Here is a 258,502-nt window from a genome sequence, read left to right as displayed (position 1 = left end):
GTCGATCTATCGGAGCCTGGGGGGGGGGGGGGGGGGATGTGTGTCCATACATAGCATCACTTGCGCTAGCATGAAAACAAAACAGAAACTTAACATGCTTTCAACGTCCGATTCCCGACTTCTATGCCTCTCTTATACAGTGGATCTTACATAAAATTTTCACAACTTCTAGCCTGTATCCACTGGACCCCCTCCTCTGCTCTATTGACCCCCACAAATGCTGGGCCCCGTGAATTTGTCATGTTTACCCCCCGCCATCGGTGCCCTAGCATACAATAAAATAACAGTTATATTGTTATAAACTGACAAAAATCACTCATATTCACTATTGACAGCTTCAGAATGTCTATAAAATCTCTCTGAATGACTGTATAATGTTATAAAAACCAACATGGCTCTGGACCTCACGGAGGCACGGGATTGGCCCCATGTTTAATGTCTGAAGAAATGACCAAAAATAGTCACTTGCCTGATAAAGGGTTAATAAAAAGTTGGGCCTCAATGTTTCACCACAAAAAACTTCTACTACAAGTCTGTGAACTCTACTTTTTAAAGATAGTTCCTCATGTGATGCTTTGGTGATGGAGGTATCCTACACTGGAAAAAATGCCCCTCTAAAAACGAAGTAAAAAAAAATTAATTCAAGATATTTTTGCTTGAATTAAGCAAAAAAAAAAATCTGCCAATGGAACAAGTGAAAATTGTCTTGGTAAGATTTCTTAAAAATAAGATTTTCAAGATCTATTGTCCAAAAATTAGTTCTTATATCTCACTGTAAAGTTACTCTTTAGGTGATTATGTCTTATTGTAAGTGTGATGAGATATTTTGACTAGAAATGAGAAAAATACACTTAGTAAGATTTAGATTTTTTGCAATGTAGCTAAAACGTCAGTCTAAATTATCCAGTAGGTGTTCAATACGGCTGAAATCTGGCGACTGTGAAGGTCGTAGTATATGATTCACATCCTTTTCAAGCACGTCAGCCACTCAGCGACCCTTTTTTCCGATACGGAGGAGGGGCATTGTCCCCATTCCTATCAACTTTTTCCTTTCATTTTTCACCCATCTTTTCTTGAACTATGCCTCATATAATATAGTGATAAACTCTGGTATTACCCTGGCCTATACATTTTATAGAGCGTGATATAAGTTCACATCAAGCATGTTCTTGCAGAAATATGAACAGTTAAGATCATCACTATCAGATGTCCATCTGTGAAAGAGGAAAGGACTACATATCCCTGGAGAAATGCATTTGAAATCCACACTTATAGCTCATGAAAATACATAATTATAAATTTTATAGTGACATTAAAATGAAAGGAATGAGGAAAAGCTGTACATAGATACTATATGAAAATAATCAGCAATATTTTGACATTCACTCTCATTGCCGTGACAGTTTAAGATATGGATAAAAACTATTTAAAGATATACAGAACTAGTAACTTTTATCAAGTGTCAGTTGTTCTAATCAGGATAAATGTAGAACCTTCTGTGATAAATAAATGATAGCAAAAAGGGGACATATGATAGATTTTTTGTCCATGTTCTCATCTTTTAGGTGACCACCAGGCTAATTTATCAAAAAACACACTTTGCTCCCTCAAGGAATGGAGAAAGAGGAAATGGGAAAAATTGTACAGTCTGAGAAAAAAAACCTAGAGGGAAGAAGAGATTACAAGACAATTTTAGGGAAAGAAAAGGCAAAAAAAAAAAGTACTTGAAGATTTGAGGACTTCAGGGAAGGAGGAGAGAAAGTAGCAAAAGAGGGATGTGTGAAGAACGAGGCTGTGGGGGCGTTGTGATTGATTTTGGAAATAAGTTTTGGGAATGATGAGAAAAACACCAAATGAGAGATGGATGCAGAGGGAGACGGACAAAAGAATGATGGAAAGAGGGTGTGACGAGGTTACGATTGGTGAAGAAGAGAGAAAAGCGGAGGAGAGTAATGGGATGTTTAGGGAAAAATGGTGCGCTGGAAAGAAAAGTGAGAGGTGAGAGAAGCTTGGAGAATGAGAGATGGAGGAATGAGAGAGAGGCTGGAGGTTTACCGAGGGAGTGAGGGGAAAGATGGAAGAAGAGCAGAGTGAAAGAAAGAAAGAAAGAATGAGAGAGTATTGGGAGATTTAGGGTATATGTGGAAGAGAGAGCGCCAAAGAAGAGCATATTGTCCTTATCGGCCTGCTCCAGAAAGCCTGCTCCCTAATGGGGCCGGTGTGAAGGGGAAATGAGGACTAGGCCTGATGCTACCTGATTAGCCATCGACTCAAACACACATCAAAGCTGGGGAGGAGGGGAAGAAGGAGAGTGGAAGGTGTGGATGTGTATGTGTGTGGCTGTGGGCTGAAGGTGAGTCACCATCGCCTCCTTCACCGGGACAACGAATGAAAATCACACTCGCTGTCCCCCCCACACACACACACATATACACAGACATATGGCCATTTTCTTCAACCTTGAAAGGGAAAGCTGCTCTGAATAAGGAGATCCTCTGAATGGGGGAACGGAGGAGGAGGAGGAGGAGGAGGGGTGTAGGGAGGAAGGAGGGGGAAATAGACAAAAAGGCGGCGGGAGGCGTGGATACAGTGGAAAAGGGAGGGAGCAGGGAGTAAGAAAAAAAAAGAAGGGAGGGAGACATCAAAAAGAGTCATCATGCTCCATATTAGAGAAATAATGAAATTTGCCTTTTAGCTAATGACATCTTGGGACAGCTCTGTTAGTTTTCACATAAATTACAGCAGGCCAGACCGCGTCTTTCACTCGCTAACTCGGCACAAAGCCATCAGTGCAGGCGCGTGCACACACCTACGCCAAAGAAAAACACACGCACATCCAGAGCGATCAGTGGTGCAGCAGAGACCGGTCGGTGTCCCTGTTTGAAATTCAACACTCTCTGAGACCTATATCCCTTTTCTATCCCTCACCCTGAATTCATTACCGTCAAACACACTCACACACCTATAATCATATTCATCATACTCGCCGGTGCCTCCCCTAAATTTCTATCCAAGGGAGCCCCAATATGGCTGCTGATGACCTTCATTAGTCTCTTCCTTTCTTTCTCTTCCACGGCCTACCTACTGTATTCATTTTTTTTTCATCTCTCTCACGCTGTTTATGTTCACAGACATGCTTTCTTTTAGTTTTTTGTCCCTTTATCTCCACTCTCTTTTCTACCATGTCGCACACATTCAAGCACTTCCTTTCATGCCCCGCTCTTTCAAATACTTTTTTCCGCACTTTTCCTCCTGTTTTTCGTCTTTTTCTTCTTCATCTGTCACTTTTCTCCCTCGTTCCTCATCTCCTTGTTTCATTAGCATACAGAGTAAGAAGATGGCGCTGGGGGTAATCTGCGCGAGTCGCCGGTGACAAAATGGAGGGCGTCATCAGAGGTCGCGGCGCTGTCATCAGCCACCAACCTCCGCTGATGCCTGCCTGTCACGCAGACACGCACACTCACGCATACATCACACATATTTGCTGCGCATGGGGGAGAAAGAAGAAAACGTGTATCCATAATCAGGTGTGACACATCACAGCGTAAATGCTCCAATCACACCTGACAGCCACGTACACATGCAATGTTTGCGTTGCAGACCACCACGACAGAAACAGACACTGACAGGTATCTGAATATATTGTGAGTCGAACATAACAGTAGCTTTAATGAATACAGCTGGTTTGCTCTGTTTTGTTTAGTTTTTTTTTCTTCCAGTGGCTGAATTTATCATGGTTTTAAAGGATGATCTGTGCAAAGAGGGAGACTGTGATTTCTTTTAAGCCTGTCAGAAAGTCTTCTTTACAGTGGCCGACAGGTGCAAACGTGCGTCATATACAGAAACGACTTGGATATTAAAAGAGCGCGATGCATACATATAGGAAAACAAATGCTAGAGGAAAACGCTGCAAAAACAGAAAGCGCTGCAAATATGGAAGTGCGCTGCAAAAATGGAAGCACGCTGCAAAAACAGAAGGCGCTGCAAATACAGAAATGCACAGCAAAAACCAAAAGTGCTGCAAATATAGAAATGTGCTACAAAAACATAAAATTGCTGCAAATATGGAAACACTCTGCAAAAACAGAACAGTGCTGCAAATACAGAAACACGTTGCAAAAACAGAAAAGGGCTGCAAAAACAGAAAAGCACTGCAAATATGGAAATGTGTAACAAAAGCAGAAAAGCGCTGTGAATACGGAAATGCGCTGCAAAAACTGAAAAATGCTGCCAAAACAGAAAAGCGCTGCAAATACAGAAACACACTGCAAAAACAGAAAAGCGCTGCAAATACGGAAACGTACTGTAAGTAAAGAGTGCTGCAGACACTAAAAGAAATGCAAGAAGAAAACGCGGCATATCCACTCACACAACGGAAATGCTCCAGGCCTCCAGGGGCAGCGCTAAGTTTTCACCTGAGAAACAGACAACGGTGAGAAGAACAGTTTATGGTGGAAGGACCGAAGTGATGTTTTACGTGAGAGAGCACACAGAGACGTAAAACTACGTATTCTTTTTTTTTTTTTTTTTTTTTTTTAACATTTGACCTTAATCTTTTAAAATATAATGAAGACCTTCCACCATGAACTGTTCTTCTCGTTGTTGTCTGTTTTCCGGGTGAAAACTCATTTTCATCTTGCATTTGTTTTAGTTTCTGCGGCGCTCTTTACTTACAGCACGTTTCCGTATTTGCAGCACTTTTCTGTTTTTTCAGCACGTCTCTGTATTTGTAGCGTTTTCCTCTAGCATTAGTACGGTGTCCGACAAGGGCCAACACATTGCAACGGCCCAATGCATCTCAGTTAGAGAAAACAGCTGCAAGTACAGAAACAATGCAAATTCACAAACTCAAACACAAGTCTAAACGAGGTACAAAAGGAGGAACGTGGTGCAAATGAAAAAAATGCGCCACAAGACACAAAAACACATGCATAATCATCAAATGCTCTGCAAATAGAGAAATGGTGCAAAGCACAAAATGACTCAAACCAAGAAAACATCTGCAAACGAAAAACACTGCATAACCAGTCACTACAACGGAAGTGCTCCAAACCTGTAGGGGGCGCTGTCAGCAGAACAGCTAAATACAGAGCCACACAGGATGGAGAGAGAGACAGAGAACAGCTGACTGACAGTGTTTCTAACTACAGTGGGAACAAATCGAAGTTACGGCATAGCGCAGTAATGTGACTTTTATTTGATTCTATTTGACACTAGTCTGTTGTCTAAAAACGCTGCCCCCTGGAGGTTTGGAGCACTTCCATTGTAGTGACTGGTTATGCAGTGTTGTTTGTTTGCAGATGTTTTCTTGGTTTGCATTGTTTCTTTATTTGCAGAGCATTTGATGATTATCCATGTGTTTTTGTGTCTTGTGGCACATTTTTTCATTTCCACCACGTTCCTCTTTTTATACCTTGTTTAGACTGTGTTTGAGTTTGTGAATTTGCATCGTTTCTGTACCTGTTTTCTCTTAACTGAGATGCATTGGGTTGTTGCAATGTGTTTGGCCCTTGTCAGCCACCGTACATTTGTTTTCTTAATACGTATGCACTTCCGTTGTGTGAGTGGATATGCAGCGTTTTTTTCTTGCATTTGTTTTAGCTTCTGCAGCACTCTTTTCTTACAGCACATTACTGTATTTGCAGCACTTTTCTGTTTTTGTCACGTTTATGCATTTGCAGTGTTTTCCTCTAGCATATGTTTTCTTACATGCAGTTCATTCTTTTAATATGCAGGGCGTTTCTGTATTTAAAGCATGTTTGCACCTGTCGGCCACCGTACTTCTTCCACATTTATGCGTCACTGAGGAAACAGCTTGATAGACTGCTGATCAAAAACTCCAACGCACACAACATTAGTTTTGTAGAGCTCCTCTTTCCATCTACAGCTAATACCATGTCAGTGCTGCAAGATATTTTTAAATAATCCCTCATTAACAGTCCAGAGAAAGTGTAAAAAGGACCTCTATGACGGTTGCATCTGTACTTGATTAGTGTTTGAATTTCAGCACAGCGGTGGTTACACAAGGCATTTACTCCACATTGCACCTCATTTAGTTTGAACAGCTATGTCCAGCATGCGATTAAAAAGTAGTTTTCCAGTTTTACCATACCTTACAAGGCTGTCTTTGCATGCTGTACTTTTAATCACATCAAAAGCTTAATAGTGAGCTAAGTTCACCTTCTGACCCTGACTTTCATTTACAAGCTCTGTCATATTTTCTATCTTTTCTTTCTCACCAAAGGAAAAACTGAAATGTACCATGACAGTGTAGCCAAACTAAAATCATGGGGGGGTTGAGGGTGTTTATCAGTTGATGGCCTCATATTCTGTCCTTGATTAGAAATTATACACTTATTAATATCTGTGCTTGCTTGACAAGCCAACTGTGTCTGAACAAAGTAAATCGTATTGGAGTTAGAGAGGAAGCATTAGTGTATGAAAAGGATGGAGGAAAACATTGATGTGAGAAAAGTAAGACAGGAGGATAGGGAGATTTTAGATGAAAAATTATGAAGAGTGGTAGCCAGGGAAAGAGCAGGAGACAGGGGAAATAAGAAGGGGAGAGTGAGGGAAAGGACAAACAGAGAATGAAGGATGAATTCCCAGGAGGCAGTGTTAAGTTGTATTGGTGTGTGAGCTTGTCACTAATAGTGTCCCTGCCATGGTTATGAGAGCTGGAAATACTTTGGTGCTAATAGACAGATTATGGAAAGAAACGAAGCATGTCCTGAAATCCTCTTAGCAAGACTTCAGCTTTTTATTTATTTATTTCCTGCCATATTCCTTTCTTTCTTTCTCTCTTCCCCTCTCTACCTCGGTGGCCTTGGCATTGTCTCGTTGAGCGTGTTTCATGTTTTGTCTGACACTTGGTAATGTTCTCTCTCTCTCCCTCCTTCTTTCTCACTCTCTCTCTCTCACTCACTCTCTATCTTTTTCTGTCTCACACGTTTTCAAAAGGCACTTTATTTATTGTCCCGGGGGAGCTCTACATTATGCATTAACCTGTTCAATTATGCATTCATTTATGCAGCCGTTGCCTTATGTAAATGCACTTTATGATTAAACAAATTGTTTCGCTGTTTGGCCGTGTGTTCCCCACATTGAGTGTTTGCCAGTGACATCATGCAGCAGTAGCAAGAGACTCCATGCCTGTAGTTTGTATATGTGTGTGTTTGTGTGTGTGTCTGTGTGTGTGTGTGTGTGAGGCCTATTTGTGCTGTATTTAACTGGTGAAAGGGCCTTGGAGATTGCAAGAACACTCTGTGGACTTCGCAAAGTGATACTAAACAAGCAAAAGCAAAGGTTTCTTCAGCCGCTATCTATGGTGGCCTCTAATCCAAAAGGCCACTGATGAAATAAAGCATTTTCTGTGGGGCCTTTTGGAGGCACTCTAGTCCTGTAGGTATTTTTATTTTTTTGCGTCTTTTTTCCCACTTTATATTAAAACCAAAGTGTTGATGCACATGGAGAGGTCATTCACATTGTTGCATGTAAAAAAATAATATTTCACCCTTCGAAATATTGTTTCCAAAATTTCAATAATAACTCTCACTGCAATGCAACAACAAGAAAAAAAGACTTAAAACCGTGTTTGAGTTTCACACCAGTACTTTGCATACTGTAAGTGTCAGAAGTTTTACTTGGCTTTTTACTCTTTTGGCTTCAGTTTTGTTACGAGGCACACCAGAAAAATCTCTGTGGGTGCATTCAGGCAGCCAATATTTTTTACATGAGATCAACTGTGCCAAATTATAAAAAATGTTCTACCGCTGAGACATCACCCGGTCAAAAACATGCATTCTTATAAGAGTACAGAGGCCTGGAACAGCAGCTAATTTAAAAGAAATAGCCTTAATAAGCAGTGTTACAATATCAGCACAGGCATTAGAAGTCTACTGTTGACTAAAGAGAGTTGCTCCAGACATCTTAATCACAGCTATATATAGCCTTTCCCCTATCTGACAAGAGAAATGAGCAGCCATTTAAGACAGATGAACTGTGTCTAGATGGCGCGTAGACTTATAAACCACAGCCACACCTTTGATCTACTCCAGAATCTTCCATTGGTTTCCATCTGATACAGGCTATCTGATTTACCCACACCACTGAGGAATGAGAAATTTTAGAGGAGAAAAGATGAATGGAATATGCATTAAGACACCTTGAGTACATAGTCACTCTATTTTTCCGCCTTGCTTTCTCCTTTTTCTCCTCATATGCCACCATTCCTCAATCATGCGGTTATTACAGTGTGACTGTAACCCCCTCTCCCTCTCTCTCTCTCTCTCTCTCTCTCTCTCTCCCTCTCTCTCTCTGTCTCCCTCTCTCTCACTCTCTCTCTACTTTCTCTCTCTTCTTCACCTCTGTTTCCCTCTTTCTTTGCCTCTTCCCTCAGCGCGCCTCGCTCCCGCTCCATCTCTCCGTCTCTGCCGGGGTGTGAGTGAGTGATGGAGTTTTAGTGGACCCTGTGAGCGGTCCTGTGGTTTTTCAGTGCCACACATCAGAGGCAGAGCATTAGCCCACTGCATGCTTCAGGAGTTTGGCTTGGCAGAGCACCAGGCCCTAACTACCTCCTCTCCAGCACTCACTGCTGCCAGCAGAGGCCAGACAAACTACCTGGGCCTGATTTGCAATATACATGAAATTATGCTCATGTCCTACTGTTTATATTTATATTCATTAACCTTTATAAGGACTTATGTGTGTTTTTATTACATTAATTTTGTGAGTGTATCCTGACACAGAATGAGTTAAAGCAAGTTTATATTGGCTGTTTTGAGGGAAAGTGGGTCCCTATCTGCATAATATACAGTAAATCTTCATTATCCAAACCTCAGAAAGACTGTACAGACTGAATGGTTGAGGGAACAAGCTTAATGAAAAGAATATGCACAGCAATGCAAAGTTATAGTCTGGTAATTTTGTACATTAATAACAAAGCTACCTGGGACTTGCATCTCAGTGCTGTAAAATGATGTGAGTTCTATAAGAGTCATGGTCCCGTTGGAGATTCTAGATTGAAGGAAGAAGTAGAAGAAGTCATGAGTCATGTAATTTTAAATGCGCATATGCTGCGTATGTGTGCATGAGAAAACGGGCTTCAGATGTCCGCAATGCTGCCCCTTGTGCAGCTCTTGCAGTTTCAAGGAAATGTAATTTAAGACAGATGAGCATTAGTAGTCTGTTTTTAACTGCAAGGCCATGATAGTATAAACATTCATTTATTATTTACTACATATTAATGGAGATCTTATATGTGGTCAAAAGTGCAGCTTTGAAACTTCAGACATTATTTCTGAATATAGATATAGCTCTAGTCGCTGTTGGTATTTTAATTGTAATGTGCTGGGGTTTATGTTAAGTTTTTGACCATGGACAATTGGATTTTTATTCTCACCTTTTGACCTCGGGTCATTAAAACAAACGTGAAACCTTCTCTACATGAAATGAGTTCCTGACACTTTTTGTCCCAAGACATATTTTCAAAAACAGCTTTATTGTGACTGACGGTCTGACAGAAGTAGGAGGGCGTCAAGAGTCACCATGGTAGACAGATAGCCTCGGGCTGTGCCACACACTGCCTGTACTGCCTCTATGTGTGTGTGTGTGTGTGTGTGTGCAATACTGTGATTCTGCAGTTGTACAGCATATACAAAATACATCTTTAAAACCTGAATTTTAATTATGCTGCTTTATTAAATAGTAATCATTGAGAGGCTGCATTGGCATAATTTATTACATTTCTAATGAAGAACGGGAAAATATGCACACTCCACACATCACGTTCTGGCTAATTCCTGGACATCACATTTGGCTAATACACTTTTGAAACAGCTCTCTGGTGGTGTTGCAACAGAATAATTTATCAAAACAAATGCTCTATTTTATACTGCCCCTCAATTGAATGTGACCAGCATTAAAAGATGCAATACTTAAGCATGCAAAATGCATGAAATTATGCTAATGGACAACACTACATATAGGCAGATATATGTGTGCAATTTTGTTATTTAAGTCTGCTAAGTAAGACTGACATTGAATGATTCGCAATGTACAGATAAAGATAAAAGCAATTCAGCGCCCACCTTCTTCTGATTATACTTAATTTGCAAGACTGAAATGTATTAAAAAGGCACACTAGTATAAAAATAACACATACTGTAGAACTTTATCAATGCAATCTTAGTGTTCTGTGTTATAAGTGGGAATAATTATCGTGAGATTCACAGAGCTCTATAACCCTCCTAACTTCAAAACAAACTTAATACTCAGGTTTGGAATAATACTGCATTATTCCTGTGTAGTTTGTATCAGTCATCACAGTTTTAGAGTACTGAATATTCTATGTTCTCAGTGCATATGAGCAAGGTTTTTTAGCGGTGAACCATAAGTAATAAATATCCATACTGGGAAATTTCAGTTAATTGTTTAAAACCAACGCATCACGCCTGTTTTATAATAACAGAAATCTATTTCTATAATGTAGTCTTGTCCATTTGCCACAGGAAAGTATGAAATCCCGTTTATCAATATTAAGTCAAAAGCTTTAGCTATATGCCATTAAATGCTGCTTAAGTGAAGGTTTAATGTTGCACACACACACACACACATACACATGAATATATTACAAACATTCAGTATGCTAGTGACACCTCAGTAGTCACATGCTTGGCTATATATCTATGATAATGGTTACTATGCTGATGATCAGAGCTATTTACTTTAAATGGATCATTATCAGTGGAAGACTCTACCTTGTGATGATGATGAGGGCTTTGACAGATATATTGCCAAGTGGGAATAGGTAGTGATGATGAGCTACAGAAGTGTGCTACTATTCTGTGCTTTCATTCTCTCCTTGTGTCTCTCCACCTCATCGTCGCTTCACCTCTTTGTCCTTTGGTTCAATTTTCGAATCACAAGTCAGGAGCAGTCAAGTGCTGCCATTCCAGCGCACAACAGCGTGTCTCCGAATACTAAGAGAAGACAGTGAAAATGTATTGGTTACACAAAGTCTACTCTGTGTTTTTATTGAATTATGAAGAATTTATTATAGCAATTTGATCTGGTGTATCACTTTCAGCTAGGCTCTTGTTCTGCATGTTTAAGATATAGTGCAGTACTTGAGTATCTGTCTCTTTGGGGAGTTGACGGGGAGCAAAGCAAGCTGTGATGCTCCTCTCACCCAAATTGCAGCTTTGAGTCTTCAAATAAAATATGATGACTCGAATTAATATTTGACACGGTAATAATAAAACTACTTAAAACTATAAAGTCTCTCCCAATTCCCACATTTTCCTAAGCCCATGTTTATCTCCCCCATTTTAATTAGTAAGTGGCATTAATTTCTGCTTTTGCTTTTATCACCAATCATTTACAAGCACAAGGATGATCATGTTAATATTACTGAAATTATGGAATACATTCCCTGGGTTAATTAGGTTGTTCTTTTTAATTAGAATGTAATTGTGTGAATTGGTGTCTTTCAAGGGGAATTGCAGGGTATCAGACTGTACAGGCTGTTTGGAGATTTAATGTGGATGAGACTGTAGGCAACAGTGCCCTCTTGATGTTAAATAGGGAACAACGATATTTTTTCTGGGGGCTTGAAATGGCCTTTCTCAGTTCAGTGTTTGCAGAATAGTTCACTTGTGTTTAAAAAAAAATGGTTTAGACATGTTGATGAGTGACTAGTTACATGTAATGACAATATGTACTGCAATTACATTCTAAAATAACTAGAGTTAGAATGTATTACAGGTAATGAGAGGAAATAAATACATTATAGTTACTAATCAATATGTCATGTCTGCTAATAATCTTTTTGATAAAATGCAGATGACCATATCTAGTCAAATCAGTTTTATTTATATAGCTCATATATCCCATATTTGCGTGTGTTCAAGGTGGAACCCCCCAAAACACTCCTAAAAACTTTAACACAAACAAAATAGAAGAGCTACAGATGAGCGACCCCTCTTTCAGAATGGACAGACAATGAACTAGGTCTTGTGTGTGTAGAAATTTACTTGTACATTCTTTTGAGACCCAGTAAGTAAAAGTTTTGGCTTTTTTACATTCAATAATGACCTTGGTTGGAAAGAGCATGATACAACCCTTTTTTTTTTTTTTTAATGGAATGTCTGTTGCAGTGGGGGCAGAATTTTTTTCCTTTTTTTTTCGTATTAAATAAAGCTGTGAAACTTCAACAGAGGACAAACATTCATTGCTGGGTCTCCGGAGGATATAATGCACAAAAATGGCCTAAAGTCATCAGGACTGGGCTAGAAATGACTCATTTTCCTTCTGAAATCATGTAAAATTTGTATTTTTTACCATCTGTGATAGTACATTGTCATTTTATGCAACCTTAAATTTTTATTTTATTTTTTATTTTTTTACTTCTCTCTCTTTCCTTCTTTCTTTTTCTCTGTTAAAAGCCTGACCAGAGACTAGAGATGGAAACTAGCAATAGCAAAAATCTCCTTATGTGAATCATCAGTTACTACAGCTTGTTTGTAATAGGTAGAAGTTTTACTATGTAATTTGCATTGTCCCTATCAAATAAACTTAATTAAAAAAATGCCTAATATAATTAAGATACAATACTATGATAAAGGAATTAAAACAGTAACATAACTTATATCTTTACTGCAGTGAGTGAGGTGACAAAAGTAACCTTCTCAACACTCTTGATAAATCTGATTTTCGCAGTGAATGGGGTCAAATAAAGGGCCTCTCAGCTTAAGGCTCATGGATGGCTTTGGCTGTCTGTCTGTCTGTTTGTCCGTCTGTCTGTACACTTGTGTGTGCAGCTCCAGCGTACACACATCAGACAGTGACTTAATCATTCAGTGCAGTCCTTCTCCCTCCATCACACCCACAAACAGCAAACATAGCAGGCCACAGGTAAACACCACTATCTCTAGGCCAATCCTTCACATGGGGTAAGGCAATTACAAACTCTGCATGTCACCACACCATGCCACCTACATTACACACACATATCTATGCACACACTCGGAGACACACCCCTCAGTCTCGAACCAACCTGCACACTATTTCATCTCTCTCTCATTCCCTCTCCCTCCCTCTCTGCATGTCATTCTCTGTCACTCGCCTCGTGCAAAATTGCGCTGAGGCGAGCTGCCACAGTATTGAGGAATAGTGTCATATACTGGCAATTTCCTCCCTAGGTGTCAGGCATACTTTACCTTAATATGTCTGCAGCGACTCTTAATAAAACAGTCTTGTCTATATACATATCTCTACCGCAGCCTGGCCTGTGCCACACTGCACACGGCACTCAATAGCATGCTGTTAAATATTTACCTCCGCTGAATGTCAATGGAGGAGGAGTAGGTGGAGAGAAGGAGAGGAGACAGAGGAGAGAAATGGAAAAATGTGTCCCCGGTTGGTGTTTTAGCTGTCTGGATCTGTTGCAAGGCAGTCTGGGAGAAATTCCATATCAGCCAGCGGAATGTTCTAGGATATCGTGACGACATATCAATGTAGTCTGCTTGCTTGAGTGGAAAAAAAAAAAGAAAAAAATGGCGAGAATTGGAAATTGAAAAATAGTTGGGTATTTGTGACTCAAATAGGAAAGAGGAAATATTTGGATGCACAGAATTTTACTGTGCCTGTCTGCCTTGTGTTCACCATCTTCAAGCATTGTGTCAGACCTCAACGTACTGACAAGCCTTTGACTCCAAAATGAACAGTAGGTCCCCTGCGGAGAGTCTGGGCAAAACTTAGCAACAGTAACGAAGCAAGACTATTGTGGGTTGGATCAAGCCAGGAACTGCATGCATGATTTTACTGCTAACCATGCTTCTTCTTGCAGATTCCTGTTTGTTATTTTTACATCCAACATTTGCAGAGCGGGTGCTTGAATCCGCAGCTGCTGAGGATAGTTTTGAAACCAAAATACCATTTTAGTTCTGCCAAGATGAGATTTAGAAATACAATAGAAGTTTGACCCTTATCATGGCTGGCATGTCAGATGTCAATGATCTTTGATTTATCTGGCTTGTTATCTGGCTTGTTTTAACATGACTCTGTCTTTCTTCAATGCTGTCACATGAGAACTGATAAAAATGCAATGTACAGCATGTCTTATACTGAGTGAGATAACACAAGGAGTGGTGGGTGTGTGTCTTAGCTTTCAGAGCCACAGTAAGCTGAAATAATCCTGCTGTACATACCATAGTTCCCCTGGATAATCGCTAATACTGTGAATTATCAATCCTTTCTGGGTATTTACCCTGATTAGCTACCGTTCCTGAAGATCAGCCACATGAAAATTAACAATCTACGGTCAGTCCCTACGAACTCTGTCACTTAGCAGCAGTACTCATTTGTGAGAAAGTTCGAAAAGTATCTACTGGATGTTAACTATGTGGCAGGAGATCCTGATAATAATCATGAGCTTGAAGGAAGGAAAGCTAACATCTCCTTTAAGTGCAGATTCTCCATCTCAGACTTAGAGGCAGAAATATTCTCAGTGAGGGGAAACAGAAAAAAAGGAAGAAAAACGGCAGCTGGGTTTTTAATGACTTTCTGCACATTAGAATAATCTGTCATTTCAATTAGCGGGATTGTCATCTATGAGATGTCTCCTGCCGCAACCGCACATAGACACAACTACGCCTGCGCACATATACACACACGAACCACACATACCTATACCTTGAGGTTGTCATCTGTACCCCTCATGGGAGAGAAGCAGGGGTGTCAAAGCATCCCCCCTCCCCCGCGCATCACCCACTACACATGAACACACACCACCAACACCACACACACCATCCCTAAAAAACAAAGCGAGGTTTCAAGGGAAATTGCTTGACAGCAGCTTAAAAGCCAGTCAGGAATAACTTATCAGGCGAGGGCTGCCATCGTGCCTCGCGGGGTCATTTCATTACGATTACCTTACCCTCCTTAACTCAAAGAGAGAAGAGAGTGAAGAGAGAGAATGAGTAAGAGAGAGTGGTGGTGGTGGGGGTGCAGGTGGTAGTGGTGGCGGTGATGGCAGGGAGGGGGTAAACTCTTCAAGAAAGATAGATAGAAAGAAAGCCGAAGTTTCAGGAAGTGCTTAACTTTTACTTTTCTTCTTCCTCACTCTCTGGTTTTTAAACTTGTCTCAGTAATGAGCTTACATCTTTTTTTTCTGCTCCCCACCATATACAGTACAGTATGTCATCTGCTGTTTCCTCTCTCCTGCAGGTATTATGGGATGTTTCAGAAACCCAAGCTGTAGAAAGTTAAAAAAAAAAGGTGAACAGTTTATTTGTTTCCCCATATTGTCTCTTGTTTTTAAGGTCAACATTTATATACAGTGGAACATATTTGACCCAGGCCCTTATTTCCCTGAGGGGCTTTTTCTGCCTTCAGTACAGTATGTGAAACAATAGCGATTTCAAGCTGAGAAAAGAACTGCCCTCATGTCCACTACAGTAACTTCATTAAACTTTTTGTTTATTTGGGATTACTTGACCCACTTTTAACTGTTATTACTTCCATCTAATTATGTTTTCTAGGCTAAGGAAGCATGCATTTCTTTTTTTTTTCTCCTTTGTACCTCAAGGCAATTAAGTGGCTTCCAGAAAATAAGGGAGTATGGCATGTAGGGATGATGTTATGATTGCTAATTATGCTCTGATGCGGCCCTGAGAAATGCTGTGCGCTCTGGCTTTTGTCCGGCTGGCTTTGCCAGGCCCAGATAATATTTATGAAATGTAGACATTCTTGGGGCTAAGGCAGAGTCTTTATAATGGGAGACAGATGGGGTCTGCTTCGGATTAAGAACATCGACTCCACTATCTGTGGGAACACCTTCTCTCCCCGTGTGTGTGCACTTAAATGTGCACGCATGTTTGCCTGAACGCGTTTGTGTCCGTGCGCTTTAGTGCTCGCTCATGTGTGAATGTGTCCGTGAGTCTAAATGCAATTGTCTTTGACAGCCACAGTGTAGTTATTTTTTAATGCATTTCTGAGTTATGATAACTATCGCACAGTCTGCCCCATCCAATGGCTTATATATTTGACAGTGGAAATGGGAATAATTGTACAAAAACGCTTCTCAATAACAACAAAAAATCCCTTACAATTACATAGCTGGAGTTCATTTGGTCCAGAACTTTGTTATTGCCAACAACCAAAGCTATGTTTCCGAGGAAGTGTTTTTCCAGTCCTGATTCATCAGAACCAATGAACCTACAGTACCTTGTTGAGATGTAGAGATAATGCAATTCAAAAGCAAATTGCAGATAATATTCCCCTGACAAACAACACTATACTATAGTGGATTGTTTACACTGGTAACATGCCATTCTAATGACATCAAACTAACACAGTAATGATAGTAAGATAATTCCAAAAGCACAAATGATCTTTAGACTGGTTCAGCAAGCAAAATGTTGTTGTATCTGTCTGTCATTTAAGATTTAATTATGATGATGTCATTTCCAGAAAGGGTGAGAGCAAGTAAAGGCACCATATTATGTTTGGTGCCAAGATAGAAGTGTATTATGTTCATTAGATCCCAGAGTAAACATAAAATCAGATCCATAAACGTGGTTTCTGCGAGCACTTGATAATGACACCCGTATATAAGCTACATGTCTGCCTTTTGCTCGTTCTCCGTCTTTATCTCATTGCTCTCTCTTTCTCTTTTTTCATGTGCTGCATATGCAATATACGCCTTCATCTCTCTTATCTCTCACTCTTTTCTACCTCTTTGCTTCAGTTTCTACTTCTTTTTCTCTCTTTCTCGCTCTCCTGTGTAGCTTTGTCCTTTTCAAACACCTCCCCTCCCTCTGGAGCAGGGGTTGACAGGATAAGAAACATGTTTCAATAAGACAGACCAGAGAAGGAAGGATTGATAGTGAGACAGAGGAAAGCTTTACTGCAGTATATTATCTATATATATGAATGCACATGTGTATTTGTGTGTGCGTGAGTATTCTTACATCTGTGCACTCCTGTCTAAGCTGTACACTTAGGTCTTTCAGCTAGAACAGACAGAAAATGGAGTAAAACTTGGATGATTGTATTACCATTGAACAAGGCTCAAATTCAACCAGCAAAACACTGCTTCCATGAAATACGTTGGCTGAAATTCATAAAGACACTAACACTCCAGACATGAACAAAGGAAATCAATATTTTTGAAAATATTTTCCCTTGTTTGAGCTACTTTAAGAGTCTTGGACTTTACCTTTCTTACACTCCAGTACTCCGACGTCTAAAAAGCTTCTCAGTAGTTTTAAGCAAGGCACAACATTTATGCTGATTAGTATTTTAAGATGCCTCCTTGAAAGTATGTGCTGTAATATCCACATAAATCTTCAGCTGACAGTTTCAAAGACAAGAGAAACAAGGTTGAATCCACTCTGTTTTAGCCCATATTAATACTCATTCTCTGCCAAATTGAGCAGATGGAAATTAAGTGAATCTATTGAGGCCATATTAGTCCCATTTGGGTAAGTGTCATTGAAAAGATAGTGAACGGAGCTAAGTCGAATGACACTTTCAGCTCAATGAATTAGGCACAGTTGAGGATTAGCCCACAATGGAGGTCAATTGATTAACAGTGTTAAATACAGTGTTAAATGTTGAAGTTTGAATAAAGGGGACAAAAAGAGACACAGAAGAGGGGGGGCGGTCTGAAACTTGGGAAGCATCCTGCTTTGTTTTTGCTTTTCCATCTGTCACAGGTCAGGCTTGCATAATCTTATTTTACCGAGGAATATGTTTTTCCTGTTGAGGCTCTGTTTGAGGAATATCAAAGACTTGGATCTTCCCACTTTCATCCTTACTTCCTTGCCTCCCTCTTTCTATCCTTTTATTTTTCTCCCCATCCGCCATATCTTTCCTGTCATATCCCATCTTTTGTCGTTTGCCTGGTTTCATCCCCCAACAATGGGGGTGAAAATTACATTTTAGCTGGAACGTTTCATGTTGCAAAGCACCAGCCGGTGTAATCTTTTTTGCAGAGGTGAAAACATCAGGCTGCATTTGCTGCACTTCATGTATGTAAATCAGAACAGTGATGCACACCTTCTGAGGCCGGCTAGACGTTGTGTTTAGACTGCTTAGAGAGACTGATACAATGTAAGCTCTCACTGTGTGTGTGTGTGTGTGTGTGTGCGGGTGTGTAGTTTTGCCTGTGCATGAGTATGTGTGTGTTTTTGTGTGTGTAGGCCTATGTTTATACCCTTTAGTGACAGCCTCAACATAATCTGGGCTTGCTCTACAGGCATGGTGGGATGATACTTCAAAGTAAGCACCTGCTAACAGACATTAGTCCATGTAAACAGGGCATACTCTACCTAAGCTGGGTGTGTAGAACTGTGCGTGGGTGAATATATGTTTGTTTTTTTCTTATTGCATGAGCTAGGGTGTGTTAATGTTGTTATACACTGTTGTTTGGTGTAGGTTTACATCCATGTGCAGCTGTAATATCATATTATATCATATCATGCTGTTCTGGACAGGTCAGAATGCATGAAAAAGTGTGGTTTTGTACTGGTGTGTGTGCGTCTGTTTGCATGTCATTTTCCCCATGCAGTGGCAGGTGAGGGAGTCAAAAGTAATGAGGTTGTCTCTCTTATGGTTTAAACATGAGTAGGGGAAGATGGAGACAGAGAGAGAATCAGTTTAGGTTTTTGTTTTGTTTTTTTTTAGGCACTGAAATACAGAGGAGGACTGAGCCTTCAGCTGTTTGCCTCATTTTACTGCTTGGAAAACCTTGTGGTGAAAGCATGCATTTTTTACATCTTTGCATGGAGTCATTTCACAGGCTTTATATAAACAGTGTTAGTGCATAAAAATAGCATGAAACAACTCAAACTGTAAATTGCAATGATGCTGTTGGGGTTTTATCAAGTCCCGCCTTAGGCCATAAGAGCAGTAAATAACTTTAATGACCACCCAACATGTCACATATGTCAGTGCATGCTGCATTCCAAATACAGTAGCTGTCTGGATTATGTTCACTGACAGTGGTTCTTCCGATCCAGGTATTTTGACATTCCTAAATTGCACAAATCAAACTGTGAATTGATAGATTTAACACTTCCACAGCTTTCTCTGTCAGAAATTTCCAAGCCTGTCTTACCTAATGCTATTGATTTGTATTTTTTGGTGAGATCTTTCAATCACTGCAGCGAGATGTGAACACAGCCAAGATTTTTAGTTGTCTTTACTACAAATTATTTTAGGAAATCGTTTATATATCAGCTTAAATTGCAAGAGACAGTGTTCTTATCTGTAACTGTTTTTGTATTTTATTTATTTTTTTATATGATATAGTAGTCATTCCTTGTTAAAGTTCCACTTTTTTTGGAGAATATTTATGATCTTGACAAACTAGAAATGTGATCCCAAAGCTAAAAAACTAAGCAAGTGGAACTAGATCACAAACATATCAAATTATCTCACCCGTCTGTCATTTATTTTCACCTTTTGTGGGAGAAAATTTGATTTTATGGCTCAGTATGATTTATTGACATAGATTATCTGTTAAGACAGGTAACAAATCCAAATCCAACACCTTTACCCTACTTCCCAACGCTCATGACAGCATATATATCAAGTGCACATATCAAACACCATTATCACACCTTTGGATGCATTGATGGTCACCCGGCCTGTCCAAACCCACCAGTTCATCCCTCATCATGGCTCCACTGCAGATCTCTTCTCTCTTTCTTCTGATGCTGATGAAAGGGTAGAAGGGAAGAAGGTGTAAAAAAAACACCACTGTACAGACATCATCCCACACTTTTTTTTTTATGACTTGCCTTTGTGTGTGACTTCCATCCAACATACTTTTGCACTTTTTCTTTTGAATCCCCCTCTGTTTTTTTCCCTTTCTTTTTCTTCCTGTCACTTCTTGCTTCCCTAGATGTCCCAACTCGCCCTTTATCACTACATGTTCAACACAGACTGAGGGACTTCTCTGAATTCCTCTGTCCTCCTTCCCTCCTTTCCCTCTTCTTTCCAGCCAAGACAATAGAAATAGGCGGTCAGGATAACCCTTTACTCTAGAATTAATTATCTGCCCCTTTAATTCTGGGCCTTGCTGATTAGCTCTGTATGTAAAACGGAGTCCATATTAACATAATATTTGGCTATCTCCTCTCTAAGCTGAGGTCCCTTGACCTTTTCAGCCTCCTAAGTCTCTCTCTCGTTCTCTCTCTCCCCCTCTCTCCCTCTCTCTGTCATCTTTTACTCTCTGGAGGTACCTGACAGTCCCAGCCTATGAATGTGATTTGAAGGGGTAAATTAGATTTTGCTTCTCTCTCTTTTTCTTTCACGTTTCCCATCCCTCCCTCTTCTGTATGTGTATGAAACTAACGACAGTTCATTTCGAGGCCCGGCTATAATTATGTGTGCTTTCTTCCTCTATCATTGACTGCTCTGATGGCAACGCTGATATGCAGTGTTAATATAAACGTTTAGCTGGGTTATTATGAGCCCTGAGAGTCGTAAAGGACAGCCAACCTGCGCGCCGGTTGTCTCCCATACAAGACGTCCACATTCACTGTCTGCTGCTATTCTTCCCTTTATCGCTGTCCCGCGTCTCTCTGTTCTTCTATTTATCGCTATCTTGTGTCTTTTTCTACCGTTGTCTTTTCCAATGTAATGTCTTTCTGGCAGAATTAAAAAGAGACAGGAGAGTGCTTTCAAGTCAACTTTCTTGACAAATGGTTGGCAAACTTAAATGCCTCCTAGAGAAACCCAGCTTCAGACACTCTTTGCCTATTGAATATTAATTGTCTAATATTCAGAAGGTTCATTAAATAATCTGGTCTGTGCTTTTTTTTGTATTAATCTGGACATTTCCTGCTCTCTTAAGTGAAAAAGAAATTGATTGATGAATGATTAAGTCTTGAAAATAAAAGAAATAGGCAAAGATAATGCTCATATACTGGATGTTTTTTCTGATGCAGTATAAAATACAAGCATATAATCATATAACTTGATTTTTTTTTTTTTTTTTAATTTAACCTTAATTTAACTTTACATTCTTAGGCTCTTGAAGGGGAGAGGATGGCAGGGGTCACAGAACATATAGCCATAACAACATAAAAAGACAAATGACATGACAAAAAATAGAAGGTGATTAAAAAGACACTTAAAAAAAGAAACATCAGAAACAAATATCAGTTGTTCACACTATGTATATGTTTACTAATGGTAATGTAAATTACCCATTGATTTTTTTCTGCGCTGTTGTCGCTTTTTCTGTATTTACATTCCTCGCTGCAACTGATGATTCTATCAAAATTTGATCAATATTTATAAGCTGTTAATACATTCTAAACAATAGGCACATACCCATGGAAAATTGATATCTGTATTTTTTTTCTTTTTATACAATTTCATCCTCTTTGACATTTAAGCATTGGTATAAAACTGTTGAGTCCAGAAAGACTGTGTAATTGACATTTATTGTTTTGCTGTGATGCATTATTCTGTGGCGTGAAGCAACCTCTTCCGGTGCTTGACAGTCATCGGAGAATCTGCTTATTAATGGAGGAGCTCACTAATTTCACAATATTGTTTTTCATGTCTGTCTGTGTTTTGTGCTGTTTATTTTCTTGGTTTGATTTTCTGTCAGTAGCTTGTGAATGTAATGATTTTTGGGCAGTTGGCAGTTTCTGTAGTCTGAGCATCTCCATCTCACTAGTGCTTAAACACATCGCACTTTGCACAATGACAAACGCAGGCTTGTCCAACAGATATAGATCTGAAACAGAGCAAGGCATACAAGCAATTTATCAATTCATACAGAGAATCCTTAGTCATTTTAAAGATTCAGAATGTAAGCTTTGTGCATGCTTGTGCACCCACAGTAAGTTTGTGTTGGAGTCTATTATGGGCTGGGACCAAGTTGTTTGATGGTTTGATAGTTTTAGTCAGATCAGTGTTAAAATAGAAGAGGTGTGTTTCCATGAAGTATATAGTGTGCATTCTGAAATTTCACAACAGAAACAGTAAAACATGAAAAAGTAAATAAATCATAAGATAATTTCACTCACTTGAGGTGGTTTTTCTACATGTACAGGGAATGGAAACACCGTTTTAGATAAATTCTGATATATCACTCATATGACTGTAAAATGCAAAAATATGTAGTCGCGAAAAAAATTATTAGACCACCCTTGTTTTCTTCAATTTCTTGATCATTTTAATACCTGGTACAACTAAAGGTACATTTGTTTGGACAAATATAATTTAAGAGCTGATTTTTAGCCGTTTTCCATGGTTTTCTTGATACAAACCAAAATCACTTCAGTTCTTACATCAATAGCTATGGCATTGTACTGCCAAAAACAGTGCTTTTAGGCATTTCATGTTTTCTTTTCTGTCTGTGTTAGTCACATGGTACACACAGGAGTTAGTACTTGATTGCATAACCATTGTTTTTGATTACTTTTGATGGTCTAATAATTTTTTCCGCGACTGTATGGTACAACAGGCAGTCAAAAACAGAAAAAGACATCAAAGCCATTCTAGATAGAAAATAATAAAATGCTCTGCTCCCTCTACTCTTTTTGTTAGAAACATATGTATTGTAGCCTACAACGCTGACCCTCACAAGTTTATGGAAACCAAGGGGCAAGGACCTCAGTTCCAAAAGGAACTAAATGTGGAAATATCTTAAAGACACTGTATAATAACACTTGGAATGGCTCCAAAAGCCTTTCAAAGACTTTGAAGCCCCCATAAACTTACACTGGACTTCTCTCTCAATATTAAGTCAATTACTTTTAGGACTTATTCTGGTCTCAGACATTTTATTTGCACCCTGTAATAAGTAGTCTGGTTCATCTTTAAAGTTTTCCTCCATTAATGAGATCTCAGGTCAAAAAGAAGACTTTGATTTCTGTCATGTCAGGATCTCATTGATGGATATGTATGATAGCAGACTTTCAGAAATTTTGTTTATTTACCCCGTAAATGTCTTTACTGACAGACAGCTCAACTGTAATTATGGTTTAATAAGAGCCACATAAAAAGAGTATAAAATTACTGAAGTTATTAAAACTACTGTTTCTTAGTGCTTGATGGAGTTTATCATTTTACCAGGTCAGTAAGCTAGTGATTGGCTTTAGCTCAGCTCATGCCCTGACCCTGCAGCTCCGCCCCATTTGTCCAAATATGGTCACTTCTGGCTCCAAAAAAGCCAACATGGTCATGGCAAACTACAACCTTCAAAACAGAAGTTCAGAATCCAATGGAGGACATCACAGTTCCACTTTCCATTAATTATACACAAAATGGAATCGCATATACTGAGCATTTTCATTTTTCCTACATTTTATGGAAAGATCACTAAGTTGACCATAATAGTACCCTACGTACCGGTTTCTAAGAGGAAAAGATATTGTTTTTTTCTGTAATCATTGTTATATTTGTTCTGGAGTTTGTCAGTACTAGTCTTTCCCTCTGGAGATGGTCGAGTGAATCCCTACTCGGATTTTTTACTTGAATCCCTAAATTGACTCATGACTCCTACCACATTTAAATATCAAATGGCATCCTCTGCAAACCTCTTGCAACTTTTACAACCTAATAAAAACACATACTCCTATAGAGGCTGCCAAGGCTAACATAAACTACAGTAAGGAGTTGATTTGTAGGGAGGAATGGGACTAATTGAGCCAAATCTGTCTGTGAGCCCAACGGTTTGAACTGGAGAGACACGGTCGAGTCGATCCCTACTCAGATCTCTTACCCAAACTTCACTCACAGTGAGAGGAACCACCCACACACAGAGATTCAGTGACTTATGTGATTCAAGTGACACGTACAACCCAGTTCCTACCAGTGAGTGATTCAGAATGAGCTGGATCCTTAAAATGACCCGAGTTTACCAACAAAATTCTGCTCCTCTACAGTGGCAACAGTATGCACTATACTGGTCTTCGCTTCTTGTGTTAATCAGAACTTTTCCTGCTCTCTTAAAGGGGTCATATTTTGCTAAACCCACTTTTATTAGTCTTTGGTACATTTACTTGTGTATTTGGGGACCCTAATAGTTCATAAAGTTTGAATTTGAACCCTCCAGGTGCTGCAAAGCTATCTTTATATTCATTTTGGCAAAAAATCGAGTGGATTTCTACAACCTGTTTTAATTCCTGCTTAATTTGTTCCGTCTATAACTAGTTACGTCACGACATTTGCACATATAAGGTCAAGACTTCACATTCTCAGAGTACGCCATAATTGTTTTTCAGCAGCATCGGTTGTAGTCCATACTGAAAATATGTCCAAACTTTGAGCTGATTACCTACAATGTTCAGTTGTTGGTTGAACGGGACAGAACAGCACAGCACAGCCAACAACCTGGAGGGGGTGGGGCATGAAGAGGCTCATGTGCATTTACAGGGCCAGCGCTCAAAATGACGTGTCCGGTGTCATTACTCAGAAATAGGGTTGAAGATGGACCTGTGGAGTTGAATTAATGAAGAATTTAGACCCAAGTATAGCATTTACAGTTTATGTAGACCACAGGGAAATGTTTTAAAATGCATAATTCCATCTAAAAAAAGCTAAATATCACTCCTTTATGTGGAAAAAAAAGGATTAATAATTATGTTTTGAATGTGACAAAATAGGCAAAAACAGTGTCCATATACTGTAATCATTTTTTTTTTGTTTTTTTTTTCTGAAGCAGTACAAAACACAAGTAGGCTTTATAATCATGGAACAAAGAAGCACTAGATTTTCACATTATGTATATGTTCATTAATAATAATAAATTATCTATTGATTTTTTTTCCCACACTGTTGTCACTTTTTTCTATATTTGCATTCCATCCTTCAACTGATGTTTCTATCAGAATTTGATTATTATTTATAAGATGTTAATGCATTCTAAACAATAGGCACACAGCCATGGGAAATTGGTATCTGTACTTTTTTTCTTTTTGACAATTTTATCCTCTTTGACATTTAAACACTGGCAACAGTATGCAGCACTAGTGTACTGCTTATTTATTTATAAAAATGTATACGTTTTACCTGCAGTTCTCTTAAGAATGTTATTAAAATATGCACCAGGAGCACTCAGTTTTGTAGTTTGCTACCGGACCCTGTAGCCAGAATGAACACCTTGGCTCAGGATTGACCAGTCGTTGAACTTTCTGGTGCATGTCATGCTTTCCTCCCTTCTTTTGTCTCACGCTCACATAATATTAGCAAGATATTACAACATTCTCGATATCAGCTGAGGAAAAGGCCTTTAATTGCCAGTAGTGTGTGTGAGTTTGTTAATGTGTGTGTGGCTGCTCCTCTTCCTCCTCGGGCCATTCGATATGGTGTGAGTTGTTTCAGCTCTGGGCAGGTAAACAGTCAGAAGAACATTAGCTTCCAATCAGCCTCTGCTCCAGCACCTAGAAGATTAATTAATTTCAATCCATAGGGCATGCAGTATATGGAAAACCTGCATTTAAATGTATGTCTATGAATGTGTGTGTTTGTGTTTCCATTTAAACTCCCTTATAACCCTTTCATGGTCAGGGTATCTAAAACTGCTGGAAAGGTCAGCACATAATCACTCTCTTTAGCCTGTCTCACATTTTAATTGACTCCCACGTGCTCTCCCCATACACACACATAAACACACACATGTACAGTACGTACACACACACTCTCCCCCATCATTACAGCGGGTATGGATCCTAGTATGAATTGATGATCTCCTATCTAAAGCCTAATCACTCTGCAGGACCTTAGGGAGGCTCAGTGATCCGTTTCCCTCTACTACGCCACGGGAAACTCACACTCACACGCTGAGCCTGTTGATGAGTAGAAAATGAGCATTCTACCTGCTTTAATATTGTAGTTCATCACAAAGTCCTGTGAAAAATTGAAACAGACATAAAATGGCACAGGGAGACAGCCATCAAGATTGGAAAGATTGGTAGAAGTGAAGGATTAATCGCAGCGTGCAGAGGCAAATTTAGATCAAAAATTCCAAGATGATTTGCCTTTTATTTGCGAGCAATCATATGTAATAACAGCATAAAGATATAAGATAGATGAAGTAACGTGATAGAATGGAAGACTGACATTAAGATATGTAGATCACTTGGCTTTGCTCACTGGCATGTTCAAAAGCAAGTGATTTGTTACGCCAACAAAGGATAGATTTATCAAAAAAAAAAAAAAAAGATTTATGAAATACATTATAAATATTGTGTGTGAATATTCATCTTGTTCTTTTTCCTCACAGGTTACAGCTGCTGTTATAGTGACACCTGGCAGTTGCAATGTAAAATGATGCAAATATAGTCATGTAATACTAATATAAATAAATATCCTTAAGTGGATAGGAGTCAGTAAGGTTAAAAACAACGTTAGATCGTTCTGTTAGTAAGGACCGCAAATTGTTAAAGTTCGTATTTGTTAAGATGGAGGCAGAGACAGACAGGCAGACAGAATTATGGAGACCTAGATATACAGACAGACCCTGGGTGGCAGCTATTCAAACATCTACATAATGCCCATTGACGTACTATTTCATGAAGGAGCAAGACAGGACCTCTACATACACTCGCAAACAAAATGGCAATAACACAGGCTTGCTTTTGTCTCAGCCTTTTGGAAGTGGAGAAAAGGGGAGTGTGAAAATGAGCGAGCAAGAGAAAAGAAGCTCAGGATGAGGTGTGTTATTCAGCTTCACCACAGGGGGTTAGGACAACTAGGAGACCAGGAGAGTCTGCCTATTGTCCACACATGCCTGACGCAAACACACATACACACGCCGGACAGAAAGCAGACTCTGCCACGACAAACCCAATATGTTGCAACATTTGCCAAAGAAAAGTGAAAATGAGTGTAAATTGAGGTTATTTTCTCCACCTCTCCCTCACTACCTCACACTTGTTATCCAGTCACCCTCAGCTGTGATGAGGGTTTATTCTTTACCCCTTTCTGTGTCTGAGGTTCTGCACAGCTGCCACATGCAGGTGCCACTAGAAATGTAAGTAAGGAACACTGAGATGGAATTACTTTGTGCAGAACTTTCTGACACAGATTTCCCATACAAAGCGAAAGAATAATAGTTTTGATGATCATTTGATGGTAAATGTGTCGAGACTTTGTGTTGTCTCCCATCACCGTGCTGCACTCCTGCTTCTAGAAGTACACAATACCATGGATCAATGAGCATCGATCGTTGACCGCGATGTTAAACTGTGTAATAACAACGACAACAGCACTTAAGTGTGAACTCTTAATCATACATCACATATAAGTTATATATTTGGCACACATTACTAAAACCATTGTGTCATCATGTAAATTTAATGATAATCTTAATTTATCTTAACGCTGCAAGTGTAATAACTTTTTCCTCCACTTTTGCAGGAGAAAATGTCAAGTTTTGCTTGGTGAATTTCACTGTTCACACAGTTATATAAAAGCGTTAACTAATGATGCAAGACCAGTTAGCAGCTTACTGCACCGATTGGGATTTTAAATTTCTTTTTTCTTTTTTTTTAACGTTTTCCCAGTTCTCCTCTTTTTAAAGGTAATTGTAACAGTCTTACATGCCTCAAGCAAGACATTTCTGCCAATGAGAGTTCCTAAAATGATGAAAGATGAAACGAAAAAGCTGGTATTATTCTATATTTCTTTCTCATACTCAGCAAAACTGATGGAATGACTAAAATTTGATGATTGGTCAATTATTAGTCTATCTGCCTAGATTGTTATCTACCCCACGCTTCCCTGTGACACAAATTCTTTTTTACTACAGCTATATTCACTCGACCTTTGCCTTTAGTTGCCACATATGATTTAAGCATAAATGTTAAACACAGGAAACAAACATTCTTGACAAAACATTCTGATTAAAACAATAAAGTGCTTGCATCCAACTGCAGACACATTATCACAGTAGAACAGTTTTTTCTCTCACATATCTCACCCGCTCCCCTTAGGAACCAAACATTACAGCCAAAATATTGCTCCTGTTATGGGAACAAACACTACTGCCACATGACTCAATACAACATTGATTAGTCCTCATAGCTTTGGTTTATACATGAGGCCTCTCTTTCTTTTACACATTTTATTCTGTGGTAGCACCACAATAAATAAGCAACGATTCTGACTGAGGCACGTGAGCTGTGTTTGGATGATGAGGATGAGACCAGAGAACCAGAAGCCATAATAGAAATGAAGGTCTGCAGAAATTGTAGATAATAATGAATATGAGCTGGTAAAGATGCATCTATCAAGTACACTCGGAAACATTTAACTTTGCCCTGAAATTTAAGTTAACTTTATATTACCTTAATGTTTGGTTGAAGTGTGGTAAATATATTGGTAAATTATGGAGATTATCAATCATTTTATACTGTTGAATGCATTTTCTTAAAAACCCACAGAGCTCTGAGTGAAAAAAGGCAAGAAAAGACAACATAACTGTGTGAAAAGCAAAACTGTTATGTGCTGTTGCAAGACTAATATTATTCAATATATTCAAGTTAATACAAAAAATGATGCACTGACCATTTATCTCTGGAGTGTTCTAACTTTATCAGCAAAAATACAATAATTTTGTGCTCCATTACTGCTCTAAACCCTCCAAACAACATTTTTTTTTTTTTTTTACACATTTTGTCCTCATATATGCATGTGTAGAGGTCAAAAAGAATCCCATAGTAGATGATGCAGATACGATATCACATACAGTACATCTAGGCCTGGGTATTTTTAATAATGTATTAGCCGTACTGATTTTTTGTTTCATTGATAGTCAACTTTCAAGATACTCTTTAAAACATGTTTTTTTGCTGTGTCCTGTCAAATACAGTCGAAACCGAGTGTGCAAAATATTGGGAATGTGTGCTTTTTCCCAGAGACAGACTGATCAAGGGATTCCACATGAAAGCTTCGATCCTATATTGATTTCACCTTTTTAAACTGCTTCTCTCCTGAGGGTGAGATTTAGATGGAGAGGCACAGGTCAAAAAAAGAATTTGCAAATTGACACATGGATTGTGCAAAACCGGATGGAGCTCATTATTAAAATGCCAGTCTTAATATTTTGTACACTCAGTGTTTATTAGTGAAGCTAATTTTAACTGTCTTCATGAGTACATCATATTAAAAGACACCTGCTCTCTTTTCCTTTTGGTGTAAGATACCGGTACAAAGTGGGGACATGTAACACATCTGGTTGCTTTGAAAAAAAAGTTGATAAGGGTTGATAATGATATAGAGAACTACAGTGGGAACTGTCATCATTTGTTCTTTGTGTAGCACCTTCCAGTCTCACAAATCAAAACTCCAAACCAGAGGCTCTCGATTTGTCTCCAAGCATTTTGATCATTTTGCTTTATCAGTTTCAAAGACAATATTGCAAAAACGTGTCAGAGGAGCTAGGCAATTGTGACACTTGGGAGAGAAAACATGGAGCTTCGATGAAGGTGTTCATTGTTGTTCATTGTTGTAAGCACCAGACGTGTCTGTTTGTGTTCTCATTCTGTGCTTTGCCGTTGGTTTATTCCAGCTGGTCCACTGCTTTATGTAGGTGAATGCAATTTGTAAATGTTGACTTCTGTCAGGTAACTTATTGTGTGCTTTTCTTAACCACTAAACATGTGAAGCGTAAAAATATGTATGTGTGAGATCCAGGAGTTCCAATGTAAAGAACCATAAATTAACAATCTAATCTAATTTAGTTATTCTTTTCATTCAACCACATTTTCCATTTCACATATAATACCACATATTTCTGAGAATGGACAAAAAATGGCTGACCACTACAGCCCATCCTCATAATTTTATTATGACTGTCACTTATGCACAGCCATTTGCTGGGCAAATGTTCTATAATGCACTTAACCGTAATGTGTTCATTACAGGTTGATGTGTGAGTGAAGGAAATGGGGAGAGGAAATCTTGTTCAGATATAGAAGAGATACTCAGATGGAGATTCAAAAGGTGATTTCAGTCTTTTCTTTAATTGTCAGGAATCAAAACGAGTGTGCGTCCATCCTCCCACAGCCCCATACACCACCACATTGTATGTTTATGAGCACACTATAATGATAGATTCACAAGCTGCTCCCCTTGTACCACAGTGCCTCTGACCTTTGACCTTGAAATCTCCAGTCAGGTTTAATGATCCAATCCTCTCACACCCAGGAATATGTTACCGTGGAAACATAGCCTCTTCCCCCACTCATAATGCAGGAGAGTTCTCCATCCGTGTCTAATTCAGTCTCAAGCCAAGTCGGTGACCTCTGTGGAGATGTTTGCAGTCTGATCAGTGTATCCACAGACATACTATTTGTCTCCCTGAAGCTGATGGTAAGATTTCTCCAGGTTAAATACTACAGTTGACATAATTGCCTGTGACCTGTGCAAAAATGTAAAATGTTATTTTCCACAAGCTTGAGGGTGAACATTTGTGTACAACTAACAATGAAATTACTTTGAATGAAATTAAAATAAATGTACAGATTAAAGTACTAACTTAAGTCTGTTACAGGTGGATAATAACTGTATATGTATTTGACAAACAACTCCTGTATCTACTGTGTATTGAAAACTATATTAGCATTTATCAGTCTTCGCTAAAAAACTTTTACTGTAGGTCCCATATATTGTCTATGAATGTGTTTTGTCATTTGGGATACATAGTTGTTCATAGGTTTGATTCATGTGTTTGAGATAATAACCAGTTTCATCTTAACTATCAATGCTAATGTCCTCCTTCACATGGCTGCGTGGCTTTACATCTGCATATTACAGATTCTTATTACGTTCTTCATTAAAATATAAGCAATAAAAGTCATGGCAAACTAAATGTTAGCCAGATAAAGTTAACAGTGTATGGATTCTCCGTGTCCAGCTATTGGGAAGGAGGGAGAAATGGTCCCTTTTAATCAATGTGAGTAATATTTGTGTCTGTGAGCTGGGGACCAGCCACATTATCATGTCAAGTTACAAATTAAAATGCCTGGCCGCTAACAGACTGGGGATATAAATGGGCCATCATGGCCATCTAAGTGTTCTAATGACATTTTTCGCCTGCCAGACAATTAATTCTATCAATCTGCATAACCTTTCCCAAAGCTCAGAAAACAATGGCATTTTTATGGCTTAAAATGAATGGAGTCCAACTGAAAAGTATGCTCAGGCAATCATTACATTATTTAACAAATGTATTTAATTGGATTTTGATGCCTGGGTGTCTGTTTCTGGAGCACCGGGGCCAGAACGCCGACTCCAGCTCCGGCTAATTCAATAGGCTAAATGGAATCACTGGAAATACTCTGCAATCATCACTGCATTAGGACGCTCATTCCCATCATGTAAACATTGCTTTGAGCGCCTGCCATTTATCTTCTGGTCTCTCTGTCTCTGTTTCCCCTTTATTTCCACCACTTCTGAAGACATTCTTTCATCCTTCATTTAATGAAAGTTGAGGATGAGTTCCGTTTTGGACTCAAGTGAATTCACAAAAAGCAATTTACCAAAAAGCTAGCACTTCTAGACGCATGAACTGCTTAGCTCCTCACTTTTCATAAATTAGGGGTGGAAGGCTTCCATCAGACAGGGCCTCAAAGGAATTGCGAAGGTGCTAAGCATGTCTGCCTTTAACGGAGGTGAAAAACAGACTAATTCATTAAGCATTGATCACCCCAAATGACAGCAAAGTGCTTCGACATTTAGCGGGCAAATAACTGACAAATTGGCACACAATTTTTGTACATTTCCAACTCTTTAATGGGTAAAGTATAGAGCAAAAAGGCAATAAAAATGTTAGCAGACAACCCGATGAACCCACACCCAGCCCATTATGCTCACCACTCCTTATCGTTAAATGCCCTTAATGTCTTAAACTGTGGGCAAGGGCTGCCCTAATGATGCATTTTGGTGAGTGTTTCTTACTTTTTGATAAAAATTACATGTTTTATTTGATTCTTTTAAATGCAGTTTGTAATAGGAGCCCCATTATGCAGTGGGAGAATGGACCCATTATGAAGGGTTAGGCTTAAAGTACCTGAGTATGTATTTGAGTAAAAGTGCTTAATCTTGGATGGTCTAATATCATTTCTATCAACACTTCACCCTGTTCCGGCCTGTGAGATGAATACTGATATGACCTCATTATTGTATTATCATTGGTTGGGAAGCATGGCTACCAGACACACACATGCGTGCTTTTGGCTGTGGGCTTGCACAGTCAAATACACCATGCAAGGATATAAAAGCGATGAAATTTATGCAGCTCCCCGGCAATACAAAACAACATATTCACACATATAAATGTTCACAGGCATGTAACCACTGATTCTGTATATATTTTATAATAGATTCCTTTGGTTCAGCTTTTGCTCAAGGACAATTAAAAGAGGTGAGGCCATGTCAGGCAGTACAGGAATGTTGTCTGACGGCACAGAAAGTGTGTGTTTTTGAGTGTGTGAGAGCCAGATGAGCACAGTGCTGACCTGATGCCTAGCCAGACTTTATTAATCAACACAGGAAATGTGCGCAACCTCTCAAGCCTAGCCTAAAGACTGTGCTTGCTGTCTTCCTGTGATGTCTGCTTCTCTGTCTTGATGCTCACTCCCTGTTTGTTTCCCTTTTTTTTTTTTTTTTTTCTCTCCCTGTGCTGGTAGAGCATACCATACCAACCTGTCTCTGTCTTTCTCACATGCTCTGCTGATAAATTTTGCCTCTGAGAAGATCAGATAGCAGCTCAGGGATTTCAAAACAATACCTCTTCAAGCAGGGACTCTGAAAGGTGGTAATGATTTACGGCATTATACCTGTGGAGACTCAAGAACTCCTGTGTCTCCATGATTCATCTGTTTCATCTTCTCATTACATGGCCACAGATGGTTTGATGCCTGGTACCACTTCCTTTAAAAACGAATTTTTTGTCGTTTGTGGTATTTTGAGCTCGGTTGTGCTCATTTGCAGTATTTTGTGGTTGTTTGTGATGAAGTGTTTGTGGCTACCTGTGGCTATTTAACTGTGTTGTGCTTACTAGGCTTTCCTTGTGGTATTTTATAATCTATTGTGGTTGTTTGTGTAATGCTGGCTGTATGTGGTAAAGCCCGTGTTTATCATAAACCTTTGTTTCCTGTAACAATGAACTTTAACAGCTCCTTACCCCTACTATTCCTTTGTGTGGAATTTATTTACTCCATAAGTACACAAGTTTTCCCAGTGGATTTTCACTTGTGGCACAAAATTCAGACAGGAGTTCTCAGCAGACTGAAATTCTTCCAAACAGAAATCCCACAGAAATGACTTAGAATTAATGTGCATTATCATTTATTAATGCTGATTCTCACAAATAATTCTTTTGGCCTTGTCACTTATTGCTACAGTCTGGCCTCACCTTTTCTGATCACCTTATATTTGCAGAGTAAAAGCCACTGTAAGCCTTTGTAAAGTTGATGGGACAAGGGGAAAATTGTGTCAAAAAGTTACATTGGATGTAAATGTAATAGCAGTTATCAGTGACTATTACTGTTTCTGAATATTGCTGACATGATTTGAAGAGCATGCTGTCGAAAGAGCATGTAGAATCAGATGTAGCTATGAAGTACATGTCACTTGGGGTTCTCAACATTCTTTACCAAATGATGCAAATAAAGCAGGGAGGAATGATTAATGTGATTGCATGAGTGATTGCAGGATTGATTGATGGTTGGCCTCCTTTAATAAAAAGTTTGTGACAAATAATGTATTTTTTTGTCACAAGAAAAAGAGCAGAAGTACAGCAGAGTTGGGAGGAAAGTACCCAGACAAGTTGGTGCAATATTGACTGTGCCATCTGTGATGTGTGTGACTTCAAAGCTACAATTACTTTGAGCGGTTTTAAGACTGATACCTGCTCATGTAAAGAGGCAGCCTCTCACCTCCGGAGAGCTGCCTGCTAGACGAGAAATAATTCATTTTTAAGAAACTGAGGCAAGGGCAAATTCTGCCGAGCAGTTCTCTTCACATCCATCTTCAAAGAGAACCAAGTTCCTATATGAAACAATGGAATATTTGACTTCTTATTCATGTCATGGGGCTTTATGCCAGTGCAGGTCCTTTAATTCCTCTATTGTTACTGACGGGCCCTATTGGGAAAGGCCTAAGAGGCTTTTTGGACCCCACTGGACACTCTTAAATACAGACCAATCAGAATGCACAATAACAAGTTGCACATTCATTCCAGAACTGCAGGGATTTTGGTATCGGGATGATCTCCGTCTTTAGAGAGACAATAAAAAGTCCGAAAGACATCCTGGGTGTTTTCACGAGAGGCCATTTTGTTCGCTGCAGCTGTTTCCTAGTGTCTCTTAAATGACAGCTTTGCTGCAGCCATTAACATGCATGCCACTGAAACAAGTATTATAGTTTAATTCCTACCATGAAAAGCTTCCAGAGGCATAAAAACGGAGCCACGATATGGTGGGGGGTGTACAGACAGACAAGCTCCAGAGGCCTCATTGCTTGTGTGTTGCGTTGACTTAATGGCAAATGGATGTCATTGGAATTTCGAGCGAGGCAGCAAGATCTTATCGCACAGATAAATGAATTAATATTTTACACTTCAGCTACATTTTTTCTGCTACTAGAAGGCTAGAGTTGAGGGGGGAGTCAAGTAAATTAAGAAAAAAGAAAAGGGAATGAGAAAGAATAGGAGAGAAATAAGAGCTTGGGATGTGAACTCTCCTAATGTTATTCAGAGGCAGTGAGTCATGTAAAAGAAAAGCATCTTTTCTTGTACCAGTCAAGGACATTATCTTCTCCTGCTAGCAGTTATTAGCATTAGCATTTATATATTCAATGCAATTTTGAGGTCTGGTGATACTCTGAGGGGTCAGGAGAGAAAAACGAAATGAGGGAGGAAGGATAAAAAAGGTCTTTTCTCTGTGTGCAATTGGCGCTAACCAGGACAGAATAACCAATGAGGTAAGACACAAGGACATTTTCTGCTGGAATTCAATCTCTGATCAGAGCTCCAATTTTCTCCATCAACAGGAGGAGGCCACATCTTAGAAGAAAGCAGAATTAATATAAAACATTTCCACATCATCAAAAAAGCACTGGTTTGATCACTAAAAATTTTAAACTAGTGCTTGCATCACGTGCATTTGTTAAAAAAAAAAAAGTTATTCATTTATTTAATGCATTTCATCAATAGTATATTGTACATGAAGCAAGTTTAATCCATCCAAGATACATACTCATAACATTTGTGGGTCAGATTGCACTGAAGCAAATGGTTTGAATAATTGAAGATTGGGTGTTAAATTGTATTTTCAGAGAGCAAGGTGGGGGAGGTGTTCCACTTAATACACACACACATACAAAACACACCAAATGGCTGGACATAGTCAGCTAATGGGATAGCCCCCCAGCACTGGAAGGTCAAAGATCATGGGCTCAAGCACTCAGACGCTTTAAGGCAGTTAAATGCATCATCTGTTCCATTTCAAAACAATAAAATGTGGTTCATATCGTGATCCTAATTGGGAAATCTGGCCCGTAATGACACTGATTATTATAAGATGCTTCTTTCAGTAGATGCCATCTTTGTTTAAATGCTTCACTGCGTGTTATAAATCCATAAAGCTTGTTTAGAGGTCTTCTACAATACTATTCTCATGTGGTCGCTTTGCAAAAAATGCTTAACTTGTCACTGAGAGCTGCATAAACCTTAAAAGCCACTTCCCACTCACCTGATAAATTGTTATTATCCCCTTGGAAGCAACATGATTTAGATATATTACTGCATATACATGCTAGACTAAAGTTTTGTATTAATGCGCATATTGTGCATATACACCTGCATTTCTTGGCCTGGCATAATTCCTATTTAATTGACAGGGAGAGAATGTTCCTTTGCGGTTGAACATGCCATTTCTAACCGTCATTGTGTCGTGTAGTTTGTCTGACTTGAAAGACAATAGATACTTTCATTTCTCTAATAGCTCTGCATTTCATACACCTACATTATTTTGAAGGCAGATGGGATGTAATGCCCATCATTTTCACTGGCATTGTGCATTAAAGAAGAGAGAAATACAACCTGTGAAAACAATATGGGCTTCTTCTGTAGACAAAAGAACTAAAAAAAAAAAAAAAAGACGGAAAAATCTTTGTGACCAGAACAGGTGCAGTTCTTCATTTTGCTATCGAGCATACTGAGATCGAAAGAGAATATGAAGCTGCAATCCATGAATCTTTTATCTACATTCATATTTTAATATAGCATTATACACTACCTATTTGAAATATCATCTTTACATAAATTCATCCCTTAGTATGTCCACAAAAGTCATCTAATCTTAGATATAATGAGCCTCTTTATTCTCATCATCTTTGTGTTTGTTCCTTGAGTAATTTGGGGCCCTAAGTGTCACAATAGCCCCCCTCCTCACACACACACACCCACAGCCCACCTTGTCCTAGACAGTCATTGTGCAGTTGTATTAAGTGGTAGGGGGCAGAAGAGGAGGGGATGGGGCACAGTAAGGGGGGCACATTCTCTTCTAAGGCTGACTTTGAGATTGTTATTATCATTTTCAAAGCATCAAAGCTTTCTCTCTCGCTTTCTCTCACTCTCTCTCCATCCAAGCTTAAAGAGATGAAAGTTTGCCTTTGTTCCATCCCCTGCTACATTACCTCTATGCATTAGGCCTCCTCTTTATCCGTGAAATTACCTTTTAGCTTTCTCATTCAGCGCAGGCAGTCTGCATGCGACGAGATGGCTCGCACTTTTTCACCACATCATATCCCCCCTGCACACCTCTCTCTCTACTAAAAAGATTGTTGCATTTGCAGTTTGATTTTGTCTACACCTCTTTCTCCCCATTTCACTGTACTTCTCCCTCTCTGGCTGTCTCTCTCTCTTTCTCTCTCTCTCCACTTCATATAAGGTCCATCTGTCCCTTCATTATATGGTTAGTGTTGTTCTTTGATCGTTGTATCTCCAAAGCAAACACAGGGGTCTGTGTTGTTCCCCCCATCACGCAGATGGCTCAGAGATGATGGCTGAGATGCTTCTGTTCTCGCTGCTGTTCAGAGAGCCACTTTCCCGGCCTCTTAAAGCACTCTTTGAAGCTGACAGGAAGCACTCTAAGAGAGAAAAGTTGCCTTATCGTCATGCAAAAACACCCCCCCCCCCCATTTGGTTATGAATGTTTTTTTCCCCTCTTTGATTGAGCTGACGTATCTATCTATCTATCTATCTATCTATCTATCTATCTATCTATCTATCTATCTATCTATCTATCTATCTATCTATCTATCTATCTATCTATCTATCTATCCCTCTCAGAAAAGGGTCAGTTGGAGCTTATACACTGACAATATTTTATAAACCACAGTAAAATTGTCTTAAACTCCTAACTAACAGCATTACAAGCAATGAATAGGTTGTAGTGTAAGGATCAAAGCTTTTGCAACCACTGCCAAGTCAATAGATTTAATAAATGTTCTCCTGTCCATAAAATGCTCATATAGCACTGCCTGGTGCGTTTGCCTTGCAAAGCAATACATGTGAATAAAACTCCTTTCCACACTCATAAACTCATCTCCAGAGACGCATTTACTGGACATAGTTTGGCTGCAAGACAGAATTAATATACAAATGAGCAAAAGTGTATATTTGTAAGAATGAGAGATACACACAGACATAGATATACACACATATTCTACACAGCTGGAAAGCCTCTTCGGAGACTAATGTAATTAATAGCTTTTTATCCATGTAGAATTTGAAATGAAGATGTAAATTGTTCGTTTAACATAGCCATAGGACATGGAGGCTTCTGCTGTCAAAGTCAATTACAGACTCAGCATAGTCCCAGACTTTATGAAAACCTAATCAAGATGTGGTCTGTGTGTGTGAGTGTGTGTGGACACAGGATGAGACACGGGAAGCGTGCATTTGTCTTTGTGTGTGTGTCGATTCTCTTAAAGTCGTATAAGCAGATGCTGGGCAGTTAGGCTGATATAAAAATATCTACAAACCAAATCTTATCAACAGAGATAAAAGCTGGACTAGTTCTGTTTTAGCTACTGTGGCACTGAGGGTTATAATCTCTCAAAATGTTTTGACTTTTGAGGCAATTGAAGTTGTTCACCAGTCAAGCTGCTGTAGTCTGCACAATATTTAACTACGGCAAATTCAGTGCTTGCATTGCAGTGTTAAGACCTGCTGGGAAAATGCAGCAACATAGGCAGACAGTGATAAAAAATTACATTTACCGCCAATTCTATTGATTAATTATGAATAAATGTACTAAAACATGTATGTCTATCCATTTGTGCACTTTTTATGGCACTTTTGGTGAGTTGTCTTCCACACACCAGGGTTTCTTTTTACGATTCTATGCTAAAAACAAGTACTCATCTGAATAAAGCTGTAATGATGTGAATTTATTTGAAAAATATTTTGACCTTTTTCAGTTTTTCACCTGCTGATCATCAAGTGGAACTCATTTGTTTCACCCTCCTCTCTAATTACAAACACAACACTGTGTATCACTCAGAAAGTCGAAAACAGTATTGAAAAATCTTGTCAAACTTTCTAATGCGACTTGTCGTGCCAGTGGACAACTGACACAAATTCTGTTGACAGAACTCAAATACCCAAATGAGCTCAGTGGAGTAAACCATGCAGGCAGAGGTTTGCTTGTGTGGAAAGTCATTTATAAACGCCAAGGGTAGCCATTCATGCTCAATGATTTAGGACTTTCAAAACACATTTCTAGCTCATTTGAATAATAATGGTCATAAAAAACATTGCCTGAGGCGCAGCAAGCATACATCAAGCAACAACAAATGCCTTCTGAAGTTGTCGAAAGGCCCACAAACACGAAAACAATTAGGACACACAACTTAATTTGCGAAGGGTATGTTTCTTTGTTACGCTGTGCTCATTTTAATAAGTTTGAAGGTAGAAGTGTCCTGTAGTTTGTGCTGCTGACTGATTGACTGTTAGAACCATACAGCACAGGCTCAGACAGACCGCTATTAAACATTAGCATGTATATGAAGGTGAACTCACAAAAACACAATGTGCTTTCCCTGATTCCTTATACCTGACTTAACTGCACCAGGTAACTGATGATAAGACATTCACACACCCACACACAGAGATGTACACAAAGACAGATCAAACAAACCTATCCACTTCAAACAGATGACTTCATGATTGCCTTACATCAAAACTAGCATGCAATTAAGGCTGAGTAGTGTTCATCAGCCTAGCCTCTCTTTGTCCAGAGGCTTTTCATTGTCCAGCACACTTGGCAGCAAACATCAGTGTAGACAATCAGAAGATAAGAGCAATTATGTGTTACCAGTGTCAGGTGACTGACAGACAGACTGACGGACAGAAAGCAAGCAAGAAAGAAAGAAAGCAAGGAAGAAAGAAAGAAATTCCCCCAGGCTTCTGTAGAATGAATAGGTGATACAACCACAATGATGGACCTGGACCTGTTGACCTCTGCTCTCAAGTGTCTTAAAGTTGTAATATCACTAATGGCCACTGGGTTGGCTTCCATAGACTCCCACTGACTCTAAAAAGCAGACATGGCGACCACCAAATCAAAAAGTACTGACTTCAAAAGACAATATGTGGTATCATGGTTCCTCCATCTGTTAAACACGTACAATTTATGAGGACAATGTGTGGAGCAGCATCAACAAAGTAGACTATCAGGAAAGAGAGGAGTTAATGCAATGTGAACCTCATATGGATCAAATAATGTTTGCGTCTTATGTATCTTTCCATACTAATCTTTTGTGCTTTTTATGTGTCTTCTGTGGTGTTAAGGCTTATGGGTGCTTACAGAACTGTTTATGCCTTGATCAACTGTCTGTTGATTTTGATATCTGCCTTAACAGATAACTAAGTTTCTAATGATCTCAAGTGTTTACATGCATGATAACAGTCTATACAGTTATTTCAATGAAGGGTCAGTTTACACAAAAAGTCCTAAACACACCTATGTTCTTCTGTGACTTTCACTTGCTCCTCCAAAGTGTCCTACTGTAGCTATTGTTAGCTCACAAATAAAGTTTGCAAATGACAGTAAACAGTCAGCTTCCAGCATAACACAGACTCCGACACAAACTTCACACAAGCACACAATCAAAATCTCAGTTATTGAAACTGAACATATGATAATAAAACTGTGTTCCTCTTGTAATTGAATTTGACAGTGGGACATTTGCACTCAGTGAGAGTGTAATGAAATTAGATAGGCTGCATTATTTTATAATTACACATAATGTAGTTTATTTGAATCATTGTTACTGACTGTCACTCATACTGTTAACTCATCACACAATATGATGAAATGCTAATGTTCAGTATGACATCAAAACCTGCAATCACACTGACGCCTGACCAAGATTCAGAACTTTCAGAAATGAATCCCTTCTGAGCCCAGACTGAGGATTTAGACAGTTTTATGCTCCATTCCTTTGTGATTGGTCTTGAAAAATATCAATGTCACAACTAACAAGAGAGCGATTTCTAAAGTCAAGTTGTGGTAACATAACTGCAAAAATATTTTTATTTAAATGATTAAATAATTATCACTTGATGACAACCAATCAGCCAGTGGAGCATGTTGAACAGGAAGCTCTAAATTAATTTTTGCAACATGTCAAGTAGGAACATTTTCATTTGTATAGTGTAGCACTTCAAGAAATGTAAAATAATGAGAAAGGATTTCATTCCCATAATTATCACAATGATTTTTTATCACACAAGAATGTGGTAGACTGTTTGCCAGGTGAATGTTGCACACTTTTATAAGGTTTGAGCTACAGTCACATAGTGAATTCTTTTCATGTTCCATAGCTTGTTGTACACAGTGGCCTCACTGATTGCCTTTTATTGTCTGTGTAAAAATGAGAATTCACACAATGTCTGTCTCCACTGGAGACCATGTACACACATCCAGACAGTACATGTATACACACATGAAACAACATGCAGTGACACACATACACGTACCACGCGCTGAGGACAATACCCACCGCAGCCTAGGTGGAACTGACACAAACAAACATGCACAGCTCACTGACGAAAAAAGCTCCCAGCAAACAATGCAAAGTGAAAAGATATTAATATTTAAATAGATTATTTGCAAGATTGGTATAATTAGCAGCTCATATTCATGTATTCACTTCAGGGATATCACATTGAGACATGTCTACTTATTCAAATAAGATGCAACATGTCACAGGGTGCATATATGCAAATGCACATATGCCGCTAATTACACATTGCCTGTCACTAAGAGAGAGAGGCTTTCAGCGAAAATGTTCAAAGTTTTCTATGAACTGTTCAACCAGGCTGCTCAGGCTGCTCAGGTCTAATTAAAACATGCATGTCCCCAAGGCCTTATCAAAGCAGTGTAGAAATATGTACATCTCAAATAGCGGAGAATTAGCTAAATAAAGGACCTCCCTCGTGCTTTTGTCCTGCTCAGATTCAAGGCTGTGCGCTAACAAACTTTATTCCTGATTGAAACTGATCCACCGCAGGGGTTTGAGAATATTTTGACCTGAGGCGGGGGACTTTTATTTTGACATCTTCTCCCCTGGCACGATCCTAGATTTGCTACTCTACCTGACACCAGCTGTATTGAAGGCTGTTATGATGGATATTGTTATTTTAATGAGGTGGAAATGAAAGGTAAACCTTCTAATTAACCAAATGATTTTTACAAGGGTGGCTGCTGACAAATTATACAACATGTACGACACAGGATTGATTACAGTATTTTTTACAGGATCAAAAGATATCAAAACTTATTGTGCTCCTTACAAGTACAGCTAAAACTTTTGACTGACTCTTAATGAGAATATCATTCCAGAGATGCCTACTGTGATGCAGAAACAATAGGGATTCAAATATGAATTAATTTATTTTAAATAATTACATTTGCATTAATATATTCCCAGCTTTACCTAGCCTGGAAGTGTAAACAGCCATTTATTGTTTTATGCTATATGTGAGGAGATTAAATGTTGTTGTTTCAATGGTGGAACAACAGTTGCTATTCATTCTCTTTGTCAAGCACATCAATATGCTGCATATTTTATATGTTGTGCAAGGCCAGACTTGCAGATAATGTATATTTTCAGAATATTCTTCATGTCCAAACATGAAGGCTTCCAGGAAAAGATAAAAAAAAAGAATAATTTGAAACACTGCCACCTCAGTCAAAAATGATTGCCAAAAAGGACATCTGTAACTCACTCTCTTGTTTTCAGGAAATGTATACCTGCATATGTGATTGCATGCATTTGCATTTGCACGTACAAAGGCCAGGGCATCCATTCTGTAGTGCTCATAGTGCAGAGCTGTCCAGAAGCCTGTCTGTGTGAGGAAAATGTATGCAGCTCAAATCAAAGTGATGTTGCACACAGTAATCTTTCTCTATTAAGGATGTCACTTTTTGCAATCTTTTTGCAATTGCGGCCTAATATCCTCTACCACTCCACTGCTGGGTTGGCGAGCTTCTGTGAGCACATATACACACATAACGCTGGCTGTCTCATAACACACATCCACGCTGTGTAGGTATCCAGCTGAAGGAGGCAACCATGTGTGTCGTTCAGATAGGAGCTGAGAAAGCCCTTGATTAGGACAGGAAGTCATGTGTGTAAAATTCACACTTTTTACCACTACTGTTTCTCTATACATGGTATAGTGTGTCTTTGAGTGTGGGTGTGTCTGCGTGTAGCGCGCACATCTATAGCGATCATAATTAACTGACGTAAAGGTAAATAGTAATATAAAATTAATTACACGCTTACAGTGAATTCCTTTGTACCTTTTAAAGTGAGCTCCGTTCTAATTTCGAGGTAAAATAATTAGATCCGGAGCTGTTTTGGAAATGAAACGCTTCGCCTCTGCTATGAAAGGCAAATTATTTACACTTGGTTTGTTTCTGATGATAAAATTCAAAATGGAGACCCTACAGTCTTGTGAACTGGAGATAAAAGTGGCTATTGTCTAATTCTACTGATCTTCCTCAGGTGTGTTTGGATCTTTCTTTCCATTTCATGATTAAACTTCATTCTGTCAGCTATGCCCTGTTGCACAGATCTTGATTTGTGGCAATTAGCACAGAAATTCCACCGTGAGATAACTTTATTTACATGTTTATATTTGCTGCAGTTCAGAAGTTTTGTCTGTGGCTTTTGTTCTATGATCTACCTGTTTTTTTTTTTTCTTCCCTTTTCCTGCATGTCTAATTCTCTTGACAGCTTCCGTTACTCTAAAATGCCCTTTGTAGCCCCAAAGGCCATGCCGTGTCCAGCTGTTGTAGTTTATGTGTGAGTGGAATGAGCAATGAAAATGGAAAAGAGTGAAGGAACATGCTTTTCCAGATGAAATGTGGGGGTCACCAATTACTCAAGACAGAACATGTCTTGTTGACTGCATTATCACATTATGGACTATTGATGTGTCTGTCACAGGAGAAATTGCCATCTTTGTCTGTTCTGTGATAGATTCCTCCCTGATTAAAAGCATGAAAATACTCCATACAGAAAGTAGCTTTTCCTCCTTAATTCTGAGGGGCTAATATTTGTAGATGATGTTTTAGATCAAAAATAAAAGATTTTTCCTGTACTAAAAGCATATTTATTCTGTTGCACCTGTTGGATAATTCAGGGATTGAGTTTTTAAGTCCTAAATACTACAATTATGTCTGTCAAAATAACAGTAAGAGTAATATGATTATTTTCTGTTATAGCAAATATTTTTAAGGCCTTTAAAAGAAAATTATCTGACTTAACTGAAAAATAAAAGACATTTAACAGGGAAAAAGCAAACGCAAGAGGCTAAATCCGTGGATTGTTTAGTTGGAATAAATGCCAACACACTTTTTGGTCTGCATATGACGTGGCTAAAAAGCAACTGAGGTGAAGACATTTTCAGAGGGACGTATCCCTCCATTCTTATCCTTGATTCCATGCTGCTTAGTGTATAAGTAAAGGCAGCGCTCATGCACCTTTATTACTGTTTGATATCACCTCTTATGGTGCAAAACATAGCCCTCCTACACACTACAATTTGGAATACATTTAGTGTTATTGACCAAGGTCTATAGGGGCCCTATAATTTAAGATACCAAGTACAGATTTTACTGCGCTTCACTACAGGGTTCCTAATATTCTTTGGATTGAAGGTGCTTTAGTTTATGCTACAAACCCATGAAAACATTAGAGGGGTAAAAAGGTAAGCAATATCTCAATGCAGATGGAGTTATCTGAAATCATGGCTCTAGTGTTTAGTCACCCCCCCCCCCCACCTCCCGCTTTCTCCTCTCTTCTCCCTTCTCCCCTCATCTCCTCTTTCGCCCCTTCTTTCTCAATTGTGTCCCTCGCCTCTGGCAAATGGGAGTCATTTGTTTGTGTGAACTTCCCATAACCCTCAGCGCGTGAGACACTTATCATTCAGAGTGGGTCTGCCTCGTCCTGAGTTGTAATACCTCTTCTCTTCTCTTCTCTTCTCTTCTCTTCTCTTCTCTTCTCTTCTCTTCTCTTCTCTTCTCTTCTCTTCTCTTCTCTTCTCTTCTCTTCTCTTCTCTTCTCTTCTCTTCTCTTCTCTTCTCTTCTCTTTCTCCTTCTCCTTCTCCTTCTTCATGTCTGTTCCTGGTGACTCCCACCATGGTTCATCATGGCCAAGTCTCTGTCTTTCTCCACTCTTTCCCTTTCCTTCACTCTCATTCCTTTCTCCCCCATTTCATCCCTTCCAGACTATGCCCCTTTCAGATTCTCTCTCTTTCTCCAATCTCATTCCCTGTGTAATCTCAGGGTACACGAGGCCATTTTCATTACTGCACTACTCATCTTATCATCCACCCTGTCATCTTCTCTGTCTCCTGTCTTTTTTATATTCCTTTATTCTAACAAGTCTGCATCTCAGAAGCCATCACTGGTCCACCCCTTTTCATTTCCCTAATGTACCCCACCAAATACGCACACACTCACACACATACACCCTTGACTGAGCCCTAACCCCTAATTTCATTGCCCTAACCTGGTCCCCGTCATCATGATGTAGAGCACACCCCAGCTCCCCGTTAGTGTGTGAATGTGTGTGTGTCTGTGTACAGCCTATGCGTTTTATGTCTTTTTTTATTTTCTATCTGTGTGTTTATTATCTCTGCAAGCAAAATGAACTGTACCAACAAGCAACATACAACCTAAAATGGGAAAACACAAAAAGAGTGGTTTTTAAAAAGTGAGACAAAAAGATGGCGACAGAAAGTGGAGTGAGACAGAGACAGACAGACAGAGAGAGGAAGAGAGTGATTTTAAGGAGGGAAAGCTGTCATTGAAGGCCGAGGTGAGCCTTAACCCTCTTGCTTGCTTTAATCCCTCATTTATGTGAACTCAGCTTTGGAAATGAAGCTGTCACTGTATTTTCCTTCCCTTCATCCATGCTGTGGTATAATCAGAAACCACACATGCATTCAAACACACACACACATACACACACACACATATAGTCACAGGACGGAGACACAGAAAATCACTCAGGAGAGGTTTTAAATTCATTCCAGAGTTACAGGCAGAGATTCATACAGCCTCACCTTGTCTGCTGGAGGAGGAATCATCGGATATGTTGGAGACAGAGGGGAATTATGGGTAAATGCACTGGTGAGGAATGATAGTTGGCAATCTCCGGCTCTAATCTGGGATCGCTGACACATGCCATTCATTTCAGACTATACCAATATTCCCCTGCATGGTGTTGAGCATGGGAGTGTGACTTTGCAATCTTTACAGCCTATTTTTAACAAAATCCATTCAGTCAAACAGTGTATTCTGATCAATTAAAATGACACTATGCAGCAGAGTCAAAAATGACTTAAACAACGCCTTTTTAGGTGCATTTTTATTAGGATAAAAATCAGTCAAAACACAAAACGCTGATACAAAGGATAACCTGAAAATGCCAAAAAAAAAAAAAAAAGGAAGCATGTTCTAAATATCAGTGACATGATAGAAATAGCTTTATATTCAATGTTTTCCCGCTTTTGCTTGAAAAATAAAAATTACAACTTTTCCATGTAATTGTAAATTCTTCAAGTGAAGAAACAGGTGATATATATGGTATGAAATTATTCTTAAATATGTTTGGTTACATTCTGCTTTTACTTTCCGTTTGTTAATTTATTTATTCAGATTTCACATAAAATGACAGAGGAAGGGCAAACTACACTGATACAGCCATTAAATGGTAATTTCTCTGGTGTGAAGCCACAGACATGTACTGCCATCTAGTGGCTATGATCTGAGGGAAGGCAGATGGATGAATGGATGGACAGATCCAGGTCCACAATCCTGATCATCAAAAGATTCTGCAGTGATTGAATAAATTAAGCAAAACAAAAATTTTGGATTAACTGTGAGAGGTTGATTAACTTGTAAATGTGCAATTTCATTAAGTCAGTGAGTTAAAATTAATTATTATGTGAACATAGCTCATAACAAATTAGGCCTCTTAACATTTAAGCATTAAAACACCTAAACAGCTGCCAGTGACCAAAAGCTTCTACTGATCTAAAATGTTTAATAACTACTGAACCAGTAATCCTATTGATGCATGTAAATAATTCAGGTAAAATGCAGTTTCTCAGCTTTTCATCATCATCAGATATGACCCCTTTGGATGTTCAGAGCCTCCGCAGCGAACATGGAAACACAGTCATTTTCTGCAAAATTCATTCACCAATAAAACTCATGTAGTTTGACAAATGACAGTGGTTACAGACACTCATTTTCTGTTCAGTTAATGATGTATTTTAGTGATAAAGTCACTTTTTTCTATATGTTCAGTAAATACAATGTAGGAAAACACCTGATTTTTACTGAAAAAAAAAAAAAATAAGCAGAGGATGATATCATAAATAACAATGAGTCACAGAGGAAAGGTTAAATGTAGAGGAAAAATCAAACAGTTCTGTGTCTTAAAGGGTTAACAAATGTGTTATTTTATGACTTTAAACTCCTACACAACAACCTTAATCATCTGGAAAACAGGAATCTTTCAAGAATTACCGGTTTAATGAGCAAGCCAAAGTAAAGCGTGACTAAAACACAAAAGACAAAAAAATAATTCCCTCTCTTCCTTTGCTATATATCTTGAACCCACTATTTCTCCCTCTCACCACTCTCCTCAGGTGGAGCGAGCGTCATACTGGTGTGTAATACTGTGCTGTCAGTGTGGGCCGCGGCGAGGTGTGGGGAGGAGAGCGGTGCGTCTCAGATGAGATATGTGACTGGCATGCTAACACACAGTTTTATCTGAGGAAAAAAAGAGAGACAGGGGCCCCCACATCTCCCCACTATAGACCTTTGATTAAAGCGCCCTGGGTACACATACACACAAACTTCTCAAAACACACATATGGGAGTGTACACACATGGACCCGCACAGATTATAAATAAATTGCAGGTAGGAGAGCGTAGAAACACACATACAGAATATACACATACACACATCCTCTCATTGTGGGTGTTGTTGTTTTGACCTAAGCCAGGTAGCTTGTCCATTATGGAGTTGATAGGAGGATTTGGCCATGTTGATTCTAGACAACATCATCTCCTCTCCCATAAATAACCTGCAGTGTTTTCTCTGAGTCACACAACAATATACAGAGAATAAGAGCTATCAGTTTTATCCCCTGGTCTCGTCCACAGTACACAAACACTCCACACACACATAAGCCCCAAGTATATGATTGAGTGTAGATAGACATAAACAAAATCACAAATTTAAAAGTACAGTTGGCCTCAATACGGCTCACTTTCAGGCTAAAATTCCAGTTTTAAATTCTTGTTTGGCCTCGAAGGTTGTCTCAAAGTGTGTTGTCTCAGATGAATAGTTGGGGAAACTAGTTTGATTTTAGATGAGCAGCATTATCCAGCAGTGTGGTTTCAATAGCCTGCCAATAAAGCTTTGGATACAAACTGTATATCCCTGACCAGTGGAACTGTGGGGGAGCATGATGACTTCCATAAAGCGAGTAATAGACAAACCACACTCAGTATTATTGCATGTGCAGAAACCATATTGAAATACATGCCTGTCAATTTATCATTATGTCTGTCTATTTTGGTTTTTTTATCTTTCAGAACTGAATATACAAAATGTCAATATCATTTTTTTGCAATATCATTTGAAATGATTTGTTGTGCCAGTGGCAACAATTGGAAAGGTTTTTGTCTTTTTCCATTTCACAATTTACTAAGTTTTTTATTTTGCAAAAACACAAGAATGAATGAATACTTATTTCACAGCGGGCACTCATGCATTCAATACATACAGCACAAAAGACATTAAAGTCCTCGGTCCCCTCTTGTATTTTCCCTTTTGACAGCAAGAGGGTGGTACTGGGCCACAATCATACCATGAGTTGTAAAGGTTTCCTTCTCTTTGATATGAAAATAACCATCATAAACTGATTCGCTTATAAATAAATGTGCAGAAGTTCTTCAACATTGTGTTTTAATCAACATTTCAATTAAGAAGTTACATATTATCAAGACACCAAAATATACACGCACAGCTGATTCAACAAATTAAATAAAGACAGTTAAAATAATCATATAAAAAAATCCAATCCCATAAATTTATCATTAAAATATATACACTGAATTTTATATTCTTACAAGTTATCAACATTACTTGCTTTCAACACAATGTTATGTTTAAATCATATCATATGATATAATGGTCATTTTAATAAATAATTTGAGTACTTGTTTGAAACTGCTGATTGTATAAGTGTGTGTGTGTGTGTGTGTGGTGTGTGTGTGTGTGTGTGTGTGTGTGTGTGTGTGTGGTGTGTGTTGGCGTGTGTGTGTGTACCCTTTATGTATGTATATGTGGCTCAGTTAAAAATATATATTTACTAAAACACATTCAGTAATCTCGGACTATGTATATGTGCTGTATTTATTGTATACTCCTGATAATGTACAGCCTATATGTTAAATTAAAAATGTGGATGTAGTGTTTTTATTTATTGTTTATTGTTTTATTTTTATCATTGCTATACCGTTTGTTTTACAAAATATGTTTTGTGACGTTGCATACTATGCAAATTTACATATTATCAGACCCATTTAACATACAAAAACTAACAAAATACTACAAGAAGTGCATGCATTGCCCAGTTAATCAAAAAACAAAAAAGAACAATGTATTGAAATTGAAGTTACAACTGATAAAATGCAGAGGTTTGACATTTTGTTTTAAATTTTCCACCGTGTTTGCTTGTGTGTTGTGAAAGTGTTTTTATGTAAACTGAGGGTAAGTAGAATCTGTACAGTGAAAACCAATATAGTAGTTTAATGAGACCACAAAAATGTACACCATGTTATGCTTAACCCTAGTGTGGTGTTGCATTAGTCCACCTAATTTAAAAGTGACATGTTGAAGTCTGAAATTGCTAGACATAGTGGCTTTAATTATGTTTTACTTAATGTTGCAACCCCAACAAGAGTCACAGTGGCATGAAGCAGAGGAAAACCCGGGCCCTGACCACAGACTCCAAACAGGCATTACTTTCATAATTTAAAACCATGACTGGGATGATAAATGGAGGACAAAGACGCTGAAGCCATGTCAGCTTCTTGGCAGAGTGCAGGGTGAAGTCAGGGTTCTGTTTGTGTGGAAGGAGAGGGGCTGGCGGGAGGACAAAGGGGCTGGGGAAAGTGTTTGTACATCTCTGAAGTGGGACCCTGAGGAGGCGATGGAATGGGAGTGTCTGGAGAGGCTGTATGGACACAGACAAGGAAAGATTTGATCTTATTTTTAGAAAATGAAAATATAACCAACAGTGCTGTCATTTGTCTGTGAAGTACAGTCGTGGAAAAAATTCTTAGACCACCCTTGTTTTCTTCAATTTCTTGTTCATTTTAATGCCTGGTACAAATAAAGGCACATTTGTTTGGACAAATATAATGATAACAACAAAAAATAGCTGATAAGACTTTAATTTAAGAGCTGATATCTAGCCAAACTGCTTTTAGGCATTTTGTGTTTTCTTTTCTGTCTGTTTTAGTCACATGATACACACAGGAGTTAGTACTTGATTGCATAACCATTGTTTTTGATGACTTTTGATTGTCTAATAATTTTTTCCACAACTGTATATCCAGAACAAGCATCAAGGACTGTTATACCAATGGTTTCAAACATTTCTTTCAGATTCTGGAGAAACTTGTTTTAAATTTATAGAGATGTGACATTTGTATTTGTGCAAATAGTGTGTTTGTTGACCAAATTTTCAAGGCCATTATGATAGTTTAATTCAGTAAAAACAAAAAATAAAAGAAAAGACTTTTGGAAATCTCCAGTAACATGTTTGAGGGTTAGGGGTTAGTATTAGGAAATAAAGGTTTAAACATAATGCACTGGTACGATTCACTTATACACCTTTATTTGGTGCATCTTTTCAACTGTACATTAACACAAATGTCTAAGAGCTCAGTCACATGGCAGTAACTCCATGTACTCAGGCAAGTAGACATGGTCAGTATGGTCTGATGAAAGTCAATCTGAGCATTAGAATGAGAAAAAAAAGATGGTTTGAGTGACTGTGAATATGGTAGAGTTATTGGTGCCAGATTAGAGGTCTGAGGATTTCAGGATTTACTAATCTACTGGGATTTTTATTCTCAACCATCTCATTCTCTTGGGTTTACAGAGAAAATAGAATTTGAACAGCAGTTCTGTGGGCAAAAAGGCATTGTTGACAAATGAGGTCAGAGGAGAATGGATAGATTAACTCAAGGTGATACAAAGACGACAGTAACTCAAATAACCTCTGGTTACATCTGAGGTATGCAAAAGAACATTTCTGAACACAAAACACATTGATCCTTGAAGCAGATGGAGATATAGTACAATGGCCACTTTATTAGGTACACATGACACTGGCAAGATACACCCAACAAGGTAGCAAATGTGTGCATGTTTTCATGATGTCAGAGACTTTAGGTTTTGGATTTTACCCCCAGTATTATAATCAATATCACTGCACATGAGTAGAACATTTTAGGATTGAATTTATTTTATATGAAATACTACAAAATAGATAAACATCAGGAGGTGTGAGGGATGTGGTTTCTTTGCAGAAATGGTTCATATAACCACAGAAACTGGACTATTTTCCCTTTCGAATTAAGGCTAATACATGCATTGTGGTCATTCAGTTCTTTCCAAATCTAACCTACCCAAAGTTCAGTGAGAACGTTAGATGTTAAAGGCTAAATGAATAAATACATCTGGATCACTGGGCGTTAAATTCAAACAATTCTCTTCATAAATCTGAAACTGAACATCAAACAGTTTTTGTGAGCAATCATTTTCTCTCCAAGTCAATTCCAGTTGAGAACCCGGATATTAACCAATGCCCACTAATAGAGCCAATTTCTGCCAATATCAATACTTTGTAAAATGCCACTGTATTTAATATAGTTTATATGAGACTACAATAAAATACACTGTGTTGTGTTTAACCCAAAGTAGGTGTTCCATTAGTCCACCTAGTTTAAAGTGGCATCAGCCAAACCAATAATTATTCTATCTCTAGTTTTGTGTGTGCAAGTGTGTGTGTGTGTGTGTGTGTAATAGTTTTGGCTTGCCTGTAGTAGTCTGCAGGGTTGTATTCATGTCTGTGCGCATGTGTGCGAATCATTAAATAAGTAAACGTAGCTCTTACCTAACTGTGGAGTGTGTGTGATAGGCATAGTGCTGATGACCAGTGTGTGTCCAGTCACAGGGTCCTGGGCCAGCTGGGTGTGTCCTGGGTGGTGCAGGTGTGTCGGTTCTGATGTAAGACCTGAACACAAATACTGGCTCTCATTACTCAAACTTCAACACAAAGGCATATAAGAGCAAATTGGTACAAGACACTTAGACACACTTCTGAATTTCATCTTTTTTTATCACATGACACAATCAACGAGGCTCCAACAGATGAAAATATTTCGGCTAACAAGCATTTATCAAATCAAAAGTGAACCATGCATGCATATTTTTCAGTAGTGCCAGAAAAAAAACAACTATATTTTGAGGCATTTAATTAATTGTGTGACTCTAGTTCTACAAATGTATGCTGATTTTATTTTATTCAGTACCTTCAGAGCAGTATTTGTATGGGTGTATTTCATTGTGTTAGGTCTTGACTTCATTTTTAATATATGACAGATTTAAAGGAGTGTCTTTTGTATGAGTTTTGACATTTCATTACTACTATTTCATAATGTCGAAGAGTGAAATAAAGAAAAGAAAGGTGCACATTCATGCTGAAAAATAAAACAAACACTTTCTTTATATACTTGCAACTATGGGGTTTATTATGGTCTGAAACCCTTGTTATTTATACAAATTTAGATACGTTTGCAGATGTTTTCTTGCAGTACCGCATGTGTCGAGAGCTTTGGCCTTCATTAATTTACATGCCGATCGTGTCACCAGGTTATTCCATCTTTGTGAAATATTTATTTAACTGTTTTCTGCACTGTTCGTTCTACTTTACAATTCCACACATTCATCTCTAAGGTGTGTTGCTGAAGGTCACTCTATGTTTCTTCAGGTTACCACGGCTACATGGGCCCAGCCTCACCTCCCAGCAGCATCTCTTGCAGCAGGTTGTCTATCTTGGCCAGACCGCAGAGCTTAATGAACTGGAGCTGTTCGATCATCTGCCAGGTGATGCTCTGCAAGGTGGGCAGCAGGAGTAACAGCTCTCCGAAACGACCCCTGGAGTCGTACTGGCGGTCATTAATGTAGTCCTCCAGACTCATCTGGACCTACAGCCACAAACAAGGTAAGGGATCCATCAGTATGAGAAAACTGCACATTGAAAGTTATCTAATTTAAAAGGATAATTTACATTATTTAACAAAAAAAAAAAAAAAAAAAACAGCTCGGTTGGAGTGTTGCATCTACCTGTAGTCTCATGGCCTTGATCTTCGATGGGTCCCTCAAAGACTTTGCATCTGCAGATTAGGAAGAATAGGCTGAAAATGAGCAATATATTAAAGGACCAAGCAACAGATTGAAGGACGATGTAGAAAAAAAACAGATAAATCATGGATGGAACTAAGGATATGACTGAAACTGATGGAATGATTATGGTCAAACTGGGGAATGAAGGCAAGATGAGGGGATTTAGTGGCAGGTAGAGAAAAGGGGAGCGAATAACATGAAATGATGGTCACACTGGGCCAAGGAGGGAATGGAGGGATTGGGATCTAACTTTAAAGTGAAATGTAACCAGAAGGATGCAGCAGGTCTGGAAAAGGGGATCTGTGCAGAAATGGGGGCATCAGATATCATTTAAAGAAGCATTTATTTTTTGCTTCTTTAAATCTTTACAACTGATTGCTTAAAAGGTTTTTCCCATTGTTCTGTTACCAATATAATGGTCTGGATTTTCAGACAGAATTAGATCAGGAAACATGCATCCTATTATTTAAGTAGCATATTAAGTTTTTAGCATTATTTACAATACATCATAAGATTGTCAGATGCAGATTTCTGTAGTAAAATCATAAATAAGATAAGTAAGGTATGTTGATTTTTTTTTCCTGTTCATGTTCAATATTTTGTTTGTGTTCAAATCGTAATGACACAGTTGTACATAAGTGCATGTTTGGTACGAAAATTAAAGCAACATGAAGCAAACCTAAAAGGAAGTCATGAAAAAATATTCATACCTCCATAGTGGAAAAACTAACATTATCTTTGTTTTGTTTGATAGAAGCTTTCAAATAGTATTAGTAATGCTGGTTCATACACTCATCACAGCTTTTCTGTGTATCTGTAGGATGATTGTCTCTAAATAAAGGGGGGAAATGTTGTTTTTTATTGTTGATGCTTTGTTGAGTAAACTATCTCCTTGCATCCCCAGTGTCATATCCTATCATTCTAATCACTACAGAACTGGATCAACCGCTCAAATTCTTTTGAATGATGCCAGGATGAATGTAAAACTGCTTTCCCTATTTCTGCACCTTGGGCATGGAATGAATTGCAAAACATCATTTCACACGTAATGAGCACTGCCTTTTTTAAATACCTGTAAAGAATTTTAACATTTATGAAAGAAATATGTTGCTGTTTTCCATTACCTCTGTAGGGGTGTGTGAGTGTGGTCTGTTGGTCTCTGTCTTAAAGGAGTGATATTTTGCTTTTTTTAAATGGAATTATGCATTTTAAATCATTTCCCTGTGGTCTACATAAACTGTAAATGCTCTGCTTGGGTCTGAATTCTTCATTAATTTAACTACACAAGTCCATCTTCAACCCTTTTTCTAAGTAATGACACCAGAAAGGTCATTTTGAGCGCTGGCCCTTTAAATGCACATGAGCCACTCCATGCCCCGCCCCCTCCAGGTTGTTGGCTGTGCTGCTCTGTCCCGGTCAACCAACAACTGAACATTTTAGGTAATCGGCTCGAAGTTTGGACATATTTTCAGTATGGACTACAACCACTGCTGCTGACAAACAATTATGGCGTACTCGGAGAAATGCTTGTTGGAAGTCTTGACCTTATATGTGCAAATGTCATTTTAGGGTCCCCAAACACACAAATAAATGTACCAAAGACTAATAAAAGTGGGTTTAGCAAAATATGACCCATTTAACCCATAAAGACCTAAACATCCACTGGCAATCAAAACTTTCTAGTCATGTAAAATGTTTAATACCTGTTGATCTATTAATTCTATCAATACATGTCACTAATTGGTGTAAAATACAGTTTGTCATCTTTTCATGGTTATCAGATATGATGGTCAGAGGCTCCGTAGTGAGTGTGGAAACACTGTCATCTTCTACAACATTGATTCACCAGTAAAACCCATGGAGTTTGATCAGTGACAGTGGATGGACACACTGGGTTTATGTTCAGTTAATGACAGATCTGACTGAAAAACTCACTTTTTCTTCCGTTTTTTTCTGTTTCTGATATAATAACCCTTCCCTTTAATCTGAGCTTTTATGAACATCTACTGTCGCGGAAAAAATTATTAGACCACCACTTATTTTCTTCAATTTCTTGTTAATTTTAATGCCTGGTACAATTAAAGGTACATTTGTTTGGACAAATATAATTATAACAACAAAAATAGCTCATAAGATTTTAATTTCAGAGCTGATATCTAGCCATTTTCCATGGTTTTCTTGACAATAACCAAAATCACTTCAGTTCTTACATCAATAGCTATGGCATTGTACTGCCAAAAACAGTGCTTGTAGGCATTCCATGTTTTCTTTTCTGTCTTTTCTGTCTGTTTTAGTCACATGATACACACAGGAGTTAGTACTTGATTGCATAACCATTGTTTTTGATCACTTTCGATGGTCTAATAATTTTTGCCACGACTGTACATGATCAGGGGATTAAATATAGGAAAAAACATGATTTACACTGAAAAAAAACACAAAAGAAGAAGGATAATATTACAATCAATAATGATAAATCAGGTTAAATATAGAGAAAAATTCGTTTAGGTACTGCCACAAAAGTACCACTGGGTCTTTATGAGTTAATTTTTTATTCTACTTTTGACCACATTTTTATGTTGTTTTTATGTAATTGTTTTTGATGTGAAAGTATTTGCTGCTGCCATTTTGACTAGGACTCCTTAGAATTCAGCTCAATTCAGCTTTATTTATAGAGCACATTTAATGCACTAGGCAGACTCAGTGTGCTTCACAACAGGTGTATAACATAAAAAAAATGCTTAGAAAAAAACACAGGGCTTTACAGAATTAGTGGGATATGAAAACAAACAACAGTCAAATAAATGAGATGGGAATATACTGAATAAGTAAAGGCTATGTAAAATTATTGTTTTTAATGGAAATGAAGCTTGAATGAAGGGACTTGCTGAATCTGAATCTAGATCTCCACTTTGTCCTGTGGATGATTATGGAAAGCATTATTGGATTCATTTTGGAGTTTGACAGTTTACAATTAGTATCTACAAAACTACGCATAACTAATATCAAATCAAAGACATATCCCAGCCTTGATAAAGTAATTTTGTTTTTAGTGGGTTGTGTTTTCTGCTTGTTTTTTTTTTTACCTGGGTCAAAGAAGACGATGGCTTTGAGTGCTGCATACTCGTTTTCGTCTATTTGGATATCTTGGAAGGGTTGGACCAGCTCATCCAGCACTCGATTGGCAACTCGACAGATTTCTGGTTCGGGGCTGTTCCTGTGGATCACACAGCCGTTACCTGTAGAAACACAAAGTACCGGTCAGAGGCTGAGGTGAAGTGGGTTTATAGTGAAGGAAATGGAAAGGAGAGAGAGGCGTGTACTTGTATGGACGGGTGAACACAACCCTGTTTATGTTGGCTATTGTACTTATAGCCTTGAGAGGTTGAGTTGAATCTTTGAATTTTGTTTGGACTGTTGAAGGATGTCAGTCAGGATTATAATAAAGGGTGTTGGCAAGGCCCTTTAAAGTAATGAAAAATCTGTGTGTGTTTGCAGCTGTCAGATCTGTATGATGTTGGAACATGTCTGAGTAATGAGTAATACCTTTTACAAGAGAAACTTTTGAAGTCACAGAGAAACAGAAACCTTTAGTTAATCATTCCCAGCTAGCACAACATTGGATCAGTCTTCACCCTTCAGTGCTGAACCATCTGATTGCACCACATATAAATAAGATGCCGTTGAAATCCCCATGTTCATACCTAAAAGCAGGAAGTCCTTGAATGGCATCGACCTTTTGGCAACCCCAAGCAAAAGGTGTTCACCTGCATGAGCCCTGAGCAAACTGACCTGGACACAAATACACACAATTTAATACAAAAAAACCACACACAATAAAATCATTGTAACAGTGACGCATACAAGGAGAGGAAGATTCAGAGAAAAAACATCTAAATACCATTGTCATACCTTTGTGGTGACTTCCAAATGATTTTCCACTACATTTACTCTTTTATCACCGTGTATTATATTATGACCCTCTGCATGTTGCATTTTTCTGTCAAAATCAGGTATTTTCCTGTATTTAATTTGCTTATCATGTACATGTTCATAAAACATTACAGTTAGGTCAAGGGTTATCACAGCAAAACAGAGAAAACTGAATGATATATCATCAGTTGGACGTAAAATCAAGAATAATGATGTTATCTCCATGTTCACTACCGACCGTCTGACCTGATCTGATGTATTATTACAATATTTCAATGTATTGATTGGATTTGTGTCTAAAAGTTGTTAAGTATTTTAGATCAGTGGATGCTTTTGGTTGCTAATAGCTGTTTAGTTCTTTGAAGGATAGTTCTAGAAGTATTCAGATCCTTCATCAGGTATATATATCACTGTAAAATTCATCATTGAAATTAAATGTTCTGTGTGAAAATATTAGTATTTGCAGAAAAATATAAAGTAATGAAGTTGAAGTAAGTACAAAGAAAGAAGGTCATAGGTTTGATTCCAACCAGGGACCGCTCTGTGTGGAGTTTGAATGTTCTCCCCATGTTTACGTAGGTTCTCTCCGGGTACCCCAGCCTCCTCCCACCATCCAAAGACATGCACTGATAGGTTAATTGGTCAACCTAAAAAATTCCCCATCGGTGTGAATGTGAGAGTGATTGGTTGTTTGTCTCTATATGTCGGCCCTGCAATAAACTGGCAACTCATCCAGGGTGTACCCCGCTTTCTCCCATCTGTCACTTCCTGTAAATGGTTTTTATGGAATTATAAGGTTTTTTTAAGGCAAGTAAGCACATTATAACAGGGTGGAAAATTACTGCTGGGACATGTACAACATGAAGAAAATAGTAAATAAGAAATACAGTTTCACCAGATTCAATTACCTAATAAAATGAAGTGTAGTCTAGTCTATCAAATTATTAAAGAAAAAAAAAAGTTTTATAATTTTATGACTTATACTTCTGGAGGAAGTTGGTTACATGGTACTGTGGGACACAAGGAAATTGAGCGTGTGTGCCACCAAAAAGGTATGTAAAATACAAAGTAATATTTGAAATGCGTTTCATTTATGTTTCAGTGATGCAAACACTTAAACACATAATTAGATTACTTTGTTGTAAATATTCAGCACTTTTTAGAAAAAATCAGGGTAAAAGAAACATGTGGACTTGAAATGTTGCCGCAAAAGAAAATCTCCCATAGGTAGGTGGGATAGTCTTCAGCACCCCCCTGCAACCCTTCAGAAGACGAATGAATGAATGAAGTTGAAGTACTGGCTTGGTGCCTTTAAATGTTGCATATGACATGATTAAATAATAGTGGGGCAATATACTGCTGTCGGTGCTGGAGGAGGAACCAGTCTGAACCACTTCATATCTAGTTTAATAAACAGGGACAGCAGATAAGTCTGAGGACTCATTACATAGATTCATAGTAGAAGAAAGAAGAAATATTACAGTTCTGATATACTAATGTGCTTTGAATTGTTTAGGTTTTTGTTTAATCTTTCACTTTTGATGAGATATTTGATGATTAGAACATTTATTAGTATGTAATTGTGAGAATTTTTGTAAGATTTTTGGGAGATCTGAAATGTAACCATGACTACGCACTATTTTTGGTCAGATCTTAGAGGCCATAAAGGTTGGAAACCATTGGTTATACTTTAACTGTCTGTTGTAACTTAAAACTCGAAATTTGCAGTGAAATAGTTGTTAAATCTGTCCTTATTAATCTTGAATTTTCTTTTTTTGGTATATACCTAGATAATGCATTTATTTATTTGTATTCTATGGAAATGCTTTGTTATGTCTTGATTTGTTGTAATTAGTTTTATGGTGCTGTCACATTTCGAAAAGTTTAATCTCACTGAGGATTTCACCTGGTTAAATAGTGTAAGCTTTTATTTGTAAAAGCTGTATATTATCTGATGCATAAAATCAGGAATCTATCTCAAATTTCTGCCTACAGCAACTAAGTAAAGTATGCAGTCATTTTCTGCTGCTTTAAATACTCTATCACCTCTGACTGTGTTATAGATTAAATACTTTGACAGAACAGGCCCTGGAGCAGCAGATACACTCACCCACACAAGCTAAACATTACCAATATAGAAAAAAGAAAACTTTAGAAGTGTACGCCAAAGCATATACATTTGAGAGGTATTAGCAGAACTTGGTTTGAAACAAATCTGAAAGTCAACATATGGAAATATAACACCCTGTTACCTGGTCATCCAGTGGCAGCTCTCCAAAAGCAGGAATATATTTGGCCCATTCCACCAACACCAGTAACTGTTGCCTCATAGAGTCACATACATCCCCTACAGTTGCTGATTTCTGCTCTGAGATGTCTGTTATTCCTACTGGAGCAGTGATCTGAAAGGGAAAAAACATAGTCAGCTGGGATATAGTTTGTCCTTGTGTGTCTGCAGTTTTAATGATGAAAATAATGTATTGCCTGATTAATGTAATATTTGCTCACATACTGTACTGTGAAAGTCTTAGGCCACCTTTAGCTTGGTTGTTTTTGCAGAGTTGAAATGAGCATACATATTTATTTCTCAATCTCTCTTCTTCAGATACAACAAGAAAATATGAGAAACGTGTGCACAGCCTTAACCCATAAATACCCAAACATCCATCGTTGACCAAAAGCATCTACTGATCTAAACTGTTGATCCATTAATTTTATCAATACATGTAAATAATTGGTATAAAATGCAGTTTGCCATCTTCTCATGGTCATCAGATATGACCAACACCATCATCTTCTACAACATTGATTCACCAGTAAAACCCTTGGTGTTTGATCACTGACAGTGGATGGAGACACTTGGTTTATGTCCAGTTAATGCTATGTTTTACTGAAAAATTCACCTTTTCCTCAGTTTTTTTCTGTTTTGGTACAATAACCTTTGAGTTTTTTCTGAGCTTTTATGAACATCGTCATGATCAGTCAATTAAATATAAGAAATAGATGATTTTCACTGGAAAAATGCTAAATTCAGAGGATAATATTATAATAAATGGTGACAAATCACTTAGGAAAGGTTAAATAAAGAGAAAAATTCATTTGGGAACTGCCACAGAAGTTACACTGGGTCCTTATGGGTTAAAAGAGACACAAAATTGAACTAAATGGGTTCTATACGTTGAAGTTGCTATTTAGTGTCACCCCTGACCCCATGACAAGAAGCAGCACAAACAGTTCCAAACATCTGACGTGTTGAATGAAACCTGGTATAAAACATCAGAAAACTAATGCCATACATCTCATACAGTCTGAACTTAAACGGTTAAAGACATGCTAAGTACAAAGAGAGGATTTTTTCCTGAAACTTTTGTTTTTACTGCTGTATATGCTTCCCATATATCCCGATTGTGGTTATTAGACCTTTACTAAACCAACAAACCTCATGCTGGCCTAGGACTTTTGCACAATAGAATATATATGGGTGCTTCAATGAAACTGCGTTCGTTTTGGTACCAGCTTTACCTAATGATGACCTCAGATACAGGCAGAAAAAATTATACTTTTGCTCTGAGCAATCTCAAAATTAATGAATTTTTAATAAAATATTGGGGTCAAAATAGGACCCAAATTGGGACAGGAAAAGCTACCTAGGTGTCAGTGCATTTGATCTGGAAAACATGGATTGAAATGGTCTTATATAGTGCTATGAATAAAGACACTGTGTTAAATTTGATGGTCCTAGTGTTTTTTTCTAATCCAGACATGCAGGTTTTTCATGAATCTAAGTCTCATTCCAGGTTTCGCGTGTAACCCATCGTGTTCATTTGCGTTACATGTGGACCGTGTTACACGTGGATTTCTGTATAAAAAAAAATAGCAAAATGTGTTTTATCTGAAAGATAGTTTCTCTTTTATCTCAGTAAATATTTATTTTAAAACAGACCCAAAGTGCTTCCAAACCTGCTTCATAACATTAGCCTACATCTGGTTTTAATTTTTAGCCCCGATGTCCTGTTTTTACGGACCAGTTTCATAGAAGCACCCATATATAAACACATGAATAGTAGAATTGGTCTATCATTGCAGACCTGTTGGGACAATGATTCCGCTTGGGCCAAAATAGTGATGGGTGGCAGGTCTTGGGAGTCCTGGATAGTTCTTCGGGAGCTGATCCGATCTCTTTCGTTCTGTACAGCTAAAACATAACAAGAAACAGAAACACCTCACAAGAAACTCTGTTGATAATATTCCAGTGTTACCCATAGTTTGTAAGTATGTGATATGCTGAGGGAAGGCTGGGAAAACTACTAAACATAAATGATGCCAATAGACACCAGGGCAGTTAATATGTAGGAAAATAGTCATACAGCCTGGCATCAGCAAGATGAGTCAAACGTTAACTAGTTGCAATCCAGAACAACACGTTTGAATAACACATGATTAGGTGTCGTAAAACTGTGTACCAAGGTTATACCCCTCATAAATACAAACTCACACACACACACTCACTAAGTAATCATCTATTTTATGGCTGCCATTTTCAACCATCTCGAGGCAGCTTACAGACTCTCTGACAACACCCTTTCCGCAAAGGCCTCTACGAAGACATGTCTTTGGAAATGTAAAATATAAAAACAGGATGATACATCGAATCTGCAAATGTAACAGGCTTTGGTCACATGTAATGGCCCGCTAAGAGAATAACTGTACCATTACCATTGTATCTGCATAGAATGTGTTTCAGTTTCACTTTAAACTACTGTATTGTATGGGAAAAAAAGTTTCTCTACCTTCTTTTTTCATGCCAGCCCTGAAGCATTTGTTGAGTCTGCAGAAACGACACTGGTTCCTCTTATCTTTATCCACAATGCACTGCCTGTTGAACCTGCATGTGAACATACAGTGGCACTATATAACTTTTACATGATGACACATAGTACATAATGTAACACAACATAATGGTTGGACTGTTAGGTAGTTGTTGCATGTACTGATAAAATGCAGTGTACATTTAACATTTAGGCATTCTTTTATATATACTGTACAGTATGAATACACTATATAAATATACAGTAGGTGTGATGTGTGCTTTGGTGTGTTTTTATGTATGTATGTATACCTGCACGTGTAGATGTGGCTCTTGCGTATGGAGCGTCTAAAAAACCCTTTACAACCGTCGCAGCTGGAAGCTCCGTAGTGTTTCCCTGTGGCTTTGTCTCCACAGATGGCACAGTTACTACTGAGTCCATCTGGGCCACGAAGGCCTGGCTCTGTTGGCATGCTGTCTGAAATACACAGAAACATGTATATCCAATAAATCCGAATGCGAAATTAGCAGTAGTTATTGGGTGCTATGGTCAATTTTGCTAAAATACATAAAACATACAGTGATAAATGGACCACCATTACTGCATGAAGAGTGTAGTCTAAAGCACTAGCACAGTTTATTACATATAATCTGAAGAGTAACTTGACTTTTAATATTTTTTTTTAGCTCTTAAGTAAAATCCTGAAATATCTGGCCTTCTACCAGTCAAATAGAATCAGCTTTAGATAGATTAGTACATTATTTACATCTGTACACAGGTGTGGTAGTTCTGTCATCAGATACATTTAGCATTAATGGAAGCATCTGTTTCCTCTGGCACATCCTTATTGTCACCAGCAGAAAGAAGATCACGATAATGTTCGCCATCATTATCCTCAGTAACAGCAGTGTTGCCACCCCAATAATAAGGACCACAGTCATTATTTCTGCCTGTGTAATTCTCATTTTGAACACACAATGAACAACTTGGTGACAGAGAACTAAGCTAAAGATGCTTTGACAGATACAGATACATTGACATCTTTCTCTTTCTTTGTGTGTGTGTGTGCATGTGTGTGTGTGTGCGTGTGTGTGTGTGTGTGTGTGTGTGTCTTAGTTCCACAGCAAGAAAACATGAGTCGCTGTTGAACCTTTCTGTACACTTGCTGAGTTAACATGTGTCCTTAAGATGCATGCTTCCTCTTTAATAAAATTTCTTTATGATACATACTTGCAAATTCCTCTAAACACTTGAACATTTCAATTTTGAGATTTTACAACCTCAACAGGTAATATGTGAGCAGAATTTCCCACAGTCACAACTATTGGCCAACAAGTGTAGTTCCTCACTCAGCTTGATTTACTCATATTAGAAGGCATGTTACCTATGAACTAAACTCTTTTCTTTTCTTGAAAACACAAATTATCACCTTTAGCTGGTTTCATCTCATCAAAAAAATGTGTGTTCTGATTGCGCATACTAATCTATCTCTTCTCAGTGTTAGGCATGTTATCACAATAAACAAGAGACAGATGTATTAGTACAGAACGCTGCTTTTGTCTGTTTAAGTATTTTTCTTGTGCCTTTCTCAGGAAAAAACATCTCAATTAGGGCATGACAAATCTCCTATAAAGGCTCTTGCCATTGCTTGGCACTGCACTAATTTAATATTCTGTAGAGACAACGTTGAAGGAAACTATGAAAAATTCAATATTTTGGTTTAAGTAAGGTCAAGAGACTAACCTCCTTAACTATGTCTCTAGGTGTGTCCTCAATACATACTCCATGAACATGACTATATGCACTTACCTCCTCCTCCATAGAGCACTTCTGCGTTCTCAAAGCCCAGTGTGCTGTATGAGGGATCCAGGCCTTCACAATAGTTTGCTACTTCCATATCTAACAGAGATTTACTCTGAGAAACGGGAGGATACTTCATTCCTGTTTCCCACTGGCCTCCCTCACTTTTTTGTCCTGTTTTCTTCTGTTGTTCTTCTTTGTATTTGTATTTCCTTTATATTGTCTCTCCCTCTCCTTCTCTGTTTCTCTGTCACTGTTAGTGTCTGCTTAATCTAATTCTTACAGACATACAAAAGGAGATCCCTGGTATAAAATATCTATAATCCCATCTGATTGGGCCAAGAGCAAGAAGAGGGGAGGAGCTGTTGCAAACACTTCTCACCTTATTGCACATCACTTATCTGTCCTTCTCCCTCACACTTATCACTAGGATGGTTGATAGGGGTGAAGGAGATCTTTACCTCTACTTCTGGTCTCTCTTTCCCTGTGTGTTTAGTTCACATTTTATTGGATTTTGGATTACAGCTTGCACTTTCTGTGTTAACAGACATTCCATGTGCATTTACGATTCACAGTTTATCCCTAAATGCATGCAGAAAGTCAAAGAGTGTGATCATGTGAACGTGTGCATGTCCTTCCCAGGCTTCCTAATCTAATCAATAAAGGAGTAATAGCACCACTGCCTCAGCAGATATAATCTATAAAGATGCAAAGCCAAGTGGAAAACACTGATAACTTCCCTTAACTCTTCCACAAACACACTCTTCAGAATTACATCCAACCTTTTCTATTCATAAAGCTTTATTCTATTTCTACATTAACTGTCTGCGCTTGAAGATGTCTAATGTCAGTGTTTTTAGTTGTTGAATTTATTAAACCATCACACAATTTGTAACACAAAACCTGGATTTTTTGAATTTATTTAATAATCAAAGTTAGTTTATTCAAGTCAATATTTAACTAAAAGATTGGCTTGCTCAACCTATTGCCTACATTTATATAGTCACATATTTTTCCATTAAGATAAGTAATATACTTTCTGTGTGAATATACTACAAATAAAACACTGTATTTCACATTTTACAAAACTTCTTTAGTAAAATGTTTAAAACAAAAAAAAAAAAAAGTTAATTGAAGTGTGTGTAGACATGACCAAAAGTCTAAAATAGAAGAATCAAGAATGGAAACATTGTCAGTGATTTCCTTCTTTTTTATGACAGGAGTGCTGTAAACACCCCTAATTTACAACAAGAAACCAGTTAAAATGTCCCAGCTAGCAATGGTGTCATTGCACTAAATCTTATTGTGTAGCTTAAAGGTAATCAATTTGGCCCATTGTGTTGGAGAAGGCTGTAAATGATAAGAGGCAGTATCACAGGAGGTTTGATGCCCTGTATCAGTAATGCCAGGGCCAGTCAGAGAAGCACCTGCATTATGAGCAGACAAGTAGGGCAATATACTGTAACTGAAGGTACATTGCATCAGAATGTATATTAACTCTGATTACCATGCCTGACATAAACTGAAAATGCTATCAGTGATCTGGTCACAGTAATGACAGATGTATGTTTTAATGTGTGATTGAAGAGAAAAAAGTGGTTAAGAGACAGATGGGAGGAGGAGGGGGAGTAAAAAAGATTATACTTTAACTAGGCAGTCAGGTTCTCACTCCTGAATCATCATGTTTGCAGAGACTGAAGAAGAATTTACTTGTTACAATTATGTTCACAATCACCTCACACTCAAAAACACAAAGCTCGGTGTCTGTCAAAAGGAAACCAAAGCTTGAGTTGCACATTCACTTAATCATTTACACAAATATTTATCTTTTCATCAGACAGGAACAAACTAAATAAAATCTGAGCTGATTTAATGTCTTTATTTCAGTTTGATTTTTCAATTACTTATATAATTCTTTGATTATTCGCCGATTGATACGATAACCTCTTAATTTTTGCTCACTTTGATGATGCATTGAACTAATCAGCTTTGGTACAATCCTGCAGCCAAGTATTTTTTACCATATAGCTCTAGGGGAAACCTTTTATATCATCATATTCACAGGCAAGTTTATGATTTGACCATGTGATTAAAAGTAACACCCAATCATGCTAATTATGTATTAATAAAAGTTGTCGTAAAATCATAAAAGCTATTATGACATTTTCAATTGAAACCACACAGGAACATGGACTGAGAAGCCTTGCATCCGCCTAGCAACCAAACGCGTAAGCAGCCATAAAACCCTGTACTAAGAGGCTATCGTTGTGTGAAAGAGCATAATACTGTCGGCTCTGTTTAGATTTCAGTTTTTACTTGGTGCAGTAACCTACCACTTCCTGATACCACACAATAGTTAAAAAAAGAAAAAAAAAAGAAAAAAAGCATTGTTTGGTAGTCTGTTCACTCTTCACTGTAGTTTATATTGTATATTTTATCATTGTATTTCATTATTAAGTCGTAAACCACAATATTTATATGTAGAAGGCAGAAATAACAGAGTCTGATCACTCTAAAGGAAAACAGGAAAGAAAATATGAGTAATGTCAAAATTACCATGCAAAACACTCTGAGCGGGGCACAGCATCAGCATCACATTATAAATAGAACATAATACAGAATCCTCCATGTATGATATTGAGTAAAAGTAATTTTCTGGACTTTAATTCATCATGTTTTGGTCATACAAATCCACATGCGACTGTATGACCACATCCCACTCAGTTATCTTTTGCTCCATAACACCTTTCTTGTAATAGATTAAATCCTTGCACTGAATATGAAATGGGTTATCACATGATCTTTACAGCGTAGCATGCGTGACAAAGTGAGTCTATCTTATCTGTTTTCACAAAATGCTGCCTGCACACAGGGAGGTGAGAACGCAGAGGGAGAGTTAAACACACTTGGAGAATGTAACACCAGCAAGCAGAATTAGACAACAACACATTTGGATGGACTCTCCTATTCTAAAGTAATGCTGGAGGCAAATTAAGAGTGTACACCACTAAAAGAAACCATGTGATTTAGAAGAATATGCTATACTTCCTTGAGGAACTTATAAGATTCACTTCCTCAAGAAAAGTGGCAACATATAGTGACTTTACAACCTTTGTGAGTATTTTGCAGTTCAAGTTCAGTTCAGTTCAATTTTGTAGTATTTTTTTTTTTTTTTTAGATATGAGAAGTTTACGTACCTGTGTTTCTGTCTTCTTCTAGGATGTGCATTTATCCAGGTGTACTGTTGTACTCTGGGTTGGAACAGCCTTCAGTGTGACAGAAGTCTAACTGGGACTGAAAATGGGAAAGTGGTTAAGGTGTTCAGCAACATTAAAAGCGAATGTTGGAGAACCGAGCGGCCTATAATTCATGCAGCGACACATTGGATGGCGCCACCATAGCCCTGTCATTAGATCGATTTACTAAACAAACTCAAAGTAGGGTGGGGATGTTAAACAGTAACCCAGTGCCATAAAAACCAAAAGGAAAAGGATCACCAGGTGTGTGTGTTTGTGTGTATGTGTACGTCGACAGCCTTCAAAACCACCTCAGAGGGCAGGGAATAAGAAATTCAAGAGCCTCAGGTAATGTTTCACAAAATCATAGTGAAAAAGTAACAATTTTAGACACTATTTCCCCTCTCATCTGTGAACATGCAGCTATGTAGGCAAAGTGTGACTATACATTTCCACTTTTATTATGTTTTCCTCAATTCCCACCATCTCTACCATCAAGCAACATGTAGGATGAAAAACGCAGTGAACCTTAAAGCTAATTCCACTGTTCACATTACCATCTTTAATCTGAAGCTTGTGCAGTATACATAATGTCCAGCAGATGGCGAGAGTTCATATGTTTTAGGAAAAACAAAGGTAGGTAGTTTTTTGCATTTTATTTTAATATTTCAATCATAAAAAAACATCATAAAAATACAGCTATACACAAACACTATTAATATCATAAACATTTGAACAAAAGCAAGAAGACTGATCTAGCAGAACACTGGATAAATAAATCAATAAAGATGACTGAAAACTAGTAGCATAAACAGTTTGTATAACGTATATTCTCAGGATGAGAGTAGAAATAATAAATGTTCAAAACCTTAAACTGAACAGTTTGTTAAGACAGGAAGCATGAATAATACACAAATGTAATCCTTATTTTGTTATTTAACCCTTAAAGACTTAGAACTTCTTAGAATTCCAAACTAATTATTCTCCTCTAAATGATTTATCAACATTTATTATAACATTATCTTCTGCATTTGCAATTTTTTCAGTAAAAATCTGGTGTTTTCTAATATTTAGTTTACTGATCATGTAGTCAGACCTCAGTATAGTGAAACCGTTATTAAATCAAAACAGTGAAGACTTTTTTGGCAAAATATATCATTAACTGAAGATAAAAATGTGTGCCTATATACACTGTTATTTATCAGACTAAATGGGTTTTACTGGTGAATCAGTGTTGGAGAAAATTATGGTGTTTCCATGTTCACAATGGAACCTGTGGAACATCCACAAGAGTCATATCTAATGACGGTGAAAAGCTGAGAAACTGCATTTTACATGAATTATTTACGTGTATTGAATAGAATTAGCGGTTCAACATTTATCAGACATTTTGTATCAGTAGATGCTTTCGTTGCTGGTAGCTGTTCCAGGTCTTTGAGGGTCAAATAATTCTATGTGAAAAATAAAGCGAAGGTGCAATTTTTACACCTGATTACTTATTTTTTCGGAGCAGTTGATGATGTGATGCATTTTAATATTAGCACATTATATAATATGTTCTCCTTTAACTTACAAATGAAAGTCAATTCTCTAAAAAATGCTCTTTACCTTCCCCTCCCATACATCTAGCAACAGATTTGACAGGGTCTTGATCTTTTCCCTAGGAAAGTGAGCATGTCCAGACAGTTTAAAGTGGTCAGACTCAGAAACACTTCATTGAGGTTCTCTAGATCCAGATGTTGCAAGTAATACAGGCGGAATATGTGGTAGGGGATAAAGGAAACCATCATAATGAGGGCAAAACACATGCTTCTCCGCGCAGATCTGAATTCTATGTCTAAGGGGCCTTTAGACATAATACCCAGAAAGACTTTGGCTTGCAGGGCTGTCAGTACTACGGTCACCACTATGATGATTGTGCTTACAATGTAGTTGAACACCTTGGCTGTGAAGTCTATGTTACTGGCAAACCTAAAGCAGTGTCCTGTTCCATTGGTGCTCTTAATCAGGTCAACCTTTGTGCCATAGACTGTAGAGACCCACACATGGAACAGCAACCAACACCACAATCCACACAACAGTACTGCAAGAATCGCAAAATGCTTTGGATCCAGGCTCCCACATGATGGCAGGCGTTGAGTTTTGTGGTCAGACGGCAAGCAGGCGTGTGATGATGATGATCACGTAGAAGAGGAAAGACATATACATGTGGACGTGGATCATGCTGCTGATCACTCTACAGAACGTCAGCCCAAGACTCCAGTCATGAACTGAATAGTAGTAAATTCGGAAGGGCACAGTGAGGAGGAAGATGAAGTGACTGAAGATGAGGTTGAGTACAGCGATGGTGGTGGGGGAGGCTGGTTTTGTAGTCAGCTTGGTCAGGCACAGGCAGATTGTCCCGATGATTAACACCATGATGTAGACACTCAGGAGGAATGGATGGTAGTCCTGGTTTTCTGTCACAGAGCTCGTGTTCGTAGAGGTTGAGGGTACTTCTAAGGTTGAAGTCAAGGTTGAAGAAACTGTGGTCTGAGGGGCGATGTGTTCCATCTTAAAAATGAAAATAGAAAAGGAATGAATGAGAAATTAATAATCAATCAAATAGAGAGGAAACAGTACTATACAAGGTCTAGTTTACATTTTATGAAATTTTATACTTCCACTGTGTCTTGTTTCAGAGGGAAGTATAGACTTAGACTTTATTTGTCATTAAGATTTGCATCAAAATGAAATTACGATGCAATGGTTCAGTGCACAACAGGAACAATGACGGTATTATATACAGAAGGATAAATATGCATATTAAAAATAAAATAGAAAATCTTTTGAATAAAAGATAAATAAGATAAATATCTAAATATATTGCACAGTCCAAAAATATGAGACAATGCCGCGCAGCAATAAGGCACAGAGGTCATAGTGTAGCAGTCTTGTGTAGGTACATGTGGTGAGGAAATGGGAATGTTAGAATGAGTTGAGCAGTCTTATGGCATATGGGAAGAAACTGTTTTTGAATGTGGCTGTTCTGCTCCACAGGCTGCCAAACCTCCATCCAGAGGCCAGCAGCGAGAACAGTCCATGGTCGGGGTGGGAGGGGTCTGTGGTGATGTTCTTGGCCCTTGTCAGACAGCGTTCTTGGCCGTGTCCTGGATGGGAGGAAGTGAAGACCTGATGATTTTCTCCGCTGTCCTCACCACCCTCTGTTTGGACTTCCTAGCTGGTCAGTACGCTCTCTATAGTTCTCCTGTAGAAGGTGGTGAGGATGGGAGGAGGAAGGTATGCTCTCCTCATCCGTCGCAGAAAGTGTACATGCTGCTGGGCCCTCTTTACAGGGGTTCCAGTGTGTTTGGACCAGCTCAAAGAGTTTATCTGCACCCCCAGAAACCTGGTGCTACTGACTATCTCCACTGCTGAGTTGTTGATGGTGAGAGTGTGGCTGGGCTGGTTCTTCCTGAAGTTCATAATGATCTCTTGTTTTTGCAACATTCAGGATCAGGTTGTTGGACTCACACCAGTCCACCAGATGTTTCACCTCCTCTCAGTATCCCTGGTCATCGTTGGTGTAGTACTTTTTACTCCACTACTTTTATTTGTCAGCTTTAGCTACTTGCAAGATGAAGATTTTACACAGTGGATAATGTAACACGCATTTTAACACATTGTTAAATATTAGTGGTTTTCAATTTTTTTGGCTTCTGATTGTAGTAGATTATATTTCAGATGTTTATGAACTGTAAAACTCCAGCAGATTTCATTTTGTTTTCACCCTAAATTTTCCACATTGTTTACTTTTAGTAAAAATTTAAATGATCTTATATCTCATTTTTACAGAAAAATCAAAGTGTGTCAGAACTCCCATTAAAAATCTTATGAATTCTCAGACTTATTTGGGCTCTCTAATATAAAACTGGATAAAAATAGCATCCTGCTTACACATCCATGCTTCACTATTAATAATTTAATGATGGATCAGTCACAGCCACTTTTAGATCAGTATAATTCATGCAGAATGTTCACTTGTAATAGAGTATTTTTTATATATGGCTGATGTTGTTACTTAACGAATGTAACACAGAATATCAGGTTAGCATCTTGGTTTTATATGTTGTGTTTAAATAAATAAGAGCCACATATAGACATATAGTCTCATAGGTTAAAACAGCAACATCTAGATTATTTTTCTTACATATGTAGTATTTTCCTCTTACCAACACTTTATCCCTTAATCAGCTAGAAGTATCAGACTCTACTCAATGTTACACCTTTCTCACAGCATTTACTTCAGTAATTCTTACTTAAAGAAAAATTACATCATTTAAATACTGTAAATTATATTTAAACAAAAAAAAAAAAGAAAGAAAGAAAGAAACAAACATAAGTACAAACCTTGTGGCCAGGGAGGAACTAACTGCTGAGTACTCCAGTGCAGAAATACGACATCAGAGCAGATGCAGGTCCTTAAGTCACTTCACATGATCTTTCTCACTTCAGGGGTTAAAGATTTCACAATGTGTCAGTTTTTCTGAGAAATATCTTGAAGATAGTGCAGATAATGCTTATCTTGAATGCATATGAGTGCCTAAATTCTGTGTAAAGTCTTTTTGCTGTTGTCATAACCACTGTCCAATTTTGCCTATTACAAGGCGTCTGTGTGCGTTGCTGTCAGACACAGGAGGAGGAGGCGATTGCACAAAGACTGCCACAACCACACAGGTTGCTTCCTTGTCTGGTCACCTCTGTGCATACACCCATTATTTTTGTTCCTTTAGTTAAAACACATGAAATATACAGCACACTCGTCCAGTGAACATGGTGTTGTATAGTATAAAGGGTGAATGTCATATAGAAAACGTGTCGGGGGCATATCTGACATATTGAGGGCATACTGTGAGCTGTTATGTTGACAGATGTGTTATTAATATTATATTATTAATATAGTCTGCACAGAGATCAGCTTCTACCACTTTCATTCTCTATCCTATTATATCAAAAATAGCAATTCAGACAAAAACTATTACTTTTAATACATGAAATTGATCACCATCAGCACCTTAATAAGGTTAAAGGTTTAACTTTATAGCGGTGGGTCCAGTTAATGTCATGGAAGCGTAACATTAATACAACCAATACATCTCATAAAAAAAAAAAAACAAGGATTATTTTTGTAATAGCCATATTTGAAGAATACTGTTACAAAATTCTCTTACCATGTTCAGTGCCCATCTTAGCACATAATTACTCTGACATAAACATATCAATATGTTCATAAAACTAACAGACAGTCATATGTTCATGACATGGTAAACACATGCTAATCAAAGGAAGTGAAGAGGATGTGGTGATGTGAGCTGCTATGTTGACAGATGTGTTAATTTACAGTTGGCAGCTTTCTCTAAATGTGGATTCACCTTGTTTACCGTAGTTATACATCTTACTAATACATCAAGATTGTTTTTTTTGTTCGGTTTTTTGCAGTACATCCCTTCAGCTTCACAAGCTTCACACGTACATCCAAATTCATTTTAATCCTTCTTTTAATATTAGTAGTACAAAACATGTTCACAGTGCATTAAAATGACATACAGTACTTATTTGCTCTACACAATGCTGCATTTCGGGCAGCTTCACTAGATATAGTGTTACATATTTGAAAAGTTCAAAAGTTACCCTTCTTTGGTTGATCATAAATCAGCACTGTTGGCAAAGACATCATTCAAGGCTAAGTATTTAGCAGCCTTGGTCCATCCATCAATGATTAATGCAGAAACAATGAGTTTATACAGAAGAAAACAGTACATACAGTGCTGTGCAGAAGTCTTGACACTGTCTTATGACTTTTTATTAAGTGTCACCCGAGTCTTCATATGTATTGAAATAAGAGGATGTTTTACAGATCCCATTTTTACGGACTTGACTATACTATTCTTAATATTAATTCAAGTTTTAATAGACTCTAAGACTTTTGCACAAGACAAGACACTGAAACTCAAACACAACATTGTCCTATCCCCATATACCATAGAAAATAAATACTAAAACATTTGGTTTAGCCTCTAAATGTATCTATACACATGTTCATTTAAGGGAAGTGCATCTTTGGCTTTCTCCACAGGATGAGTCTCTGTGAGGTGAGAATGTGTGTGACCACACTGAGCAGCATCAGGAAGATGGTCATTGACATCACAATCACATAGTGGCTAATACTACAAAAGAGAAAAGAAGAAATATGTTTAACAAGTGTATTTGTGTGAATTTAAAGTAGAGATACACTGCAAAAATCTAAATCTTACCAAGTGTATTTTTCTGATTTCTAGTCAAAATATCTCATCACACTTAAAATAAGGACATAATCACCTAAAGAGTAACTTTTCAAGTGAGATACAAGAACTATTTTTAGACAATAGATCTTGAAAATTTTGCTGAATTAAGCAAAAAAATCTTGAATTAAGCAAAAAAATTTGCCAATGGAACAACTGAAAATTATCCTGGTAAGATTTCTTGAAATAAGATTTTCAAGATCTATTGTCTGAAAGTAAGTTCTTATATCTCACTTACAAGTTACTCTTTAGGTGGTTATGTCTTATTTTAAGTGCGATGAGATATTTTGACTAGAAATGAGGAAAAATACACTTGGTAGGATATAGATTTTTGCAGTGTAGAACTAAAAAGAAGTAGAAAGAAAGACCAAGAACACCAGTCGAGAGGGAAATGTAAGCTATGAGTGAAGTATTAATTAGTTATAAAATACCTGGTGCCAATGTCCCAACCAACTGCCGGTAATCTTGCACCAGGAGAAAAAATGCTGAGGGGAGAGTTTAAAATTTACTGTGTGAGGCCTCCTTGAAGTGAACTTGGTAAATAGGACAAAAAAATCTGGAATCTTAGAATCTGGAAACTCCTTACCAGTGCCATTAAGTCAGAGATGACCAGGACGATGAGGAATAAACTGGAAATGAAAGAAAACAAATGAAAGAAAGAATTGGAAGCAACTTTTTTATTCTATCCACAGCAACGTAGACTTACTTGATGCCACTATAGACAGTAATTTACTTCCTCTTTGCATGCATTGGCAGTGCAAAAAAGAGACTTGTGAGGACTGATGTGTTGATACCTGATTAAGGATATAAGAAAAGGATGCAGCACTGAGTCAAAAAAAAAAACCCCAAAACTGAAGAATTGAATTTAAAGCAGAACTTCACCCCCACTCTAAGTTTGCATGATTTGGAAAAGACCTAAAATGTCACAAGGCAATGATGTGTGCAGAGTCAGGTGAGAATTTTCTCTTTACAACTACAGTATGCCAGAGCTATATGATGGCCTTTTGGGAGAATATTTGTGCAGCACATTTGCATAGGGGATGTGAAGGCCTGATGCCCCCCCCCCCCCCCCCCCCCCCCCCCCCCCCCCCCCACACACACACACACACACACACACACTGCCACTGGACTGCCTTAAGAAAAAACAGAAATTTTACCTCACAGACATACCGCCTTTATTCTCACCCACCTTCTGTTATTGTGTGACTTTGTTTTTTTGGGTTTTTTACACCTTTTTTTTTTTTGTTGATTTCTATACAATACAAAACAAACATAAGGGATAACAATAACAATAGGGTGGTCTTATTAATTATACGACCGCCCTCATCACCTTCAATTGCATCCATAGAAACGCCCCCAAACTACCCTCAAGGACCTCCTAAACCCCTCACACTTTCCACCCGTAGTCTCTGGCCCCACAGCACCAACCTCCTCCTCCCCCCAAGAACTAAAACTTCAGACCATAGGAGACCGGGCCTTCTCCTCTGCTGCTCCCCATATCTGGAACTCCCTCAGAGCTCCTCCGTCACTGGACTCCTTCAAAAAGGGGCTAAAAACATTCCTGTTTAGTCAGGCTTTTTATGGGCTACCATGATGCTTTGTTTTATTTGCTTAAAGGTGCAGGAGACTTTTGTGATGAATTTTTCATCAAATCTGTAAAACCTCCGCTGCAGGGAGGTTCGCGCAGCCGCCTGCAGCGGCAGCGCAAACCTCCGTTTCCCACAATGCACGTCGCAACAAAAAAATTCTGAAGATGCCCGAGTTACCTCCCAGCTCTGAATGTAAACACACAGGGTTTGTTTATGGTGGATGGCACTTCAAATTGTTCACCGTAATGCAAAAGATTAAGGTGAGTAATCACAGAAAGACTTACAGATTCGTGATACTTAGGCTATGACTGAGGTTTTACAGATTTGATGAAAAATTCATCACAAAGTCTCCCGTACCTTTAAGTCTTTTATTCCTGATATAGTATTTTATTTTCTATTGGACTGTCTTCTCTCTGTAGCACTTTGAGATTCTGCTGAATGAAAAGTGCTTTATGAATGCAAGGTATTATATTATATTATTATTATTATTATTATTATTATTATTATTATTATTATTATTATTACCTCCGCAAGGAGGTTATGTTTTTGCCAGGGTTTGTTTGTTTGTCTGTCTGTCTGTTTGTTTGTCTGTCCGTTAGTGTGCAACACAACTCAAAAGTTATGGACAGATTTGGATGAAATTTTCAGGGTTTGTTGGAAACGGGATAAGGAAGAAATGATTAAATTTTGGTGGTGATCGGGGGTGGGGGGCCCACGGGGGGGCCACTGATCGTTAGTGTGCACCATACCTCAAAAAGTTATGGACAGATTTGGATGAAATTTTCAGGGTTTGTTGGAAATGGGATAAGAAGAAATGATTAAATTTTGGTGGTGATCGGGGGTGGGGGGGCCCACGGGGGGGCCCACTGATCCGCCTTGGCGGAGGTCTGCGCTCTCCGAGTGCTTCTAGTATTATTATTATTATTATATTATTATTATTATTAAGGGACTTTTGAGATACATTGAGCATAAAGAACCTTTGTGACGAACAATTGGTTTTAGTAATGTGACGCCGAAATGAAAATTGTCCATTTCTTCCATTTATCATGACACTGCTCTTCTTGAGTCCTCAATCTATGGGTCAGAATCCCCAACTCAGATATTCCATTCACAATTTGTAACCAGTCGCTAGTTGTAGGAGGTTCTAATCTGGACCATTTTTTGGTAATAGCCTTTTTACAGGCTGCTAATAATATTTTAAACAAATATTTATCATTTTTTTCTTACAATATTACCAATAATATATCCGAAATACATCACCAAACATGTTTTAGGGATTGCATAACCCAATATCTTAACAAATGTTGAATATACATTGTCCCAAAATTATGCAAGTTTAGGACATACCCAAAGGACATGTGCATGGTTTACACTGACATCTGCACATTCTCTGACTTTGAGGTTTTTACATGATTGTTCAGATCTAAACTGACAAACTGCCAAAGGTAGCAGTTCTGTAATCTTCAATTACCCCAGAATTTGACCATAGTTTTGTAGATGTCTGTTTAGAGAGCATGAATATAGATTTTATAAAACCAAAGTCATGATGTAGAGTAATCCTAAACAGTTTTAGGCTGGGAAATGGTTTAAAATTGATTTTAAGAAACATTACAGTTTTCTGAATATTAATAAACTACATGGCCTAGAAGATTTTAGAGGTTTAATGTCGACACTCTGAACACAAATCCCTCGTCACTGCTTGTACAATCTGGTTATCAACAAATCACTGGAGTCATCACAGCTTCAACACACGTAGAAACATTAAGGGTCTGTATTTCTCATACTGAAATCAGAACCCCAGAATAAACTAAACAAGGCCATGGATCATTTCACTAGTTCTGGATCCTCCGACACCTGATGATAAAGGAAGTAGATACAGGAAAATTAGAGGAGGAGGACAGATAAGGAGAGAGGTACTTCCAGATGAGATCATGCAGCTCTAGTTGTAGTTGACCCTGTCCTGATACTGAGCAGATGGGCAAAGAATGTATCTGGATCTGAGTTTTATCATAGCCTCTATAATCTGGACCTCCACAGAGGTAACCAGGTACATTAATTACTCTATACTGCTGTACTCTCCAGACAAATACTGTTTATGAAATCTCCGAGATGGGATACCCAGGAAAGAATAAATGGAATTTCTTTATGTACAGACCGTTTAGTTAAATGGGTTTATATATGAAAATGGTTTTACTGTAGTCTATGTTTATTAGTTGCATATTTCTTTTTAATTCAGTATATTTTATTTTACTACACTACAGGACTAAATTTCAACATGTATATGTGTGTCTTAACACTGTATTAATCATGCAAAGACATTGTTCTAGAGCAGTGGTTCCAAACTTTTTTACCTCGTGACCCCCATTTTAACATCACAAATTTCTGGCAACCCCATACATTCAAAACAGAAAACATTTTTTTTGCTAAAATGAATTTGTTTTTGATCATGCAATAGTTGCTATACTATGTTGCAAAATAAACATTAATTTTAGACAACATTTAGGAAATATATTTTATTATTATGGATGGAGGCAGAAAAGCCAGGTGTAGATTACTGCACAAAGTGAGAATTTTATTTTCCTTGGTCAGGATATGTACAGTCAGTCCAGCTTGTATTTACAAGGCTGACAATTAATACTGAACAAACAATAACTCAACTATGAATTATGAAAGAGCTGCAGCATCTTAAACCGACCACAATAAACATTTGAAAAATAAACAGTACCACAGTGCTTCAGTTTCAGCTTCACAGTTTGTCATGTCTTTTATGGATTGTGATTGTCTCTCTCAACTCACCATATATTTTTTATTAGTAAGTTTTTTCTTTTAATTTTTATCAATTACCAGAAATTTCAGGCGACCCCATTTGAATTCCAGGCGACCCCAAAGTTGAAAAACACTGTTCTAGAGGAAAATCAGCCACTAACATTTTTAATGGTTTTCAGTTAATCTCACCAGTATGTAGTGACTATTGAGGAGTATTGTGTGTTTGTGTGACGTCTGTAGGTATAGTTTCTTTTAGGTTTAAGAATACATGGCTTTAAAGTGGAGTTTTGTTTTAACATGGATACTTGAAGCTTCTGAAGTTAATTTGAAGATGAGGGTACCCATATGCATCCTTATATAGAGCATTATTCTCAAGAAATCTGTCTTAAAACTACAGCATCATCATTCATGCATCTCATCAAAGCAGAGCCATATTATTCAGTTTAAAGCTCAAGAACTTGCACTTCTCTAAAACACTGATACTGTTTAGAAAGGTGCCAAGAACTACTTTTCTGTTTGTCATTGACTGTGTGGTAATCGTAGATCTTATATGAGCATGACATATTTCGGTTTACTTGCAAGACCTGTAACCATCAGAACAGATAAGTTCAATGACGCAAGGTTTGCGCCCATACTACATGTAGTTGACTTTGATGCATTTACTGCAGTAGGACTTACCTTCTTGACGAGAGCTGAGTTGCAACTTGGATGGTCTCAAATGTGCACATTACTATTATGAATGGAATGATAACCTGGAAGGTCAAATGATAAGAAATGTAAGATTTTTTTTGTCCTGAAAAAAAAAAATTAAATTGAATTGGTTGAGCATACTGCCGCATTAAGCATTTCTCTGGTAGAAAACATAAGAAGTGTAGTAATTCATTATATACAAATAGGAAAACTGTAACTGATCATAAGAAATATGTAAATTTTCTCCAAAGGGATCAGAGGTGTGAACACATAAGGTTATAAAAAGGTTACTGCTGCAGAAAAGAGGCACACAAGGTACAGAAATTTTCCACGGAGATATATAAAGAGATTATGATATGTCACACTCTGCAAACTACTTCTCTTTCTGAAGAACATGCTTCAGACGCCATCAAAACCAGATAAGAGATTGTGTTTTAAAATACGGTACCTTCCACATCATCAGCCCACCCATGATAAAGGGGTTAAAACGGTGAGGAAACAATACACGGACGCTGGGTCAAAACTGGACACGAGAGAGAGAGAGAGAGGAAAGGAGAGGAGAGGAGAGAGGAGAGGAGAGAGAGAGGGAGAGAGAGAGAGAGAGAGAGAGAGAGAGAGAGAGAGAGAGAAGCATATTGTGTGTTATGCAACGTAAACAAGTTCACAGTGTAAAACTTTAGGACAATCACATACTCACTGGTCTACAAAATGCAAATCATAGCAATGGTTGGAGATGAGTCAAACTTTATTTTCCCAGATCTTACACTCACACTCACACACATTTCCTTCCTGTTTACAAATGAAGCATAGCTAATGGTGACAGACACATTTGCTGCCACTCAGTCTCAACGATTGTACCTATAATTAACTATGCACAATCTCACAGACCAAACTTCCTGCCATTTACTGCAAACACACACACACACACGTATCAATAATATTCAGAAACATACACTGACCTGTTAATGGAAGCTATGTTTCCTGTGCCGAAGAAAGCTGTGATAATAAAAATACCTGATGGAATTATTTTGTTAAGGACAGATTTAGAGCAATTTCAGAAATGTTACCTTCAAAACTAACACTGGAAGGGAAATTTGCAAGGATACAAAAAATACGATCTTCTGATATCGTCCAGTTTCAGCTGCCGGATCTTGGTGATGTCTATGTTTGCAGAGAAATCAATTGTGGAGAGCTGGAAAAAAATACAGTCATTTACATTTACATACACATACAAGATCGGTCAATAGTAAACCTCAATATATGTTGTATAGATTAATATGTGATCATGCCTCTCAACAATAGAGTTTCCTTTTATTTTATTAAAAAATTTACTGGTTACTGTTTAAACAATCCAGAAATAAACACCAACAAGTGGTGCCAGGTACAACAAACCCTGCCCCTTGCATATATTTCACCCAGTATAAGTAAATGGGAAGATTTTAAAAATTCATAAAAAATTTTGAAGTTTGATCTTCTTTTCCCAAAATGTAATCACATCTATTTTGGGTCACTGGCAATCTATAAAGTCAATTTGGTATGAATTCACCCAATAGTTTTACTGCTACAGACATGTGAAATTTCACCCATTATAAGTAAATGGGAAAAAAAGATTTTAAAAATGCATAAAACAACCACACAACCTGGACAGGACATTGATTTTTATTACTGACTGACGTGTTTCTTTTGTATATTACATGCCATATATGTTAACCCCCCCCATTATGATGATGTAATGTAAATACTGTATAATACTGTACATAAATCTCTGTCACTTGGTGTCGCTTCAATAAAGGTTAAAAAAAAAAAAAGCATAATAAATTTTAACTTGACCTACTTTTCCCAAATTGTAATGAGATCTATTCTGGGTCACTGGCAATCTATAAAGTCAATTTGGCATGAATTCAGCAAATAGTTTTGCTGTTAGAGTGTTAACAAACCAACAAACTGAACCAAAAACAATACCCCCTATGTCCTCTTCAAGGGGCGGAGTAATAAATGCACAAACATACCTATATGAATACTGACATTTGCATTTCAGGTACTTTATGTAATTGTTCTGCTAAGTCTCCCAAACACAGGGGACATTATCATGGCTTTTCTCACCTCTTGCCTGCTTGAGACACCTTGTGCAAGCATCGCTTCCTGTTCAATGTTGATCCACACAAACATCAACCACGATAACACTGGTGGGAACAAGGCCTCTGACCTGAGAGGAAACAAGCACAAAACTTAGCAAACTGATGGTTTTGTGGCTCTGCTTTTTAGTATGTTTGTAAAATCAGGCCTTACCCAGTGCTAAGCAATAAGTATGTGGCTGTGAGGGAGAGGAATATACTGAGCAGTCGATGGAAAAGACGAGTAGAGCTCAAGAGTGGAACCACAATAGAGGACACTGATGGATTGAAAAGTATAAATATTCTTAGAGCTAGAAGCACATATGGTGATCAAATATATTTAACAGTAAATTTGCTATTATAAAGAAAGAAAATGAGGTGAGATACAGACGAAGCCAAATGCACTTCATTTATATTTTAACCTAAAAATAACTTATATACGAGGACATCCAATCACCTTAATAATACACACACTATAATAACTTCTTGATATGTTGAAGTGTTTAATTTAGATGAATTGCAAATGGCTTGTGCCAGCCAACACACACCCACCTAATGTGGTCCAGCTGATGATCTGGTTAAGAAGTGGTAAGCCTTGTTTCTGCTGCAGGCTGGAGTGTGTAAGGAAGGGCACGCACGAACACACTGCCACATGGATCATCTGTGGAATTGAAGGACAATAATTCAATATTAGGAAACGCAGTACCACAACACAGTTATACGCATTATGACATGTGTTGTAGCTACCTGGAAGACAAACAGTTGTGTGTCGCTGAGGTGCAGCGGCGTCCTCCGTCGTGACGACCAGAGGTAACAGGCTGAAGTGAACAGAGCAAGTAGACCTGCACAAGCACTGACAAATGAAATGCTACAATTATTACAATATTATAGATACTATCATAGGATTCAGCCTGATTTTGATTTTTTTTTTAAAATTAGTTAAATACAGATTCTCTTAGTAAATATGTATATGTCAGAAATTAAACTCTTTCCTTTGTTTTTTTATTCATCCCATTTCTCATGTATTGCTTTAGAAAGAATTCTTAGATCACAGCTATACTGTGTATTCTTCTGGTGTGTGAAATGGACAATTATTTTGCTGATTATGAGTCGATTAGCAGTAACTCTCTCTATGTACCCCTTTTCATGAAGCATTAAATAGCTGTCTTCTCCCATCACCACATTTTCTACTTTACATTTTCTTAACCTTAAACACATGGAGCTGATGAACGTAATAAATGGGGTTTTGGTCATCAAGTTTAAATTTGGAAATTTTCCTGTTTCAGTGCTTTATTCATAATTTATTAAAAGTATTTTGTTGTAACATTTTATCATCAAAACACAATTTTCAAAGATTTTGACATCAAACAGTTATGAGTGTTTACAGGCTGCCACATTGAATTTCTACTGAAAAATCACAGGTGGTCAAACAGTTATTTCTAAAGCTGTATTTTGTAGATAACACAACAACACATGGCTTCTTAAACACCTAGTTAAAGGTCACCATATTCCATGTACCTGTAAATGGAACGACTATTCAGCCTAGAGCTTTGTCAAACCTGTCAAAAAAACCCAGTTCATAAGGTATTAATACTGTATTTCCATCCATTCTGAACATAAGTACTTATTTGTTGCCTGTCCTAGATTTGGCTTTTATTTTTTGCCATGACGTGACAATGTGGTAAAGGCTGAAAAATGTAAGCAAATAAAGGAAGCACTTACACCAGATGTATATTAGGCTCTCTACCCACAACAGGCATCAGGGGAAAAACAGCCAAACACAGGCAGCCCAGAAACCAGCTCAGTGAACGAGTCTGGATGGAGACAGAAACAAGGAGTTTATATTGTTAAATACTGTGTTTGTTAGTACATAGCAAAACAAACCAGCTGCTCATCTTATCCCTCAAAGACCTAAAAAGCTACTAGGGACCAAAAGCATCTACTGATTTAAAATGTTTGATCATTTTTGAACCACTAATCCTATCATACATTTAAATAATTTAGGTAAAATGCACTTTGTCAGGTTTTCAGTGGCATCAGATCTGCCAGATTAACATAGAAATACTGTTTTTTCTGCAACACTGATTCACCAGTAAAACCCACATAGTTTGATAAATGACACTAGTTGTAGTGGTTGGACAGTAATTTTTTATGTCTTTTTTAAATGACTTTTCCCTGTTTTGATATGATAACCTGTGAATTTACTCTGAGCTTTCTATATGATCAGTAAATTTAATATAGGAAAACACCGGATTTTCACTGAAAAAAGCAAAATGCAGATTAGGATATTATAATACATGGTGAAAAATCACTTAAGAAAGGTTAGATTTAGGGAAATATCATCTGTAAGTCACCACTGACATAGCTCTAGGTCTTTAAGGGTTAAAGAAAATAAATGTAGCATTTATCCTTATCAGAATGTATTTCTATGGGCCCTAGAGAATGGGAATGTGTGAAATCAATAGTGACTAAAGAAATGTGCTTAAGTACAGAAATTCAATGTCATATTGTATATAAATGACAAAACTTGAAGAAAACACAAAAACTCATTCTATTTTGTAACCTTTTTACTATGTACATCTATGTAAATCTTTGGGCACATTTAATCTTTTTTCTTATGCACTATAACTGGAAGAAACTCATCAAACCAATACCTTAGCCTTTCCAAACAGTCCAGATAGGATAGGCCACAGAGAGAGGAACACCAGGCCTAAGGTCAGCATGGCGCGATGGAAGAAGCTCACCACCTGGTGGCAGCAAATGTACACTGAACAACACAAGCTTACAAGTACCCTTTTCTTGAATCCTTCAGTATACATTCTTAACACTATGCTGTATGAATGTATAGTAGCTTAAAGTATATCAGCAGAGACAATTTGTACTGACGAATTAGAAGTCATTCTGTTTAAGAGATATTCACCAGTAATTCGATCCCAAATGCCACTAGAACAAAATAGCCAAAACATTTCCACAGAGGCAGTGAAGGAGCTGAGTGAAACAGATCTGTTAGGGTTCCAGACCTACAATGCAAATGGAATAACAATTATTCTTTGAGGTTATGGACAAAATATAACAGCCTTTTATCCATTTACAGAGGAAACAAGAAGGGATACAATGCCAGCTGAAAGGATATAATTAACCACACTACAGCTGCACCAGACATGAATGGACAATTAATTATGTGTGAGGTAAATTGGATCCTCTGAAAAACTGCTGTATTCAGTAAACACTGTGATCTCTTTTGATCTCCAGTGTTTTGATGTTTGTTCATATGCATCATTGTGTGTAATATATGGTGCACCAACTGAGAACACCATAAAGGAAGTATTTGCTCATTACATGTGTTACACATGTATGTGAGGTTATGGTTTTATTACCACTGTCTGCCATGAAACTTGTTGAAAGGACAAGGTATGGTCCAAGGACAAACCCATTAAAATTTGGAGTTGGTCCTGGAAAAGGGTAGTCTGGCATCACCAGATTAATTTGAAAAATTAGCTGTCAGATTCATCTGGTTCCCAGGCTACAGAAAGGCACATCCAGAATTTTTTTATTCTTTTTGGTTCACTTTTCCTAGTATTGCCAGATAGGGGATTTGATTGAATAATTACAGGACAGTGGGGTCTTGCTGGAAGTATGTGTTCTCAGAGTGCCCTTTTAGTTTAATTAGACCGCACTATATTTGTGCAGATTTGTTATGCTGCACTGCATATTGCATGTATCTAACTATGGTACATGACATTTTCTTGAGTGTGTGAGTGTTACTCACTCTTTAAGGACAGCATACCACACAGGGACAGGAAGCAGGCAGTAAATATAGTAAGTAATGGGGCTCCTTTGGATAAATAGGAACACAGCGATCACCACTGTCACACATATACATAGCCTCGCCAAGTAAAGGCTGGGAATCTGCACATGTACACACAAGAATATTATCAAAAACATAACCTAACAAGACAAGTTTAAATGTGTTGATGAAATTTTGAGTGGCATGGAGAACTGTATGTTCTTACCTGTCCAGTGAGATTTGGGTGTCTGTTAAGGCTGGCATGAGTCTTTAATATGAGTAGGACAACATATGAAGTCCAGCCAACAAACCCCAGCACCACACTGCAACCTAAGAAAAACCGGTCATAGGTGTGGTAGTAAACCAGGCCTTCAAGGGAATGAGATATAAGAGACCGGCACAGAGAGATCTAAGTAGAAACAGAAGGAGATAGGTTTATCAAGTTCCGGTAAAGTGAGGGACTGATCAGTACACAGAGACATCATTTCTTTAGCTTTAGCATCAAAAACTCGGTTAATTCAGATGAAAAGTATAGATTAAAATTTCCCAGGTTCTTACAGCATCATCATACTTCTCCAGCTGAATAAGTATTCTGGCCTTGTTGATAAATTCAGCTTGTTTTGACTCTGTCAGTAGTCTGAGAAAAAAAAAAGATAAGGAAAGAAAAGAAAACAAAAAGCAATAAAGATAAAGTGCATAAAAAGTATTTAAATAATAATGTTCAGTATGGTGACTTAAAAAGGTGTGCTTCATTTGTCCTCCCACATTTATAAATGCAGAAGTTAATGTAAAGAGTGTAATGTTCTTAATAAAATGCTTAGTTTATTCTATATTGAACAAGTGTGTCAGTTTTGAAAAATCTTAGACATTTATACTTAGACATTTCTAGTACTTACTGGTATGGGGTAAATAGAAAAGACAAGGTAGTCTCCTTTTTCTGGGTCATTTTCATCTAAAGGAGAAACAAAAAGATCAGCTATTGATTAGAAACCTTACATTATATATCTGACATGTATTACCTCCAAGTATAATTCTCAAAGATTTATTTCATTTATGAAATTTCTTAACAGTGAGACTTGTTTGTTTTTTTTTCCCTGAAGATATAAATGGTAAACATGTCTTGAATAAAAAGAAATGCATGCTGTTAAACCTTGAACTGCTCCAGTACTTGAATAGCATTTGTGTACATGCTTTCTGCCTTGAATCGGTGAGTGTTGTTTAGGTAGAGAAGAGGTAACACACCCTGAAAAGACATAAATAAACACAGCTTTTCACAAAGTCATTACAGTAGAATGTAAAATTTCCAGTCTGAAAAAGTTTGTTTGGTTTTTACTTACAACAGAGTTGACAGGAATGGGCACCCCAATTAGAGAAGCCATAAGTGGAGCAATATCAGCCTGTCAAAAACAGAGTAATTAAGAGATTGTAATAATATTAGTTCTATAAATGTTATGTTTAGAGGCACAATGGGTGATAATTGATGTTACAAAATGTGCAATGAGTCATACCTGATTAACATCAACTCTTTGAATATGCTCCAGTTTCCAGTCTTTGAGAAATAGGAGGGATAAAACCAAAAGGATTATCAACTTTAAAGTAAAAACATATTTTTTTTACTGCACCTTAAAGAATTATGAAGTAAAAATATTAAGCCAACATTGAGCTACATTTACTAAACTATGCTATGAAATGAGACTGTATGTTTATTACCTTTTAAGTATCCATCACTGTATGGTTGAGGTTCAGTAACTGTTTTAGCACCCTGAACTCCAGCTCCCCACACCACCAAAGGGGTGAGAGTCTCAGAGGGATGGCCTGCACCATGGGAGCCTGGAAACATCCACACACATCAACAGATGTCAGAAAACCCCCAAGTAAATCTTTACAGTTTAACATTTAATTTCTCACTGACAGCAAAAAGCAATGCAGAGATAGAAGTCTTACCCCAGTTGGTCATGCCATGGTCAGAAGTAAACACATAGGCTGTTTTGCCATCATAACCAAAGAAGTCTTCTACTACAGACACCAGATGAGACACACCTGCATCTACTAGTCCAATATTGTCTAAGTATTCCCTGGATAAAGACAAATGTGAACAAATAACTTATAAGTGTTTTTTTGGTTTTTTTAAATGCATATTTAATGTTCCAAAAGTGCCATTCATTCTAAATAAATTAGGTCAATTTGAGCACTATGCCTTTTTGTAATAAATAGAATGATTGTTTTAATTTGCACAATTTTATTAATTGATGAAATACCAAAGTGTCCATAAAAACAACAATATATCACAATATCATGTCTCCAACTTACTGTGACATAGGTCTGTGAGCATGTCCATTTGTATCTATGCCCAGCAGATGTAAGAAGAAGATATTCTTATCCTCATGCAGCGTAGCATTCAGACTGGAGTTAGATTTTGCTGAATGAAAGAACGACTGGTACACAGAGAAACATTGACATAGATGGAAAAAATTAATTCCAACCGTAAAGTGGTAATGCCTTACTATACTTTGGTGTTAAGTACTGCTTCATTATAACATAATCCACTATCATACTGTGACTTGAGTGAACACCCAGCTGTCCAGCTTGGAGGCATCTGTGGAGGCAAAGTCCTCTTCTTCTGCTGAGTATGTGTGCGTATACACATGATCTCCAGTGGCACCTGAAAGAAAGATTTCATACATTCATTTTTATCTGTTTTTCTACTGATAAGCTTATATGTCTGAAGTGGATTTGTGTACCTTTGGCAAACATTGGCAAAATATCAGGGCTGCCCCAGCACCAGGTGTGACTACTCTCATTAAACACAGAGTCAAACTCAACAGGATTCTCCTTCCAGCCTGAATACACACAAAAAACATCAGTGCATTCAGTCAGACACATACATGATAAGCGCCAAACACTTAAACTTATGCACACATACCTTTAGCAACAGCACTAACATCCTCATAGAACCCAGCAATTAAAGCAACATGACCGGGCCGAGACTCAGTTGGCACACGTGTATGTGACACTCCCCATGTACCTCTCTTCTCTATATTACCCCTAGTAAAGCAAAAAATACACAAATATATCCTTGAACAACAGTTTCTGAGAAGAATACGACCTATACAGATAACAGGCACAGAGATATTACACATCCTGCTTCCTTAGCCATCTCACAAATACACCAAAATCAAGCCAGCTGCTCTATATCAGTTTCCCAACCTCAGGTATGGGGCTCTGGATGAACCGTTGGGGAGCAGTGTGAAAAGACTGTCTGCCCTGAGCCCATCAGCCACCACTAGCACCAGTCTGGAGGCAGGGGGTGCCAGTGGTGTTGCCTGGGGTGTCATTCCATGGACCAGGGGAGATGTGAAGTAGATGTCAAAAATGGAGATAAAGAAGACCACGTGGACAGTCAGTCCAACTAGGAAGAAAATGATCATCCTCATCTTGAATGTTGAATGTCATCAAGACCTTGAGCCTCTAAAACAAGCAACAGGAGAGAGACATTAACAATTATAGGGTTCAAAAGGTCATGAGAAGTAAAGGTAGGTCTTGTGAAAAACATGAGTTAGAAATTAGCAAAGCTAGTTATCATCCTGCTAAAGCAAATAACACGTTTATGCATGCTCCATCTCCTGTCATATATGCTACATATGCCATCTAACTATGAAGTGTCTGTAACAGTATGTAAGAGGTTCTTTAAGGTTGGCATTGCACCAACTGGTTAGTAGTCTCTTGATGTTTCCGACACTGGTCACATCCATAGGCAATGAAAAAAGTCTTACCTGCATAAATCATTAGTGGACGCTGTCCATAAAACACGTAAGATGCTGTTTTGGCGATGAATAAATGAATGGGCAAAGGTATCTACTACCATTTCATTGATCAGTTGGCCTCCCTTTAACCTTCATAGATCATCAACTACGCAGTTAGACGACTCTTCGGGTTAAAGCTTTGTTGTGCAAGACAAGATTAAAGTAAGTGCGTGCTTTTAAAACACCAACTGCCACTCTTTGTAAGAAGATTAGTAAGAGAAGTTGAGGTACCATGAGCATCCACTTCCTTGTTATGAGTTTGACGTTTGTACGGCACTGCTGAATTATGGGTAGTGTAGTTGGAATATTTATTTTCCTGCCAGCTTTTGCGTAGCTCAAAATATTTACTGATGGAAGGAAATGGCTTTAAGGTTTGTCATACAAATTAAATGTTGCAAAATCCAGTTCGACAATGCATATTTATTTCCACAGCCAAATATGATCTTTAAACATATTAGCTAGCATTGGCTACCAGCTGTCAAACGTGCCCTGCCCTGTGTTCCTTTCGATGTAGCTCTCATCCACTCATTGTGTAGGATTCCGTAAAAGAGGCGGGCTTTGGGAAACCGTTCATCATCTTTGACCTATCACAGCTTCGTATTCTTTCCCCCTTGTCACAGCTACCTACCAAACCATAGCTAGCTTAATATCCATTCAGGAAGAAAGGTCTGAGTAGCTTAGCCTTTTTGCTAAATTTCTTTATAGTGCAAAAAATGGCGTCTGTCAACCCGTTTAATCTCAGTGATTCTGAGGAAGAGGTGGAACGGCGACCGAATGAAACAGTTGACACAGAGCGAAGCCCAAGCGACGGAGCACCCGGGCCGCCGCCAGGCAATCCTTTCTCCCCTCCTGCGGACGCGGAGCCTCCGACGCTCCTGCTGTCTAGCAACCGGACGAGCCCCAGTGGCGAGGGCATCCCTGTGTCGGCCGCGGCCACCACAGCTATGGCAGGCAGCACCGAGACACGGGTGTCAGTGGATGTCATTGCTGCTCAGCTTTTACGGGACCAATATATTCTCACGGCCTTGGAGTTTCACACTGAACTGTTGGAGGCAGGCAGAGAGCTACCGAGGCTCAGAGATTATTTCTCTAACCCGGGCAACTTCGAGCGCCAGAGCGGCACTCCTCCTGCCAAAGACCAGGTCCTTGGACCCGGCGGACCACTGAGTGAGTAGCTGCTCCCAGGACTAGTCACATAGCTGTCAGCTAGCTCAGTCTGTCAGGCGGTATTATATAAAGTTAGCTCGTCGGCTAGCTAAGGTTAGCTTACAAGGTTGCATTTGGAAAACAATCGATCGTGATATATCCGCTTGCTGCACCTGTCCTCCTGGTCTAGGGCCCACAGCCAATAAGCGAGTTTTGTGGGTCAGCTGTGTCGACTGTCCTCCAGATAGTGTATCACTGGAATTCAGGCGACGTTGTCTTGATAGGATGAAATGAATAGGAGTGATGGATGCTTCATACAGTGAGAGGATTTTAGAGATCAACTCAATGTAATAAATTATTGATCCCTTGAGGAAAATGTACCTTACAGGAGGCCACAGGTAGCTCAGGGGTCAGGATCAGCTGCAGACCAGGGTAAAGAGACGCAAGAGGAAAAATTACAGCTCCTTTAACCTTATTTAGCAACACTGTCTGTTTTTTTTATGCCATAAGCGATTACAAATCGATGGCTGAGGAGAGCCGTACCATATGGTTTTGAGACCTGTGTACAAGTTTTCCTTTTAGACAAGGGAGATAAAAAGCTCTAATACTGTAATGGTCAAGACATGGGTAAATATTTGCAGCACCCTTTTCCCATACACACCATTGTTCTGGAAAATAGCGTAAGACCTTAATAGCACGATGGATGGAAAAGTCGCCATAAAAAGCACCATGCAAATCGTTACCATAGTGACACCCCAAGCCACAAGTAGTCTGTTATAGCACAGTTGTAGTGTCACCATAGACTGTGGTAAAGCATTCTGGCCTCGTATCAGTACTGTGAATGAGTAAATATATTCACACCCAATGTAGACCTAAAGCATTGTGCAGATACACCAAAAGAAGTGTGTAATACAACTGGGAATTTAATGTCAACTGAAAATGATGACAGGACAGAAAATACTGCCGTCAGCACATTTTAATTTATGTCCTCCTAATTACACTTAGATTGACAATGACTCAGCTCCACACTTTCTTCAGTACTGTGTCTGAAGCATGTCTGAAATATAGGCCTACTTATCCTAGATCGAGAAGAACGGGAATGGAAGAATTGTAACTGACACATGTGGTTACACACCCACCCTATCTGTGAAACAATCTGAAACACATATGCAGCATCCTCAACAAGCATTGTGTTGAAATTGAGCCTACTTCTCAGGTTGATTTACATTTATCTGTGACAGCAGCGGTCTTTGTATCATGTTGATAATTTAACTGAATATTGCAGTTTAAACAGTAGCCTACATAAAATACATCTTTAAATTTCTGCCTGCTGTTTTGTGGATTCTACATATTATCAGGGCAAAATAAAGTAAACTAGAAATGCTGTGCTTCCTGTTTCAGTTTTAGGACTGAGTCTGTGTTTAGTTTACACTACAAGTATAATGAATGTTTTTTTGTCATTTAAAATGTATTTATATTTGACTGCTTTCCATCTGAAAAAAGATTTTTATCACCGGAAGATTTACCTTCTTTCATTTAGATGCAGCAGCCATGGGCAATGGCCTGATGTCTCAGGAGACTGGTGAATAGTCTTGAGTGTGGGTCTTGGAAACCTGCCTGAGGCTAGCAGTAGCATATAGCAGATGGCAGCAAGTCACATTCAGTGAATCCATTGTCTGTCAGAATGAAACCCCACCCAGTATTATAAAATACCCATAATGACTTTATATAGATTTTTTATGTTTCTTAATCTCTGAGTTGGGTGTCGCAGTAGCCTGATAGATGACAGTTTGCTGTGTTATCCTAAAAACTCCCAACAGATTTGGAAAATGGTAACATAATAAATGTTTCATGATGCTGAGTATTTGAGAAGCATGACAGAACTTGACAGCCTCTATTGTGGAGTTGGCAGGAGGGCCGTGGAGACTCAGTAATCTCGATTTCATAAGCTATTGATGAGATCAGAGGTTAATAAAAATATGAAATCTGGAAAAAAAAAATATCTGACATGTTAAATCTGCCACATGCAGAAAGAGCATTCAGATGAGTGAAAGCAGGTGACTGTTCTTGGCCATGTCCAATTTCTTTCCAGAATACTTTGATAGCCAAGTCCTCATGTGATCACTGGAATGATCTTTTCCTCTTGTATGAAAGACAGAATTCTTTGTGATATTCTGATACATAAGCAAAGCTCTTGAGGTGGAATGCATGCAGTATGAATTTCATCTCTTGACAGAGAATCATGCTTTTTATTACAGAGCTTGTAGTTTCTCATGATTCAAACAGTGGCAACACACTGAAGACCTTGTTTGCCCCCGTGTATTTGCTATGAATTTTACACTCTATGATACAGTGCAAAGTCCTACAAGACAAACAAAACGTAATAGGCTCATGGACAATATGAAAACAATGCAGAAGGAGGAATGAACATGTGCATGAATACAGACTATGTACAAATACATTATGTCTGCAGCTGTTGCTCCAAGCCACATGACACAGCAGGACTTCTCTCACCACCTTACTAATTTGCAGCAAGGATGCATGAATACACTTTCCTCCCCTTATTGGCTGGTCAGGTGATTATGTGCTCATGTGATGTCAAAGGGCTTTTAGTTACATTTCTCACATTGACACTAACATGGTTGACACTCTGAAGTCACATCTATAATACCTACATGTTATTTGCTATTTGCAGTAGTTTAGAATACCAGGAGTATGTGATCCCACAGCAAGGGTTTGACAGTGAAATCCCACATAGGTTTGCCACCTATCTGCTGCTGATAGTATGTTAAGTAGGACCTTGAATTGAAGCTAATTAGACCTAATGTGCTGCTGTAAACAGTCAATAGATTTACCATAGTAGCACTCAGCCGTGTAGCACTCACTCACTGGTTAACACAGAAAGGTATCAACCAGACATCTTTGTAACTCTACCATTCAGATTAATAGTGTCTTAATCAACAATACATATGGTATAACATTTTCTGTTATTTTACTGAGTAGATTATATTAAGTGACCACCTGGAAAGACTTTACATTTATACATTTGGCAAATAACAGATGTATACTCACATTTTGATGAAAAAAAAAAATAGAGTCACACTATCATATTGCTCTGCCCGCTTTGGCACTAGGACTATGTATCCACACATCTGTTGATCCAATACATATGAACACAAAGGTTATAAAATTATATATTGCAATAAATACGCAATGTGTATTGTGATCTATTTTAAGGAAAAGTATAAAAGACCCCACGGTTTAATTTGAGTACAAAAAGCTACAACACTGATTTCTAGCATTCAATGCCTTAAAAATAAACCAAAATGCTGTTCACTGCAAATGACCATGAAAGTCACTACAATGTTGTTGAAATTTAATGCATTAACATGACAAAAATAATGCCGGAAAACTCAAGGTTTTATTGATATTTTCTTAGACCCTGGTCAGTTGAGCCCTTATCTTTACTGCTCATGCTATAATGTCTCTCAATCCTATTTTTTTCAGTTTGCAGCAAGTAGTTTGTACTGTGCGAGTTAGAGATGATGAATGGTATTGTTGGAATGCTGGCCAGGCTCTGTGGAGTTCTGGATTGGTTCTGATTGTCAGCCTGTTCATAACTCTGCCTCTTGCTAAGCTGACAGTCTGCCTGTGGATACCTGCAGGTGATTCAGTTATCATCTGTCTCCTAGTCCTTTGGCATTATCTAATTCAGTATCACTCACTGATTTTTTTTTTTCTTAAACATCAGGACTATACTTAGTGTTTTGCAGAATATTTTAAAATGTATTATTGTGTGAGAGACAAATATCTGTCAAGATCTTTGGATAGCCAATATATTCATTCCATTTTATAGACAGCTGCTACACTTGCCAAGGCATTAATCCCATTGAAAAAGCTCTTTGGCTACCTGTTAAACATCCATCTTTCCTTGTCTTCTTGTCTAAATTTGTATCGGCATGTGTTAGGTGTGTCTCCTTGTTTCGTGCATCTTGTAATTTGGCAGACTAGAAAAACTCTGCTTTGCCATAATCACCTGTTATCAATCTCCCTTGTTTTTGGCTTTGTATACAATAAAGACTAATTTGTAGTGTAGTATAGTGACTGAATGTAAGGCAGTGACACTTGTTCTTTAGTACATCTATGCTGTGAGTGTGGCGCACAACAAGCCTAGCAGGAGTGCAGTGGATACACGACAATCTGAAGTGTCACATTTATCAGGAGTCCAGACAATACATGCCAGGGGCACAGCCCTGAAAGGTCAGCGGAAAAGAAATGTCATGTTTCTTTTCTTAAAGCCACATGCACGCAGGTCAGTTGCCATCATTCTGGAATAACAGGTTTTTTCCTTATCCATTCACATCTTGCTCTCCACAAGAAAACCGGGGTTAACTTGATGTTAGCGGGGCAGATCAATGACACGTATTCTCACAGCTAATGCAGAAAGACACCCACTGTAGAGGAAAAGGCATGTGTGCTGCTTTGTGAGCCTTCATGGTCAATGCATGTGACACAAAGATGTACTGCTGCTTCAAACATGCACAGGGTTTAAGGTTTCAGAATGCTCGGTAGAGATGTCGTTTGTATAGATCACATAGAATTGCTAAAAAAATTAGCAACCCAAGCATCTAATTTATCCACGTCTCGCTAAATGTCATGTTTTCACATCAAGACTTGAGCAAAAGGAAATGTTGCTAGTGTCAAACATTACACATAAACAAACTACACACAGCAGTAGTAAATGACAGTCTTGTAAATGGTTTGTCCCAGCTTCACATAATTAAATCAAATAATAGACTCTACATGCCACATTTGGCTTGACCTTCTACTGTATCTTGATATCAGAGAACAAATAGGCCAATCTAACACTTGTATTGCACCAGAGGAAAACTAACACCATTGGCTAAGCTTTCAGTGCCGCCTAGCTCAATGTAATAGGAGCATGAGTATGTGTCTACTTTGAGTTAACGCATTTTTTTGGGCATTACCTTTTAAAGTTGTTTTTGTTATGGTAGTAGACTTCAAGATGGTGTTTTTCTGTTAAGCGAAGATCTCAAAAACAAAGTAATCTCTTAACCTTTGTCTTGTTTCCCGTATTTGGAGTGACTCAGATCTTTCTTGGCTACACCATAACTCCCCCATACAGTTGGAAAGGTCTCTGCTTTTAACTTATTTAACTGAATTTAATAAATTTCCAGCTGTTTTTTTTTTTTTTTTTGGAAAGTTGAATAGTGGTTAGTCACATCCTGTAACTGGGATTCAAGCCCCGTCCTTAAGGAGTAGTGACCTACTATAGCTGACCTAAAATCTTTGTCTTTAAGGGGAAACGTGAAATCAATCATTCATACAGCACCACAACATAACTTTTTTTTTTTTTTAATCTGTGAGCTGTGTAGTGTAATGATCGTACTGCACTGCCGTCTCACTGGTGTGTTTCTGTGTTTCTATTCAGATCGAGCAGGCAGCATCAGCACCTTGGACTCTCTGGACTTTGCACGTTACTCAGACGATGGCAACCGAGAGTCGGACGAGCGGGTGGCAGGTAAGATGAGCCTTACTATCAAGGCTGAAAGCAAAACACCCCTGCTACCTACAGGAAATTTAATCAAATGCCTGAAAATCTAAGGGGGGAAATTAAAAGGTGACAGTAACAACCAACACCTGCATCCAAACTGTGATGTTCCTTTTATCCAGTTCACAGCCATGTTTATGTAGTCACAGTGCAACAGCTGCTTCAGTAATGTTTACTTCAGTGTCACAGTATCATACTGTTAGGTCTCGGTCAACATATTCCACTATTGACGTACACTTTGCTTCTTCTTCTAACTTTTGTAGAGGGGTTCTTGCCTCCTGTTGTCAACTCTCACACTGTTGAGTCAGTCTGTGGTATTTTTGGTATGGGACCTGTCTCAGCAGCATTTGAAATCACACCCCCAACCCATCCCCTGTGGCTCTGTCGTGACACACCATTAGGTAGCTTCTTAGTGGAAATACATTAACAGTTGAGTCTGACACTGATGGTGCCTCATTGCAGAATGCAGTTTTTAATAGCAGCTTGTTGGTTTTCAGATGTTGAGTGATGATTTTTTTTCTTACACTGTTGGCTCAAGACAAACAAGTAATTAAATCTCTAAATTGAATTGTTACACTGCAGGTAATATTTTTTTTTTAATGTTAACTTAGTGTGAATCCTGTTTTCATCCTTCTTCTTTGTGATTGACATACTATAGTAATGAACATTATCCATTATCAACTTTTTGTAGTCATCCACCCATTTGGTCGGTGAGTGTTAGTAAATAAAAAGCCCCAAACCATAAGTACTGACTCACAGATATTTAACATAGTCATGTTTTGTACTATGTTTTTCTTTTTGTGTTCTTTAACAGAAGCTTAGTTTTTAGTTGATATATGTATCATAAGACATCAAATTTATGTTGTAAATGTGTAAACTTACAGATTTCTACTTCTCAATAGCTTAAGATATTTGATAACGCTTGTAAAATATACTAAAATTTAGATGGTTTGGGGCTTTAATGCTGATGAATAACCATTCATTAATGTGTAGTCAAAACAGAGTTAAACCATGCAGCAGAGATATTGGTACACCCGAAACCTACAAATTATGCATAAAAGAAAATTCTTCTATAATTCATATACTTCCCACTCTCCCCAATTGGCACCCCCCTTCCCTCTTGAACCACCCCCCCACTATCACACCCCTACCCTACCTGACCCGTTCTTCTTGCAAAGATGCCTGCCCCCAGCTGTCTGACTCTGGGTTTTCTGGCTTTCTCCTGACGTTGATCAAACCCCAGTGAATAAAACTGGACAAGTCACTCCATCCAGACTAGCTTTTTGCTTTATTTTTTTCTCCCTCTCCCAGTTATTCAGTTCTTGGTTTTTCCATTTTGTTGTGCTTGCATCCTGTGCACTCTTTATCTGCTGGAAATGTCAGGGTCAGCAGAGTCACAGTTAGTCGACGATATCAGTCACTTCAAGCTAATGTGTTGTTGACTCTTGTAAAAGTAGAAGACAAGTATTCCCTTTGTGCTGGAAATACAAAATTGATCACTTCTGTAGAAACTGTGAAATGTAATCTCGCATAACATCAAATATGATTACAATAATTACTTCACATTTTATTTCACCTGCTGTGATACATTCTGAACATCAAAATGAAAACCCTTACAGCACTTAAAGTACATTTCAGGCTACTAGGTGATCCATTCAAGGTTCTACACAGGGTGAGCTCAGATGGCAGATTGATAGTGCACAACAATGCAACATAGTTTTCCTGCTCCATTGCTTCTTACCTTTTGCGTGTGTTTTTTATCTAACGTGTCTGAGATCTTGTGTGTTATTTTTTTTGTTACTCAGTGTTAGTTTAGTTTTTCAACTTTCAATGTGACACAGTGACAGTGCATAAACTAACAAGTTCATCCAAGTGTGCACAGCTTGTGATGTTTTATAAAAACAGTAGCTTAACCATGGCCAAATGACATTTTGGTTGTTGTCTTTTTAAAGTTTGGATTGCGTTGTTCATTGTGTGATGGCCTCATAACAAAGATCAAATAAAAGTCAGAGTCATGGCTATCCTTTGAGTGGCTTGAAACCAAATATTTAATATAACTTGTTAGTAAGACTTTTGCCTGAAAAATCCTTTGTCAGACAGCTCCTAGGTTATACAGGCTACGTCAGATTTGCTCTCCTTAGCTGCATTGCATTTCTTGCACAGAGGGAGCAACTGAGGTAACTTTATGCTCCCGTTTTGGCAGCCAGTTACATCAATGCTATTGGGAGGAAAAAGAGGGCAGGAAATCCTACCATTGAGATGTGTCTCAAAGCCTTACACACACTTGACAGACCGTCATCCTGCCAGCTTTACCATGATCCTCTGCTGCATGCATTCCTTAGACCCATGATTTGCATGCATCCTTTTTTGTTGTTTTGTGTTATGACCCTTATAATCTTTTGTGTGATTTCATTTGGTTTGTTTTTCATGCCCATCTTTGTTTATTTGTTTGTTCCTTGTCTTTGGTTGGATGCACTTCCTGTGTGCGTGTGTGTGTGTGTTGTCACTTCCTGTCCAGTGCTGGAGTTTGAGCTACGGAAAGCAAAGGAGACCATTCAGGCTCTGCGCGCCAACTTGACTCAGGCAGCAGGTGTGGCGTTCTTTTAACTTCTTCTCCACTTGAACCCTCTTTTGTTACAGCTTTCACTTTCTTTTTTTTCTGAGAGAATTACTCTAGATGAAAAACTATGTATCTTTTCAAAGGTATCTGACATTTGTTCCATTTTCTCAGAGAGTGAAGTGCCCTCTCAGGAGAGGAAAAACTTCAAGTCGAGTCCTGAAATTCAGGTGGGGGAACTTTCACGTAAAGATTTGTGAATTCCTCTCCTCTGTCTAAGTGAAATGAGAGATGAAATATGTTTCCTGTGAGAATATTACTGCTGTGCTCTGAGTAAATCATTACACAGCTTCTCTTTCCTCTTTACCTCAGGAGCCTATACGCCCACTGGAGAAAAGAGCCTTAAACTTCCTTGTGAATGAATATTTATTAAAAAATGAATACAAACTGTCATCCATCACCTTCTCTGACGAAAATGATGATCAGGTAAAGATTTTCTGGCTGCGTTACTCCTGCATTTACATACCGATCTTTTCATGTCAATGACAGTGATTGTAAATGTAAGATCATAGTTTTGGGCATCCTAAGTCATGTCCGATGTGGAGGACACCACAATTTTTACTGTCTTTTACTTACTTAGTTTCTTATTTTTCTCCAGGACTTGAGTTGTGGGATGATGTTGGTCTCAACATCCCCAAACCTCCAGACCTATTACAGCTCTACAGAAACTGCGGTACCCCCTTGCCTTCACCTCGGGACACAGTTGACATTTCAGTGGGAGTGGATTTTGGTGATCTCCCTGGAAACTGCATTGCCCAAGATCCTCCAAAGAAGCCTGATCTTTTGCAACAGGTTTGTAAGCATGTGTATTATGTAATTCAAGACTGTATTTTTCTTTATGAGTTTTATCTTTCAAGAGTTTTACAGAAAGTGGCAGGTCAGGTTAATCCATTACCATAGACACACTGCTGCTCTTGCTTTAACTAATTTTTGTAGCTTGATTTTAATTTGTGTACTAGTCGGAAACTTTATGAAAAGGCACCGCCATTTTTCAGTGAAGGTCGATTGCTTTCACACATTGCTATAGATAGTGAAATAGTGGTGTACACTACTACAAGTATGATGATGAAAAGCTTAAATGCCGCTTTTTCTTTGACATTGCAGAAAAAATGAATGAAAATAAAATGAGAGGGAACACATCTTTCAATTATGTCTGATACATCACCAGATCATGAAGACTGTTGTAATGTGGAGCACCTGCTTTTGAGGTTAAGAAGTGTCTATATTCTATTTTCCCTCCGTAGCAACAAACAGAAGTGGTTCAAGAGTTGGAGTATCAGATCAGCCTCCTCAACAATGAAAAGCAGAGCCTAGCTGAGCAGATTAAGAAGCTGCAGAGGTTCGTGAATCAACACTGCAGCTACCTTATATGTCTTGTGATTGTATGTTATGATGCACACATAGCTCTGTCATTGCAAGAAGATTCAATGTATATAATGGGACAAACTAAGAAGCATCCATTAAAATCTAAAAATGGCAGCATTGCAGTATATTAGTACCATAACTGTGACCAAATTTGGTCATGAGGTGGACCCCACTCACCCCAGTCACCCTGCTCCTTTTTGAATGTTTTCTTTTTTTATATATATAAATCTTTTTGTTGTTTGGTTTTAATGTTATATTTGAAATAAATAAACAAAGAAGCACTATGGAAAGATTAAGTTCAGAATATGTTTTTCTTCCATGTGGAGGACTTTATAGGCATCATTTACATTAAGACACATCTGGTCTACCAAAAATTGGAGAAACGTTTTTGTGTTATTCATATCTGTTTGGTCATTACTGTTTGATAATAGATTATTAACTCAGTATCTCTGAATTAAAAAAAAAAAAAAGGTAGCAATTTCTGACAAACTCATTTCCTTAATCTCACAGTGAAATTCAGACACTAAAGCGGACGGTGTCATCCCCACCTCCAACTGACCGACCATCTCTGGACCTAAGCTCCCAGAATGCATCTAACCCCTCCTCCTCCTGCAACACTTCCTCTACTGACCCCATCTCTATGGTATGTGATCAGAGAGACAGGAGAAACGTCTTCAATTATGGTATTTGTTAATGTGGTATGTGGATCAGATATTTAACCCGTGAGACTAAATCTAGATGTTGTTTCAGCCACCTACAGATAATGGCCAGTATCTGGACATTCGGGGTGTTTCAGAGCCTGAAAATGACCCTGACTCCCCCTCTACTCAGAACACATCACAGCCCCACTCACAATCCCACAACAAGCTTAAGAGTCGGCTTCCTGTTCAGTTTGATCAGCCGAACAGGTGAGTGAAGAAGTTTTAGAGCAACAAAATGTATTTATTTTTATTTTATTTATTGGTTTATTTAATAGGGACCATGCATATTTATGAACATTGTTGTATAAAAAATACACCTATGTAAATATGCCAGAATTAGTGAAAATAACAATTTTTCATCTGCAGTCCCTAGGCATAATAATAAAAAGTAATAAACACATTTATACTGTTAAATTGAAGTGTGTATATACTATTTAGTCCCTTCAAGGAAAGACAGAAACAGCAGCAGAAGTCAAATGTCTTCTATTATTCATATGATTCTTCAGTGTATTGAACACAAAAGGTACATCTTCATGATGCAGTAACCAAACGTTGTCACTAGATGGAGGTATTTATCAGTCTACACAGCCTCAATGGATAATACAGTGCTCTTATTCTGTCCTTCTGACTGAAAATGTAGGTTTTGGCAGTGGCCTCGTCTCCTCAGAGCAGATGAAAGTTCTAGTGGGAACTGAGAACTTTTGACTTTTGGTCATATGTAAACATTTCTTACCACCATCCCACCCATGCTGCAGAATATCAAGTGCATTACCAACTCATGAATCATGCATTGAAAAGATGCAGTGTTTCATATTTTCCCTGCTTACTTACGCACAGTTGTGTAACTTAAATTGCAACATACTGCAACTGTCATTAGCAGCTGTTAAGTTGATAGCATTGTTTGTCCTAAGTGAAGTTGCAGAAGTTAGCTTTTTCACCATGATAGTGATATTGTGTGCATTTGCTTATCTACTGTACTCAAAGAAAAATGCAACTTAAATATGTTGTTCAAAAGGAAGTACAATTGTGGCCAAAAGTTTGGGAATAATAATGTTTTTTTTTTTGTTTTGTTTTTTTTTGTTTTTTTTTTATTTCCACATGTTTCTAAGGTAGACCAAAGAACAATTAAAAGTATTATATACATTACAAAGACTTTTTTTTAACAAATGCATCACAATTAACTCTTTCATGTATGAATTATTATACAAGTGAGTGGGATCTTTCCTCCCAAATAAATAATGTGCCCAATTGGATTATTTTTGAGTAAAATAAATATATTAGTCGACTCTTTGCTTGAATATGACTTTAATAAGAAATATATTTTTAACATAGTGTCCAAAATCTTTTCTCCATAAAGATTATATATGATTTGTTTAGGAAAACTAAATCTAAAATGTAAATGGATGTTACACATAAGTGGTAATACCATTTATCTGATTATGTAGAAAAAATAGCAATTAATGAAATTATCCATGGAGTAATTCTTTTTTTTTTTTTTAACTTTGGCGCAGTTACTTTGGAGTAATTGTTGCAAATACTACAGTTTATATATTATATATTATATTATAGTATAACTGAAACTTAAATAACACCATGCATGAAAGTGTTAAACAAAGAATCCATTTATGTCATTCCCAAAACCACAACTGTGCACTTAGTTAATTTTTTTTTTTTTTTTTTTCGTCAAATGCTGGATACAAGTTGGTTATTTTATTTGTTTTAAAAAACAGGAACTATTTAATACTTAGATTAAAAACTGTTTCAATCATTAAAATGCAACCCCTTGTTTTTCATTACTTTTAAGGTCATTGTAACCACTCAGTAATAATAATAATAGTGTAATGAGGTGTATAGTAATAGCATAAAATCCTAATGTTTCTCAGTGTTCATGTCAGGAAAATCTCATACTATTGCAATCATCACTTTAATTAACTTTATCTGTACCAGTTTTTCCTTAATTTTAAGTAGTTACTAAATGAATAAACAGCTGTTGGTAGAATGGCGGCACTGTGCTCTTTGGCAGGGTGGCAGAGTCCCGCCTTCAGTTATTTAGTTTTGATGGAAATCTCAGACTGGGTTGTGCATACCAAGGTTACCGTCTTTGCTGTCTTATTTTTGCGGTGACACAGGAAGTTGTCCCCCAGCCTTCCAGCAGGCCCTGCTTTCCTTCTGCAGAATGTGCTCGACAGCCGTCTGGGAGCAGAGGTCAGCACATGCCTTCTTTCACCCTGATGTTTGTCCAGCATATTTCCAACAACAAACAGTATGCAGTACCATGTCCTGCCCAATTTCAGGTTTCCCGCATTGCAGACAGCGAGGAGAGTGTGATGTTAATGCTGGGCCGCTGTCTCCCGCACATCGTCCCCAATGTCCTCCTTGCTAAACGAGAGGTAAACCCTGATCTGCTGCTCCTCCTGCCCCTGCTTTTCTCTTTTCTGTTCCTCCTTCATTATTGTCACAACCACAGGCTTCTTGTCTGGTCTAATAGATACACACACAGCAGCAGGGCCAAGCAGGGTGAAATTCAAGGCAAAGTGGCAGAAAGTATACTCACCTTTACTTCCCAACTGAAACAATGTATTTACAGATTAAACTAGTCAGAAATGGGCTTTGTGTTTGTGTGACAAGGAGTTATGTGTCACAAAACTGAATTATTTCCCATGTTTGACTATAACAGTTGAATAGTAATTGTAATATACTTGTCCCTGATGCCATACTTCCCACTAATCCGATACAAAGTGGATGTTTTAATCTTAAACAGACTTTTTCTTTGTAGCTTTAGCAGGGATAAACATATTGAAGGTGATTCTTCTGTTGGTGATTCATACATTTCGCCATCCACTGTTGTGAATGTGAAAGATTTAACTGTTTGCTTTGAAAGAACACCACCCTTCTTTTGGTTTATGCCACAAGGCATTCCCAAACTTGATGGCACGCTTTGTAAACAGCACTGTGTTACAATGTGTGTAAAGGCTGTCAGTTCTTTGGCAGTCGCGTAACTTACATGATTTATAGTTTGTTTATAATAAAAGCACCAACATCTCAGACTTAAAGTGCTGCACTTAACCACCTTTATTCTTTTGCCCATTTGCAGAATTGACTATGCCTTCTGCCAGCAAGTTGTATGAATAAATAGCTATATATTTGTAGCATAAAAAAGACCAACAGTAACATGTGTAACCTGCAAATACCCAGCTGACTTGTGTCTATCTATTATTTGGGAATTTCACCTTCTTCTACGATACCGTTTGTTTTTACCATCATTCTTTCCGCTCTCCTGTTTTGTCGACCACACTCACGTTTGCTGTCCCTTTGCCTTCTCTGATTTTTTTTTGTTTATTTTCATTCTTCTCACTCATTCTCTCACTCTCATGCATGCCTCTCTTCTAGAGAATGGTTGCACCTCTTTGCCAGGTGAGTCTTTCACGCACTCATCTGCATGGTTCTTACCTGACCTGTAGACCAAAACTATGACCAAAACTATGCCAAAGCTGCCATTAGCTACAACTGCTGTCACTTAGGCTCAGACTTTTTAAAAGTACAGATTTTTAAAAGTACAATTAGCAGTATCTTTCTTTTAATATGTTGAATACTTATATTTTAATGTCTTTATTTGCTTGCTATAAAGAGCATATGTACAGGGTGGGAAGCAAAATTTACAGTGAACATTTAGTTGTTTTTTCTCAGCAGGCACTACGTCAATTGTTTTGAAACCAAACATATATTGATGTCATAATCATACTTAACACTATTATCCATACCTTTCAGAAACTTTTGCCCATATGAGTAATCAGGAAAGCAAACGTCAAAGAGTGTGTGATTTGCTGAATGCACTCGTCACACCAAAGGAGATTTCAAAAATAGTTGGAGTGTCCATAAAGACTGTTTATAATGTAAAGAAGAGAATGACTATGAGCAAAACTATTGCGAGAAAGTCTGGAAGATACTATTAAAGAAGAATGGGAGAAGTTGTCACCCGAATATTTGAGGAACACTTGCGCAAGTTTCAGGAAGCGTGTGAAGGCAGTTATTGAGAAAGAAGGAGGACACAGAATAAAAACATTTTCTATTATGTAAATTTTCTTGTGGCAAATAAATTCTGATGACTTTCAATAAACTAATTGGTCATACACTGTCTTTCAACCCCTGCCTCAAAATATTGTAAATTTTGCTTCCCCACCCTGTATAGTAATTATTTGCTAAAGTGCTGTAGAGACCTGAGGGATGCAGTTTTAGCATTTGGTAGGTCATCATGTACTGTATGTCCATTACCCTACTTTTTCCTTTCCTAATTTTTCAATTATTCTGATAAGATTTGCCAACCTACATACAAGTATTTTTTCTTTATTCATATGATCTCCATATGGTAAGTAGAAGTGTGTGTCTTTATATCACTGCGCTGTGATTCCAGGCAGTTAACTAAATGTAAATCAGCTTCCCCTCAAACTCTTAAAGATGTTTCTAAACTTTAACCTTCTATGCTCTCAGTAGTAAAGAGAGATCTGAATAATGGCATTAACAAGCTATTCCTCTCTGCCACCATTAATGCAAAGTTACTTGAACAGGTGTTCCATCTGTGCATAACAGTCTGCATGCAGTTTTGTCTGTGTTCATGTGCCTGCGAATACAATACGCTTAATTTTGCACAGAGTGTTGCAATTTGATAAGTCATCAAAACAAATGGAGGGTTTGGAAGAGGTAAGTCCTGTTGGAGTAGTTCTGACTCTGGCTGATTTGCATATCTCCATGGTTATGTTAGTTTAGAGGGCCAGTGTCAGTTATAAATGGAGAACTTAATCTTTTGGCAGTGAAGGAAAACAAACTGAAGACAGATGACTGCAAAGAACAAAATTCTGTAGGACATTGAGTCCAAGAGGTTTCACCTGAGTGGTGTGGACTTTGTACAGTGTCCGTTAGATGCACCAGGCATGCGACCCGCTTTTCAGCCACCACATGACACACCTTCATTTGTTTGAACATGACACCAACTTAAGAACAAAAAGAGATTGACCTGAAACAGTGCACTGATGCATCGAACTCTGCTTGCCACCTGGCTATTTTATCACTAAAACAGTTACGCTGTAAATCATTACACAGTATGTTTTTTTCCTTGTAGTGTGTTGGACTGTAGCTCATTGTAACTGCATTCCTGCATAATACATTTTTGTTTATTCATTTCTGCTACTGGGGAAAAAAAAAAGATTTTTGTTTAACTTATGCATTGATATTGTATATATCCAAAGAATATAAAGCAGTTGCTTTTAAAAAAGCTGTATCACTTAAAGGAGGTTAATATATACCTTGGTGACTGACTTCCTTTTTTTCACTTCTCAAAATAACTGTGATCTTTAACGAACTCCTTGCAAGACAAAGAACAGTGACACTTTTTTATCAGGACTGTTACAGGGCAAAAGATTAGCACTAAGGTTCAAAGGTTCAACTTGCAGAACTCATCCTAGATGTCTGAAACACAACCCAAACCATTGACACTTTGTGCCAAATGTATTGAATCTCAGGACCCTGAAATGTTATGATTGTTCATCCCTTTAGTCCCTTCTCTAAATGTTTTGTGGTCCTGACCAGTATTTTGTATTTAATTAAAAACTCATGAAAGGCATAGTTTTGCTGTTACTACATTTATTGATATTTACCCATGCTTATCAAGAATTATTTCTTCATCACTCTATTTGTGATGTGTCACTGTGGCTGGAAAATCATTATGTTCCTTTTTGTTGTTAATGTAATACCAGTTTTGTATGTGCTTTATTTGAGCATTGGTTGTGAAGACATGCCAAAAAAGTGTTCAATTGTGTGTAAAATACCATTGTTAAGCTAAAATATTATTGTAAAACCAGAATTTCAAACATGTGGATGCAGGGCCTTCCACATGGTGGTTCCTGGACAGGAAAGTGCAGGAGTCCTGCTTTTTGAAGGAGGCATCAGACCCCCTGCCCTCTGAGTGTTGGCGTCGTGCTGTCCACTCTACCTGCCCACAATGTTTACCCAGCACTGGTCAGATGTTTAACTCCTGAAGGAGTGTGAGTTAGCACAGAACTGCATTAGAACAGAAATAGAACTGGCACAGTGTGGATCTGGCTTTTTAGATGTGTGCTCTTATGAATTCATTTATTTATTTATGAAGCCAGTGCTGTTAAAATGCCAAATATGTCTCTTCTCAAGATGTGAGCATTTATGTGAGTATTTTCAGAAAACAGGGCAGAATTTTATTGAACGTGACAGTTAAATTTGACTATATCTTGCTAATTTACAGGTTTTTGCTATTATTTGACGCTTGAACTGATTTCACCCATATGAGCTAGTCATGTAACCACTTAAAATATCCCTGTGATACCAAATGTCATATTTTTACTTTTTTGAAAAGGTAGCCACATGGCATTGACTTCAGAGACTTTGTCCAGCATTGAGCGAGTGACTCATCGGAGCCTATCTTTACCCAAGTCTCTTTCTGTCAGGTCCTTCTGTCCATCCAGAGTTGGGGTTTTGCTCGGTTCGTCCAGCACTTGGCAGGAAAATATGATATCTTCTGGAAAAAAAATAGTTTGGTTGAAAAAAAAAACATATTTTTAACTCTGTATGCACTCTCTAATTTGGGTGTGTGTGGTGGGAATGCAGGGCTGACCACAATTTGGCCACTGAGGCCCTGTATCAAGGGCAGGAGAGCTCTCTCCTCTGGTTGGAAGGTCCATGAACTCTCTTTGAACTCTGGGATAGCATTGTATTTCAGTACAAATGTGTCATTAGGTACGTGTCATTATGCAGCTGTGTCTGGATGTGTGCAAGCACTGTTTAGGGTTCTGTACCTGGCTGTAGCAACACAGTATACCTGAGCCCAATGTTGAACATGTTGAGCTTTAACAACCATAGGTAATGAATTCATGATTAGTCTGAGGTTGACAGGCTCCTGTTAGTTTCTCTCGTGCCCCATTGTGGTTCTTTTTCCCTGTAACTCTTAATAAACCCAGCCTTCCCTTTCCTGTTTCCTGATATCATAGACGATTCCCAGACCTGCTTGATTGTCACCCACCATCCTTTCCCTTTGTGTAGTAACTGTGCCATCAATCTGTCATATCAAAGTAATCTGATGTCACTTTCTCTGTCTTTCTGCCTTCCTCCTTCAGGAGTTAATTCCACTTATCTTATGTACCGCCTGCCTTCACCCAGAGCCTAAAGAGCGAGACCAGCTCCTTCACATCCCTCTTTAACCTAATCAAGAGACCAGATGATGAGCAGAGGTATGTTAGTTCTGTCTGTAACTTAGTTGTCTGTGTTTTCAAGCCAAGTTTGAAAACCAGAGATGCCTTATCTGTGGATTAACATGTCAGTACTATGGTTAAGAGACATATTAAATCCATAACAGCAAAAATAGAATGCAACCATCAAAAGAAAAGGAGCTAATTTGACAAAACATTTGAATGATTAGTCAGACTAAACAGAAAAGGCCTGCGTTATACAGCTTATTGTTTACTCATATGTGTTTTTCTTTTGTGTTTTCAACGACAAATGATCTTGACGGGATGTGTCGCATTGCAAGACATGTGGGTCCAACCTCGTGTCGAGGCTGAATTACTTCCCCAGTGCTGGAACAGGTACAGTACACACAGTGCAGGTGGTTCACTTACTGAATGGGCTGTTACTAATTTCTTTTTATATACAAATAAAGGCTTGCTTACACCTGCACCAAATTGAAAGCGGGTACTTCTCCAGCCTTTGGGCTATAACAACCTTAACCTCACCGGCAAGTTACAATATTACCATACATATTATACCTCTACCTATATTGCAATACTGCTATATGAATAAGCAAACATAATGCCAGTACATTTGTTTAATTAGGAATTGCATTTTCATTTTTGCTAATAAATTCCTGACGATACATTGTAGAAGTTAACAAGACATTTTTGTTTTATGTTTTGTTGTACGTTAATACAGTAACAAGCGTTATGTGAGCGTAGCATTCAGTGATGTTTTAGGTGTGTTTAGACTACTCAACTCAAACTCAAACTGAAAATAGTTTTTATCATGTCCCAGACCTAAATATGAGAAAAGTATTGTTTTTTATTGCCACCTGTATCACCTCATTTACACATCTATGTAAATAGGATCTGCTGCTATGGCAACAACAGCTGCCAGAGGTTTGGAGGCTGAGGAATCTGCCTAGAAAGACAAATTGTGGTTTCCACAGGGTCAGCTTGTTGATGATACACGAGTTGTTTCCATTCCTCGGTGGCTGCCCTCCCATCTGCCTTTTTCCTTCTTTCAACTTCTGCCTTTTCTGCCTTTCAGCACTTCCACTCATCTAATGTCTTTCTCCTCTTCCGCAGATTAACCACACAATATCCAGAGAGAAGATTGTTGGTGGCAGAGTCCTGTGGAGCCTTAGCACGTACCTGCCTGTAAGAACAGATTGTATACACAACATGAAACAAGACTAAGTCCAAACTGTATAAAATAGAGTTTTGTGTCTTTATTCTCCTGGAATAAGAAGTAGTTTGATTGCCCGCCCAACTTATTTCATAAATGTAGATGGGTATGAATAAATTCTTTCTGCTGTATTGTTATTTTTCATTCTTTGCAGAAGGAGATCCGTAGCTCCTTGGTATTATCCATGTTACAGCAGATGCTCGCTGAGGATAAAGCTGACATGGTCAGAGAAGCTGTAGTCAAGAGTTTGGGTATTATCATGGGTTACATAGATGACCCTGACAAGTACTCTCAGGTATGTGTTTGAAGGGGAGAGTGTCATAAAAGTATTTTAAGTGTTCTTACAGTTAATGATGCAATTAAAACCCTGTGATTTTGCAATGATTCTCCTTTTTTGTGAGACTGCAGTAACTGTGAAAACAGTTGAATAGCTTCAGGGGATGACAGTCCTGTTTCTGTATGAACTTGTTAGTGAATCCTCATGCCTGTTTCTTGTCTGTGTGGTTTCTCCCAGGGTTTTCGAGCTGATGCTGCTGTCACTTGGGGAACCATCAGAGCGGGGTGGTCAGTGCAGTCCACCAGGTTCTTATCCCTGCCTTTGCTGCCTGGACCACAGACTAGGCACTCTGCACACTGCACTTATCCCCTCTTCTGCTAGCACGTATAGAGAAACTACTTATGGTAAGAACCCTCCCACACTCTTGTTCCGTCTGCTGTGTTTGTGCTGTTTGTGTTTTTTCCACTAAATGACCCGATACCTGAACTTGTTGTTCAGCAAGGAGAACACGGTCTGGATGAACACACGCTGCATGTGTTCCTGTCAGCCTGCAGTCTCTCATCCCTCCTCTGTTTGCTGTGGTGCTACAGAATGCACCTTTCACCAGCAGAGCCAAACTCCACGGAGACATACGGCAATAGAGGGTAGAACAACTACAGATATACACACACTGTACACACACAGGTCATCAGCAGAATACAGTTCATGTTAGATTGCCCAAAATACTATGCAGGGTTAGAGGGATGAATTTAGGGGAGAGCCAGAATGTTTTCTCTAGCTGTGTCTCTTAAGGAAATATAATTTTATTCTATCCCTGTTTCCTTAGTGACCCGGTTCCCCAGGCCAGCCTCACCCCTCCAAGATGTGGCAACATCATAGGCAGCAGGGAGATGTTGAGTGCCCTGCTGCTCCTTTTGATCACCAGCTTGAACATGAAGGAACCAACTGGCTGGGAGAGCCTGCTTTGGGTTGTCAATCAGCTGTAAGATACATGCCAACACACACACACACACACACACACACACACACACACACACACCCACAGAGAGCTCCACAACAGCAGTCTTGTTTTTAGCATTATGACATGTATAGTGTTACTGAATAATGGTATCTACATCACTGAATGTGCATCTGCTTTATTTCCAGCCTTCCTCAGCTAATAGAGATGTGGGTCGCATCAATGTGAATCATCGACATGCGTCCATGAATTCTCTCGCTTCTTCTGGAGATTCTGCCGCACCTTTGGCAAGATTTTTACCAACACTAAGGTAAAATCCAACGTCCTTACAGTGCTTGTAAGCTGTTTACAAAGCATCAGTTGTATTATTTTTTTGTCTTACCTTCTAACCATCTATTTAAAAAACCCACGTGTATATTTTTATCGTTTTTACAGTAAGTTATACTATTTTTTAAATGCAGTGGTTAGTTTTATGGTCCTGACTTTTCTCAGGTTAAACCACAGTTCCAAGAGATTCTCAGACTATCTGAAGAGAATGTTGGTAAGATGCAAAACTACACTCAGACATGCACATCAGATGACAGTTTTTTCTGGTCTCTGCAGCAATTGTCAATAGGTGGAGCTCAGTTGTAGACACGGTTGCAGTAAACAAGCTATTTGCAGTCAAGTTATGGGTGTTCCCACTCCCCCTTTTTTAAAAAAAAAAAAAATTCCGGACATGTTTCTGAAGTTTTAGGAGGTGCTTGGCCTTAACTGGCAGCCAACAGATTTTGTTTTGGTATTGTGGCCCTTTGTGAAATGTGTTTGGTATTGAGACGAATTTTGTGTTTATATCATCATGACCTTAAATTGCTTTCCTTTTTAGTCAGTTCCTCTTAAACCAAAATAATTTTATGGGCTGGAGACACATTACAGCCATATTTCATTACCAAATGCATGGTATAAAAGACTAAGTGTACCCTGTTACATTTCATTTAAAGATGTGCAAAGTGTCAAAAGTATTAGTGGCTGTAGCTGTATTTATGCCTTCCCTTTTTCCTTCTTCTTAATTGTTTCTTGTGATATTCCTGTGTCAGATGCTTCAGCAGGAAATGGTATTCTACAAAGCCACCGTCCCCATCTATGCCACTGGAGTGCTGACATGTTATAACCAGGTAACTTGACAGGTCTATTTCAGAGTAATAAATACTTTGTGCCTGAAGATATTTTTACCAATTAATTATTAGGATTTTCTTTACTCACAGAACACCATTTAATCACTGTTGCACTGTACTTTCCTGTTTGGTAGAGTATATTGAGTGTGAGCCACATTAATACTTTTGGTGACTGTTTTGTGTCTCAAGGGGAAGTCCACTACACATAAACACTGTGGCCAACAAAATGTTTTGAGACGGATTTTTCTGTCATAATTCAAGTTGGGGGAAAAAGTGTTGCACTTGTTTCACAAATTATACAGCTGGGTTGTGTAATTTTTAATTTTTTATAACATTTTTCTGTGCAGGAGGAGGATCGTAAGTTGTTGGTGGGTTTTCTGGAGGATGTCATGACAACCCTGTCTTTGTCCCATGCACCTTTGGATAGCCTGAAGGCCTCATTTGTAGAACTGGGGTAAGAAATGTACACACAAGCACATGCACTGGACCAAGTCTCACCATATTACATCTGTAATTGTAAGCTATCTTTGTCAGCTTACAGACGCATAAATGTCATGTGTTTCAGTGCTAACCCAGTGTACCATGAACTGTTGCTGACTGTTCTCTGGTATGGTGTAGTCCACACGTCGGCGCTGGTTCGTTGTACTGCTGCACGGATGTTTGAGGTACAAAACACAGACCAACCGTAGACAATTATTCAGTTAATTAAAGAAACTTCTGAAATTCTTGGATATAACTTAGATAAATGCTATCTAAATGTGTAATTTTTCTTTTAGATGCAACAAAAAAACAGTGTTTATTAGCAAAACAGCACTATAAAATCTATGTATTATGTGTTGTGATGACATGATATACTTTTTTTGACTTTTAAAATGGGCAGTATATACTACAAGAAATGATGTGCAGTTTGTTGAGATAAAATAGTTAATTATAAACATTAGACTTAAATTATTTAATGTTTACCTATTTGTTGTACATGTGCTAGCTCTGCTTGCTGTTGCTGCTGTTTAACATGCATTTAATGTTGAGCTGCTCTGTTTTACAAATGTAAGTTAAGACTCCTGTTACCCCTGTAGCACTTATCACCACTGGTTCCAACTGTATGGCTAGACCCTCTTAGAATTAAAGTGAGATCTTTTACCGTGCACTGGTCTCAAAAGTCACTACTAAATATCTGCTTCATGTCAGAAAAGGGTTTAAGTCAACAACATAAAAGTTTAATCAAAGAGTTCATGGCCTGCTCCTTTTCAGTATTTTTGGAAAGTATAATTTAATCTGAAATGTTTTCTTACAACAACTAGTTTTTTATTTTGTCAATTCTTAAGGTCTAGAGGAAATTTAATACTGTTATTTTCTTCCTTTGCAATTTATTCCACCAATTGTATGCATTTCGGAGCCAGGTTCCCAAGACAAACCTTCTGGCCTGTGGGCAGAGGCAAATGGCCGTAATGAATCACATCTCCCAGAGTTTTAGATCTGTGCACACTGTAAGGTCAAGTGCAACATGAGGATCTAGGTATAGCAGTGGAACTGGGCCTTTGTTGACCTAAACCTGGGGAGGAGGAGTGGAAGGCTATAGTCATGTACCCCTTGCCCCCCCCCCCCCCCCCCCCCCCCCTGTTCCTTTACTGTGAAGTACTTGCCCTTCCCCAGCACACCTCACTGTCACCATTCCATAGTGTATAGCTGTCCACCATTGTCAAAACTGTGGGTTGAAAAGTGGTTCTCTACCTCAGGTCCCAGATCAGATTAATGTAATATCAACTATATAAATCAATATAAAGGGGATAAAATAATAATCTGACCTGGAGTCTGCGGAAAGAGACCATAGCTTATGCTCACCTTATGTAACGGTATTTGTGCAATTAAGCTATGTTGCCATTTCTTCTGCATACTTGCGTGTGCATGTGTGTTGTGTGTGTGTGAGACGTGTGTGTGTGTGTGTGTGTGTGTGAACGTGTGTGTGTGTACACTTGCTTGATACATGCAGTGCCGTTCCGTGCCTTGCAGCTATGGTTCCTTGTCATTGTATATCACTTTCTTCCTATGTTTTTGTGTTTGTTTTTCTTTTTCCCTCCCCTTTCTGTTCTTGCTTTTTTTTTTTTCTTTTCTCTCTATCTATTGGCGGTGTTGCTCGCTCTTGTCCAAATGCCCCGCCTACCTCTGTGACATCACGGCTGGCTCTGTCCAATCCGATCAGCTGCTGGTGAAGGGGGTGAATGAGACGCTGGTAGCTCAGAGAGTGGTGCCGGCTCTCATCACACTGTCCTCCGACCCTGAAATGTAAGTGGAACAACAACAACAATAAACCGTGCCGCGTCTCTCTCCCCCCTTCTCTTTGCTGCCTGACTGAGAACACCCTGAAACATGTCTTCGCTTGCCAGGAGCAAATGTAGTGCAAAACAAACACTTCAGACAATATCGCTACCCATCAAAACCCACTATTTTATGATCAGATTTGATTTACACTTCCGAGTATTCTCTGATTTCTCTGTGTCTACCACTATTACAGCCCTAACTGGCGATTCAGTGATTGTTTGGAGATGCTCCTGTTTAGGTTTAGGCTGGGCCAGTGTGTGTTTCATCAGCATAACCACCATTAACACTAACACCATGCATGTCCGCATCATCTGTCTGCAACACTAATCCATGCCAGCTCTCATTGCACCATCGGTCTCCAAGACTAATAAGTGCTCACTCTTGTTGGGTCCTCTGGCAGATTTGTGCATGCACATTGCGGGCATTCCAGTAACGCACATTCCCAGCATGCTCGTCTGTTTCCCATCCCTTCCCCTTCTTCCTCCCCACCCCACTCTGTTGAAGCAGGGCCCCTCCTCCTGACTGATCCATCAGCTAGTGGTTGGTTATCTTTACCCCGTCTTTCTCCAAAACTCTTCTCCCTATATTTTTCTTTCTTTCTCTTCTATATAATCCCTTCTATCTTCTATCTATCTTTCACGTCCCCTCCCCTTCTACATACCTCCCTCTTTGTCTGTCTCTGCCTCCTCCCACCCCGCCTCTTCCTCCTCTCTCTCATCCTGCTGTGTGGTGGGTTTGCAGTTGGTTCTCCGAGGCATGAGTGAAGCATTAGTAGATCGCCGGGCGGCTCCGGCCCTTATAACTCTGTGCAGTGGGCCTGAATTGTGAGTCATCCAACACAAGAAAACCTCTCTGTAAATATTTTCATGTTGTGGGCTGCATCCTTACAGTAAGAAGCGGTGCCTTCTTTACCTAATCACTCCTTTAACCAACCCAAATCTCACTGCAAAAGGAAGTAAATTACTGAAGTCACTTTCTTTATGTAGGATCTTCTTATCACAGACTAAACATTTTAAGTTTGGCTAAATACAAAATCTTATTCACTCCTATGGCACACATTTGGCATTCTTACAATATAAGTGGAAGTCTTCCAAGGTTTGAATGAGAAATCCCACAAAAAGATGAAAAGAAGATTGTGGTAAACACTGTATGAATGCAACCCATGTCATTGCGTCATTCTCTCTAGGAAAACACATATTAGTTGGTACACAGCTGAACCCACTTACATTGTAGCCTGTACAGAATGTTGGCACTCTGTATTTGTTGTGTCTAAAGGAGACATAAAAGAGTGAGAATTATTAACATTATCATGTTTATTATCTTTGAGTGTAATTTTCCAAGGAGGTCCATGTGTGTTCTGCTTCTACTGACAGTGCAATCATTGTCTAACATCACCCATTATTGATACTTCGTGCATATCAAAGTAATTATTGATTAATGCCAGATATCTACATTATATTTTATTATGTTTACTGTTACTTCAGACTTGTTGTGCCCTAAATATTAACAAATGTGGAAATTAAATGCCCCCTTTAAAAGAAACAGGTGTGTTTTTTATAGTTTATAGCAGGGCATTAAACATTTTATTGACTTCGCCATTCAAAATAAATCTGGTATGAGTACCGAGACAAAAACTAATTAAAAGAATTGTTCTGATTGGCTTTTATGTGTAATTTTTAACATTCATTATATTCAAACAAAAGCTGGACCATTTTTGTTTCATAAATGCTTAGAAGGCATTATAATAGAAAAAAAGTGTAAAGCGAACGTTAGGTTAGTTAGGACCATTATTTGAAAAACCAAGACCTTATAAATCCAGATTGATGCTTCACATATGATGATTTTAATGTAGAAGCCAACTCATCTTCTTGTATCATTGGGGTTAATACAAGACTCTGTCATGTTAAATTCTAAAAACACAGTATTAGAGGCGCACTAAAGGAGCCAGCAGAATTGTATGCAGAGTTTGTCTTGGACTGTCAACCATTTTTTGCTTTCCTGCTGTTTTTAGCTCAGTGAGGATATCCACTATTCCCGCGTTTGGAACCATTATGGAGACTGTCACGCAAAAAAGAGGTGAGTAGATCATGTAAAAGTTTTCTATTTAGTGAATAACTTCACAGGCAGTGAAGTATGTATATATATTTGTTGTGTTTTCCTTTGTGTGTTAGCTACTAGAGCGTGTAAAAATGCAGCTGGCATCGTTTCTGGAAGACCCTCAGTACCAGGATCAGCACTCTTTGCACATGGAGATTATTAGGACATTTGGGAGGGTCGGACCTAATGCAGAGCACGCTTTAGAGATGAGTGTATGCAAAAAACTTTTCTTTCTTTTAATCTAATCTCGTCTTTCTTTTGCTATTTGTTTTGTGCCTTGTCTGCGTTAACACTTTACCTGTATTTCCCTGTAGTCGTGCTGCCACACCTTCACAAGCTGGCATTGGCTAACAACAGCCAGACGGTGGAAAGCAGAGGATCGACATCGCAACACAGCTGTTTGAGGCCTACAGCGCCCTCTCTGCTGCTGTATCCTTCTAAGGGCTAACATACTGGTCTGTGATGGTACATAAATGCTGGTCACCTGGGTTTACCTTCTGTAGGAGGACTTTCATTCATATTCTTGGCACCTTCCATGGACATTACTGATAGCATTTTGAAAACCTCATGGCACTTGTGCTGTTTTCCGAGAAGTCAGCTCATAGTTTTGTATGTATTTCCAAAGCATTTACTAGAAGTCTGTGTCAAGGCTGGCTTCTGCTCAGATTTAGTTGTCGTAACAGTGAGTCAGTGGCAAGTAGAATTGCCAGTCAAATGCTCGCTGCTCCGGTCAGATATGATCCTGAGTGTATCTCTGTGGTACGTCGCCTGGCCCTGCCGCCTGAGTGTGTGGTGCAGTGTGTGTGTTGGCAAAGTTCGTCTGTCATTGGCAAGAGGAGAAAGGAAAAATAAGCTGTCTCCATTTTGGGGCTAGAGGTAATTACAGGGTTGGTTAGGCAAAGGAAAGGATGAGAGAGAAAGAAAAGACCGTGAGAGGAGCAAAGAAAGTGAACATCAGCTTCAATCCAAGGTTACAGTTCCCAGCATAGGTTCTACGTTTACATTACCTCTCCTCTGGTGCTTTCCTCTTCTGTGTTTCTTTCCCTTAGTACTATTCTCTCTTCTCACACATTTTCCTCTTGCCTCTACTCTGTTGACTCCACCACACCCAGGTCTAACACACACACACACATACAGGACAGCTGGTCCGAGGTTCATTCCTGTGGATCTTTGTCAGGCTGTGATTTCACAGTGCAGTAGTGTCCAGGAGGTATAGCCCTAACCTCAGAGGCTTTACCTCCCACTGCACTCATTCGCTTGTAATCAGTGTGACAGGCTTTGAAACTGCACATTCCCATCACTAAAATATTGGATTTGTGTTCACCCTGTGCTTCATATAGTCCACCGACTGTGACAGGTGGCAGAACACATGCAGTCATGGATTTAATGGAAAACTGCATGAGAGTTTTAAAAAAATAGAGACAGAGTTTGTGCTCTGCATCTTTTGCCACAAAAGAAGTTACAATGACATCTCGTCTACCGCCCTTACTAAAAAAAGCACAACTGAAGATGCAAGTCTTTTCTAGTTTATTCTTCTGAATCCTGAACATCCATTTGTACAATATGAGCTGCTTTAAGTTTGCACATCACTAGTATAAGTTTCACGGGAGACTCAGAAATATGGTGTATGATTCAGAATTCAGGTACAGGCAATAAGAATTGGTATAGAAAGTTCTGCTGACATGATTAGTGATGAATATGATCTGGTATGAATTGGGGTCATGTTAGTACGAGTGTTTCTGCATGCATGATTGCTCTTGGCAATGTCTAAATGAGCCTGACTAAGATATTCTGGAATAGTTTCCTCGTTACAGGTCAAACATGTTATATAATACGAAAATGATGAACTTTATTTGTAATGATACTGTGTTGTATATCCCCTCCTGTGTTATGTCTCATCTTATTTGGTATGTGTTGTCGAATTTATGTTAATGTGAATAGGATATGTAATGTGTTGGCGTAATGCTTCTCGTCAGTCGTATTTAGCTGTTTTACATGTCTGCTGCTTAATTGTTTAGTGTTTCTTTTTGCATGTCTTGTTCAATTCTTATATGTGCATTTGAAAAAAAAAAAGAAGAAATCTGGTACCCACCTAAACTTAGATCAAACTCAGTATCGGTGGAGCGGTGCGTCTGCTTATTGACAGACTTCTTTGATATTTCCAAAGTAAACTCATCCTATCTGATATTCTAGAAAACCTTTGATGTAGTTTTGACAGAACTCCACTGTGATAATGATTATAAGACGTGTTATTTTTACTGAAACACTTCCACGTATACTTTTTCATGGAACACTAATTCGCCGTTAAAGCTTTGCTGCCTGTCAGTGATGTCATAACTCCTTTAGTAATGTTAAATGCTTAATTCATGACATTATCTCATCTGCCTGAGTCACGCCAGGCTGATAGACATTTCATTGACAGTGGTGGGGGAGACAGCTCCCATGATGCCCTGCTACGTCACATCATCCTCTAGTACACCTTTTTACCCCAATTTTGGTTTGGTTTGTATGTTTCTTTGTTTGATTGTTTGTTAACACTCTCGCACCAAAACTATTGGTGAATTAATACCAATTTGGTTTATAGATTGCCAGCGACCCAGAATAGATGGCATTACATTTTGGGAAAAGTAGGTCAAAGTTTAAATTTTTTTTGGAATTTTCAAAATCTTTTTTGGTCTCCCATTTACTATAATTGGTGAAATTTCACATGTCTATAAAAACATCAATTTGTTTCAATTTACTTAAATCTTGGCACATATATAGAGGCAACTGATATGCTGACATCAGCACATGCATAAACATGATGACATCAGCGGGATCGATGCCCAAATAGCTACAATATATGTGAGGGAGGGGTTTGTTGTGCCTGGCACACTTGTTTATTGTTTTGATTGAGAGACCAGCATATGTAACAGAAGAAATGACATAGTGTGCACTGTTACTAGTTATTTATTGTTGATCCAGTCCTTAACTTTTCACGCAGTCATTTCTGAGGAGGTGATGGTCAACCACTTCCTGCCTGGCCTCAGGTGTCTCCGGGCTGACATGGAGCAGCTCTCTCCCGACCACGAGGTTTGGAGGCGCAGACATATTTGTTCACACAAGGAATTTCATGCACATATTTGACAGTGACACTTTAAATGCAACACACGCTAACTGGATATTATCTTATCAAGTGTTCCCACAATGATAAGTCAGCCTGTCTGTGTCACCCGTAACAGATCTTCTACCGTATTGGTAAAGATAGACAGGCTGACTCTTCAGCTCAGACAGACGGTGTGGACTCTTAAGCGTGAATTTGTGTTTGCACCTCTGGGCGCACAAGCCCTGAGACACACTTATACGCACCTCTGCCGTATTTATTTGTGTCCCAGAATCTCACGGGATTCATTTCATGTGAACATTTTCCCAAGGTGACTAACCATCAGCTGCCCCTTTTCCACTAATACACATCCACTCTGTCTGTCTAGTCTATGTATGTTAAATTAAGTCAGAAATTCTTCTCCAAACTCAGCACGTTAGGGTCTTATTCCAGACATTTTATGCATTAGAACAGATAAATCCTGTTCTATTTGAGATAGACTCCTTTTTTTGTACCGTACTAAACTGTACTCTGCTCTAATCATAAGATTCACTCGTGTTACAAAAAATGTTGTGTCTAAAAGGTTTATTTTTATATTCTTTCTTCCTAGGTCATTCTGAGTTCTATGGTCAAAGAGTGTGAAATCAAGGTGGAAAACAGAGGAATGGGAGATGCACAGGGTGAGCACAAACACACTCCACGACTTATTCTGGAATGATTCATGAAATCTGGGTTATATTTCAGCCAGGAGAACAACAACCACTGGCTTTAAAGTGGCAGCTAGTGGAAAAAAAAACTAAAGAGAAGACATCGGCCCTACTGTGAGGGGTCACTTAACAGAATCGGGACCGGGTCCATCTTGTGGGTTTGTTCCCCAGGGGAGGGAAGAGCATGCACGAGTGTTGAGACCACACTCATTATGTGGTTATCTTCACAGAAATAGGAGTAAAATGAGTGGAGTTGTTTTGGTAACGCTTAGAGATCTGGGAGAGCTGGGACACCGGCCATGTAGTGGATGCTTCCCCCATCTTGTTAACATGTGTTTCGGGCTCATTAAAAAGAGTAGAGGGTTGAATGTATGTCTGTATTTTTATGCACATAAGCTCAGTTTTGGGTGTGTTCGCCCACAATCCTCAGTTAAAATTTCTTTGCTTGTGCCGAGACATTTTCGTCTCTCTTTCATTTTGGTCTGTCTTTCTTAAACTTTATGGTAATAACTTTGATCTTTTGTAGCTTTAAGAAGTTTTGCCCTCGAAAAATGCACATTTGTTTTTCTCTGAGAGCATTTTGAGATACTGGATTAATTTTACTGTAGCGAAATGCCTCTGGTATTTCTCTGTAGTCTCGATGTATCATTGAAGTCTTGTAAAGCTTCCATATTCCAGACTACTAAATTTTCCAAACCATTCAGGGTTCAGGGAGGGGTCTTAGGAAATTATTGCGGAACATTTTTACATTCCCATTTAAAAATGGATTATTATGAATAAAACACTATAAGTACAGAAATATGAGCTCATTGAAAGTGTTGTGGTCTGTACATTCTTTAGTTCTATGTTAAAATCTGGAGTCCTTGTGATAAAATTCAGTAAACAATTAACTAAATTCATAAAATTACCATACATATATATATATATATATATATATATATATATATATATATATATATATATCATATATATATATATATATATTTGTTGTTTTGAAGAATGCAGCAGCTTTGTAGAAACCTGTAACTTCTCTGCTGTTTCAGTCTGAATCCACCTCCATAAAAGAGGAACTGATGGAGCCGTTAGACTGTAAAAGTCAGAACAGGCAAACAGCATTTCCTTTCTAAAGAAGTGGAGTAAAGGCTGACACGCTCATCAGCAGAAATTGTAGGATTGTGTAAACTGCTTTTGTGTGCACCATCATTTCATTTCGCTTTTTTTCACAGATCGATGTCCATTGCATCCAGTTTGGTGGGAGAAGATGCCCAGACCAAGTTCCTTAGTAGATGGGTCAACTAACCACCTCTGGCGCGATGCTTGCCAACGTCTTCCAGAGAAAGAAGTGATTATTACAACACTGACTGACCGTTACACCTAACTGACAACCCCCGCTGTCCTGACAAGATTTTCATTTAACTGGAAACACTATTGGCTGATCTTAAAAGTAGAAGAGCCCGCGGTGTTTTGTTTTTTCGGTTTTTAGAGCAGAGGGTTTGCTGAAATTAAAAGGTGAACAGTAATGATTTTTTTTGCAGTTAAAGCTGGGGTTCTTACCTGTGCTCATTTTCTCTCGTTAATCTTAATCAAGGAGAACAGTGCTGTCAGGGAATAGGGTTTTCCTTAACGGAGTAGTGTTGTTAACATTGTCGTTTCAGAGTGCGGGTTGACAGCGGTAGGTTCTGAACAGTATTGAGATTCACCCTTAATGATAACAAGGGACTGTCGATATGTCTCTGGGTCAAAAGTATCGATGGATTTCATTTAATTCTCAGTGCAGTACTTCTTGTTTCAGAGGATTTTCACTTGAATCAAGAAACATGCAAGGTCTAGTGGATTTCATTTTCTTTTTTTCTTTTTTTTTAATTGGGGCTATTTTAGAGGGAAGGGTTCTGTTGCTATGGCATTTGGTATGTGACATTCATACTGAAAGACAACAGAACGACTGTCAGTCTGTTAAAAAGCCTCTGTACAGTGTGTCTGTACGGCTCAGATGTATCGCCTACTTGAAGCTATAAAAGTACCGTCTTGCCTTGATTTCTGTCTGACTGGTTTTGGTTGTGATAGCTTCTATTTATAACTTATTATGTCTTAATGAAGAAAAACATACTTTAACTTCCAAAGAATTTGCACTTCACTTTACTATTTTGTTCCTGTATATATATGTTTTGTTTTGTTTCAGAGTCTTATACATTATGAAGATTATCATCCTGTTAATGGAAATTTTTTTTTGTTTATCTGTTTATCAATGTGAAAGCTGAAGAGAACATGACCTAATTATTCCCTCTCTGTTGCATCTTGTCTCTCTGTGTTGCAGTGTCTCTGATACTTGTACCTTTTTTTTTCTAAAGTGGGTTTTGGGTTTTTTCTTCTGTTACTTTTTGGATATGCCTTACGAGAAACGGTAAATAACTGTATATACACTGAACTGAGGAGAATGGTACTCATCATGTATATTTGAAATTGGTGTCATGTGTAATAAAGATGGAGATGAGTTGTGTACTTTAATCTGTTCTCTGGAGGATTTATTGAATTTCTGCAGGTTCTTAGACTGATGTGATAAATGGAAAAAGCGCGCTGGGTTTGGATACGGTTCAAAGTGTCGGCAGGTGTTTAAGGCAATAAAATAAAGCCATTTCACAGACAAACACCACACTCTTGCTAATCCCGCCCCTCAGATCTACCACTTGATGTGGTCTATTGTCTGTGTACTACAACCAACCAAAGTCCATGTACGGGGCATTCCCACTAACCTATCCTAAATACTAAATGAATGATCTGAGCCAAGAAGATCACACTATCACCCAGACTATTAAGACTTAGAAACATGCTAAACTATTAAACTTTGTGATTTTCAGAGCCACAAACTCCTCTAACTAGACTGTAAACCATCTCTGACCCCAAGTGGAATCCAGTACACTGATTTGTGTGGTAAATGGAAATGGGTCAGCGGTCTCACAGAGCTGCACTTGTTAATGGTGGAGGATTACACAAGTGAACACCCTTTGATAAAGAACAGCATTTGCATATTCGGGCTAATATTCAACCACTGTCACTGATAACTCTCCAGGTGGGCAAATAATTGATATGTTTCAGGAGTGGAACTGGGGGAATGACAGCATTGTGTGTGTTTGTTGTCCCATTCCTGTGTGGGTGTGCCTCCATCTGCTTCTACTGCTTTTACAAGACAAAGTGTGTGACCATGCAAATACTGTACAGATACCTGTGTGTATATATCCATACACTGCAAAAATCGAAATCTTCCCAAGTTTATTTTTCTCATTCTAGTCAAAATATCTCATCACACATAAAATAAGACATAATCACTGAAAGAGTAACTTGTCAGTGAGATATAGAACCCTTTTTTTTAGATACTGTCAATCAGTATCTCTAAAATACATGGACCACATCTCTGGAATAATCTATGACCTAAACTTCAATCAACATCTTCTTATTATTATTTAAAAAGCATCTGAAAAGGACTCTAATTCATGAAAAAATGTAAGGCTGTATATCATTTGATTTGTATTTTATTGTTTTACTTCTTACTTCAGTTATATCGTATTTTTTAATTCTTTTTCCTTTTTTTTTTCCGCCTGTGTATTGTTTATTTACAGGGAGGTAATCACATAAGCTTTTTTGGCTTTTATCTCTCCTACACAATATGTTAGTTGTTTGAATGTTGTTGGTTTTTTTATTTTTCTCTTGCGTTTTATGATGTGCAAATATAATAAAATATAAAACATAGATCTTGAAAATCTTATTTCACGAAATCTTACAAGATCATTTTTACTGTTCCATTGGCGGATATTTTTTTTTTTTTTTTTTTTGCTTAATTCAAGGTTTTTTGTTTTTTTTTTTTGCTTAATTCAAGCAAAACATCTGCCAATGGACAAGTAAAAATTATCTGGTAAGATTTCTTGATATAAATTTCAAGATCTGTTGTCTGAAAATAAGTTCTTATATCTCACTTACAAGTTACTCTTTAGGTGATTATGTCTTATTTTAAGTGTGATGAGATATTTTGACTAGAAATGAGGAAAAATACACTTGGTAAGATTTAGATTGTTGCAGGTGTGTACATTTAGTTCTATCGGTTATATGTGTTCATAAAAATTTGAGCAATTTGTGTGTGCGTGTATGTAGAAATGGCGTCAAGGGCAGCTCTTACTCATAATTGTGACTTGGATGACTCAGAGATCACATCTGTTTCCAAAGGAGGCAGAAGTAATGCAGATCCAATCCTAAAACCACCGGAACATAGGGCTAAGCTTTAATTGTATTATTCCTCTCTATTTTGTGTGTTTGTAAGGTCCTTGTGCATGTTTGTCTGCCCTGTATTTTTCACTGTGTTTAAGGGAAACTGTGCCCAACCTTGAAGCTTCCTCCAATCATGGTACCAAAACAGGCTGTGGCTGTCTCTTCGATGGAACAACTGTGTGTGCATTAATGAAAACCATTTCAGCAGCCTATGCCGTGTATGTGGTGTATGAATATTGTGTATATGAGCTGTCTGGAATAAGCCTTCTTCATGAACATTTGACTTGTTCTAATGCAACACAACCCACATGCTGCAGAGGTGTAACAGTCGGTACTCTGACCTCGGTCATTGGAAGTGTGGCGCTTGTAAACCAGCATGGTGTCAGTCTGCAGTGGATCAACATTTTAACATCAAAACAAGCTACATATAACTTCACTGTTTGAAGTTAAGCCCACACAGCTACTTCTCCATGTTATCAGTTCACTTGTGCTAGGGGTTGACCTCCGTGTGAATATTACTGTGCATTCACAGTCAAGCTGAGGTTTCTGTTAAAATAGGCAAATCTGGCACTTAATTGCTACTGTGAAATCTGCAGAGGCCCCACCACAAAACAGCTTCTCTCAGCATGTTTTTATGGGAAGAAGGGGAGAGGGACGACAGAACCCATTACCCACCCCAAGCCCAGACAAAAACCCTCATTATCCTTCCTCTTTCTTCCCCATTAAACATATGAGTTTTAAAATTCTTTTACATGGCCTCTCCCAGTGAGTGCTTTGATGGTTATAGCTTCTGCTGGATTTGCTCATGATTTGCTTATTAATTTCTCTGGAATAAACTGTAAACATCTTAATAGTGGTGTTAACAGGAGATCTTTTCAGTTCTTTCCATTACTCTTGTTTACAAAAGTGAACATTGCTTCATTCTTTGCTTGTTTTTTCCTGTTCACTTCAATCTCTCAGGCTGATCACCCCCTGCTTTATTCATTCTGAGCCTATGCATGCGATTCAGTATTTGCATAACTGTCACCTTGAAAAGAAAGTATTCTCCACTCCCTTTAGCCTTTTCCTCTTAGGATATGCCAGAGTGGGTTTGCTCTCATCTGCCATGCAAATTTAGTGGGAAACACCCTGTCCACTGCCTCCCTCAGGGTGTGTGAGACCATGTTTTCCTGGAGGCATCTATCAAACTGATGGCATTTGTAGAGGATCATGACTGTAGAAACTGGCATGGCTGTTCCTGACCCCACGCACCAGGAAGTGGAACAATCCTCCTGACTTCCATCATGAATGGCAAAACCAGGAATTGAAATCCATGACCTGACCACATGCTTTGCCTTCAGTGTGTAGGATTATAGTTAAATTTACTTCTTGCATGAGGTCATGTTTTGAGTTCTTGGACGTTGGTTTCAACATCTACTGGCCTGGTGTGTGTGTGTCATTCAGGGAGTTGAACATCACATGTGGCAGCTCAGTCTGTGTCACTGACAGTCCTGGTGAATATTTCTAAAGGCATTAGGCACAACTATTTATTCAGAAAGAAAAATAAACAGCAGTGGATGCAGCCAGAGGGGCAGAAGGAGGGATGGACGTTTTTCTTCTTTACATATGGGAGGAGTCCCTTCCCTTCCCTTCCTCACTCAGTCAGATTTTTACAAGCTGTTGCATGCAAGTCCTTCCACAACGCGTGGGTGAAAGCAGAAGGAAGATGAGGGGAGAAGAGAGGTGGGAACTACTGCTGCACACTTGGGAATGAAGTCTCAAGAATGGAGGCTCGGCCACTTTTACGCACAAAGAAGTGATTTACTGATTTAAGTGGAGAAGATTCTGGGAGATCGGATCGGGCTGTGCGGTGTCATTTTTTTTTATTTAACACAGAAAAGTTGGCCTCAGAAGTAGCTGTCACGGACCAGCAAAGATGAGACCAAAGTTTGTCACAAGTTGGATACTCAGAGATGGATAGTGTTTCTTCTTCCCATCTTTTACGCAAAGGTAAACAGACGACTTATGTAAAGAGTGAGGAAACTGAAGCATTGGTAGTTATTTGTATATACAAATTAAAAGGTTCCTGATCGCTTTAATGCATGTAGCTACTTTGACTTTGTCTGTTTTTATAATGAGATGCTTCTGAAATGGAAAGCGCGCCGTTCTTTTTTTTCTTCTTAGATACTGAAAATCGAGCCCCTGACAGTTTATTTTTCTTGAATAGACTGACAAGATGTGTAACAGTAAACCTGAATATGTGTCATCGTACCAGATGATTTGTATGGCGTGGTTTGTGGGAGAAAGAGGAGGGGGCGCAGGATTTTTACGCACAGACACTGACTGGAAATGGTTGTGTTTGGGTCCAGTCCACCTCCCGTGTTCTCACCGCAAAGCGCCGCTGGCAGATGGATGTTTTTCTCCTTCCACCAAGCATTCTCTGCCGGTCCAGAGGGGACCGACTCCGGCCAAATGGCTCATCTGGACCCTCATCAGCTCCGACAGAGGAGCACTTTCCAAAGTGAGGGGCAGGGACCAACAGGAGCTACCGAGGATCCAGATGGAGACTCGAGTCCTTGAGTTCTAGACTTTAATTGTGTTGTGCGTATTTGTTGTGTTCTGCATAACATCACCTCAGCCGGAAAAATCCTGAAATGGAATAGTTTTGTGATGTTGTTTTACTTTGGAGAGTTTTGTGGTTCATTTTATCACTGTGCTCCATAATGTCATTCCTGATGCGCAGTTTCATTCTGAGGAGAGTGAATGGTCCATGACATGTTGTTGTGTGTTGCTTGGTCCAAGGAGCTAACGCTGTCCAGGTGGAGGAGTTTATAAGATGTGGTTGCAGTGGTGGGACTGCTGGGCACCAGTGATCTATCACTGCCTGTTGGCCTGTATTACCGTAACCCAGCCTCCTTATGACTTTGACTGGAACAGACAACAGGCACTGTTTCTTTCCTGTTTTTCCTCTCTTTTCTTCAACAAAATGTGTTGCAAGAGCTCATGCTTGTACATGCTGAGATCTAGTGAGCCAGTGGCAAAGGAGATCATTGTTTTTGTTCCTTGTGTTTGTTAGTGGTGGCAAAGTGAGCATGTACAGATATGATGCCTGGAAAACTAGTCAGTAAGTGGAAATGAAGAAATTGTGTTCATCTACGTTTCAAGGTGACACTGCAAACCTTTGGCTTTGGTTTGTTCTCACCGTGGTCTTGCCATTTCTGACTCACAATATCCCCAAAGAATTCCCCTTCATTTTCTTGGTTTTCAACCACTCCATCCAGTTCATTCCAAATTCATTTCAAACTGTCTGTGTGACATTGGGCAATACCAGATTACTTCAAGATGTTGAGAGCTTAAAAGTCAATATATCATGAATGTGCTGAGATTTGTTGGATTCATTTACTCGCCTTCACGAATGCTTCCTGTTGTTGTTTTTGGCCAGCATCTCCACACAACTGATCGTTTCATCCCTGCATGTGTGCATTCATCCATCTGTCAATCTTTCTGTTTCCCAAACCATCCATCCATGTCATATTAGTGGGATGTCTGTTACTTTGTATCAAACCTGCAAATCCAAACTTGACTTGTCTCTGCAGATAAAAGATAATCCAGTCATTTTTAAGGCCGTAAAACTTTGTGTACTGCTCCTTCTCATTTTTGGCTCTGTGTTTTATTCTTAAAAAAAAAAAAAAACTTTTCCATTGATTCACCTAGAGAATTACTGTGGGAAAAAACAAGTAATACCACTCAGCTAATATCCAGATGTATTAAACGGTAGCAAAGACTATACAGCTAATGTGTAAATGAACACTGCAAAAACGTGCTTTCATTATCTGAGTCATAATCCACAGAGTCTTCTTAAATTTAATTTGGTGTAAAAAGAAGGAAAAGGTAGGAAAGGAAAAATAATTGTAAAACAAATATATAAAAGTTGTGAAAACAGGAGAAAAAGAGATTTATGCAGGTGGTACCTGAAAGGATTCATTCAGATGGCTATCAGAGAATTAACCACAAGTGCAAACACTACACAAAGGATCAAATGTTGTGCAATGCTTTTTTTTTTTTTTTCTTTACAGTACCTAACCATTAATCCCTGAAGTGCCTGGAGGCCTTTAAGTCACACTGTGCTTCTCTTGACTGAGTGCCAGTAGCTGCTGTGGCAGTTATGCAAATTGTGTTTTATACTTACAACAAATGGAATACATTTTGCGTCACATTCTAGTTGATAGGATCACAAAACTGCTAAGGCATTGTCAAATTTAAAAACTTGATCAGAATCTGTGATCCACTCATGTATACACTCTAAAACAGTAGTATATTTGATTGCATACAGTAGAGAAAGTTAGCATTGAGGTTAGCTGTTCTATCTTAAACACTATGATAACCTATAATCATATAGGGTGGATCACTTCTTTTCCTCTTATATATATTTAGTGAGGCAAAACATACTGCCCTGCATAACTGAGACTTGGTGTTTAGATGTGGCGGTTAAAAATACAATTCCCAGCATTCTTTTGGCTTCCTGTGACTTGGGATTGACCACCACTGTGTGACAGCCGTGTCCCCACCTTTAGGTCAGTCTGTCCATTAAGATGTTTAAGGATACATGCATACATTGACACAAAGTCAACAGGAGCATGTTAGCATGAGAACCTTTTCATACTTCTGCCACTTCTGTCTGCAGAAACACATGCTCCTCATTACTGGTGCGGTCAAAGCTATGAGTGCTGTGCATCATTATCCCTCTGGTAAGATTATGAAACAAAGACTGGTTGATGTGTGAAGCTGAGTGGAGGTAATTAAACGCTTGCCAGTGTACATGTTGTGCTGTTGTTGCTTTAGGACAGACAGACGCTGAGACTAAACAGAGTTCACTGTGGAGGTGTGAGAAAGAAACAACACAGGAGAAAGGAATGGAGGATGGTAACACTAGATGTATATGACCACAAGTGTTGTGTTTTAAAATGGTTAACTTTAATCCTCTGAACTAATAAAGGGAGCTAAAAAGTCAACAAAATGAAAACTATAACACTTAAAGGAAAGTTCATCATGACATATTGAACTACCCAGTGCAGGATATTCAGTGATTTGGAATAATATTATGTTTTCAGAAAACTTTCCGATATTGAGAGCTGGGGTGTGGACTGTATTAGCATTCCACTTTATTCTGTGTAAAACAGGTTCTCTGCAGATCCTGCATTTCCTTCCAATTTAAATTAGCATCAAAATGCCCGAAGGTAAATAAGTTTATGGGAAAATGAAGGTTGTAAAGGACTGGATGAGAAAAAGCAGCAGGTTGGTCTGAGGTCAGGGTGCAGTCAGGCCTATAGGTTGTATTTTTCTACATGTATATATAGCCACTGTGGCTTTGGCATAGTTTTTGTCATAACAGCCAGATTGTCTAGTTCAGCAATGTGGCAAAGAGAGTGCCAGCCCCCAATTTAGGGTGACTGGAGGGTGGTGGTCTTTTTGTTTGGTTCACGTTCATTGTTTGAAACTCGCACTGATGGTTTACTGTTCACTGCAGGGTTTGTAAAACTAGACAGCAAAAACAATAGCAATCACTTGATGTGAGTATTTCGTTTTTGCTTTTACCAACTAGAATAAAGTGATTTTCTTTGCACAGCAGGGAGCTCACTGGTGGAGACCGGGAATATCTGCTGCCAAGTGTTTATTAATTCTAAGCCAACTGGGAAGATGGAATTTAATTCTACTTGGTTCCTTGTGTGTAATTAAGTACAACTGGATTTTGGTTTGTGGGTGTGTTTGCTCAGTGCTGTGGTCAGGTGCTCTTCAAAATGTGGAAGGAATTCCTGGGCATGCCTTTAAAATATTTTAACCATCCTCATTAGTCATCGCTATTGCAAAATGTTCTATGAGGATTTGAAAGATGAACTAAAGGAGGAAGATGGCTGCAGAGAAATGTGGTATCTTCTGAGGGAATTCATAGACCACCAGTGGAAAAATATACTGACCAGCCACAAGAAAATTATGAAATTATTCACTTAGTTAAATTAACAAATGATGACATTTCTCAGGCAATGTATTTTTAAACCATTTTTTCTAAATGTGCACCATAAATGATCATAAATTGGTTTACTTTGATCGTTATATGACATAAATGCTAAACATATCTGTTTTAATATTTTCAGGGCACTGTCTCCAAGTCTCTTCAATGTAATGAAAAACAATACGTAAAAGGATCCAGATGCTGCGACAAGTGCTGTCCAGGTGAACAGACACACATCCAGCATACACTCAGACATCTAAGGAAGACACCAAAAGCACTGAGAGGATATCTGGGTTACACAAAGGAATAAGCATAAAATAAAAATACATTTCCATTCACAAAGATACTGAAATAAAGGAGGAAGGATGTCTAAAAGTGGAACATTTCAGTTTAAAATAGCACACACATGCACAGTCATTCTATGTTGACATTTGACCCACTTGACTTTAAAAGTGGAAAATGGCTTTAATTTTGCAATTTCCTTTTCCTGTCCTCTTCTTCTTTTGGGTTTTTAGTGGTTACTGTGGTTAAATACAAATTGTTAACTCCATCTGTTAAATTCCTGCCTTTTCTTCCTCCCATCATTTTTCCATTAGGCAAACGAGTGTTGACTGATTGCACTGACACTCAGCCGACTGTATGTGTTCGATGTAGTCGTGATGAATACCAGCCAGGCTGGACTGAAAAAACGAGCTGTATTCCACAGAAGTACTGTGACCCAGGTCAGTAGTTGCAGCTGCAGGCAATGAGGATGTCAAAACACTTTGGATCTGCTTTGATTATACAGTTAAGGTTAAAGTAAAACTTGTTTCAGTTTTAACAAAGGAAATAAACAGCTGTTTTAAAGGGCTGACCTATCCCTAAACATCCTTCCATTTGACCAACAGGTAAAGGTTTTATGCAGAGGCCGGAAACTTTGTCGCAGAAGAGCCGTGTCCCTGCCTTCCTAACTTTAAGTGCTCTCGGTCAACTGTGAATTCTGTGAGAAGATACTTACCTGCAGCCCTGGATTTGGATTGGGTGAGACACAAAGCCCAAAACCATCATTGCATAAATATTCACAGAAATACCAAAAAACATGCTTTACTTTATTTTGTCAATTGCAGAGTCGGGTAATGGAAAGAAGACCTGTGTTCCTTGTAAGAAAGGCTTCTTCTCTGCTGACGACAGTGCTGATCAGTGCAAGCAGTGGACTAAGTAAGTATACAGGATGTACACACACATACAGATGTCTTTTTTTTTTTTTTTTTTAAATATAAGGTGTCCTGACATTCGGAAGGGAAATGGGTTCTGTCCTTTGCGTCATACCAACCAGCTGTTATGACTAATATTCACACCACTTCCCCTGGAATACTCAACCAGACACCCGCCTCAACTGCTGGCCACATCTGTGACCATGATGACAAGGAAAGTGGAGAAAAAAAAGCTGTTTTTCTTCCACATCTGTCTTTCTTTTCATTGTCATCACAGATGCTGCTGTTCATAGCGGCTGATAGTTTTCTCATAAATGAATGAATTCTACAAATGTTCTCATTCACGATGTGTTTATCTACTTCCCAGTTGTAAAGCGGAGGGCAGGAGGTGAGCTGCCTCCAGGCAACGCTCAGACTGATGCAATCTGTGGACCACCTTTGTCTGGTGAGACACGGACACATTATCTGCATTAATTTCTTATAAACATGCACTATTTACAGCAGATGTTGAGAAACAACATATAATGCACCTGCTAGAAGCATAAATGTTGCAGAAACTGAAGGAAAACATTAGAAATCCTTTGTAATTTATTGCACAACTTTCTGTTTTTTATTGACAGAAAGTCTATAAAGCAAGCACTGAACCCATCTGTCTTGCAGGTGCAGGACCCTCCTGGGTTATAGTTTCAGTACTTTCAGTCATCACTGTTCTCTGTCTCCTAATCTTACTCCTCTTCTGCTACAAGGACAAACTGAAATTACTTTCAGGTAAGTTACAGTCATTCAGACTTCTACATACAGTTGTAGGTTTGACCTTTTTACAACATCATGATTATTACTATGATTACCTCAATGTTACATTTAGATCTGAGTCTCAACATATATTCATTTGCACAAGTTGTGTTCAGTAGTGTGAGCAGCTGCATTGTATTAAGGTGTAATATGTTCTTGTGGTAGTAAATCTGCGATCTTGTGTCCAGAATCTGAAGCGAACTAGAATACAGCAGGTAAGGTGATACACAGGAGCAGCAAAATTTCACCCATTTATTGCCGTATATACAGTATTATATTAATACAAAATTAAATACCACCATGATCATTTGCAACAATCTACAATCCTTCCTTTTGTTTTTGTGATTCTAGGAGACTTTGGCCACCTCTCTACCACAGTGGAGGGGGAATACCTGGAGGTCCCAAATGCACACCATGTGAAACCACTAAACTTATTTGCCAAGCACCCCACAGCCCCACTGAAGAGACCCCGTGCACCTTCCCAACCTCTGTGCCAGAGGTCAAGTGTCACTGCCATTTACCAGAGAAATGATGGAGAAGAAGGGATCAAGGAGAAGACAATAATAGAGGATCAGAGTGAGGTTCTGGAGAACCAGAGGAGGTGTCAGAGGAAGAGGAAGTCACAAGTGTGTCTCCTCTTTTGGCAAGTTCTTGTGTGTGTAATTCCAGTTCATGAACCACTGGAAGTAGGAGAGAATGAGGACTGCAGCCAGGCGGTGAACCCTGGTACTCTAGGAACCTGTCCTGTGGGGGCTGGATGGAGGACAAGGATGGAGATGAGAGGAAGAAAGAGGAGAGAAAGGCGAGTGAAAAAGAGATGGTAGTAGAGAATGTGTAGTAGAGATGTGGTTTTGTCCCAAGAATGAGACAGGCGTTCCATCACTCGTCTCTCTTTCTCCTCCTTTCCTAAACACTTCCTCTCAAGTCCATCCTTCCAGACCACTTCCTGAACTCTGCCTGCCCTTATCCCAGGCTCAGACAAAGCTGGAGTTCAAACTCATCTGACTGACGGGTCACTGCTAAAACAGGAGGAAACTATACAGACTGACAAGCACAGACTCCACCTCCACAGCATCAATGAACCCAGTACCACATCTGCAGTGACCTCAGTCAGCCCTTGATGACCTCCTCTTTTAACGGAGATCTCTACCTTGACAAGCCGCCTGAGTACTTTAGCCCAGGAGTCTCCTGCGTGGACAGCAGGGAAAACAAACTCTTTCTGGGGACTCGGAGCTGGAATGTCCACCTGAGAGTCTGCAGAGTCAGCTGGCTGAACCAACTCTTCCTCAGGTAGGTGAAATGAAGACTCATAAATGAATAATAATCAGTTGTATGAACAGCATCTGTGATGAGTAGCTGTATTTGAAAAACATGTTTCTTTGAATAACTTGAATTACTTTTTATTTAATGGTGCTAGTTACAATCAATGTGAGGAAAGCAAAAAAAGCAGTAATGTGGAGATAACTGACGACAACATTTTGTGGTGTGTTGTAATATGGCCATGCAGATAAGACATTATCGAGTGTGTACTATAATATGTATAGTACCAAGCAGTTAGTACATCAAGGTCCAAGATTTAGTTTGAGCTAAGAAATGGAATTTAATATCAAAACTATGTTTTCATTAGTGTCACGAGAATCCTTTTTTTCATCTGAATGATCTAATGATTTATTCTGTATCCACCAAGGGAACATGTTATACTGTCATGTTTTCTATAAAGAGACAAAGGGCAGAGACATTTTCAGCACTGTGGACAGATTGCAGACAGAGTCAGTTGCATGACGACACCTCTTTGACTTTAGGGGTGTAGTCTTTATATTACATATTCTCCCAGTCTGATACTTCAACAGTTTTACCATAAGAAGGACTTTTGTTGACACGTAAATAATCTTTTAAATTGACAAACATTATGTGTTTAAGTGATGCGTCATTCACAGGGGATCAAAACTACTTCTTTCTTTCCATTGACGGGGGGCACAACGGAAAGGGGCAGGACTTCAGCTCTGTATACATAAGCTCCCAAAAGACTTCCTCCTCCTCTTTTTTCAGTTTTATAAGAGGTAGTATCAGATGTTAAGATGCATTACTGTCTACTACTACGTCAATCAGGGCAGTTGCTGATTCACATGGTTGTCATCTGCATGTACATGCCACTATGTGTCACACACTGAACCCATAACACTTCAATAGACAGTATTTTGTTTTGTTTGGTTTTTTTGTCTCACTGGGGAAAATTCAAGAATTCCTCTCAGTTTGTTTTAATTCAAGTGGTCTGAGAGGTAACTGGACTTCTGCATATGCACTTAGGTCTGTTTCAGGCTTTAGAATATCTAAAGACAAAACACAGGTCATTGTATAGACATAATGTATAGATACAGGTGGTGCTGTCAAGACTCCATCAGATATGTCTCTTACTGATCAAACGCTATACCTCGTAGATTCATCTTTCTGTATATTCCCAGAAAATTTGTTCATCTATTTTTTAGTTTGCGTTAGAAAATGTAAAGATTTTATGAACCTTGACATTACTGGATATTTTCACCATGAGCAGTCGGCAGTGTCAATGAAAACTGAATACACTGTGGTTTCATGTCATGGGGGATAATTGCTCATTACGAAGACTGTGGGACCACAGTTGTGTTTGCCCGGTGGATTCGGTGTTGTGTGTTTGTGTAGGCAGATACCACTGTAATAGCCACTGGGTCATACCCATGCATCATTTGACACTCTACATTACAGTGTTCGCTTTCCACAGAAGAGGTGGTACCAAGCCTCAAGAATAACAGAATTTAATTTGGGTTGCTTTTAATGGAAAGTTTTACTGTCACATGGTTGAACTTGTATTGTTCTCACTGCAGCCTTTATCTGATGCCAGAGAGAAAAAAAATGTCTGGGAAACATTTATGTTTTGTGCGCAAACACTGAGCAGTTATGGTTAGTTATCCAAGCAATATCAGAACAGTTCAGTACCGCGGTTCGCTCAAAACTAGGGTATTATTAGGTGAACATTCACAGTACAATTTATACGAGAGGACTGGTTTCAGCATAAGAATAAGAAGTTTGTGTGATTACTTCCAAGAATATCTCAGTACTGATAGCTGGACTCTACATTTCAATGGGCCACACATGGAGGAGGAATAAGATACGTGCGTGTTTGAGAGCTAGTACAACCACCAAAACCACACTCTTCATACTACCTCGTGTATATGTGTGTGTGTCAGTCCTAAACGCCATCTACAAAGCTCCTGTTTACCCAGAATTCCATAGGGTTGTGCAAAAGTGACCACAGCTTTAATTGAAGCAAGATGTGCACAGCTTGAGTAATACTTTTATAACCCTGCCCACCAACAAAAACACACACACACCACACACACACACACAATCTTGTGAAGTTTTTTTTTTACTCTTACTGATGACTGGTTTCTTTAATTACACATTTGAGAGAGCCGTTTCCCATCACACAGTGTTAGGAGGTCATTTGATGAAGTCCCTGCATTTGTTATTTAAAGGTCATGAGAGTCAGAGTTTTCACCTCTCCACCTGAAAGTGTCAAACCTCCACTATCACAGAGATCACACTCCAAAGCCACTCAGTGAAAACCCTTAAATTCTTCTCTTGGACTGTACCTCAGCAGCTAATGACTCCACTTTATGCTACTCATAAGAAAATAAAATCTCCATCCAGGAATATGAGCTAGATTTTGAGAGAACTTTATTGGAGAGAAGTTCCGCAATTTTTCATCTTTGGTCAACTGTTATTCTGCTGTTGTGAGCATCCAGAAAATCAGCTTGGTATAAGAAAGAATAAACAGAGGAACCCCAAGCAGATTCCATAATGCTTTGTTTTCAAAGTTGTGGTGAAGTGACATTTTTTCAACTAGACTCTCAGACTGGTATTCGGGAAAAGCTCTTGGATGTGGAACACAGACACACCTCTGTAAGCGTGTGATCGTGTTTGTCTCTCCAGTTTTATGGGCTTACAGTCAGTAGAGTGTGAGTGTGTGTGTGTGCTAGAGCCTGTTTGCTTACATTAACTGCACTTTTGTGTGTGTGTGCGTGTGTGTGTGTGTGTGTGTGTGTGTGTGTGTGTGTGTGTGTGTGTGGATGCATGTATGTGTGGCAACAGACAAGGCATGAGCTGTGACTCACGGAGGGTCGACTTATTCTGTAGGCTGGAAAATCAGACAGGAGACTAAGAAAATAGGAACCAGAGGGTCAGTGAAGTTAAACATGGCTGATTTCCTGATTCACCTAGTTTGCCTGTTTCATAAGTGAGCAGCAGATGAAACGAATCAAAGCACAGTTAAAGTTTATACAAACTATATATTTTTAAAAAATATATATATTATTCATTTTTTCATTTTTACAAAAAAACAACCTAAACATAAAACAGCCCCACCCCCACATACATCAGTGAATTTATAGCAACACAGGCCAGACAACAGTAAATTAGTATAATACAAATTAGTAATCGTATATCAAATAAAAGAAAGAAAAGTGTATGTAATGCAGAAACAACAAGGTCAGTCACTCACATCAGTCACTCATTGAAGAAATTTTAACACAGGGTCCCATATCTGGTCAAACACTTTGCCTCTATCATCATTATAATTGTACAAACTATTTTGAGGCAGGTACCACATCATTAAGCTCTAAAGTGAGCTACTAAACAGAATAAAGTGTAGAAAGAGTAAACATTTTGCCCTTCTTCAGCCATCCCATAAACCTCACAACCTTGACAAATGTTTTGTTTTTAGAGGTCTTGTTTTTCTCACGGCAAAAGTGCTAGACGCAGAAGCAACTGAGGAAAAGGATATGATATGGTGGTATAGCGTGGCGTTTCTGTGGTCATCCTGCTTTGTCATCACACCCACCGTCCATTGTCATTTGGGGGCCGAGATTCAGCCCCTCCTTTACCCACGTCATAGACCGGGGAGCTCTCCTTGGACCATACATGTATATACATATGTCTATATCCTATAAAGTATCATTGTTAGTCATAGTTTACTCATGTAAACCAAGACCTCGCCTACTTGTCTCTCTTACAAATGAGAAATAGAACAGTAGCTCCTCATTTAGATACAAGGAGTTTCTTTTTTTTTTTTTTTTTTTAGCTCTAACCATCTTCTTTTCTCCCTTCGTCCATCTTCATGTCCAGGTCAGGTGTCTGGGAACCACAACACCACCTTCATCTCCATCGGTCAGGTGATGAACTCAGCGGCGATGTTATCGTCGTCTATGTTAGTCAGACGTCTCTAAGCAACGACGAGGCGGGACTGACGATGCCTTTGGGAACCCTGTCCAAGAAACAGGCCAATGAGACGGCTCCGTTTTACCCGGGCAGCTTGAGGTCAACGGGGGACTCTATTACCCACAGTACATTGCAGGAGGAGACACTGCCAGTCCAGGAATTGATGGATGAGCGTTTACCGGGAAAGAGAAAGGGACCAAGTGATGTACATTTTGTTAGAGTGACCATCTCATATTCTTGTGTTTTTAAAGTTAGATGACCTCTGATTATCTCTGTTGGTTACTTCACTCTAGATCAGTTAGTTTGTGGGAAATTTATATTAATTTTTTTTTTTTACCATTCCATATTTCCATACAAAACAATGAATCAGGGGTTTCTATATAATATAAATCTAATTAATTTAAACTATAATATAACAGTATAGTAGTAATCAGTCAGGTGACTGAAAGAGCAACTGTTAGGGCTATGACGCCATGACTCAAACCATCCTCACTTTTCAAGCATTAAATTTCTTTCAGGTTCTTCTTCCATCTCCCACATTAGTCACCAACCTTGATTCAGGCATCCCTTAAGTGCCTTTCTTCATTTTTAGTGGACAGTTACAGGGTTTTTTGAATGGAAACCCCCTCTATTCCAGACAATGATGGGGAATTTTGTTGTGAATTGGATGTGGAAATAGAGTTCAGTCTGGAGCAGTCATGTTTTATCATTAAATGAAGATGCAGAGGAATGAATGCATTTCCCTTGCATACCTGAATTTGAATAATGCAACATATTTTTTAGGATATTTTATATTAAACATCACACTAACAGATTTAAATTTGACGATATGGAAGGATGTTTGCTCTTTGAAAAACCTGCACTGAGAGTAAATAATACTAATGTAGAGTGTGTAGCTATAATGAGAAATAAATGAACAGAATGAATTTGTGAATTAAGGATTTTTTTTTTCTTTTTGGTTTGCAGGGTCTTGCGAAATCTATTTTATAGTAATGAGATGCATCAAGTTTTTATTCTGTATGTAACGTTTGACTTTGTCTTTTCTTATTGTACGACAAGTGCAGTTTGTGTGAAAGAAAATGCTATGCATTTGATAGCTATTTTATTACTGGTTTGTTTTGTTTCAGTATGTTTAAAATTTTCAACCTTAATGAAGACAAATAAAAAGCCAGCCTGTTCCTAATATTTTGTTTTAAATAATTTACAAAGTAGATATGTTTTATTTTAGAAGATGAATATGTGATCAGTGTTTGTATATATTTCCAAAGACGCATGATGTATTTGTGAAATAAAAGGAGTTTATCCCTTTGCTTCCTCAAATTTGATTGAGAGAAGAAGACCTATTAACAGCAAGAAAACCACATTTAAGAATTTAAAGGACTTCTCTGTTAGAATCTTTCCATGTATTCAGCCTTAAAAATCATGTAAATATCAATTCATTCTATTGAAATGAATGACTGAAAGAAGGTTTTTGATTGAAATTAACATGTTTTGCATCTAATCCTCTGAGGATGGCTGCCATCCTGCATTCTGTGGTTGCTTTCTGTCAAACTTTCCTATTCTGGGATCGACCAAATTACAATGAGAGAGTCATTTATCCCCGCAAGATGATCTATAATCTTTGTGAAGCAGTGCTAATTACACATGTGGCAAGGCCTCTCTGTCTTTGCCTCAGTGATGACAGACAGGCAGCCTTTCATCATCCTGGGGATGGTGAGCAGCTGTGAGGAGAAACTAATCTAGCATTCAGACCAGCCAGCGTCACAGAGAGACACATGAGAGGGCTGGCAGCACTCTTTTAAGCCTGGTTTGGGTCAGCAGGAGTATGTTTACATATATGTGTGTGTGCGTGTGTGTAAGTGTGCATCTTGTCTCAGCTTATTTTATGGTTGTTTGTGAAAACAGGAAGTTATGACTAGCTTTCACATGGTTTATATGAGACCTGGCCGGCAAGCCGACACAGAACCTGACTGTAAGTAATTTAAAAAGGATTTAGCTTTTTTCAGTCTTCCTTATGTGAGAAACAGTGTCTCATTTAGCTGTAAGGATGTCAAATGTTCTAGAGCAGCATGTTGTTACAGCCCACCCCCTAGTGGTAACTGCAGGCTAGGATTGTAAAAAGACACAAAACCTTAAAAGAGTAGAAAAGTTGGAAAACAAGTGACAAAAGTGCTGTTTAGCTGATGTATGTATATACTGGTGAACATGTATAGAATAGCTTTATAAATGTTTCCACCAGACAGAACCTGTAAGTGGATGTATTGTAATGTGCAGACAGTGTTTTGAAGTAGATCTGACAGATCTGAGACAACAGTCCTGTTGAGTCAAACCCATTCTCTCATTAATTCTCAGGAATTCAACTTTTTGACCCAAGACTGTGTCTTGGAAACTAGAGCAAACCAGCACTTTCCACTCAATTTAACTTTATTAGTGAGTAAAATTTGGTAAGGTTCACTACTTTTATTTTGAAAGCATTTTTATTTGTCGACCAGTTATATGTTCATAATCATATCAGTGCAAACCTAATTCTAAAGAAGTGGAATGTTGAGTAAATGCAAATAAAACTTTTAGTTTAGTTTTTTACAAATATGCAACAAAATAAAATAATCCTACTTAGTCTTAATGAATGAACCAGATTATAAGAAAACAAACAAACAAACAAAAAACAAAACCCATACATATACATATAACAAAAATCCAGTAATCTCATTAAGTCTTATTATTCACATTAGAAGGTTGAAACATATCAAAGTTTTTTGGGAATGGGGGTGTAGAAAAGATCTCACAGCTACCATCTCAAGTAAGCATTATAATAAGAAAATATATCATAATACTTGTGATTTTTATGAGATTCATTATTCATTATGACATAATATTAATCTAACAATTAAGAGAATATTGTTGCTGGCAGTTCTTGGATGGTGGATAATGATAAGGTTATCAGAATTAGAATACTTTATTAATCCCAGGGGGAAATTATTAGGTGTGTGCAAACATATTGTTGTTTGTAATTATAATATGAAGTTATACGGTGGAATTAAAGAAAATGGCATTTGTTCAGCTTTATTTTCCTTTTGCTGTAGCCCACTGAATGATGCTCATGTTATTTCAGGTCAGTGACGTTAATATTAGTTTTATAAAACCTTCAGAACAAATGTTGTATTGTCTTGTTGTACTTTACTCAGCAACGCGTGTGATATAACTGCTAACTCACCTCTGAACCCTCGCTCTTAACCACAGGGGTTTCACTTTAGAGCAATCAGTACTCCAATGACACAAACCAATGCTTTTGCAATCATTTTACACTGATGTTTCCATATCAGTGATACTTATCCAGAAGAAACATTATATGTCTCATGTCCTACTCCTATTTACGTTGATAATTGAAAAGAAGGTAATGCAGTTTTTCCAAACCATCCTATGTTGAATTCTATTACAACACAATAAAACAGAGCGTTTTTTATAGGATTCTAGCATACTTGTGTTTCATATTAATAGTTTACTTCCAATTCTTCAATATAATAGCCATGCTCTAGAGAGACTTCACTCAGCAGTAACTTTGTGTCTCTGTTATTTACTCATTTACTTTCTAATAAAATGTGAAAGCCACTCTATTCAGCAACAGCAAGATTTAAGTGTGACAATTATTCAGACCTTCCTGTGGAAAGCACCAGGAAATCCACAGTGGTGAATTTCTGAAATTATAGCCGACTCACCTGTGCATCCAGGTTTAGGATTTCATCTGATGCAGACACTTAATCTAGTTCAGGTAGTTTTTCACTGATGCGATTCTTTATTCAGCAGCTGCTTTTTTCAGTTATTTCTGGAATTTTTTCACCTAATAATTACAGTTTCATGTATGTTTTACCAAATGATCAAACTATAAAAGTATAATCAGCTATACATAGGTACAACCATAAAACTCACTGAACTGGTTAAGATATCATTTAATTTGTTCATATACACAGACGAGGATACATAATTTTAAAACTACTGGGATGCATTTAGTCTCCTGAGTCACATGTTAGATTTAATAACTACAGTCAATGGGGTCATTTAGCTGGAAGTACATGAATGGTACTCTTATTACACAGAATCTCTGAATAATTTCTGCTTTATTCATATGCTTAATCACTGGGACACTTGTAAGATACCACCTTAATTGATTATCACAGTTTTAACAGAAGAGCATTTGTGTCAAATATTGATTCCTTGACAAACTCAGGCCAGTTTCAGGTCATTCTTCCTCATTTCTTAATCGCCTCTTTTCTCTGAACTTCAGTCTTGAGTGTGCATTACTGAAGTAAGGATATCACCGGTTTATGTCACAACTGATTTAGATTGTCCCAGACTTCAGAAATGGAAGCAGTCAGGTAAGAAACTTCAGATGGAATGCATGACGATTCAACACAATTCTCTATATGTCTTATAGAAATGTAGTGTTACAAAGCCATGAAAAGCCTATTTTCTTCCTGCTCTTTGGGTTCAGGTTACTGCTTTAACTCATTTCAGACAGGCACTAAAACTGCAAAGAAAAGTTACCAGGAGAGTTGACATCATATGATCTTCAGATTATACATTCACTGTAGTTTTGGTGCAGTTCGTCACTTTAAACCTCAATCACATTGTAGTTGTTACTGTGAGTTAAACAAACATCCAACATAACAACAGTACTTTAGAGAATTTTTATTCCTTTTATTTGTCATAAAGATCTTTTATCTTCTACTGAAAGTAGATGTGGTTTTCAACAACATATGTGGTGTCAACATTCTTTTTAATGCCCCTCTTTCTCCTCCTCAGGGCTCTTTTTTCTGCCAAGTGGTCTTCAGACGCTCGTCTGGACGGGAAGACAGCTATAGTCACGGGTGCCAAACACTGGAATAGGCAAGGAGACAGCCAAAGACTTCGCCAGCAGAGGCAAGCAATCTGAGTAATTATTTCTACAAAGAAAAACCAGAGTTGTAATGAGTGTTGGGTAATATACTGGCAACAAAGTTTCAGACCAGTGCTGAGAACTTGCATGTACGTGGACAAAAGCTATTTGACATAAACCGGTATTAATCTATCCAGGTGCCCGGGTGATTTTGGCATGTAGAGACATGGCAAAAGGAGAGCAAGCTGCTCGTGACATACTCAGGATGGTGAAGGGAGCGAAGGTAGTCGCCAGGCAACTGGATCTAGCTGACACCAAGTCAATCTGCCAGTTTGCTGAAAATATCTATGACAGTGGGTGGAAGTCACACATCTACACTCCCAAATACAGCAGGGTTTTTTTTGTTGTTTGTTTTTTTTGTATTTTTTGTAATGTATTCTTTTTTTCCAGCTGAAAAGGCCCTCCACTTTCTGATAAACAATGCAGGTGTAGCCATGTGCCCCTTTGCAACAACAGTGGACGGATATGAGATGCAGTTCGGAGTCAATCACCTGGGTAAAAACTGGAAATACTCAGAAATATGCAGTACATATCAGATTAGTGATTAGCCTAATGCCAGTGATCAATTGAGCTAAAGAAAGGACATCACAGTAATTTTGAAACTCATTCTATTGCACTTATTTTCTTCCTGTCAGGTCATTTCTTCCTGACCTTCCTGTTGCTGGATTTGCTGAAGCATCAGCCCATCCCGGATCATCAATGTTTCATCGATAGCTCACACCATGGGTAAGATCCAGTTCGATGACCTGAGTGGAGAGAAAGACTACCACCCTGTCAGAGCCTACGCACAAAGCAAACTGGCCAACGTCCTGTTTACAGAGAGCTGGCCAAAAGGATGGAGGGTAGGGAGTGAGAAAGCAACATAATGTACCATGTATGTCTGTGTTTATGTCTGATTCTGTAGCCTTCTGTCTCTGCTTCTGTGCATAAAAATGGATCTGTGCCTCTTACCGGTGTGAGAGTCTCATGGCTCAACACAACTGCTCTGGGCAAGAAACAGAGCAAGGAGCTACATGTTGGTAGAAAACAGAGCTGTCTTAAAGAATGACTCATTTCTTCATGTAACACACTTAGTCTGTGTCACTATTAATCTAATAATTTCTTGTGCAGATAATTTTGCTGAAAAATACTGAAAATGTGTGTGTTTTGTATGATCAAAAGAAGAAACAACACAATTTTGAAAAGACAGCATCCATGTTTACCAATCTGAGACAAACTGTGGTGCCTCTACCTGCAGCTTTAGGTGTGATGGTTTATGCGGTGGACCCTGGAATGGTCAATACTGAAATAGGAAGGCACATAAGGCAACTCTAGCAGGCTTAATGAAGACCGCCAGCTTTATGTTGAAGACTCCAGCAGAGGGAGCCCACACCATCAGTTACTGCGCTGTCACTCCTGAGAATCAGATGCTGACTGGAGGATACTACAAGTAAGTCTGTCTTATCACAAGAAAACGAGAATTAAATCCATATGAATGACCCTTTAAAGACCTTCCAAGTATTTTTTGTTAGTGGCTTCCAAATACATTTACTCCCTCTTCATTTAGTCTGTGATTTGTACCCATTTTCTATAATATTATCCTCTGCATTTTTAATGAAAGCAATGCATTTTACTTCAGTTAAATTACTAATTACTTAAAACTCAGAGAAAGTTCAAAGATGAGAAAAACTGAAGCAAAAGTGACTTTTTCCAAAGAATATATTATGAAATTAACATAAAAACAAGTGTCTATAACCACTGTCATTTGTCAGAACAGATGGGTTTTGCTATTCAATCGGTTGTTGCAGAAATGACATTTTCACATTCAGTATGGAGCCTCAGAACATCCAAATAAGACACATCTGATTCTGCTGAAAACCCGAGAGACTGCATTTTATCATGAATTATTGAATTATATTGATAGGATTAAAGGTTCAAATGTTGTAAACATTTTAGATCAGTACCAGCTTTTGGTCACTGCCAACTTTTAAGTTCTTTGAGGACCAAACAAGGTAAAATATGCTAAATACTTGAACTTGAATTTCCCTCAGGATTAATAAAGTAACTATCTATCTATCTATCTATCTATCTATCTATCTATCTATCTATCTATCTATCTATCTATCTATCTATCTCATCTATCTATCTATCTATCTATCTATCTATCTATCTATCTATCTATCTATCTATCTATCTATCTATCTATCTATCTATCTATCTATCTGTCTATCTATCTGTCTATCTGTCTGTCTGTCTAAATAGCGTCATAATACATGCATCAAACAATTTAATTCATCATCAGTATAATATAATATAATATAATATAATATAATATAATATAATATAATATAATATAATATAATATAAAAGTTGAAGCTTGGCACCAGTCAAGTGTATGTCAAATTATATTAAATTCCAATCAATATTTGTTGAGTTATAATGAAAAATGTGTCGTAAATGGGATTTTCAATGTTAAATTGAAATGTCCAGAGTCACATTCCACAGTGGATGTGGACAATTTTGTGCCAGATACAAGATATTGTATAAGCTACGGGTGTATCAAATTGGAGGCTAATTGGAGTCATTTTGAATTTTTTATGATTTTTATTATTAAAATTGCTCAATGATGAGAGATAGGAAAATTTGAGATTTTGTGACCTTGCTATGACCTTGAACTTTGGCCTACTTGGCCCAAAATTCAGTGGGTTTGTCCCAGGGCCTAGGCCTATCTGTGGGTACAATTTGCTAAAGATGGTTGTAATAGTTTTCCTGTAAAGTTGCTAACAAACAAACAAACAACAAACAACAAACACGCAAACAACAAACACACAAAGCAAAGTGATCACAATACCTCTTGGTGGAAGTAATAAAAGACCAATTATGTATAATTAATAACAAAACTGTGCCACAAACATTTTAAAGGACTTAACTGTCCATAGAGGATGTAAATCAATCAATCAGTCAATGTAAATCTGATGCACTTGGCATTAAAACTGGGAACTGCAGTTGTAACTGATATTAAGTTACAGTAAAAGTAACATTTCCTGCTTACTTTGTGAAGACATTAAGCCACAATAGGACAATAGTATATTTTCAGAATCACTGCACACTGCCAACCATGTTCTTAAACCAGTGTGTATGAAACAGCTCGTATTTAACTAAGCTAAAACAATGTTTATTTAAGGTACAAAGAAAATTTCATTACTGATTCCCTCATTTATTTGATCACAAATGAAGAATCAATAATAGAAACAGTGACAGTAACATAAGATTATGCAAGCAGTTCCGACCCAATGTCTCTTCTGTTCCTTTTCTAATTTTCCCTTTTCTTTTGTTTTCCTACAACAGGGATTGTGTCATATCTGAGAGCTGCAAAGCCGGGCAGGATGATGCTACTGCGCTAAAGCTGTGGGCTGTGAGCTGCCATCTGCTCGGCATCCGCTGGAGATAAAACTGAACATACTTCTCTAAATGCTACAGAGCCACGATACATTATTATTCTAAAATGATCATTGCTTGTTTAACAATTTTCTCTTTCTTTTCTCGGGCTGATGGATACTGATTTCTCCTGATGATTAGTAAAGTTTATGTCTGTATCTGTATGCTATCCTCTATGCATAAAGTTACACAGTTCATGTGAATGCTACATGTTATTGTATGGTCAACATGTACTGTATGTAATGGACATAAATTAGTAAGCAGGTACACAGGACTTCTAATGGAGTCTGAAGTGGGTGAAAAGGATTATGGAAGCTATATGGCTGAAAAACATAGAACCGAAGTACGGTAAATTGACAACATCACTGATTCCCAAATAAAGACCAGCATTTGTCCTCATGTCTGTTGTTGCTTTGCGCTATGGATAACTAAAATAAACAATATGAGAAATTCTATGAAGTATTGATGCATAAATGTTTTTTTCTGTAAAGGACTGTTTTTTGTCTCTACAGTACACATCTATCTTTAGAAGTCCTCATGGATGGGATTAGCCGTCAGATATCTACTCCACATTCAGTTGGAGGGATCTCAACTGGCCATGAAGCAATGCTGCAATATCAGAAAGAGAAGGAAAAATATTTATAATGACAAGGGTAATAGGCTTATGAAGTGTCTATAAGGCACAGGTGTCAAACTCCTTTTAATTCAGGGGCCACATACAGCCCAATAGGATCTCAAGTGGGCCAGACCAGTAAAATAATAACATAATAAGCCCGGATGTCAATATGCTTAAAAAAAAGTATTAGAATGCATGTAAAAATATAAGTTTGATGACATTGCTAGAAATATTAAGTAAAGTCAACTCATTTGTAGATGTAGTTGAATGTGTGACTACATTTACGTTAAATGGATTTAAATGAATAAATTTTAGTTACAACCACACCTCTATTTCTTTTGACCATGTAATTTGTCACCTACCCATATATCTGAACATGCCAGTCTCAGCACTTTCGGTGAAAGAGTAACAACTACAGGAGTTTCGGGTGCTTATACAAGATACAAATCAAAAAGTTCTAAGCGGCTATCGTTTGTTTTAATTGTGAGAGCCGGACTGTTTATTATCTACTAGTTCCATTGACCTGTTCCAAGGACATTTTCTCTTAGCTAGGTGTCCGCTAGCTGACTTGCTACTTTTCTCAGTGGGGAAGAGGCTGTACACTGTGAGCCTAGATAAGTTGAGTTTACGTAAAAAAAATTTAGAAAAGTGGCTGCCTTAAAAAATTAAGTAATGATTAATGAACTTTTTAAGTACATTTAGTTAAAAATCTTAGTCAAATGTGAATTAAATATACTTAAGAAGTTCATTAATCATTTCTTAATTTTTTAAAGGCAACCACTTTTCTGAATTTTTTAAAGTAAACTCAATTTATCCGGGCTTAATAATGTCAACTCCGAACTGTTGTATGTTTTAGAGAGAGAGAGAAAAAAAGTAAAATTACAGTATGAAATTGTTAACATCTACAAAATATCCTTAAAAAATGTCAATAACCTGAACAACCTGAAATTTCTTTAGAAAAATAAGCACAATTAATTTGTATATATATATATATATATAATGGTTCAGCTTCTCTTTTACGCATGTCTATTATAACTTACAAAAAGTAACAGGCATAAAAGTGTTCAAACTGCACTCACTTTGCTTAAGGGATTTCAGGTTGTTCATATTTATTCAGGTTATTCACATTTCTTGTGAAATTATAATTTGCAAAGGTAAACATTTTCACATAATTTAACTTTTTTTTTGTTTTTACTCTAAAACAAAGAGAAAAAACTGAAGTTGTCATTATTTGTAGATTCTTATGATACTGGTCTGACCCATCTTAGATCAGTTTGGGCTGTATGTGAACCTGGAACTAAAATGATTTTGAGTCCTTGACAGGCCGGATTGGACTTTTTGACGGACTGGTTTTAGCCCGCCGGCCGTATGTTTGACACCCCATCTCTGAGACTTATTTATAGTTTTACAGATTTGTATATCTTTTTCGTGCATGCATTTATATTTTCACATATCCCAGACCTACAGAAAATGTCATAAATCCTAATATGACAGGTGTTTTTGGAGACATTGTCACGGCTGAAGTTACTGTTTTATTACCCATGTGTCACCGCCTGGTAAGTTGTGAATCAATTATGCGTCAGCTCTGCTCTGATTGGTCCATCCGTCATATTGGACTGAGTAACGCGCCGGGGTGGGGAGACATGACAAACCCGAATCCATTAATGAACTGTTGGGAACAGAGAGGACCTATATGTTCATTTGTTCGTGAGGTGGAAATTTGTTTCTGTTTGCCGAATAATGTACTGCAGGTAGGTGAAGAATATTCCAAACCGGCTGCGGAAAAAGGAAAGCTTAGGTGACTGGCACCATTTACTATCAGGAATGTTGAAATTTTAAGGAGATTAAACCGCGTCGATAGGTTTTGCATTAGTATAGATCTGGGTAAAATGCCTTTCACTTCGAGACTTTTAAAAATTATTTATTTACTTATTTATTTATTTATTTATTTGATCATCGTTAAACCAAAACCCTGTGCAGTAATAGTGTTCTAATATATCACACCGTGCGTTATGTTGTGTGTTCACAGTGGCACATATTGTTTAAGAGTTGCTGTAATTATTTTTTGAATAATTTGCATAAACTGTATGTGAAAACAAACTGCAAGGGAATGAACATTTTGAAAACATGATAGCTGTTGTAAATTTTATTTTCTCCAAATACACCATCCTTACTGTGCGTCATGGGTTTTCCTGTATTGATCTATTTTGTAGGAGTGTGCGCCATAACCCCTGGTCATCTGAGAAGAGTCTAGAAGGGAAAATTTGGGCAAAATGACACTTGTTGTGAAGGAGAATTCCCTTTCTTTTACAACATATCTATATGGTTTTTTTTTTTACATTGCGTCAATACACCATCTGGACTGTGCGTTTTTTAAATTTATTTTGATATTTTAGTGACAGATATTGTTTAAGAGTTGTAATTATTGTTAGATAATTTACATCATGGATCTAAACTGCATGTAGAGACAAGCTGCAAGGATATGGAAATTTAGACAAAATGATACCTGTTGTGAAGGCAAATGCTATTTTCTTTCACAAAATACAACATTTACTGTGTTGAAATACAGGATCTTTACTGTAATTACACATTTTAGTGGCAGATGTTGTTTAAGAGCTGTAATTGTTGTTGGATAATTTACGGTAAGGATCCAAGCCACATGTAAAGACAAAACTGCAAGGGAATGGACATTTAGATAAAATACTTGCTGTGAAGGTAATGCTATTTTCTTTCTCAAAATATAGCATCCTTACTGTGCGTCATGTGTTTTCCTGTATTGATCTGTGTTGTGTAGGAGTGTGTGCTGTAACCGCTGGTCATCTGAGGAGAGACTAGATGGGAAAACAGTTGTCATCACTGGAGCCAACACTGGGATTGGAAAGGAGACAGCCAGAGACCTGGCAAGGAGAGGTAGAAACTGAGAGCTGTCAGTCCAGCTGTGTGTCTGTCTGAGTGTCTGTCCTCCGTCTGTCTCCTATTTCTGGATCAGTAATATTGACTTTTTCATGACTCTGCTTTTTGTTCCCCTTTTCTTTGTTTGCAAATTTTCAGCTTGTTTCTTACACATTCCAGGCTTTCTTTATGAATTAGACACTTGAACTGCTTGGGTGACTTTTTAAGCCATAAAGCGTGATGGTGAAGTGTGACCTCTGTCCTCAGACCTCCATCATTGAAGTACAATCCTTGTCTGCTTCTTCACTGAGGTTATACAGACATGGAAAAAATTATCAGACCATCAAAGTCATTAAAAACAAAGGTTATGCAATCAAGTAGTAACTCCTGTGTATCATGTGACTAAAACAGATAGAAAAGAAGACATGAAATACCTAAAAGCACTGTTTTTGGCAGTACAATGCCATAGATATTGATGTAAAAACTGATGTGATTTGGTTATTATCACGAAAACCATGGAAAATGGATAGATATCAGATCTGAAATTAAACTCTTATGAGCTATTTTTGTTGTTATCATTCTATTTGTCCAAATAAATGTACCTTTAGTTGTTCCAGGCCTTAAAATGACCAAGAAATTAAAGGAAAACAAGGGTGATCTGATAATATTTTCTGTGACTGTAGTTGTGAGAGCTGATCTCTGTGAGGTTCACAAAGATGACAGAATTAGCACCAGAAAGAATGATGAAATGATGATAGAAATAGTCTTGAAAATACAGTCGTGGAAAAAATATTATACCATCAAAAGTCATCATAAACAATGGTTATGTAATCAAGTACTAACTCCTGTGTGTATCATGTGACTAAATCAGACAGAAAGAAAACATGCAATGCCTAAAGCACTGTTTTTGTCAATGCAATGCCATAGCTATTGATGTAAGAACTGAAGTGATTTTGGTTATTATCAGGAAAACATAGAAAATGGATAGATATCAGCTCTGAAATTAAACTCTTATGAACTATTTTTGTTGTTATCATTATATTTGTCCAAACAAATGTACCTTTAGTTGTACCAGGCATTAAAATGAACAAGAAATTGAAGAAAACAAAGGGTGGTTTAATATTTTTTTCTTTGACTGTATCTTATTGTGACAATTTGTATCATTTACCTGAATATTGACTGAGTTTGTGTACTCAGCCAATTTATTAGGCTGTTTTTTAGTATCATTTACACGAATATTAGCTTACATTTAAGTCTCAGCCTCCTTCTAATGGGGGTACCTGATACTGCATTATGCTTCTATGTAGTAATTGATACGTTTCTGAATGGAAGACAGAAGCACTCCATCCAGACAGTGATGGAAGACACTGAAGGGCACAGAGGGAGCATTGTGAGGGTCTGCTCTCCTTCCCAGACACCAGCCAACAAAGAAAGACAAGAGGGTGCACCCGGCAGACGCACACAAAAAACACAGGCACACACATGCAGAGAGCCTAGCATGAAAACCGGTGCTGTTTATGTGATTCACTGTGCTCACTGGTCTGCGCTCAGGCTCAGAAAGGCTCAGAAAGGCTCAGCATGGCATCGACCTCTGCTTCTTTGTACAGAGTTTGTATGAGCTTGTGTGTCTGGGTGCACATGTAGGACATTTTGTATTGAAAATGAGAAGCAGATATCCATTTTTTTTTTTCTATTTTTTTAACCTGTTTAAATATATCAGTGTAGCACAAAGCGAGGGCAGAATGAAGTATCATTGCCAGAGGAGCTGCTTTTTCCCTGTTGAATTATTGGATCACGTTTCAGTAAATGGGGTTTTGCAATAACATGATGACAACATGATTAGGTTTGGAAAGACTCATTAGACAAATGTGGTTGCTCAGGGCTCTGAATCTTACCAGGGGCAACAAATAAACCTTTTTAAGCATTATTTGAGTGTTTGTGGAATTCCTATCGTTATATTATTGTTATGCGTTGTCCATTTTGACAAAGATAAATGTCCGTATTACTCTACTACTCTAAGTCTAAAGACAGAGGTTATTTTTTCTCATGTGAAATAAATGAGGGAGCACTCTCATGGTGTGATTTGCATTTGTTCCATTTACATACTGAAGTTTATTTACGCTGCGTTACACCACGTTTAATCATGCGGTGGATGATTCTTCATTCCTTCTGTTTGTTTACTATGACATTTTAAATGGGGGGACTTGTTTTTTTGGGGGGGGAAACGTGGAAACAATTGGGTTTTCCCACATGTGAAGAGGAGTCGTGAAACAAAGACACAGTGATGGGATACAGACGCTACGCTCTAACTGATTAATGGCTCTAGTCTTCCATAATAGCTGGGCACGGCAGCTATTCTCTGTGTTTGTGTAGTGAGGGGCTGGTGTGGGTGCTGTCTTGTCTACTTTTGAGTCGGTATGAGTCTGTGTGTGTGTGTGTTTTTTCCTCAAAGCCCCTTTCTGGGCTCATTAGGGAAGATGCATTGTAATTTGCATGGAATGAGAATGACACAGTTGAGAGGGTCTTGTGTTCATGTGTGTGGAGTAAATGAGATGCTAGATTGAGGGGACTATCAAAAGTACGCAGAGTGATGCAGGAACTCCCTCCTTAATTGGCGTAGGAGGCTCTGTATGCTTACAAATAAACCTTCATACTTTTAAGTTGATAAACTTTGAAACAATAGATTGAAGGAAGGATTTGAACCTTAGCTGAGTATGGTATTTATCCTAATCTATCACTGATGTTGATATTCATACTATTATGCTATATCTAGTTGCTCTCTTTGTTCTTTTGTTTTGTAGCAGCAATAATTTAAAGCCGTTACTGAAAGCCTGCTGTAAACTGATCTGCTTTCCCTTATTCATGATAGCTTTGAGGTTTGCTTGCTCATTTCTACATAGGGATAGGGTCAACAAAAATTGAGAAAGAATTGAGAAAGAAGGAAAAAAAAGATCTGGACAAGTCCTCATGAATGCACAGCTGCAGCCAGGAAAAACGTTTGTACTTGATGTGGTGTGAGAAGTCTACTGTAGCATAAAAACACACCAAAGCAAAAATATAACATAAGATTCTTCCTGCTGTGATGTAAAAGTGAAAACTCCACTCAGTAACTGTTCAAGTTGTTGTCACGGAACTTGAAATGATTGTTTTACCAGGTTGTGACCGTTGTTTTTCAGGGGCGCGCATCATCATGGCGTGTAGAGACCTGGAGAGGGCAGAGGAAGCCAGGACGGACATTTTGGAAGACACGGGAAATGAGAATATTGTTATCAGAAAGTTGGACCTGTCTGACACTAAGTCCGTCAGAGCATTTGCAGAAATCATCAACAAAGGTAGCAACAAATTCAATGTCTTTATTATAAAATGAGGAATGGCCACATTATGTCAGTGACAAATGATAAGTGTTAGAAGAGGTCCATTTATATCAACCACATTTCAACATGTTTTTTTTTTAAATAAATATTTTCATTGAAAAATATGGCACATCAAAGACAGAAAATAAGCATTTCAGGAAGTAAAAATTTGACAAACAGATAAATGTCATGGTTATTTTTGTGCATCACTCAAAATGATTTTTTTTTAAACAAAGTATACAAGAGGTAAGCAAACCTACATAAAACATACATAGAAAATCAATAATTAAATAAATTAAATATATAAAAAGAAGAAGAGAAATATAAAAATAAAGGGGGGGTATTAATCACAAGAAAAGAATGGAAGTGATTTGAAGAAAGTTAAAAGGGCTGCCATGTACTGTAGAACTTAGAGGGAACAGCTCTTAACCCTATAACGCCAAATGTATCATATTTGATACATGAGTTTTGATGCCCTCTACATGATCTGTGTGATGTTTTTTTCTTGAAAAACCTGGTGTATACAATTAGATACATACAATACACAGATAATCCACCAGGGGGGAGGAATTCGTTCACCAGAGGCCTTTCCAGTGACACTACAAAATTGTCATTAATGAGGAAGGAAGCAGAACTTTACCAATTTTGAAAAGAAATTATCAATTTGTCAGACATGTTTGTGTTATAGTATGTTTTTGTTTGTTCAAAAATATAAATATTAGAGCAGTGAGACCTGATGTATCAAATATGATACAAAATTGAAACTCATACATGGAATTGGTATTAGAAAAAAACATTTTTTTTGGTTGTTCAGGGGGACCAATAAAGGCTCCAGTTTCAAAGACCTAGAATTTTCTGTCAATGATTTAATGGTTCAGGCTTTACAGGGATAAAGAATACCTAATCTTTTCTATTTTTAAGAAAGACATAACATCCCTGAGCCGTTGAGAACTAGAGGGAGTCTTTGTGGATTCCAGTGAAGGAGAAGGTGCCGTTTTGCCAATAATGAATTGAATGTGATAACATCCAACTGGTTAGAACTGTATCTGTTGTAATCTTCTGGACAACCAAATAAGGCAATATGTGGAGAAACATTTACAGTGACTGAAAGCGCTTTGGAAATAATGTCGAAATACTTTTAACATTTATGCTTTTTGATGATACTTTGGTATTTTATCTTTCATTTTATTAACTATTTATCATGTTTTTGTATTCTTTTTAGAGGAGAAACAAGTGAATATTCTCATAAATAATGCAGGCATCATGATGTGTCCTTATTCCAAGACTGTCGACGGCTTTGAAATGCAGTTGGGAGTCAATCATTTGGGTAAGTTGTCCTTTTTGTCTTTTATTAATTATTTCATCAATATTCTTAGCTAGTGTAGGTACAAGTTACACCATTACATTCCAGATAAGTTCCTTTTTAAGAAACTGACACGTAGGAAAATTGAGGAAAATAACATAAAGATACTTAAAAGTGGATGGAGTTATTTCAGATTTGTTCCAACCTTAGATAACGATATCGCATGATGACTCTTTTAGCGTTCATAATAAAACTAGAGTAATAGCTGTGATTGTTATTCAAGTTGCAAGTCGTGTAACAAGCAGGAAAAAGAACAGTACTGCTCTCCTTAAGCTGTCAGTGTTTTCCTGCATTGGCCTGTGGCTTTCCTAGAAATTCTACCACCGTCACTGTATTTTTGTCGCATGTTAACAGTGACAGGAACATGCTGTACTCGAGCATAACCAGCCACACATAATGTATGCGCACACACAACTCATATCTCTGTCTTTCTGAGGACAGTCACAGGCATAATGAATTCCACAGCCTCTTACCCTCCCTGACCTCAGCCCTAATTAACCTTTAACCCCCGCTAAGCCATTTAAAGTCGCAAGGACAAAACCCCCCTCAAAATGTGTCCACGCAGCTTCACAAACAAATGCACAAACACAATTGCATATAGTCTTCGCATGTGTGCATTAACACGTACATGTAAAGTGGGCAAGGTCAAGAGTAGAGCAGGAAACAGGACAATGGGACAGATGTAAATATCTTCAAGTTTCCTTCCTCATGTAAAAGATTTCCTTCCACATGTGACTTTTGTGAACTTTCTGGTGCTAATTCCGTCATCTTTGTGAACCTCACACAGAGATCAGCTCTCACAACGACAGTCACAGAAAAAATTATTAGACCACCCCTTGTTTTCTTCAATTTCTTGTTCATTTTAATGCCTGGTACAACTAAAGGTAGATTTGTTTGGACAAATATAATGATAACAACAAAAATAGCTCATAAGAGTTTAATTTAAGAGCTGTTATCCAGTCATTTTCCATGTGTTCTTGATAATAACCAAAATCACTTCAATTCTTACATCAATAGCTATGGCACTGTACTGGCAAAAACAGTGCTTTTAGGCATTCCATGTTTTCTTTTCTGTCTGTTTTAGTCACATAATACACACAGATGTTAGTACTTCATTATATAACCATTGTTTTTGATGACCTTTTGATGTATAATAATTTTTTTCGCGACTGTAATTTCAAGACTATTTCTATCATATTCAGATTTGTCATGTCATTTACAAAGCTGAACTTGCCTCATCTTTACAAACAGAATATTGTTTCCCACAGTGTTACTATTCTTCTGAAAATCTTCAAGTAAATGGCAAGTCCAGAGAAAACTGTTTTAGAGGAATAAGTAGTAACGCAGCTGTTCAACACTTCCACCTATTGTCAACACAGGACATCTGTCAAGATAACAGTGACACGGTCTGTATGTCAGAGGAAGCTGAGTTCGCTGGGGTTTGGGAAAAAGTGCAGCTACTATAAAAAAAACGTATTGACTGCCGTGACATCGCTGGAATTATGAGTACCGCACAACATGGCATGTGTTATAAAATGTGCACAAGCAGTAAAATAGTCATTGGAAAAAAGAGATTTTACATTCCTATTAAAAGATCTGTGTAAATTTCCCTTCATCCCACAGCAAATCACAACAAGGCTTGCAGCTGTTTTTTAAGACTCTTTGTCAAGTATGTTTTTGAATAAATTGAGTTTTTGAGCTACAGTGATGACAGTTCAGAACATCGTGTTTGGATTAAGCATCCGTGTACCCATGTGAATAGTGGGGTTTTTAAAAAATCTGCATTTGCTTTGTCTAGAGCTGAGTTTAAACCCCCTGAGGGTGTGTGAAATGATTGCACAGTGATTCCCCTTTTTATTTTCTCTCTTTTTATATTTTTCTTTCTTATTATTAGTTATTTTGATAGTTCCACATTGTGGTAATCATTATGATACTACAGACTGAAAGTGTTTGTCACGTCTTTTCTCAGGTCACTTCCTGCTGACTTACCTTTTGCTGGACCTCATTCAAGCGTTCGGACTCCATCTCGTCTCGTTTGTCGTGGCGTCGGTGGCCCACACCTGGGACCGGGCTTCGGTTAGGATGACATCAACAGCGAGAGGAGTATGATACTGTGAAGCTTATGGACAGAGCAAACTGGCTAATGTCCTCTTTGCACGTTCACTATCCCAAACGGCTACAAGGTCAGTTAATAAATAAATCACCCATTTGTCTAATTGTGTTGTATAAAAGGGTTCCATATCTAAAGAAATGTGACTGTAAAATAAATGAAACATCTCTCTTTCTTTTTCATGCCAGAGGTTTTTTTTGTTTGCCACTTATTGCCAATCTCTTTCTTTTAAGAAATTTAAAACGCGCCTTGAGCAAAAACTGTAGCTGCTTTATGCTTAGGGTAACCCTATACAGCCTAATGAACCAAAACAAAACAAAACAAAAAAGAAACATAAACAAACAGCTTTACCTGAACCCTGCATGGCTGTTATACATATCATGTAAACTTTTTATTTATGTGGATAAGCCCCATGTCTGACTATTAAATTATCTGAGAATTTTGGAATATGCTGACTACAGTAGAACTCAGGGAAAGGAAATGAAATAATCATCGTTAGATAGATAGGCAAATATTTTAAATATGTTAATAGTTATTTAGAACATTTTCACTGATTAAAGATTTTAATTGTGTCTCTTATCACATGTTAAGGCCCCCCATTTATAAGCTGAGGACTGCTTTTGGGGTGTCCTTTTACAAAATGTATCTTTTAAGTGAATTGTTAATTTTAACTTTTTGTAATAATTTGTAATAAATCGATTGATGATTGATGAAAAAACCCAGCAATGCATTTTTTTGCTCTGTAAGGGACAAGTGTTTCACAGATTTACTTAAAAAATGCTGTATATTACAAAGGACATTCCATTAATAAATAAATAAATAAATAAATAAATAAATAAATGTATCTGAAAAAACTGCTGTATTATGCAGTTTCCAATCAAGACAATTGTTTAATGTAAAAAAAAAAAAAAAAAAGGCTAAAACTTCACTTTCCTGGATCTCAGGAGGATATCAGAAGCAAACTTTAGTTGCAGTAGGAAATCAGAGAACATGAGAAAAAATGCAATGCACCTAGCAGCTATACATCTACAGTTTGAACTAGAAGCGTATTTTAACAGATATATGTATAAAACGTATGCAAAATCATGCAAATGTGAATGAAAGGGTCAGAGTTGCTTGGATCGTATTTGTTTACATTACAGAGTACAATACAAGGATGTCAAGGTATATAGCTGCTTGTATGTATGTTATAGGTTCAGGGGTGAGCGTGTTCTCTCTGCATCCGGGGGTGGTGCAGTCTGGACCTGTGGATGGCACCAGCACCAGTGTATCCAGGTGGCGGTGAAGATCTTTAGGATTTTTACGAAAACAACAGTAGAGGTGAGCGCAGACAACCATTTACTGTTGCTGTGGAGCCAGGCCTGGAGAGTCAGAGGGAGGATATTTCAGGTAACACACCAGTATTTCAAACAACATTAAAGCTTTCCCTGCTGTAACCACCCTGTTCTGATTTAACACTTCTGTGGCACAGTATGTGATAGCTATTCTCGGTTCCCTATGTGTGCTCAGTGACTGTGCCCCTGCAAGATGCTCCCGGAGCGCCTCTGATGACGACTTGGCCCAGAAACTGTGGGAGATCAGCTGCAACATGCTTGGTATCACCTGGCAGTGATTGAGAGGATTTCATACGTGCAGGGAAAGACGTTATATATCAAGTACATCATTCAAACAGCACTACGAAGCACTTTTACAGAGACGTTGTGAAAAAGGAAAAGGATATTGATGAGAAGTACAGCTGAAAAGTCATCAATTCACTGTCAAGAGTGCCTGTATTTTATAAATGAGGAAAAAAGCTATAGTGGAATATTAATCGAATGAGATTATATGATATTTTAACCCTATCAGTTAGCCCGTATTGTTTGTAAGCACTGACCATCAGTCAACTTTCAATATTTTTTTATTAACAGAACTGAATAATGTTAAAAACTGATGAAAACCATTGAACTTGGCCAAGATGGGTATTCTCTGTTGAGGTGGTTTTGCATGTTTTGTTCAGATTCTGTTTTACATACATAAATTAAAAACAGTTTGCAAGTACAGGAAATGCAAGTAGCGGTATTAAAATTGACTTTAATTCAGCTGTATTAACACATAAAAGAAAATGATGGATTAGAGGTAATTTAGGATTAATAATGAGTTCAAACATTTAGATACTGATGTGATTGAAAACGGGTAATGTGAACATGTGATTGTACTTTCTACATTCATTTATTTTTTTAATTTTTATTTTATTGATTTATTTAATAGGGACCATGCATATTTATGAACATTGTTGTATAAAAAATTCACCCATGTTAATATGCCAGAATTAGTCAAAATAACTGCTTTTCATTTGCAGTCAATAGGCAGATGACAGAATAAGACAGAACAGATTGGATTGACCTCTTACCCTTTACGCACTGAAATACTGTATGCCCAAATGTCATGCTTTTAATTGCATTCTGTGCTAAAGAGGGTAGGATTAGAATGAAATATCCAAATCCCTTGCTATATCTCTTTTTTAGGACCATTGCTTTTTTGTTTGTTTGTTTGTTTTTAATAATTACAGTAATGTTCTCATGCATTTGTTCCCAAACTGGATATTCTCATCTTTGCTGCTATAGAATTAGACCTTTTAATTATTGTAAATTATAATTATGATCACAACTCACATCATGAGTCAAATGACAATGATATTTCATTGTTTTAACTCATTATTAGTTGTAAATTTTCCCTGTCATAACTTTTTCTTGAACGTGTTGCAGCTGTGGATGTACATCTACAAATGAAATTAAGCCAACTAGACAAAGCATGAAATAAGTTATGTTTATACTGTTTTCAATGAAATACAAATTAAAGTCAGTTTTAATATCACTGCTTGTTTGTTAACCCATAAAGACCCAGTGTTACATTTCTGGCAGTTCCCAATGAATTTTGTCTCTATTTAACCTTTCTTAAGTGATTTATTGAAATTTATTATATATTATCCTCTGTATTTTGCATTTTTCACTGTAAATCATGTATTTTCCTGTATTTAATTTAGATGTTCATGAAAACTCACAGAAAATTCAATGGTTATTATATCAAAACAGAAAAGTGAAGAAAGGTAACTTCTTCAGCAAAGATATCAATAACTAAACATAAACTAAGTTTGTTCATCCACTGTCATTGATCCAACTCCATGGGTTTTTCTGGTGAATAAATGGTTATAGATGATGACGGTGTTTCCATGGTAACTACGGAGCCTCTGAACGTCCAAATGGGTTATATCTGATAACCACGAAAAGATGACAAACTGCATTTTACACCAATTATTGACATGGTTTGATAGGATTATTGGATCAACAGGTGTAAAACATTTTAAATCAGTCGATTCTTTTGGTTGCCAGTGGTGGTTTGGGTCTTTATGGTCTTTATTTAATTTACATTTTCTACACTGTGCCAACTATTTCTTTTTCAGGGTTGTATCTTATTAATATGTTTGCTTGGTAGAGGAAAATATGTATTACCCTTAAATTTAATGAAGACATACTGTATATAAAATAATGTCACTTTGGTTATATGAAGTGAACCTTTCTGCATTTGTATCATTTATGTATAATCTCAGAATTCATTACTCATGATCAAAATGTGTTACAGTCTTAACTTGATCTGCTTTATTAAAATACTTAATTCAATGAACAGACAGTCTTGTATTACATAATCAACAGTTTCAGATGCCTGTATTGTTTAACTGAGGAATGAGAAACAACCTCTATTTTGTGACTGAGTTAAGGTGATTCGGTGGCAATGTTTCTGCATGTATAAAGTTTAACTGTGACACATCTTACCCTCCATATGTACAGGGTGTAAAATTAAATGGAGAAACAAAAAGCTGCTTGTTTGAGGCTTCTCTCTGTAAAGGTTATTATATAGCATTTGTGAATACTTGTGAACAAAAAGAATTGTCACAGGAGTCTTGTACCCAGAAAGAAGGTATTATTTTCACGTTTTAGAGGATGTAAGATATGTGTATTAAACATGGTTTGGATCAGTTTAATAAAGATGCAAGTTTAAAAAGGATCAATGTCACTATTTATTGCTGTGCAACATGATAAATAGCATATAGCGGGTGCAAAAGACTGCAGTATATCAGTTTTTACAGGGAGTAAAGATCAACAGAACACATAAGAATTTTTAAGAATGTTTTAATCTAATTCACATGGGCATGTATTAAGGGCCTGAAGAATGTGGCAGCAGTCTGACAACAAGGGAATTAGACAATGTGACCAGTGCTCTTACCGTGTTAATAATAGCACTAACAACTATGATATCAGGCCCATATAGTTACACACCATTTTTTGGGATCTGTAATGAAATAATATCATTTATGTATTGTCATTTGTGAATGAACTACACTCACAACGGTAGTTTCAGTTGAAACATTAAACATCTAAGGTGATGTGTATGTTCAAAAACACAGCTTTACCAAGACGCTTTCAGCGGTTTATTGCCAAGTCAGGAAGTGAGTAGACATATGCATGATTTGTCTATATAAAAAACAAAATACAACAAGTGGTGCCAGGCACAACAAACCCTGCCCCTCTCACTTATTGTAGCTTATTTTGGCATTGATCCAGCTGATGTCATCATGTGCCAAGTTTGAGGTAAATGGAAACAAAATTGATGTTTTTATAGACATGTGAAATGTTGCCCATTACACGTAAATGAAAAAAAAAAGATTTTAAAAATTCAGAAAAAATTTTAACTTTGATCTACTTTTCCCAAAGTTTTATCAGATATGTTCTGCGTCACTGGCAATCTAAAAACCCAATTTGATACAAATTCAACCAACAGTTTTGCTGCTATGTTAACAAACAAAGAAACAAAGAAACCGAACCAAAAATAATACTCCTTGCCCCCTTCAGGGGGCTGGTAAAAGGTTATATAAAAAAAATATACAATCATACATCAAATCAAATGTCAATATGTCAAATGTCAATGTTGAATTACTTGTTGAGTAAAGATGAATTAGAAAAATTAAAAATGTCACTGGAAATCAAATATTAAGACGGTCTAAAGAAACACGGTGTGTGGCACTTTTTTGGCCAGACTGTGTGAGTTTATTATCAGGCAAATACAGTTCCTCCTCAGAGTAAGTAAGTAAAACATTTTTCACATTTTACATTAAATAATTGGCTTAATTGGAAACAGCATGATGCAACAGTTTTTTCAAATGCATTTTTAATTTTAATTTTTAAAAATATGTATAATGTGCTTTTCAGGGGCTTTTTTTTTTTTTTTTTTTTTAATAAAGCTGTGAAATTCTTGTCTACTACAGAGGACAGAAATGCATTGCTGGGTCTCCGGAGGATGTTGAAGTAAGGATGGCTGCAGACAACACTCTGACCTCCTGGCCTCTAGAGGGCAGTGGAGACACTAACTCGAACGTCAACCACAAAGAGAACGAGACTCACACGCATGCGCGGATTAAGGATACGTCAGCTCTTCTTCACTATCAAGCTTTTCCACAGCTACGTGGCCCTCAGTCCTCTGACCGTCTTTTCGTGAAACACGACCTCAGTTGAAAGTAAGTCTCGGATATTTTGTCACACTTACCTTTAATAATAATCTAAATAACAGTCTGATGTGAGACCTTTTGCTTTTACTTGTTTATTATTATTATTATATATAGTTTCCGGTTACTTGCATTACTTTGACTTGATGGTTTTCCTTCGTTTTAGCTAGCTAACGTTAACGTCAGGGGTAAACTACTAAACCACAAAGTCTTTTTCAATTATAAAGCCACTTTCCATATATAAGTGAATGTTTATTATATGTATATTGGAAAATAGAGGAAGGGTTGTCCTAAATTAACAATACAAGTACAACTTTGTGGTAAGCTAGTTATCAAGACTTGGTGCTGAAGTCAACGTCAGCACTGAGAATAGTTCAGTCAAGGATGATGATGTGAAACACTGATTTTGTTTTTCTTGTTTTGACAGAATAATCGCCATGGATCAGGTAATGCAGTTTGTCGAGCCCAGCCGGCAGTTCGTCAAAGACTCCATAAGGCTTGTAAAGAGATGCACAAAACCCGACAGAAAAGGTACAGTCCAGCTTTATCTGTGTAGTCCTGTTAATGTGGTGTCTTCATTCGATCAAACTCATAAATATTGAGTGAACTTGATTTCTACGTTGTTTTAGTTGGCAGTTATCACATCTAAATGCACTATTATGCTAATTTGATCTTGATTATTTGCTCCCTGTAGAGTTTCAGAAAATCGCCATGGCCACAGCGATTGGGTTTGCCATCATGGGTTTCATCGGTTTCTTCGTAAAGCTCATCCACATTCCCATCAACAACATCATTGTGTAAGTATTGAACTTAACATTTATTTACTATAATAGTGATAGCAGTTTAGGTCACTGAGTAGGGCTGCAGCCAAGGATGTGCTTATTAATCTGTAATAACAAATTGACTAAAAATGCAAAGAGTGATAAATGAAATCATCATATGTACTCTTTTCTTCTTAACCAAGGGCCACAGTATAAATGTGAAAGCCACATTTATAGTGTTCATAGTATTCTGACTGCATTGTAAAATATTGGTTTTTTTATCCACCAATCTCAGTGGTATGATTTTTTTTTCTCCTTTTAACCCATAAAGACCCAGAGCTACTTTTGTGGCAATTCCCAAATGAATTTTTCTCTCTATTTAACCTTTTGAAAGTAGTTTATCACCATTTATTGTAATATTATCTTCTTTATTTTGCTTTTTTTTTCCCCAGTGAAAATCACATTTTCCTACATTTAATTTACTGATTGTGTAGATGCTCATAAAAGCTCAGATTATAGGTTGTTATTATATAAAATACAAAGAAAACTTAAGAAAAATGTACTTTTTCAGCAAATATATCATTAACTAAACACAAAAACGTGTGTCCATCTACTGTCATTGATCCAACTCCATGGGTTTTACTGGTGAATCAATATTGAAGAAGAGGACGGCGTTTCCATGTTCACTACGGAGCCTCTGAACATCCAAATAGGTCACATCTGATGACCATGAAAAGAGGACAAACTGCATTTCACACCAATTATTTACATGTATTGATAGGATTGGTAGATCAGTAGTTATTAAACAGTTTACATCAGTAGATGGTTTTGGTTGCCAGTGGCTGTTTGAGTCTTTATGGGTTAAAAACACAATTTAAATGCCACAGCCCTAGCTCTTAAGACTAACATGCTATTTTAACATGATCTTTGTCATAATAAAACAATGTATACATGAAACATTAGCGATCATCAGTATCAAATTGCTATTAAATACCAAGAGACCACTCTCAGAAGTAATGTCTTTATCAGATGAGTAATAAATTAATGCCATTTTTAATCTGCATTAGAATAACAGTAATTTATCATTGCTTACTAGTTATACTTTTGTAATAATAGATGAGGGCACAAACAGACTGGTCACATGAATTGTTTTATTTTTGTGTACATTAGGAAATAACATTAAAATACATCTTTATGCTGGTACAAAGTTGGAAGAATATCCAGTATTCCCAAATACAGTTGTTTGGCTACTTTTGAACAAAGGTGCAAAGTCTCTGCAAATGGCACTGACACAATAATATAAGGGAGTGGATGTAATAAGGAGTAGTTCATAACTTTCAACCTGAATATTTTTGTTCTGTGTCTTTTTTTTCTTGCAGTGGTGGTTAAATCCTGGTCAAACAGAAATGAGAGCTACAACATCCACAAACAGGAGACGATGATGATGCGAAGTGTTATCTGGCTGGTGGGGTCGGGGACTCAAGGGGTGGCATTTTTTTCATTGTGTGCACAACATTTGTATTTCGCTGTGTAAATAAAGACATGATGTAAACCCAAACGCTGCCTAGCATTTCTTACAGTACATCCTCAACTCTCATCACAAGGCACTTAATTAGGTGTACTTTCAGCACCTTTTACCTGCTGTTACCAATGGCAGCAGAAGCCCTGTGGACAAAGGCACAGAGGTTGTCATAGGCACACATTTAAAGGATGATACAGCCCCTCACAGAAGTTTGGAAACACCCAGTCTTACAGTATGACATACATATGTTCTTTTATTTATAGCATCACACTAGGTCATTTAATGGCGTGATGAAACAAATATATGAATTTACAGACACTGATATAAAGCAGTTGAACTTCACTGAGTAGCTTTGACAGTTTTACACACTAGCTGGCATCTGGATAGTTAGTTTCTCCAAACATTCAGCTGAAATACTTTGCCATGCCTCAATTAAAACTTACTTTATTTTTTGTTCTTTGCTTGTTGGCTATTTCTTTTTGACCTGGTGATCCAGTTTGTCCAAGAATTGGTTAAATTTGAGTCCTGTGAGGTGACTGGACAGGTCACTCCATGGCAGATAACACTCCTACTCACTGTTTTCTCTCTAAATTAATTTTACAGAGCTTGGATGAATGTTTTAGGTGAAGTATGGAATGGTAGGTAGGTGGAATGGTTTTTCATGCTGTCAATAATGGTCCATAGTGTGTTTAACCTACATGTATGTATGAGTTAGCATGCTCGCCACACCTGTTGTGAACAGAAACTTGTGTGGATCATGAAATAACTACTTGTATGTAATCCAGAATCTCCTATTATTGTCTAATATGACAGTCGAAGTTAATGAAAATTCAGCTTTTTGTACCAATGTCTGTGCAGTTATACATTTATTTGATTAAAAGACATACTCATAATGTTAGATTTCCTTGTTTGTTGTATATAAATTAAAAAGTTGTGGAAAACAGATCTCACAGAGATCAGCTCTCACAACTAGTCACAGAAAAAATTATTAGACCACCCTTGTTTTCTTCAATTTCTTGTTCATTTTACTGCCTGAGACAACTAAAGGTACATTTGTTTGGACAAACAGAATGATAACAGCAAAAATAGCTCATAAGAGATTAATTTCAGAGCTGATATCTAGCCATTTTCAATGGTTTCTTGATAATAACCAAAATCACTTCAGTTCTTACATCAATAGCTATGCCATTGTACTGCCAAAAACAGTGCTTTTAGGCATTCCATGTTTTCTTTTCTGTCTGTTTTAGTCACATAATACACATAGGAGTTAGTACTTGATTGCATAACCATTGTTTATGATGACTTTTGATGGTCTAATAGTTTTTTCTGTGACTGCATATGTTGCTTAAAGATGCTAAAAAACTAAGTGTTTCCAAACGTATACAGCATATATCTTAACAGATCACACTGCAGTGTGCTGTCATCTCAGTCCTCGTAAGTTGTCATAATAAACTTACATCATACATCAACATCATACAGTCATGAGAAGAACCAGAAGGGAGTGTAGAGTAAGACCTAAGATTCTCCAGTCAGTATCAGATACGTCTTCATGGATTAATTATTGTAGCAGTAAAACTGTTCAAACTGTAAAACGTCCACACAGAATAGACTGCAGAAGTTTTACAGTAGTTCTTAAAAAATAAAATGTAAAAATAAAACAAGTTGGCAAATGTTTAAAACAACATGCAGCTTTTTTGGTCAGTTTTCATGGTCCACTAAAGCTTGGCCATTAGATAAGCAAATATTCATGAAAACAGAAATGGTATTTCCATGTAATACTGCATGTGAAATCATCAGAACAAGTCAGTTTGTCTTCACTGAGTTGTAGAATATCCATGTGTCAAATACAGATGTCAGTACAAAATCTACTCTGTGTCATCCCCATTCTTACGGATGCCCATGCTCCACAGTAGAGGCTGATCTGTGGTCACGGTTACGGGCTTCCTGGGGTCTCCAGGAGCAACGGGCTCAAAGGTGTTAGAGGTGCTCACCAGCTTCCCAAACTGCAGGACTTGATTATCTGAACACAGAAATAATAACAGTTAATGCAGCTGTAATGGAAGCCGACTGAGTGAAACTGTACATCACAGTAGTGGTTTCTTTAAATGGTTTTTGCTTGTATTATTTAATTTGTGACATTTATTCGTCAGAGGCTAGTAAAAAAAAAACATGAAACTGACATTAATAGACACAGATATCAGTGCCATAGTCCATTTCTAAATACATATTAAAAGTATGTAACCGACACTCAGTACATTTATGTTACTTAGACATTATAACAATCTCAACCCATTTAACATGATTTATTGCATATGACAGTCAGTACATGTTTACTACCCAACAAATATGAAGATCCAGGGTAAAATATCAATTTACAAAACACCTTGAAATGTCACATTTGTAAGATGAAAGGAGATTTTAGGTCTCATTTATGCAACATGTTCAACATTTGCCTGTATTTAATAGATGCAATGATTTTAAATGCATTGAGCTGTGAGGATTTATAAGAACTATAATGGAAGTAAAGTGCTCATATGACTCAGAGCATGGAAATTTGGACCTAGCAAGGAGTCCACACAGAGTTCAGAAACATAACCACACACATCCGAAGGCTATTATGCAAAGGCCACTGAGCATAGTCCACATTTGTGACTACTGAGGTGCTTAAATATCCTCACAAAAGAGAAAATGCTCCTCTTTGAACGGCTCAGCTGCCACTAAGAGGAACGGTGACCACTGAGGTGTTCCGATTCTAAGACAAAGAAGGAGAGGCGACACTTCATGGAGGAGGAAGGATTGAGATTGTCATGTTTGAGTACTTCTGTAACCATAAACTGATGATACGAAGAATTTACATATAGTATTTAACACAGGACATCTCTATGCTTTAATACATTGAATGTCAAAAAATAACCTAGAAAACGCAGATGTTACTAATTTATCACTTGGTCACTCAGTTTACAACATTTTAAAAGGTAAAAGTAGAGATTATTCTATACTTTGCAACATAAAAATCAGTTATTTCACGAAACTTAGTTAGAGAATGTGGATGATCTGTAATCTGACCAAACTGAACCACTGAAGTATGAAAAGACACTTGGGCAACACTGACCTCTAGTGGCCACACTAGGAAGTTCTGAAAAAATAAGAACATCACACCATCCCAGTAGGAGTTTCTGTGATTATTAAGAATCAAATAAGTTTAAAAGATTTTATGATTTGTAAAGTTAAAGGTAATGTCTATATCTCCTCTTAACTTAATGGCTGAACATAGAGTGGATGAAAATAGGAAGAGAATGCATTCATGCAAATATGTTTTAAAGACAATAGCAAACCATTCACCGCGCTTCAACAAGCTCAAATGGTCAGAATATTAATCTGTGTGCCATTTTTTTCCATTAACAGTCGGATTTATTCACACAACATTTACCCTGAGCAAACTGAGCTGACAGGGGCTCTGAGAGTGGAGCTGTTGGATTGTATCTAATGTGAAAAGTGCAAACTTGTCTTAGAGATTTACACTCAGGGCTTTCCGTTGCAACATTATTCATCCACCGTTATCTCTGACTATTGCAGTATAATCTGTAGTAAATTAATTCAAAAGAGAGTTTCTGACCCTCCAAGTCAGCATATCTGCCAAATTTTGTTCTAAATGTGTCCATATGTTGTATTGTTTATTAAAAGACAAGCTTTGGCTCTAATGCAGGTGAGGTATCATGGAAGACTTTGACTTGTTTGTGTCTCAGTGCTTCGATAAACAACAATACCATTTTATTGGTTTGTTAACACTCTAGCAGCAAAATTATCAGTTGAATTCATACCAAATTGGGTTTATAGATTGCCAGTGACCCAGAATAGATCTCATTACATTTTGGGAACAGTAGGTCAAAGTTCACGTTTTTAATTAATTTTTTTTAAACCTTTTTTCTTCTCCCATTTACGTACTTATAATGGGTGAAATTTCATATGTCTGCAGCAGCAAAACTATTGGTTGAATTCATACCATATTGGGTTTATAGATCGCCAGAGATCCAGAAGAGACGTCATTACATTTTGGGAACATTAGGTCAAAGTTCAAATTTTTTATGAATTTTTAAAATCTTTTTTCTTCTCCCATTCACTCATAATGGCTGAAATTTCACATGTCGATACAACATGAATTTTGTTTCAATTTACTTCAAACTTGGCACATATATAGAGGCAATGGATATGCTGACATCACCACACGCATAGACATGATGACATCAGATGGATCAATGCCAAAATAAGATACAATACGTGCAAGGGACGGGGTTTGTTGTGCCTGGCACCACTTGTTTAACTTTCAGTGGTAACTTTCCTCAGAGGCGTCTGAGGAAGACTGGAGTCACAGTCAAAACTGTAAAGCAGGTAACATCTAAAAACTATACCTCATCTGAACAAAAGAAAAAAGAAAAGTATAATTACATAAACAGAAGACAAAATGAACGTCATTAGCCTTAACTTTTATTTGACTTTTTTGAAGCAAACTTGTCTAGTTTTCCTGCTTGATAGCAGTGGGCAATAAAAGGTGATTGTCTGAAACTGAACTGAATTGGTGTCGTCACGCATATCAGCATGTTTCTGTAGCATAAATAGATGCACCTAACCACAGCAAATGTATTGATTTTACTTTTCCACCACACTCTATTATACAGGTAAATGTATATTACTTTAGAAGACATCTAGCCTCAAGCCATTTTACCGAGACAGGAAATAGTTGCTTTACACAGACAAATACAACACAATACTTCATCCTTAAGGTAGGATGTCTACTGTGCTAGCAATCTGTACGTGCAACACATGAATCACTCAAATAAACCAAGTATTTATTTGTGTGCATAAGCATACAAGATCAAGTTCAGTATATAAATATTGCTTGCCGGAGACTTCAATTATGGGTGTGTTATGTTTCCAATCAAATTAAATTCATTATTAAGCTGCAAGTCTGGGTATATTTAAAGAGAAGCATTTTCCACCAGTCCAAGAAAATTGGGAGTCAAGGCAACAGTGGTTACATCATTAGTGCAGAATATATTACATTTTTCAATCTTTCACATAATGTTGGTATATTTTTAAAGACTACAAATGCAAAACACTCCACTGACACATAAATTTGTGGTCCAAAAGTTAGCAAAAGCACTTTTCTTTGCATCAGTCATAAAACTTATAATTTGTTTTCTTTAGGCATATTACTTGTCTAAATATATGTCATTTCAAAGCAGTCTTCCCTTGGGGGAAAATATAAAGTTGCTAATTAATCATAAAACTTGATTTGGCAACACCTCAAACATCTGACACCCTGAACCAACACTTGGTATTTGTATTGTTTCAAAATCCTCTAGACAAGACAAAACATGAAGAGAATTAAAAAATACGAGTTTTATGAATATGCAGAAACGGTATGGGTGCAACCGCTTCACGCAAAGGCAAAAATGAACACAAAGGAACAAAGACAGGAGGGAATGAAACAAATCATTTGTCCACAGGCGCCTGCATGCACATCAAACAGGGGTATAAAAAAAATTGGCTTCAAAGACCGCCAAACAAGCATGGTATTAGACCAGTTTGACACAGAAATGGGAGAAAATGACTTGTATGTGAAGTGTACTTAATAACTGAGTCAAGAGTCACCGCGCTGTTGGTGAATCAGAGTAAAATAATGTCTGGCTGTGTTGAAGGGCTGGCCTGATGTTCTCTCTCTACGCAGGGTGATGTGTTTTTAGCAGGTTTATCCCAGCAGAGCATCAGGGTCGTCTCAAAGCTCGGAAAGACAAAGAGAAGTCAAAGCAGCCTGTTGTGTAGTTTATTAATCTCATCTGTTATCATAGGTAAGCTTTGAGTTGAAATTAATTTTAGGTTTGCATAATGGAACAGCCCAGGTTTCCAATCCGGGTCACAAAAACCCTACTACCATAAAATTATCATATCAGCACAATGTTGTAATTTTAGCATTAAAAGTAGGAGTCCATGCTGTGCATTCAGGGAAGAAGGGAATAAAGCTGTAGCCATCAAAACTACCACCAGAGGCAGCAGAGCACTGCAATAAGACGCATTGGGAGTCATGCTCAACAGGACGGCATCAACATTTACTAATGCACATTATCTCCTTCCGTCTCTAACACACATACATTAACAAATGTGCACAGCCACACACACAAACACATGCGCGTGCAAACTTTACAGAGCACAAAAGGCTTTCAGATGGCTTCATTAGTAATCCCCTCCTCAAAGCTGATACCGATCAATAACGGCCCCCATTGCTGAGGGGACCAAAATGAGCGTCGCACCCTCCAGTGATAACAATGGAGATGTTTGCTGCCTGTAATTGCATTTCCAGCGCCACAGCTGAAAGGGCCCGTCAGCTGTAAGTAGACCGTATTTACACAACAAATTACCCAGGAGAGATGGTGGGCGAGGAGAGAGGAGAGACTCGCAGACTCTCACAGTCCAGCGGACAGGTAGAGAGGGGAATTATGGGTGTCTAGGGCCATTTTTGAAAGGAAGAGGGGACTATTACTGCTCTATATTTGCTTCTCAATTGATTTTTGTACACAGATGCTCAAAGGACGTGTTAAAGATGCTTCAGGAACCATTTTTAAAGACTAGACATTAGAGTCAAATGATGTGTGATTTATTAGTGCAGTGTAATCAAAGTGGCGGTCTCTAAATCTAGGCAATATAAGGACCATACTGCCCATTGAACAAGTTTAGTTGTTTTGCAAAGATTATGCTACTGTATGTGATACACCTTTTGTTGTATTAAATGTCCTGTGTTTAAGATTTAAAGGGGTTTAGGGGGGATCTAATTGCAGAGATGGAATATAATATTCTTAATGATGCTTTGATTTCTTTCATTACATGAAAAAAAGAACTGTATTTTTGTTACTATAGAATAAGCTGAATCCACCAGTGGCTCAAACCTCACTTCTCCTTTTTTCTGTTTTGTAGTAGTGACAGCCAGTGTTAAGGTGCATTATTGTCACCTATGACATTTGAGAGGGGACCAGAGTTCATATCTCCTCAACTAAGATGCCCACAATAAATAAAAAAAACTGGTTTTAATAATGGTTTGGATGATTCTTTGAGGCCATTGTAGGGCACAAACAAAGGTGTTTTTAGACGGGTGCAAGCTGCTCAATCAACTGCCCCACTAGATGTCATTAAATATTATATGCTAAACCTTTAAGCTTAAGGTTCAGTGTTATTGCTGGATCTCACAGGCAGGGAAAGGCTGCCTCTTATCAGAAATGATTCTGTTAAAGTCTGTGGGTTGATGCTCCACTCCTTTAAACCAGCAGGCTATCAAATTTCATCACACTTCACACTTTGAGAGAGAAAATCATTTTCTATAAATTATGTTTGTTCAACACCGAGCTGTCCAATTACTAAAATGAGATGAATGCATTACTGTGCTTCACAAAAAAATCTCCCGTCCTCTCAGTTTTGGAAAGAGACTGTAAATCACAGCAGGAAGAGACAGTACACACTGAATAGGGTTTTTTTTTTTTTTTGGCTTTTTGAGTGTAAAAAGTAATATGACATATCACATCTTTTATTCGTGACAAGAGCTAAGATGTATGGCATCTTAGGGAACATCACTTTCATTATTTAAAAACACATTTTTTTTTTTAAATTAATGTTTCACATTATTCCAACAGAATTACTTTTGCAGAAAATGGAAACCTGCATTTCAATGGGCTCTCCATCGGATTGTGAATGACCAACAAATCTCCACTGATATTATATACTGTAATACTGTATGTACTGAACAAGTACCCCCTCTTTCACTGTAATAAAGGAAACTAAAACTCTGAAATGCTCTCTAACAGAAAATGTGCACTGTGCATATTATCAGGCAGTGATTTCAATGCAGCAGTGTCCTTCCTCTCTGTCTGACATTCTCCTTATATTTAAGGCTATTTATTGGCCGTGACATGAGCCAAGGCGTGCGGCAGCAGTGTTAGCACCATCTGCTGAGCAATGATAGCCACCTCCATTAAATGTTTATGATGGTGTAAGGTTTGTCTAAGAGAGGAGACAAACACTGTGCAGCCTTAAGTTGACCTTCAGATAAGAAAACACATCTCTCCTGGGATTGTGGCATCAGTCAGTTGAGACAGGACAGCGTATTATATATTATGATTATAGGGTGATCAGGTGGATAAATCATGCTTGATGGAAGGATTGAATAGGTGGACTGATGGATGCTTATGCAAAAGAATATATAGTGAATAGTAGAGTTAGTGTGTTTCCATCGGAGAGTTTGTCTTCATAGCAGGTCATAGCACATACGTACGTGAGCCAAAATAAGTGAATATATGAATATGTGCACCCGCATATGTGCACTCTACCTCGTTGGTAGTCTGCAGTTCCACTGGGGGTACTGGCAGTGGTTCATGTCAGGTTGCTCTTCATCCCCCCTCTGTCCCCCATGTGTGATGTGCACAGCGTCAGAAATCTACAGATCCATAAATAAAACCATAAAACAGCAGTTTTCCCTCCCGCTGCCACACTGCACCACTACAGAATACATACACATTTCATTTCCCCACTCTAGGACCTTGGCGAGCGGGAGGAAAGTGGAGATAGAGGAAATGAGAGGGGAAAGAGAGTGGGAGGGGGAAAGGGTAGAGAGAGGCAGTGGAATTATGTAGAAAGGTGTAGCAGAAGAACAGAGTAAGAGATGTAGGAAGGGGATATGAAAGGAAAAGCAAGACATAGAGATAAAAGGAGAATAGATTAATTTCTCTAGAATGTGTCCCTGAACAAATGGGACAGAAAAAACATAGGAAGAAAAAATAGATACAAAGAGAATAGGAGAAGGTCAGGGCATGTGTTTGCATATGAGAAACAGAGGAACGAGGACAGATCTTACAGTAGAGATGTCTGCGTTTGGCAGGGACACTGGGTAAGACCTCGCTGAACCAAGTTTGTCAGACACATCTATCTGTTTGACTACAAGATAAAGTACATTGCTTTGCCCTCCTTTGAAAACAACCCTTCCCAGTATTTAGAATGCTTCCTGAATACTGAAATCTCCGGCTGCACGTCTGCGAAAGGCTTAAGCTCCAACGCTTCATCTTTGCAGCAGAACAAAACTTAAAAGGCAGTTCTGTCAACATCTTCTGAGATTTATTGCTCTTGAATCCATATCAAAATGTTTTTCCCCTGCTGTTTCACAACTACGAAATAGGATCCAAAAGCCTCACCTAATCAGGCTGTTGTTTCTGAACCAGGCATCAGTACAAAACCTCACTAAAATCCTCAATATAAAGAAAATCCCTGCTGATTTGGTCAATAGAATAAGTGGTGGTAAAGTCTCAGTAAAAGCATGTTTTCTTCTTGTTGCAAAAGAGGCCAGTGGGGAGGCTGTCTAGACTGATTTTCATACCTTTATAGACAGTGAGGTCAGCCCATTTACAATGAGTACCCACAAAGCAGCAGTGGTGCTTTCTCATGTTCTCAAATGAACTTCTACCACCTTATCTGTTTCAGTCTAAATCGCTAAAATGCTGCATATCTTTAAGCTTTCACAGTGATTCTTCAATTTCAGAATGTAACTAAAATATGGAACATGTAGTGAAGCCCTTATTTACACCATCTCATTTGCATACCGATGTGTTTGAAGGCTTACATTCCATAAACAGCATGCTCTCATTAACAGTGAGGACAAGCTTCCTAATCTTGCCCAAAGTTTACTTTTAATTAAGATTTCTCAATTGCTTCTGCTCTCTGAGAGACTTTTGCTGCCGAAACCCATCTGTGTTCACGTGTTTGCCTTTATCAAACTTAACACCTGCCCATGTTGGAAATGTGTGCGTGTATCTGCATTTCATGTGTCAACAAAGGTTATGGGTTTTTAGGTGTGTTTGCAGGCATTGGAAGTCAAAATAGTATGTCTGCCTTTGTGCACAGATGCAGGAATGAGTGTAGAAACATCATCCAGTCGGTCATTTGAAGGTTCTTCACAGTTTAGATGAGATTTTAACAGAGTGCTTCACTTTGTTTGGTGTGTGTAAATAGTTGTGTGTGTCTCTATTTGTGAATCAAGTGTAGTACTAGGAAGTACTAGAATGAGAGGTGAAGGAAATGCATACAGATGTGTCTATCCTGGAGTGTGTTGATGTTTGTGTGAGTATCTTCTGTCAAGGTATACTGTATGTAAATTTTTAGCATTACAATACGATGCAATGTAGTAGAATTTAGCTTAATTTTGCCTGAATCCATCTCATTTTTCGACACTTTTAACACCTTTTATATACAAAGAGTCATATAGAGTATTTGCATTCTGTAATTGCTTCATATATATATATATATATATATATATATATATATATATATATATATATATATATATATATATATATATATATATATATATATATGTATGTATATATATATATATATCATGGGAACTTGTCCACTGGGATTAAAGCAAGTATGCACATATTTCATAGCACACAATGAATAATATTTGATCATGTGTGCAATATTACCGCTTCTTCTTTGTTCTCCAGTGCTCTATATTTAACAGTATTCCTGCTCTCAGTAACACATCAACACTAAAATAAGATCTGATAAGATATACATACATAAAATACATATATCGCTATAACTAACAGTGCTAAATCACACAGTACATTCAGATATAAATAGAAAATGTATGGATTGTGTGCTTGTGCGTTTGTTTCATCGTGTCCTGTTAGTGCGCTGATTTACTGTAAGTCTTGCTGAAGTTGGAAGCAGAGTTGGGGAGTGCTGGCAGTTTATTTGCATAATAAGCTGAATGGAAATCTTACATAGGAAAACGTCCTCAGGCTTTCTGTCATCACTTGGCTGACAGCCATTGTTCATGGCCCACAGAAGTCTCTGTCACTCTTTTTCACAAACATACATACACATATAAAAGGAAACGAACATGCTGAGAAAAACAAACACGGACACAATGAAATGCAACAATAAAGTGCACGCATACAAAATAGAAGCGTATAAAAAAAACACATCAACCTGAGCCCACACTTTATGCAGGAAAGAGTTGGTTGTAGATGACAGCTATTCAAATTTGTTGTTCATTATGATCCACGCTAAGCTGAAAACATCATGACGAAGCAGGTTTTAATGCACACAATCACACACGCGTGAGCCAAAAGCCATAACTCAGACTGTGTTGCTGCAGGATGAAGGCTTTTTAATATTAAGCTGTCAGATAGGAGAGGGCTGAGTCACAAAGAAATGACTAAGGAGGTTTCTGCACGCCAGCACATAACCCACACACATACAGTATGTTAGGAGGTTCCAGCAGTCGCACTGTAGATGAGAACGATTGTCTCTCTGACCTTTGTCACCATAATCACCCATAAGGACTTCGCATTTTACTTGCTGGAGTAAAGTTTGTGGTGATTTAAAAGTCCTTAAAATGCATACTTGGAGGACTTTCATCTTCTGAGAATATCTGTTGACCCCCATTTTCTTCTTGAGGGGTATAATAGTTGGCAGCCAGAGAGTGGCATAATGGAAAATGACAGTGTTTAAAGACAAAGAGTCTGAGGCATGTGTTGGCCGTTTACACTGTGGCTGACATGGTTTTGACTGAGCTCCGTATTGCATTTCAAAAGCAAAAAAGAGAGAATTTGTGTCGTTTTTTGTGTGTTTGACAGCTTGAATTAAGCGCCTGTCTATTTTCAGGTCCCTAAAAGTACCATGGGCTCTGTAATGTATTAGTCAAGGCCCCTGACATTCACTCACGACAAGACTACAAGCATAGATAATGACTACACACAATTTTAAATACCTTAACATAGTACTATAGTGTATTAAATTTTAATCATTACTTGGAAGAGAAATTAAAAAATGTGATATTACAGCATAAAAATGCTTTGTCTTGTGATATGAAGCCCTCAGAGACAGCAGTTAAATAGTTTGGATTGTCAAAGATCTTAAGACCGTCATGACTTCCATGCAACTTTTCCTTTAAACATGCAGAAGTCATAAAAATGATAGAGGACAGCTGTCTTTAAATACATCACTTGAAGCTATGGAGTGAATGTATCGAGAGTTAAATTGAGCACAATACGCATCACTAAAAAATGAGACACAGTCGACTTCTCAAAGCCAGACACCCTCTTTTACAATGACTCTCTGAGCACATGTTTAGTTTGACGTCTTTTGTAAATGAAGGTACACTATATACGGTTTTTACAAATCCTTTTGATGACTGCCAGGGAAGGTTTTATCTCTCAATATTAGCTCTCATACCATTAATATAAAAGCACCGAACAACTCTACAAAAAGTAATAACCATAAAAGCAAAGAAGAAAAGAGAAAATTAAAACTTAATATAGTATAAGAGAGAACTTTTAAACAGGCTGCGAGTTTTAAAATATCTGAGAATTAAGTCACACATTAAGTATAAAATGATAAAAAAAAAAAAAAAAAAAAAAGCTATCCATACATTAGTGCTATAAAGAGACAGTTATCAAGTCCAACAAAATCGACAAAGAACATATTAATCAATCAAAGCTGCAGTGTTTGATTTTAGTGACACCAAGCTGAAATTTTCAGTATATTGTCACTGAAGTCTGAGAGGACATTAGATTCATACTGATTCTTTGCCTATGTGTTCACGCTGGAAAAAAATAGACACCATGATGCTCAAATTTGGGGAAATCACAGGTGTTTTGTGATGATTGAATGTGCAAATGAAGTCATGTATATGTATAAGCTTTGTTTTTGTGTTTTTGTTTCTTTCCATGATTTCTTACTGTTTTACTTCTAACGACTAAGTAAGATTACTTTGTCTTGTTGCATATTTGAAATAAACTAAACTAACTAAACTAAAAAAAAAAAAATTTTAAAAATTATTGATCACTGAGATGTTATCTGCCCCTTCCTCTGCAGATCTACTCCAAAGCATGGAAAACATGAACAGTATAAAACAACGTCAGGTCATCTGGGATTAGAACTAGTCTTTTGGGCTGAGAGGAGAGAGCTGCAAAAGGAATGCATGTATTGTCTAAGTTTTTTTCTCTTGGTTTTCAGCTCCTGTTCCTTTAATGTATCCTGAGAAATATGCATACAGACAGCCATATTTTTACTGAAAATAAAATTCCACAATAACTGTAATTTATTACCAACCTAAAAAAAAAATAACCCCAAAAAACAGATCTCACTATAGAGGGAATAGTCACCTCATGCACTGAAAAAGTAGACTTCAGTAGGGCTTACTTACCTCCATCCTCCCATGCTTTAATAAGCATCTCATTACACTTTATCTTTGAGTATAAATATGTATGTGTTTGGCATTAAGATAAGCAGTCATTAATTATTTGCAGAAAGTAAGGGAGAATTTTCGCTGGATTGCTAACTGCTCCTGCTTGTGTTTGCACCTCATCATGCAAAACCCTTACAAAAAATTAATATGTAGGTATATGTTAAACACAATCACCTTGACATAATGAGTTTGACACAACTGTTTCTAATGATAACTAAACAGGACAGAGAAAGTAAGGAAATAAGGCAGGTCATTAGGATCCAAACTACAGGATTTATATACTTTAATAAGAGTTATCAGTATGTGTATGAGGCTTGCAGGACTGAATTTGTCTCCATCTCTGTTAGATTTGAGGCCAAGCATTGCTAAACATTACAATCAGTGTAAATAGATCCATAATAAGGGGGCATGCACCAGCTGCCAAGTAAATGCAGTTAAACATCCAGATACATACTTAAAATACCCAATGCATGGCCACATACACACACATATAGAATTAGGCTCAGTATGAATAGCAAGGTTGCTGTGCTAGAGCAGTGGGTTTTCGCTGGGTAACTCCTCTCCTACTTTCATGGTTGCAGAGATTCAATGACATCCCTTTATGTCAGATTAATGTTACATTGAATATCTGCTGTGGGCGGTCCATGGCCACTTATTTTCTGCAGGGTAACGCAAGGGCAATGGCATGCACAGTGGCTCAGAAACGAGCAGGGGAAGAGCAGAGTTTAGAGCTACTTTATGCAAATAAATTGGCAGGGGTCTTAAAGGGTTACTGCAGACAACACCCATCAAAAATCACAGTTTGGCCCACATGAGCTCGGTCGGGGTTTATGTGCATGGGCATGACCAATCAAGAGTGCAAAGAACTCGCCCTTACTTTGCATAATCATTGGTATCAGTAAACCAGTTTGAGCTTCTAAAGGATTTGACAAAGCTTATGCTACAAATATTTAAGCATGCAGGAAGCTGTAATATACTGCCAGACTTTGGAATGTACTTTAAATTTATGCACTGAACTTCCACCTTTCAATACATTTAAAAACACTGAAAACAACCTGTATGTTTAGCTTTATCTTTAATGATTTTTTTTTCAGAATTTGGTCAGTTTTAGCCAACTTTTGAGTGCATATTTGATTGAGCCAAACAAAGTCACATTCCAGCAACAGTCACACTATGTGAGGTTGATTTTGAAGTCCTAGTGAAAAGTAAACTTTCAGAACTCCGATGAATCTCATGTTTTGTGATCACTGTTATAAATCTGGCCAATCTGGTGGAAAAAGCAAATAAAAAGAATCTCAGGGTGGCTTCCATAAATGGTGGCTGTATGTTGTGGTACAAGGACGGACCAGAGTCACTGTTTGATATTTACAGGATAGTTAAAAAACATGGAAATAGTAGCACTGTCCATTTTTTTATTTTCTCAAAAATTTTTTGACTTATTTGCTCATTTGCAGGCAGAACAGTATTTGATACCCTCCTGTTTTCTCATACACCTTTACTGTGAAAAATGTGCTTTTTAAAATACTTCTGCAATTAAAGCTAGTGAGTGGAAACAGTATTTGTATTAAAAAAAATCAAACCAACAAATTGGTGCATATCATATTTTATATGAATGTTGATTGTTTGTATACTTTTATAAGATAGTGTCAAGCTGAGCTAAAATTTATGGAATGGAATAAAATGAAAATTTAAATTCTGGTAGTTGGCACAATGCAAATAATTCATTCATTCATTCAGCTTCTGAACCAGCTTTATCCTCACTAGGGTTGCGGGGGTCACTGGAGCCTATCCCAGTTACTTATAGGCGAAGGTGGGGTACACCCTGGACATGTCACCAGGCTGACATACAGACAAACAACCAATCACTCTCACATTCACACCTATGGGCAATTTAGATTAACCAATTAACCTACTAGTGCATGTCTTTGGATGGTGGGAGGAAGCCGGAGTACCCAGAGAGACAATGCATGTAACATAAAAAAATATTTGCAAATACTGCAAAATAATGCATTTAAGATAAATGTAACTTAGCATCAGTATTAAATTGTTTGTCACCAAAGACAGGATAACTGTGAAGTTGATGTCTCACTTAACATTCTGTCTATTGGTTATTTGGTTTATGCTGCGGAGACAGTCAAAAGACGTCTCTCTTTCAAGGCAAATGATATTGTTGAGGAAAACTGCCCTAAGCTACTGTGGAAATCCCACAACTCAACATAAAATACAAACACACATGGATGCAAGCTGAGTGTCAGTAAAATAACACACACACACGTTTAATGTATTTACTGACAGTTTCCTAGGGGGAGTTTAGAGCTGATGACTGAAAATCAATGTAATGTGCAGAAAGTGATAAGTAGCTCAGATGTGACAGAATCTAATAACAAAAGGAAAGTGTTAGCAAGACAAAAGCGAGGAAAGGAAGGAAATAAGGAAAACACAGACGAAACTGCAAAGAAAATGAGCGGTACAAAGTGTAAATTATCACACCTACAATAGGTACAGTATACAGTTGTGTGCAGTTTTACAAAAGTGGACCATGGCTACTAAGAAAGCCGTTTCTCATGACTGTGTTGAAATCACCGTACTGTATTCATGTTTATTCATATTTAATATCATCACTGGCCTCCTGTGTGACTATTAGCATACTCTCACCATATCATAAAATGTGCGCTCTCCTCCTACATTGTTACCTTTACTACGCTGCAGTCACTTCATTATTTAGTAGTACACTCCCCATGTTTAGTATCATTACTGCAGTGCAGTCCTTTCATTAGACAGGAGTCTCTACAAAGACTCTCTTGAGCCACGACCACCCAGACGTTCTCTTTTCACTTCCTCAGTAATGGTGCATTTGACTATTTCCCTCCCGTCCTCACTACAGAGAGAAGGATCTGAACACAGATACCACTGTATCTACTGCACTGCTGGACCAAAAAAAAAAATAGAAATCATAATCATTTTGCCTGTTTAAATGGATAATTAAATGAGAAAATAGCATTCATTTATATTTAGATTTGCACTGCACTATCTACTCATGTTTATGCTTTCTTTGAATTTAATAGAGCATAATCAAGCTGTATTAACTACGTTTTGAAAGTTAGAGTCGCAATTATGAAGTTGTTCTCACATTTTTTACTTGTTTTCAGCTATAAAGTTAATCACAATTTAAAGTTATTCTCAGTATTCAAGTTGTAAAAAAAAAAAATCAAGGGGGATGGAGGACTTTATCATATGGGGACAGATAATTTGAGCTGATGACAGCACAGAGGGTGGGAGGCCAACTGTGTAGCCTTTTGTTATTATTCATTATTAAAACAGCTAATCATTAGGCTATACCCCTAAAACAACATGTATGTTATGGATGTTAGGTGTCAGATACTTCTGTTATTGAAAACACCAAAGATTTGGAGTCGGTCCCTTGGCTGCCATGGTTACCACTGCTCCTTTATAGTTAGGGTCAAATGCAGAGGACAGATTTTCCCACTTGGATTAATTAAGGGTAACTTCATACTCATGGTTCTTTTAAATCTATTGGGAATTCATTAATTACAATTCAAAAAAGAACACCATTTTGGTTTAGTTAGAATGAGTAGACATCTTATGTCAAGTGTCGTAAGTGATGTTTTTTTTTTGGTTAAAATAGGGCAGTCACTTAACCAACTATTCAATAAGAGAAATGTTTACAAGTTACTGAAACACTCTAAGTGATTACTGTCAGGATACAGCACCTTTTTAACACTTATTTTAAGGAGAAAAACACTGTCAGCACATTAAATGTGTTTTACAAATTATTAAAAGCACATGACCTTGCTTTTCCAGTGGATTTTTAATTAAATTACAACGTCAACTTTACCTGCCTTGAATGTCAAAATTTTAGCTAATGTCTTCAATTGTTTTTGTTGTCAAACAAATCCCGGACAAACTCTCAACTAACATTATCTATTTTGCTGAGCAGCTTGGTCTCATATTTAGACAATCAATATCAATTCAATATGCGCAAAATCCTCCAAATGTTGAAATAGCAGTAATACCACATTCATTAATAAAATGACATAAGGGATGGAAAAGGGGGGTGGCAGTTTTAGAAGAGGGATGGTTTTGACCGTTTATGTTTCAGGGGGTTGGTATCCCGCCTCAACTCGAGTACTGGTTATTCTCATTATTTAGGTTAAGCTGTTCAACAATGATTTCTTTTGCTCCTGGGAGAAAAATACCTGATTTTTTCCTAAATATATACAACTAAAATGCTGATGTGATATTCTGCTAATGCTAATATACTGACTTGTGCATAGCTAAAAGTCATGACACAGCAGAGAATTGAGATGTCACATTTACAATCAGCATGTCTGATTTAGTCAAGATCAGAGTTGTTCCTCTAGCAGCAGATGAAGACTTTTTTTTTGTTATTCAGTGTAATCAAATAACTGTTTGGAGTCAGTGTTGTACAGAAAGAAGCTATGATTGTCTGAAAACAGCCTCGTGTATTTTTATGTTTTCTTTACCTCTATAGTTGTGTTTCCATAATATTTAAAGTGAATCTGAAATAAATTTGTAAAAAAAAAAAAAAAAAGTAAATGCGAATTTAATGGTTCTTTAAATTTGTTTGGAGGGAATAATACAGTATAAGCTGCATTTTGTCACCAGCAGGTGGCAGTACTGGCTGCATTACGCATGATTCTAATAAACAGAGGAGGAACATTCTGTTATGTCCTCCGCCAAGGAACAGTGGAGGTTATGTTTTCATTGGGGTTTGTTTGTTTGTTAGCAAGATAACTCAAAAAGTTATGAATAGATTTTAATGAAATTTTCAGGAAATGTTGATACTGGATACAAGGAACAAATTATTAAATTTTGGTGGTGATCGGGGGGGGGGTTATCTGCCTTAGGGGAGGTCTGCGCTCTCTGAGTGCTTTTCTAGTTATAGTCTAAAATTGTTGTCATGTCTTTTTCAGTCAGTCACTAATTCAGATGGTTTGATTTCATCTATGCACATTTACTCTTTTGCAACTCTTGCAAAAGCTTAGGCACCTCTAGGTTTGTTGGTTTTGCAAGGTTGAAATGAGCTTACATATTTATTTCTCATTCTCGTTTTCTTAAGCTATAACAAGAACATGCAGGAAATATGTGCAAAGTCCTAAAGACACACACAAACAAACTGAACTAAATGGGTTCCAAAAGTCACCATTTAGTGTGACCTCTGACCCCATGACAAGAAGCAGCACTAACAATTAGGAGCGTCTTCCGTGTATTGAATGAAAGACTGTATAAAACATCAGAATAACAATATAATGAATGGCACACTGACTGAACAAAAGTGTTACAGACAAGTGTAAAGGGAGATTATACTAAATACTTCCACTTTGGTTCATAGAAGCTTTTGCTTTTACTGCTGTACAAACTTCCCATGTATCCAGATGTATCATAATACATAAACTGAAAAATGCTTATATGTGGGTATTAGAACTTTATGAAACCAACAAACCTAATGTAAGACAAGGACTTTAGCACTGTACTGTATATTTATGAAAATGCAGCAATTTATGAAAATAAAGTAAAAAATATATTTAGCTTAACTTGACAAGGTATTGATTTTGGGATTCTGGAGACAGTTATCGACGGATATTTTTTTAGATTAATCAAGACTGAAAGTAATTGTCAGTTACAGCCCTAATTCAGACAACAAATGAAGGTGAAATGAGACTGGAAGGTGACTTCTGATCAACAGCTATGAAAGACAACACAAGCATATAGTTCTTAATTAAACAAACCAACACAAGCAATAGTTGTTAAATGCTGCAGTAAACACCAACATGACTTGATTGTCCTGATGCCAAATTTTATGCCGTGGAGGATTACCATTATAATCAACTATATTAGCTTCTGAGCAGATTGCTTCTGCACTGCTCTGCAAGACTCTGCTCGGCTGCCAGCGGTGTCCCCTTTCTCTTGGTGCCACGGGGCGCTGACCCTGTGCTTTAAGTTTCCGCGCTGACAGTAGAGTTGACACTGGACTGTCTCTGCTCGGCCTTTAAGAGTGAAGAGGTCAACATGGAAAAAATAACAAAGAATAACATATTTTGCCCCCTATAGCTATGTCTCTTTGGAGGTTTAGAGGAAATTCCACCTCACAATCAACTCTATCACAGCACAAGACAAGCCAATGGGTGGAAAATAATCTGTAATGAGGAATGAAAAATAGTGAAGGTTACAAGACGGTGAATTGTACTGAAATCTACTGTAGCTAGAGAATATTTGAGGGTTTGAAACTTTTAGATATAGATTTTACCATCTTTTTTTATGTGAAAAACACAAAACTTAGTAATTTATTCTTGATTAATTTATTACAAGATAATTATTAGATCCATATTTTCCTTGTTCAAATACTTTCCTGACATGAAATCTGAATCATTTCACTGTAAGCTGAAGCCCAGCTCTGTGAACACACATGTGTACTGGGTCTGATCTGATTCCATAACAATATTAATTATTGATAAACTATCATAAAAAAGTCAAGATGTGATAATTAATTTGCGCCTGGAGTATTTCTCATGTACACTTATCTGGAGTAAAAACAAAAAAAGAAAGAAAACATCTGCTGAATAACTGACTATTCATCCCAAATTTACGCTTTGAGTCCAAACAACATGAATCACTGCAGAATTTTACTCTTTAAAGCAGGAGTTTAAACAAGCTCTAGATGGAAGCAAAAAATCTCTATAGGGCCAATGAGGCTGTAATGGCTGACAGCCCAAAACTCTTTCTTTGTAGAAAGATCATATATTTTTCATAATAGTAACCCTTTGAACACAAGTGAGGGGGATGATTTCAATGGACTTCTAAAGAGTCCTAGTGTCACCCGAGAGTGGCAAAGACATGAGATTGGTTTACCACAGCAGGTTGCAGTAAAAACCCATTGCGAAAACACAAACTGATACTAACAATAAAAAAGGAATGCAGTAAAAGTTTGTATCACAACATCAGAGGCCTCATGTATAAAGTGTGCGGATGCACAAAAACCTGGCGTACGCCCTTTTCCTCGCTCATGTTCAGATGTATAAAGAGTGAAATGACCATGGAAATGCGCGGTCCTCCACGCCAACTCCATAGCTGGCGTACACACGATTCTAGTGCTTTTGAATCATTGGCGACACTTAAGAGGTGACACTGGGAAACTGTTAATAATGTGAAAAAGGTCATTCCTCCAATTGATGTGCAAATCAGAGATACACAGAAGAACAATGAACACACCAGCACGTCATCCTACTGCCAGAGCAGCACATCCACCACCAGAACCAGAACCAACCAGACCCTGGACCCATCAATAACAATCCTGCCCAAGAGGACATTAAGCAACAACCACATAAAGAGACAAGGACACAAAATTCACTGGTTGATAATTGCATTTAATGGAGTGTTCATGTCTGTGAGAACATTTATAAGTCGGTCCAGTCGCTCATTGGCTCTGCCGATTGTCCTCACGATGTCCTAATGTGACTCAGGTGAGAACGGACCCATGCCAATCAGACGGGCATCAGCAGCTGGCTGCTGGACCGGAGGATCAGCAAATGCCGGGGAGGCAACAGGAAGTCTCTGTGACAGAAGGATGATACTGCGTCTGACCGTCTTCTGTCTCATTGTTGGAAAATAATAATTTGAGTGATTAGACATGAGTCAAAGTCTATGATTTCCTCTTTGATATCCTGGCATGATTACGCATGAACCTTTATCTTGTTTGACTGTGATCAGACTATTGTATGTGTAGAATGAACTAATGTGTAAGTTACACAAATACTAAATTTATATTTACCTTGGGGGTGATACGCATCAGCCCTGTGAGAAAAGTGTCACCCACAATAGTGGCAACTCTTTCCTCAAATGGGCTGAGTTCATCTCTTTTCTCCTTCTGCCTGTTTTGGCCTCCGCTTCACGTCCACCTTGACGTCATCATCTGATCATGCAGAGAGGGGAATCCCAGAGGGAATCCCACCTGCAGACCCCATTTATACTGATTTGCATATTTAAATGTGGGCGTGGAGAGGGAGGAGTCAGGTACTCCAACATATGCGCTCAATTCCACGCTGATTGGGATGTATAAAGGAAATGTACTTGGATTTGGGCGTACGCACAGTTTTATTCATCTGGATTTTTTTGTGCGTTCTTTTCTGGATTTAAGCATTTGCCAGGTTTCAGTATGAAATCCACACAAGTCTTTATACATGAGGCCCCAGATACTGCATCTGTGCATATGTATGCAAGTTAAACACAAAAAAAATCCAGAGTAGTCTAAAATTTTTGCTTCTCATTCTGGTCCTTCTTCTCAACCCTATTGGGAAATCATCTCCTAAATATGCATGTGATTAATTATGTGTCTTGTTATCACTGGCTAATCTGCATAGTACTCTCATGAAAAAAATCCCTCTTATTACCATTCAGAAGGCCAGCTCACAGGTGTGCTGAGTAAATATACAACAGGCTGCAGCTCATCAAAACACACACACACAAACAGTGAGACATGGACTAAGGCCTATTCAGACATGCATATAGATATGTTCAAACAAGGACAGAACAAGTGTGCTCGCTCAAGTGTATAGACTCCAGGAGACATCCACACACACAGATAGCAAAAGTGGACAACCACTAAGAAGTAGACACATTATGCAGCTCTACTGACAGAAGGTCCAGGTTTCTCTCATACGGGTGGCAGTGTGGTCTGTGCCAACTCATTAAGTACACAGCTGGTCATAAGGCTTGGAGTGGGGTGAGACCATAGGGATGCTCACATGGGTGTCTGATAGGAATTTCACACAATGCTCAAGAATATAAAAAGCTCATTGTGTTTCTTACTACAGAAGAAACTGGAGTTTATTTGACTGCAAAATAAGAATCCATACTTTATGTGTACTACTGTCTGTGTTAAAAAATTAGCAGAGTGGTATATTGAAAATTAAGGTTGCATGTGAACCAAGAAGCTGCTCATTTTTTCCCAACCTGTGTTAAATTCCTCTTGCAATATCAGCATAGTGGCCTTCCATCTCAACAAACCTGAAAGTCTAATCCTTGGGGATAAATGTAAATATTGCCACTGACATGCATCTCTGCTTACACTGGGTTGCTGGGTTGATTTCATAGATGTTTCCTAAAATTCTGTCAAACACAGACTTTGACAGAGTCACTGCACCAATTGAATCACGGAGTCTCTATTTTTTTTTTTTTTTACCACTTTTGCCAAAGAGGTTATGTGAGATTACGTACAGGCTACTGTACCGATTTTCATTAAATGTTGTGGAAGGGTAGCAGAAGAATTTAACTGTCGAGGCTAAAAATGTTTTTCATTTTTTTTTCTTAAAACTGGGAAATCCTCAAAACAACAGTTTTGTAGAAACTTAAATGCTTCTACCTGCTGGAGGGGTTGTGGGAACGCAGAGGCAAACCACACCCACATTTTTTGGTCCTGTATGAAAATTACAACTTTTTGGAAAGATGTTGGAATAAAAATAGAACAGATTTGAGGTTTTAAATTACAACAACATACTTAACTACTTCTGTTAGGAGATCTTCCTGATGATTTGACAATAAATGACAAATACCTTCTAAAAATCTTTGGTAATGCAGCAAAACAAAACAATCACTCATAAATGGCTTCAGCTTGATCCACCGGTGCTGGAGGACTGGTTGATAGTTGTTGATGAAATTCACAAAATGGAGAGATTAACATTTATGTTGAGGCCGCAAGCTGAACTTTACATGATAATGTGGGGGAAATAGATTAGTTTACTTAAAAACAATTCATGTGTGGTTTGTCTCATAGTCCTGTGAAATGTTATATAAACTGCTGCTCTAAAAATTTAATTGCGTAACTTGATTGCTATTTGATAACTGTAACCTAAATTATCTTTACTATTAGACTGTGACGATTTATCTATCGCTAATTGTTGTTTGTTGTTATGTTCTGTATGACAAAATGATAAATAACTAATAAAAAGTGTCAAAAAAATCCCCTGGGAAATCTAGGATAAATTAGATAATGATAACAGTCAGGTAAATTAGATAATGATAACAGTCAGGTAAATTAGATAATGATAACAGTCAGGTAAATGAAAAAAAAAAGTAACTAAAATATAACAACAACAACTAACTACCAAATGACATTAGTTGACAAATTAAGACTTTTGTTATCATGGCAACTCTCTGTTACATTAACCATTGGCACAAAGAAGGAAAACAGAGCTCATAATTTGTCATCTGTTCACAAAAGATGTTGGCAGATTTAATTTAAATAGTCAGGATCCACTGCAGATCATTAACCAACCTCCTTTGAAAAATATATTTTTAATGGTTATCCTTTGTGTAATATATACAAAGAGCAAATGTCTGTACTAGTGTTAATGCAGTTGGAAGGTTGTGCAAAGCCTACAAGGAGGAAAAAATGTTGCCATGATGAAAGTGGGAGACTGCAGATTCACACTATGCACTATAAATGTACATATTTACTGCATCAGCAACATGTATGTCTCAGTGTGACTCACTCAGGTTCCATTTGAGTCCCGTGGTGACTGTCTTGCAGGGTCCACCTACGGGAATAAGGCTGCACCACTCCCCCTCCAGGCCTGTGTTTACCTCCAGACTGTGGCTGCCCTGCTGACACAGAACTAGAGTCACCACCTAAAATATTCAGACATTGTTCAGCTGGGCATGTTTCCTGCTTCACTGTTCCCTAAAAGTCCAGTTTCAATATTTTTGCACTGATGGTTTGTGGCTTGCACACCACACTTGTAAAAGTTGCAAGATCATAATTGGTTCCAAAATGTTTGTGATGTTAGGCTGGTAGGTCCCCTAGAGGTGTAAGATTCTAGCCTAATTGCAGAAACTGAATATAATATTCATAAATACATATTCATTAGCGTATAATCACCTGAAAATTATATTCTTGGTGGTTTCATGACCTTAGAATGACCTGTTTAGAAATACAGAAAGAACAGGTCCTCACCACTGAGCCAAGCTGTACTATCATGTTTCTACTGTAGCCCTAAACAAACATTTTCCTCCTCATCCAATGCTTTTTTCTGTTTTAAGGAAGGTGTCACATAGTGTTAATGTGGTATTTCTGCACCTGAGTTATTACCACCTTAAGCAAAAAGGACAGAAAAATGATTTTCAGTTGGTTACAATCTGTAACTTCACCAATAGGTGCCACTTTATCTCACGCTCCGAACTTTAAAATACACATCATTCTGTGCAATAAGAGGCAAGGATTACCAGAGAATGATTGAAAATTACTCAATTAACTGCTATCTATATTTAACTTCCAGCAAATAATTCATTATAATAAAAAAATCTGCTGTCTTCAATTAGAAACTACCTTCACTCAGGAGTAGTGATTGATGAAGAGCTCTGAGACATGGTGTAAAAAACACCTGATGCTTAATATCAGCAAGACTAATGAGCTGAGTAGTGGTGTGTTGTTGCTAGAAGTGTATTACAAATTCTAAAACACTGTTGCTTCACACACTGCTTCTACCTGGCAGCACAGAGGATCCATCACCACCTTAGCATCCACCAAAATAAGAACTATATAAGAACTATGGTCTGCCTTTGTGTTCCTGTATGGTAATAATATAATAATAACAATAATAATAATAATAATGTAATAAGTGTGTATACAGAACACTATACTGTCACAGGGAAGTTGACCTTTAATGTGTCATGGCTTTTTTTTAAAAATGATTTCATATTTGTTTATTGCACATTCAGTTGAAATTTTGCCTAAAGCTGTGCCTGAAATATTGCATTCATGAGTATGGAGTGGACAGACAGACAAAGTCATAATGCACCCATAACCAGCACAGAGTTTGGTGTGTACCTGACCCAATCATCAGTGGAAACAAAAGAAAATAAGGTGTCATTGAATTTCTTATTCTATTTCTTATATATTCTCAGCCCCACGTAAGAAACCTTGCTTCTCCGCCCAGGGACCAAGACTCATTATAATAAATGATTGCTCTTGTCAAAGCTGTAACCCATTTTCCCTTCCTAGCTGAGTTAAAGAGCATACCTTGCCATTTTGAATCACTGTCTATTTTTTACTGTATGCAAAAAAAAGAGTCAAAGGATTCCAGTACTGACAAGTACTTAAGTAATGGAGCGGATGAATACCTCAATGAGTTGTACGCAATAAATAACATTTTATTAGTAGAGGAAAAAGTATGTTGGGGGACAAATTTTAGACTGTCAAGAAGATTCCCACCAGTGTCTGAGGTACAGACAAAATGTTTTTGAGGCTGTGAAGTGTTTGACAAAAAAACATACACATGAACAAATTTTCAAGATGTCATGGCATCCCTTTGAGAAACTAGGGCTTGCAGAAAAAGCAGGTGCATCACACATTGTAGATGCAAGGTTATGTCAGATTCCTCAGGCTGAATAATGGCTTTACTCTGAATACACTGTTTTTATTAAAGCCTGATGGTGGAAAATAAAAAGGTCAAAACAATGTCCTTATAAAGACAACAAAAAATATTTCACTCAAAAATAAATCATGTATTTAGTAGAAAAAGACTACAATGAAGGAAAATAAAAGCAGAAAAAGAAAAAAACAAACAGTTTATTTGGTTATGCATCATCAACACTTGAATACCTGCAGGCTAGTAGCCCTACATTTACTCCAACTGCCATAGAAAAAGTCTTTGTGCATAAACACAAAGACTGGAGAAGTTGACAGCTAGAACTCAGATTAATTATCTAAAAGAATCATAACACACTTACAAAGACAGAAAAGACAGTTGCACTCAATTAAGAGTTTGAAATCTTTCAAGTGTGACATCTATGAAGTAGTGTTTCCTTTGCTGGGCTTCTTGGAGATGCAAAGCCAGAGGAAAGGAAACATGGGAACATTCGAAGCTTTGGAGTTCCTGGTGTTCAGGTAACATCCCTGAGGTTGTTTTCTTCAGAAAAACTTAGTTTCAGTGTCTAAGTGTGTCAAGTGACAGAACCGAAAGGAGGAAAAACAAAGAAAGTAACACATATAAAAGCTTTTTGTCCTATTTCTAAATTAAATGTTTACTTATAGGAGCCGCATGCAGTATTTTATACAATTAATCAGAGTTAATTGCAGAACATTTGATGAGATGAGGAGCTTGGTTATGATGTGCAAGTGCGATGAATTAAGCATTATAAAAATAAAATCTGAAAATGCTCTCTCACTGCTTCATTTTCAGAATTTATGATGTACAATAACACCTAGTTAATATTTGAAAACCCCATTTTGTTGAACTTACTCCATCTAAAGCATCACACTGTCATTTAAATCAGTTTTCTCTGACAGGTTTCAGTAAAACGGCATCAGGTACACAAACTCAAAAAACTGTCCAGATGTGAGCAGCCATATGTAGTGACATACAGCTCAACCGGGCTGTTCTACCACACAGGAAACTTTCTCAAGCATTTTTGTTAAGTAGCTTCACATTGCCCTGTGACCAGAACTCAACAGAATAGAGAGCGATATAAACTCAAAGATATAAAACAAATGAACTCAGCACAAGTATTTTTTTTTCTCTCTTTTTTTTGTTAGCTCCGTTTCGGGTAAATTTAGCTTCACCTTGGGATGCAGACTGATTAAAACATCTTCTCATCGTGTAGGGACTGAAAATAAATAAGCCTAGAGTTCTAACAGTGTCCCCACCCATAATTTAAAAAAGAGACATGAGAATTATGCAATGCCCTGAGCAAGCTATAGAAAACACAAGACTAGTGAACATTTCCCAGAGACAGCACAATAACACTTTGACACCTCATCTGGGATACAACAGCTAAAAACAAACAAGCACAATCCTGATTAAGTCAGTGCATTTCTGTGACTCTTGTTTGACTCAAAGCTCATTTTCTAAAATAAGCAGGTTTAATAGAGATGCTAGGAAAAAAGATATAATTTCAGGCGACATAAAGGAATCCTGTGGACACAGCTGCCTTTAGCTCAGTCTTCATTTGTACAGTACAGTATGTGCCAGATTGTCTTGAAATCATGAACCAGGCGGCATGTATTGATTCTACCACTAAATCCTGAATCAAAGCACGTAACAAAGGTGTGATTGCGCTGTATACGGGAGTGAGGATATTTGGCAAAAGTTGTAAACACTTCAATTACACATGTAACTTGAACAAATAGCACTGGGCCCTTAGAAGGTTGCGTTCACCTTCATGTACAAGCGTCTGCGTTCATCAGTCGCTAGCGAATTGGAGCTGCATTGACAAACGAGCTTAATTTACCCTCGCTGAAGTAAGATTAATTGGAGGTGTCGAGGTATGAAGCAGCAAATGACAAACGCGCCTTTGGAATAATGACAAGACGTTGGGACGAAGTGTGCGAGAGAGAGGTTTACTTAACGTATTACAGGGTGTCATCAGGAAGTGTGACAGTTAGGTGTTTGTCCTGTACATCTCCCAAATAAACTACACTGGAAATAAGAAGTGGGGAAAACAAAAGCAGCAGTGTGCGCTCAAAATGGTGCCTGTTCAACCCACTTGTAAACTCAATCAAGTGAGGAACATAAGAAAGTGGCTGGCACTGAGGTTGGCGAAAAATTGGGAGCATCAAAAGAGACACTCTCTCTCTCATACACAACACCATAAGAGCAGACAAGTGTGTGTGTTGAACACAGAAATACAGTGATCAACACTGCAATCAAGGTGGAAGCAGAGCAAGGAAAATAACATTTTTGAGAGCGAACAGAAAATTAAGCGAAGGAGCGGGAGAGGGATGATTAGAAACAGTAGGAGATGTTAGAGCCCCAGAGTGTTGGTCTCTGATGATGAAAAAAAGAAACACAGTGGAGTGCCGTGAATCATAGCTTTTAAAGCACACCTATAACCCTGTGCAAAATAAAAGACTGAGTAAGAAACATGGCAAAATTTAACGAATGATGAAAGAATTCAGGGGTATGTCTGAATGAACAGTCCTTTGAAGTTGCATTATACAATACCTGTGAAAAAATATCCCTTAAGCTTTAAGCATATAAAATAAAAAAATAGATGATGGGACACAGTCCTGGTAACTGCACAGCAGGGAGCCTATTGTGTGTCTGAGTGTGCAAATGAAGACTAAGCACAGGGTGTTTACAGTAATATACTCACAGGTCTGAGTAGACACACCAGGCTAGTGCCCTGAATGATCAACACGGGGAGTTGAGTCATAGAAAGGGCATGGTGGAGCGTCTCAACCGATGCCATTGTTTGGTCAAATCTTCCAGCGAGACCACCCAGCGTCACGATGGCGTCCACCTGAATAAAAATAATAGACACAAATATTGGACATAAAACACTGCACATTTTTTTATAGCGGCTATATCAATTAAAAATGACATAAAATGATCATTACAGTGTTCAGAATAAAGTGCTCTGACATTAGATGTGTTAGATTGTCGAGATATGCATTTAATATATTCATTCCACAGTTCAATAGACTTACTCCACTAGAGGGAGTAGTGAGTCACTCTATCGTGCTCCCATGGTGAGGAAAACTAACACCACCTGGACTTTGACCAAAGTGTTAGAAAGCTGTGACGGGAAATGTTAAGAAACAATGTTTTGGAGTCAAAGGAAGTGACAAAGTGATAACAGCTACAAGCTCTGTTATTGTTTTCTCCACTGGACACAGCTGTAAATGACACCAACGGAGTTTGATGCTGAAATCGCAGTGTTTCCTCTACACAGCTGAGTATGGTTATAAGACGTATGATAAGATATGCCTTTATTAGTCCCACAAGGGGAAATTCCAGTTTTACAGCAGCAAAGTACAAAAGCACACAACAGCAAAAGAAGTGCAAAATCAAAAATAAAGACAAATCAAAAATCAAAAAAGCTACATATACAATTTACAGCTCTGCACATGCTGATCATGCCACAGGATGGTTTAGGGACACAGTTTATTGCACAGAATTATTTGGAGCAGTTTCTGTTGTGGAGCCCGACAGCTGCAGGAAAGTTATGTTATGAAGGTAGCTAGTTATGTAGCATATGACAGTATAAAGTAATTATGTGATGTTATTATGTTTGTTAATTCTCACAATTTGTTGGATATTGTCACAGTTCTGATATTGTTTAGACAATTCCAGATAGATCTTTGGTTTTGGTAGTTTTAAGTGTTTTCTGGTACGTGACTGCCCCTGCTGTTCTTATCAATACTACATATAACCCCTTTAAAAAGAGTACAGATATTTACAGAATTAACTCCAACTAATAAGATTCAACTATTGAATTTTACAAAAATACACGCAATATGCTGCTACATCTCAGGCAACATTAGGCCATGTGCAATATTAGTCATCACTCTAGCCTTTATTGATTGACTGTTAGCTTTACAAATTTATTTTTAGCTTTATTTATTGATTGTTAGGTTTTACTTAACAATCCAAGTTCTATTCATTTTAATGTATGCAGCACTACTGAGCCCAAACAAAATATAACTACATGGACAACTAGAAAAGCACTCGGAGGGTGCAGATCACCCCACCACCACCACCACCACCACCACCACCACCACCAAAATTAAATTTGTTTCTTGTGCTAGTATCAACATTTCCTGAAAATGTCATCAAAATCCATCTATAACTTTTTGAGTTACCTTGCTGACAGACAGACAAACAAACAAACCCCGATGAAAACATAACCTCCTTGGAGGAGGTTATAAAGTATTTTGCGTTGTACAGTATGGTATGGTCCAATGATAGATGGTTCTTTCGCAGGATGCTGCTGCTTATTTCACTGAAAAATGTGACAGAAGTTCAAAACTTAAGGCAAAGGGATATGGTTGCTAAACACAAAAAAAGGAGGCAAAAAGTGACTTCTGCTTCTGGGAGATGTTCGTAACATACAATTATCTTCATGGGGCTAATGGAGGCTCTAATAAGATTCCAAGAAAATCTAAATCCTTTCAGGAATATGTGAGTATGCACATCTCAAGGGTTCAAGGAAGTTAATCCTATGACTGGTCAAATACAGCCTTTTAAAATATGTTAAATTGCTTTTGTGTCATCAACTAGTGAGACTCACCCTCAGAACATTTATACCGAAAAAGCCTATGATGTGTTTCGTCTCATTATTTATTCTTTTAATTTGTTTTTTGAAATGTATTGTTTTAACAACTTGATAATTAGAAGGAAAAAAAAAACAAAAGAACAAACGAATCAAGTCCTTGGTAGAGTTTAAAGAGAAAAAAGAACAAGCTTAAGAACACAAACAAAAGACAAACAAAGCTAAACAACAGTGGGGATAATGAATTTATGAAAACATATGGAGGACAGATACAGAATGAATGGTAGATCAAAGTTAATTTATGTCATTACAATAAAAATCAAACTCCCGAATTAAGAGGCCACATCAAATCAACTGAGCTAAGTGGATTACTTAAAGTAATACCATTTCCTGCAACTTCAGAGTGAAGATAAGGCTGTTTTCAACTTTGAGCCAACAGCTAACTTAAGTACTATATTTACAGCTCTCAGCATTTATATCCTCATACAAAGTCCCCAAGCAGTCAAGGACCAGTGCTGACAGCCTTAAAACCCAAAAGAGTGTAGAAGGCAGAGGTGCTGTCAGAGGCTGAAAACTGACAGTCACATCAACTTACAAAACAAACCCAAATACCATCCGTCACACTCACTTTGCTCACCCTTTTCAGCCCAACCCAATACAATACAAATGTATTCATAAACAGTACATCAAAGCAGAATTTATTGTCTATTTTCACTGCTTATGTTTGGACATCTGTGTTAGTGTACCTACCAAAATCAGAGATGTATTATTGAAACATGTTTGATTAATTACATTTTTACCTCTTTCTTTCTTTGACCTGAAAAACCATGAGGCAGGAAATAAGTAAATGCATGTATCAGAGGATTCACCAATGAAAAATCTGATTTTTTAGTCTTTTTCCTTGGAGGAGAGTCAAAATGTGAATCCCAACTTGCATTTTGTACCAGTGCCACAACAATTTCTATTTCCTTAAATAATGAGTTTAATTTTAATGTTGGCCACATCCTGATAAAGAGTCACAGACAGTATTTTACAGTCAAACAAAAGATCGTCATTCAACCATAACATCACCTTTTATTTGACTGTAACTAAAATTTGCCATTTGGAAGTTCAGCTCACAGAGACATTGTTCAGGCTTGGGTGAATCAGTGCAGGGAGGAGCTCAGGGCTCTGGTGAACAGGTTGCTTGAAAAGGACCAATCATGCAAAATGTGCTTGGCAGATTTACCAGAAATCAGGGTTGAAACAGGACTGAGTAAGGTCTGAGCTGCCCAATAAAACAGGAATGTTCCAGTTGAATGGTGTTCTTTTGTAGCCTGATAATCAGTGTCTGGTGCTCTCGACAAACACTGGAATTAAAAGAGAACATATTTAAGACAGCTAGAAATAGTAATTGGGGTATCACTGGGCATGCATAGTTAGAAAATGGAGCAGAGTTCATGTTTTGATGCATCCATTCTGTACAGAAATCACTGAAATTAATTTTAGGAAACACCTGAGAAACATTGGAAATAGAATTTTATTGTCAGTACATAGTTCATACATGAGTAAATGTATTTCTTTACCATGCATGATGCTTCAGTTTTACTTATTTATTTTTTTTAGATTGTCTGTACACACAAAGTGTTCCTATAGGTTTCAACAAATTAAATTTAAAGGCACTACACATATTTCATTACTTTTGTGGTCATGCCTGAAGTTCTACCATGGACTCTGTAGCATTTTTCTAATTGACCTGATTTCTCTGCTCATTTCGTTTCAGTAGCAATAGCAAACAGAGGAGGCAGCAGTTCATTTTCAAATTCGCTAGATAACACAAACACCTATGGACCTAACATATTTCAAAAAATACAAGTAAAAATGTTTTTGTGTGGCAGGACACCTTTAAGACTATTTAAGAGCTTAAGTACTGGCACAAATTTGTAACTCCTAGAATTGAGGAAAATGTATTTATTTACTCCAATGCCTTGATTCCTAATATTATGAGCCATTTCTCACAAGGGGCTGTAAAGTTAGCAATAATTGGCTCCTAATTTCATTATAAATTGTGGGGTTGGAACAGGTGGAACTGAGTAGACTAACATTACTTTCTTTGCAGCTTGGACATTTAACAGACACATTTATTTACTTATTTATTTAACCTTTATTTAACTAGGTAAGTTAGTTGAGAACTGATCATTTCCAATAATGACCTGGCCACATTTAAACACAATACAGTGAACAAGTTTATAGCAACATAACTTAAGACCTACAATATCAAATGTAATACCTTTTAGAGACTTTTTAAGGTATTAAATGCAGATTTGTAAATTCAAGACTTTTAAGACTTTCTAAGACCCAGCAGGAACCCTGCACACAGATGTCCTCGATTCATTAATCAATACGGAAAGTATGTTACTATCATTTTTGTATTTCCACTTCCTCTTTACAGAGCCTCCATGCCAACATATTCACCATCTTCCTGTAGGTAGAAGGCCTCCAGCCCATTGTATGCTGTGGCTCCTTACATAACAAAATCAGACTATTATCTGAGCTGAGTCTTTCACAACACACAACAACTAACTCCTTCTCTCAGAGTATGGAGCTGAAAAGAAGAGTGTTGAGATCGAGGTTATTTCAACATCTGGCTGACACCCCCACATGTACAGACAGAGGCAATGTCTTCACCGTAAACAGCACTTAGTAACCAAACTCTTCTGTCAAAGAAAAAGACATATTGGAATGAAAAAAGACAAAGACCCTGCTTTCAATAATTTAGAATACTTTCATGTGATTTCATAACATATTTTGAATAAATGGAGAACAGAGCAACATCTGTCCAAATATTTGGAGGGGAAACAGTTAAACCTGGATTTAAAGCTGCTGTCAATTGATAGTTTATAAGTTCTAACAAAACCCATAAAAGAACAAAAGCAGCAACTCATAAGGATGTGTTTTCATATTTAAAATGTTTTTACCCCATGGAACTCAGCTACAAACCCATTTATCACAACCAAAATACTTATAAAAATTGCATTTCTGCGTAGGTTTAAGCAATTGTTACTCAGACAGGAGTACATAATGCATATTTTGGAGACAAATTACGGTCAGAGCAAAACTTACAGGATACAGTTTAAAACAAATTTTTTATTTTGTACGATCTCTTATGGTATCATTGTATCCATTCATTTCACCACCCACCAGTTTCATTTCTACTATCTTTTCTTTCTCTTGGTGATTGTCTCCATAAAAAAAAAAAAATGTATACAAAAGGATGCCCTGACAGAACTGATGCTGCTACAAGAAAAAGCAAAGAAAGGACATAGGGGAATCAAATAAAAAGCGAGCAGTAGTAGTGAAAATAGTCTATCAGTTCAAAATTCACAACAACTTGCCAAAACTCAAAAAAAAAACAAAAAAAAAAAAACGCTCATAGGAAACAAGGAGCAGGGATGAGGGCAAATAAAACAGCATATTGTGTTTTGACCTCCTCTGACACACCAGTTTGTCGGAGCTTCCACTTCCTAGCGACAGTTCTGTTGTGTCCGCTATGCATATCAAACTCTATATAACACAATTTTTTATTCATTCCTATTCCGTGTTTGTTTACTAAAAGCACAAAAACAAGCAGGGCAAGGAGAATCTCATGACTGAATGCTGGAAATTTAACAAGCTGCTTCTACAGACACTACTGTACCCTCTTGTGATTGGCCGGGGGAGCCAGAGCAAGCAACGCTGGCTCTGAGATCAACACAAAAGCTCATGTCTCTTTATTGAGGCTGATGAACAGATAACAGAGAAAGAGAGGAGAAAATGAAAACAGTGATGCTGTGTATGTTTGCAACAGTGAAGGAGAGACAAGCTAACTAGGACAGAGCTGGGGCCGTGAGAAGACAAACAGAGCAGCACATGCACCAGGTGTTGGGATAAATATCAGATACACACAACAGGTGCACACAAACACACATACTAGCCTATTATAAAAGAATAATATGGATTGAAACAAAGATGTGCACACACAATCACACGTATTTCAGTGTAAAGGTTTACAAACAAACACATGCTCATCCCCCCACAGTAATCCTCTGATACCATTCTTTGGGATTTCACCCAGCGTACTGCGAGATAAATTCTCTAAATCGAGCGCTAAGCTGTGTGAAGGAAAACATTCAGGGACTAATATTCTGAATCTTAAACAGCAGCACAATAATCGGCAAATCACCCTTTTATTATTTCATCTGTGTTTTATTCATTTAAACAGGAAAAGTGAGGAAATTAGTCAAGGTAAGCAAAAAGGAAAAATGATAAGGTAGGATATTAAATTATTAGAAAAGTTGTGCTTTTACAGAACTGCTGCTTAAAGTGTTGGGAAAAAAGTTGAAATAAGGGGCTTAGTGGGTCAAGAAATCCTAACAAACAAACAAAAAGTGATCAGTGGCAACTCTTACAGAGTGAGAAAAAGCGATTGTTGGGTTCATATCTCTCACAGGCAGACAGACTAAAACCCAGAGCCGGTTCAGAGGCAGAGTAAATATTAGCCACACTGGAGAGAAGAAGGAAGGACAAAAGCATATATCCTCTTAAACCCTGACACTAAAAAACAAGTGCAAACACACGAGGTAGCAACACATGTACATATGAAACGAAGCGTGTATTTGTGTGTCTGTAAGCATCTTCTTCATGGTCTTTCATCAACTTTGAGATGTGAAGTGATTGAGGCACTCACACTGATTGGAGCAACACTCGGCATGCTGCTTAGAAATTCTAATAATGGAGAAAATAAAAAGATAAAGGAAGAGCAGCAGAAAGAGAGACCGCAGATAGATACTGTAAATAGGCACTGACATTACACTCTCTAATGATAATTGTCAAAGCTATGAAAAACTCAGATAACACCTTCCCTTCTCCTCTGAGAGATGCAGATTCTGTAAAACCTCGGCTGACATTTTGCGAGTCAGAATGGAAATCCAGTCAATCTCGGGATCAGATCGCTGTGTGTGTCTGGCTCTGCAGCAGCTGGCTGGGCACGGTGCTTCGTTCTGGCTGGCAGCTTATTTCATAAATTTGGGATATCAGGTTGTTATGAAAAGCTCCACTCTTTGAAAAGATCACAATGAAAATGAAGTATTTTGTTTTAAATGCGGGAAATCACAAGTTACAGGTCACTTTTTAACTGTAGGTGTAAATGTGGGTAATGTTATTCCAATAATACGCTTCAACATGAATTTCTTAAGGGGATGTTGAGTGGGTTTGCATGTTCTTTTCCGGCAGCGCATTGTTTCATATTCATCCACCCACACTAGCTTCCAGCTGGGATCTGAACAGTCCAACACCATTGACCTCTGAGCAGCTCATCTTAAGTAGCTGAGGACTGAATGCCTTGCTTAAGGGCATTAAACTCTCAAGAGCTAAGGGAGAAAAAGAGCAGTGTTTATTCATTTAGTGAGCGCTGCGATTGCTGTTGCTCTATTTGTGACAATATTCTTACTTAAGCTATGTTTGTGACACATTTGTTGATTGAAAACATAGACGAGTTGCGTGTGCGTTCACCTTTAACTGCTCTTCCTGAATCTCCTTCAACATGATGGCCAAACACTTGGTGAAGTCCGTTAGATCCTGGTCAGCCGTTTCGATCAGCCTGCATCCCTGCATACACAAAGACAAATGGAAACACGCATAGGCAACAAAACACAATCCAAAAGACGTACACACATACAGACAGCAGAACAAAAATGCAGACGGAGATAAGGGATAGTGGGATAAGAGAGAACAGAAAAACGGAGAGAGGCACAGAGATGCAGAGAGGTATAAATCAGTGTTTTAGTCTTGTCTGGCTGTCTGCGAGCTGTGTTCCTGAATAATGTAAAGGTTCCAGTCAGTGGCCCTAAACTACAGAATCCAGGTAAACAACCACGCTCTGGCTTTCTCTCCCTGTGTCTCCTTTTACTCCACACACTGTCACCATTCTCCCAAAACACGCCAACCTCCATATTTCACACCAACACACAGCGCAGTCAGTTCACACACACTTGTTCGCTGTGCTCTGTTTGATCCCATCCACCACCACCACCACCACCACCCCTTTCCTCCTCCCTCCTTTCTCCATCTCATCCCCCCACCCGTGTCTCTCTCTTTCCCTCGTGGATGCTTTTCTGTTCTCTCCCTTCCATTTATGCAGAATTATTCACTGTTTCTGACAAATCTCTGAAGGAACGCCTCAAACTTTCCCATTGTTCTGCTCCTAAAGCATTACCATAACATTCTGTTCTGTGTTTCTGTAGAAAAAAAAGGATTGCTCGTTTTTATAAGGCAACCCGTGTGATATCTGTGAAGGACTAATATTACAGACAGAGAAAGAGTGGGAAAGAGGGAGAGGAAGAAGGAGAGTGTCACAGCTGAAGGCATCAAATAACTGTGAGCGAGTGTGTGATCATGTTTATGGGTGTGGGTGTGTGTGTGTGTGTGTGTGTGTGTGTGTGTGTGGTGTATTGGATCTGCATTTTAGTAGGGGTGTGATCACAGTAACAGAGAGGGACACGGATACTGCATTTTCTTTCCATTACATGCATGTGTAAGTTTAATCTTGCTGTTTATTCATGTTTGTTGTGTAATTATCTATTGAACCAAGTGTCATCACATCCTTCAATATTGTAGTTTGAGATTTTGCTGGTTTTAAACAATAAAAAGTCCAGTTTTGAAAATAATTAGCATTTTATTTTTTGATCTTGGATAGTCATCTACATAAACAAATCTCTGGAACAACAAGGAACAGGGAATCAAGAATCTGTACGGCAACATTTGAGCAGGAGTCTAGTAGGTGAAGTGTTTTTACATTATTTTACTTAGGATATACATGCATTTTGCATTTATTTGATGTTTTCATTCATGCATAATCTCCTGAAAATCATTCCTCCTGAATCATTGTGGATTTTTTTTCTACCTTAGAAAGAGCAGTTTATATCTACAGAAAGGGCAATCTTTCTCCATTTAGTCCTTCATGTTTCTACAGTTGTTCAGAATGGGCTTTTCAATACCATCTGACTACTATGTCTTACAGCTGACCAGACATAATATCAGGTCATGTTTTTAGTGGCAACTGCAGTAGAGGGTGAAGCAGTTGGTTTTGATGGTAATGTGTAGCTTCACTGCAAGATACCACTAAATCTTATGCATCTTTAAATGCATTTTAATTACATATTTTCAACTTTTTCATGATCTATTATAGAAATACACAATCTTAACTGTATTTTATGTCAACCACCACACATTGCACAGTGCATTATACCTGTAATGTCACTCAGACCAACAATGGGGGAATGGGTTTTGACTCAGTCTAAATGCACTTTGATGATTCTGTATGTTCTTGTCACTGCAGGTGGAACTTCTGAAGGGTCTCGAGCATAAAAGCCATTTAAACCCAACTCATTTTTGATAGTCATTTATCCACTTACACAGTGTGATTTCAGCTCTGAAACCCTGCAACATCACTCAGACACAGAAAGTATGATATTTTCTCAGCAAGCTGATATTGCATCGAGTTACTAAAAGTTCAGTGTGAGAATGAGTGGAGTCTTGATGTAAAGGTTATTTAAGTAGAACTAGTTCAGATTAAAACAATAATGTATTTCTACAGAAGAGGATTAGAGCCACTGGGAAAAAAGATAAAATTAATTAATTATTCTGACAAAAAAAATTAAGAATTCTGACTTTAATCTCAGAATTTTGACTTTTTCTCAAATAATAATAATAATAATAATAATAACAATAATAATCGATGGCCAGGATACAAAACCTCCTATCTGAAAAAATCACTTTTTTCAGGAAACAAAAAAATCATTTAGTTTTATTATAGTATGGTCTAGGACGATTTTGTCAGGTGACCTTCATGTGATAAGAAAGGGTGGGATTATCTTGCAGATAGACTGAAAATGTGGTCATCCTTGTTCTTACCATTTAATGTGAAAACTCAAAACCTAAAAATTTGTAGATAGGAGGTTTTGTTTTTTGGCCATCGAGATATACATACATATATATATATATATATATATATATATATATATATATATATATATATATATATATATATATATATATATATAGGGTGGGGAAGCAAAATTTACAATATTTTGAGGCAGGGATTGAAAGACAGTGTATGACCAATTAGTTTATTGAAAGTCATGAGAATTTATTTGCCACAAGAAAATTTACATAATAGAAAATGTTTTTATTCTATGTGTCCTCCTTCTTTCTCAATAACTGCCTTCACACGTTTCCTGAAACTTGTGCAAGTGTTCCTCAAATATTCAGGTGACAACTTCTCCCATTCTTCTTTAATAGTATCTTCCAGACTTTCTCGTAATAGTTTTGCTCATAGTCATTCTCTTCTTTACATTATAAACAGTCTTTATGGACACTCCAACTATTTTTGAAATCTCCTTTGGTGTGACGAGTGCATTCAGCAAATCACACACTCTTTGACGTTTGCTTTCCTGATTACTCATATGGGCAAAAGTTTCTGAAAAGGTATGGATAATAGTGTTAGGTATGATTATGACATCAATATATGTTTGGTTTCAAAACAATTGACGTAGTGCCTGCTGAGAAAAAACAACTAAATGTTCATTGTAAATTTTGCTTCCCCACCGTGTGTGTGTGTGTATATGTGTGTGTGTATATATATATATATATATATATATATATATATATATATATATATATATATATATATATATATATATATGACCTGAATTTTTTTTTCCCCATGGCCCTCCCATTCCTCTTCCGTGTATTTCCACATCTCTATAATACTCAAATTCAGAGAAATCTGTGATTTTATTTAATTAAATCACCCATTTTGTTTGGATGCCTGTTCCTGGTGTCATATCAACTTAACTAGTGCTAACATTAATCCATTATTGGTTTACATAATTTTCAAGGAGAAAAATTCTAAGTTCTGTGATTGTGGCTTCTTTAACACAAATTATTTGTGGTTCCTTTCCTCGTCTGTGAATGTGAACTGAAGATCTCTAGGCAGTGAACCAAATAAGACATCTGAAGATATGATCTTTAGCTTTCATCACTTTTTCTGCACTTCCTAACATTTTATAGTCCAAACAATCAAAAATTAATCAAATTGCCTCTCTCCTGGGAAGACCAGACGAAAGAAGCATTTCAGAGGAAGAAGGCCAAGTACAAGGAACCCGTATGTGAATGCCAAAGCAGGAGATGGAAGACCTAATGCTTCCCCCACTGAGGCTCTGCAGGGCCCTCAAGCTGCTGAGGGTAAGAAAGCCCACAGGAACATCATGGATGCTACTGAGAAGGCATGTAGATGGCTGTGAAATAAAGGGTAACCTGGGCCCTAGACACAAGTCAGGGACTGATCACCCCTGGCTGTGTTGCCTGGCGAAACACATGATGATCCTAGATTATCAATAAGGATGACATGTAGGTTTCACCAGTTAAAACAACCAAGAAAATAACTGACAAATCAAAAAAGGAAAATAATCAGAATTTTTCTTCCACTAGATTTAAGTGAAAACATTTCACTCCATTTCCTCATCTGTTGCATGCTCAGTGTTATTTTGGTGAAAGTAACCGCTTTCATGATCTCATGCTACATCACAAGGTCATTTACTAGTCTGTCTTTTACAATATTTTGATTGAGAGGCAGAAATTACACAATGGGCTTTCAAAAGTAATGACTCAGTTATGATCTCTTCACAAAAGTACAACATATGAAGTGGGTATGTATAAGTTTTGGGACATATTGAATCAGGATCTACCATCGTTTACAAGGGACTGGGCTACAAAAACAGTACACAAATGTCATAATGTAATTTATTGCAATAAATATCTTTGCAATAAACATTAATTTCGTAATTATAGAGTTAATTTTGAGAATTTTCTCATCCAAAATACACAAAGAATGCTCCAGAATTTACTTAATTTTAATTTATGTTGAATTATTTTATCATTATAATTGTTTTAACTGTTCTATCTTTACTTTTCTGAAATAATTGTGACTTTCTGACCATATGTAATTATTTTAAATTACAATTAACAGCCTAATTTCTTTAATTCTCACTCAGGACAAAAAAAAAAGCCTTTAAATTTCAAAGAAATACTGATTGGCATTTATCGTTATAATTATTGACAACTGAAATAAACATTTTTGTCATGATAATATTTAACATCAAGAGGAATGGGAAGTATCATCTATACGTGTGCTGCATTTCAATATTTTTGTCCATATAGTGCATTCTCGGTTTCTTTTTATATGTGTGAGTTTTTATGTTTGTGGGTCAGTTTGTGTATGCACCTGTAAGTGTTGGTGTGTGTACAAGTTATGCTCAACTCACCTTGTCTGCATAAAAAGCTTTTACCTCTGCAGTAATGGAATCAAAATCCCCACTGATATAGTCTGGCAGGAAACTGCATGCAAGGATAAAAAGAGAGAGGATGAGTGACAGAAGTAGAGGGTTAAGATCGCATGAACGACAGGGAGACACAGAGTGTGAGGCAGAGATAGAGGAGAAGAGGAGAGAGGGGACATCGGGGCATGTGTCACTTCTTTGATCTGTGCAGCGAGGGAGAGGAGTGATGCCACCAGGGGAAGACAGAGAGACATGGAGAGTGACGAGGTGATTCTCTGTGGCACTTGGCCTGGTCTTGTCCCTTATACAAAGACCCACATAGCTAACAGGACAGATACAGTCGTGGACCAACAAAAGTCATCAAAAGCAACGGTTATGCAACCAAGTGCTATCTCCTGTGTGTATCATGTGACTAAAACAGACAGAAAAGAAAACATGGAATGCCTAAAAGCACTGTTTTTGTCAGTACAATGCCATAGCTATTGATGTAAGAACTGAAGTGATTTTGGTTATTATCAAGAAAACCATAGAAAATGGCTGGATATCAGCTCTGAAATTAAACTCCTATGAGCTATTTTTGTTTTTTATCATTATATTTGTCCGAACAAATGTACCTTTAGTTGTACCAGGCATTAAAATGAACAAGAAATTGAGGAAAACAAGGATGGTCTAATCATTTTTCTGTGACTGTATATACACTGATGTGAAAACAACAAATATGTGCAAATATAAGCAAAAATTGTTGACAGTGCAGTCAAACAAACTCATATTACAAGCTATGAAAACAGAACGAAATGCATCTTGTCCTAAGTCACAAACAGATCTCTGTCATTCTCTCTCGCTCCCATTTTTACAGAAATAATTACACAAAAAGACCATGATGTACCTGATGTTCATCACTTATTGACCTGTTCCATTACGCTAAGTGACTAAATTCTGCATTAGAGCTGGGTATTTGCTTGATTACCACAGGTCATGGTGCAATGGGATGCTTTCATTCATGTGTTCAATCATTACATTAAATAGTAAGATTAAAAGGTGTAATGAGGAAATACAAATAATTCGTTGTTGCAACAGATGTGGGTGCATTTAAGGGCGCTACTGGCATGAATTACAGGATGAAGCAAAGTAAAGCTAATGTAGCCATTTCGTCCATTATACTGATTGTTTTTTTTAACCATGAGTAAACACAGACAGACATATTTTAACAACCAACCGCCAAAAAAGCTAGTTAAAAAGCTTGTTGTTTGCTCTAAACAAGGCTATGAAAACAAATGGTTCCAGATCATTAAATATGGACTCATTATGAATTCTGTAAAAATTGGAGTAACATTTCAAATGCAATATTGTCAAAAACTAAAAATCATTCCCGGCTCTACTTTGAGGTACTTGTTTTCATTTTGTATATTAAAATCAAGCTCAGTAATCGCAAATTGAGGCAATACAGAATAACAACCATTAACTACATAAACCTAGTGGAAATACATTAGTAATACATGCAATTAAGAGGATTACATCTGCAAACTAAACAGGGTACAAGGCTTGGGATAGGTTAATGATGGGTTTATATCTGTGTTTGGAGACAAACTGAATTCCATGTGTGTGTGAATTAACAAGGTCTGCTGCAAATATCAGCCAAACAGCCAAAAACCTACCAGCCGCTAGAGCAGAGAACATTTCTGTCAGAGAGAGAGACGGATACGTAGCTCTGTGTTCATTCCATTCATGGGTGTTTGTGAGTGTGTGTGTTTATGCGTACGAAGACAGACCACACAGGGATGCGGCTGTTGCTATCTAGAGGCATTAACAGGTCTGACATTACGATTTCATGGTTGGCTGGGTGGTGTGTTTGTTTGTGTGTTTTGTTGTTTTTGTATGTGTGTGTGAGTGTGTACAAGTGTGTGTATGCATCCCAGCAAGAAAAGGCGAGAGCGATGTTCCGGTCGGTTGAAGAAAGAGATACAGGAGGATTATTCCCTCGCTCCCCCAACCGTCCCCACCCCCTCCTCAGTGTTCCCATTTACACCAACAAGATACAGAAAGACTAACAGAACACAATTGTGCGCAAACTGCATCACAAACACATTCCTATACACAAAAGTGCACACAGAGACAATAGGGTACTACATCAACCTGCAAGAAAATACAAACGTGATCTGACAAAAACTTTTCTTTGCAACAGATACACACGTGCGCCCACACATCTCTGCACACATGCACGCCTCTCACCTTCATTCACAAGTAACCTTCATGTGACAGATGGGACGCGACGTGACACCAGGTCTGATCAGAGCTTTCCACACATCCGCAAACCCACACATTTTTGTGACCTGTGTGAGCAACTCCATCGGCTGCTGGTAATTGACCAGGCGAGGTTCTAAACTCTGTATTTGTGTCTTTGTGCATGAGCGTAAATGCTGTTTGCGTGCGTGTGTCTGCGTGTCGTGCATCTGACAGTCGTCACTTCCACATTAATATTAACTGACACTTTAATTTGGATGGGAAATAGAGCATTTTATCGCCGGTTTGTCTGAGTACCGGATAGCGGGGATGGCTGTGCGACCTTTGCGTGTGTTTGTGTGTGTATGTGTTTGTCTATCAGTCTATTTCTTCCTCCTCTCCAGGCCAATCCACACCTCTCCATCCCACGCTGAGTCCAATCCCTCTCCTCCAATTTAGACTCATTTATGTTCAACAATACTTACTTTTCTACACAATTAAAGTAACTTCCCTCAATTTAACGCTCCTCCCCTACATATTTTTTCTACATTTTCTTTATCTCGTCTCCTGTCTTCATTTCTGTCACACTTAAATAAGACTCTATCCATCCCACTTAATTAAAACGAAATGCTCTCTGTCCTGTGTTGTCTGGCTCCATCGTATCTGTCTTAGTCTCCAACATCCTACCAACACGAACGCTCTCCATCTTTTCATCACTTGAGGAGCGACAGTGCTGATTACTCTCCCTGTTGTTCCAATCTTCAAATCAGAGGAAAGGCACAGTGAAGGGGTGGAAGAATTATTTTGGATGATATCATTAGCAAGCCATACACATAAACAAGCCAAAGCAAAGCACTTTGGACACATTCAGCTCTGACTCATGAGAACATTTGTTTGGATTGGAAGGCACTGATAAATTGCTTGTCTTTAAGTATGCAGACTTGCTGGTTTGCAAATGTGACTTGTTTGAATATAGTTTGTGTTTAAATGAGTTCATAATAAAGCCGAGCTGCAAAGGTAGATCTGAAAACTAACCACTCAGGGCTAACAGAGGTTTTATTATCCCACTGGAACAAAGACTGTAATGAGGAAGCGCTCCGTGTGATTGTGTTTGCAGACATGCTCATGAGCATTGGTGTGTTCTGAAGCAGCAATAGTCTTTTTGATGGCTGTGAAAACCTCCGGGCATGAGTGTGTGAACCTGGGATCCAATGGTACTTAATTCCAAAGTTAATCAGCTAGTTGGCTGTGGGCAGACAGTCAACCTAATAATCAGGCGCAATTCCACACTCACCTTAACACACTTATTAACTCGCAGTATGACTCTTAGGGTGAGTTAGGAATAACACAGAGGGAGGAAAACAGACTCACTTGTAATTTTAATTAACCATAATTGCTACATATCTAATAGGATAAACTAAGCAAACTCTAATGATAATACAAAACATGTTGTGTGAAACAAAAAGAGTTCATATTAAAAAGTGGAGCCCAGTTCCCCATGCTCATCAGCCCAACTCAGCATGGCAATTTCCAACACAGAGCAATAAAAACAGAGGAGACTTTTCAATCAGTCCACAAAAGAAATACTCAGATGAGTCAGAAACAGAAGGTAATCACAGCACATCAAAAATCTAAATAACACACAGTAATAGCATTACAGGTTGAATAAAATGATTTCACCCACTTACAGCTACAAAAGATGCATAAAACAAAGCTCCACTGTAAAAAAAAAAATCTTTTGATTTGTGTAGTGTGAAATTAAAAATCAGCTATTTTCTAACAGCACTGAAGGCAATTAAGAGGAAGGAAGGAGCCATAACTTAGCACTAATGGCATGCTTCAAATATTGTTTAACAAGAACCTAATGTATATAATTTTCACTTGAAACTCCTGCCTAGTTTAATTAGCAACAAAATGCTATTAATTGCCACCCTGAGACCCTATTTTTAGATTACACGATCTTGACACCACAGAAAAGAAAAGTTCCCAAGTTGTGTGGATCTGGCTAAGGCATAAGGACAGTGATATGTAGCTCATTCTATTAAAACTTATGTAAAGAAATAGCAACAAGTACACCTTGGCTAAATGCAACAGGAGTTATATGTAGTATTTTTATTATAAAATATTCAAAGTATCATTAGAGTGTTCAGAATAAAGAGTTCTGAAGTTATACCAAAAATGCCATTGTACTGGATTGAAGAGATATGAACTGAATCTATTAACCTCCAGGTGTCTGACAGATTTATATGACCACTAGAGGGAGTAGCACTGGAAAAAATCTAAATCTTAACAAGTGTTTTTTTTCTCATTTCTAGTCAAAATATCTCATCACACTTAAAATAAGACATAATCACCTAAAGAGTAACCTTTCGGTGAGATATAAGAACTGATTTTTAGACAATAGATCTTGAAAATCTTATTTTAAGAAATCTTACCAAGATAATTTTCACTTGTTCCACAGCAGATTTTTTTGAATGAATTAAGCAAAAAAATCTTGAATTAAGCAAAAAAAAAAAAAAAAAAAAAAACAAATCTGCCAATGGAACAAGAGAAAATTATCTTGGTAAGATTTCTTAAAATAAGATTTTCAAGATCTATTGTCTAAAAATCAGTTCTTATATGTCACTGAAAAGCTACTCTTCAGGTGATTATGTCTTATTTTAAGTGTGATGAGATATTTTGACTAGAAATGAGAAAAATACACTCGGTAAATTTTTGATTTTTTTCCAGTGAGTCACTCTAGGTCTCTTATGGTGTTGGAAACTAACGCAATGGGGCCTTTGACCAAAGCAAAGAGATCAGATGAGATAAAAACTGCTACGAAACAACTGTAAGATTCAAACAATAAAAGTAATGAAAGCTAGAAGCACTGTTACTGTTTTCACTTCTGGACACCTCTAAAAACAGAATGGAGTTTGATGCTGAAATGGCAGCCTTTATTCTACATGGGTGAATTTGATTATGAGGCTTATGGAGGTGTAAAGATATTATATGATGTTATCATCTTTGCTAAGTTGTCTCTTGTTGCTGTTGCCTTTAGATCCATTCATGGTTTTACTGTGACACTTGTTAAATTTCAGATAGTAGAGCACAATCAAATAAATGAGAAAATCATTAAAATAACATATCTGGGCGAACTGAGGTACCAAAATTAATATGTATGAAACTAAATATCATATGATGGCTAATGCAGTGTGAACAAACTCAGCCAAGATGCATAAACTTTCAGTCTCAATGGTAAATCCTTAGAAAACAAGTCTTTCATTTGCTTCACAGCTGATGGCATTGTCTAAACACACACACACACATGCACACACACACACACACACACACACAATAATATGCTGACATGACTACACAAATCTCTGCCAAATACTGTACACACAGACTAAGCCAATCATTGACACAATCACAAATGCACACATTTGCAATTTCCTGTAATCCTACACACACAGACCCTCACACAGCTGCAAATTTTATGAACTCTGCTTCTGTACAACTCCTTCCTCCCACATCCAACCATTATCCCCTCCCTCGTCATCCATCTCTTGACTTCTTATCCTCTCAGAGGATTTGATTAGACACACAAATTAGACACAATGCAATTTTCATTTAGGAAAGTGGCAGATACAGGGCTAGAGTTACAAAGGAACCAGGTCCCAGCTCATATAAAGAGCTGGAAAGACGGAACCAAAATACTTTTCCAATTCACTATATCAAGGAAAAGGCTTTAGGCCTCACTGCATTTTGTTCACCATTGTACAGTGCTTGTCTTGTTTAAGTTTAATATTTTTAATGTCAGCTAACTACAGTTTTGTGCATCCAGTACTTAACATTGAATCACAATCCCAGACAACCACACTTATTTTACTGCAACAGTACAATGCAAAAGGAAACACTGTGACTAACAGCATCTTAAAACTGAGAAAGGATCTCTCCTCATTTAAATCTGACTTTTTAATTTTGTTCCAAGCTTCATAAAATTGATTTTTTTTTTCTGCAGTATGAAGAAATAATTACACAATATGAAGTTAGAGGAGATTACATTTTGTAATGCAATAATCAAAGTAGCACACATTAAAGCTGCTACAAAACACACTCATGTCAATTGTTCAGTGCTTGCATAATAACTGCGGTGATGTGGTGTGTGCTTTTGGAAACTTAGATCTCTGTTGAGTAGTTTGTACCAATTTTTCATCCTCACTTTAAAGTCCTGTAATACAATGAGCATGATTTGCTTTTATAAATGCATGTGAGTTGCCTGATGGGAACAGATTAGCCTGAGTACAATATTAAGAATAATGAGGAAAAACAGGAAGATCTACATGGAATGTGTTTTTATTAGGGCTTTCAAAATGAACGAGTTAACGCAGATTAATCCATCATCATGATTAATCTGATTAAAAACTTTAACACAATTAACCCATCTGCAGCACAGAATGACTCTGAACATTTCTGCCAACGCCTTTGGGGCAGTTTGTCCATGTAGAGTTACCGTCGCACATGAACAAATGGGCAGTTGATCCGGTAGTGACAGGCAGCAGAACCAACCCATAAAGATGGAAGACGCTAAACAGCACGTTGGTCCTCTGGATGGAAATATGAGGACAAAAAAAACAAAGACAGAACAGTTGACCATCATAAAGTACTATACACACTCTGCAGGAAGGAGTTTTCTTTTCACAGAAGCACTTCCACACTAACACGAAGCATTTGTTAGTCAGGGATTCTGCTGGCACTTTGGCTAAAATGTCACCCAGCTTGCGACAAACACATTAAGTGCATATATATTCCCTTCTTCTTTCTTGAGTCTGTTTGTTCATCCAAAAAGAAACATGATTAATACAGACTGAAATTGAATGATATTTAATTGCGATTAATCGAAATAAATCCACAGGAACCCTGTGATTAATCTGTTTAAAAACTGTAATCATTTGACGGCACTAGTTTTATTTAATGACACATAATAATAGAAAAAGACCATGAAAAATTAAACATGAAAGCCATCTCATAACTTATGACCAGTTATTATGGATAATCACAGAGATTGCAACATACTGTCTATTAAGGTCAACAGAAACTCATACAATCACAGGAAAAAAATGCACAATCTAAATTCATTATCCTGAGAAATATTCCTGTGTTTGTCTTTAACACCTCATACAATAATGTGGGCTGCAGTTGTCACTTGACTCATCAGATGAAGAAAGACTTGGCTTGCACGCCTCCTCCCCTCTTCATCCCTAATGACTACCATTAAGGCTGTTTTGACAGAAAATTACACAGCACCTTTCTTTTAACTGTGGGAGGCCTTCCGCCCACTCTGTTTTTGAGGCAGGGCAGAGACTCTGGAGGCTAACCGGAAACTTTATCATGCTCATTATATTCCAATAGAAAATAGACTCACAGACAGACACAGTGTACATTAATAGACACACGTCACCTCATGCATGCTCTAAAATAGGTTGAGCCCTTCCTAAAACGGTTTTATTTCCTAAGAAAAAAAAAAACAAAACAATTTAACTCCTCTTGGAAATGCCACCTCAGACACTGTTACTCTACAGGTGCATGAAATCCAGTGGTTTTCTAAACAAACCTGACAAAACATAACTTAGATCTTTAGCACCAACAAGACCTCAGTGAATGTGGTCTTGGCTCACAGACTGTGGAGCACTGTAACTGGCTTCCCATTTTAAAAGCACAGTTAAAAAGCCAATACGTTCCCCTGCGGTTAGGCAGCACAAATTGTTGACATAACTTGCAGGAGTTTGGGGTCCAATCTTTTCATGAATCTGTTGATGTGGAAGCTCCAGTTTAGATGTGGTTTCTTAGCAGGCTGTTCTCTGTGTGCAGCCAACAAACAAAATACTACATCTTTCAAATTTTTTAACTTTTTTGGTTTTCAAGTTTTTAGATCATAAACCTGGGGTGAAAACTTGTCCTGGTAATGGTTTTACCCCAATTTAGGAACATAAACTGAAATTCCTTGATGCTCACCCACACAAATATACTGTAACTATGTTCAGTCCTTTGTTGACTCTTTCATTACTTTTTCTGTGCAACGTTTCCTTTACAGCTACAGTCTACTCTCGTTAAACTGCCCGCCGTTATACCGCCATTTTCGCTCACCGCCGACCAAAACCATTGCACAAAAATCCCCAATGCATTATTCCATTAGCTACCGCCATTTCCGCCTATCGCCATCCACCAGCCCAGTTCCATGCACAAACAACACTTATACCACTGATTTCCCGACCGTTATACCGCCAGCGTGATTGCCATCGAGTACACATAAATTTTAACAATGCACTGAAACAAACGCGCCAGACGCTGATCGCGACAAGCTACGAGTAGGTCTACGGAACGGCCACCGTTCATTTATCACAGAACACTCAGTAGGTCAGGATGTCGGGAAGAGGACGTGGGATTAAGCCAAAGCCTCAAGATGATGGGGTTTCATTTCCCGACACAGTATAATAATGCTTAAAATGTTTCCCCACTTTAAATGATCCCTTACAACATAACAGAATCAAGATTTATTTAGAAACGCAATTAGAACGGGTTAACGGAGGCAGCATAGACATCATATAGTAAAGACATGCACATTATGGACGCAACCCGTTGTAACGCCATTTTCGCTATACCGCCAATTTGGCCGTGAACGGAAGTTGGCGGTATAACGAGAGTAGACTGTAGATGGGATACATGGAGGAGAGGCTGTTGTTCTCTGTGTACTGTTATGATCTCATAAAATTTGGCGTTGATTGATTACTTGCTTACATCTCCGTCTCCTCCTCTATTTCTCTGTAGCCCATTAGTTATGGTAATGTTAGGTTAAATACATCTTAACTTGCTTGTGATTGATTTACACATCCCCACCCATAAACATTTTCTCCCTGCTTTTTCTCCTCCACCCTAGTGTCCTCTTCGTCTTCCTTCCTTTGTGTAAAGCACACCTTTTGGGTGAAGATACGGTTTGGATTGGAAGCAGGCATGCTAAAAGCAGGCTAGGCTTTCAGTTTCAGTGTGCAGGCTGCTGACAGAGCGCGGACTGAAGGGTCAGAAGATGAATCTGCTGTGTCACGCAAACAGACAGCAGAAGGAGCGATGCCTCTCCCAGGAGAACTAACAGAATCAGACTATGAGGCTGTGATACATGACTTGTATTATACAGTAGAATACAGTGACAATACACACTCTACGAGATGCGGTTGTTCTCAAAAGTGCAACCTAATTTATTTACTTGAATCTAAAAACTTATCCTTTACCTCTACTCTGAATGTTATAAATCAACTGTGGACCGTTGGAACACCACTTAATGGTATTTAGTGTTACATACATCACTGTTACTGGAACATTTAAGGTAATGAGGTTACATGTATAACAATATATAATTCTGCTATGGTGATGTTACAACAGTCACCTTTATCAACCCAACATTTGTCAAGTGTCAGACATGACAAACATTAATGGCACAGCAGCTGTTACCACAATAATGTGCTGTTTTTAGTGTACTGACACAGCTGATCATATAGAATCACACAATGACAATATATACATCTACTGACACGACAGAAGTCCTAACCACAGGGACAAAGGTGCACAATTGTCCTGATGTCAGATCTCTGCAACTTGAAATGTTGTGATGCTAAAAGCAATGGAGTGCAACACATTTTCACCCTGACAAATTTATACACTTATTTTCACACTTCGGGTGTTAATGTAGGGGCTTTGATGCTTCAGGGACACAGTGAACTCCAGGCTAACCTCTGCATGACAGCACTTCTCCATAAACCAAACACAAAATAATGTTTGCAAAATGCACGCACGCAGGACATCGTTTTTTGTCTTTGTAGGAAGAACATGCTCACTGCAGTTCTGTTTGGTGCAAATACATAAGGAGTGTTCTCTCAACTGTGCACAGATGATAGCACAAAACATAAAAAAACTAAACAAATACAAATGTACACCCACCTGTCTCTGTCTCCAGCAGTGATGGTATGAAGATGATTGGCAGCTCCATCAGCGCAGGCCTTAAGGAGAGCTAAATGAAGAAAGACTGAGTTAAATATTAAGAGATATGCTTTGAATTTTAGCCTTTATAATACAGTTGCTTTAGACTTTAGAAGTTAGAAGACACTGTTTCTTATAAGCCATTTCAGTTCATGTGGTTCCACTGATGATTAAAGAAGTTTTCACTTATGCAAACATGAACTATGCATAGCTGTGTACATCTGATTAGTTTTATCCTTTTGCAATGCCATAATCTGACATGTGCAGAAATAGCATGCAACCTCTAAACACATTTAAAAACCATTAGCACTGACATGAAACACCACTCATGACTCTTTCTGCAGAAGTGAGATTAAAAAGAAGTGCGAAACTACACACAGTAGTCCAGTACCACTCCGGTGTAAGGTACATTTTACATATGTTTGGGTGACATACTGCATATTCTGCTTTTTGCTGTTTACTTGGTGATACCAAAAGTCATGTCATCATGCAGCGACTTCTGTTATTTACCACAAACTTTAAAACTGTTAGAGATGGTAATGTAATTGAACTTTTTAATACACAATACAAATGTTAAAGGCTAAATTCTCTTGTGCTGCAGCTTCATTACCTGATTTCTAGAGTGCTTGGTGCTCAAAAAATCTTATCTTACAAAGGAAGAAGTGAAGTGAAGGAGCATTTGTCTAATTTAAAAACAGACAAAGGAGGCAATTATTTGTTAGTCCTGAAAGTATTTTCAAGTTCATCTCATTGAGATGCAAACTATTTGCAAATATATGCACTTTCATGGCCTCTATTCTATTCAAATTGAACAGGAAGCTTATTTTTAAGAGCCCTTTTTCTGTGTACAGCTGTAGTGGTGCAAAGGGACAAACTTCAAAGATAAAGCTCTGTTTTTTTTTTGTTCTTTCGTTTAAAGAAATCAAGGCCTGCACAAAAGAGGTAGGCAACATCTATACATGTGTTTTCTGTCTCATTGGCCACCTTTCTCCAACTATGTCCATTACTGAAGCCTATTCCAAGTCACATGTACATGCTAGTACATGTCTGAGTGTACAGCCTTGGTTGGTTGTAAAAGAATACAGTAAATAAAATGAGAAAAATGACATACAGTCCAGCAGTATGTTATACAATACAAATGCAAGTTTCTACACGCAATCTGTGAAAGCATCACTTCAAGTCAAAATGAAATGAAATTTCACCTTCAAATGAATTTCACTTTGTTTGTCACTTTACCCTCTCATTCCCCTTACTGTACTGAATACAAAACATAACTTGTTCTCTTCAGAGCAGCCTGACATGATTCATGTCATTCATTATGGGAAGCAACAACCTGGCTCCTATTTTCTTCAATCAGCTGCATTATGTTGCCTTGAAAAGTTATTTATAAAACTGCAGCCTTGTTCCAATGTTTAACACAAACTATAGGTCACCAGTAATGCTAACACAGAAGGAGAGAGCTGATGAAAGCTACTTACAAAGGCTACCTGATGGCTTACAGCAGCTGTAAAAGTGCATATTAGTTTATTATTAGTTGTGTTTTTTGTGACTATCAGTCTGACACAGCAACACGTAAAGTAACCTTCAAAACTCCCTACTTCATATTGGAGTTTGGCACGTTATAGATTAGTCCTGTGGAAAACAACACATATGAGTAGATACTGGACATAGAGATTTTGAAAAAAGCTATTATGTGAACTAGGGCTGAAAAGGATGCAGAGTTTTATTTGTCTACCATTGCCAGAGTCAGTTATTTATTTTTATTAATGTGTGACTTGTGCATCACCTTTTGACATATTAGACCAGACTCCTTTAACTAACAACCAAACAATCAAGGAAAACACTAATGAAAACATAGATACAAATGCAAGATCTCATTTTATGCTAACCACTAGATCTTACACACTGATCCTTTAACAATATATACTAGTATGCACATACATATATATACTTGCACATGCAATTCAGATATATCTCTTACACTCAATTTTCAGAGTTACTGTAAATGAAAAGGAATCATAATTTCCACTGAAGAGTATCATTCTCCATAGAACTATCCTCACCTTGAGCACTTAAAAAGAGATATAATACAGAAGCATTTGCATTGGTGTAAATAAGACACTTAAACTCAAGGCAGTACTTTTATTCATAACCCCCACCACCTGCTCTCGATGTTGCGCATCAAGAAATGATTGGAATGTAAATGACTCATTATCTCTGACAGAGTGCAAAGGCTGAGAAAGTTTTCAAATGACAACTTCTCAGAAAACTGAGAACCTCTTTTTTAAGCCATGTGGTGACAGACTGTAAAGCTATCAGTCATTATCTGTATCTAAGCATCTGCACACATATACACACACGTACACACAATCATACACAAGGAATAATTTTCCAGCTTAGGGTTCTAGAACATTTACTTCTGTCTGTCAATCATTTATCCAGCTCTGTTTGCATAGCATGCCATTAAAACACAAACAGGGCGACAGGAGATGGTGTAATTGAACAAAGTGTATCTGTGTTTTATGAGATAAGATATTCTAAACACACATTTATATCACTTCTCATTATATGCATTTTCTGGCAATAAAGTCTTTGTCCATGTTACAGTACCTATAAAAAGCATCCACCTTCTTGGATGTTTTCACCTCCTATGGTTCTCATAAATGGAATCATGGTCAATATAATTTGGTTTTTCTGACAAGGATTTATAGACTGAGAACAAATGTAACGTTAGTAAGTAAATACTGATTGCAGAAATATTCATCCAAATGGGTTTCTCTGGAGGAACCACAAACTGATCAGGATTTCTAACTATAATTACAACACAAATACAAAAGAAAATTTCAAGCAGCTCTGGGAAAAGATTCTTGAAACGTTAGGGAATGGAAAATTTCCAAGTCATTGAAAATCTCTTTCAGTTCAGTTAAATCCATCATTAAGAAATGAAAGGACTGACGTACGTAAATCTGCCAAGAGCACAAACTGAGTGACCCTGAAGAAGGAGACAAGAGAGGGAGGATGCCAAGAACCCTATGAGTACTCGACTATGCAGACAACACTTCTGTTCCCCCAAGTTCTTCACCAGCCAAAGCTGCATGGAAGAGCAGAAAAGAAGAAGCCACTGCAAAAGTAATCTCAACTAGAGTTCGCTCAAAGATGTGGGAGACTGGGAGAAGGGTCTTTGGTCTGATGAAACCAAAATACCCATCAGACCAGACACTATATGACACTAAACAGACAGATACCAAACACTGCATGTAACCATAAACACACCATCTCCACATGAAAAACATGGTGGTGACAACATCATGCTGTGGCGCATCTCAGCAACAGCCCTGGAAGGCTTGTAAAAGTAGAGGGCAAGATGAAAGCAGAAAATGTAGGAAAATTCTGGAGAAAAATCTGATTCAGTCTGTGGGAAAAGACAAAGGCGATGATGTGAAGAATACAGCAAAACGTACTCAGAAATAGGCCACTGGGCAAGTGTTGGGGATTGGCCAATTCAAAACTCAGGCCTTGATCCAAAACAGAATTTGTGACTGGAACTGAAAAAGCCTGAACAACCTGAAATTGTCAAGATGTGCACATCTGATTAAGAGATCCACACAAACTTAGTCCTTTTCATGTCAAAAGCCAAATTTTATTGACCATAGTTCCATTTTGACAACAATAAAAGGGACCTACATCCAAGGTAGTGAATACTTTTTATTTGTACTGAATTATTTTCATATTTACACTAGAGAGCAGCTCATCCATAAACTGCAAAATACTGTGTATGTATTTGATAAGGAAGAGGTTTCAGTAGAAGAGTATTTGATTTAACCCTTATTAAACTCTCTTCACCAGATACTCAAAGTCCTCTCCTCGTGACCGCATATCAAATAGGTCTACCCGAAAGTCTTTTCTTGTTGTTTCAAGGTTTCTGTTCTTGATACAACTTCCTAAGGCTCCAAATTACACAAAAACAATCAATATACTTTATCTTCACTGTAATAAAAGTAAGACAAATGCCACGGGGGAGTTTGTGTCTTTTTAAATCTTTCAGCAGACAGTTTGTCTTAATCAGTCAATAGCAAAAGTTCACAAACTTGAGCAAAATTAGAAACTTGACCATTTACACTCCACCCACCAGCAATGGCTGCCATTCTCCCACTAAAAACAATAAACTGTTGGCTGTTTGGAGAACACTTTGACTGTGAATATAACAAACAAAACCAACCTTTTCCCATGTGTGTATAGATAGATAGGTAGGTAGATAGATAGATAGAGAGAGAGAGAGAAAGAGAGAGAGAGAGAGAGAGAGAGAGAGAGAGAGAGAGAGGGGTCTTATGGCACCTGACAGTGATATGATGTGAGCTGTTTGGGGACAGAAGAAGCAGCCAGAGGAGATGACCTTGTAAATAAACCCGCCATCATAATTCCTCCCTGCAGGTGTCAGAACCAACTCGTCCCGTCTCTAACTGCTATATGACAGATACATATAGCAGGCAGAAGATACTGCATTTCCACACACAGCACTAAACCTGTCATTTCGGTTCTTTTTAATCATCCCTGTTGAGTTTGATGTAAAAAAGATGCATGTGCATGTTCAAATGCACATACACACTGCTGATGAGGTTAGAAGGGAACATTAATACCTGTCAAGTCGGGGCTTTAGCACTGTATAGGAGAGGGCAAACGGTCACAGAGACCAGTGAAAAGATGATTATCCTTTATTATGATGCTTTCATGCCCTTTCTTCATCTATCAGTCCACCTCTGCCTCTTCCATCTGTCACCTTCTTCACATATACTTACTACTCTACACTGCCTAGAATATTATTGATTTCCTCCACAAACATCTAATCTTCTACCTCTCCTTTAGTCTTTTATTTTCTCTAAACGTGAACCTTTTTCTACCTCCTACTGCTGGTTCCTCTATTTTCCAACCATAAACAAGATCAAAATGCTATAGCTGCACCCACACCGATCTTGATTGAAAGCCTCCTTCATATGGGTGACGTACATAAACTTCAACCTTGGCAAGCTGCACTAGATCAACACATGATGAAACATGGCACTTGAGGTAAACACATTTCCTGTTTTTGTCTTGAGGAGAGTCTTGCCACCACTGATTGCTTTATTGAACTGGTGCTTGTGTTGCTGCGCGGTGAGCAAGTGAGGGATCTGTACGTAAGTAAATGAGTGACTGATCGAGTCAGAGAGTGACTGACTGGAAGACCGAGTGAGTGACTGATGGACTAGATGAGCGGAAGGGTGGGTGAGTGTGATAAGCAGCTTGATCCCACTTCACAACATCACACTCGACACCTGTAAATGAGTTTCCCTTTGATCAGTGTTGCACTCTTCCTTCCTCCATTGCTCCTTTGCTCCCTGCTGCTCTACCTCTCCCAAAGGTGATGAAGGGGGCCCAGAGGCAGCACATCAGAGGACCTCAGAATGCTGCGCGAGCGGTGTGCATACCCGGCTATGTGTCTCTAAGGGTGGAGACCTGGCTACGATGCCTCCAGGTGAAGAACCATCTGGATAGTGACACAGACTCAGCCACGCTCAAACGCACCCTCCTGGCCTGCTGACATCTGCTTATCCCATAAACAACATTAAAAATACATGGCATATCAAGTAAGGAAAGACAAACTTGCTACAAGCGTGTTTACCATCCTACTGTGAGAGATCTAAAATCTGCCATTCAGGCACCATCAATACCCTGTCAAAACTTCTTCTGGTCCCATGTGCACCACTGCCAAAAGCAAGACTGATCAAGAAAGCCTCCCAATTTCTGACATCCACACCACAGTATTGCTTGTGGCACTTCAGAAAGCACCCTAAATCTCTCTGAAACTTTTTTTTATTTGTAAGTAGCCTTATCTAAAAGTGGGCAAATGCACAAATCTGCCACTATCAAGCAGCACCAAACTGTCACAGTACATCTCATATGTTCATTTATCTAAGAGGCAGTGCAGCTGGTGGGTCTGATGATTTGATCCTATGCTTGCCTTGTGATGCGTGTTCCTGCACCACAGCAAAAATGCTCAATGTGAAAGCAAAATGTGGGTAAACAAAGCAGCAAACGGATATGCAATTCCCTCAGATTGATGTATTTACCCCAGGCTTTTCAGCTTTGCAGGTATACTGACAGTTTGGATTAAAAAAAAGAAAAGGATATTAAAGAGAAAATATCATTTTACAAACTCTGGCAGGGGTCAGTGACAATCAACAGAGTGTAAAAAATCTATTACAGGTTTAATATTCACCCATGGTGCTACCTAAAAGACACCAGAATGTTTTTTATAAGTGTTTTATATGTTTTTCCAAAGATGTTATTTTTTATCTTGGGTCAGCAGACAGGCTTTGATATATTATCAGATGAGGTAATTGCTTTGTCTGATGTCAAACATTTTCCAAAGGTCCACAAAAGAAAAGCAGCATATAAATATGTGACTGTAGTTGGATGGAAACAGCTCTGGTGCCTCTTGGTGTTTGATGTGATGATAAAAACTATCAAAGCCTTGTAAATTAAAATTCAATCTGATGTCGTTTTAACCATAATTTTACCTTCAAAGTTACATTGTTTACTAACCTCCTTTCCTAATTGCATGAGTTTGAGCATAACACCTTTCCATAAATTAGCACCGCTGCTTTTTTGATGTTGTTTCGTGGCTTTAACATTAACACTGTGGAGAGTTAATAACCCAAGCAACTTCACTCCAGCAGCACAGTTTGTGCCATGTTGTTCATTTCCAGCCAGAGTCAGTTCAAAACTGGATTCTGTTTCTCATTCGTCCATCAGATTGAACAAAAAACATGTTTAATGGCACACTTTGAGCTGAGCCACTTTTAGAGGCTCAAAGTTGAATGCTACAACACATGACAGGTGTAGCACAACTGCTATGCATCAACACCTCTCATAAGTGACACCTTAGGGAGTCTGGAGCTCTACATTCTTCAAAAATCTAATTTCCTTCTACCTTTTAACAAGGAGCAGTTGAACATACTGTATCTTTTATGAATTTGTTTCTTGTGTTTTTTAAAGCAAGGTGCAAATTCTAATGTTTACGAACTGCAAACACATTAAACTGGCTGGAATTTAAGATACTTCCTTTAAAAAATTAGAAAGTGCATGAATGTCCCCTCCTGTAACAATTACAAAATGAACCAGACATCATCTTCTTGTTGAAGAAAGGCTACAAGAGCCCTCACAGATGTAGACTGCAGCTCAAAGTCAATGCAGACATGGATTTCTTATGACTGAAACACCCACATTGTCAAAGCCGAGGTCTGAGGTCCAGTGGGTTTGTTTACATCATCCCTATCACTCCCCTGCTGAGGGTAGGGGACACTTTCTGCAGCTGGCTGTGTTCTATTGTTTACCAACCAATTATCTTTAGTGAATGTAAGGACTTTTGGATGAGTCTGAACTGATGTGCAGAGATTCTTTCTTGCTACTGCAGTGGTATAACAATTTCATACAATATCACGGTGTGACAAATGACTGCACCAGGTATATGTGTTTATCTGCTGCTTTTGGAAAAAATGCAACTGGATTGAGAATCTATGGAAAAAATATTAGAGGAGCAAGGCTGGTATCACTGATCTCCATTATTTGTTCAACCAAACCAAACTGATCAAATTAAAACTACGACTAATAATAATAATAATAATAATAATAATAATAATAATAATAATAACAACAGTGTATACTGTAATACTGTGAAATTGTGATATTTTCTTGCAGAGTTAACGTACTGAGAAAATCTCATATTATTGCACCTAATTTGTGATAAAATACAGTATCTATCAAAAATGTAACTTCTACTGGGAAGGATATCATGAGTGCAGGAACAGGTGATACAGTGCCTATTTAAAAGGGCTGTATGTAGTATTTTTTTTATTTTCAAATTGTAAAGAAATTACCTAAAATTATCATTAGAATGTAGAGAATGAAGAGTAATTAAGTTACTGCCAAAGATGCCAACGTATTGGGTTATAGACATATAAACTACATATATCTATACTAACAGTCCAATGGATTCATGTGACCACTAGAGGGAGTAGTGAGTCAATCTGCTGGTCTCCCATGGTGAAGAAACCTAACACCACAGGGCCTTTGTGTTAGAAAATGGTGAGATGTGATGAGAACCACTAAGAAATAACTGCAAGAGTCAAACAAAGTGACAATGTGATAAAACCTCGAAGCACTGTTGTAATTTTTCAACACTAGACGCAGCTCAAAATTAAAAGAATGGAGTTTGATACTGAAATAGTACCTTTTATTCTACACAGGTGAGTTTGATTATGCAGCTTATGAAGGTATAAAGTTATTATATGATGTTATCTTTGCTAAGTTTGTTGATCCATGGTTCAGACTAAAACTGTGACAGTTCTGACCTTATTCAGATGATTCTAAATAGATCTTTAGTGCAGCTATTGACAACACAAACCATATAGAAAACGGAGGTGATTTGCGGTTTTACTGTAGCTGTATTCTGTGTAAAAATAGAGTTAAACTAACACAGCTATAATGTAAACTATCAGCTGGCGCAGCTTGTGAACATTACAAGACAGTGTTATTTTGACTGAAAACTTAAGCAATGGACTTCATATTTTATTCAGTGAGTGATACAGTCTGTGGATATTTTACTAATCGCTTTGGTAGTTGTAACAATAATTAAATTAAATAAAGCATTAATTCTCTCACATTCAGATAAAATGTTCATTTGTTGAGTGTAACTGTGTCTTTGGCTTGTCACACACACTTAGTTGCTCATAACTGAATCAAACATTCAGTCTAATCAACCAAAATGTTAGTGTCCTAATACCGACAAAATTATGCTGCATATTGACCTTTTTCAGATTTACCACAAATACATAATCAGCACGGAAAAGGACTTCCTGTCAAGCGTCAACATAGTGAGACAAAATGGACAAGAGAGTGTACACAACCTGCCTGACCGATTTGCCAAATATTACATTTACAGATGTTGCAAGGTTCATTGAAGCAAACCAAAAAGAACAAAATCAATAAAGGGTACAAATTATTTCCATGAGGAATTTGTCCATAAATATCAAAGTAAGTAGAGAGTGATCAGGCTGTTACTGAACTGCTGGCAAGAATGACAAGTCATTAACACATTTACTTAGACATAATTTATGTATAATGTATAGTAGACCTTACTAAACCATCATAGTCTGCTTTGAATGAAGCACTATGGCATCAATTTGTCCTGTTATGGTTGTCCAAGTGGATTGGACAACTGTCGTTACTATGTAGCGACAGTAATGTTAGCTGAATGCTGGCATCAGTTAGCTTTTTTTTGGGGTAACGTTTGTGTTGATGTACGCCTAACCTCACTGTCCACAGGAAAAGAATGAAAAGACAGATGCGGCTGCTTTTGGGCATAACAAGAACAAACTGGAATGCTACAAAAACTCTTGTTCTTCGCTTGTGCCATAGTTGCCCCAATAGGCGAGGAAGTAGAATTATGCGATGATTGCATTTTTCTGGTCTAAAATACGGAAGTTGTGAAAAAAGGTCTACTCAGCCCGTAAATACAATAGAGATTCTTCCTTTATGAAATTATCTTTGTTTTGAGTATGATCATTATTCAGGCCATGATGCCACAGGAGAGATAAAAACAACAACACTACCCATGCTGGAAAAAAATTTGTTTTCTCCCAAAAGACGATGCCATTTGTCTACTTCATTAGGTGACATATCATAGGGAATGTGGGCAGAGGGCAGGGAAGGGGCATAGCAGCGACACAGCAGCTATCAAAAATACACACAGTGCAGACCACATAGGCTACAAAGCACAGAACAACAAAACAACAGGGGAGTGATCTAAGAAGGATCTGTATTGATGTGTGAAATATGTACCTTTACCCCACAGGATGTGTAGGTAGTCTTTATCTAGAGGCTGGTTCAGAAGGATCAGACAAATCTTCTGTGTGCCTGGGGGAAATGACAGAAAGAAATGGAGAAAGAAAGTGTAAAATAACCAATAATCAGAAGACACAGAAAGAAGAGGGAGCTGTATGGCAAAGGTGATTATCCTTTTATTACTCTCTGGAGATCATGAAAAACACCTAAAATCACAAAATCAAGATTATTCCTCTGGAGACAAAATGCAACCTTTCTGCATCTTTTAATATATTAACCTGTTACATCCTGGGCCATTTGTTTCTAGTTTGAATCATTTCAATATAACATGAATATGAACAGAAAATAGCAAAAATAAAACGAAATTTGTAATCACCACTTTATAATGCGATATTTTTTGCTCGTCTTTGTCTTGTCCAGTGAGTTTTAGTGGTAGAGAAACAATACATTGTACTGTTGGATATGCTTAGTGTTAGCTTAGCGGTGCAACATTTGTCGCATTGGTCTTTTGTTTAATGAAATTATTCATGACATATACTAGTCTCTGACTGTTAGCTCCTTTTTGATATTTGCCCATTTAAGTGCTTGTTGTCGGAATTGTGTTCTGTTTTCCAAAAAATTGGTTTTGTTGAAATTTTAGCCAACATTATTCTGGTTATGTGATGTACAGGGTGCCCCGAAAAAATTTACATAATTTCATCACCTGATAATTTGTTTAAAATTTGTTTGCTCTTTTTGCTCAAAAAAGTGTAATCATTTTTTATTGTTCTGCTTTCAGGAACAGACATGACATTTACTGCAACAGAAAAGGCGTTCTTTGTATTGAAGTAAGCCCAAACTCAGTCAAATGTGAATGCGCAACGTGAATTTGTTAGAAAATTTCATAAACAAGTGCCAAAAGGAAAGCAGATTTGGACGTGGCATAAGAAGTTTCAAGAGGAAGGCTGTTTGTGTCGGAGCAGCGCACACATTAAACCTTTGTAAAAACTTTGGAATATTCTAAAATGACCATCCACCAGAATTTTCCCTTTGAAATTTGTAGAATAAGCAATTTTGTGTCCAAAATCAATCTTATTAAGTATCATTTCTCCTGACCATGTAGTCACTCCAATATGGACATCTCTAATGACTTCAATTCTTTTGGGACACCCTGTATACCATGTGTATATTGCTGCAAGCGTGGCGTAGCATTACCATGGCAACACATGGAACTGAATGTGCGTCTCTAGTCATACAGAGTATGTAGTTTTAGAAAGAAAGTCATTTCACATAGCCAAAAAAAAAGGATTAAAATAATAAATTGTCCACAATGTTGAACAATTTTGGTTGTATCGCCCAGATTTATGAGGTGAACAATAAAAGAAATCACTTTAAATTTGCCAGGCCACAAAATCTGCAGCTTTATGAAGGTTCAAATGTTCTCAGGGTCAGATAACAGAAGAAATCTATAAAAATGTTTTCAAAAGGATACAAAAATTTCAGTTAAGCTTGAGTGACCTGACTCTTGAACCAGGGCTCACTATCACTGTCTAGGTCCTTACTGTTTAGAAGCATCGGTGCACCCAGGCCCACACATATCTGATGCTAATTTGAATACCTTGACCTTGGAGACCCACCATCTGTACCTATAACGCATGACAACAGAGAAAACCCCTTTCAAAACAGCATCGAAAATAACCTGTCATCCTATAGCCTTCATAGCTGCACTTCTTTTGTTTTTTTCCTGTCAGCAGTTACCTCCATGCTTCACTGTCAAGGCTGTGTCCCAGGGTGCATCATTTCACAAATCTATTTCGCTTCTCCTCTCAACCCCCCATCCATCTTGCTCTGAGCTTTTCTTTTGCTCTGCCGCTAATGCAGATCCCCTGACTAATACTTTAGAATTGTCATTTTTCTATCTGCAGGAGATGGGGGGGTATATAATGGGAAACTGTGCATTCATTGACAAAGTAAAACAAAGCTGCTACAAAAGCCTTAATGGACCACAGACTAAAGCAAAAGCTCTTTTCCCTCTTCGCCTTCACACAGCCATTTCATTTCTTTCTGATTTATCTCTTTCCTCCCATCTCTGCCCTTATGAATGACTACTCATCCATTTTTTTTTTAGGTTGTTGCCTTTTGTAGCAAAGGCAAAACTTCATATGCTAGTCTAAGCAATCCTTTATAACTTTCCCTCTCTTCTAAACTGTATTATGTAAATTCATCCCAACTGGAGTTTCTAAGCAGCATGGCACGGCGTAACCAAAACAAGTTTGTTTCTTTCCTCATTCCTGTTACATCAGGAATACAGAGGGAGCCCAAAAAGGTAAAACGTCATACTACAATATAAGTATCACCTTGTGTTCTGTGAAAAAAGCCCTGTAGTGTAAACATTTTAGTTCAGCTTGGCTGAGAAAGTGCAGAAAAAAAAAAAGCGCCCTGTGTGTTTGCGACTTTGTTGCTGCAGCGGGCTTGATGTTGTTAAAAAGTTCACATCAGTGGAAGGTCACTTCCAATACGAAAGTCAACCCCAGCTGTGTATAGTAGAGGCAAAGGATGGGAAAGAGGGGATGCAGAAGTGATACAAAGAGGAGGGGGGAGAAAAGAGGACACAAGGAGGGGTAGGTGAGGAGCAGATTTGTCAGTCTTGTCTCTTAATTGGCTGGAGGTGTACAGAGAACAAAAGACAAACCCAACCAGCCGTGACTTTTCAGATAACCCTTCATCGCACACACTCACCTGCCCACACACATGCACACAAGGAGCTTCACGGCCTTTCCTGCACTCTGTTCAAAGAAATGTCACCTTGGGATTCTTTTTAAAGTGCCAGACAGCATAAATACCACAAACACACATATGCAGTACATGTACACACACAAAATACAAGCATGCAGCGTTGTGCATAGATACTCCAGGAAGATGCATTTATAATTAAAACTGTGAAATTTAAAAGGCTAACTGTGCACACTTGGGATTTTAAAATGCAGACATCCAGGGGCTGTTTTTATATTCTCCACTGAGAGTCTAGATAAGCATTTCCACTGAAAGATTAAATTAAAGACTCCATACAAACATAATCCAAAGTTATCTAATCAAGAAGAAGTAGCTCACCAGACTCTATAGTTAGGAGAAAGATTTTCTGTGATTCAGAAAATCTCAACCACATCTTCTTATACCTTCGATAGCGTGTGACACATTTATCAGCACAATTACATCATCGGGAGGATGCGTGTGCTCCAATCTGTTTGTGCCGCAACTGCTGGAGGATTATTTGCTCATGCTGAGAAATCTTTAGTATAAATCTTGGATTTATACGGTAAGCAAACTCAATAGTGCAGCCTGTAGTGCTTAGCTAATAGTTTGAGTACAGATGTGTTTCAGGGCGTGCTGGAAGGCTGCTGTCAGTTTGCAATCACAATGGAACGTCTTCAGACTGATGTTGGCCTTTGTGCCTTATTGATTTTTTGCAGTGTACCAGCTCAGGCAATAAACACCAATATCATGTTGTTATAGTTGTGTGTATGATTGTTAAGCATATGTCAAGATAAGACAAGCTGTACCTTCAGACACAGTGCCTTCTGTGGTTAAAAGCTATGATTATAAATTTAAAAACTTTTAACACCAATCAGTGGAGTTCAGAGGCTGATGAAGCACAGCTGAGACAGACGACAGTTCTTTCTAATGCTAATAAGCCTACAATTATCTGCTAAGAATGCAGCTTGAATTACAGGACACACTTTCTTTCCATTTTTCCATCCTTTCCACACTGTGAAGGATATGAATTTAGGACTAGATATTGCCTGTTAATACAGCTCAAAAAAATCTCAGATATCTAAATCAGTCTGAACAGCTTAAAGGAGTGATATTTTTCTTTTTTAAATGGAATTATGCATTTTAATACATTTCCCTGTGGTCGACATAAACTGTAAATGCTATGCTTGGGTCTGAATTCTTCATTAATTAAACTCCTCAGGTACATCTTTAACCCTATTTCTGACTAATGACACCAGAAAGGCTGTTTTGAGCGCTGGCCTATTAAATGCAAATGAGCCACTTCACACCCCACCCCCTCCAGGTTGTTGACTGTGCTGCTCTGTCCCGTTCAGCCACTTGTGTTCATTAATACAACCAACAACTGAACATTTGAGGTAATCGGCTTGAAGTTTGGACATATTTTCAGTTTCTACTTCAACCGCTGCTGCTGACAAACAATTATGGCGTACTTGGAAAAATGTTTGACCTTATATGTGCAAATGTCTTGACGAAACTAGTTATAGACGTAATGAATTAAGCAGGAATTAAAACAGGTTGTAAAAATCCACTCGATTTTTTCCAAAATGAATATAAAGATAGCTTTGCAGCACCTGGAGGGTTCAAATTCAAACTTTATGAACTATTAGGGTCCAAATACACAAATGAATGTACCACAGACTAATAAAAGTGGGTTTAGCAAAATATGACCCCTTTAAGTGAACAGATTAATTGACAGTAACTCTGAGCATCACATAGTGGTTTGATATTATAAAGAGGTTTTTTTTTTTTTTTGCTAAATGCTGTGACAAACACAGGATGCAAAGTTTTAGTTATTTTTTTATGTTGATATGAGTGAACAATAATTCTATCCAGAGTAAAAACCTTACAACACAGTGAAACTTGGACAAACAAAACTTTATTGCAGCTACTTCCTAGCAGGCGAGGTAGTTATTTTCCATGACAGTTATAAAACTAGTCTTCATATATTAACTATATTTTTCTGTGCAGATTTGTTTTCAAAATTGCCTGATAATATAGTGTAAAACAGTGTAGCTGTTATATAAAACAAACTAAGCTACAGACAGAACTACAAGTACCTATTCTCTGCTCTGGGGGCCAAACTGCTATATGATCTCCTTGACCTCTACAGCGCTGGTAAAGCCTGCCCTTAGGTACATATCAGCTTTCCTTCCACCGCACACAGACAGACACACACAAATCGTAAGAGAACTCACATAAACCTTGACCTAAAAGTAGTGGCTCCAGGCAGCTTTAACCAGATTCAATTTCAGGGCTGCAAGCCAGTCAGTATTGATAATTTGGAGATTGGGAGAGCTGATTCTGTTTCTTATTTTTCAACAATGATTTGTGATCATTTAAAGATCATGCTTAAACGTACAAATCTGCATGTGTTTAAAGGTGGATTTTACTCACATTTAGGCTAGTCTGTTTTGATGTGACAAAACAAAGTTAGATGACAACGAGGATTATATTCAGGAGAGAGATGATTTATGCATGTCAGAGAGAATGGGAGACGCACAGAGAAGACAAGAATGACAGAGATGTAAGTGTGTGTTTAGGAGGAAGGCAGATTCTTTGTGTTTTCTTCAGTTTTTGTGTCTGCCAGGGATTTAGCGACTGCTGGTTTATGTTTTAAACACTGCATACAAATACGCACCTGTGCATATGTATCTGACTATGTGCGTATCTGTTTGCACAAGGGAAATGTGTGTTTGAAAGACAGGTACCTGAGGGCAGCAGGCAGTCCAAAGGCGTCAACTCTTCATCCATGGCCCAGATCCGGAGGAGCCTGTCTTCAGTCAGCAAACTCAACTGGAACCAAGGAGATGAAGACACACTCACTGCTACTATTCCTCTTGTTTTTTTCTGTTTTACAGAAAGCGTTTTGGATTGTATTCTTATGATGAATTTGTTGTTTTTAAGCTAAAGAAATACATTTCTGCCCAATGTCAGCACTGACTTTATTAAAAACACAGCATACTGTAGGTCTTTGTCAGGCATTTCAGGCACCTTCTTATAATAGCAGCTCAACCTTTTCTCTAGCATTACATAAACCCTAAGCACCAGGTGTGCATTAGATAATACACATGAAAGTAAAGCAGGAAAACGTTTGCTGTTCCCGGCTTCTAAACTGATATTCACTGCCTTTGCCATCATAGAGGTTGGTGACAAATTAAAACTCTGAATAAGTAAACAGAGCAACCAAACAAATGCAGATGCGTCCACACAGGAGCACTGCATGGTACAATTAAGCAATTAACATCCGCACTGTGGTATGTATAAAAATGCTGAGAATGTTTACTCTGATGTTGAATCAAGATGAATAAAAGAAAAGACATAATTAAATGTAGTGATGGAATCTGTTATACTGTAGGGGCACAATCTAAATCCATTTCTAACCAAATCACAGCTGTTGTCATCACCTTTTCACAGGATGACACATGTTTATCTATTTATATAAAGTGTATTTTTTTGCCCGGATGACAACGTCAAAATACAAAATAAGAGGAAATGTTAAGATAGAAGATGTTCATCCTCCACCAGAGTTCACAGATTTGTAGAATCCATATCAAGGTGCACTAAAGCTGAACCAAGACCTTAACATGATCCTTTGTCCATTAACTTGAGACCCATTGGTACATATATATTAGAGATTTTTGTTAGTAAAACATGTCTACATTGACAAAATCCATTCATTTGAGTCTAATGCAAAAGAAAACAAATCCAAACCTTCATCTTCTGAAATGACCCTTTAAAGCTTGCACTTTAAAACAACATAATCACAGAGAAAAACAAAATCTACCCACTACACAAGACTATTTCTACTTTGGCTGATGATGAATCAAGATGTTACCATATTATCAAAATGTAAATAAATGGATTTACTTCTTTATATGTGCCACAAGGAAGCAAAAAATCAAGTTTTTCTGTACTTATACCACAATTCACATAATGTAGCTTAAATATATATTTATGAGCAAATCTAATTTTTATCAAGTATTAACAAAAAGAGATAATGAGTGCCAATTTGGTTGACTACTCACAGATATATGTTTCAAAGCAGTAAAGTAGAGCCCACTGTCCTGGTTTCTTAAAAACTGGCCAGTTCAGGCATAACTGTGTTGCTCTCGTGTTACTCCAGTCACATTCCCACAGGTTAATAACAGGTCCTTAAAATCAATGACTGGCCTAGTGAGGTTTTGGTAAAACACATGTTGAGCAACACTTGCACCTTGAAGTTGGACTTTGGCATCCTAGTCTATGGAGATTGCTAATGCACTCTCTTTGAAATTATACACTAACCACAAATGCTTACACCACACAACAAGATTATAAAAAAATATGTTTGTGTGTCAGTAGTGAAAACAAATAGTAGAAGTACAAAAGAGAAAAACATGAAAAGCACTTGTGCAAAACATAAGATGTAGTAAATAGATAAATACATAAACACATTCATGCAGGCAGGAACCACCTAAACAAAATTAACATAAATTTAATGTGAAAAACATCAGAACTTATCAAAATGACTTTTCCTCGCTCTAATGGTGGTCCACAGTGGGCTTCTTTATCAAGATTTGTTTTAAACCTTTATGTGTGGTGTTTAGATCTTACATGATGTAGTTTTCCATATACAGGGTGGGGAAGCAAAATTTACAATGAACATTTAGTTGTTTTTTCTCAGCAGGCACTACGGCAGTTGTTTTGAAACCAAACATATATTGATGTCATAATCATACCTAACACTATTATCCACACCTTTTCAGAAACTTTTGCCCATATGAGTAATCAGGAAAGCAAACGTCAAAGAGTGTGTGATTTGCTGAATGCACTCGTCACACCAAAGGAGATTTCAAAAATAGTGGGAGTGTCCATAAAGACTGTTTATAATGTAAAGAAGAGAATGACTATGAGCAAAACTATTACGAGAAAGTCTGGAAGATACTATTAAAGAAGAATGGGAGAAGTTGTCACCCGAATATTTGAGGAACACTTGCACAAGTTTCAGGAAGCGTGTGAAGGCAGTTATTGAGAAAGGAGGAGGACACATAGAATAAAAACATTTTCTATTATGTCAATTTTCTTGTGGCAAATAAATTCTCATGACTTTCAATAAACTAATTGGTCATACACTGTCTTTCAATCCCTGCCTCAAAATATTGTAAATTTTGCTTCCCCACCCTGTATATGTATGAAGATATGCTCATAACAATGGTCCAAATTACAATGATGACTTTTTGGCTACATCGTAACAATTGTGTGTGTGTGTGTGTGTGTGTGTGGGGGGGGGGGGGGCATCAAACCCACCACCCCTGAAAACCTGGAAAAACCCTGCACATGCAGTCCGATATTAGCCTCTATTGACCACACATGCATTTCTCAGTTTCTGTAGTAAGACACAATCTGGATATATGTGAAGTATGTATAGCAGTAAAAACAGCTTCTATACACCACAGTGGTAGTATTTAGTGTGACCTCCCTTTGCATGTAACATTCACCCTTTTGTTCAGATAATAAGAGATTTATTGCGTTAATTTTGTTATGTTTATTCCAAGTTTCATTCAACACATATCAGATGTTTCAAACTGTTTGTGCTGCTTCTCATCATGTCAGGGCCACACTAAATAGTGACTTTAACATTTGCAACCCATTTAGTTCAGTTATTTTGTGTGTCTTTTACGGTTGTGCACATATTCCTTGTATTTTCTTGTTGTCTCTTAAGAAAAAAGAGTGAGGATGTGTTTTCTTTTGTCTTTCTTGTCACCTGCCTAGGGACTGCAGATGGAAATTAGCACTGTTGCTACAATCTGGCATATTTACAGCTGCAATTGTTGTAGATGTTCATTAATATGCACTGTCCCTAATAAATAAATAAATGGGGAAAAAAAGTAATATTTCAACCCTGCAAAAACAACAAACCTGGGCATGGCCTAAGACTTTTGCACAGCAATACGGGTATCAACATGTATAAAGTATAGGTATGTATTCAATACACAACACAACATCAATGCAAGTAAGAGGCAAAATTACTTATTTATCACTCCTCAAACAACACAAGCATAGAAGAAGATTAAAAATGTAAATCTTTGTGGGTTATAGCACCTAATCCACATCACATGCCTACAAACTACTGTTTACATTTTTGCTTGTAGCATGATGCAGCATAATAGACTGAGTATAAACCAAGGAACGTAGATTCAGTCTGGTAAATACAATGTCTAAAGGTTTGACTGGTTTCAGAGGGAAAACAGGTCTTCAAGAGTCTCTGTAAGCTTTAAAACAACAGTAATGGCAGAAAAGACAAATGCCCACAACCTTAATGAAAAAAGAGACAAATGCCCACAATTTGTAGCATGGAATTATTCCAATGGGGGAACTATATGAAGCATGCAAATACTGCAGATGTTTTAAGTACATATGTACTGCAGATATCTACACATGTAATCAGTATTCAGTTGTTAAGCAACAATAGTCCAGATAGTTATGTCATTGTAACATTATTGATACAGGATCTGAATTAAGCCTTTATGATGTGCGAATACATTAAAATAATGCAAAAGGACAGTTTAACCCTTTCATGCATAGTGGTCACTACAGTGGACAGCTGTTTAAAGGGGTTCTCTTATATATTTTTGGATTTTGTTGTTTTAGTTCCATATCAGCCAACACAGTGGACGCTTATGTATCATCCCATACACTGTAATTCATACCATTACTGTAAATTTGCTGTTCTAGATAAATCTGATCTGCACTAACATGTTTGACTGTAAAAAAAAAAAAACAAAGAAGCTAATTGTTGTTAAACTGTAACAGTTTTGTTTTGTTTTTTCCATATTATCTATATGCAGGTATTGTTAAAATGTCAGAAAACATCAAATTAGCAGCATTCAAAATGTTTTTACATCATAGTATATCAGTAAATACATGTTTATTTGCTTGTAAAATTAAATGCATGATGTCCTGCTGAGTGGACATTTTTGTAATTCCATGAAAAATAGGTTCATTAAAAAAAATCAATCTCATTGGGGGTTTTTTCCCCATGCCTATAAAGGAACAAAAACACTCAAGAAAAAAATCTTGACTGAGGTTCTCATAATTCGTGCATGAAAGGGTCAATTTTGATTTCTTTTTCAGGAGAATATTTTAAGAATACTTAGGTGCTACATGTACATGTACATGTACACACACACACACACACACACACACACACACAATTTTTAAACAGATTGTCTTCAGTAGCATTCCTGACTGCCCGCAGACCGTCCCTTACAGAGTCTTTGATCTGTGTGAGGGTGCTTCATGGTATGTGCTTCATTAAATAAAAATGCAATGGACAGTTCAGTTTAACATATAAATGCAAATACAGATTCTTCTTACATGGGACTTTAACATATTCTGTAAGCTTATAACTCGTCGAGGTGAATATTTCACATATGAATCCTCAGGGGATGGGACTTGTAGTGTTTGTTTAACTTAACATGTAACATTTTTCCTCAGTAGCTTTGAATATGTCTATGATGGGATATCACAGGTACTGTTTTTTGCATTTCGTTACTAACAATGTATATAATTTTGTTACTTTTGTTGCTAATAAAATATTATGAAATAAAGTTGTGGGCATTTGTCTCTTTTTTCATGAAGGTTGTGGGTATTTGTCTGCGCACCACAGAAAACATGTGTGTGAAAACGTGGGGAGAAACATGAAGAAAATAGTCCCGCTCGGATAAAAAACACTCATTAACCGACACCAAATTCTACTGACAATAAACCCAAACCTACAGTTTAAAGTTGCCGTGACTGTCGTTTCTTCTTAAAGGAAGACAAAATGAATACAAACTTACTGAATGAACCGGCTTCCGCCATCGGTTCCGTAAACAGTCAACGATGTGTCAGAGAGGCGACTCAGCAGCGCGGAGGGGTACGGGCATACGTTATGGGGACACCTAGAGGACAAAAGGGGAACTGCCCAGGGAATATTAAGGAGACTGAAGGGCTCTTGTAAATCAAGACATATTGTGATTTTAATATACGTCTCATCTGGTGGAAATTAACCCAAATGGAGAGTGCTTGCCTGTTCCAATCACCGCTGCTTTATAGTAGAGCTAATACTGAACAGATGTCCTATTTAATATGTAATTAGCAAAACAACAGCTAAATTCCTCCAATATTGCAAGCGAATGAATATAATATTAAACAGATGTTACACTAGTGTGTTTATATTTAAGGCTGTGTCTGAAATTAAACTTAAATGTCACAGAACCCTTAAACAGATCTGCATTAACACCACTGACCTGCACATGATGGGACTTTTATTGAGGGAGACTATTTTTCATTTAATTTTAATTTGAATTAATGGAGCTTTAACAGGCAGACCATTAGATGCTTCAGTGATCCTCCTCCAGGGAGATCTACCAGGTCTTGCTTTAAGACTAGAATAAGGTAGATGAACCGTTACAGAGTGTTCCCAGTTTTCTCTGATGCTACTCTGAGATTATGCTCTCTGTATTCTTTCTAGGAATGTGCAAGTTGGTGCTACACCGCGGCTGTTACATTCACATGGTGGATATTTTGTGGGCTGATTTAAGCATTTATTACATATCATTCTGCAAAATTCATGAGTTTGGGGGTTCTCAAACCTTGCAGAGGACGTGCTGTAAATAAGCTCTAAACATTTCTGGCAAAAAAAAAAAAACATAAATATAATGTATTACAGAAGAGTAGGCGATCAGTTAGTAACATAAAAAATAATATTGATAGCAATAGAACCTGAAAAAGAAAAGAAATTATGAGTAATGAGATCAAAATACTTTTTGAATCATCTAATGGTTCCAATCAATGATTTATATTGAATTAGTTGTAAACAGCAAACATAGAGTACACAGCCTCCCACTCAGTTAATACTTGAATGCACACAAAAAGAAACTCACTGAGACACAAAAACAGGTGCAGCAAAAATGCAGACACATCGCAGTATTATTGCAAATAAAGCAAAAGGCACACAGGTAAGCAAACATTATGAACACATAGTAGCAGTAAAGTGATGTTGTGCACCCTCCTCAACTGACACATTTCTGCAAAAAGCAGCATAAAGTGTCTCAATAAAGGCCACTGGATGAGCTTTGGTTCTCATGGGATGGATTTTACAGGTCTCTGAACTCTACTGTAGGGATGGACTCCATTCTTCGAAAAGATATTCCCTTATTTGGGGTTTTGATGATGGAGGTGGAGAGCTCCGTCTAACTTGTCAGTGAAACATCTCCCAAAGGTGTTCACTTGGATTGAGATCTAAAGGCCATAGCAAATGAGTCACAGTACTTTTTATACTCATCATTATTCACTGACCCTTTGTGCCTGATGTGTGTGTGTATGTGTATGTGTATGTGTGTGTGTGTGCGTGTGCGTGTGCGTGTGTGTGTGTGTGTATGTGTGTGTGTTATCCTGCAAAAGACCACTCCTATCTGCTGTTTCCCATAATTTGTCACCCGCCTGCATCATGAAACAGCTGTAGAAGCAGTGTAATGTGAGAAACCAAATCACTCTCAAGGTGAATCCACTCTGGAGGCTCCTTAAAACAACCATTCTCTCATCACTTCCCATTTGTTCTGTCTCCAGGACACACTGCGCGTCGATGGAAATGTCACTCCAACACACACTCACAATACCTTCAACATAGTTTTTGTGCAGACATGTGGGAAACCCACAGACACATGCATGCTATGCTCAGGTGCATAGGAAGTCATTCATTCTGCAGCCATGAATTATAAATACATCTATGAATAAATTCCAGGTTGAGTGCATTCTTCATTGGCAAGGTTTTTTTTCAAGGCCATACCACCTGAATGTTTGATCACATCTCCTGCTCTCTTAGTCTCCCTTCATCTATCAAACTAGTGCACTCTTTTACGTTCCATCAGTCGTCCTAATATTTACTATTTCCCGTTTCTTTTAGCCCCCTTTTGTACCTTTACCTTCGTCCCGGAGCTGTCATGTTTTTTTATGTGCTTATTAAATCCCTCTTTTCATCTCATTCCCATCTGAAATTTGAAAATATATTTTTCTTGTCTATGCAAAATGTGAGAAAGTAGTGAATGAGAGAAAAAGTAGTGAAGGGAACATAAACAATAAAGCTGTGATTCATTGCAAAACAGAAGAAAACATGATTAATTAACTCTTAAGGAATTAAACATCAGCCTGCAACCAAAAGCATACTGATATAAAATATTTAATAACTTTTGAGCCACTAATCTTATCAATACATTTTAATGATTCAGGTCAAATCAGTTTCTTAGCTTTTCAGCAGCATCAGACATGACCCATTTGGATGTTCAAGGGCTCCATAGTAAATAATTATTTACCAGTAAAAGACGTATAGTTTGACAAATGACAGTGGTTGTAGATACATGCTTTTAGCTCAGTTTATGATATATTTAGCAGATAGTATCACTTCGTCTTCAGTTTTCCCTGTTTTGATATAATAACATCAGGATTTACTCTGAGCTTTGATGAATTTTTTACATGATCAATAAATTAAACCATAAAGACCCAAACAACCACCAACGACCAAATCCATCCACTGATCTAAACTGCTTAATACCTGTTGACCCACTAATCCTATCAATACATGTAATTAATTGGTGTAAAATATAGTTTGTCATCTTTTCATGGTCATCAGATATGACCCATTTGGACGTTCAGAGGCTCTGTAGTGAACATAAAAATACCATCATCTTCTACAACATTAATTCACCAGTAAAACCCATGGAGTTGGATCAATGATAGCGGATGGACACACTGGGTTTATATTTAGATAATGATATATTTTGCTGAAAAAGGCAATTTTTCTGTAGTTTTCTCTGTTTTTGATTAATAACCTCAGCTTTAATTTGAGCTTTTATGAACATCCACATGATCTGTAAATTAAATATAGGAAAATACTTGATTTTCACTGAAAAAAACACAAAATACAGAAGCTAATATTATAATAAATGGTGATAAATCAGTTAACCCTTTACAGGGCACAAATAGTAATACTCTAAAATTCAACATTTCAGCATTAGTGTGTTATTGGAGGACATAACAAGACCTTATTACTTTTGAAAACATTTTCAAAATTTTTATTGTCATGTAGAGAAATCAAGGTCAATGAAGTTACCATATTTGGTTCCTTGCCCATAGGTGGCAAAGAAAAGAATCCAAAAAATAAATATATTAAAGAAAAACACATATAAGGTGAAAGGAACATGTATTTTAGAACATTAGAACATCACTTTTAGAATAATACAACAACATAAGTGTTGATTCAGACACCTGTTGACTGTTATAAACAACAGTTATAAGCTCATAAAATGATTTTTTTTTTTAAAAAATCACTAATATTCACTATTTACAGCTTCAAAATGTCTATGAAATTTCTCTGAATCATTGTGTAGTGTTGTGAAAACCAACACGCTTCTTGACCTCACTAAGGCAAAGGATTGGCCCCATATTTAATGTTTGTGGAAATGACCAAAAATAGTCACTTGCCCAATAAAGGGTTAAGAAAACTTGAATACAGAGAAAAACATTTTTTAGAACTGCCACAAAAGTATCACTGGGTCTTTATGGGTTAAATATAGTAAAATACTGGGTTCACTGAAAAATGCAAAATGCAGAGGACGATATTATAATGATTTGCAATAGATCACTCAGGAAATAGAAAAAAATCATCACCGCTAGGTCTTTCAGGGTTAATGACATACCTTACATTTAAATGTGAAATCATGTCATTCACCAGAAAGGATGAATATTTCATTTCAAATACCACCGTTTATCAGTGTTTTTTCTCATGTTTTTCTGGGCTGGCTTATGTCACGGAGTCTTTCAACCAAAGTAAAAAGACTCACATTGAATGCACAGCTTGAAAATGCTCACAGCTGGCAGATGGCTAAAGCGCAGAAAAACACTGTTCCCAAGAAGTGAACCTCAGCCAGGCATTCATTTTGCTGTCCTTCTTTCCACTGTGCAAGGTAATAATAGAAGTATCAAAATCTCCTGCCAATTGCTTTTTAATTATCTCTTTGTGGAACATTATGGTTGGTCTCTAGGTTTTGGCTATCTACTGTGTGCAGCTAATTACCTTCATTATTTGAAACATCAGGACCGGTAGCGCTGTTGCCAGTTTCTCACCTGCCTGAAATTGCGAGGAGGTGTTGGGTCATGAACAACAGTGTTAGTTACCAGAGGTGAAATGATTACTGTGCTCAGTCATTTCGTCCAAATTTACCACCTGCCGGCAAACTTTACAACAAGGAAGTACCGGTGTGGATGTTTTTGTATTTCATTTGCTCTTCAAGGTCATACCGCAGCGAAGAGAGTGTGTTAGTCTTCAGTTCAATTTAATATCCCCTATCAGTGCATGCACGGGTCACATTATTATCCACCTCACCCCAGGCAGAATACAACTGTTACTGTGACAGATAATAAAACAAAAAAAGAGGCAGACTATAACTGACATGCAAATGCACTGTTTTTCTCTCCCTACTTTTAATATCATTACCCTAACTTCTTTCTGTCACTTCGCTTTCACCTGTTCATTTCTCTCAATAATGCACTTTCCCTTTGTCTCTCCTTTATTCTTTTTTATCTGTCCACACCTCACATCCCGGCTGCCGTTTTCCCACTCTCTGCATCTCTTTTGTCGCTTCCTTCAGCTTTACGTCGTCCCATTATGCCTGTCTGCTCATTTCCATCAACCTCCTTGGTTTTCTATTCGTGCAGCAACATTTCATTTCTCATTTTAATTTGTTTTTAGGTTTTATAATTTGAAACGGTTGAGGGATTTTACAGCTCAGCCGAGTTTGGGGTCAACTCCTCGCACCGGCTACTTCTGAAGAAGTAGGTGTAGGGGGGTATGTGTGCAGCGGAATTAGTCATAAGTAGGCCATTTTTCTTTTTTATCTGCCAATGATGACGACCTATTTTAGTGGGGAAATTAACAAGACATAAGGGCAACTGGGGAGAGGCAGTTTTCACATGTTTTTTGAAGTTATATTTTCTGTTACAGTTAACTATCGGGCAAAAACAGCAGTTCAATGAGGTGCTTGGAAGGGTCTTTCGCTCTCACTGCTAACAAATGGCCCTTGGTGGAAAGAGACAGGAATTAAATTACTCCAGATGTACCCGAGCTCTGAGGAATGGGTCACTAAGAACAAGGAGAGTATATTACAGGTGGTGTCGAAGTTGAGGCGGCTGTTCTCTTAAGGTTCCCCGCGTGAGCAAGAGGGTGATTATGGACATCTCAGCAGCTTCTTCCCTGTGGCATTACCTTGCTGTTCTTAATCCCCCCAGAGGCCTCAGCTCATAAATCCAGCTGGATTTCTTTTGGTCACGATATCATTGCCTAAGGGCAGGTGTCCCTCACCTGCCAGTCCAGAAGCAGGGATAAACACCGTCCTTGAGTGTGGGATGGCACCATTTCTGCAGCTAGAATAAACTCATATCTGTTCAAGAGGCCAACAGATGTACTCTTAGAGGGGACTGGAGCTGGTAGCCGAGTGCTGGGCAGCCCTTTTTTTTCCCCACATGAAGCCAAAAAGAAGCCCTTGGGGTTATTAATCACTCATGCCTCTGATTCTACATATCTGTCCTACAGGGACTGGCAACCTGCCTGGGTATACATTAGTGAATGATGTAATATAGATTTAAGATGCATGAATGGTGATAAGGTTGGAGCCTGCCATCCAAAAAATGAATATTTCCGGTGGTGTATGTAACAACCCTGAGGCAGGTTTCTGTGAAGGCTCATATCACAAGTTGGAGCACACCCTTTGTCACCTAAGGGCAGATAGAGAGGAGCCAGACCAGACTGACCTCCTTCAAAGTGCTGGAGCGGCCCATGGGGGTGCTGCTGTGGGCCCTGCCAGGCACTATGAGAGATGATACAGATGGTGTTGAGCAACGCCACTGGGGAGGAGATTTCTGAGCTCCCTGCGATGTAGATACCAACAGAAACTGGGGTTTGGCAGAAGAAAGTGGGTAAACTCTCAGTGCATCTCATCTGTGTTATTTTCTGCAGACAGAGAGCGGTGCTTGTACGCAGCATGTGGGAAGGTCAGGAAGGCAGAGCAGCACAATCTTTGATGTGGATTCCATGTTGATATGATTGAAATACTTGTAAAAAAAAAAAAAAAAAAAAGTAATACCTGCAAAGATGCACTGCCACAAAACAGTTCATGAACCGATCAATTGGTCCAATATGGTTAAACATATCCTCAAATGTAAAGTAAAGATTTGAACCTCATATCAGAAACTAACATCACACTGAGAACAGGAGTTGCTTAAGCGCACTGGGACTCTCTGGAAAGGTCAAGTATCGTTCAGCTAGGTGAATGTTAGAAAATAACCCAGAAGTGTTGCTCACTTTTCACCGTTTACAGACAACATGTATTTTAATAGACCTCAGTGTTCTACGAAAAAAAGATCTGAGTAGGCGTCATGAGGCATATGTGCTGCATTCTTTATGTAAAGAGATCAGTGCGCTATTGAATTTTCTGTTTTGAAACCAAGTTTCCCACATGGGTGCATGCACAATATAAGGATGAGTGCTTAGGTCGTGGGCAATGTTAAAAGGGATGGTTTCGGCCTGCCTTTGGGTGAAGAAACTATGTTTTGTCTTGAAATAGTCATGGGGAAATATGTTTAGGGCCTGTGCAATTAAATAAATATATAGAATACTGGGAAGGGTTTGGCTGTTTGTATTTCATTGCCAGTGACTCTTGTTGCTTCTGCTGACATCATGGTTTTCTGGTAGTTCTATGAAAATGTTGTTGTGAAAAGAATATAAAGAAAATCAAATCTATCATATACATAGTCTGGCCCCAAAAAATGCCCCCGACTAGAGACAGGTAAAAGCCTTAGATTGAAAAAGTACTGCGATGATTAAAATGTTTCAGAAGGCAGCAAGTTATTTAACCCATAAAGACCCAAACATCCACCATCAGCCAAAGTCATCTACTGATGTAAAATGTTTAATAACTTCTGAAAAACTAAACCTATAATTAAGTGTATATAAGTGGTGTAAAATGCAGTTTGTCATATTTTCATGGTCATCAGATATGACCCATTTGGATGTTCAGAGGCTCCATAGTTACCGTGGAAACACAGACATCTTCTACAACATTGATTCACCAGTAAAACCCATGGAGTTGGATCAATGACAGTGGATTATGTTCAGTTATTGGATGGATGGATGGATGGATGGATGGATGGATGGATGGATGGATGGATGGATGGATGGATGGATGGATGGATGGATGGATAGATAGATAGATAGATAGATAGATAGATAGATAGATAGATAGATAGATAGATAGATAGATAGATAGATAGATAGATAGAGAGAGAGAGAGAGAGAGAGAGAGAGAGAGAGAGAGAAGCTTTATTATAGACCCATGGTCCACATTAAAAAGCAAACAGATATTGATATTTTTGCTGAAAAAGTCACTTCTTCAGTTTTCTCTGTTTCTGATATAATATTCCTCAACTTTAATCAGAGCTTTTATGAACATCTACATGATCAGTAAATTAAATATAGAAAACACCTGATTTTCTCAGAAAAAAATGCAAAATAAAGAAGATAATGCTACAATAAATGTTGATAAACACTTAAAAAGGTTACATAAAAGGGAAAAAAATATTTGGGAGCTGCCACAAAAGTGATGATGGGTCTTTATGGGTTAACCTCTATTGATGCTGTGAGAAGCCTCTCATTTCTTAAAAGGATTATCTGTAGTATTGGAGCTGATGGAGGTCATGTAGCAGAACACACTTAACCACCAATGAAACAAAATTGTGTAAAGAAGACAGCGACAGTAAAAGCACAGATCATCTCTGTTTTCTGTACAGTTTGTGTTGTCATTATCTGCACTAAAGATCTGTTTGGAACCGTCCAAAACAAGGTCAGAACTGTCACAGTTTAATCTGAACCATGGATCAATAAATAGCTACTTAGCAAAGATAATAACATCACATAATAACTTTATACCTTCATCATAAAATTCACCTGCGTGGAAGAAATGTAGCAATGTCAACATCAATCCAAAACATAACTGCTTCTAGAAACTTCAAAAATTGCCTTAAAATTGTATTATTAAAACTTGGGTGAATAATAATAACAGTGAACCATCATCTCTGAAGAAAAAATATGCTCGAAGAAAAATATGAGATTCCAATCTTAGTTCTCAGACTTGCTTGTTTTTGTTTGTTTGCTCATATTATTTTTTAAACTTCTACAGCAATATATTCCACTGTAGATTTACCACCATTCTGAACTGTACCATATGCGAAAAATAGGAAAAATGAAGTGTGTCATACCCAAACACAATGACCACAAAGTTTGCATTTGCAGTTTCATTTAGACATCATTGTGCAGTGGAAGCCAGAAAATGTATGAGTCGAGGATGATGAAGAGACCAACATTTTTTTCAAAGTACTCCTGACAGAAATGTTGATTAACCCTTTATCAGGCAAGTGACTCTTTTTGGTCATTTCCACAAACATTAAATATGGGGCCAATCCTGTGCCTCAGTGAGGTCAAGAAGCATGTTGGTTTTTATAACACTATACAGTGATTCAGAGAAATTTTATAAACATTTTGAAGTTGTAAATAGTGAAAATAAGTGATTTTTGTCAGTTTATGACCTTATAACAGTCGTTTTATTGCATATGTGTACTTTTTAGCAAGTGCTGTTCGGATGTTTTATGGCAGGAGGAGGTAGACTAACAAGCTAAGGTTGAAATTTCGAATTTCAGAGTGGTTCAATGAGTGCCCTATAAAGGGGTAAGACTGATGAAAAAATCAAATCTGAATAACATGTAGGGAGACTGAGACATTTTCTTACATGGATTGGCCACTATAGAGTCCAGACCTGAACCCCACTGAGACTTTTTGGGATGTGCTGGAGAAGACTTTACCTAGTGTTCAACTGTCAATTCATTAATACAAGATCTTGGACAAAATCTTGGGGCGGCCGAGGTAGAGTGGGTTGTCCAATAACCAAAGGGTTGGCAGCTCGAATCCCGCTCTGTCCTAGCCATGTGCTGTTGTGTCCTTGTGCAAGACACTTCACCTTCCTTGCCTCCAGTGCTGCTACTGTATGAATGCATATGAATGTTCGGCGGTGGCCGGAGGGGCCGCTGGCGCAAAAAGGCAGCCATGCTTCTGTCTGCCTGCCCCAGCTGTGGGTACAGATGTGGTTTACCACCAGAGTGTGAATATGTGAGTGAATGAATAATGGATCCTCTGTACGCACTTTGAGTATGCGTTCATAGGAGCTCTATAAATATAATCCATTATTATTATTATTATTATTATTATTATTATTATTATTATTATTAAAATCTACACAATGACATGAACTTGTATGAATTTAAAGAAACTTGATCATCGTATTAGTATGAATTTGCTTTAATTTAAAGTAACTTGTTCACTAGATTTATGAACTTTCATGAATTCAAAGTAATTTGATCATTGCATTTGTATGTATTTGCATGAACTTAAAGTAACTTGATCACTGTATTTATATTAATTTAAAGAAATTTGATTACTGTACTTGTATGAACTATTATGTATTTAAAGACACTTATACTTATTTAAAAGTTACTGATAACATGAGATAATTTGCATGACGATGCATGTCTGATGAAGGGCTATGGCCCGAAACGTCACTAATGTGGTGAATAAATATTTTTTGGGAGCTCACAGGTTGTGCGGACCTTATCTAATTCTTTCATTCACTATTTTTTGGGGTTCTTGCACACCTTTTAGCAACTGGATGTGCATGTCATCACCTCTTTTCACACAAAATCTACACAATGCCATAGCGAACACATGCCATAATAAAAGTTACAATCAAATCTATGAAATTTAAGAGTGTCATTTACAATTGAGAGGATCCTTTATGAACAGATATAGTGTCTGATATATTATTGCCTCCTATAATTAATGTTATTGAATTCACATGTAATGAAGTACTTTATTAATTTCATTTCACTCATCAAAATCTATCTGCCTTTCGTGCGTCTCCCTCTTTCACTTCTTCCTGCCATACCTCTACTTCACTTGTCCCTTAAAACGCCATTGATCCATCTCTCCCTCGCCTGCCCAGTCTCTGGGGTTCAGTGATGTCTAAACACACAGACCGACAGAAACTCTGACACCGAATCAATCAGTTTAATGAATGAAGTGTCTTCTGACTCTCCACTGCCATTTCTCCGACAGACTCGTTGTAGAACCTTTCCTATCTTATAATGTGTTTTTCTTTTTTTGTTTGTTGCACTTCAAGTCATTTCTTTATACCCTTTTATTGTCAGTGCTGTTAACCTGAAATTCCCACAGTCAAATGTAATCTCTTCCTCTTGCAAACTTCAAGTTTTTGTATTCATGTGTGAATCTCTCCTTGGAATTAGACAATTATCTGACAGCATTTCATTGGTACAACAAAATAAAACAGGCCTTTGTATCTCTAGTGAAGGTTGTACCTCTTATTACATTGTTAGACGTGTGGAGTCTAATATATTCTTTTATAGTGATTGGCATACTGCAGCTGATTGTATATTAATGTAAGGATTAGAGATGGGATCTGGGATTTGACCCCTATCAGTTTTAATAGGCACTGGAGCAGGTTGATGTTGCACAATAATGAATGCTCTAATATTGTGATGTTCAGCACTGAGAAAAAGTCAAAGCATTGTCTCAAAATGCAAGACCTAACAGTGGAGTCACATCATAAGATCCTACTTATGAGGGCAGCCGTGGCTCAGGAGGTAGAAAGTGTCGTCTAATAAGTGAAGGGTTGGCAGTTCAAATCCCGCTCTTTCCTACTCATGTGCTGTTGTGTCCTTGGGCAAGACACTTCACTTCACCCTCCTTGCCTCCAGTGCTGCTACTCATGTTTGGTGGTGGTTGGAGAGTATGTGTTCATAGAAAAACGCAATATAAATCTAATCCATTATTATTATTAGAAGTGACAGAATAAGGTCTACAACATAATCATGACACCAGACAGGTTACAATCTGGATACAATCTGGAACTTCCCAAACCAAAAACGAATTGATTGAAAAATTCTGTCATTTACAGGGCCTCCAGTCTATGGAATAAGTTACCTTCATACATCAAACACATGAAAAGGTTACATTCATTTAAAAAAAACAAAAACAAACAAACACTCAAACAGGAACTACTCAAGGAAATACAGTAATGCAAATGATTGTTTTGACTCTCGCAATCCAAGTTGCTGTAAAGCTATAAGTTTAAATGTTTTAAGATTTATGTGTTGAGATGAACTTTTTAGCTGTAAACTTGTTTTTATTTATGTATTTATTTTGTAACTGTATTTGTATTTTAACAGACCCCAGGAAGAGTAGCAAGGCAAGGCAAATTTATTTGTATAGCACAATTCATACACATTGTAATTCACAGTGCTTTACAAAAATGGAAAAGAGACAGGTTAAAAACACACAGTTACAATTAAAACATAATCAGTAAAACATAAATAATAATCAATTAAAATAAAGTAAAAGAGTGCAGATAGAACACTTTCAGTTGTTCTATGCACAGCTGAACAGAACCGTTTTCAGCCTGGACTTAAGCTCCTAAGACCAGGAAATGTCAGCAAAGTACAAGCTTTTTTTGTTTTTTATCAAATAAGTGCCTATATTGGAAACATCATGATGCAACAGTTTTTTCAGATGCAGTTTTCAAAATTTTTATGGAATGCCCTTTGTGATGAACAATTTTCTTTTCTTTTCTTTTCTTTTCTTTTCTTTTCTTTTCTTTTCTTTTCTTTTCTTTTCTATTTTCTTTTTTTTTTTTGTATAAAGTTGTGAAACCTGTCCACAAATGCGGACAGAAAACCCATATCTGGGTCTTAGGTGGTTAGACATTGTAAAAATAGAGGCCCGTCTCATGTCATCAGGAAGACTGTTCCACAGTTTAGCTGCATGGAACTGAAATACAGCTTCATCATGTTTAGTTCTGACTCTGGGCACCAACAAAAGACCAGTATTTCATGTACAGAACATGTTTGAACCACAAGAATGATGACATTCTTGTGGTTCAAACACGTTCTATACATGAAATACTGCCACTATGGTGGAAGCTAATGGGGATCCGTATAAACAATAAAACAATAAACTTACATGAGACTGTGATGATGCGCCTTGGTTGTTCATTCATTCATTTTCTGAACCCGCTTTATCCTCACTAGGGTCACGGGGGTCGCTTGGAGCCTATCCCAGCTACATAGGGGCGAAGGCGGGGTACACCCTGGACAAGTCGCCAGTTCATCGCCTTGGTTGTGAAAGGGGAAAAAAAACATCAGAGGGTAAATCGATGTGAAGCTTTTTGTAGTCCACAGCTGACTTTATTTTAGTGGTCATATGCACAAAAAGGTTGACTCTAATTACTTTCTTGTCTTTTTAATGGAGTGTCTTGCGTCGGCTCCAGCATTATCAATAATTAAAATGCATAAAGAACAGTACTCCGAACACCCACTGCTGTCTTACAGGATGGCTGTTGATAATTCCCGTGTTTTCCTTGGCTTTTTGTGTCTTTCATTGGTGAAAAAATACATAAAATCTTCTTAGGGTATCTTTTTTGTCACTGGATGGAACAGTGAAATCTCAGGAGAGATCTCTAGGTGTTACTTTGGTGTGTGCTAGCAGTCTCTGTGGGATGTTCTTCATATTGTCAGTGTTTGAGTACAGACCAGTGTGTTACATTTTGCTTGCTTTTCAGACCTCAACACACAGCTGCGACATGGTGACTTTACTATAAAAGAACATGTGAGCAAACAGAACAGAGTGAAAAGATGACATTGGATCAGGAATTACTTTTCATTTCAGACAGGATACAAACTGGAGGAGAAAATGGGCACAAAACACATTTTGTGGATTGGACAAAGCAGCTCCTTCTAAATAGTGGAAAGGATAACAGCCTATTGAAATGATGCTATCTTCGCTGAACAATGTGTTTTTGTGTGGATATAAGTTGGTCATTTTTCCCGTGGCATCCCAAAACCATTTTAGGTTTATGCAAATTTAAATCCTAAGTCACTGCGGCACTACCGGACGGCCATAAGTAAAAGTAAGAAAGATTTTCAAATGGTTCCAGGTCCAGGTGGATTATATTTCAGAACATGGAATAGACAGATGTCAGAGTCACTTTCTGAAGGCTTTTATGAAATGATACAAGGTTTTTGCCCTGAGGCACATTCACACTTCCTTCCCATCATACCAAGAAGCTGCTAAGTCCAAATACAGTACTGACTTTTACTACTGGAATCTGAGTGAAGCAGATGAGGGTCAAGTGTCTTGCCCAAGGCCACTTTTAAATGACACCTTTTCAACCCGGATAAAGAAACGCTTCTCCTCTTCCTCGGTCCAGATTTCCACACCTTGTCCAGGGGATTCGAACTGGTAATCTTCTGGTCCCAAGCTTGGCTCTCTAATCTTCTGGTTAGTGCTGCCCAAATTTATGCGGAAAAAGTATCGGGTAAAGAGCTGGGACCTGTGAAATCCTCTCACCTCAGCACCAGGGAGAACTCATGACAGAACGGCAATGTAATAACTTCTCTTCATAAAACATGTCTCTGGGCCACGGCTTAAATCTTCAATCAGTATGTGCTCATACAGATTGAGCTTTAAATTCAGCAAAGTATGAGTTTTTAGCTTAGTTTAGGAGGTTCTTGAGATTACACAGCTTGTGAATGCTGCCTTCAGTCTGCATCCACACCAATGTGTTCTACTTCAGCACACAATGAGTAAGAAATTACAGCGTCACTGCAAAATTAATGTCAGAGAAAGAAACACAAAGCTCATTTAGAAGATGCAGACCCAGACAAAAAAAGTTGTATTTAGTGTTTGTTTCCATCTGAACAATGTCGTTTACTTAATTTGTGGAGGACAATAAATGAACTTGTGTTTTTCTCTCAAATGCACAACACTTAAACATACATATAATATAAAAACTCCGCTAAAAGTTTCTGTCAGTACTTACCCATTAATACAAACTTCAGTGTTATGTTTGCACCATTTTATTTTTCACTTGTCCACTTAATAAACACTATATACAGTAAATAATCTGATAGGATTTTTCTTTTAGGTTTGTTTGTGTGGTGTTTGTTTGGTTTCAGTGTTTTTCATCTCCATCAGGAAAAAGTAATTCAGCGTAGCTTTTGTTTCTGTGTAATTTGCTTCTGCTGCTGTTTGGATGTTTGTGTCAAGTCTGTCAATAAAAAGTACTCAAACATAAATCAGATTTAACAACCCAATGGATTTTTTTCACCAGGTTTTAAGAACTTAAATCAATGACACAGTTGCATTTGGTTAGTATTTGTTGTAAGACCTGATTTTGGTAAATTAGTCTCAAGTGCAGACAAACTGTTAAAAAGAACAAAGACAAATGAAGAAACTGCAGTGTTGGTTGGAGCACAAGTTACTCAACTAAATCAGCAAAAGTGAAAGAGTTTAGATCTTTTATTTTCTTTAATTTTCCAAACTGAACAGGTTAGTGGGTTGCTATTTCTTATTTGTTTTGCAAAATCAAAAACTGTAACCATCTGAAAAGAACTTTAACTCAAATGTCCATGCATTTCTTCTAACACTTAAAACCCACTTCCTTTTTTCTTTTCTTTTACATTTGTTATAAACATTAAAAATTCTGACAAACAGATGGGAAGAAGGCAGGACTTTACTACAGCTTTACTATTTGTCCAAAATACAGCTTACAGTGAAGACAGGACAAACATCCAGAGTGCAAAATAAGGAAGCAACAAAGAAAGGAAGCTAAGAAAGAAAGGAGAGAGAAAAAAAAATCTTTTGTGAGATATAGAGGAATAGATTACTCTGTATGGGCTGCTGCCGGGGCTGGATTTTACCTACAAGCAATCTTCCTGGAGAGTGCCTAACTGTGTGTGTGTTTGTGTGTGTGTGTGTGTGTGTGTGTGTGTGTGTGCGTGCGTGCGTGCGTGCGTGTGTGTGTGTGTGCGTGCGTGTGTGTGTGGGTCTGTGTGAGTTTGTTTGCGTTGAAGTCTGCTTTGTGTAGTCTCTCGGGGTAGCTCTTTTATCCCTGACTATGACATACCACACACATGCAGCCTTTGCTCACACTCTTTCTCTTTTTACACTTTCTATCTCTCAAATGCAAAAACACACAATTTCTTGCATCAGTTCTGACACTAGATGCGTGTCCATTCAGCTGTTTATCCTCGCTTTGAATTTCTGTATGAAAAAAGTCCAAGTGGATATGCTGAAAATATTTTTTACACCTGGGAGAAAAGAAAAAGTTAATCTATCAATAAAAGGTTAATGCGATAGTGCATTGGGAGTAGATTTATGCATAATTATGTCTGTGAATGTGTGGACCTATAATGTTGGAACAGTCACTGTATAAGTGAAAAAAAAATTTAAAACTGCAATGAAATATCATCACGTATTAAGACTTGAAGAGACAAATTCAGAGACAGCTCTAGATAATTTTACATGGCGTGGCAAGAGGTCTTTGCAGGATAGTATGGGATGATCATACATGTAAATCTATAATGTCAAAATATGTACAGATTATCCCTTTAAAACAAACTTTGCATATTTTGCATTGATTAATAAATTTTTTTGCATTTCTCTGCAATACAGTGCAATGACATCCTCAAATTAAAATCACAACTCTTTATCCTAAAGACCCTAAAGATAGAATTAGGTAATTTTTCAATATTTAACCCTTTCACGTATACAGGTCACTACATTGGACAGCTATTCTACAGCTGTTCTCTTGTATATTCATGGATTTTTTTTTTTTTTTTAATTTTTTTAACACATATCTGTATTAAAGTATTAAGACACTACATATCTTTTCTGACATGAATTGGTAACATTATGTAAATCTCCCCTGAGCATAAATCCCCAGAATCACAAGCCCTCCCCATAGTTTTCACACAATTTATCAGTAAATACATGTTTCTGTGTGTCAAAAATTAAATGTGTGGTGTCCAGCTGAGTGGACATTTTTGCAACGTCATGAAAAATAGGTTCATAAGAATTTTTTTTTCATTATTTTTTTTTTTTTAATGAATTTTTCATTTTATTTTATTTTTATTTTATTTATTTATTTTTCAGAAGAAAATTTTCAATCACATTTTTTTCATGCCTAAAGAGGAATAAAAACACTCAGGAAAAATTTTGATTAAGGTTCTCATAATTTGTGCATGAAAGGGTTAAAGTAGAAATAGTTGAAAAGTAGAATTTTCATGTAACTTGCAAGAAGACACAGATAGATATGTATCTCCTTTAAAGGAGCTAAATGTAATATCTGTACATTCAAATATCAGATATGGCCTAAAAGTGTCATTAGATTGATCAGAATAGAGTCCTGAAGGTATGTCTAAAATCCCAGTGTACTAAATTGTAGATGTGTGCACTGAACAGATTCATATCAACAGCTCAGCAGAGTAATTCGACCACTAGAGGGAGTAGTGAGTCACTCTGCTGGTCTCCCATGGTGAGGAAAACTAAACCACTGAAGGTTTAACCAAAGCGTCGTGATGAAATGGGATGGGAACCACTAAGAAATGACTTTTAGAGTCAAAGAAAGTGACAAAGGAATAAAAGCTAAAAACACCGTTGTTTTCACCACTAGATACAGCTCTAAACGAAAAGAATAGAGTTTGATGCTGAAATCACATAGTTTGTTATTTGATTGTGAGACTCATGAAGGTATAACGTTATTAGGCTATGCAGGTTATTTTCTTTACCAAGTTGCTGTTTGTTAACTCACAGTTCAGACTAAACTGTGACAGTCCTGACCCTGTTTGGACGATTCATAAACAGATCTTCAGTGCAGCTACTGACAACACACACCATACAGAAAATGGAGGTGATTTGTGGTTTTATTATCGCGCTCATTTTGTCTAAAAACCAAGCTAAGCTAACAGCGCTGTAATGTAAACTATCAGCTGATACAGTAACATTCATGAGTATTCTAAGACAGTGTTATTTTGAACTTCTGTCAAAATAACTGGCTGGGTTTTTCATACGAAGGAAAAAACTGGTACAGATGTGTGTAGAATTAAAAAATGAGCTTTATACTTTATTCAGTGGGATACAGTCTGTGGTACGTAGTATTGATTCATTTGTGGTTTTGGTAGCTGTAGGTGTGTTCTGGTACGTGACTTACTGTTGCTGTTGAATGTTTGGAATATCAACTTAACCCTTCTAATGTCACTCACATTAAATATGTTGAGGTAAGGAATATTGGTAAGCAAGAAAAAAAATTGATAAAGAAGATAATGTATTGTTGACATTGTTATGCAGGTTTTATAAGGCAGGTAATGTAAATATAGGGAATGTAAATTACAATAAATTCATGAAATATATGTTCTTGCTAATTCATATAGCTGCTTTTGAAGTTGAAAGTGATAAAAAGTTAATATAAGCTGGATTTGAAGCTGGATTTTTATGAGATGGAGAGGATAATGTCCTCAAGTAAAATAACTCAGTTCTTTTTATTTTTTACTTGTTGTGAAAAGGGGAATAGGACATTTCTTAGAGCCTTCAGTGGCTTGTGTGTATTGGCTGTAATGTGTTTCCTGAGGGCATGAATCAGAAAGGATTTTGGAAGAATTTTAAGCCATGTACTGTATGAAAATCACTTGAAACCCCCCAAAAATCAATAAGTCTATATACATGGTGTGCAGGGAGGCTATAACTCAGAGGCCTCAGGCTTCACCCGATCATCTGACAATATGTGTGAATCCCAAAAGTTCAGGGTTGAGTTAGTTTAAAATAAATGAAGGCTATAAATTTTTTGAGCAACACCAAATTATGATCAAGTTAAGAGCTTATTTATTGAACAAGAAGAAAAACTAGCAAGTTAATGGTTAAATGTGACAATATGCTGCATTAATTACTTGTTTCCATATGTTCATTAACAGTTTGGTGCTTGTTTCATGATTTGCCCTGTGGGTGTCTAAAGCAACATGATACACACAAACACACAGTTTTTTTTTTCTCTCTAGTGGTACAACAGATGCTTTTGTGTCTGATTTTGTGCCTGATTTTGTGCAATATAAATGAGAAAAACAACCATGCAAAGAAATGTCTGACTGACTGGCTGAGTGCGAGGCTGGCTGGCTGTTTGGTTTTCTAATTCATGAGGTAATTGCTGACTGACTGGCTTGCAGGAGGGAAGCTTTGTTGCCTGGCAGATTGGCTGGCTTGATTGACAGACTTGCCTGCATTGCTTACTGGCTCACTGCTGAGGTGATGCAGCAGCAACTAAAGAATTACAATGCTCTATAGCAGAGGAAAAAAATCAATAGCCATTCAGGACGTGTAAATAAAAAGCAGCTTTTACAGTATTTTAACAAGTATAGAGCGTTTTGTTTTGAGCCAAGTTATGTAAGTTATTACTTATACAAAGTACATTATTGGGTTTATGAAATGTTGTACTGAAAAGAGATGACATAAGAAAGTGGTAATAGAGTATTAAAACAAAATAGGCCTACAGATTAACTTAGGTGGCTAAGGGTTCTTTAATAAGATAAATATGAGATCAAATGATTTTTAATATATACAGTACTTTACAGACAGCCTGGCTCTCTGGAGGGCCTGTGCTAGAGTGAGGGTGAACATTTCCATTGTCCATTGTAGCAGGACTATCATTCTCCTTCTTTCCATTATATATCAGTTTGTTAGTCTCCCTCACTGCATGAAAGAACAACCTCTGAGTTTATCTACACTCTGAAAATGGCAAGTTTTTTATGTCCTATTTTCTTTTCAATGTCTCTCCTTTTATTTATTTATTTATGTATGTATTTATTATTAGTAATAGTAGTAGAAATAATAATAATAACAATAATAATAATAATAATAATAATAATAATAATAATAATAATAATAATAATAATAATAATAATAACCTTTATTTAACCCATAACGACCCAAACAGCCACTGGCCACCAAAACCATCTACTGATCTAAACTGTTTAATACCTGTTGATCCACTAATCCTATCAATACATGTAAGTGATTGGTGTAAAATGCAGTTTGTCATCTTTTCATGGTCATCAGATATGACCCATGTGGACGTTCAGAGTCTCTGTAGAAAGCATTGAAACACTGTCATCTTCTACAACATTGATTCACCAGTCAAACCCATGGAGTTGCATCAATGACAGTGGACGGAGACACTTGTTTTATGTTAAATTAGTGATATATTTTGCTGAGAAAGTCACTTTTTCTTCAGTTTTCTCTTTTTCTGATATACTAACCCTCAACTTTATTCTGAGCTTTTATGAACATCTACTTAATCAGTGAATTAAATATAGGAAAATACCTGATTTTTACTGTAAAAACAAAAAATACAGAGGATAATATAATAATAAATGGTGATAAATCACTCAAGAAAAGTTAAATATAGAGAAAATTCTATTTTGGAACTACCACATAAGTAGCACTGGGTCTTTTTAGGTTAACCAGGAAAAAAATGACTCATTGAGATGGAAAAAACAAAAAACAAAAAAAAAACAAAAACAAAACAAAACAAAACAAAACAAAAAACAACTCTTTTGCAAGAATATCCTGGCCAACACAGCAGCAGCAGAAGTTACAGAAAATAAAAATTCCAGCCATACATCCACACTAAAACTATACATAAAACATACTATAAACATACATATAGAACACCACCAATAATTCAAAAGGTAGTTATAGTATACAACAAGGAAGCATCTCAAAGCAGAACCTAATTCAATTACTTAGAAAAACATCTATATCCAGATTTATCTTTTCCCCATCATTTAAAATGATTTTGAATGTATATAAAGAGACCAGCGCCTTTGTTTTTGGCTCCTTCTTCCTCTTTCTTTCCCAGTTCTGTTCTGACTTTTGTAGCATATAGAGATAATAGGCTTGCAGGAGGGAAACTAAGACAGGTATGGAACGTAGCTTAGCAAGTATTTCTCTCTGGGCGCACTGACATCCTGGAGCCTCTGTTGATGGTTTGTCATCGTAACACTTTTGTTTGTTCTGTCTTTGTCTGAACAAATGTTAATTAGGCTTTTTACTTGTTGCAGAGCTGGGTTTCCTGTTTCTCAGAGCTTCCAGGTTTTATGCTAAGCTGCTGGCTTAAGCTTCATATTTAGCCACAGATATGAGAATAGTTTGATTTTCTGATCTCAGCTTCATGTAAGACAAGAGGATATAGTACCACTTCTTTAATGTTTAAATAAGAACTACTTCCTTTCCAAAGTCTCTGGCCTGTTCTAGCCTATTTTCTGCATTGTAGAAAAAAACTGGAAAATTGGGATTTGGACAGCTCAACCACCCCATCCTCTTTTCCGCGAAGGAACAAAGATATTTCATCTGTGGGGGTTGACAAGATAACATGTGAATTGTGTTTTAAGAAAATCTGCTGACATAAAATCATGACTATTAAAGTGTCTTGAATTGCTGACAAATTGTTTTAACATTAGATAGAGCTCAATATGCAATAAATAGGAAAATAACAAGAGAGAACAAGTCTGAAACATTAGTATGAGTAACATCAGTACAGCAACCTTATGCGCTACCTGACAGTGCTGACACATTTTAAACATATAGCCATCATTTCTTCTGTAGAGGTAAACAAGTGTGTCACTTGAAGGAGCAAGGGATCCACTGAAGCAACATTGCAGGAGACACGAAAAAAAATATGTGCCTTTTAAGGACTATATTCTCTTGTAACAAGCAGAAGACAGGAGCTGCAGTGTATTCAGATTGTATTCTCATATGTGAGACTTTAAGATATGGTAACACTTCAATCCATAAAGACCCAAACAGCAACTGGCAACCAAAACCATCTTCTAATCTAAACTGTTTAATAACTTCTGATCCACTAATCCTATCAATACATCTAAATAATTGGTGTTAAATACAATTTGTCATCTTTTCATGGTCATCAGATATGACCCGTTTGGACGTTCAGAGGTTACCGTGGAAACACTGTCATCTTTTTTCATTACTTGACCTGCGATAACATAAAAATTACTAGTTAAAAATGTCTCAAATCTTGACTTGAAAATACTTGTCTAACTAACTTAATAAATTCTGTCGACTCAACTTCAGTGACAGTTCAGGAGAGTAGGTGGAGTAAAGTTCTGCATCTTCACATTTTAGTAATGTCCAAATACATCATGAAAAATTGGCAGGTGCTGTTTCCGGTTGTGAACTTATCGTCGCTCTTTTGCGCTTTGTTTCAAAGCTGGGAATACATTTTATAAAGCACATTAAGCATTTATTTGTTTAAGAAATTGCCTCAATTGTATGCATTCCCATTGTTTGAAATTATGGAAGCATTGTATTTTTTTAACTGAAATTGCTGCAGCTGAACTGTTCTAATAATATATGTTAATATGTTATTTAATATCACTGAGACAGCATGATGGATGTTAAAATAATGTGTTTGCGTTTGGGTCAAAACACATTACTCTAAATCTCTCTGAGAGGACATTTTAGAGACAATTTGACAGATTAGTGTTGCTAAATGACCCACATTTTTACTTTTAAATTCATTTTTGCTTTAGTTGGACCATAAGGGATTATCCAAAACAAGGAGCTACTTTATATTGAAATAAGTGTTGGAATGGCAATTAATTAAAGTTCACTCTCTGACGGGACATCACTGTGTTTTGACCTGTTTGTTCATTTCACGTAAAGAAATTTAAGGCAAGCCTTTTCGCTCATATTTTTAAGGTGAAACAACAAGCTATATTTTACAGTGAGTGGATTATTTGATTTTTATTGATTTTTTATTTTTATTATTTTGATTTCTGTTGATTTTAATTTTTGTATTGTTTTATTTTTTTCCCCGTGTTTTGTATTATCTTTGCGTCTGAAGTAAACTGAACAAAAACAGTGAGTGGATTATCAACACAGGACCTCTCATCTGCAAAGAAAATATACCCCCTCTAATACTGCTAGATATACAACACATATAACAGAATTTGTTTGCTGAATGCACATTTTTTGCCCCCAGTGATGCTAGTTGGTCAGCAGACAATAAGTTGGTGAGAAACCTTGCACTGAACACACTGTATTGATTAAAGTGTGGGATGGTAAAAAAAAATAAATAAATAAAAAAAAAAGAAATCAGTGTCTTACCCAAAATCTGGATGCCAAAAAGTCTTCATCATTACATAACCTCTCCCTCTTTAGCGAGAGTTTCGATCAACATGTCAGCACTTTTTATTGAGTTATTTATTGATGCCCGTCTTGTCTTTTGTCTTCTTGTCAGAGATCCACAGGGCTTTTTTTTCTCCACACAAATTGGCCCCAGAACACATGCATGGCATATTGAGGGCACTCATGAGAGAACAGGTGCCAGGTTTGCTGCAGTCGGATAGAGATGTGACAGAAAGTAAGAGAAGTGGGAAAGAACAAACACAACAAAACTAAAGTGGGTGACGTATCAGGGCGATATTATGGTGATAACAAATCTGGATGCCAAAGTACATATTACGTAAAGTAATATTACATAATCTCTCCTGGTTTCAATGTGTCATGACATTCTTTTTTGAGAAAAGAACATGATTGACAGGATGACCATGTTACCAAGTCCCGAATGGGCATTAAGGATCATTTAAGCTTTCGAGTGGAATATTTTGGCTTTATCATTCTGAATTCCTCAGCTGACCTTCCTGTGAATCTGCCTGCCAGCCACTACCATTATTGACTCTTTTTAGTTCAAAGCAAGGCTGTAACACAGACTAACACAAGTGAAAAAAATGAATAAATGTTTATCTATTTGTTTTAATGTGCACACAGACCAGTGACTGAAAAACAGAATGTGAAAATCTATGGACTCAATTGAAAAGAGCAATATCTTTGAACGTGGGGTTACATCAGTTTAGTCTCTCTGCAACTGTACAGTTTGCTCATTGCCTACTGCTGAGATATTAACTCCCTGCAGACTATGTGCAAAATGATCATTCCTACCGCGCCTTGTAATTTACTTTGGGTTTTTGCATTTCTGCAAGGCTCTAAACTTGATATGTATCATCAACATCGCCCGAGAGGGAAAGTAGTGGAAGATCATTAGAATATTTGGAAGATGAAAGATAAAAATGCAGAATGATTGCTCTCTCCTGACTCAACATATAACATAGAGAAAAATATTCAATATACAAGTATAGAGAAAAAAATATGCAATATGCAAATGTTACTTGTGGAGTTCAGAAGATGAAACATTGCCACTGCCAGGAAATCGTACACTTACTGTGCGTAAATCATGCTACAATTGGGTATATGCTGAGAAGAAAAAATACATAAAAATATATCATATTGACATCGGAGCTTCAGAAGGATTTATTTTTTTCACATTTACTGAAAAAATTTCACACACATTTCATAAAATTGGCCCCATAACACATGCATGGCATATTGAGAGTGCTCTGGAGATAACAGGTGCTAGATTTGCATTTATCAGATGTAAAAGAGAGAGGTGACAGAAAGTAAGATGGAAAGTAAGCAAGTGTAGAAGAAAACTGAGACGACAAGACTTGATATGGTGATATTCAGTAGACCGTATGTATGTGATCCCACGGATAATAGTATTGGCTGATGCTGAAAATCTCCCATGGAGGGCACAGTTCGTTCACCCTAGAAACAAATCAGGTCCCAGGAAACCTCTAATGCCAACCTTAATGAGATATCCCATCCAGGAAGGTGCAATATATATGAACCTGTGGACCTCACAGTAAAAAGGAGTCTGGGGGATTTTTGTCTCAGCAGAAGAAATATTACTATCTGTAAGAGTAAACCCTGGAAGGTTACAGACATATGAAGTCAGATAGATAGATAGATAGATAGATAGATAGATAGATAGATAGATAGATAGATAGATAGATAGATAGATAGATAGATAGATAGATAGATAGATAGATAGATAGATAGATAGATAGATAGATAGACTACTATATACTATGCATATTTGCAAAATAATCTTTGTGGCATTGTTTCAACAATATTTTGCCATGAGGGTTAATTTCACAGTCTCATACATGCGTGTTCTGCACTGTCGTCATCTAAGAGCTGTTTAAAAAAAGAACAAGTTTAATGAAAAATGACTCATGGACAGAGATTAGCTACCATGTATAATAAACCGTGAAGTTAACAGGTGTTAGACCGGAACGCATAAGCCAGAGGCCTGTAATAGACTCGGTTTTATACAAACTAATCCACATGGAGAACTCCAAGCTTAAAGCCCTCACTTCACTACAAGGACAGAACAGTATGGCTGCTCTCAGCATGCACCCCGAGGTGACAACCCAGTCAGTGAAAGCACGTTCAAGCTAGGAGAGCATCTATGCAAATCCATAGGGACACACTTTCACACTAAGTCCATGCATTTAACCAAAAACACCCACAAAAAAATGATAAACCTCTTAAGCTCTCTAGCGCACAACCCCCCACCCCTCCCACACACACACACACACACACAGAGAGAGCGAGGACACTTGCAAAGCCAGCAGAGTAATCATCAGGCTGACAGTTAAAAAGATGAGAACCTACTGTGAAAACGGCTTTGTCAAAATAACCTCCCTGCACACATACATTTTTGTACATATAATCA

At 37.7% G+C, this 258,502-nt stretch overlaps 9 protein-coding genes across 12 annotated transcripts; 5 read left to right on the top strand and 4 right to left on the bottom strand.

Annotated features, from left to right (window-relative positions):
• Positions 1-49,695: 49,695 nt before the first annotated feature.
• hnf4g (hepatocyte nuclear factor 4, gamma) lies at positions 49,696-63,739 on the bottom strand. Its single transcript, XM_030122716.1, has 11 exons — positions 63,610-63,739; positions 62,112-62,277; positions 61,783-61,877; positions 61,081-61,187; positions 59,245-59,394; positions 56,764-56,851; positions 56,146-56,298; positions 53,000-53,049; positions 52,674-52,860; positions 51,768-51,887; positions 49,696-49,817 (listed from the first exon to the last, which is right to left on the bottom strand). Exons 1-11 carry the CDS (start codon positions 63,737-63,739, stop codon positions 49,696-49,698), a joined length of 1,368 nt encoding a protein of 455 aa, XP_029978576.1.
• A 3,755-nt stretch (positions 63,740-67,494) lies between these two features.
• On the bottom strand, positions 67,495-71,638 carry gpr141 (G protein-coupled receptor 141). The gene is given in 3 exon segments (XM_030122717.1): positions 67,495-68,875; positions 68,877-69,389; positions 71,226-71,638. Coding segments are annotated over 2 exon segments (927 nt in total). The 5' UTR covers positions 71,226-71,638; the 3' UTR covers positions 67,495-68,461.
• Positions 71,639-72,355: 717 nt separating this feature from the next.
• pign (phosphatidylinositol glycan anchor biosynthesis, class N) lies at positions 72,356-88,122 on the bottom strand. The gene is given in 31 exon segments (XM_030122720.1): positions 72,356-73,042; positions 73,588-73,601; positions 73,603-73,641; positions 73,743-73,785; positions 78,190-78,263; positions 78,650-78,690; positions 78,693-78,724; positions 79,161-79,215; positions 79,282-79,393; positions 80,305-80,407; positions 80,491-80,593; positions 80,868-80,976; positions 81,063-81,168; positions 82,038-82,129; positions 82,970-83,062; positions 83,236-83,335; positions 84,085-84,224; positions 84,329-84,511; positions 84,661-84,739; positions 84,999-85,054; positions 85,253-85,345; positions 85,440-85,499; positions 85,611-85,651; positions 85,813-85,932; positions 86,047-86,177; positions 86,413-86,537; positions 86,658-86,764; positions 86,844-86,942; positions 87,026-87,147; positions 87,310-87,570; positions 87,876-88,122. Coding segments are annotated over 30 exon segments (2,823 nt in total). The 5' UTR covers positions 87,537-87,570; positions 87,876-88,122; the 3' UTR covers positions 72,356-72,918.
• Positions 88,123-88,518: 396 nt separating this feature from the next.
• Positions 88,519-120,849, top strand: relch (RAB11 binding and LisH domain, coiled-coil and HEAT repeat containing). The gene is given in 43 exon segments (XM_030122718.1): positions 88,519-89,072; positions 94,504-94,593; positions 97,142-97,213; positions 97,355-97,410; positions 97,553-97,685; positions 97,839-98,032; positions 98,485-98,579; positions 99,116-99,248; positions 99,356-99,525; positions 101,440-101,489; positions 101,492-101,511; positions 101,601-101,696; positions 102,697-102,720; positions 106,446-106,520; positions 106,522-106,558; positions 106,823-106,913; positions 107,649-107,707; positions 107,710-107,720; positions 107,903-108,063; positions 108,263-108,308; positions 108,310-108,429; positions 108,524-108,569; positions 108,572-108,653; positions 108,835-108,893; positions 108,896-109,007; positions 109,172-109,192; positions 109,194-109,293; positions 109,476-109,524; positions 110,060-110,084; positions 110,086-110,137; positions 110,485-110,591; positions 110,703-110,802; positions 112,338-112,420; positions 114,468-114,529; positions 114,626-114,745; positions 114,748-114,765; positions 114,868-114,924; positions 114,927-114,976; positions 115,352-115,358; positions 117,537-117,625; positions 118,246-118,315; positions 119,568-119,624; positions 119,627-120,849. Coding segments are annotated over 43 exon segments (3,615 nt in total). The 5' UTR covers positions 88,519-88,618; the 3' UTR covers positions 119,689-120,849.
• A 1,638-nt stretch (positions 120,850-122,487) lies between these two features.
• On the top strand, positions 122,488-137,324 carry LOC115411725 (tumor necrosis factor receptor superfamily member 11A). The gene is given in 25 exon segments (XM_075353449.1): positions 122,488-122,566; positions 122,698-122,735; positions 124,496-124,588; positions 128,731-128,809; positions 129,185-129,310; positions 129,476-129,508; positions 129,511-129,549; positions 129,552-129,608; positions 129,695-129,785; positions 130,149-130,167; positions 130,169-130,226; positions 130,442-130,549; positions 130,739-130,793; positions 130,928-131,076; positions 131,079-131,108; positions 131,111-131,149; positions 131,152-131,227; positions 131,229-131,314; positions 131,317-131,379; positions 131,382-131,650; positions 131,653-131,683; positions 131,686-131,787; positions 131,790-131,867; positions 135,731-135,784; positions 135,787-137,324. Coding segments are annotated over 25 exon segments (2,148 nt in total). The 3' UTR covers positions 136,083-137,324.
• A 2,858-nt stretch (positions 137,325-140,182) lies between these two features.
• On the top strand, positions 140,183-144,633 carry LOC115411724 (retinol dehydrogenase 12). The gene is given in 11 exon segments (XM_075353448.1): positions 140,183-140,196; positions 140,624-140,693; positions 140,695-140,740; positions 140,894-141,049; positions 141,147-141,251; positions 141,392-141,431; positions 141,433-141,569; positions 141,572-141,598; positions 141,994-142,053; positions 142,056-142,185; positions 144,084-144,633. Coding segments are annotated over 11 exon segments (888 nt in total). The 3' UTR covers positions 144,187-144,633.
• A 1,804-nt stretch (positions 144,634-146,437) lies between these two features.
• On the top strand, positions 146,438-156,586 carry LOC115411545 (retinol dehydrogenase 12). Its single transcript, XM_075353447.1, is given in 10 exon segments — positions 146,438-146,540; positions 147,584-147,699; positions 150,858-151,013; positions 152,257-152,361; positions 154,367-154,566; positions 154,568-154,580; positions 155,701-155,777; positions 155,780-155,830; positions 155,832-155,896; positions 156,017-156,586. Coding segments are annotated over 10 exon segments (897 nt in total). The 5' UTR covers positions 146,438-146,529; the 3' UTR covers positions 156,120-156,586.
• Positions 156,587-159,954: 3,368 nt separating this feature from the next.
• sec61g (SEC61 translocon subunit gamma) lies at positions 159,955-162,362 on the top strand. 2 transcript variants are annotated; one of them, XM_030123733.1, is made up of 4 exons: positions 159,955-160,055; positions 160,471-160,574; positions 160,738-160,840; positions 162,184-162,362. In XM_030123733.1, exons 2-4 carry the CDS (start codon positions 160,481-160,483, stop codon positions 162,191-162,193), a joined length of 207 nt encoding a protein of 68 aa, XP_029979593.1. In that variant the 5' UTR covers positions 159,955-160,055; positions 160,471-160,480; the 3' UTR covers positions 162,194-162,362. The 2 variants fall into 2 exon arrangements, with proteins under 2 accessions (XP_029979593.1, XP_029979594.1); XM_030123734.1 differs by having other exon boundaries at positions 159,966-160,051; positions 160,467-160,574.
• Positions 162,363-163,710: 1,348 nt separating this feature from the next.
• Positions 163,711-233,760, bottom strand: tpk1 (thiamin pyrophosphokinase 1). 3 transcript variants are annotated; one of them, XM_030123853.1, is made up of 9 exons: positions 233,705-233,760; positions 228,593-228,677; positions 223,110-223,184; positions 213,195-213,264; positions 202,986-203,058; positions 198,175-198,270; positions 190,747-190,893; positions 186,147-186,258; positions 163,711-164,346 (listed from the first exon to the last, which is right to left on the bottom strand). In XM_030123853.1, exons 2-9 carry the CDS (start codon positions 228,633-228,635, stop codon positions 164,192-164,194), a joined length of 771 nt encoding a protein of 256 aa, XP_029979713.1. In that variant the 5' UTR covers positions 228,636-228,677; positions 233,705-233,760; the 3' UTR covers positions 163,711-164,191. The 3 variants fall into 3 exon arrangements, with proteins under 3 accessions (XP_029979713.1, XP_029979715.1, XP_029979714.1); XM_030123855.1 differs by having other exon boundaries at positions 186,147-186,255; XM_030123854.1 differs by having other exon boundaries at positions 233,643-233,705.
• Between the last annotated feature and the right edge of the window lie 24,742 nt (positions 233,761-258,502).

The sequence above is a fragment of the Sphaeramia orbicularis genome, chromosome 20 (genome assembly GCF_902148855.1).
Source record: "Sphaeramia orbicularis chromosome 20, fSphaOr1.1, whole genome shotgun sequence".
In the NCBI taxonomy this organism is placed as follows: Eukaryota; Metazoa; Chordata; class Actinopteri; order Kurtiformes; family Apogonidae; genus Sphaeramia; species Sphaeramia orbicularis.
Note: the sequence above shows the minus strand (reverse complement) of the source record. Positions and strands in the feature narration are given on the sequence as shown.

Excerpts from the sequence above, each read along its gene's own strand:
- hnf4g (XM_030122716.1), bottom strand. The coding sequence starts at position 63,739 with ATGAAGTATCCTCCCGTTTCTCAGAGTAAATCTCTGTTAGATATGGAA. Across the intron at positions 61,188-61,782 it reads GGCTGGCATGAAAAAAGAAG|CTGTACAGAACGAAAGAGAT; the intron begins GTAGAGAAACTT and ends GTTATGTTTTAG. Across the intron at positions 59,395-61,080 it reads CGGAATCATTGTCCCAACAG|ATCACTGCTCCAGTAGGAAT; the intron begins GTCTGCAATGAT and ends TTTCCCTTTCAG.
- sec61g (XM_030123733.1), top strand. The coding sequence starts at position 160,481 with ATGGATCAGGTAATGCAGTTTGTCGAGCCCAGCCGGCAGTTCGTCAAA. Across the intron at positions 160,575-160,737 it reads CACAAAACCCGACAGAAAAG|AGTTTCAGAAAATCGCCATG; the intron begins GTACAGTCCAGC and ends TGCTCCCTGTAG.
- tpk1 (XM_030123853.1), bottom strand. The coding sequence starts at position 228,635 with ATGGATGAAGAGTTGACGCCTTTGGACTGCCTGCTGCCCTCAG. Across the intron at positions 223,185-228,592 it reads GGACTGCCTGCTGCCCTCAG|GCACACAGAAGATTTGTCTG; the intron begins GTACCTGTCTTT and ends CATTTCCCCCAG. Across the intron at positions 164,347-186,146 it reads GGGACTCAAATGGAACCTGA|ATAATCAAGTCCTGCAGTTT; the intron begins GTGAGTCACACT and ends TTCTGTGTTCAG.